Genomic DNA, 288,358 nt, shown 5'->3' with positions numbered 1-288,358 from the left:
CACACACACACTCCTCCACTCACACTCCACTCACACCCCCACCTCACCCTCACCTTTACCCACACACTCACTTCCACTTCACCCTCACTTCACCTCCTCACTCCACACACTTCACCCACTCTCACCTCACTTCACTCCACTCCACACTCCACTCACACTCACACTCACTCACACCCACACCTTACTCCACATTCACTTCACACTCACTTTCACACTCACTCTCACCCGCCTACCCTTCCACACTCACACACACACTCACTCTCACCCACACCACTTCACTCACACACACACTCACTTCACACACTTCATCACTGCACCTCATTCTCACCCACTCCACACACTCCACTTCACACTCACTCTCACCCACCCTCACTCTCACCCCTAATCTCACTTTCACTCCCTCACACTCTCACTCCACTCACCCCTCACTTCACCCTTACTTCCACACACTCACTCACAAAGTCACTCACACACTCACTCACACACTCACTTCACCACACACACACTTCACACTCCACTTCACACACTCACTCCTCACCCACGCTCTCACTCTCACCTTCACCCTCACTCTACCCACACACTCACTCACACACACACTCACACACTCACTCACACACTCACCCACACCCTACCCACACGCCTCACTTCACACTCACTCACACCCACCCACCCTCACACTCACACCCACACTCACTCTCACCCTACCCACACACTCACACACACACTCACCCACACACTCACTCACACACACTCACTCTCACCTCACTCTCTCACCTCACTCACTCACACACCCACTCTCACCCCACACTCACTCACCCTCACTCTCACCCTACCCACACACTACTCCACACACTCCACTCTCACACAGTCACTCTCACCCTACCCACACACACACACTCACTCTCACCCCTCACTCTCACCCACACTCACCTCACCCACACACTCACTCACACACTCACCCTCACACCACCCACCCACACCCACACACTCACACTCATCTCCCCCCCCACCCCCTCACTCTCTCCCACACTCACCCACACCTCTCACCCCACACACTCACCTCACCCACACTCACACCACACCTCACACACTCTCACACACTCACTCTCACCCACACCACTCACACACTCACCCACACCCTCACTCCTCACTCCACACTCCCCACCCACACACTCACCCTCACTCACCCTACACCCACTCTCACCCTCACCCTCACCCTCACCCTCACCCACACTCTCACCCTTACCCACACACTCACCCTCATTCTCACAGATACACTCACCCTCACCCACACTCTCACCCTTATCCACACACTCACTCTCACCCTTACCCACCAGACACTCACCCTCACCCTCATCTTCACTCACATCTTCACTCTCACCCTTACCCACACACTCACTCTCACCCTTACCAACCACACACTCACCCTCACCCTCGAGGGCACCCTCGTCCTCATCTTCACTCACATCCTCACTCTCACCCACACCCCTAACCTCATCCTGGTAAGCATGACAGTGTTTTGTACTGTCAGGTACCATTCTGTTTCCAGACCTTGGTCATACACGGTATGCAAGTAAGCAAGGATACGTAGGTGAGAGGGGTGGACAAGGGGTGCACAATTTATTCATAGAAGCAAACATGGCAAAAGAATTGACTCAGTTTGTAGTGCTGGTAACTATGGTCGTATGCCATTAACAAATGCGGTCATTTTCAAGATTCTAGAATACAATCCTCATGAAATCATATCAGTATCAGTAACCGAGGACATTGTCAATGTCTGGTGTAACCTCCGCCAACTGCTATCACATTCCCAACCCTCCTCCTCATTGACTGTATCAGACGTGGAATTTGACGTTGGGGTTGACGTTAACGTTGACTTTCATTCTTCATTCCAGTTTTGTATTGGAGGATTTGCCTGACGTATTCTGCGACCCGTAATGTCCAAAACTGTGGGAACTGAATTTCTGGCGGGCCAAATTAGAGTTTCTAACGCCTCTTGAAGAAATCAAGGGTTCGATGAGAAGAACGGCCTTGTGTTCAGAGGATGGTTATCGTAATGTGATAGAAGAACCGTGTTTAGGATGTCAGTGATGCACCTTTGTCCATTCAGATTGTGTCTGATCGACGCGTGGTCGAGTTTACAGTCATGTGATAAGCACACCCACACCACCAAGGAACCCCTGCCAAACGGTGCTTGCTCTGAGATATTCTGGTGTGCATATGCACCGTTCCTGCGGCACTAAACACGAACATCAGTCATGAACAAATGAAATCGACATTGTCTGACCAGTGGGCCCCTCTCCATGACGTCAAATTGCAGTGACGTCGTTATTGACACCAAGCTAGTCGTACCGTTTTGAGCTCTGGGGATAACAATGGGCGTCTTGCTCTATACTCGACCGATTGCAGGCGAATGCGGACTGTTCTGTTGGACAAACGACGATGTGGAAGTCACTCTTTAAACACGCGGTTTGACTTAAAGAGGTGAAATCTTGTGATTCTCACGACAATATCCTAACTACGAGTTGTCACAAATGGTCGACCCGAACGCTGACAGTCCTTATCGGCATGAGTCTGCTCGAATATCAGGTGATAGGCAATGGGTGACCACGAACATCTCTTGCAATAGACCTCGCTGACATGCCACCATTCCGCATAACAATTACACCTTCGAGAAGTTGTCAGTTGAGACAGTCCCTGAAGTCAATTGATTTTCCAAGTTATCTATCTGTAAGAACAGTTTACTGAAAACATTATTTATCTTAAAGACTGGAACTCGTACTGCACTTGTTTGCTCGCCTTTGATCGTAGCACGTGCATGTCTAAAATCAATGTATGGTGCGCCCGAAGGGTCAATATAATCACACCAACAAACATACTTATGTTATGAAATACTAATGGCTATATCGGGGTTAAAAATCATTGGTGTTGTGGTATTTTGTCCATATGAAAAATGCGACAAAGTAATTATGCTGAAATTATTGCAATGATAACATAACCATACAGGCACAAACAAATTATAACTTATACATTTGAAGGCGGAGGTGGGGGTACCCATACTAAATCCGCCCTAGTTACGTTGTGTTGTGTTACGACTCTCCTTTCGTCTGACATACATTCCATATAGCAGCATGTTTTAGCTCAGAGATATTTTAAATAAAATGACATTATCTTACGAGTCGACAGTCAAGGCTGCACGTGGTCGATAACCGCCTTACATACACCTACACTTAAATACAGACATTGTGGGTTATCGGGAACGTCAGCATTTCCAAACAGTTAAAAAAAGGTCTCTTTGTCCCATTTTCAGACGGATTTGTATGCTTTCACAAAGACTTGTGTATATTCGGAAATAGCAGATAATATTAGGCATGTATCGAGTCTGGATACATGTAGGTATGGAGTGGAGGTAATGGCTAGATGGTGAGTGAGTGAGTGAGTTAGTTTAGTGTTATTAGTTTAGCAATAATCCAGCAACACTACGACGGAAGACACCAGAAATGGGCTTCACACATTGTACCCATGTGGGGAATCGAACTCAGTTCTTCGGCGTGACGAGCGAACGCTTTAACCACTAGGCTACCCCACCGCCCCTAATGGCTGAAATGGAAAACGGGACTTGGTGTCTTGGTATAGCATAACCATCAACAAAACATGTTGGCGGTGTGTCGTTAGGTACAGCTAAACAACAAAGACATTAGAGACGGGTGGTTAAAATACGAACGTTTCAGATGACTTAATGATTAATGGATCATGCCTCCAAGATTCATCAACCCGTCTGTTATGTGGTGTGGCATTCAATCTCCTTGTGCCAGTTTGAAGGAGTCTTCTTCATTTCCTTTGTGAGTGAGTGAGTGTTTGAGTGATTTGGTTTTTACGCCGCTTTTAGCAATATTCCAGCAATATCATGGTGGGGGACACCAGAAATTGGCAACACACACTGTACCCATGTGTGTGTGGGGGACGAGCGAACGCTTTAACCACTGGGCTAGACTGATATTGAAATATACTCATGCCAATAATGGTTGTGACCCCCTTCAAATTTTTATATTGGACAGGGGTGTGGGGTTTTGGGGGTGGGTGTGGGGGGAGGGGGTTGACAACCATTATTGACATGAGTATATTTCAATATCAGTCTAGCCCAGTGGTTATAGAATAAGTCCAGGTCCATTGTACTTCATATTACCATGAAAGGGTTAAAGTGTTTTTTCTCTAACTTTACATTATTGTAAATGTAACACACTATGAAATTTCTCTTTAAGGGAAGAAGTCTAATATTGTTCATCACTGAAATCAAGAGTCTGGACATACTGAGCATGTCTATAACATACATCGCAATTAGGTGTAAATCAATCAATCTAGAAGTGGCAATCATGTGGTTCACAGTTACCATTGATGTTCAATTCTTCTGGTACTGGTGGCAAATGTGTTTGTTTGGGTGTCATTTTGTTGCCAACTGCCTTCCAACCTTCCAGTCTTTATTAGGAACAAGTCCAGCTATTCTCCCTTTCCCATTTCCGATGAACTGAGACGGCGATGGTGGACTGGAATCTGGATACGGGGATGGTTTAAGGCAACCTTGTGTACGTTCAGGTTAAAAGTATAAATGACAAGCGGTTGCTTCTCTCCACCTTCGACGATTTGCTCTGACTGTCAAACAGTTTCATTGAGTGGTTGAAAGATGTACATACTAACAGTTGGTTGTTGTTCTTTCAAACAATGCACCTTCAATTTTGTGTCACATCCTTGCAACGGAGTGAAGCATCGTCTTTGTTTACGTGATGTTCCAAAACGTGGTGGAGCACTGGAGCATTGATTAAGAGACGGTCTTGACATCATCAGACATGAAGATAGCTAGCATTGACAACAGAGATGTCACTGGAACAAGCGTCTGGACAATCGAGACGTCACCATCTCTCATTGCTTGGATTGTATTGCGTCGGGGTTTTTTTTCTGTAAGCATGGCCTCAGAACCTTGACATTTCTCAAGTTTCAAAACGTACCATTTTATAATCGCCAGATCGTATCACTGCTAGTGCAGCTCCAACACGTCCATCTGTTCTAAGACGTGTAAACTGTTTGGTGGCTGTGCGGCGTGTGTATTTATCAAACTCATAATGTTTTAGACATATTTCCAATACGTATACATAAAATGAGAATATGTGACGCCTTGGCAGCAGTAATCGACGAAGAAGGACTAGACATCCTGGGGTATCCAGCCATGACGTCTTCTGGTAACAAGACTGGACATTCCGGGGTATCAAGATTGGACATCCTGGGGTATCAAGCCATGACGTCCTGGGGTATCAAGACTGGACATCCTGGGGTATCAAGACTGGACATCCTGGGGTATGAAGATTGGACATCCTGGGGTATGAAGATTGGACATCCTGGGGTATCAAGCCATTACGTCCTGGGGTATCAAGACTGGACATCTTGGAGTAACAAGACTGGACATCCTGGGGTATCAAGACTGGAGATCCTTGGGTATCAAGACTTGACATCCTGGGGTATCAAGACTGGACATCCTTGGGTATCAAGACTTGACATCCTGGGGTATCAAGATTGGACATCCTAGGGTATGAAGATTGGACATCCTGGGATATCAAGCCAGGACATCTTGGGGTAACAAGACTGGACATCCGGGGTATGAAGATTGGACATCCTGGGGTATGAAGATTGGACATCCTGGGGTATCAAGCCATTACGTCCTGGGGTATCAAGACTGGACATCTTGGAGTAACAAGACTGGACATCCTGAGGTATCAAGACTGGACATCCTGGGGTATCAAGACTGGAGATCCTTGGGTATAAAGACTGGACATCCTGGGGTATCAAGACTGGACATCCTGGGGTATAAAGACTGGATATCCTGGGGTTTCAAGACTGGACATCCTGGGGTATCAAGACAGGACATCCTTGGGTATCAAGACAGAACATCCTGGGGTATCAAGACTGGAGATCCTGGGGTATCAAGACAGGACATCCTGGGGTATCAAGACTGGAGATCCTTGGGTATCAAGACTGGACATCCTGGGGTATCAAGACTGGAGATCCTGGGGTATCAAGACTGGACCAGGTATCATGACAGGACATCCTAAGGTATCAAGACTGGACATCCTGGGGTATCAAGACTGGACACATCCTGGGGTATTACGATAAGAGATCCTGGGGTATCAACTGGACATCCTGGGGTATCAAGACTGGACACATCCTGGGGTATTACGATAAGAGATCCTGGGGTATCAAAACTTGACACCATCATTGCATTAAAGGCTGTATCAGTCAGAAAGTGTGCTCAAAAACCTCTCACTGGTGCTTTTCAAGCCAGACTCACTTTATCATTGGCATATGTCACCTCATAGTTATTTCAAATAGATTGATTCAGACATTGAGTGGTCTATACATTGGAAAATGCTCATTTGAGTGTGCAAACCTCTCAGTTTTCCACCTTACCTGCTGCTGGCTCTGGATGTTTCTAGATAAATAGCTGGGCATCATGCCTGACCAGGCTAAGCCTTGTGAGTCTTGGACAACGCGCTTCCATGGTATGTCAGTGTATGATGTTGGATCCTCTGCACGTATGTGAATATATGTATTTCAGATGTGCAGTTGATGTTGAAGCTGGACCTGGATCCTTCCTATTTCTTAGTAATGGTAGGATGATTCTTCTCGCTGGGGTAATCGTTGCATGGAAACAAGCTAAACAAGCTAAAACGTCCAACAATGCACAATCACGAGAACATTCAAAGCACCTGTGTGAAGAACATGAAAAAACGTAGTAGCGTGATTTCGTCATATCTCACTTTTTGCACATTTAGTTTGTTTCCAAAGGTCACGTTATGACAGGTTACTTTTGTGTTTGAAGATGTTTGGAAGCGCTGACGCAATAATATCAACATAATTATATTACATGTATCGAATGCATCGAGAAAGGCGATGAGTGCATGGTGTGTTATGCTGTTGTTAGCAATTAATTGTTCAATTATATCATTATGCAAAGAATCGAACCTGGACCAGGCAAACCATTTGATATCATAATTCCGTTGATAAAAGTCATACTGTCAGACATTTTGATCACCCAATCTTCATTTATCGGCTCTTTCAACAAGCAAAGTATATTCATTTTAAAATTACTGGTCATAGATTTTTCATAACAAGGAGTGAGTGAGTGCGTGCGTGCGTGCGTGAGTGCGCAATATTACGGCATGGGACACCAGGAATTAGCTTCACAAATCTGCTCACATGTGGAGAATCGAACCCGGGTGTGATTAGCGAACGTTTAACCACTAGGCTACCCCACACATAGCAAGGCATCACCAGCATCAGGTCATTGTAAGTGACAAAATGCGTAAAAACTCGAATTCAATATCTGTGTCAGACGGAGTAAAATTTGGATTAGAGAATATAATTAGGTATCATATATTGAGTATTTTACGGTAAATCATTGTCCCGATTTTCTTTTGCTGCGTGTTTTCTTGGTTACGTAAGTTCTCTCATGATAAAAATCCGTTTCTAACAACGAAAACAACATCCCCATGTCTTGAATAATCAGATCAGGAGGTCACATACGTTCCTCGTTTCTAAACAGTTACTGGTGAAAGCACATCACTTAATGCAGCAGCGATTGGGTCCCCTTCCCCTCGATATATGAAAACGCACTTTGTAGCAATAACAAAACCTACAGGGAGAAGGAATATAACATTTATCATCATTCTACTAAAACTGTCGTAAACTCCCCTGCATTGCGACTTCGTTAACATCGATTTCCTAATAGGTCTTCGCGGTTAAACGGGGCAGAGTCTTGGCGATCGAAATTAGGACGAGGTAAATAGCTCCTACGGGCAATGAAGTTTGTAGTGTCTTTCGGCCTCTCCATTAACGGCGATTACCGCCACAGACAGCCATTTGGCACAAACATGAGAAAAACCATCAACATCGTGAACAAAAATCAATACCGCCCAACATTTGCAGCACAAGTAATTTGTCATTCTATGGACGTGGGCTGACAACGGGACCTGATCCATAAGAACAGATCGGACATCAAGTTCTTCTCGTGACTCCGATTCGTCAATAGAAGCTTTCATTACCTAGCGTGTAGCTCTGGCCGTAATGCGAGACATCTCCATTACATTAGTAACAAAATCAATCAAGTACCTGAGTTTATCCCCTTGTGGTTGCCAGATCGTTCACTTCCCTGACTTTTAACATTTTCCTCTTTTTGTCTTCCATCATTCTATTTATTGCTCTCGAGATGGGAAACTCTCAGTAATGGAACCATTGTGGTTCAAGGATAAATATATCCGGCTTGCGTTTCCAAGAACAAAGTCAAGAAAAAGAGTTTGGTTAAACACCAAGGCAATGTATACAATAAAAAATGTAATCTTCTATACGGATTTGTTCACACGAAAGGCATATGTCTGAAATTAGCAGATCACGAGAGAGAGATATGTGTGTTTAGTCTAACTGTGAACATTGGATTGAATATTGTGAAAAAGAGTGTTGAATTATTCACTGTAGTATCTGTAATGAAAATCTGTAAGCTATGTATATATTAGAGGAGCGTGGGACAGCGGGTTTCAAGTCTTCTAAGGTAACGTAATTCGCTGTGCAGTGTTGCGTCCCTTGGGTTCGAATTCCAGTAAGCCCCGGTTTATCGGCTTCATATCCCTGCTCTTGGTTTGTCGGCTCCATATCCCTGCTCGAGGTTTGTCGGCTCCATATCCCTGCTCGTGGTTTGTCGGCTCCATATCCCTGCTCGAGGTTTCTCGGCTCCATATCCCTGCTCGTGGTTTGTCGGCTCCATATCCGTGCTTGAGGTTTGTCGGCTCCATATCCGTGCTCGTGGTTTGTCGGCTCCATATCCATGATCGTGGGTTTCACAACGGTGGTTAACATCTGAGACCTTCATAACCTATCACTTTCCTCTCACGTCAGGGCGGTGGGCTAGCCTAGTGGTTAAAGCGTTCACTCGTCACGCGGGAGACCCGGGTTCGATTCCCCATTTCGGTACAATAGGTGAATCCCATTTCTGGAGTATCGCTAAAAGCGGCGTAAGACTAAACTCACTCACTCACTCCTCTCACGTCATGTTGACACTGTGATATAGCTGGAATACGGCGTGGAACCCAACTCACTCCATCACTCTTACAGTTCCTTCGGTACTGTCTGTGCTGTGTACAGAATACAATTTATTAGGTTGTGTATGTATGATACATGCCATATTAATATCCATGCAATATCCAAATTACGGCATGCTTGAAGATATGCAAATGTACGATTGACTTTAAAGAGCGGACAGTGGCGGGTGCCGCCGGTAGGACAAGCACGTTTACACCCTTTTCCGTGAAACCCTGAAGTCATCACTGATCACATCACAATCTAAAGGTTATTCTTTAGCGTTCATGTTTCATATTGGTAAAAGTTATAAATATATCCTTACAGAATATAACATAATCCACATATAAATAGCATGTCCGCTGACTCAAATATGACTAATGAAACAAGAATCATGAAATATCCCTAGACCCACAAGAACATATGCCTCACGCAAGACCTCTGCTGGATGAACACACGTAAGAACATATGCCTCACGACAAGAACGCTGTTGGATGAACACACACAAGAACATAAACTAAAGACAAGAACGTTGCTTGATGAAGGCCCACAAGAACATATACCTCACGACAAGAGTTCGGTTGCATGAAAACCCACAAAAAACATAAACCCCAGACAAGAACTCTGCTGGCTGATAACATATTAGAACTTGTTGCTTGACTCTAGCATACATCTTCCCGTGATGAAAGACCCGTGTATTGTATTTCACACTGTTGGGAATATCGTCTGTCTGATAATGAAATAAACCTTACCTCAGTTATGATTGTTTTTCTCGCCCCTTCTATTTATCTCTTATGCGCCACCAATAATGCATTGATCGCATTACGTAAAGCATACTCCTCGTATTCGCAGAAAACACGTAATGGCTGTTCCGTCAGAATCCCTGAAGAATAGATCATTACAATGCATGGTGATTGCCAATTAAACACAAGTGTATACTGAATGATTGTGGTTTTGCAGCACCATTCTACAGTCAATTACTTAAAACGGAGACAACAAGAATACCCATTTACGTGAAATCGAAACTACATCTTCGGGGTGATGAGTGAGTGAGTTTAGTTTTACGCCGATTTTAGAAGTATTGCAGCAATATCACGGCGGGGGACACCAGAAATGGGCTTCACACATTGTACCCATGTGGGGAATCGAACCCGGGTCTTCGGCGTGACGAGCGAACGCTTTAACCACTAGGCTACCCTACCGCCCCTCGGGGTGATGAGATGACAAGGCATTAACTAACCACTAAACTACCCTGCAGCACCCCCTACTCCACTAAGAAAGGGTCACTGTAGATATTTTTAAACTAAATAACTTATTTTTTTATAAATATATATGTACTGTTGAGCCAAACAATGTTGTAACAAGAAGCTTCAAGGTCTCCGATTCCTTGATAATACTGAATACTATTCCCGAGACAACATCCTCGGACAATCAGCCCAATGTGCACTGACAATATCCCCATCTAGGCAATGTTTGTTTAGTTTTTCACCCGAACTCCGTAATTTTCAAGCTACATGATGGCAATCTGTAAATGATCCTGTGTTGACCTCTTACGACAAGCATACATGGGCTACTGTTGACCAATGCTAACCCGGATCTCCACGGGTAATTACATCTATAATCTGGTCTGGAAGGTGCCAGCCTGAAACATACATTAGCCGTTGTAATAATGGTGTTCAGATCTGACCAAACTACAATATTCGCATCTTTATCATCATATCACTTCTGGAATGGAGAAACATTCAGCTTGAATACACGATTTCTAACGTGGTCTTATGTAATGTATGTTGTATATGTGATTCCACTTCTCAGTAAAGCACAGCTTCTAAGACCTTTTCCAGTTTTCCGTCAGGCTCCTCCTGCACACAATGTCAGAGATTAGTTGCCCGACTCTGAGAGTATGTGTTGGGATGGGACCAAAACATGTACGAGAATCTGTAATTTACTGCGAAAGTGTAATCCCCAATATAACATACGTTAAAGATTGACTATATTATAAAATTCAAGATACCGATAGTCAAGTCAAACGTACAGAATTTCTAATTGCAAATAGCTTGCATCAGTGACGTGTACAGTGTCGGACTAAAAAGAATACACACTTGAAATTTGGATTTCACCAAAGATTGCAAACAAACGCTTTCCAAACTAGGCTGAACAACTCGCCGACACTGTGTATCAAATACATCTAATGACTGCTTGATGTTCGTTTCATTTAGCCATCATTAAATACGGGTCTGTACTTTCTGTTACATGTCAGTTCATAAGGCTTTGTCTTGATCGAAACTATTTTTATAACTGGCTGTGCTCTTCGGGTACATTTAATGTATTGTCGTGAAGGTTCTTGTCTAGACCGACACTAAGTCCTAGAAGTACAGTTATCGTATTTTAAATATATATCTACAAACAAAAGTAATAATAATACCAGCGAACACATATCAGTTCTTTGTTTCAGTCCTTGAACAGAGGGAATCTACATTTTAGACTTGAGTTGGTCTCCCTTTTTCAATTTATTCTCTATGGTCTAGGAGTCTGACTAACCCTTGAGAAATCAGTTTGATTAATATTTAAATATAATAAAGTGATTTCTCAGTCAGATTAAACGACTTGTATCTGTTCCTTTTGTCTGACGCGAGTGTTTTGGCAACCACGTTTTACAACTCACTCAAGTAAACACTGTAAGTTTACCTGTTATGTCAGCCAACACTTGCGCGTCTGTACAATGCTAACCCCTTTATTGTCTCTCTAAAAAAAAAGATTAGGCTGAATTTACGCGGTACAATCAAATCAACACTAAATTGCACGTTCTGGGTATCTTCACGAGACTGAATCGTATATGACAATTGTCAGAAGCGAACGTAAAATCTCCAAACGTTCCCGTCGAAACTCACACCTGAGCCGGTATTCATAAAAATTCTCAGATTTTTTTAAGCTTACACCAACTCTCAGGTTTAATTGTAGCTTTTTGTATGTGTTAGAATTCTTAGGGCTTCTTAAGCACACTGCGATTCTGCTTTAAGCAGAGTTCTTTATATCATTAATCCAAGCTGATTATATGACACGCAATCATAAACACGCTTCTGACAGTCATTAATGTCCTGAGCAACAACACATAATCCATTAATATATTGCTACTGTAAATCAGATATTTTCCTTCGAGACAGTGTATTTTTCTGACACATTATTAAATTCAGACACATTTTGCAATGGACAAACCTTTTTTTGGTAAAACCTGATACATTACTATCTATTTCTTCAGCATTTTCGGATGAATAATAACTTTCTTTGTTAAAAACACAGAGCTCTCCTTAAATTTCAAATTTAATTTCCCTTATTAGAAAGTGGTTCGTTAACTGGAATATTAAACAACGTCTATTCTATTTTCTGCTGGATATAGGAAACTATGATTCATAAATACATGTATTAACAGTATAATTAATCCAGTTGATCATCATGATCAGAATGACTGAATGGATGAATATTCACATGTAGGGGATGGACATTCTCCTGACATTGGACACGGTGTTGGGTAAATTGATTGTGCGTCAATGGAAGTCTAATAATCACCAGCTGTGTATACTTATCTATATTCGTTCTTAATAACAATGTTTAGGCTTTGTACCAAGTCCATTTTTTGTCAAACTGTCAAATAGTACTAGCTTTACACATGCAGTATGCGGAGCAATATTCACACTAATCACACATAAGGGAGTTTAATATTTTTTTCCCGAACTGTTTACATCGGCTAATACGTCATCCAAATGACGCACAGGTTCAATCCATGCAATGCAAATAGTCTCTTTCAATCTTCCCCTATGGCTAAGAGTGTGATTTTGCACGCATCGTATACACGCTATAAAACATGTCTTGTCTATTTGCCGTAAGACAGTGGTAGACTCATTTTGTATTGTGTTGCTAAGGCGGTTTTGCTCGCCGGCCGCAAAGCTCGCACGTCGTCGGGGCGTTTCAAAGTAAATATAACCGAATCACTTACATTCGTGTGACGTCATCGTTCTCGGTGTAAGGGCAGCATTCGTGCAGTTATTCACACTATGCAATGGACAGAAATACAGCTGTACTTGACGAGGAGGTTACGCTTTTCATAAATCTGTGTACGTGTGTGTCCGCGCGCGCCTGTCTGTATGTCCGTGCTCGTCTGTTTGTCTGTGTGTCTGCGCGTGTCTGTCTTTTCGTCTAGACTAAAGCTTATATAAGTTTGATTGCAACAAATAAACCCATTTAAATTGAATAGGAGACCCAGGGAGACCAGAGATTCAGAACCTGGGGAAATCTAGACTTGCTTCATTTAGGGCTTTAGAATTGCAGCTAGGGCTAGACTGTAGGGAAAATATTGGACGGTGAGACAGACGATTTTGTTCTCTGTGTGCGCGCTTCCGTGTGTCTACCCGTTTGTCTGTGTGTGTGTGTGTGTGTGTGTGTGTGCGTGCGCGTGTGCATGTGTAATCGCGCGTCTGTTTGAATGTCCGTGTTTGCGAGCTCGTCTGTTTGTCTTTCTGTGACCGCACGCGTCTTTCTGTGTGTGGTGTGTGTGTGTGTGTGAGAGAGAGAGAGAGAGAGAGAAAGAGAGCGAGAGAGCGTGTGTATCCGTGCGTGCGTGCTTGTATGTGTGCCTCACCCCATATTCCCATTGAGCTACCCTAATGCTCCCCACATCATCTGGGGTTCATAGTTTCACTGCCTCTTATGCGTGTCGAGATTCAGAGTGTTCGAATCCGATTCGTCTGATTATGCCCTTGGTTCGTCAGCTCCATTATACCCATGCTCATTGGTTTCAACACAGTGTCAACTCCCGCGTCTACCCCCTACATCACGCCAACACGCCCTGAAGCAGCTGAAATGCTGTATAAAATTTTCAAAAATTATAATAAAATTTTGGAAAAAAGAAGTAAATACAAATTACTGTAGCCTACAAAGAGGATTTACACAATACACCCAACGAGCATTCAATAGCATGCATAACGAACTTCATTATGCCGATTTAATGTATCAGGATATTTTTGTAAGCAAATAATATGTGGTCTTACAAAAAAAAAGAAACAATTTTATTTGCTATTCATTAATTTGAATATATCCTGCCAAAAGGTACACCATAATAACACTATAAAGTATTACGATTACCTGCGGCGATGTAGATAAACACTCTTGCGTAAGCAGGATCATGTGGTTGCATAAATACTTTTATTCTTTGTCAGCCCCAAGTCATTTCATTTTGCCCTAGCACTTATACGCGAGACGGAGCGTCACTTTCGTTTTGTAACGACCGATAACAAGGGAGAGCTTCCCTCCGCCCACCAGATGCATTTTCCTTATCTTATAATGACGTGCAAATACTTACACGTAAAACACTTTGTACATACAGATAATACACGTGATGACTGCGACTGCCAACGTGCATTAGCTTCTCAGGTGTCTTGATACTACATTTCAGGCTTTTCGGAGTTATCTCCCTTCAACCGGTATCCACCTGTGATATTATAACCGCGTCATTATAGCTATCACTATTCTGTCAATGCACTTGTTCGACTTGCATGTGTGTTGGGTCGAATAATACGTCAGTCTGTTGCAAATATATTGTAAATATTCAACCTTTCCTGAACAAGCAATGTAGCAATATCTCATCTAAGTTCACCATGACTAATACATATTTCAGATGGTATACCTGAGTACTCGTTACTGCGGTATTCGTCCAGCACCCACTCAGTTGATGGGGAGAGGAGAGGAGGGGGGTAGCGGGCTTTGGGGGAATTATCAGAACTATATTGGGGGTGTTTGGGTGGGGCATACAAACATTCCAGATTTCATGTTTGAACTACAATAATTTAAACTTTGGAACATTGTAAATGATGCATTTATATTGTTTGTTTTGTTTTTTGGAGGGTGGGGGTGGGTGAGAAGTGGGCGTTGGTTGGACAGGAGGGTCATGGAAAAATAATCGTTACAAAAGGAGAAGGCAAAAATAATGTAATCCCCCTTCTAAACCAAATGATCAGTCCCTCGATGAGCTTGACAAAAAAACCGGATCGATGACACATGCCACGTCCCACATTGAATCACGTCTTTGTTAAAAACAATAGCATTTAATACAATGATGGTTCAACAGTCGTTATCATCTGGTGTAGTTGAAATCCAACAGCTTGGCTGCAACCACGTTCTACAGAGGGATGGTTCATTTTCATTCATCGTGACGCGTGATCTACATACATACAGCCACCTAAAGAAATGCTTATTCAGCATTTATGCAAAGTGATATACGCAACGAGTTATATAGTTGTTAAATCTCCAAAAGACCTGTTTCTACGCAGTCCCTTGTTGCTTTGTTTATTTCTCTACCTGAGCGAGAGGTCACGAAGTGTTGCAGGGTCGTCCTAGTTGTCCCGAGCCGAGGGGAAACACAACATGTTTGTTTGTACAAAATATCTGAAATATTACCACTTTTGGAAGAGCGCCAAGTGACCGGCTGCTTTTCGGCCTCGACTGAATCCGCCGAGAATAGCACTGCATAGTTTCACCTGAACGTTGTGTCTTCTGTATACTGAGTGCTTGTCACAAATGATACTTTGTAACAATGTCATTGTCGCCGCCGCGTAGTGTCAACTCTCAAAGTAGACGCTCATAAGGCCTATTAACTTGGTTTGTTTTTTGACCCCCTGGAAGCGCTTCCCCAGGGTTTTAAACACAAACTATCCATTTTAACACATTCTGTTTAAAGAACAGGTTGAGTGTCATGTTAAACGACCCATTTCAGGTACAATGGCGTGTTGAAACATAAGTCTAATTGTGTTACATTATAGATATATGATACGGTAAGCTTTAACACTTTATCTATGGAGTATTATCTCGTCGGGAAGCAATACGTTCATTAAGAAGCTAAAAGTATGGAGTATATATTTATGCTACTCCAAATGTGAAATTAAACTCTACCGACCAACAATTCAGGAATAGTATTGTTATTGTCGGATGTAAAGCGGTCTCACGTACATGAAAGTGTAAGAAACATCTGATCCATATTCCAGACAATATAGGCTCGGATATCCTTATCTACCTGAAACACGCTCCCAAAATACATACACAGTCTTTCATTGATTCTCATTTACAATGAAGAGACACCGTTATACAGCTTTATTGCATACACGTATCTATCTAAATTGTTTCTTGTATTCGTCAATTATATATATGTACAGAAAGCATCAGCCATTTGGTATGATATGTCATTTTATTCATTGTGCATTATTTATATTAAGCCTGAATATCTGAATTGCTTTAAAATAGTATCTCATGAAATTTAATCGACTGGCGCCCAGTATGCAGCCGGCTTATATCAAACAGGCTAAGCGGGCCAGCTCAAGGTCGACATCGTGACTCTATTCGCCATGGGCGTTGCCTAATGATACAGGCACTTTATTTGTGGGTGTAATTTGAAGAAAAGACATAAGTGTATATGTACCGTTTCGGACCGCTACACGCTTACATTTCCTTTTTTCTGTTGAGGAAGTACACGTACAGCCGCACAGTGTTATATATTCGACTAATCATAAGCTATGATCTACGGCCTATGGGTATCAGGGTCACCATAGTTCCATTAGACTCCATTGGATGTACTAAGTAAAATACATATATATCGAACACGCTTATAACGACATGACGGATATAACGAACTGATGTTGTTTTTACTCCGGTCAGTTGCTGGATATTTTAGTCGCAATGCATATAACGAAGTACGGTTATAACGAACTAGAATTAGCGGTCTCTTTCGCTATAACCTTAGTCTATTGTTATTTTATATGGAATCCCAAAACTCCAAGTTATGGAATGTCTAGGCTTGTTCGCATTGAGAAGGGGCGGTGGGGTTACCTGGTGGTTAAACCGTTGGCTCGTCACGCCGAAGGCCCGGGTTCGAATCCCCACATGGGTACAATGTGTGAAGCCCATTTCTGGTGTCCCCCGCCGTGATATTGCTGGAATATTGCTGAAAGAAGCGTAAAACCATACTCACTCACTCACTCGTATTGAGCAACAGCATGATGGTAAATACTAGGCTGAAGGAAGCATGTCTTGGAGTGCGGGACTATACGACTAACTTTAGACCGATATACAGTGCACGTTACTGTAGTTAGAGCCGTTTTAATGGGGATCTTGGGGCCAGGTTTTGTTACTTGGTTCTTTAAGTGGCTTCGGATCCTGGTGCCGTGGATCGGAATTCTATTTTGTTTGGTCCAGACTCGAGTACATACAGATGAGGAAGAGAATTTTATAGATGTCAACTTCTATATTATGAGGAACACAACATTTCGGAGTATAGTGTTACTCCTTCATCACCTGATGAAAGTGAGTGAATGAGTGAGTATGGTTTTACGCCTCTTTTTAGCAATATTCCAGCAATATCACGGCGGGGGACACCAGAAATGGGCTTCACACATTGTACCCATGTGGCCTGATGAAAGAGTAAGTATATACTCGGAAACCTTATGCTGACATCCATAAAAACACTCTTCCTGATGTGTATCACTCCTAAATGCCATTCAAAGACTTGATACTTACAGATGGCAGACACTTAAAGTTGCTAGACTGTGGAGTTAAACAGCATTTACTCAGTCCTTGTCTTCAACGTGCTGGGTGGTTGTCGTCTTTGTTATTATCATTATTAAACATAGATGAAATCGTTTTTTTATACAGCTAGCGATTACCTGGAACTTCTTCCAATAGAAAGGTATATATTCCGTTTTTATTATATTTTTATCTGAAAAAAGAAATGCCTAAATGGTACGCACCACTGATTTCTTCTATAATTATGTTTCTCTTGGCGTTTACAAAATGTGTTAAATCTTCAACGTTATTCCCAATAGGCTGCCGTTGGGAATGAGAATGGGTGTTAAGTTTAACTGAATATTGTCATATTTAATTCAACGAAGTCGTCGCATGCTCAACGTCTGTGTACAAAAATGGTACACCTAATACACATGGCACTGATGAAACACTTAATTCAGACAACACCTAGCAGAGATAACAGACTGCGGCTGCTCTCTAACATCGATTCTAGTATTACAAGAAACAGTATTGAAGTCTTGTATTGACTTCTGACTAGAACACGTCCAAGGATCGGTTGATTCATTGCATCTGAGAGGAACATCAGCAGAAAATATAAAGAATTAAGGAACGCAAACGTCTCCCTGTCTGCCTCCTGTTCCGATCACTTCAGTCCAAAGCTGTGAAACAGTGCATCGATTCAGATAAATGTCCAATAACTCATCATATCAAAGGGTCATGTGGAATCATAAAACATTTCATCTGTTCGGAAGGATACCAAATTTGATTGAAATTCACAAGAATAGAAAAACAATTCGTCCAGCAACTTGATTTTGTCAGATGTTTTGCGGACGTAGAATAATCACATCGAATGCAATTGACATTTAATTTGGCAGGGGAGAGCCATGTCTCGGCATGATATAATCAGTGTGTGCTTATGATAAATACTATTAAGATGGAAACGGTAGGTATCTGCACAATGTCAGATGCTGGTGAAGAGCTTAGGTAACTGATAGTTGTGTCATTTTGGATGCTGCAGGAAGCCTCAGTCCTGCTGGCTCTGAGGCTGATCCAACGTTTATAAAGTATCTGTTGCCTTTATTAGTCATGATTCAGTATGGTGTTTTAACAATATTCCAGCAAAATCACTATGGGACATCCGAAACGGGCTTCCCACATTGTACTCAAAGAATCGAACCCAGATCTTTGTGCGAACGCTTTCTACTATGCTACCTCACCGTCCCTATTAGTTCAGAAGAGTTGACTAGTATAGATAAAAAGAAAAAAACAATATATATTGTTAGCATCGACACTCGAAACTGCACATATCAAACCGAAACATAAGTCTCGTTAACCTATTCAGACAATGACCTACTTTTCAGCCGATCCGAATCACCAGACACCACAACCAACTATGGTTACACTGAATTCCAATTTCTTGTTTCATAAGAAAATGGTATTTACAAGTTAATTTTAATTATAAACTTTTATAGCATCGTATTTCAATATTTTATGGCGAGGTTTTGGCAGCATGACCTTAACTAAGACGTCACAGACTGACCCTGTTTGATGAGGTCGTAAAATGATACACACTGCATCTGGCTCACTGGTTACACCTGTTATGTGTTCTTTGCACTTATTCAATGTAGTTTTGGAACGCACATTGTGATTGATATAATATCAAGTCCGTACCAGACCGCCAAACTTTTCTAGCGCAGAGCCTAGTTTTGAGATTTCCACGATTTCCATATTTCCGTTTGTCAGAGCACGCTGTACTACAGCTAGAGCGCGCTGCAGGACGTGTTTGCAAGGATGAGAAGGAGCGTAGTGTTACAATATACAAATGTTTAGATGTATCAAATAATACTGATTAATATTTATGTATATCCAGTTGAATGAATTCGTCTCAAACTTCTGGACTGGTTATTGTACTAAGTTGCGCAATATGACGGAACCCAGTCAGCAGGAAACAAGACTGTTGTGGAATCAATGTTTTGACTTGGTGTAATAACATATATTGTTAGGTTCTTGGGAGGCATATAAAAGTTGGTATTCAAGTATAAGCAAAGGTAAACATAAGTATAAGCCAGAAACGTTGTGTAAACAACAATAAAGAAGTTGACATCTACATTATTTTGCATAATATATATTGTAATAACATATATTGATAGCATCTAGACTAAAACGTCGTATATATTGTAATAACATGTATTGATAGTATCTACACCGAAATGTCTCATATATTGTCAGTATCTACACCAAAACGTCGCATATATTGTAATAAAGAAGTTGCATATCCATAAAACACCAATCACACCAACTTCTACATGTCACTCAGAGAGCTGGCGACGAGGCGACTAACGGGATCGGGCGATCAGAACATTTAGTTGAGCGGATATGACGACACTTATACAATCAGGATATATGTATATCTGCCCATCCCATATTTTATCAGTCTTCTCCATCGGTTATGTAGCCTTCGTCTGGCTATAGGTGCTGTCGTTACCACAACTACCTGCACCATCGCCCACGGCGCCCCTGGAGACAGCGTTGAACGTAACTTAATAGTTAGTGAGTGGGTTAGGTTCGTTTTTTCCCGTGTCAGCGTGGGAGACAAGGGTGATCTGATATAGCTCGCAGGCGTGTGTCTCATGTGGAAATACTATGTGGACATATTAAGTATCACTATCAGAACCAACCTAGGAGTCTAAACCGTTTACTGTAAAGGTTTTCTATACTGGTATATATCGGTAGTTGTGTTGAATTTTGTGTTCGGTTCTCGTGTAAAATTCATAACCCTTGATGAAATGAAAAATGTTCAAACTTCTCCAAATTCATTTAAGCGCAGGAATCGTAAATCCTTATTCTTTGAAGCAGACATTTTAGTGGGGTTTACTCACAGATCAAAATGGTCAGTGGAACAATATACTAATCTTTAATTCACACCACTCAACCTTTCGCACTGTGAAGTTAACAAAATTTATCCCCCAAAATGCTTGAAAAATAACTTATGCTCCAAAATGTTGAAATAAACCACATTGTCAGCCACACCATTGGCACGCCGAACCAAGGCTACAAACCAGACCACTAGATCCCTAAGGCTGGTTCTTCCCATACACAAGGGATTGTGGGTGTCCACAGTGTTAAGGGAACAAAAGACAAGTTATATACGAACCCATTCCATGATAACATGTATTAAAATCTTTTCAACTAGGTGTAATTTTATTTAGAGAGCAAAACTGCTTTATCGGCTCAAGGGATGAATACATATTTTATAAATGTCAGCAAAGTCGTTGTGTTTTCGCCACAGCACGTCGTCGAAATGTCTAGCTGTAGCTTTTATTTCTTCGAATTATAAAATCAAATGTCATTTCAAATGTATATAATTGAACAGATTCCAATGTACGTTCAGAAATCACTTAGATGCTGCAACGTAAAAGGAATCAGAAATCCTGGCATCTCTTTATCTTGAGATTTTTGTCACAAATCGCTCCGACGGATGTCGCCAAAGACTGAGTTCACTGTATATAAGCTGCATCGGTTGTGTAGCAATCACTTCTAGAGACCAAGCGCATACAACGTCCGTATGATAATAAATTTGGATTTTAACTAAACAATATTGTTATTTATCAAAATTTGTTACATAAGTAATACTGTCTAGACAAAGAAATTGCTGTAATTACATGAAATCAGACGTCGTACATTGGTGTTCCCTGAACAACGTCCTGTTGCCATTCTAAAAATGGCAGTCGCTCGACCAATCTTTTTTCACTCTCTCACTTTTCCGACTATGTCTGCTGTGTCAAATTAGTCACATTTTTCATAAAGGTGACTTTCTGTTTTCGCCAATACGAATCAAATCTGAATAATTGTAGAAGACATGTTAAAAAATAGGTGTTTATCGTGTCTTTAGTCAGCTATTGGATGTGAACCAGTTGCAATCCGGTTAGAACTGGTCTGCAGCTACCCATATTTGTTGTAAGAGGCGAGTAACGGGATCGGGTGGTCAGCCTTGCTGTCGTTTTTTTGACATGTCATCGTATCCCAGTTGCGTAGATGGAAACTCGTTATTTCAATCATTGTTCTGTCTGGTCCAGCCTCGTCAACCATCAATTGTACCCTAATTAAGAATCTAGCAATGTATATCTATTATTCAATGTTGCACGTGCAACACTAACTTTAACGTCAACATTTGATCGATTATTGAATAACTGTAGCACTTACGTAAACGCGTGTAGCTTTGGTCCGATGACCTACACTAAAGGAATAAGTGAGTGAGTGAGTGAGTATGGTTTTACGCCCCAATTAGCAATATTCCAGCCATATCACCTTGGGAGACACCTCATTATGGGGAATAGAACCCGGGTCTTCACTTTAACCCCCAGGCTACCCAACAACCCGCTAACGGAATAAAGAATTGAACTGAATTGGCCCAAGCTTGATTATTTACGGATCACATCAAGTGGAGTATTGTGCGGTTTTAAACAACAAAAGAACAAATCAAAACAAAACAAGACGTTTGTGTGTACATTGCGATATCTATTTACTGACATAACAGATGTCAAATCCCAGGTCTTCGTGAAACAGACAACCAGAAAGGTGTGTGCGTATACATTTACCATGAAGTACTAACTTCACCATGTCTTACTCGTCATAATCAAAACAGAGAATTAGTTGCTTGGTTGGTTGTTTAACATTCAGCAATAGTCCAGCTATATGGCGGCGGTCTGTAATTAATCGAGTCTGGACAAGACAATCCAGTGATCAATAGCACGAGCATCGATCTGCGCCATTGGGATACGATGACTTGTGTCAACCAGGTCAGCGAGCCTGACCATCCGATCCCGTTAGTCGGCTCTTCCGACAAGCATAGGTTGCTGAAGACCCATTCAACCCGGATCTGAATATGGGAATCTGAGAATGCGTCACCTGAAGGAACATGCTCAGCCTCGATTAACCAGCATGATATACGCTGGATAATCGAGATAGGAACAAAAATTCTGTCGACTGCATGTGCTTGGCTATATTGTAGGGGTCAGCTGGTCGAGGAATGGTCTGAGAGTAAAGACGAAGGTGTTACACGTGTATAGTCGAGTATGTAACACGCTGTAATCTAAGGTGTTACTCGCTGAGGTCAAATATGTAACACGCAGACGTCGAAGGTGTAACACGCTGTAGTAGAAGGTGTTACACGTGTATCACGGTCGTTCAGATAGACAGGGTAACAATATAGACATGATACCTTAAATATACACAACCACGGTCGTTCAGATAGACAGGGGTAACAATATAGACATGATACCTTAATGTACACAACCACGGTCGTTCAGTTCAGATAGACAGGGGTAACAATATAGACATGATACCTTAATATACACACAACCACGGTCGTTCAGATAGACAGGTAACAATATAGACATGATACCTTAATGTACACAACCACGATACCTTAATATACACAACCACAGTCGTTCAGATAGACAGGGGTGACAATATAGACATGATACCTTAATGTACACAACCACGGTCGTTCAGATAGACAGGGGTAGACAATATAGTACACAACCACGGTCGTTCAGATAGACAGGGGTAACAATATAGACATGATACCTTAATGTACACAACCACGGTCGTTCAGATAGACAGGGGTAACAATATAGACATGATACCTTAATATACACAACCACGGTCGTTCAGATAGACAGGGGTAACAATATAGACATGATATAAGACGGTCGTTCAGACAGGGGTGACAATATAGACATGATACCTTAATGTACACAACCACGGTCGTTCAGATAGACAGGGGTAACAATATAGACATGATACCTTAATGTACACAACCACGGTCGTTCAGATAGACAGGGGTAACAATATAGACATGATACCTTAATATACACAACCACGGTCGTTCAGATAGACAGGGGTAACAATATAGACATGATACCTTAATATACACAACCACGGTCGTTCAGATAGACAGGGGTGACAATATAGACATGATACCTTAATGTAATGTAACAATATAGACATGATACCTTAATGTACACAACCACGGTCGTTCAGATAGACAGGGGTAACAATATAGACATGATACCTTAATGTACACAACCACGGTCGTTCAGATAGACAGGGGTAACAATATAGACATGATACCTTAATATACACAACCACGGTCGTTCAGATAGACAGGGTGACAATATAGACATGATACCTTAATGTACACAACCACGGTCGTTCAGATAGACAGGGGTAACAATATAGACATGATACCTTAATATACACAACCACGGTCGTTCAGATAGACAGGGGTAACAATATAGACATGATACCTTAATGTACACAACCACGGTCGTTCAGATAGACAGGGGTAGACAATACCTTAAGACATGATACAATATAGAATGATACCTTAATGTACACAACCACGGTCGTTCAGATAGACAGGTGACAATATAGACATGCTACCTTAATATACACAACCACGGTGGTTCAGATAGAGAGGGATAATAATATGGACAATATACCTTAACATTTACAACCACATCACACAGCTAACATGAAAACGGGAACGCTACCCATCTAATTTATTTACATGGCGTACTTTACCCCATCCCAAAGTGAAGAAGATTAATTTCACTAATGACGTCATCACCGACTGTGGGAGAAACGATGATGTAGTAGCCACTGTCGTCGCAGCAAACGCCGTAAATAGATCACGTATTGATCTCACAACATTCTCCATATGTGTGGGAGGAGGGTGCTTAATACCAATGTCACCGTAGCTGTTGTCGTTAAAAAACACGGCTCATGACATTCGGCATATGGTGCCCTTCCAACTGTGTCACCAACCCTTGAGGTCATCGCTGACCTGTCAGTGTCCACTATGTTTGGACAAATGGTTCTCTTTTAACCAAACATACTGCGGTTCTTTACTGTTTTGCCAGATGATCTGTACTGTTCCAACTTTATTACATAAGCCACGCATATAGGGTATTGATTTGAAAATCAGTAAAGATCACCTGAGACAAGTGTCGTGAAATGGGTATAGGTAAAGGTTAGACTAATGTTTAGTCTCTGAATATATATAGTTTTGATAGTAACAAACAAGCCCATTTAAATTGAAAAAGAGCCCCAGGGAGACCAGAGATTCAGAACCTGAACCTGAGGAAATCTAGACTTGCCTTTTTTAAGGCTTTAGCAGAGAGGGTTTGGCAGTAGGGAAAATAATGTGGTTCAGGGACTGTGAGACAGACTAAGGTCAAGGTGTACATGTTACGTTGTTGCTGTAGCCTTGTACGTTATTGATCAATACAGTCAAACACTGTTGACGTTGAAGGAAGCCTATGTATGTACTTCGAGATAACCGAGGTTAGACACATCCGAAAAATGATGAATTTTTGTTAAATCAAATGAAGGAATGCGGCTTAAACTTGGGGACAACCGTAAATTTGACGCAACAAATTTCGTCACAACGGTTGTAAACTGTATTACACAATACACGAGATAAACACTACTATACACTATACTATAGACAGAAGGTTCCATGTAGAAAACGCTCTGTAACGGGCGGTGATGAGTGATTTCTTTGAACACATTCACAGATCAAATGTGAAATACTTCAGATGATGTAAAAATGTTAAGTCTTTACTGTCAGTAGCGGTTTGGCGAAAGTGTTCTGTTTTTGGTGACAGTATTAATATGTATATGAAGGTGTTCAGATGTCTGTGACAGTGTTCAGATGTCTGTGACAGTGTTCGGATGTTGGTGACAGTGTTCGGATGTTGGTGACAGTGTTCGGATGTCGGTGACAGTGTTCAGATGTTGGTGACAGTGTTCAGATGTTGGTGACAGTGTTCGGATGTCTGTGACAGTGTGTGCAGTGTTCGGATATGTGACAGTGTTCAGATGTTGGTGACAGTGTTCAGATGTTGGTGACAGTGTTCGGATGTCGGTGACAGTGTTCAGATGTTGGTGACAGTGGTCGGATGTCTGTGACAGTGTGCAGATGTTGGTGACAGTGTTCAGATGTTGGTGACAGTGTTCAGATGTCTGTGACAGTGTTCAATTATCTGTGACAGTGTTCGGATATCGGTGACAGTGTTCAGATATTGGTGACAGTGTTCAGATGTCGGTGACAGTGTTCAGATGGTGGTGATTGTGTTCAGATGGTGGTTCGTTACGCCGAAGACCCGGGTTCGATTCTCCACATGGGTAGAATGTGTGAAGCCCTTTTCTGGTGTCCCCCGCCGTGATATTGCTGGAATATTGCTAAAAGCGGCGTAAAACTAAACTCACTCACTAAAAATGTAGGTTACAGTTCAGATGTTGGTGACAGTGTTTAGATGTCGGTGACAGTGTTCAGATGTTGGTGAAAGTGCTCAGATATTGGTGACAGGGTTCAGATATTGGTGACAGTGTTCAGATATTGGTGACAGTGTCCAGATATTGGTGACAGTGTTCAGATGTTGGTGACAGTATTCAGATATTGGTGACAGTGTTTAGATGCTAGTGAAAGTGTTGAGATGTTGGTGACAGTGTTTAGATGTCGGTGACAGTGTTCAGATGTTGGTGACAGTGTTCAGTTATTGGTGACAGTGTTCAGATATTAGTGACAGTGTTCAGATATTGGTGACAGTATCCAGATATTGGTGACAGTGTTCAGATGTTGGTGACAGTGTTCGAATATTCGTGACAGTGTTCAGATGTTGGTGACAGTGTTCAGATATTGTTGGTGACAGTGTTCAGATATTCGTGACAGTGTTCAGATGTTGGTGACAGTGTTCAGATATTGGTGACAGTGTTCAGATGTTGGTGACAGTGTTCAGATATTGGTGACAGTGTTCAGATATTGGTGACAGTGTTCAGATATTGGTGACAGTGTTCAGATATTGGTGACAGTGTTCAGATATGGGTGACAGTGTCCAGATATTGTTGACAGTGTTCAGATATTGGTGACAATTATCGGTTGTTGATGGCAGTGTTTAGATGTCGGTGACAGTGTTCAGATGTTCAGATGTCGGTGACACTGTTGACACGTCTAGGTCGCTGCAACAGCCTGCAACGACAGGAGCCTCTGTAATACTCATATCTAATTACACGACATCAAATCAAGCTAAGCTTACATGTATCAGACGCACTTGCCACAGCTGTCAATCATGCAAAAGGCCAAGGTTGGTTGTTTGAAATACACGTGACTCGGCACTTCCCACTTCCCTATACAAACGCATTTCCATTGTTCATGCAAACATCGGGATAGGTTGAAGGTCAGGGGGCACGGGTGGCTCCCTCGTCTAATCCGTCACAACTTGCTATACAGAGTTGCGTCCCTTCTATCTTTGATCGTGGGTTCGAATCTCGGTTGGTCTCTAAAATAGTTCTACATTGGTCAGCTCCATACCGTGGGTTTCAGTGCATCGCGACTGGCTTTCCCACCAAATCAAGCTGACACACAGTGATATAGCTGAATACTGATCAAAGTGGCGTTAAACCCACCTCAATACATCACTCACTCACACACACTTGTTTGATGGGGGACTATGTTCCACTGATTATTGTCTGACCTCAGTTTAAGACTAGAGTGAGTGAGTTTTAGTTTTACGCCGCTTTTATCAATATTCCAGCGATATCACGGCGGGGGACACCAGAAATAGGCTTCACATATTATACCCATGTGGGGGATCGAACCCGTGTATTCGGGGCGATGACAGAACGCTTTAACCACAAGGCTACCCACCACCTAGCATAAGATGAGGCGTAGCAAGATCCTTGGGTGAAACTGGGAATATGACACCGTGTAGAAATTTATAACCAGTTTATGAATTCAGTTACCAGAGCAACACCCCAGTGTTTTAACAATTTTAACGAACTTTTCAGGGCTACCAATTTGCCTGTGCCTAGTTAATTAGATTTCAGCGGGTCTATAAACTATTATCCTTCGGTAGATTTTATCTTGTCATTTCATAATTGTTTGACAAATAGAACATTATTCATCCCACGCGTCCAGTAGGCGATAATCTCCTGGCAACGATGAATATATAATTCCTAATTGTTATTCGTTCAGTCTGTTAAGAAATGATATAAATTCTGAGTTTCCCTGTTTCATACTTGTAAAATATGACGAATGTTATCATTAGTAATATAATTACACGCTTAGCAAGTAATTGACAGCGTCAATTAAACGCCCGTTGCACTAAATGAATACCTGTGTGAATACCAGGTAAATGAATACCTGTGTGCCTGATGACTTGACTCACACGATCACCCTCTTGCCTGATTCATAGATTCTCTCACAGTTCCTAGATTGACATTTAGATATTCCAGAAATAGAGTTACCATATTTAAAAATAAATGTCTAAAAAATGAATTAAATTAAAATGCAAAAGGGGCCGCCCAGGATAACTTAATTTCTGGCGGGAGCCCCAGAGGCAATCTAGACTTGCCCAATCATTAGACTTTAGCTGTATTTATAACTTTTTCTCTATCACAGCCCCTGAACTGTATTTATTTTTTATCTACTATTTATTTTTGATCTACTATTTATTTTTGATCCGCTATTTATGTGATGCAGAAGCCTCAAATAAATCAATTCTATAAAAATAGAAAAATATGAACAATGTCTACATTTTTCTCAGGTTCTGAATCTCTCATCTGTCTGGGGCTCATTCTCAGTTTAAATGAAGTTAACAGTTTCTATCACAATTACATATAGCCAGAGACTAAGCTTAGTCTAAGTTTATCACTGCGTTCCGACTGTCATGACTATAGTGATGAAGGATTGGCGACGAAGAACACCGATAGTCTGTATGATAATAGTCAGTCTGTATGACAGGAGTGAATATACAAATGCTAGTATTATCTAGTTTTATCTAGTTTGTAATGTACACCTACTACAGATTTGTATAGAGATATTCATGAAAAGATTACGATTTCCACCATTAATTTCGTTTTTAAATTCTTCAAGGTTAGGGGCAGTGGTTAAAGTGGTTAAATCGTTTTTTCGTTCGTCTCGCCGAAGACCCGGGTTTGATTCCCTACATGGGTACAATTAGACTAAGGCTTAGTCTCTGAATATATATAATTTTGATAGTAACAAACAAGCCTATTTATATTGAAAAGGAGCCTTAGGGAGACCAGAGATTCAGAACCTGAGGAAATCTAGACTTGCTTTATTTAGGGCTTTAGCACTGCAGAGAGGGCTTGGGAGTAGGGAAATTAATGTGGTTCAGGGGCTGTGAGACAGACTAGGGTACAATGTGTGAAGCCCATTTCTGGTGTCCCCCGCCGTGATATTGCTGGAGTATTTCTAACACCGGCGCGAAACTAAACTCACTCACTCACTCATTCAACTTCGATATAGTGCATAGTGACTGTGTTGCAATTCTGTCCCTCACTCACTCACTGTAAGGTTGATACCAATGAAAAAATATCATTTGCTAAATGAACCTAAATGAAGAACCGCATGACTACTTAACGGGACCGTGTGGCCAGGCTCGCTGACTTGGTTGACGCATTTCATCGTAACCCAATTGTACAGTGCGATTTCAACACTAGACTGGGTCAAGATTGATTAATTACAGACCACCGTCATATATATGGAATATTGCTGAGTGTGACGTAAACAACAAACACCTCAACAGGTATGTGAATAGAATCCCATGTTATATATTCAATGCGCCGCGTGTTTATTACAGAACTGTATAACAGAAAAACTATTTAAAATGAAAGTAACAACTTCATCATGAAATATGTGACAGCTGTATCACCTCAATGGGATACGGGCGGTGGGGTAGCCTAGTGGTTACAGCGTTTGCTCGTCACGCCGAGGACCCGGGTTCGATTCCCCATATGGGTACAATGTGTAAAGTCCATTTCTGGTGTCCCCCGCCGTGATACTGCTGGAATATTGCCAAAAGCGGTGTAAAACTAAAACTCACTCACTCACTCATTAGGATAGCTATATTACAGAAATCTGCAAAACCATCATCATAATTATCATTGTTATTATAACTATCAGGGCGGTGGGGTAGCCTAGTGGTTAAAGCGTTGGCTCGTCACGCCCAACACCTGGGTTCGATTCCCCACATGGGTACAATGTGTGAAGCCCATTTCTGGTGTCCCCCGCTGTGATATTGCTGGAATATTGCTAAAAGCGGCGTAAAACTAACTAACTCATAACTATCACTGATCAGGCACGCCATGCTAGAACACCTCGTACGTGACACGTAGATGCCTCATCCCCCCATACGCTACAGTATATCCAGATGAACAGGCATCCAATGTCAATAACACCCCATCTGTGACAAGTGTATAGTCTCAGTGTATGTATATGCCGGTTATCACGGATCAATGTTGGCTGACCTAGATACGTAATTTAACTGACTATTTGATACTGAAACACTGAATGTTATCCCGGTGTTACACCGCTTACTTTCATATACGTTGCCAACTGCACCATACATGCGGATGTGAAGTTACGTCAGCTGATGAGGCAAGGAACACGTTTTAGTTTCGGCCCGGAGTGTCTTTCCTTTTATATGCACGAAACACGCCGGCTTTGTTGTTTCGATGTTGTGAACGCAGCTTGTCTAGTGAATGGGTCTGGTTTTCGTCATCTACATTAACAGCATAGGCGGATCCAGAAATTTTCAAAGTGTGTGTGTGTGTGTGTGTGTGTGTGTGTGTGTGTGTGTGTGTGTGTGTGTGTGTGTGTGTGTGTGTGTGTGTGTGTGTGTGTGAACCCCCTGAACCCCACCTTGGCTCTGCCATTGCAAAACATTAACTTCAATGTGGTCTTTAGTCATTTTTAAAAATGGGGGGGTGGGGGGTGTCGAGCCCCTGAACCCCCTCTGGATCCGCCACTGTACAGATCACGTTAATGGTTGTTGAGTGAGTAAATGAATAGGGTTTTAAGCCGCTTTTCTGGGGACTCCAGGAATGGGCTTCATTGTACCCGGGTGGGGAATCGAACACGGGTCTTCGTCGTGACGCGCAAACGCTTTAACCATTAATTTAGCCGACCGCCCTTCGACCCGTGAAGATCCGGGTTAGAATTGATCTTTAGCAACACATGTTTGACGTAAAAGGCGACTAACGGGATTGAGTAGTCAGACTCGCTGACTTAGTTGACACATTTCATCGTATCCAATTGCGTAGATCGATGCTCATGATGTTGATCACTGGATTGTCTGGTACAGACTCGATTATTTACAGACCGCCCCCATATAGCTGGAATATTGCTGAGTGCGGCGTTAAACAACAACCAAACCAAACCATCGCCCTTCAAGCCTGGAATATGTACAGGAAGAAGTCGGACCAGGACTTGGGATAACGAGTGACCTGCCCTAACGGACTGCTCGGATACTTATTGTTGCATTGAATCAGTCAATTGTTATTTCGAGCTCTCAGCCAGTCCACGTCTGAACAGATGCCCAAGACCTGATCCGTTATCCAAACAGCCCACTAATGAGGATTGGATGATTAAAATGGCGTGGCTGATTGAGCGCCATGGTAACCCGACGGTATGAATCGTCCATAGCATTAACCACTGGCACAGGTCTCGAAGATATTCGGGCTGTCGTGTTTAAACTGAAGCACAGTACACTACGGTTATATCGAACTCAAAGGGGCCACCAATTTTAATTTGTTATACGCATTCCGACTAAAATATACAGTATAAATAGCAGGTGACCGGGACCTTCAATATGTTCGTTATTTCCATCAGTTTGATATATCCGTGTTCATTATAACATAGTTTACTGTATTTGTGACTGAGTGAGTGAGTTAAAATTTATCGTCACCGTCGGCAATATTTCAGTCATATCGTGACGTATTTGTGACTGAGGGGTTAAACAACAGTATCTCACTCTTTCCATTTCATCCCATAAAAACAAGGAAGACATTTTCAAAACGATACCGCCTATTATGGATTCAGTTTACTTCGACCTCGGCGGCGTCTGGGTAGCCTATTGGATAAAGCGTTCGCTTGTCACGCCGAAGACCCGGGTTCGATTCCCCACATGGGTTCAATGTGTGAAGTCCATTTCTTAAGTCCCCTGTCGTGATATTGCTGGATTATTGCTATAAGCGGCGTAAAAGCGGCGTAAAACCCAAACTCCTCGTCCTCGACAATCCCAGACTGCAATCATCCCCATTTGTGCTACATCAACTGCCTTAGTACCATGGCCCATATTCGGTTTGCCTTGTTTTTTTCCAAACCCAAGAACTTCCTGCTTTTCCAGAGATACCCGAACAGATTTATTTCTTCCGTTTAGTCATTAAACCTGGCGGATCCATCTAACAAATACGTTTTATCCTATTTTACAGCTAGGTTACGAAGGACGACAACTGTCATTTTCAGTGATCAGGCAATGTATTTAAACGTTCATTGTTGTCACGGCCCGTAACCAAAGTCAAGACCTTCTCATCTTGCGCTGAACTCATCAATATCAACGATAAGCTATCCTTAAGTAATCAGCTCGTAAGCGGGCTGCCGCGAGGAGCGCACGTGTTACAACAAAATGCCATTGGCTATTTCCACCTCACGAGAGCGTCCACTGATTTCTGTCAAGGGGTCAAGAGAGTCACAGATACGGGCCACATTGTTTCACTGTCTTACATTGATGTGATGCACGTCATCAATGACGCACCATGTGCGTCACGGGCTCTGAGGGAAAACAAAACCAGTTGATTACAAGCATGATATCATTACCATATGTTCATATCTAACCGCAATCAGTTAAATACATGACAACCTACAAAAGATCATTTCAAGTGTTAAAATCCTCGTCTTTATCTGTGAAACACAACAATCAACTAAATAAAGTAAATATTACACAAAAGTTATATTTTGTAGTGCCGAAAAGAAAACAACCCACTTCTGCATACAGCCATTAAGTCGATTCACGAGTATCAACTAAATAATCAAAACATTATGCAAAAGACAATTTCAAAACAATATTTTCAATTATAAATCTGTAATGATGAACACGACTATCGACCAAATGAATTATAATATTATAATCATTATAAAAAGTACATGTTCTATACATGTACTAACGAAACACTGCACTTCAGCTGCAAAGACGATTAGCGAGCCTAAGGTGACAGTGACTCTTGAAATCACCAGTAAATCCGACACGAGATAAGTCATCCTAGCAATCACGTACATGGGCAGCCAGAGACTGATAGAGACCTCTGCATAATGTCTGCAGCATCAACAGACAGCTGGGTGTCTCCGACTACCACCAAGGTATAACTCCTGTTGTCAGGCATTAGTAATTTACCTCTCAGTATATTCAGATGTATGCGTTCTAGTCATTATGATTGATGGGAGAGACGCTGCAGTCTCCCAGCTCATAGCCGAGCCAGGATACAGCCTACGGGAAATGTTAGGTGGAGGTCTAATCAAATGATACTGACAGGAAAAAGAAAGTATACACCGGTTGGCAACATTGAAAGCGATGGCGGATGTCATAGCCGTAGTTTGGACCTTAAGTTTCGGTGGGTGTTTTCAGCCTTGTGACGTTTTGATTACCTTTGTAATGTTTTGGTTATATCCAATTTTAACTGTGTGCTTTCTTTCGACCGGGAGTGTACACTCTATAGCTTGTTATGCTTTCATAAAACAGTTAAAGAGGCATAACACTTTTCATGCAGTTTAAGTCAAAATGTAGACGCTTTTGGTAACGCCAGTGAAAATCTAAAACATGTTTTCGATGTTAATAGGATATTCACTGAATGCTAGAGGGATATGCATATTGATTTTGTAGACAGACGGTTTCTGACCAGCATGAATACAAATTAAATGGGACTCTCAATTCATACCAAGTCAACTTCCCTCAAAGACACGATACCAAAACAGTGCCAAAATGGACCATATATTGCACATATCTTATCGCAATACTGAAAACAGTGATGTGGGTCCAGTTGTTTGAGTTGTGTAACTGTCAGATGAGCTTTCGTCCATGACAGTTTATGGCCACCACAACTTTTGATCATCAAAACAGAGAAAAGGGCAGTTGGCGTTTGCAGAAACATCTAACAAGATCCTAAAGACGCCCAACAGAATCTAGCATCAGAGGCAGCCTACAAGGCCCTACTGCATGTGAGATGTCTGGGTGGAAGAAGTCTCCAAACCAGGATGTGGCTGTGGACTGGAATGGCCGAGAGGAGACCTGTAGCTGGTCTTTAATTGAGCGTATAGCTACAGGAGAAGGCCGAACCCGTTCACAGTGAATCACATGGGTTGATCCTGAAACTCTCGATCGCTGGTTCGTCTGGTCCATCCGTGATTGACCATAACTAGTATGCGTGGAAATGGTGTTTAACGTGGCGAGCAGGATTAGTGCAATTTGCGTGCGTAGGTGCCTGCGTGCTCGCCTGTCTACATGTACTAGCCTTGGTTATATTGCTTTATGTAACTACCAGACTTGGCTCTGGCAAGAACGGTATAGGTTTATATGTGATAGGACTGAGCACGATTCCAAGCCACCCCTCCACCCTTCCCGCCGGAAGATAAGGAAGATGGTACGTGTTTGTATGCAGGTTGGTAGTCCACAAAGTAGGGAAGGTATTAGTAACTCTGCGCGTTATGGGGCAGTCCAACAAGCTTTACGCAGCGATATCTCACTATACCGGGGATAACGAACATGCCTGCCCTGAAGTGAAGCTTTGTGGCCAACAAGGGTGGTAATTGTTGGAGTGGAGTGAATAGGCAAGGGCGATAACTCTGTGATAGACGGAACCAGTTGAAGCGGTTATGACAGGAACCTGGCTGTGAAAGTGAAAATCCACAATAGTTGAAAACCTTTCAAAAAGATAAATGAACGTGTACACTTTCCAAACGAGGAGCATATTTGGTAACAATATATTTTGAAAGCAGTTTTGCGGGTGGGAATCCTACATAAAACACGTTACTCATCTACGTAAAATACATTACGCAGTCATGTAAGATCCGTTACCCACGTACGTAAAATACGCCATCAGCACAAGCGTTATATTTACTAACGTGAAATACGCTACATACTTACAAAAATACGTTACCTTCTTACATACAAAACTATCTACATACGTAAAATACGCCATCAACACACCCGTTACCTATCTACGTGAAATACGCTACATACTTACAAACATACGTTATCTTCTTACGTACAACACTACCCATTTACGTAAAATACGCTATCAACACACGCGTTACCTATCTACGTGAAATACGCTACATACTTACAAACATACGTTACCTTCTTATGCACAACACTACCCATTTACGTAAAATACGCTACATACTTACAAAAATACGTTACCCACTTAAGTACGTTACCTTTACATACAAAACTACCTACAGTAAAATACGCCATCAACACACTACCTTGAAATACTTACATACTTAACGTTACCTTCTTACATACAACATTACCCACATACGTAGAATACGCCATCAACACTCTACGTTAAATACGCTACATACTTACAAAAATACGTTACCTTCTTACGTACAACATTACCCATTTACGTAGAATACGCTATCAACACACGCGTTACCTATCTACGTTACATATGCTACATACTTACGTAACATATGCTACCCACTTACGTATGACACTACCTACTTACGTAAAGTACGCTACACTCTGATATAAAATACGGCACATGGCGAGCTCGATACGGGAGGAAATACATTTAATCAGTGGAAACTCTGTGTACTATATCATTAAACATTTACATAGGTAGGATGAATAATACACCGGCAACACTTTGACATAGATCCCACATACAGCCGCAGTTCAACTCTCTGATTAGTCGTCGGTCGCCGATTCCAAGGCCGGTGTTCGCTACTGGTTTGTGTGTTATTGAATTACTTGATCATTTCGTGCCGCTAAAGCTCGAAGACCCGTTCTCTCTAGTCGATAGGGCGCTTCATTGATTTTTGGAAACCTGTCACAGGCGCAAGCGAACCCGTGGCTCGTCCATGAATCTGAGAGAGCTGGAATCGCGTTACGTGCGGCTTTTGTTGTCGGAGACTCGCGTCTCCATTGTTTTGACTCTCGTTTCGTGTCGTGATCGGTTTCACTTTTGACATCATCCCGGAAGCAACAGATATACATATTTATAGCTTTTGGTGATTCATTTGTTGCATGTTTATGCATTATGAAGAAATGAGTCCATTAACTCTATTTTTAGATGAATATCTTTTATTGTATCATACCTGTTTCATTCGTTCCATTTGCATTTTAACCTTGTTCCGTTTTAATTACTGTTTTACTTTTTGTGTCATTAGTCTGGTTCATTCTAAAATGGGTCATTTAGAGAGTCAGATGCGGAATCTATAAAATATGTTGGCTTTATAAGTATTGTTCGCAATGATATTCAATCGAACACAAGTCTATATATGGATTAATCGATATCATTAATATTACAACAGGAAACCAAAAAATATCCTGTTTTCGAATACGGTGCTGAAACGCAGTTAAATCGACAAGCCTTTACAACAACCAGTTGTTTACCTCATCCGCTGCCTCAAAAACAACTGCGGGAGAGGCAAAAGAACATATCACAAACATTCGGAGCTGACAAACCGATTAAGCCACACAACAGACTCATAGACAAGCCTTAATTATCAACAGGAAAAGTGGCACGGCGCTAACCGCAGTTGTATGGAGAATGGTTGATAGCCACCGGCCGATAATCGGGCAATCCATTTGACGTCATTGATGTATGTTGGTTGAACTCTCTGTGCTGACTGTTTCTCTGACGTTAATTCGAAATTGGATGAGGGGCACGGTGCTTCACGTGAGGGGGTGGGGTGCTTGATATTGAGGGGGTGGTCAAGGAGAGAGGGAGGGTCTATTTGTGATTTCCGGATATCGAATACCAGGGAGATATAAATATTCACGCCTGGACTTATTAAATGCGTTATTTCTATATCGAAAGTCTTGCTCCTCGACATGATTCAATTATCGGTCAAATAAACACAGATACGTTTGTATTATATGCTAATTTCAAGGGAGACGTAACATCTTGGGTTATTAATAGACAAAGGCAGACTGCTTAGACGTGGAAACTGTGAGTGAATGTATATTTAGACTTTGCATGTTAAACTCGTGCTTCTGTAGAAAAGCCAATATACGGAGTGAAAGTATTCTATGGATTGTGTTACATTTAGAATCTGCCTTCTGTCAATATCTGTTTGGGTTATTTGTTTTTTACGAAAACAGGAAAGTAGAAAATTATAAATCAACCAGCTACAGTCCAAAATACATCCTCGATTCTCAAGTGCTTAATATCTCCATTCGATTATGATACCCTGGGCCAATTCGACATGTTAGCTTCCTTTTGGTAGTGACGTTAATCTCTCTTATCGCGAACTTCACCCGGAATTGTATCGGCCATGAGCTTGGGATGGGTTTCCAGGTAGGAATTGTGTTACTATGGTATCACATCTCGTTTCCACATCTTAATTTTGTGTAACATGTTTCATGGCCACGTCCCACCCCACCCACCCCAAATACATGTGACACACCCTTCCTACTATAGCAGTCCTGTGAAGGTGTTCAAAGATCTTATTTAAAAAATAGATATGAGTTCAACCCCCGAGTAAATCCCCACACCAACAACGCCGCCACTGTGGGTCGGTACAAAGATCTCTCTGTTTATGAGAGTCAGTAGTGAACAGCTGATGCTTTGTACGGATTCTGACCTGAATACACCGGGTCCGTATCCCAAACGCTTCGACTCAATATCGATCAACCAATGGGTTGATATAGGAAAGAACGACAACTCCTGCCTAACTGGTATCTTTTCATAATATATAAGAGGATTAACCCTGGCCGTTATTTCTCTATGAATTGCTGCTCTTACCCAGAACGCAACTGGTGCTAAAATGGCCAACAAATCGGAAATATCTTAAGACTTTTCAGCATCAAGATTTGTGTTAACATGCACGGCGTATCATTGATCAGTTCCGAGTATGGCATATCTCATAGCAGTCTTCGGTTTATGTGCCATTGAAGCTCATATACACAGTGTATAGTCAGTCAGTATTCTATTTTGAAGGTGAGCTACAGTACATGTGGATCGAACTAGCGTTGATCGTCATTCCTAGGGTATGATGGTGGACTGGACGAGCCAGATGGCACCTGGTGGATGATACTCGTCAAGTGAGTGCGTGAGTGAGTGAGGTTACTATCGCCTTGAACACAGTTTACGGTATCACCACTGAAATGTCGCCTTCAAGTAACCCTAAGTAACCTATATGTAGACTTTGTACAGCATACCTTTGACAAAAAAGGAAGAATGGTTTCAATGTTGCCATCGCTGAGGTGGGCATTTATAATGCTGGTGTCATGCACGTGCATGTTGCCTCTAATCACAATGAAATTTCACTCATGCGAAAACTGCACGTCATGCACATGCACACACTGAAATCCAACTGAATGCACAAAATAGCGAATTGTGGGAAGGAAAAGATGAGCAGGTAAATGCAATATTGCCTGAATGTTTTGAACATTTAAAAGCGTAATTTCACGACAGTTGCAATATTACGGTCAAAGGGGAAAGAGTAGCAATAAGGCCTGGGTCTGTTATCATCTGCCATGGCTGACAGGATCAGCGTCCTGATCAGTGGCCTGGAATCTCTGCCAACATTTTCATCTATCGAACGTGAATGGTGGCTTGTGGTTCCTGGTTGGTGTTGGTGGTGGGTAATTGGTGGTGGTGGTTCATGGTTGGTGTTGTTGGTGGTTCATGGTTGGTGTTGTTGGTGGGTAATTGGTTGGTGGTGGTTCATGGTTGGTGGTGGTGGTGGTGAGTGGTTTATGTGGTGGTGAGTGGTTGGTGTTGTTGGGTGTGTGTTGTTTGTTGGTGGTGAGTGGTTGATGTGGTGGTGAGTGGTTGGTGTTGGTGGTAAGTGGTTGGTGTTGGTGGTGAGTGGTTGGTGTTATTGGTAGTGGGTGGTGTTGTGGTTGGTGGTTGTTGGTGGTGAGTGGGTGTTGTTGGTGGTGAGTGGTTGGTGTTGGTGGTGGTTCATGTTGGTTGTGAGTGTTGGTGGTGAGTGGTTGGTGTTGGTGGTGAGAGTGGTTGGTGGTGAGTGGTTAGTGTTGGTGCTAAGTGGTTGGTGGTTGTGTTTGGTGTTGTAGTGGTGAGTGGTTGGTGTTGGTGGTGAGTGGTTGGTGTGGTTGGTGGTGGTGAGTAAGTGGTTGGTGTTGAGTGGTGAGTGGTTGGTGTTGGTGGTGAGTTGGATTTGGTGAGTGGTTGATGTGGTGGTGAGTGGTAGTTGAGTGTTGGTTAGTGGTGGAGTGGTTGGTGGTGAGTGGTTGTATTGGTTGGTGTTGGTGGTGGAGTTTGATGTTGGTTTGTGAGTGGCTGCTGGTGGTGAGTGGTTGATGTTGGTGGTGAGTTGGTGTTGTTGGTGGTGAGTGGTTGTTGTTGGTGGAGTGGTTGAGTGTTGGTGGTGAGTTTATTTTACTGATTGGTGTTGAGTTGGTTGATGTTGGTGGTGAGTGGTTGATGTTGGTGAGTGGTTGAAGTGTTGGTGGTGAGTGGTTAGTGTTGGTGGTACGGTTGGTGTTGGTGGTGAGTGGTTGGTGTTGGTGGTGAGTGTTGGTGTTGTTAGTGTGGTGAGTGGTTGGTGTTGGTGGTGAGTGGTTGGTGTTGGTGGTAAGTGGTTGGTGTTGGTGGTGAGTATTGGTGTTGTGGTGAGTTGTTGGTTGGTGGTGAGTTGGTTGAGTGGTGAGTGTTGGTGTTGCTGGTGAGTGGTTGAGTGAGTGGTAAGTGTTTGTTGGTGGTGAGTGGTTGGTGTTGGTGGTGAAGTGGTTGGTGGTGGTGAGTGTTGGTGATGGTGGTGGTGTTGCTGGTGAGTGGTGTGTTGGTGGTAAGTGTTTGGTGTTGGTGGTGAGTGGTTGATGTTGGTGGTGAGTGGTTGTGCGTTGGTGGTGAGTGGTTGATGTTGGTTGGTGTTGGTGCTGAGTGAGGTTTGTTGCTGGTGAGTGATGTTGGTGTTGAGTGGTGAGTGGTTGAGTGTTGGTGAGTGGTTGGTGTTGGTGGTGAGTGGTTGGTGCTGGTGGTGGTTGGTGTTGGTGGTGAGTGGTTGGGTGTTGCTGGTGTGGTTGATGTTGCTGGTGAGTGGTTGGTGTTGGTGGTGATGTGGTGGTGAAGTAGTTGATTGGTGGTGAGTGGTTGGTGTTGGTGGTGAGTGTTGATGTTGCTGGTGAGTGGTTGGTGTTGGTGGTGAGTGGTTGATGTTGGTGGTGAGTGGTTGATGTTGTTGGTGAGTGGTTGGTGTTGGTGGTGAGTGGTTGGTGTTGGTGGTGAGTGTTTGTTGGTGGTGAGTGGTTGATGTTGGTGGTGAGTGGTTGGTGTTGGTGGTGAGTGGTTGATGTGGTGGTGAGTGTTGGTGGTGGTGGTGGTGAGTGGTTGTTGGTGGTAAGTGGTTGGTGTTGGTGGTGAGTGGTTGATGTTGGTGGTGAGAGTGGTTGGTGTTGGTGGTGGAGTTGGTGTTGGTGGTGGTTGATGTTGGTGGTGAGTGTTGGTGGTGAGTGGTTGGTGTTGGTGGTGAGTGGTTGATGTTGGTGGTGAGTGGTTGAGTTGGTGGTGAGTTGTTGAGTGTTTGGTGGTGAGTAGTTGGTGTTAGTGGTGAGTGGTTGGTGTTGGTGGTGAGTGGTTGATGTGTTAGTGGTGGTGATGTGGTGAGAGTGGTTGGTGTTTGGTGGTGAGTGTTGGTGTTGCTGGTGAGTGGTTGTGTTGGTGGTGAGTGGTTGATGTTGGTGGTGAGTGTGTTGGTGTTAAGTGTTGGTGAGTGGTTAGTGTTGGTGGTGAGTGGTTGATGTTGGTGGTGAGTGGTTGGTGTTGGTGGTGAGTGGTTGATGTTGCTGGTGAGTGGTTGGTGTTGGTGGTGAGTGGTTGATGTTGGTGGTGAGTGGTTGGTGAGTTGCTGTTGAGTGGTTGTGGTTTGGTGTTGAGTGGTTGTTATATTGCAGTTGGTAAGTGGTTGGTGTTGGTGGTGAGTGTTGATGTTGGTGGTGAGTGGTTGATGTTGGTGGTGAGTGGTTGGTGTTGGTGGTGAGTGGTTTATGTTGGTGGTGAGTGGTTGGTGTTGGTGTGAGTGGTTGATGCTGGTGGTGAGTGGTTGATATTGTGGTGTTTGTGAGTGGTTGGTGTTGGTGGTGAGTGGTTGGTGTTGGTGGTGAGTGGTTGTTGGTGGTGAGTGTTGATGTTGGTGTTAGTGAGTGGTTGTTGATGCGTTGGTGGTGTGAAGTTGTTGGTGATGAGTGGATAAGAGTGGTTGTAGTGTAGTTGTTGGTGGTGAGTGGTTGATGTTGGTGGTGAGTGGTTGGTGTTGGTAGTGAGTTGTTGGTTGAGTGGTGAGTGGTGAGTTGTATTTGTTTAGTGGTGAGTGGTTGGTGTTGGTGGTGAGTGGTTGTTGTTGGTGGTGAGTGGTTGAGTGGTTGGTGAGTATGGTAAGTGGAAGTTGTGAGTGGTTGGTGTGAGTGGTGGTGAGTGTTGGTGGTGAGTAGTTGTTAGTGGTGTAGTGTTGTTGGTGGTGAGTGGTTGGTGTTGGTGGTGAGTGGTTGATATTTGCTGGTGAGTGGTTGATGTTGGTGGTGAGTGGTTGGTGTTGGTGGTGAGTGGAGGTTGATGTTGTGGTGGTGAGTGGTTGATGTTGGTGTGTGGAGTGTTGATATTGGTGGTAAGTGGTTGGTGTTGGTGGTGAGTGTTTGTTGGTGGTGAGTGGTTGGTGTTGGTGGTGAGTGGTTGATGTTGGTGGTAAGTGGTTGATGTTGGTGGTGAGTGGTTGGTGTTGGTGGTGAGTGGTTGATGTTTGTGGTGAGTGGTTTCTGTTGGTGGTGAATGGTTGATGTTGGTGGTGAGTGGTTGATGTTGGTGGTAAGTGGTTGGTTGGTGGTGAGTGTTTGTTGCTGGTGAGTGGTTGGTGTTGGTGGTGAGTGGTTGGTGTTGGTGGTGAGTGGTTGATGTTGGTGGTGAGTGTTTGATGTTGGTGGTGAGTGGTTGGTGTTGGTGGTGAGTGTTTGTTGGTGGTGAGTGGTTGATGTTGGTGGTGAGTGGTTGATGTTGGTGGTGAGTGTTTGATGTTGGTGGTAAGTGGTTGGTGTTCGTGGTGAGTGGTTGATGTTGGTGGTGAGTGGTTGATGTTGCTGGTGAGTGGTTGATGTTGGTGGTGAGTGGTGGTTGATGTTTTCGGTAAGTGGTTGCGGTTGGTGGTGAGTGGTTGGTAGTGGTGATGAGTTGTTCGTGGTTGGTGTTGGTGTTGGTGAGTGGTGGTGGTGGTTCGTGGTTGCTGTTGGTAGTGAGTGGTTGATGTTGGTGGTGAGTGGCTGTGGTGTTGGTAAAAAGTGGTTGGTTGTGGCGATGAGTTGTTCGTGGTTGGTGTTGGTGAGTGGTGGTGGTTCGTGGTTGATGTTGGTGGTGAGTGGTGGTTGATGTTTGTGGTAAGTGGTTGCTGTTGGTGGTGAGTGGTTGGTAGTTTGGATGAGTTGCTCGTGGTTGGTGTTGGTGTTGGTGAGTTGTGGTGGTGGTTCGTGGTTGCTGTTGGTGGTTCGTGGTTGATGTTGGTGGTGAGTGGCTGTGGTGTTGGTAAAAAGTGGTTGGTAGTGGCGATGAGTTGTTCGTGGTTGGTGTTGGTGAGTGGTGGTGGTTCGTGGTTGCTGTTGGTGGTGAGTGGTCGTGGTGTTGGTAAAGAGTGGTTGGTAGTGGAGGTGAATGGTTGATGTTGGTGGTGTGTGGTTGATGTTGGTGGTGAATGGTTGTGATGTTGGTAAAGAGTGGTTGGTAGTGGTGGTGAGTGGTTGATGTTGGTGGTGAGTGGTTGATGTTGGTGGTGAATGGTTGTGGTGTTGGTAAAGAGTGGTTGGTAGTGGTGGTGAGTGGTTGATGTTGGTGGTGAATGGTTGTGGTGTTGGTAAAGAGTGGTTGGTAGTGGTGGTGAGTGGTTGATGTTGGTGGTGAGTGGTTGTGGTGTTGGTAAAGAGTGGTTGGTGGTGAGTAGTTGGTGGTGAGTGGTTGATGTTGGTGGTGAGTGGTGGTGAGTGGTTGATGTTGGTGGTGAATGGTTGTGGTGTTGGTAAAGAGTGGTTGGTAGTGGTGGTGAGTTGTTCGTGGTTGGTAGTGGTTCGTGGTTGATGTTGTTGGTAAAGAGTTGTTGGTAGTGGTTCGTGGTTGGTGGTTCGTGGTTGGTGGTGGTTCGTGGTTGGTGTTGGTGGGAGAGTTGTTGTTGTTGGTGTGGTTTGGCATCTCCAGAAGCAGCTGATTTTAAATGAGCCTCTCCATTGCACACAACTCAGTCACGCTACTAAAAATGTTTTAATAATTTGAATAATAAATTCTGCTGTTGTAGCTATATCCTTAAATAAACTGTGAGTTTTAGATCAGTAATATAATCACTTCGTGACGTTAACAGCTGAATGATATTGTGGAATAATTCGAAAGGGAAGTTTGGGCGAATGACGCCATATACTTGCGCAGTTTCTCCAGTTCCTCCAAAAGTACGTGTTTATTTTTTTAACATGTCGTGGACAAATCCCGTATAAACTAAGAAAACAAATAACTATTCTTTCCTTGGAACGAAATATTTTACTGTTCTCTCCCTCTGATCATCCCCCCAACCCATTCCACTATCCTAAAAATACTCGAAACATTTATTTTTTATGTCTATAGTCCTGTATTAAAATGTTAACACATAGAAACATATCACGTGCGCTGAGCCTTTCGGGTCAACACGATCTCTGATGAAGGTCATTCGCTATAGATCGGTTGGCGTTTAACATAACTGACAATGAACCGTTGACGTAAATGCACAGATTGTTATTTGGATGAGAATAGATGTAGTGTTATTAGTATAATATCTTTGCAAGGCAATATTTCTCTGTTTGAGTACTCTCTTCCTGGACCGATTTAAAATAGTGAAGCATATACATTATTAATTTTACGCCCACATATTCTATTCAAAATGAGTTCAAGAAATCCTAATATTTTTCATACGACTCTAGTCTTCTCTTAACTTTTTTTGTGTAGCATATCATAACATCCACTCTCGAAAAGACACTATATATTACCTTCACATGAGTCCAACCATTGTCTCATCTTTACTCTGGATCATAGAACTGTCATGATATTCTGGATCACAGAATTGGCATGGTAATTTGGATCATTGAATGTCATGACATTCTGAATGATAGAAATGTCATGATATTCTGGATCATAGACCTGTCATGATATTCTCGATCCAAGAAATTATGGATCATAGAACTGTCATGGTATTGTGGATCATAGAAATGTCAGGATATTCTGGATCATTGAAATGTCATGATATTCTCGACCAAATATATTCTCATCAAAGATGATAAAACTGTCGTGATATTCTGGATCATATAACCTTCGTGATATTCTGTATCATATACCTGTCATGGTATTCTGGGTCATAGACCTGTCATAATATTCTGGGTGATAGAACTGTCATGATATTCTGGATCATAGAACTGTCATTATATTCTGGATCATAGAACTGTCATGTTATTCTGGGTCATGGAACGGTAATTGTGTTGTGGATCTTCTGGATCATAGAACTGTCATGGTATTCTGGGTCATGGAACTGTCATGATATTCTGAATGATAGAAATGTCACGATATTCTGGATCATAGAACTGTCATGATATTCTGGATCATAGAACTGTCATGATATTCTCCATCATAGAACTGTCATGGTATTCTTTATCACAGAACTGTCATGGTATTGTGGCTCATAGAACTGTCATGATATTATGGATCATAGAACTGTCATGGCATTGTGTATCATAGAAATGTCATTATATTCTGGATCATCGAACTGTCAAGATATTCTGGATGATAGAACTGTCATGCTATTCTTGATCATAGAACTCTCATGGTATTGCTGAACATAGAACTGTCATGATATTCAGGATCACAGTACTGTCATGATATTCTGGATCATATAACTGTCCTGATATTCTGGATAATAGAACTGTGATGATTTTGGGGGATTCATGGTATTGCTGATGGTATTGCTGATCATAGAACTGTCATGATATTCTGGATCATAGAACTATCATAATATCCTGGATCATAGAACTGTCACGATATTCTGGATGAAAGATATTCTGGATCATATAACTGTCATAGTATTCTTGGTTATAGAACTGTCATGATATTCTGGATCCTAGAACTGTCATGATATTCTGGATCATAGAACTGTCGTGTTATTCTGGGTCATAGAAGTGTCATGGTGTTGTGGATCATAGAAGTGTCATGATATTCTGGCTCATAGAACTGTCATGATATTCTGGATCATAGAACTGTCATGATATTCTGGATCATAGAACTGTTATGAAATTCTGGATCATAGAACTGTCATGATATTCTGGATCATTATATGTAGCATAAGAGAACATTAATACCACATGATCTATTGGTAATTCACTGTACATGTATATGTATTTGAAAATACTATAGCTAAAAGGGAGTACAAAGTGCCACAGCAATTATCAATGGGGGTGTGTTTGCGTTGTGTGCGTTGTATGTGATGTGTTGTGCTGTGTTGTGCTCTCTGTGTGTGTGTGTGTGCGTGCGTGCGTGCGTGCGTGCGTGCGTGTGTGTGTGTGTGTGTTTACCCAAAAGAGTAGGTTTAAATGTAAAGAAATTGAACTTAAACATGTGAGGGAATTGGGTAACTGGTGTTAAAATCACATTTATTCTAAAAAGAAGATACAATGCATTTCATTTTGGTCATTTATATAATAGTTAACTTAAAAAAGATATGGTATCCATGTGGTGAAATGTCTGTGTGGGTTTTGTCTGTGTGGGGTAATGTCCTTAGGTCCCCGCACAGGTCCCCACAGGCACACTGTGAGCTGAGTAGGTACATTTGTACCTAGAACTTTTGATTTTGTTAAATACGTTTTTATTTGCGTTTAATTTTGTTATATGGCATGCTGGTACAGTAACATAAAAAATACTGGTCTCCAAGTGATATAAATTTTACTTTGGCAGATAAACCACTATCATAATGGTAGAGCAAGGGGTAGATAATTCAATCAGTAGTAACTAGTTACATAAAAAGCATTATGACAAAGGTTGAGGCTCTGTTTACTTATCAAACAATGGTTTAATACAATATGCTGTAATGCAAAGGCGGTGGTATACTCAATGTTGATAGCATTGAATATGAATACATCATATCCCACAACAGGAGCAATGAACCTTGATCCACAACATGCAACATCGTTATGCAACAGGAACCATGGTTCTACAATCGGTATCATCATTATACATCAGGAACTATGGTTCCACAACAGACAACATCGTTATACACCAGGAGCCAAGATTTTACAACAGACAACATCGTTATACACCAGGAACCATGATTTCACAACAGGCAACATCGTTATACACCAGGAACCATGATTTCACAACAGGCAACATCGTTATAGAACCATAATTCAACAACAGGCAACATCGTTATACAGCAGGAACCATGATTTCACAACAGGCAACATCGTTATACAGCAGGAACCATGATTCTACAACACGCAACATTTATACAACCATACAGCAGGAAATTCAACACAACAGACAACATCGTTATACACCAGGAACCATGATTCTACAACAGGCAACATCGTTATACAGCAGGAACCATGATTCTACAGCAGGCAACATCGTTATACAGCAGGAACCATGATTCTACAACAGGCAACATCGTTATACAGCAGGAACCATGATTCTACAACAGGCAACATCGTTATACATCAGGAACCATGAGTCCACAACAGGCAACATCGTTATACAGCAGGAACCATGATTCTACAACACGCAGCATCGTTATACATCAGGAACCATGAGTCCACAACAGGCAACATCGTTATACATCAGGAACAATGAGTCCACAACAGGCAACATCGTTACACATCAGGAACCATGATTCTACAACAGGCAAGATCGTTATACATCAGGAACAATGAGTCCACAACAGGCAACATTGTTATACAGCAGGAACCATGATTCTACAACAGGCAACATCGTTATACATCAGGAACCATGATTCTACAACAGGCAAGATCGATATACAACAGGAACCATGATTCTACAACCGACCAACTCGTTATACATCAGGAACCATGATTCTACAACGGATCACCTCGTTATACACCAGGAACCATTATTCTACAACGGACCACCTCGTTATACAACAGGACTTATACACTATACAAACAGTGCAGTGTACACAGTAGCATAACAGAGGGAAAACACGACCTATTGAATAAATATCCGTCTCTCAGTCAGAGTGGAATTTAAAGCAATGCATCCTGTTTCGTAGTATTTCCTTGAACGTAAACTGTCCAATCGCAACAGGTTAATCCCCCTGCCCACTACCGGTCATAACATTGCGACATAATGAGTACGTACCAATACGTATCGGTACTCGTCAGTCATGTGTTTAAGAGATATAACCAACGATAAACGTTTGTACACTTTCTATAGTAACTTCGCATGATAAAGGAATGCCTCGTCACGTAAAACGTGATGTTGGGCAAGTGTGCGTTTCGGCGTTAACTGTACTTTCTTCCAACATCCGTATTGAACCCGGAAGTATTCGGCACGTGTTGAACGTGGCCTGTCCTGGATGCTAGAGTTTAGTTCATGAGGAACTGGGTTGATTTAATTGATTGCGCCAGTCGCACGTTCGAGTGACGTGAAAATGTAAATGGTGCCTTCTCTTGAAATGGATTTAGTTACAGATGACCGGCAGTATGTCTGGGTCAGATAACCAGTGATTGATATGAAGAGCATCAGTCTACGCAAGTTGTATACGATGATATGCATCAATCATGCCAGCGAGTCTGGTCACTTGATATTATCAGTCGGGGGGCGGTGGGGTAGCCTTGGGGTTAAAGCGTTCGCTCGTCACGCCGAAAGCTCGGGTTCGATTCCCCACATGGGTACAATGTCTGAAGCCCGTATTGCTGAATATTGCTAAAATCGCCGTAATACTAAACTCACTCACTCACTCATCATCAGTTGCCTCTTGAAGATCAATTCTAATCCGAAACTTTGGGCATCTTTCATACATATTAATATATGACCGAGATCCTTATTTGTTGTCTTCCTACATATTTTCTGCCCCAACCCCCTGTTATCTTCCCCTTGCTACCATCCATACCCTACCCAGCCCACCCCACCAACCACTCCAAAACCAAAACAATCAAGACTGTGTATTTCCACTATATATCAACTACCAGAAACACCCATAACATGCTAGTGGGCTATATTTCATATTGTTGTCGATTTAGCGTGTCCATGTTGAAATCCTATTGAAATTCATTCTTGTTTTGACAGGGTAGTAACTTTTTGTAACAGGGTTGCATTTTGGACACATCTTTTTCACCTATGAACTTACACGAGGGAATTCCCGGTAAGAACATAGATCCCCATCAATATGTGGATCGTGTGGAATCATGTCATCGTGTCCCAACTGCGTGGATCGATACTCGTGATGTCAATGACTGGTTTTCCAGAAAATCTGACAATGTTTTCATTGGTGGTACACACGTCATCTTGGAAGCAAGGATGCAATATACACACGTCATCTTGAAGGTAGGGTGCAATATACACAGGTCATAATGGAAGCAAGGATGCAATATACACACGTCATCATGGAAGCAAAGATGCAATATGCACACGTCATCTTGGAAGGTATGATGAGACATGCACACGTCATCATGGAAAGTATGATGCAACATGCACACGTCATCATGGAAGCAAAGATGCAATATACACACGTCATCGTGGAAGCAAGGATGCATTATGCACACGTCATCTTGGAAGCAAGGATGCAATATACACACGTCATCGTGGAAGCAAGGATGCATTATGCACACGTCATCTTGGAAGCAAGGATGCAATATACACACGTCATCTTGGAAGCAAGGATGCAATATACACACGTCATCATGTTAGCAAGGAAGCAATATACACAGGTCATCTTGGAAGGTATGATGCAATATGCATACGTCATCATGTTATCAAGGGTGCAATACACACACGTCATCTTCGAAGCAAGGATGCAATATACACACGTCATCTTGGAAGGTATGATGCAATATGCATACGTCATCATGGAAGCAAGGATGCAATATACATACGTCATCATGGAAGCAAAGATGCAATATGCACACGTCATCTTGGAAGGTATGATGAGACATGCACACGTCATCATGGAAGCAAGGATGCAATATACACACGTCATCATGGAAGCAAAGATGCAATATGCACACGTCATCTTGGAAGGTATGATGCAACATGCACACGTCATCATGGAAGCAAGGATGCAATATACACACGTCATCTTGGAAGCAAGGATGCAATATACACACGTCATTATAGAAGCAAGGTTGGTATATATACACGTCATCTTCGAAGCAAGGAAGCAATATTCCACGTCATCTTGGAAGCAAAGATGCAATATACACACGTCATCATGGAGGCAAGGATGCAATATACACACGTCATCTTCGAAGGAAGGATGCAATATGCACACGTCATCATGGAAGCAAAGATGCAATATGCTCACGTCATCATGGAGGCAAGGATGCAATATACACACGTCATCTTCGAAGGAAGGATGCAATATGCACACGTCATCATGGAAGCAAGGATGCATTATGTACCCGCCATCTTGGCAGCATGGATGCAATAAACACACGCCATCATGTAAGCATGGATGGTAATATACATATCGAGGCCCAACACGCGGACCCTAACAGGTTATGTGTTGGATTGCCGACATTGATAACAAGGATTTGTATAAAGCGTTGTGTATTTATGATGATAAGCTACAAAGGGTATAATATGGGTCACAGTCACAGTGCTCTGATAAAGAATCCGACGACTGCACTCCATATACTGTGTCAATCTACCCTTGTGTCTGTGACGTTGACAGTGTATCTAACTCACTAGTGCATATAAAACATTAGCTGTATATAACTACCTAGTTCATATATAAAAATAACAGTGTATATAACTTTCTAGTGTATATATAACATAAATGATGTACATAACTCCCTAGTGCATATAAAACATCAACTGTGTATATAACTGCCCTAGTGCATATAACAATACCTGTTATTTTTATATTTGCTGGATTGTCGCTATCCCTTCAGTCGATTTTTTCGCAAAAATTCACATTACAAATATTTACGTTCAAGGCAGCGGTAAATATAATATTCTCGGATACTCACTCAGATAATTGCACTTATAAAGTGCGGTGTTTACGTGCGTGACGATAGCTTCATAAATGCAATAATAAAATATTCTTAAATGCGACCTAAAACCTCACCTCACCTCACCATTGATTTGAAATATTTGGCAATGAACAATAATCGTCCAAGCTGCAACTTGGGAGCAGTGATAACAAAAATATTCTTTATTGATAAAAATAATATCCTATAGTGATAACAAAATTATCCTGTAGTGTGATATATAACAATAGCCATACTATGGTCTACATTGAATCATGTCTTGGACCGTAAGTCAATTCAAAGACCCTTAGTTAAAAGAGAAACTGCTAGTCATGTTCTTTCGAATAATCACTTTCTCCCAGTCGAATGAGTCTAAGTACCTGCACCTGATATGATCAAACATCACGCAAAACATGGGCCTTGTTTACAAAGTCGTTTTTTCTGTCACCCTGTGCCGGAAGTAGGCAAAGCAGATATCGCACGAAATCTGTCGCATGGGGCTAGACCTTTGACATTGTCATACCAAAATATGTTTTCGCGAGCGTGTAAATCGAGTAATTTAGTGCAGAATTGTTGTTTTTAATTAGAAGGTCCTCCTTTTTAAATATTTGAGAATACTTAGTGCTGCTTGTGAGGTGACTGCTTCTTCATATCTTCCGATACTGGTTGGTAACGTGCTGTAATAGATTGGTAACATATACTGTCCTGTATTGGTAATATATACTGTACTGTATTGGTAAATATATACTGTACTGTATTGGTAACATATACTGTGTTGTATTGGTAACATATACTGTACTGTATTGGTAATATAGACTGTACTGTATTGGTAACATATACTGTCCTGTATTGGTAATATATACTGTACTGTATTGGTAACATATACTGTACTGTATTGGTAATATATGCTGTACTGTATTGGTAACATATACTGTGCTGTATTGGTAATATATACTGTACTGTATTGGTAATATATACTGTACTGTATTGGTAACATATACTGTACTGTATTGGTAATATATACTGTGCTGTATTGGTAACATATACTGTATTGGTATTGGTGGTAATATGCTGTACTGTATTGGTAACATATATATATACAGCTGTATTGGTAAATATACTGTACTGTATTGTAACATATACTGTACTGTATTGGTAATATACTGTACTGTATTGGTAATATATACTGTGCTGTATTGGTAATATATACTGTACTGTATTGGTAATATATATGCCGCTATTGGTGTGTAACTGTGTTGGTGGTAACATATAATGTGCATTGGTATACTGTATTGGTATACTGTATATATACTGTACTGTATTGGTAAATATATACTGTACTGTATTGGTAATATATACTGTAATTGTATTGGTAACATATACTGTACTGTATTGGTAACATATACTGTACTGTGCAGGATGGGTAATATATACTGCGATGTATTGGTAACATATACTGTACTGTATTGGTAACATATACTGTGCTGTATTGGTAACATAAACTGTGCTGTATTGGTAATATATACTCTACTGCATTGGTAACATATACTGTACTGTACAGGATGGGTAACATATACTGCGATGTATTGGTAACATATACTGCGATGTATTGGTAACATATACTGTGCTGTACATGATTGGTAAAATATATTGTGCTGTATTGGTAACATATACTTTGCTGTACTGGATTGGTAACATATACTGTGCTGTATTGGTAACATATACTGTGCTGTACATGATTGGTAACATATACTGTACTGGATTGGTAACATATACTTTGCTGTACTGGATTGGTAACATATACTGTGCTGTATTGGTAACATATACTGTGCTGTATTGGTAACATATACTGCACTGGATTGGTAACATATACTGTACTGTACATGATTGGTAACATATACTGTGCTGTATTGGTAACATATACTGTGCTGTATTGGTAACATATACTGTGCTGTACTGGATTGGTAACATATCCTGTACTGGATTGGTAACATATACTATACTGTACATGATTGGTAACATATACTGTGCTGTACTGGATTGGTAACATATACTGCACTGGATTGGTAACATATACTGCACTGTACATGATTGGTAACATATACTGTGCTGTATTGGTAACATATACTGTGCTGTACCGTATTGGTAACATATACTGTGCTGTACTGGATTGGTAACATATACTGTACTGTATTGGTCACGTGTACTGTACTAGATACATATACTGTACTGTAGTGGTAACGTGTACTGTACTGGATACATATACTGTGCTGTACTGTAAACGTGTACTGTACTGGATACATATACTGTTCTGTAGAGGTAACGTGTACTGTACTGGATACATATACTGTGCTGTACTGGTAACGTGTACTGTACTGGATACATATACTGTACTGTAGTGGTAACGTGTACTGTACTGGATACATATACTGTGCTGTACTGTAAACGTGTACTGTACTGGATACATATACTGTTCTGTAGTGGTAACGTGTACTGTACTGGATACATATACAGTACTTTAGTGGTAACGTGTACTGTACTGGATACATATACTGTGATGTACTGGTAACGTGTACTGTACTGGATACATATACAGTACTGTAGTGGTAACGTGTACTGTACTGGATACATATACTGTAATGTACTGGTAACGTGTACTGTAGTGGATACATATACTGTGCTGTAGTGGTAACGTGTACTGTACTGGATACATATACTGTACTGTAGTGGTAAGGTGTACTGTACTGGATACATATACTGTAATGTAGTGGTAACGTGTACTGTACTGGATACATATACTGTACTGTAGTGGTAACGTGTACTGTACTGGATACATATACTGTACTGTAGTGGTAACGTGTGGTGTACTGGATACATATACTATAATGTTGTGGTAATGCGTACTGTACTGGATACATATACTGTACTGTACTGGTAACGTGTACTGTACTGGATACATATACTGTACTGTACTGGTAACGTGTACTGTACTGTATTGGTAACATATATTGTAATGTAGGGGTAACATATGATCATAGATACGGTTCTCATATCCAGACGGACATTAGATATTTGAGCTGGGAGCAGATAAGCATGTTTACTCGTAAAATCGGGCAAAACTGCTGCTTAAAACAATAGATCAGACTATAGATGACAATTAGGTCGCTCGGCCAGGTATGATGACGGACCGTCCACACACCGTGCATGAAATGCTCGTGCTGCCTACAGGCACAAGGGGTCATCTCAAAGATATTCTGTGCGTTTTCTTGCGTGTTGAAATATATTGATTAACATCTAACGTGTCTTTCTTTCATAACGCTTATGTTGAGATATGTAAACTGACTGAGTGTAGTTTTACGCCGCTTTTAGCAATATTCCAGCTACATCACGGCGGGGAGATATGTAAAACAGTATGAATGTAAAACAGTATGATACATATCTAATAGGTAGCATGGCCATCCGAAGATGACTGGATATTATTTGTAAGTTACTTCCCCAGTTTAATTCCCCTAAAGGATATCTCTATCCCCCAGCCCGACCCCAACCATCGTCTGCGCCACCCGACCTGGTTTTGCTTTTGAGACGACCCCCCATGTCTGTTTGTTTTATAGTGGTAGTGAGACTCCATGGTAGCTACATCCTTAAAAGAGTTTTACAAGTAAAAATATTATTTTGTACGTCAGCTATCGTTTCTAATGAAGCTAAGTCTAATTTCAAAATGGGCATTTAAAAAGCGGCCTTTTTAATACAATATCATCGCTCACTAATTTGCATAAAGCCAAGGTCTGTTCCAAATAAGTCGACTTGGACTTAGAAAAAAAAATTTGCTCATTTCTGCACTAATCTAGAAAAAAAACATTGCTCATTTCTGCACTAATCTCTCCTCAGTAAAGTCCTTTTTTACTGTAGTTAGGCCGAACTTAGTTCAACAGATATTTCACACTCTCACATATTGACTACATAAATTGTGGGTCTAAATGTGAAAAAGGTTTTTTCTATTTCCGACAGTGCATTTATTTTAGTGCAGCTGTATTAGAGCGACCTGAAAATACCCGAGTTGACGATCTACAGAAATGGGATACGGTGACATGCACCGGGACAGCGAGTCACCCGATCCCGTTAGACGACAAGCATGGGTTGCTGAAGGCCAATTCTCACCCGGATCTTCACAGGTTCGTTTTCAATAGGTGTATTAAATATTTGTACCCTTAAGTACACGGACATGGATCGTGTGCGCGCAGTGTATCACTATGGGGTGCTTTTTTCACATAGAGGTTATCCAACTACACCTTGTTTGTGTGAACTCCGGATCCTAGGGTGGATTCCGGGTTAGAATGGGCCAGGTCATGTGGCAAGAATCGCTGATGTCGAGTTATCTTGCCGGCGGCTTGTTCGATACTCATAATATCAGTCACTGGTATGACCATGGGAATACATACACTACCAGATAAAAGACTCCATAGGTTACATCCATGTTTATATCGTTCATAATATCAATCGTTGGTTTGTACAATTGATATTCAGAAACCGCATTTGCCTGGTCTCGCTTTCCCAACAGTGGAACAACATCCAAGTAATTATATTCTTGTGGTAGGCTTTCGTCATACTAACCATGTAATTTAGCAATCAGATACTAGAGATAATCTGTACCCATCGAAAATGGCTTTTATATGCATCAAGCAAGGGTGGGGTTCTCATAAATATCTCTCTAAGCTGGGCTAATTTTACTTCTGAGTAATTTATGGCCCAGTTTGGTCGCCGCTACACCTTGACTAGACTTGCACAAGTCTCAGAGTGTTTTGTTTAATGATAAAAAATATGGACACATTGTCCCGAAAGAACACTGGCATGATTGTACTGTATGCTAATCGAGACTAGAATTGCCTATTACATGGAAGATTCATACCATAAACATGGATTTGATTTACCATGGAGCACAACCTTCCACATTGGAGCTATCGGGAAGAATGGCCAGAGAACGCGCGTGTATGCGTGTGAAATTCATGTTCAGCCCTTTTCATGAGATTCAATGCTCTGGGTCCGCCTATGCATATAGCCATTAAAGATCCATCGTTTCTGTATCAAGGACGTTCAGTTATATCGGAGCTATATGAAGGAATAGGTTTCGCGTGGGCACGATTCTGCTTTGGGAGTCAGGATATCGAACGCGATGCTGTCATCGCAATCAACACAAAACATCAGCTTAATTTTATCTCATTTATTGGATTAAATAATGATCACATGAAAGGGACTAAAGGACATATTTTTGGTGTCAAAATCACATGTCATTGCTGACTCTGAAATGTACACTCATTGCACAGAAGCCGGAAGTGACGTAATGATCTCTTCACAGCAGCTGAATGGTTCCCTTGGGTCACGTGATGAAAGTTTCGGGCATAGTACATGAACAAGAGGGTCTAGATGGTCACGGCTTGTCGTAGAGAATTCAATTAGAACATGTTTCAAATGCTGCTCATTAGCTGGAAAGTGTACCGTTGGTTTCCATGAGCAATTTCTGTATTCTTTCCGAATATTATCTGTGAAATAATATGTACAATTCATACTTAAATAAATCTACTAGATCTAGATCTAGTATAATTTGATTTTATGTTAAACATATGTAAATATATATTTATTTTGGAAATATATATAATTTCAATTTATCAAACTCCATGTCATCTAGACCCTATTCTTGCTAAGATCTCCTGGTGAGTGGTCTGCAGCTCTTAGCAAGAATTTGCAAAAATAATAATAAAAGAAACAAAATGGCTGATCTAATTCAACCTTGGTATCTTTGGCAACCGTTGCCACAACGACAGTTGTCATGACAGTGACATGGACACCAGGGTCAATAGTTTTGAGATCCAGCTAGAATTGAATTCATTTGGATGAGCTGAGAGGAAAAAATAAATTATTGGTTGTATTTTTTGACATAGGCAGGTGAGTTTTGTACATCACAATACTGCAACTCATTAGAGGGGGGGTCGGGCAGGGGTTTTTGTACATGGGAGCGGAGGGGCGAGACGGTTGATAAAATACACTGTACAAAGAAGACAATAAATACACAGGCTGTTAGTACCAACCAACTTCATAGGCGAGAAGTGGCAGTCCGGATGTACACTATTAACATTTGTCTACAAATACACAGGCTTGTATTGTGGAGATTGTACATAAATTCACAAATTTTATTTCTAAAATCATTTGTTAAAACATTGTGCCTTTCACTCATACTTAAAATGTTGATACATTGAAAAAAAAAAAAAATGATGAAAAAAACCCAACTAAAAACTGCATATGAAAAGTGCTTCTTATGTCATAACTTGGATAAACAACATTTATTTTCAAACCATACTAAATAAAACATCATCAATATACCGGATACCATTTACTTAAAATCCAGATTACATATCTACATCCCTTCCCAGCTGAACAGTTTAAATCAACCCCAATGCCCACTATATTTAAAATGTCCACAATATAAGCCTATTGTCTAGCACATGATCAGGAAGTCTGGAGCTGTTCTATGCCCTAATACCACCAGCTGAAGTAGAGTTACTACAGACTCCCAAACCCACACAAACTAGGTGTTGTCTAACAAATCCTATCTCTTTGAATGTCAAATGCTCATTGTGAATCAAGATGAATTCCCTTCACTTATGTTAACATAAAATACAAATCTCCAAGACTCTTTAATTTACCCTTAAAATATCAGCTCATTTAATCCTTAAAACTTTATACTAATCTATTTCATATTATACGGCTATATCAAAACAAGATAAAGAAGAATTCACATTCAGCATTTGGCAATGAAAGGTTTAAGATGTAATTAAGAAACTGACTTAACTAGTGGGTGTAGATTTCAGTCATATTGGATATAAATATATCGGACTGCAGTGGGTTTGGAAGGGGGGAGAGGGAAGTTTCACATTTACAGAGCCATCTGATGATTATAAATTTTTAAACTTTAAAATATTTACACTTCCCCTACACTAATAACCATGGTAACATAAAGTTATTTTCAAGTCAACTTGAACAAGCCTATGAAATGGACAACACTCGTTTTATGTACAATGTTTAAAATGAGCTTAAATAATATACAGTACTAAATTGTTTCAGGCTGGCAATGGTAACAATTGGTTATATCTTTATATATATATGTATATATATTGGAAGGCGCTCTGAGGGAGAAGGGGAACTAAAAATATAGATATTTTCTGTGAATTTTCATCAACACTGATTAGAAAGGAACATGAATTTAATTGAAATTAAGCACCTTTAAAACAACAAATGATCCGTAAAATAATTAAAAGCGAAAAAAATACAAAACTCACAGGTTTAAGAACTACAAGGACAATGACAATGAATACAAAAATGTCAGAATTGATGTTAAATAATTTATAAAACAATCTTTCGTCTTAATAACTGTCTGCAACTGTATCCAATATTACGTTAGAGTTTAATCCTGTGATGGCAAAAATGTCAACACACTGCCATGGTAACAGTCATGGTTTGTTGTCATTGTGGTTTTTTTCAGAAATACTACAAATTATGACAAATAATACCATTAAAATGAAGACATCTCACTTGAAACAGAAGCCCTACAGTTCACCAACTGCCCTATCAATTAAACTCTGTGGAGAAAAAACAGCAATTGAATTTTAACATAAAATAAATATCTTCATGACTTCTTTAGGGAATAGAATTTACAAGTTGCACAGCTAAAATGAATATCTTTTTAAACATATGACAGGTTGCACCAAACCGATAATTGCTAAGCTCCACAAAAAATCCCTCGTTCAATTCTTCCTTCAGGTATTGCCTTTAAAATTCATTGCATACTGAATATAAATATTTCTCTTTGCACATATTGTGGGTTTGTAAAGAGAAGCATTGGACTGTGACCTGTCTACGATCTAGGTTTATTTAATATTGCAAGTTTCCTTCCTCAAAATGCCTCAGTCTTATTTTCAGATAGTGTATGACGCTGGTTATCACGATGAAACGACGAAACACAAAAAAAATGTAAAAAATTAAAGACACTGTACTTCATGTGTGTAACGATTTAAAACAAATGCAGGGTGAGTGTTGCTGCCTCTACTAACTAAATGTCCGTTTGATATGATCTTTAGGTGAAGATTTCCTGAATTGTCACCAACACATATTCCTGTCTCGCTCGTCGCATAGTCCCGCGACCACTGCAGGTTCATATTAAATACACAGCGAGTCACTGTCTCACAAACATTGAAAATCATGTCTTAAAATAACACGTTGATGTCTGCAACAAATGCTCCCGCCAAAAGTCGGCATGGCATTCACTGGTAAAAATAAACACAAATATATATATTTTGCTGTTTATAGTCTTTTGAGGCTATCAGTTTAGCAACATGCCTGCCATGTCCTTCATTGGCAAGGTCAAGGTCAAAAGGTCACATGATTGCTGACACAACTTGCAATATGACACTGATGAGACAACAGACACAGTATGGAGAATCAAGTCACTATCTTGTTCACAGCAGGTTTGTATTTTTTTTGCACAAAATAGAAAACAAAAATCTGCTGCACTTGCTGTGGCTTCTTTCAGGACTGCCAGCTTCCCTGATTCTTCTCGCCCTTTGCACTTTCATTTTTTGAGCACGCATCCCCCATGGTTTCTGCCCTGTAATGTTTTTGTCAGTATAGCACAGTATTCCTCGGTTGGCTTTGTCACAGATGAAGATGAAGATGACAAATGATTGAAGTTGCTTCACCAGCAACGTCATCGTATTGACGGTTGCTGGTCTGAACAGGAGTCCTATCTCACACACATGGGATCACAGGTTCTTCACATTTGGACATCGGTTCACGCCTCAAACAATGCCAAAATATCGTCACTATTTTGTGCCCCCGTTGTCCCACCCCCACAGTTAGTGTTTTGATTTGAGGACTCTGTACCATCGGGTGGACCGAGGTATGATAACAGTTCAATAGGATCACCGAGATTTTCTGGCAAAAGCTGTAACAGAGAAAAAGAATTGCATCAGTGACACATATCTAGCATTTCAAAATAAGAACCTTACACAAATTTTTAAAGTCTTTTAACTGTACTCTACTTAAGAAGCATACCCTTTAAACACCCTTCAACTCAGCATTTGTTTTTCTTGCAGTTAAATATGGTCGAGTCCACAACGCATCGTCATCACAAATTCTCTACAACGTATCTAAAAAAATGTCCATTAAAGAAGTCAGTAATGTCTCTTTAAGATAATTTTCCGTTCATTTGAATACCTACAGTAACACAGTTTAAAAGGGTAAACAATTTCTGCAGCTTACATCTAAACCTGGTTGTCCACTTTCTGTTTCCCCAAAACTAGCTGCAGGATCGAAGGTGAGATCGGACAAGCTGTGGTCCCCGGGCCCCCCTGGGTTGTGCTGGTTGGAGTTTGGCGTGTGACTGAGGGGGTGGCTACCATTCCCGTTCTGGTGATTCATGACTCCTTGGTTTGGTCCAGGCGGCATATGGTTGCCGTTGGGAACTTGAGGGTCGGGATGCCGCAAGGGCTGACTTAACTGATCGCCTGGCAAAACAAACAAGAATTATGAAACAATATTTCAAGGCATAGATTCAGCTGAAATGACCAACTTCATAAAGCATTGTCTAATAGAACGAGGATTTAAACAACTATACGGATACAGCAACATGCAGCTTTTACTATAATGAAAATGGTTTCACTTATGTTTCACATTATTTCAGAAATTATTTTACAAATCAAACAATCATTGACCCATGAGACTATGACAGTTTTTTCCAAGGTAGCAATAGAGTGTTGCAGAATTTTACAGGAATCAGTTTATTCTTTTTATCAAAGTGAGTGAGAAAGGTTTTACAATACTTTTAGCAATATTCCAGCAATATCATGGGCAACATCTGAAATGGGCCTAACACATTGTACCCTTGAAAGGAATCAAACCCAGGCCTTTGGCGTAATGAGCGAGCGCTTTAACCACTAGGCTACCTCACTGCCCCCTATATACTGATGATAAGATATCAGTTGCTGGTACAGACCTTGTGATCCGGGAGGCATGACGAAGGGTGGGGGTTGTGGGCAGTGATCCCAGTTGTTCATTGTGGGTAGCTGCATACTGGCAGGGGACATGGCCTTCACCCAACGAGAGTTCGCACACGGTTCCGGTTGACCTGAACAAATGCAAATGTTACATTGATATAATGACAAACTCAAAAACAATCCTCCATCATATGGTGACCTATTTACATTCGAAGTGATAGTTCTAATCAGGATCAGCGACATTAAGTATTTACGATTAGGGTCACATGCCACTCTTTGCAATTTGCCAACCACATCAACTGAGGACTGAGCCTCCAGACTACAACATCAAGCTGAGGTCGCAGGTATTCTACCTGTACACCCAATTCTTTGTTTGTTCTAAACCAAGCAGGGCGGTGGGGTAGCCTAGTGGTTTAAGCACTAGCTCGTCACGCCAAAGACCCAGGTTCAATTCCCCACATGGGCACAATGTGTGGAGCCTATCTTTGGTGTCCCCCGTCATGATACTGCTGTAATAATGCTAATGCTAATATCGCTAAAAGCAGCGTAAAACTAAACTCACTCACTCTAAACCAAGAATATCAGTCAGAGGTTATTCTTACCTGTGTCCTCCTCCTTGATTGTTTTGATGGGCACAGGTTTCCAACTGGCTGTCTGGTCGATGGTTACTTCCTCAAACTCCGTGTTGCTGAGGTTGGTGAGGATGCCCCAGATGTACTGGTCAATCTCTAGACCCTCCAGCAATGCTGTTTTGCTGCACACAAGTACACAAGGTTAGCTTCAGGGGTCACAATGGTGGCAATTAGTCCGAGTCAAAGTAAAATTTTCTCTTGGCTAAGTAGCTCAGCTAACAATAATCCACATGTTGAAACATTTATTTCATTTTTGTTTATATTGAAACAATTGCTGAGAGAAAAGTTCCAACTGTAGAAAATGTATTTTCCAGAGTAATAATATTATTTTATACTTATTCTGACTCATGCTATTTGCTTCTCCCTTAATCTGAAATATGTTCCCCAAGAACAGTAAAAACATCTCACCCAAACACACCCCTCCACTGAGCATGTTTTTTACTTGTCTTGGGGAACATAACAGAATGTTTCCACTATATCTCAGGTTAAGGGAGAAAAGAAACTGTAAGAGTCAGGATAAGGAAAAATGGACATTATTTGGCAAAGACTAAGGTGGAAGATTAGTTGTTAGGAAAGTTACATTTTCTTAGGTGAGCATGAGTTCAGTTAATGGAGTCCACGAATGAATCAAAATTTTACTGGGTGAATATTAGTTCAGCAGTGTTCATCTACACTGGTCAGTGGAAAAAACTTTTGAAGTAGGAGATATTATATCGACATAAACTATTCACTGCAGATCAGTACACGATTGTGGCGCCACTTACTTGCAGACAGGACATCGCCACGTGCCACGTTCACAGTTGAGTTGCAAATAGGACTCGAGGTCGAAGCACTGTATGTGTTTACAGTCGTGTCCCCGTGCAGGTAACGTGATGCGACGATATGTAATGGGACATTTGAGGGACACTTTGATTGCCGTTTGTTCCACTCCGTCATCATTCATACCGTTACTGTTGGTGGGCACGTGAGAGAAGTTCCTTTTGACTGGAAAAAAACCCCAAAGATTCACACATTAGTATAATAATCAAACTTAGACCTTCCTTCGTACCATAAGTTCAAACAATAAAACTCTGTCTATTTCAAGGTAAGTTCAAAATCTGTATATTTTTAAAAGGTTATATATAGAATTTATGAAGACAATTAATTCTATTGCTTAAACCAGTGATGAAATGGGTTAAATATTCCCACATATGCTTGAATCTGGCCATATTTTCATCTACTTTAGTTGACAACTGACTTGTGCATGAAAAATTCAAGATGGCTGCCAATGTTCTCACAACGTACTTTTAGTGATGCAGTGTTCAGCTGGCAGTAAGCGCTTTCTCAATAGACCCTGCAACACGGATCTGATGCTTGGCCGATGAACCAGTTGTAAAACAAACAGATGAGACTGAAATAGACATGGGTAAAGTGTCAGAAATCAATCTATATGACCGACAACTTTCATGCCCTACTTATCAGTGTCATCAACCTAGTGTGAAGCACCTGTGGATGTTGATAATCATGTACATAATCAATGCCCGTATTGGCAATTTAACTTTATGCAAAGCAGCAAAAAGAACAAACAAGAGGAAATCAATGCTACAGTTGGCATTCTTTCTGCTTCATAAATGTGGCCATAATTGATGCTGATTGTGAGCATCACTTAAATGAACTGATTCATTGTTGTTGAAATATTATAGTCCAATTTCGTTTATTGTGTTTGTTTGTTGAATAACGCCGAACTCAGTAATATTCCAGATATGGCGGATGTCTGTAAATAATACAGTCTGGACCAGACAATCCAGTGATCAACAGCATGAGCATCGACCTACACAATTTGGATGCGATGACATGTGTCAATCAAGTCAGTGAGCCTCCCAATCCCGTTTGTCGCCTCTTACGACAAGCGTGAGTTACTGAAGATCAATTCTAACCCGGGTCTTCACGGGTACCTAATGAACTGCAGGTAGTAATTGGTTGGTGTTCTATTCTAGTCATTCAATCACAATCAGTACATAGATAGCTCCCATTTTGTCCATCCAATCAACAGGATGTATTGTGTATTGGGTGGCATGCCTGGTACTCACACAACAACATGCGGTGACAGTGATTTGGATGGTGTTTCGACCAGGTTGACACACTTCCTTCAGGTACAATGGTTTATGAGATGACTTGTTTTCCCCTCGTTCTATCGTGAGGGGCGTGGCATTGACGCTGACCGTGACAGACGCTGGCCAGTTTGTGTTCATTTGTCTGTCTTCATGGTGGAAACATTTCAACTGCAGCTCCAGGTCAGACCTAAGTGGTAACACAAACATTTTTTAACAATATCTCATATAAAAAGATTCCTGGATTACAGAACCATGAGAAAATGTAACAACATCCTATCTTGTCATATTTGACTTCCAATACTTTCAAATTACCCTTTGCTATAAAACTATACACCCGAGAGAACCTGTGAAAGCAATCCTAGAAATAAGCTAAAAATAGAAAAGCGATAATGCTAAAAACTGCACAGTCACCATAAATCAGGATTGCAATCAGGACTAACAATTCTTGAAAGTCATGTTCCATTAAAAAATATAAATCAACATCAATAACACTGACAGGCGCAAATAAATAACACTAAATAAAAAAATTTAGAAAAGAGAAAAATAATATCCTACAGAACCCATTGAAGTCTTGTCCCTCATACAAATCCTAAAACAAATGTATTCAAAACTCCCAAGCAAGTTTACATTATTTGGATTTCCCCAGTTTCTGAAAATGTTCATTAACATTATATCGGTTCATAGTCAATACATTTCAAAAGACAATTTCAACAAAAACTTCTAAAAAAGATTTTAAAAAGCTGTTTCTCCTGTCCTAATTCTACCAGTGGTACGTACCTCCACATGAGAGTCTGGTAGACGGACTCCCGTAAGTGGAAGACGTGGTTACTGACGGCCAAGTTGTGTTCCAGACGGAATGGCGGCAACACCACCCCATCTCGCACAGGAAACGTTAACCGCAATTCATCATTCTCTGCAAAATTACAAATCTGTGGTAAGCATTCATCTGACAAAGAACGACACACAATTACTTCATCCCATTTTGTTACATGCTCCTGCAACGTTTTAAAAAATCTCTGAAAGTGTTCTCAATGTGCCTCTTGTAGCCATAAGATTACATTGTTTTAGAGGAAATAACATTATTCCCAAATGAAACTCCCATTCCTCAAAATTATTTTTGTATTTCTGTATAAACCATTAATTCCAATTTGTTGCCATTTCAAACAAACATTACGCTATTTTGGGAACATGTAACAATATATAACACAATATATACATTCATTCAACTATCAACTCAAACATGTCTTATACCATGGCTACATAATTTATGACGAATGTGACTGCACCAAGTTGCGGAAGATGAAATTGTGACAGTAAAATAAAGAGAGCATCCTGAAATTTCACCTCCAGCCATGTAACCGGGGACAGACAACATGCAGACGAAAAACCAAGATAAACTTCAACACGAGCGCACAGTTGATCTGGGCAAATTTCCTCACAGGAAACAAGCTGACCTGTCACCTTTTGCCTCTATGTTGATGTGTGTTATCGTATGGGCGTGTTGCACACACTCCTGCAACTTGATACATAGCCAATCCAAGTAGATGGCAAGGAGATGCCTGATGCAGATGCATCTATATTTAATGTTTTATAGCACTAATATAAAGGATCAATTAACTCTACATAAATTCTGAATTAGTTTTTTTTCAATAAAATATTTCCTCAATAACATATGCATCCTTATCATGACAATTTGATGTTTTCCCTATGTAGGATAGAGAATTGGCTCTGTTGTCATAAATATTTCCTGTAATGGTTGATGATAAAGTTCTCTTTTTTATATTATAGCTATTTGACACTCATAGAATTTTCATAGAGTACTAGAAAGAGAACTTGGTGCACATGAGGCTGCTTTTTTAAGACATCAAATTATCAGAATTGGTGTACATTAGCACCAGTGTGATGGATTTAAGCTTAGTTAAACAACACTTCTATTATGACATGCTTCATACAGGAGGTTTGTTGGTTGGCTGTTTAACACTGCGCTCAGAAATATTCCAGCTATATGGCAGCAGTCTGTAAATAATCAAGTCTTGATCATACAATCCAGTGATCAACAGCATGAGCAACGATTTACGAAATTGGGTCACAATGACATGTATCAACCGAGTTGGCGAGCCTGACCACCCGATACTGTTAGTCACCTCTTACGACAAGCATGGGTTGCTGAAGACCCATTCTAACCAGGATCGTCATGGGTTCATTAAGGAGGTCAAAACAGATATACCACCTACCTTTCTTTATGGGGAGCTGTGGTTTAAATTCTGGGAAGTTGGGTTTGACATCGGGGTTAGAGTAAGGGGGTACAGCGCCAGGCGTCATTGGCGGCGTGGGGTTCCCAGGTATCGGTGAGTGCTGATAGCTGGGCTGCTGAAAGAAACACCAATCTGTCAACTTTTGGAAATCAACAAAAACATTTTGTATCAGCAGATATTAGTGAATTAATTAATTTCAGCATTCTTGCAAATACTAAATCAAATTCAAATACACATTCAGCAAAACTGAGTTTTTGAAACTGAAAAGAAATCAATGGATGATTCATTGAATTACATTGGCAGATAGAGCTAAGAATTTCTGCACAACTACTCTCATGTATCTTGGCATTGAGCCACTACTTTCTGCAAAACTGCTTGAATGAGTGCATCAGGTGAGAACAACTGGATAGCATGCATGTTACTTTAACCTACAGATATAGAGGAATACGTAAACATTTCGAGTGAATATTCAAGGAATATTTATAGACATAGAAGTATAAGTAACATTTTTGTACAAGATTAAGCAAATAATATTTACAGACATTGAGGAATAAATGAAAGTTTGTGCTGGGTTAACCAATGAACACAGATTAGAGGAATTCTGTACAGGATTTACCAATGATTATTTATAGGTAAGAGGAATAATACAAGTTTGTACAGGAATAACCAATGAATATTTACAGATATAGAGGAATAAGTAAAAGTTTCGTACAGGGCTGCTCACCTGCCCGGGGAACTGGCCTGGGAACCCAGGGCCCTGCCCAGGTGGTGGTCTGTTCGGCGGGTATTGGGTCTGTCCGACGTAGGGATTCTGACCATTGGGGTACGGGCTGGGGCCGTTTGGCCTCATGCCTTGGTGCGGAGGGTACGTTGGGGATGGGAGGGGCTGCTGGGTAGGGGGATACTGCGGTTTTGTGGGGTACTGTTGGTGGTTATTGTAAGATGGCCCAAACTGTAACAGAAGAACATGGTTATTAAATCACACAGTTCCATTATTTTGAAAACAGTATTACTGCATTCATCTTCTTCAACAAGATACAATATTCATTTTAGATTTGTAACAAACTTGAAAGTATCTCTTCCCAGTGAGTTATTGAATGTTGTAATTATGATTATTTAACTTTTATTTTCATGAAGAGGCCAAGCTATACTTACGTCCACTTGGGCTCCGTTGGGGTAGTGCATGGGGGCACGCTTCTGAGCCATGTATTGCGAGGGGTTGGGGTAGGGGCCTGCCCGGCGGGGGTACATACTCATATTGGGCATGGTGGGTTTAGTGGGCATGGGTCCTGGTCCTGGTCCTCCACCCTGGCCCATCCCCGGCATGGGACCAGGAGGGCGTTGCTGACCCATCCCTGGATAGCCCTGGTTATTGAACGGCTGACCATGCTGCATCTGAACAGGGAACATTGCAGACTTTAACTTATTGTAACTAACAAGATAAACGGGAACTTTACGTTGAATGACTATATTCTGCGATAAACATAAACATTGTTTTCCAACCATAAAATTTTAAAAATTCAAGAATGTCAAAGTCAGCTATTTCATACACACACGGGCAGAGGGGTAGCCTAATGGTTAAAGTGTTCATGATATTGCTAGAATATTGCTAAAAGTGACGTAAAAGAAAACTCACTTACACACACTCATAAACAGTTAAACATATCACACTCAACTGAAAATATTTTTATTTGGATATTTCACAGCTTTTCGCAAACAAAGAGTGCAAAGGTACAGTTCTAATTTGAAAAGAATATCATGTTTATGTTTTTATTAACCGTCTCAAATCTTGGCAAATGATGACAAAAATTCTTTCCATAGAAGGAAAGATTATTATATATAGATGCTTTTAGGATATATTTACATGACCAAAGCTGACATGATCTTCAATAGAAACTTGAAAGTGATATTCCAGAAAAATTTAACAGCTGTGTCATGACATCAAATCCCAACAAATTCAGTTGTCACAATTCACCATTTTCTGTAATTATTTAATTAATTTTAGTCAGCTCTAACCACAATAAATAATTATTTGTGTCTTTGTATTTAATCAAGTCGTTCAAGCATACATATCAAATTCCTTTAACCTGCAGATCACACTGAGCACAAGACCAAACAATTTGTTTTTCAAGTATTGTAAGTAGTTTTCAGGTAACCCTTATACCTTTGAAAGTTTCTATGATCAGGTCAACCAATCATAACATCAAACAACACAAAGAAAGCAATAATTGAAGCATGCCATCAGACGTTTATCATCTGAATCATGTCTTTCCATAAAATTATGCTTCATGCGAGATTTCATTTAATTTCTTCTCAATTGCTGAAAGTTTTACATCATTCCAAAATGATCAAAGCCAGGACATATCATCTGACATATGATCAAAGGTGATTTTACTCATTTTTTGCTTGTTTAACAAGATTTGTAAAAATCTACAGAAGTCAATTTAAAAAATCACTGAGATTTGCTTTTCTTGTTTAAACTTGAATATGAAACATGTCTAGCAAAGTAGCAATTCTCAAACAAAATTTCTCTCAATATTAGCTAAATTTCAGAAGGTCAAAGGTTAAGACCACCATACATTGCAAAATGACATAAAATCTTTTCACTTTGTGACATTTTATTGAACTCAAATGAGACTTGATTCTTGATTAAATCCATTGTTGTGTAACAACTGCAACAGCCTATCATGAGCTATGCAGCGAAATCATACAAGAACTACTTTCTACATATCTATAATATTACAGCTTGTATATTTCAAGGATATCTTGCCGAACATTCAAAAACAATCATGAAATTAATTTTTATAAGGAATAAATATGAAATCGATTCTAAATCTGTTTTAAACTTTGTCAACATAATTGTGTAGTTACATAAAAAACAAAAAACCAAAAACACTTAGATTTGTATGTTTGAATTAAAAAAATACTGAACAAACAGGATTAAAATATACCTAAGAACTTATAATTATTGTTAAGTCCACTTTAATACTGGGCATGTTAGTGTTGAGGCTGAAGGCAGTTCACTGGCTTACAACACTAAACCAAAAGAGGTGTGTGCGTGGCTTCATACACTTTTAGCAATAGTGCAGCAATATCGGGGTGGGGGACACCAGAAATGGGCTTCATACACCCATTTCAGGTACCCATGTGGAAAATCAAACCCAGGTCTTCATCGTGATTAGGGGGCTTTAACCATTCAGCTACCCCATCACCTATCTAAAGAGGTAAATCTCATTCTTAAAAGTCCTGTTTTGTCCATTCTCAGCTCAATAAGCACAAGCTTATTGTAAATCTTTGGAAAGACAGGAGTCTTTTGAGTATCAATAAATGTGAACATGATCATTTACTTTTGCCTTTGAGTATATATACTCAGTGTGGTAAAAAAGGGAACTTACCGGCATCTGAGGTCCATACTGGGAATTGTTCATGCTCATCTGCATATTCATGTTCATTTGTTGCTGCTGGTTCTGTTGCTCTTGTAGCACCATACTGGCGGTCGCTGTTGCTGTGGCAGTAGCTGTGGCAGCTGCTGCAACGAACGCTGCTGCTGACAGTGCTGCTGGGGGTGCTGTGTACTCCGAGGCACCCGACACAGGAGGTCCGGGATTTGCTCCCGGCGTGTTTGGGGTTGGCGGGTACCCACTGTGGCAAGGAAAAGGTCTATATATTATCTCCATGAAGTATTACATTAATATGACAACCTGAGAAAGTTTCAGTGAGTGAGTGAGTTTAGTAGTTTTCGCGCTTTTAGCAATATTCCAGCAATATCACGGCGGGGGACACCAGAAATGGCCTCCACACATTGTACCCATGTGGGGAATCGAACCCGGGTCTTCGGCGTGATAAGCGAACGCTTTAACCACTAGGCTACCCCACAGCTCCGAGAAAGTTTCAGTAAGACGTAAGTAACTCATATGTTTCACCCTTCTTTCATATTTGTCTCACCCCATCTCATCACAAAATACAAATAATTTCAAAGCATAACCACACAATTATGAATCAACAACTTTTTACTTTTGATCATAAAATCATAAAGTGAAATATTATGAAATTCCAAATTAAAGTTTTTTAAAACTTACCTCGGTCGTGGTTCTCGCCTGTACTGCGGCATCACTTGATTATACTGAGGGGCCTTCTGCATCCCATTTCCAGGGAACCCTTGCTGGGGCTGGCTGTAGCCCGTGGCTGTCATGGTGGTGTTGGTGAACCCCGGGGTAGGGGTGCTGTGGGTGAAGGGACCACTCTGGGTGGTCTGCGTCACCCCCCACACCGTTGTCACCACCGACAAGCCAGGCTGGTTCGGTGCACCCCAACCTCCATTTGGGTCTCCACTGAAACACACAAGGCAAACATACAGATGTTGTTACCACCTCTAAGACCCACACGAATCCACAATATCCAACAAGTTCACAAATCGTACAACACCTCGCAGAATGTATCCATAACGTGATTACCATTGAAGGAGTGATCGTAACATGATTATTTAGGTACTAGAAGTGACTTCGAGTTTCTTTTCTTATCCCAGTAACATTTCTCTTCATATTCCTCTCTCGACAACTTTCAAAGTGCCGTTTTTAGTGCATGTCTGAAATTGCCTCCCCTGAGCTGCAAAAGAGGCAGTAAACAAACACGATGTCTTGCGGTACAGGAATTTTGGGTTTATTCCTCTGCAAGCAAGGACGTTTGCTTAAACTCGGACATTTCGCAGGGTCACATTTTAAACTCCAGTGTGGAGAAGGACTTGTTTATTCGTTACAGCCCACAGGCACTCAGCACTCCGATGGATACATTTTGAACCACACGTCACAAAAACGCGAGTACTAGCATTTCAAAAGAGAAGAGTTCCATGAAATCAACATTCAAATTACAGTACACACACTACACACTTAAAAAAACATTCACAACCAGACCAAAAAATATATTTGCATATTTATTGAATGACGTCAACATATTTTTTATTTAAATCTAGGAGATTTTGTTTCAAAAGTAAGATACCAAAACTATTTGAATCAGGCATTGTTTCATCAGGCATATCCATGTATACTTTCGACAATTATTATATTCATAACTTCAAAATATCAGAAAAAGAAGTTTCACTGAATAACTGAAGACCAAAATGTGAATGTTCACTTGACATACTGCTGACAAGTACATATCATGACTGTTATTCATTGAAGCAAGAATTGTGTATTGTTTAGCCCAGTCTTGCACTGTTGAGTGACATTTGACGGTGATGTTGGTACATTTCATGTCAAACCCAAACAAACAACAACACTCATCGCGGCAATGTGAACAAACAATTTAGACAAACCTGTCACATTGTAAACTACAAACACATTCTCAAAACCTGTACCAAACTTCAAGTTCATAACTTAGAACAAAACAATACACAAAGGTTAGTCTTTTTGAAAATGAAGCCAATCAAACAGCTTCACGAATGTAACTAAGAATGATATATTAGTTGAACACCTTAAACACTAACCTGAGACAATGTCTATATTTAAATTCCCAGTCTTAATCCTGTACAAGGATGTAATCTATCACAGACTAATTATCTCGTTAAATATGTAGCAGTAAGCATGAAATAGCACATCTTAACCTTATCTCATGAATTATTTTTAGCTCAGACTGCAAAAATCCTAAACATGTTGTGATCAAGTCATTGGATTTGACCTATATCCACTTAGCTGTTCTTGGTCCCTGAAACAATCACCCATGAAAACAAGGCCCATCACCCATCATTTCTTCTATCATAATGAATTAAACATATTCTGGCCGTATTTGTCATTAACCGAATTAAAGTCGGACAAAAGTAGACAGAGCTGGCTGCAACATCTTGTCAACTTGCTATTATTTCAAATTGCACCTAAACCTCACTATACCGCACATTGAAAAAGAGATAACATCGCCAAGGTGATGCTAACTCATGAGCGATTTCTCCCTCTTGCCCACAGCTGTGTGTACATACAGCTGAAGGGGCTAACATGCTATTCTTATCGAGTTAACACGTTGCACGCTATAACGAGGGAATCAACAAAGTGGGGACTATTGACTGGCAACAGACAAAGGCAAACAAGCAAATGGTAACCTCAGTATTGCTAGTTCAAGGGCTCCAGCGAGGGTTGTGTTCTCCGCTGCTGTTTCCATATAAATCCAATTTGTAAGAGAACGAGGGACAGATGGAGTGTGTCTTTTTCTCTGGTTAAGTCAGTGTCAATCACAGAGCACAAGTCATTACAGCATTCTCAGTCCCATTCATCATTGACTACTGGCAGTGAAGAGAGAGAAGCTACTGTCCGTCTGCTGCTGATCGCTTCGTCAGTACACAGTCACGAGTTACTCCTCGCTTGTTTCATATTCTCGCATATAAGCAAGTATCAGTGAGAAGTCTGGCTGCCTGGCTTGTTATCAACGTGACGAGTCAGCCTACTAGCTTCCCACTTTTCGTAGTTGAATGCCGGGCCTACCGCTTCTCTGATGGCCAATCACACTGACCCGATCTGACGACTTTCCCAATGACCTGACGTCACGACAAAAACACGGAAACACCACGACCAAATTGCAGTATCTAGATATGATCAACACTGCACAGGCTGAATGTCACACACACACACATATATCTACATCCAGGCCAGCCTTAAGCAACCAACACGAATCCATTGACAAGATCCTTCCCAGCTCAACTTGTATCTTACAACAAACACAACCACTGCCTACAATGATTGTTTATTAATGAAAAAATCCACCTCCTGATTACTGCAGACTTGCAGTCGGCAATGATCTATTAAAACCCACGATCAATGTCGGTCCCGCATGGCGGTCACATGACCACTCCATTAGCAACCAGATGGCTTTTGTTTCAATTATAGGCGATATCAAAATAATCCATCGCATAATCTACTCCGCCATTATCTTTCACAAATAATTAGCTATTTACGTGAAACATCTCTCATCAATTATCTCCTCCTATTAATTAATTACATTTCATCGCATAAACAGTGAAGCCCAGCCCCTGTGTCGTAATTACAAACTGAGAGTAATTTCATGATGGAAATCAGCTAAACTACACTTCTATTCATTGAACATGGCAACAAAGCATATCTAATTCATGAACTTATGTCTGAACGCTTACCATGGTGTCACCCAACCACTTTCTATAAATAGTTTTCATATTCTTGCCTGGGTATTTCCCCGAGTTCAAACTATCGAAATTCAGAAATAACCATGACAACAGAAAGTGTTGGAAAACTACTGAATGAATCTTGAACTGGTTGTTATCTTCCACTGTCATATGCTTGCGTAAAGGCCAATATAAACAGTATAGAACCATATGTAGCAGAATAAGGTCGACACGATAGAGGCAAAACAGCTGGTTCAGGTGTCTGAATATTCATGAAGGTTTCCAGCAATGCGATTAGTTAAATTCTATTTGGTTGTACTGCTTCCTGACTAGCCTATCCAAGTAAGCAATACCCAGCTGTATTTCTGCTGAATCGTGGCTTTCACTTTATGTACATGTAACATAGCATCAGCATCAGCAACATACAGTATACAGAAACTGTAAATTATACGCGCTCTTTGCTTACGTTTACAAGGTCTCATTTAGAAAAAATATCTTTATGCAAAGGCTGTGATACATGTGTCTATGTTAGATTAAGAGTTTATGATATCTTCCTACCAAAATGGCTTTATGGAACTTCTATGAAATATAAACCTCATTCCTCTATCATTAAAATAAAATTATTTTACAATATGGGATAAAACATCATATATCTTGATATTATATAAACAAAATTATCAAGAGGTGTGAATAGAAAATGACTTTACAAATGAATGAATGCTTCTTCAACCATGCCTATTCTGAAACCAGCTGATTTAAGTTATTACATATTACATGGATAAAATATATTTTCTGTGTACCTCAGAGCATCATAAAGATGTTTTGGTATGCCCTTTAGAATTTAAGTTTACATACAAGATGACTTTTTTATTAACCTTCAAACTTAGTGTCATTTCAACATTAGATCATATACAGTTCAACTGATGAAAGTTGCACCATTTCTTTTCAGTGGAATTTCTAAACTGATCCTAAAATTTAGAACATGCAACCATAAACTTTCCATAGAAACTGGGAGATGGCCAAATACCCCAAAAGAACACAGATTTTGTAACTTATGTGATTCACATTTGATTGGAGATGAGTTTCACTATTTATTTAAATGAATTTTTTTTTTGCAGACATCCGTAAATCATTGTTAAATGAACCTTGTGGTTCCTAGCTGAAATTTGTCCACTTTTTTCAAATAAAATATCTACCCTTAATAAATGTATCCAAGTTCATTAAGGTTGTTTGTATACACTTTAATTGATGTATCATTTAGTCATCTTGTACATTTTGTATGTACTCCTTTATGATACTCATGTACCACCTATGGTGGATTATTTAGAGTAATAAATGAGTGATGATCATGATGATGATGATGATATTGCAAAACCCTTTTAAATTTGTAAATCCCAATTATTTTATGAATTATACAGTAAATTAGGCATTGCATAACTTTCCACGTGTTGTCAGTGTGTGAAAATACTCAACACCTTCATACATGCATTGCCAATAGGACTAGGTTTTCACATATAACTCGTTTACTCTTTGACTTGTGAATAATTGAGAACATCTAAATATGTTTAATTATTCAACTATTCTTTTTTGGAAGCTGAATATCTGTTTCTAAAACCTGCTGAAGCAATGCTCAAGCTGTTATGCAGCAATGGTAATACACACCGAATGGGTCTATTTCACCACACTGAATATAGAAAACAAGAAACTTCTGTATTCTGACATAGAAGGTGAATCTCTGATGAAGTCAGTGGGGGGTATGGTTTGATCAGGAAGTCCCGACAGGGTGCCCACAGAGCTGCTTGATGTTTGTGTGTCTGTGTCATGTATGACAACACAACAAGACGAAATGTCTACATGTCACCAGTTCAGTCTGTGTAGCCTCTGACACTGTCGGCCAGAAATACATATATGGGAGTGAGTGAGTATGGCTTTGCGCCGCTTTTAGCAATATTCTACAATATCACGGCAGGGACACCAGAAATGGGCTTCACACTTTGTACCTATGTGGGGAATCAAACCTGTCCTTCAGCGTGAGGAGCGGACGCTTTAACCATTAGGCTACACACCGCCCCATCTATATACTGACTGACTGAGTTTGGTTTTACGCCGCTTTTAGCAATATTCCAGCAATATCACGGTGGGGACACCAGAAATGGGCTTCACTCATTGTACCCATGTGGGGATTCGAACCCAGGTCTTCGGCGTGACGAGCCAACGCTTTAACCACTAGACTACCCCACCGACCCCCCCCATCTATATAGGAACAACAGTGATCTGATGAGGATGGGGATTGAATATTCTTTGCCCCATCAGCAAGAGACGGCGCCATGAATACACAAATAGATGTTGATACTTTCTGACAGACATGTTAACCAAATTTAAATTTAGTTGACTACATGCATTAGCAAACCATGTCCATCACACTGATAATGTTACAGTGAAGTGTATGAGAATTTACGTATCAATAATTTTCCTATGTAACACCTGCGGACTCAAGCTAACGTGACTATTATCAAGCATACCAGTTGTGATCCCACAACAGCTGGCACTGTAATTGGGTCATAATCTCTCTGTGTGTTCTTTTATTCATGTCAAATCGGACCAACAACACTCTATTAAACAACAGACCCAACACATTATCGATTCACTAACCAGCTTCGGCTTCAAGAGAAAACCACTTTCGTTATTCGGTAAAGAGTTGTGACATTTCTTACACAATGTATAAGTTAGGCCACAGCAGTATAGAAATCACATGGGCAAGGGTTAAGATCTCAGTGCCCTCTTTGAATCAATAGAACAGCCGAGGCACGAATTATCATGGAAACATCACGTGATGTGTTGCTGATAGCCCAGTATTGCCTCTTTAACCTAGCGGAGCTGCTCCACAGCGCAGTAACAACCAACACACTAAATGTAACATTTTTAAATATTTGACAGGAAGGCTTTGGTGGTTTACACTTGAACCGAGCTTCCAGAAATAACATATGCCCTCTACCAGGTTAGGACAAATTCATTACATGTTGCTGCACGTTGAGAAACAAGGCTTGAATCAATCAGTGAGACAGCTTGATGGATGGGATTATTCCTGTGCGTTATGTATGCACTGCATACTTGCATGTGCGGAGGTTACATGTCAACGGTCTGGTCTCTTACACATACCCTTGAAGCATTTTGGTATCTCTTGAAAGATTACCTTCACGTATCTGGAGGAGAACACTGAATGAATGTCTCAGTTCTTGGCTGAAACCCAGATCCAAAAGAACGACAAAATCAACTTTGATGAATTTGATTCAGACTGACGTACAGGCAGATGGACAGCTAGCCAAATGGACAGACAGTGTCATTTGCCTTTAGGTCAAACAGCGTTATAATCATACAATTTTTATAAATGTGAAGATAAAGATATAATTCAGGGACCTTGCAAAGTTTAACGGGACATTTACATTTCGAGAACCTGAAGAAAATCGAGACTTCATTATGTATGGTAATTATCTTTTGCAGTTTGGGAAATTAAATATTTCAGCTAACTTTCACAAAACACACAATCGTACATCTATTTCATCTTCAATCACATAACAATGATTGCACAAAATGGTTTGATGAAAGCCTACTAATTGATTTGTTATATTGAGATGTAAAATAAGTTTTCTATGAAATGCATCTTTATCAGGAATGATTACTTAAACCTGTTAACTTCAGAGCACCAAGAAGCACTGTCTATCAGGTAGTGAGATCTGTCATATAAGAAATGGCCTTAGCCTCTATAAATTAGCATTAATGCACAAATTAAACAAAAGCAGAGATTTTATCAAATTTTTGTTGACAGGTTAAATGCTTACATGATGAACTGTGTAAAGCAAACACCAGGTAACCAATCATTGTCATAAACTGTGCCTTGAAGTATGGAGGGGTTGTAAATCTTAACCTCCTCATGAGTCACAAACCTGGTCTTAATGTCGCAGTATTTGCATTTCAAACATTAGCTTTGTAATTTGCAGAGATTAGATTAGTGGCCTACAGAGCTCAGCCACAGAGCTATCTTAGCAACGATCCTAGGCCTAGGCCTTACCAAAGTGCACTCTAAATTTGGTGCCTGTACTAAGGTGGTTTTGTTAAATGACACCAAAGGTACTATTCCCCTAAAAGATCTTTGTACTATAATCATAATAAGTCTATACTAAAGTATGCTAGTTACAACTGTCATTGCGCTAAGACTACAGTGTGAAGTAAGCCCCATTCCACAAACAGATCTTAGCACTTAACTATCATAAGTCTATGCTAAGGTAAGGTAGTAAAGGTCAGTGCACTATCATTAAAGTGAATGTATGGCCCTGGATGTTATTCCACAAACAGATCTTAGCACTTAACTATCATAAGTCTATGCTAAGGTAAGGTAGTAAAGGTCAGTGCACTATCATTAAAGTGAATGTATGGCCCTGGATGTTATTCCACAAACAGATCTTAGCACTTAACTATCATAAGTCTATGCTAAGGTAAGGTAGTAAAGGTCAGTGCACTATCATTAAAGTGAATGTATGGCCCTGGATGTTATTCCACAAACAGATCTTAGCACTTAACTATCATAAGTCTATGCTAAGGTAGGGTAGTAAAGGTCAGTGCACTATCATTAATGTGAATGTATGGCCCTGGATGGCATTCCACAAACAAATCTTAGCACAAAACTACTGTGAGTCTGAGCCAAAGTAGTCCAACCGATTCTGGAATAAGTCCTGATGTAAAGCATCATGCTTTGAAGTTATTTTTATAGAAGTGAAATGACTTTGTTTACATGCACCATGTTCATTTCAAGACGACCATGTGATAACCTTGAATACAGTGCCCGAGATATCTATTTATACAAATGTATAGCTTCACATATATGTCTACCAACAATGTTCATTTTGAGAAATTGACACACTGTAACCATATGCTAATGGTTGTATTGCCCCAGAGGAATTTTTAAGTCTGCGTAGGCAGACACACAAAAGCGTTTAAGAATTTCAAGGATTTGATTTTTCATGGAAGGGGTAACTAGGAGGGGAAGTGATAGTCTGGTGGCCATGACAACATTCTGTATATTTAGATGAGCTCTCAAAGAGGAAGTGGATTCTTAGCATGGTGTCTGAGAAACTGGTAATGTGAAGTGGTCTTTTTAGGACTTGCCGTGCATCGAGATATTAATTCAGATAATTTACTCCACTTCCTTTCAGCCAATCACAGGCACAAATTCTCAAGATCATCATAAGCAGGAATTTCAACCAAGAATTGATCATCATACTGAACATTATATGTTTCTCTAGTGGACATATATACATTCTGGTAAACAATTTTCACAATTGAGTTTGAAATGCCCATCAGTTCAAATGGTCAAGAATGCTTATGGGGTACCTATGTTACGTACCACTAAGGCCTGTTCTACTGATGCTGCACAAAGGTGTCAACTTTTAACACAAATGTTTCATTGTACATTAAAAACAATACAATATTATACAGTAACTATTTGCGATGAAGGACCCTCAATCTGCCATGTGTCTTGTATGCCAATATCCCAACCAAACTCTTATGTATATCGAAATAAATCCCCCAAAATAATGATTTCTGGATACCCTAAAGAGGCATATTTACAAGAGTTGGGTAATTTTAAATACATTGTATTGCAATATATTGCAATGCAAGTACCTGTATTGTGATACGCATTGCTATATAAATTATACTGGAAACTAGAGTGTTTGACAGTGACACTGATTGTACATGAGATATTTGAGCATGCATGTTGATGAGGATGGACTGTAGCGCTATATAAATACCATATATATATATATATATATATATATAAAGAAAGTGATGAGAATACCGAGCGTACAGTAGTACATATATAAGAAGAAGTTTCTGAAATAAGCACACGATTATTATATATACACACACACACACACACACATACATACACACACACACTTTTTAGGGCCTTAGTATGTACGGGCCTTATATATACATATATATACACTAGTACATACTAAGGCCCTAAATATAAATGTTATGGTTCTGATAATAGCCATCTCAAAATGAAGTTGGATAGTTAGGGGTTCCATATTCTTTTTTATACAATATATAGCATCAAAGTATGCTATTTTGTCAATTAATTACAAAGAAAAAACATCAGTTGGGAATGAAAGTCTCTGTAGACTTTAACTTAAACCACAGAGACTAAAACTTCACAAAAACGTTTTTACTTAATATACTGATTGAGTTTGGTTTTACACCGCTTTTAGCAATATTCAAGCAACATCAAGGCGGGGGACACCAGAAATGGGCTTCACACATTTTAACTTAATATACAACTGCATACATATTGTAATGAGTATCTTTTGAAAAGTGTACTGGGGTATAACGGGGCAATACCATACAGTCCTGATATTAGACTAACGCTTAGTCTCTGAATATATCTAATTTTGATAGCAACACATAGACACATATAAATTGGAAAGGTGCCCCAGGGAGGCTTTAACCTGGAGAAATCTAGACGGGCTTCATTTAGGGCTTTAGCATTGCAGGGAGGACTAGGCAGTAGGGAAAATAATGTGGTTCAGGGCCCAATTCCACAAAACGATCATAGTGCTAAGATGATCGTAACTCCAACACTTTAACACAGACTTACGACTGCCGTAGTGCTATGATCGCTTTGAGGAACAGGGCCCTGGGACTGTGAGACAGACTATCCTGATATCTACTGCAAAATATACTATATACATGTTCTAATACCCATGTACCCTAATCCTGCCTTATACAGAGGGTTTTGACTGATAACTACATGCACCTTAACCCTCATCAGTGCACCACCCCCTCCCCCTCCCCAAGTTTTAAGGGGTAGAGCCTGAAACTGTTGCATAACACCTGCCACTGGCCTTTTGAAGTGCCTTCACCACTGGGGTAATGGCCTCTACTAGCCTGGCAGTGTATGAACTCTGGAGCTGCCAGCCCTGCCTCCACTGCCTGCTGTGCTGGGTGATTGTAATGTATACCACAATAGCCAGGGTCAAGTGGTCAATGCTGCCGAGGCTCTACAGGTGGGGGTACAGTAGCCACCACATTTACATTTTATACTACAGACAGGTCAGGCTGACATTTGTAGTAACCATGACATGGCAAGATTTAAATCATGTATGTGGAACACCATTACTTATTCATCGGAGCTAGGATTTATGCCAGGCTGGTCCCATGTGGTTGTAAACTCAGACATGCTGATGCAGCAGTTTCCCAGGACAGCTGGACAATATCTGATGTCCGCTGGACACCAGCTGGGGGGACCTTTCAATCATCACACGCCAAATTCAACAATATTAAACTCTTTGACTTTCACCGTATCTCTTTAATGTTCATTTGATGACATGAGAGTTTCCTAAATCTAACCATGACCACTGCACCATTCACAAAAAACAACCCCAAACCAAATAAATAAAGTTGATAGAATATTGCCACTGTTTCTTCATGGAATGCTATGCAATAAATATCTTATCTTATCTTATCTATCTAAACAGTCAAATAAGATATCACACATGCACTAAAAGAATGGCAAAACTAAAGAGAAAAAAACTGCAATTTTGTTAGTACAACACTTTCCTGAAGTACAAAATCTGATTATCAATGCAACTACTATGAGCAGTCTTTAACCAGAACATCATATACCATCCCCTGAAAGAAGTAAACATCACAATCTCTCACCCGGTACCTGGCCCCAATTTAGTTCCATCCCATGTATAATCTTGCCCTAACCCCTATTTGGAGTCTCACCTGTATGTTGCCCCATCTTACACACTGTCTCACCTGTTTGTATGTTGCCCCACCTGACACACTGTCTCACCTGTATGTTGCCCCACCTTACACAGTCTCACCTGTATGTTGCCCCACCTTACACACTGTCGCACCTGTTTGTATGTTGCCCCACCTTACACACTGTCTCACCTGTTTGTATGTTGCCCCCCTACACACTGTCACCTGTCTCACCTGTATGTTGCCCCACCTACACACTGTCTCACCTGTATGTTGCCCCCACCTTACACACTGTCTCACCTGTCTCACCTGTATGTTGCCCCACCTTACACAGTCTCTGTGCCCCCACCATACATTCTGTCTCACCTGTTTGTATGTTGCCCCACCTGACACAGTCTCACCTGTATGTTGCCCCACCTTACACACTGTCTCACCTGTTTGTATGTTGCCCCACCTGACACACTGTCTCACCTGTTTGTATGTTGCCCCACCTGACACACTGTCTCACCTGTTTGTATGTTGCCCCACCTGACACACTGTCTCACCTGTATGTATGTTGCCCCACCTTACACACTGTCTCACCTCACCTGTATGTTGCCCCACCTTACACACTGTCTCACCTGTATGTTGCCCCACCTTACACACTGTCTCACCTGTTTGTTTGTATGTTACCCCACCTGCCCCAACACACTGTCTCACCTGTTTGTATGTTTGTATGACACACTGCCTCACCCTGCCCCACCTTACACAGTCTCACACTGTCTCACCTGTATGTTGCCCCACCTAACACCTGTATGTTGCCCCACCTGACACACTGTCTCACCTGTATGTTGCCCCACCTAACACACTGTCTCACCTGTATGTTGTCTCACCTGTATGTTGCCCCACCTAACACACTGTGTCACCTGTACGTTGCCCCATCTTACACTCTGGCCCACCCTTTCTCCAGCACCAGCTCCAGTTCTATCACAAGTGGCCATCTGATATACTACAGATACACTAAGTTCAAGTGAGAAAGTTGCTGCTATTCACGGGCATACCAAAGTACAGCCACCAACACGAGCCTGGCGATCACCATTTCTGTTTCTTACACTCCTCACAATTTGAGTTCTGGCGGTGCTCCCTATAAACCACTAATTTACCACCTATCCCACATGTACTGTACAAACACTACTGACTCACAAATTGTAATGCTTAATAGGGTTAAACATGAAATATTCCAAAAAAATTATTTTTGTTTCAATGAAAACCAGAAAGGTACAAAAAATCCAATCAATAATTAAGCTATTAAACTTTGGCAAATGAGTGAAACATACTTTTACCACCTAAACAAATTGAACTTGTAAGTGATCGAACAATGATAGGAGACAAAGAGTATTCCAATATGGAGTCCGAACATAAGTACTTCCAATGAAAAAGGAAGACATTTCAAGAAAAAGTAAACATCAATTACTTCCAATCTATACAAAATGTACCCATTATGCAATATTCCAGCGACACTTTGTCGCATGCACTCAGTGACCTTTTCGTATTTCTTCATAATCGTGACTATTGATTTCCAAGACTCAGCTAATGAATATACCGGTTAGCAAGACGATTCCAACACAGCTTCCTGGAGACTCAAAAACGATGCCAGGTATGACACTATCCGATCTATAGCTAAAAGCACGAACTGCGCACCTATTGATTAAGCAATTGTTAGAACCTATTTAGGACGCACTTCAAAATGCTTATTCAGAACCTTCTACAACCAGATCAGAAATGACATTTACGTCCCCGATTTTGTGACAATGGTTCAATCACTTGGTCATGGGTCATTTAGTCATACGATCAAGATCAATTCATTATTGAATTCATTTCTGATTAATAGTCAACATGCATCCCTGAATGAAAATGAAATCAAGGACTGTTCTTTCCTTCATATGATGTGATGCTGGGGATACTTGTGAATCAGCCATAATAATATCCCACACTTTCAATCAATTGTATGGTCAAAATTGAACCTTTTGGAACGACAACCCTAAACATATCTTCCTGTACTGTTTTCCGCATAATCTAATCCTAACATATCCACCTTTACTCTTTAAAACAAGAAACTTTGCTAGACATTAGAATCCACTGGTGACAGAGAATCAAGTTATTCTTGTTTTTTTGTTATTATAAATCTCATGCTTAGTGTTTTGGATTTTTTGCCACTTAAAATGATAAATATATCTCTGACCTAAAACTAATTCTGACTTATTACATATAAATCCATGACCTCAGACCATAAATTATACCGACAATCATGTACAGTTTTAACAACTCTTGAGCAAAGACCTTGAAACACATTTACCTCATATATGTACGAGATAACATATCTGGTGGCAATCCCTCACAATGTTCCGCAAGTGTTCAGGCTACGACATAACTAGGCCTCATGATGGCTGCTGCCCTGTCGCACCAGACGGAGCCGGCAGTGACATATTGCCAGGGAACGTGATACCTGCATGACACAGGCTCCATCGCACACGTCACTCAGCTTTGTCTACAACTTGTCTAACCAATAATTTGTTTTCAAGCATAAACTAGTTTCGTTACTTATTCATTCACTTGCAAAAGGTTATATGTTTAATCTTATTAGATGGTTCCTTATTCACTCAATGACATGTTAACTTCCATTTCATTATGAGAGTCGAATATGTAATATTTCACTTTGGTAGGATACATGTCACAAGTGACGATATCCCCAAATTTTTTTTCCATATTTAACAATGTTATTTGTTAACATTCAATCACAAATCACTTTTAGCTTCTATAGTATAGCTTCTCCTCTCAACCTCAGAAAAGCTTTCAGGACCCTTCTTAATCCAGTTTCATGTAAAAAGACATGGCATTCTTCGTTAATCAGTCAGATAACATTCTCCTTTCACACCTTTTCCCAATGATCACAGCCTGAAACATTCTTGCGTATGTACTAAACACTCGCACATATTATTAGCCATGTTTTTCACACAAAGCAACAGCCCGAGGTATATAAAACGCTTGCTCAGCCAGCTGGTAATTGGGTGCAACGTTAACCCAGCATTCTAAAGAGTCTCGTGAAGTCGAGTTGCCCAAGGAACACTGACAAGTGTATCACAAAGACCAACAAAAGATTCAAGTGGAGTTTTCACCCAAGTCCTGCTTGGCGATCTTTATGTGGCCTACATTCAGACTCTATCAAACCATTACCGGGGCCAAAGACTGCTTTTGTGCCTTGGAGTGATCCTACGCTTCAATGATTTCCATCTCTTCTAAGGCAAACTGTAGTTAACATTGTCCTCACTCAAAAGACGCTTTTACCCAGCAAATACAGAGGGTGTTGGGTCGCTATGAAGCATTGTTCAGTGACCACCCCAATACGACACATTTCACTCCACATCCTTTTTTTCACGTTTTCCGGTGTTGTTAAAGAGATGAGGACAGCCTGTATCAAATAACACAAAGACCATTTCCTACAGTCAAAGATGACCGAATAAATTCTTCTGTGAACCAAAAAATTGCTTCCTTTTTTTAAACAGTGAATCAAAATACTACTTAGACTGACTGAGTTCCAAATATTGCGAAGTTGAGGGGATTCATGTTAAAACTTACCCAGGATGCACTGGCGGCATTGACTTCATCTGTTGGTGCATGGCGGGTGGTGGAACCTTCCCAAGATCGTTGGGACGATTTTTCTGGTGTCTTAATAGTAACGACCTTCCCAATTCCTCACACCAAGACGTCAGCAGACCTGAAATATACACACAGTTATCTAAGCATATGGGCAACAATTAACACTTTCAGCAAATATACCACTTATATCGCAGTGGAATATAAAAGAAAATGGCTTCACACATTGTACCCATGTGAGGAATCAACCCGCTGAGGTATCTAATGAGACGAATCAACAGAAGCACAAACAAGAATGAACATACCAGTAATGTCAACACGTATTACAGTTCACGAAACACTTATATATGACTGTATATCGATTAAATAGCAGTCAAAAACAGACATACTTTTGGAAGAGTTCTTCAGTTTGCTGGAAATGTCAGATCTGTTCATTATGAGTTCCAAGGCAAGATAATAATTGGAAGTATTAGGATTCTATATCAGTACTACTCCTAAAAGAATAGATGTAAACATAAAATGTCAACCGTAAGCAAATGGGAGAAAAGGTTGACATGTTACAAAACTGTAAAGTACTGACACAGTGCCCTAGATATAATTAGAATAGTTGTCCGTTTCATCACTCATTGAAATCCAATCAAATCCTGTCAAATCATTACTCATTTACAGAAATAGTCGCTAGACTGTTACTAATGTAATTCTGTCCACATCAATCAAAACAGAGAGTCTTTAAAATTTCCTGGTTATTACCTACAGGACTTCCTTTCTCAACCACATACAACACTGATAAGACACATCCTTTAAGCTTGTATTCATGGTTCAACTACCCGGAATAGGCTGACGTAAGTGTACAGCTTCTTGCCAATCACCTGACCCCTTACTTTAATGGAGAACCTACCAAGAGGATTTCCCCTCAGCTATTTATAGCTCATAGTAAGATCCCAGTGTGTCCACATGATTCAGAAGAGAATAATTTGCTTATAGTGTGTAACACTTCAGCCATGTTATTTTGTCCTGACTACAAGGTAAATCTTGCCCAGTAGCCCAAGTTGTGATAAAGTGACTGAAACTACATCACTACACAAAATATGTTAAAGAATACCCAAGTTTTTCAAATAAATAAGGTTCCCCTGTCATGTCATGTCACTGATAAACTATTGTCATAAGAAGATATCAGGTGTTCTTCCAGTGAAAATATCAGGTGTTCTTCCTATGAAAAATATCAGGCATTCTTCCTATGAAATTATTAGGTGTTCTTCATATGAAACCATCAAGTGTTCTTCCTATGAAAAATATCAGGCTATCTTCCTATGAAATTATCAGGTGTTCTTCCTATGAAAATATCAGTTCTTCCTATGAAAAATATCAGGTGTTCTTCATATGAAAATATCAGGTGTTCTTCATATGAAAATATCAGGTGTTCCTTAACTTCTTTTGAGCAGAGTAAATGTATTTTTCTTCCACATAAATAATAATAAACACACCTAGGAGACAAACTCTTCACATTTTAATGTCCTCATGATGTTTACTTATAGACAATTTTTCAGGATTTAATTATCTAATTGATTTGAATTCTGAAAAAGGAACTTTATTTGTGAAGATTAATCAGGAAAAGAAAAGATTTTTATGTACCCTTTGAAATTGAAGAGTTTAAACAAAAGTAGTACATATATAAAGGATCATACAATGCATGTTGGCGCAGGCTACTTCTATTAAAAACATGTTTTTTCTGGCAATGAATATCATACATCACCACATTAAATGTATTACTTAAAATATGACCTTTAAGTGTGTCCTTTGGTACCAGGAACTTATTGTGATTGATTTTAACCATTCCACTAGGGTTCTAATAAAAAGAATTTCAAACTCTGTTAGTGTATGCGTACTATTAACAGTAAAGAGTATACACTAACTGCTGATGGCACATCACTATAAATGCAGCTACTTGTTTCTTAATAATTCCGAAATGTGCAGAAACATTCAAGAAACGAGATGTACCAGCGTATCGGAAATAAACTAACTGGTTGACAGTTTAATGTCTTTCAAGCATGAATTCTTAAGTTTGCACAAGTAATATTAATTTGATAGATCTTGTCTGAACAAGATAAACGCTTTCCTCAAAATCAGTGATGATAAAGACAGGTATTATATAAACAGTATGGCGAGCAGTTAATGACACACACAGAATGATGCACTACACTGAACTGAACCAATTTGTCTGCTTACTTAAACACTCTGAACCAACATGTTCATGGTTAACAGAGGGATAAAATTATTATTGTCAACAGGTGACTGGCTCCTTATGGCATAACATCAACAGTTGTGTATCCGTGTTACTGGTGTGGGCATGAACCATCCAGTTGGATAACTGCTCTGTTTACAATCCTGACATTCAGATCCTTTCCCTCCCCCCCCTACATACAACAGCTGCTTGTAAGGCAGTAACATTGAAACACTTGGAAATTCAGCAATAAAGACAAGTGTGGTGGGATAGGGGTAGGGTTTTGGGGTTTTTTGTCATAGGAACCTATACTGAAATACCATGGAGAACCCAGAGACTCCCCTTAATATTGAACCGCTTTCTGTTTTGTGGAGTGAGTGAGTTTAGTTTTATGCCGCTTTTAGCAATATTCCAGCAATATCACGGCAGGGGACACCAGAAAGGGGCTTCACACGTTGCACCCATGTGGGAAATCGAACCTGGGTCTTTGGAGTGATAAGCGAATGCTTTAACCACTAGGCTACCCAACCTTCCCCTGATTTGTGGAGTGAGTGAGTGAGTGAGTATGGTTTTAGGCGACATTTAGCAATATTCCAATGAAGGACATCAGAAATGGGCTTCACAAATTGTACCCATGTAGGAAATCGAAATCCTCAGCATGATGAACAAACACTTTAACCACTAAGCTACCCAACCGCCCCCCTGATTTGTGGAGTGAGTGAGTGAGTGAACATGGTTTTAGGCTGCATTTAGAAATATTCCAGCAATATCACAATGAAGGACCTCAGAAATGGGCTTCACAAATTGTACCCATGTAGGAAATCGAAACCCTGTCTTCAGCATGATGAACAAACACTTTAACCACTAGGCTACCCAACCGCCCCCTGAGTTGTGAGTAAACTGGAAAATCTGGTGTCTGGAAGCACCCATAACCCAGTAATGTAATGGTGTGTCATATGTTCTATATCTTCTCACTCAGAAAATATATATAATTTGATCTTTCAAATATTATCTCATAACTTTAAGTGGAAACACCCATGATGTAATGAACAATAAATACTGTATGTCTGAAAACGTCCGCAGGGAGTTGAAACAAAGGTTTAAGGAAAACCATGGGAATACATAAAAATGACTTCTACCAGGAAATAGCACCCACTTAAACATCATCATAAATAATGAAGCAGTAGATATGTATACATGAACTGTCATATTTCCCCGTGGAGCCAAGTGCAGGATACAGGAGCTGAATGACGGCATAGCTTGCGGGGAGGAAGATCAGGATCCCAAAGAATGCCCGTTTTATGTCTAGCTGGTGAAATAAGGTCATACGCTGACATAACATTGCAACATTTAATACCTTCCATAGTCACCACTGTCAGTCGACAAATTACATTCCATCATTTTGGGAGATATATTTTATTCTGACTACAAACAGAAGTGTTTCTTCTTGATTTTGATCAAAATAATACTGGATTTGACCGAAATAAATTAATGTGGGTTAGAGTTAACATGGTTTAAGAAGGAACATTTATAAGAAACCTTACTTTCCCAACCGCACTGTACAGGTTTATGTTACAATTGAACTGACTGTGTCACGTCGACTGAAAATAGCTCCAACAAGTAGTTACTGAGTAAAGTCTTCAGACACTTCAATATAATGAGATAATTGTATGCAAGATATTGTGCTACTAACATGGCTGAAGTTATTAACATGCAGACATTTTCTGTCCACAATGCAGTTTGTGATAAACTCCCGCTCTGACCACATTTGAAGTTAAGATAATTAAAATAATGAAATATTTAAATAAATTCAACTACAAGGCAACTGTATTAAGCACTTGTTGCCAAGACAATGGTTAAACCTCTGCCTTTTGGAGTATAACAAAATTCAACAATTAAAGACAAATATTCACATGTAATTCTTAATCTGAAACTCATACACCATCCCAACAAGGATAAGCTTATCTGATCTCCATAGTGAAGGTGTGTTATCAATTTTACCTACCAGTATCAATAAGTGTCACAGATTGCCCACATCAGCAATAAATCAACTACCTTTAAATAGACTGCAATAAGCTGTGGATCCACATGCCCAATCTTTAGTTTTACTGCAAGAATGACAAAGCAGATGGAGCTAAATGTGGCGTTATTGAATGTTCCATGACAATAGAAATCAATGGGGCAAGAAGGATCAGTGGTAGTCAGCCTCAGGGTACACAACTGGAATTGAGCATGAATGAAGGGGAAATGTTGGTTGATGGAGACACAGGGCCATGGCATCTCTCACCGCTACCATCCCCTGTGACTATAAATAGACTGCGTCTGCTAGTCAATATCCCTGCCCTCCCTTTATTAAATTGACTTGGTCAACATTCCCTATCTCAATCTGTTGTGTCCTAGACTGTCTCAATCAAGAGTTACATGCCCTTGTGTGAACTCTTCCCTCCGATTCCCTTCTAGTCATGGTGTTAATTAATTGCCCTCTCGTTTAACCGACGTCTCGCTACCTAAATCACTCTTGCTAGTTTTCACAGTCAAATCACATTATTGCCTTGCTATAAAAATTTCCCGGCTGGAAAAAACAATGTTTTTCTTCCAAGTCTGTCAAGGGAAAACTAAATGATAAGACAGGACAAGCACCAGAAGTGCGATTTCCGTCTTAACAGGCAGGTCAGTAAATACCACAACAGCCACCTTAGCATTAATGCAGTGGAACAGCCTGAAACTAAATGGCTACAATGCCATCTGCCTGTAAGACAATCCACAAACACAAATACATTATAGCACAAGCTCGCCAACCACGCAGGACCATCATGCCTCACAGCCCATTTAAAATGATGACCCTTGACATGATTCTAAGTGTCCACCAACAGTGGAAGAAGACCACAGGATCTCCTCGCACCTAGCCACACCACTGAGTGCTAACTCTGAAGGAAAGGGGATTATCTCCTGTGGTTCACTGTTTGTTGACATCCAGGTTTCGGTTCGTCCAAACAGCCACACTAGAGATGTAGGCCGGAGATGGGAATCAATATGTGATGACCAACCACCATACTAAACACTGAGGATGTTACAACACATGTGGATTTGCCCGAGTCAAATGGCATTACAATGTTTTCATGATAGCAATAAATTCTCATATTACATTGGATCAAAATTTCTTTTTTTCTGCATTTACCTTGCTATGAACATAAGAATGTATGCATACAATTATGCGTTTGCCACGTATCTGTTTTTAACTGAAATGTTCCTGTGCAACATAAATTAACTACGTTATTTTCTCTACAGTATGTCCTTCTCTGTTTGAGAAATATGTTAAGGATATTCTCGATGTCTAGTTCACATGAAAACCTGAATATAACATCCAGGTTTTCGTTTGGATAAACCCATATCTGGATACAAAAGTTCTCATTCTTTTCTCGAATTCAATTGGCAGGTGGGACAAGTTTACGTTTGATTGGTTAACCATTTTCTAACCTACTTAGAATACATTTTTTCACAGTTCCACTGAATACAATGTTAGAGAAATTATGGTTAATTACAGAAATACTCATCATCACATATGCGAATCTCCTTGAACATAAATATTTCATAACTTATCTCAAAGTGACCACTGACCTTGACCTGCTCAAGTGTTAACCTCTGCCCTCTACACAGACACAGTAGGAAGTATTGAAGCAAATTATTGGAGGAAGTTGGGAGATTGTATTTCCTCTGTGTGGGGGCTTGTTAACTTCACCAACTATTTGCATAGCACATAACAGGATGTACTCCAAACAAATTTCTATCATAATATTGCAAAAACACCCTTCCTCTTCCCAAAACTTACAACGTAATAAAATTTATCAATACCTTCATGATCATAACTAAAATGAAAAATCCAAGGAAAAACATTCCTCAAAACATCAAACTTAGTTACTGAAAAATATGTTTTCATTCTCACAATTCACAAACTCTAATCTAATCGGCAGTTTCAATAACAGGGGGCCCATTGAAGAAATCATGACAACTTGAAATATTGCTACAAATTATTGATACAATTTGGCTCAAGCTTTGTAAAACTGTTCCTCAGCTGATCATAACAATTACTTTTTTTTAAAGGGGAGAATTGAGGAAAGCTGCTACACTGAGTTCAAATTCATAATATACATTTTATCATGAAGATGATGGATGCTGTGTAGAGTGAGGTGTGCTCTCCTTGTCTGAAGGAAAAAAACAACATTCCTCTATGCTTGACCTCAGCCATACTCCCCACCCAATCCCCAGTGTGCCAAATGTCAATGATTAGCAAAATCTTCCACTAATGTCACTGACTCCTCTGCAGCTTGCCTGTGTCTCATACTGTTAGCAAAGTGATTTATTTACATAAACTGTTCTCTGTCAACCCTGGGGGGATAAACAGAGTTATCCCCCTTTGAGCACCTTTCCTTCAAGCACAACGAACCAAAAGATATTTAAGAGCTGATTTTCTTACAAGTGCCTTCAACAATCTTTAGATTTGGGCATGAAGAAATAAATATAAAGAAATTAGTTATCAGAAAATGAAGACCAAAATGAAATGATGTCTGAATTAACAAATGTTAACATATTCAATTGAAACTCATTTAACCCTCGCCCCAAAAGAATAACAGAAAAAAATATACACACAAAAAAAGAGCATTGTTTAGTAGGTAAAAAAGAAGTTTACATTCTAATATAATAAGTGCATCTGAAATGTCATCGCATATATAGCCGCAATGTAAATAAGACAAGCCATTATTGTCAAAGTACCAAAAAAGAATGTCTTTCTGCATGTTTGTAAACTTCTGTCTAGTGCTTATGACCTGGGTTTGCCAAGACAACAAACGCCTATTGCAGAATCTGCGTGAACAAATAAAACGGTGATACAACGCGCGACAAATCCTTTAAGGTTGTAGAGCATGTGTGAATATTAATATTGTCTTATATTCACTCCAGGGTGTTCAACAGCAAACAGTGAGCTATTGACATGAGTCAAAATCAACGAAGTGTCGGTGAATGTTTGCTTGAAGTTACTTCAAATAAATTACGAATACAAGCATCAAGTGTCATGATATATTCATGGAGCATTCTTAAACCAAATGGGCACGACTGAATTCATGCGTACACGTTTTTCAAAAGCAATCTATGGCTAAGATTCGGACAAAGAGAAAGTGTATTGTTTACTGTATGGTTGTAAAAACAATTTACATTCAATCAGTTATTAACCATGCACAAATACAGCATGATGGGAAAACAAATTCACATTGACAAATGATAATGTTTATGTCATTCTTAGTTCCATTGGCCAAGTCTCCCTCAGAGATAAACTGCTGCTTAAAAACATATTAGTATGTCTGTATTTGAACAGTGTTTTTATCACTGCATGGAGCTATAGCTTCTGCCAATACTCAGGATGAATTCGTGGAGCCTTTAACACTGATTTTAGCAAAAATATATCTATTACATTATTTACTGCAGAATATTTGAGTAGTGTTTGTTCAAATTTAAACATACTGCAGAAAAAATTAGGGAAGGATATGAATATATATTGGGTGACTTCTAAATGCCTCTCAAAGAAGCAGAAAAAGTACACTTGAGAAATTCAGGATTAAAGGAAAGGCATTGGCACAGACAAGAATGACAGTCAAAGAATAAATACAAAAGATTATAATGATGGCTGCAACAATATTAAACACCTCTTCTTCTGATTCCGAGCCTTACTCTTTCAGAAATACCACTGGCTAACTCTGTGGGTAACGGTTAGCTGATCATTCCAACAAGGTTCGATTCCCAAAATGGTTACGGTCTGTAAGGTACTTTCACATGTCCCTATAACTGGGAGGTAGCTTAAGCTGCCTGAATCAATATTCACTCACTCACTCCACGCCCTTTAAACACCATCAGTGTTTAGGGGACCCTCCTTGTCTGTGAATCAGCTGTTGTTGGCACAACCAGCAAAAATACACACCCACCCAGACCTCCCACACAGAGACAGAAATACACTTTATGTAACTAGTTATCAGATGCCTATCACCTACATTCATTACCATACATAGCCAACATTAAAAATATCATGATTGTTACAATTTCAAACTTGAAGACTTAAAATATCCAATGACCTTTTTACAATGTAAAAAAAGCTACATTCATCACAGGTAATTTTAAATGGAATTTAATATCGCATTAAAGATTATTTCAGTTACATAATAACTGGTGTTTAGAAATATGTTTTAATTCAACAGTAAATATAATTTAACCTTTCTCTTGATTTTAATTCAAAGAATTTTCCTTATTCTTATTTGTGTTATCTAAAAAGCCCCATTGAAAATGTCACCCTCATGTCATCCAATGAAAAGCATGTGGGGGGCACTTGCTATCTGAGGGAGGGTGCTGGTTTATTCACCCTGCCATACAGAATCTCAACACTTAATGTTTAATATCCATGACCCTCCCCTGAACTCCCAAGTTGTACATAAACAGGAAATCACAGTAGGGTTGGGGACTGGGATAAAGGGATGACAATAACCATGGCGTGTGGGTGGGGACAGGGGACAGGGTCAATCCCACCCGGTAGTGGAAACTCAGCCTGCTCTCATGGGTCGTAGACCTTTGTGAAACTGTGCATCACAATTCGAAAACCATCTCTTTCCATGCCTACATTACAGCAGTATCATACACAAAATAAATTAAATTTATTTTTATTTAACAATTTGCTTTATTTCAAATTTGGAATCTTATTCTGCTCTTATGCGTAGATCTTTCCAACATCGCTAATTTCAGGTTAGAAAACAATCTGTTTCCACAACTATATGACTGCATATGATCCATGGATTTGAAATTTAAGTTCCAATTTGGAAACAAGTCTGTTATTTGTAAAACTGCTAATCTCATATTTATATGGCACTGCAATCTATTATCAAATCAATGAAACAATAATAATTTAATTAAAAAATGTTCAAGTTTGAAAAATGTTTGTTTGAAAAACTTCACATTTTTCAGCAAATCAAAACTCAAACCCTGCTTTAAAAACAGTTTCATCCCAATTCAAATAAAATCAAAACTCGATTCCCCCCAATCGCCATCATCAGCATTCTACAAGCTCATCAGCTGCCTTGCAATGTCAAGCTCTAGCATGCTTCAGCTTCTACAACTGCCTTGAGTGGACAGCACCTCATTAAGCTGGACCCACATTGCGGATGGTATTCAAACCGCTACTAAATCACAAAACTACTACTCAAACACAGTCAAACCAGCACACACTGGATACATTGTTGACTAGTACACCCTCCGTCACATGGACAGCAATACCTGTGTATGTTGTAAATCATAACGATAAGACGCCTTATCGCCAAACCACTAGCCTTATCGCCACACCACTAGCAAAACCAATATAATCCCCATAAATATGTTTATTAAGACATCATTCTGGAGACTGAACTACAATATTTGTACAAATCTAACCACACACACATTTACAGTTGACATAAGCACTGCCTCTGATTTTATAATAAACTCACAATGTAATGTAATACGAAACGCTAACATGAAGAACAGTAGCAAAGGATCTTCATAATCTGATAATAATCTGGTTGTAATTTTCTTTAGGATATGATTATTATTTCATGATAAGAAAAACATCTCAAGATATTTCATGTAAATCGTAAATCAATTTACAAGATATTTTTCAAACATTCAAGGTGACAAGAGTATTGTCTGTGTTTCTGTGACTTGGTAATTAAATTCTCTATCAGCCCTGTTACCTACTAACCTACCAAAAAATGTTAGCCAGGGTTGGGTAAGAACAAATATTGCAAGGCTGAGCTAATGAATGTTTTTACGCTAATGGTAATGAATTCCTTCACCGTGAACTAGTTGCTTTTTTCTGCTAATTCTGAACACTGAAAAGTCAACCACACACTACACTGGCTGTGGATCAAGGATGGAACTTTCTGATTCAGTTTCAAAAAGTTTAAGGAAATTTAACATGACAGGGACTGCAGTTTTAGTTTCCTAACCAGAAATAACCCAAGATTGCACGTTTTGACAGTTTCAGATCCTTAGTGAGCACTGAAACATCCTTCTTCATCTCCAAATAATCATTAAAACTCATTTATGAAATCCAATTGGACCACACTTCATTTAGTCAATGATATAAAACAATTACGCATTTCTTTGGTCTGGGCCCCGTTCCTCATAGCGATCGTAGCACTAAGATGATCGCAACTCCTATACTTTAACATAGACTTACGACAGTCGTAGCACTAAGATGATCGTAACTCCTATACTTTAACATAGACTTACGACGAAGCGCTAAGATGATTGAACTCCTATACTTTAACATGGACTTGAGGAGGAGGTGGCGTTGAGGAAGGGGGGGCCTGGACAAGCAGGGTACACAGCATATTTTTAAGAACAAAGTCTATATTGGCAGACAAGTGACACTGTCTTCCACTGTCAAATATACATGATTACATTATATTACTCTGAAAGTTTTGACACATTTCTCTCATTAATTTGTGACATACAGGTTTTACTGAATGACTGAATGGCGTTTTACAGTATCAGCACTTTTACAGCTGTCTGCAGGCCATATTTCCGATCAGGATACTGTGTTAGTATGATTCACTAATTGACTAACCCATATCGCCGTAGATGGTAAATGATAGGGGTGCCTCTGTTGGCAAATATTCAAGAAGGAATGCCTAACGTGACACGGATGACTATTGTATCAACCTCCATTATCCCACCAAGCATTCCTCATACAATCAATGATTTAGTGTGAAACACTCAGACTTTAGAGTCTTCTGCTACAAGTAATCCCCTGCTCTTAGCTGTTGTCAGGCCCAAAATCAACAACCATGTACACAGGTTTTCACGGTCAAATTTTAAACGGTCTGCAACAAACACACTGCAACATTCTCCATACCATATTAATCCACAAAGAGGGACCGGCCAGTCATGTTGGAAACATCTCCAGAACATCCATACAGCTCTATATCCATCTCACTGGGCTCCATCATCACCTGTTGCTGACCTAGATGGCCAAGAGTGACCACTATACCTCTGCTCACCCATGGGCAGTCAGCATTCCATACTTACAATGCCAGCTCTAACCAATGCTTTTGTCCATGTCAGCTTGTCCACTGACCAGTCATGGCTGTAGAATGTACAGGGCTGGTCAGTCAGCCTGCTGGACAGTGTTATGCAATACAATCCATGGGAAGGAGGCCAGCATGGGAGAAGTCAATGATATCTACCTCAATATAAGGACGAGAGCAGCAAGCGTGAAAGGACCTGATTGTTGATTGATAAGGGATCACCATTAGAAGGCAATGCAAATTGAAACAGCACTTACTGATTTGGAATCTGGGAAAACATAGGTGAACTCAGCATGAATATTGAAAGGGACATGAATAAAACAAATCTGTATCATGTTAATTATTAAAAAAATATAATAAATGCATTTAAGGCACGCTATCTTATTTATTCACAGATTTGCCTATTTTGATTTAATTATATCAACATTATCATTATCATGCGCCTTTTCCACGACTTCATCTGGAGAGTTCCTTGGGTTGACATTCAGTACTCTGTCTTCAGCAATCACTGATTGTCAAAATGGAAACAATTCATGTAATCTTAAATCTTGAACACTCACTCAGCATAGGACCATAATGAATAAATGGAAATGTCTATTAACCATCACAGGTACACAACTGCATATAACAGTAACTTAAAATATATCAGAGAATAAGAAACTGCAGAAAATAAAAACCTGATCATACTTCTCTGAGTGGCATTTTAGAAGTTGGGAAGTACAATATAGAACAAACTTTATGGGAGAGCATCGCGTCGCACTGCATATTAAGAAGTTGTTACCCATAAAGTTTGTTCTATACTGATCATACTTATTGACAACATAACGCTTTCCCTAATATTTGAATGTCACAGATACTCAGTTCAAAATCCAAAATTAATCACTGATTGATAAATAATAAACCATTTTGGAGCCATGTGTGGCAGAATCAAAGCCAATATGCTTGTGAACAATCTACAGTTGATTTCACCAGCACTTAGAAATTGGATATGAATAGGACATGGTATAGTATAGAACAATATTATTACTATACATAGTACTATATGGCACCTTCTGTAATGTACCAAATTTACTGTTTGTACAATGATTGTACAACTGTATAACGATTGTACAATGATTTACCCTTCTGCATGAGAGTGTTTTGTAAAAATAGTCTCTTCTACAGGTTTCAGGCCTATGTCTTGCATCTTCATGAAGTGATGACAGTATGGGACAGCATTGGTTACTTACATACAAATCACGCCAATTATAATAGAGCAATCCATAATATTCTGTCAAATTTACATGTTGGACAAATTGAGAGGGATAACTACTGAAGTAGGTGAGGTTGGTCCCCCATTAGTTCAGTACTCCATGTACAGGGGCTGCTCAATCATCCTCCATGTCTTATTCTCAAAGTGAAGAAAACTATCTGAACAACAGCTTAAACCAAGAAAATATAAATCTTGGCTTAATTTAAAAAAATAAAATCTATAGATGGTATCGAAGTTACATTGTCAGCTTACAATGTACACAAAAAAATACTGGAATTTGTTACCACTGAAATTATTAATTTTTAGGATAAGTATTTATTTTATTATTTCCGAGACTCTTGGAATGAGATACATGTGAAGTTTGACACTGAGCCACAAACTCTAACCCTCCACTGTTGGACTTAGAAGCCCTTAGATGGATTCCGGGTTAATGACTTCCTGAAAAAAGATCCCTCCCTGCAACATCAACAAGATAAATTTCAAATAAACAGGCTTTTAAAGTGCATGTCGTGGTGAATTACAACTGAAGAGAGATTTCAATATGTTTGCATGTTCTAAAGGTTGACTTGCAATATCATGTTTGTGTACGTCCATTAGCAGGTTAATTTAAGGAAGGTTCTGGGGTAGCATCTGTGTTTCAATGAATGAAATCCTATTGAAGTATTGATAACTGATAATTGTAGTAAATCTTTGCATGTAATGACACTTATACACAAACAATTGCAAATTAACTTTAAACCACAATATTAGTGTTTGAACTGGAGAATAGAAGGCTAAAAGTCGATGTCATAACATTAATGTTGAATAAAAGGGGGACTTACATTTGATACCATCCAAATATTCCCCAAGAATCCTATTATTTTTTAATTCATAAAATAAAATAAATATGATGTTTAAGCCAAACAAAAATGATGCTTGACACACTGAAATATTCCTAACATTCATTTTTTAAGAGTCAACATCATAATACTGTTAACACCTTACAGCTAACTCCCATGGTGTACGACTTGACTGTAGGTATTAATAAAACCTTTTCAGAAAGTAATTATCAACATTTATTTTACAATTAATCCCACAAAGGGTCTCATCTTTGTATCTCTTAAACACCTGTAGATCTGAGCCTAATAAAAACTCAAAATATTTTTACCAAGCAAATACTTCAAGCCTGTTTAATGTCTACTGTCCATGCTTAAGCTGACACAACTCACTCCATACAGAATCTGACAGAAACCTGTCGGTATGCAAGTTGCCACTGGAGTAGGAGTAACTACCATAACTTGGTCCGCCCTAGTTCATAAAACACCACTGTGAAGTTAATAAATATGCAAATTATTTATTGTTATACAATTGGAAACCTAATTCTTAACACTAGGTTTTATGTAAATATGGTATAGTTAACCATATAAAAGGTTTGTTGATAACAATTAACACCTATTAATTGACCAAAAATGCAAGACAGGTTTTTGTTTTGTTTGAGTTTTCAGATCTTCTAAGTTACATCATCTTTATCAACACCAAACTGCTGGCACTTACATCAGACCCCATACTGCTACGACAGATCAAAATCTTTATGACTTAACGTATCTACCATTTGTCTGCGATCTAGAATGTTTGTCTGAGACAGTGCATTCTTTCGGTCAGGTTTCAATACAAAAAGTCAGAAGGTCTGACATATTTTTTTGCTAAATCCCAAATCCCATCCTTAAAAAACCATCCTACAAAATATCTGAGTTAAACACAGTATACAGTCTTTCTAGGCATTTAGCAGTTGGACGTACACATGACAAGGTATTTGATGGATAACAACTTCTTTATTATATACACACATATGTTCAGGGTCATATCTCCTTCTTTCATTCACTGGATAGAGCAAGAACCTTCTTTGAAAAGTTGTGTGTGTATTACAAACAGTTTGTTATACATAAGGCTCCTTATCATACATAACAGTTATTCCTAACTGTTCAACCTACCCACACAGCACCTGTTAAGTATGCTTGTCCATATATATTCCAAACAAAGCAGGCATTGAAATGTCTATGTAAGCCCTCCCAGCCATGTTGTATATATCCAATATCATACCAGGTTCAATTGACCATACTCCATGTCTAACCAGCTGGTCAGCAAATGGTCACTACAATGTCTCCCAACTCCTGCCCTATAATGAGGCTGTCTTGTGTTCCAGTTGAGTGACCAACCTGGTGAGATTATATAGTAGGTGTTTGTTTAGCAGTTCACAGTGGCCACCTTGACAATAGGTGGCCATTATTGTCCCCTCTGCCTGCTTCACCATAATGGTTCCGAATCTAACAAATTGATGGTGTATCTGTGGAATGCACTGGAGTACTCAATAAATTAAAGGCTGTCGTGACCTACTTACAGCTTCAAGTCATTCAACATATGCATTATTCTCTGTGGTGATCAATCAGTTATGTTATCAACAGTCCGTTAGACTCAACAAACATGACATCAATAATTTAGTGTGTATTACCCCTTACCAGCTGAAGCAGTACATTGTCTTAGAGATAACCACTGTCTAAGATATTTGTGACATTCATAAAATTGAATGACAATATATTTAATCATGCTGATGAAAAGGAACAATCCATCACCCTGCATTTCAAACTGACTAGTCTCTGTACACATTCATTTCATATTAAAATTCCCATCATATTTCTCATTAATATAAGGAAATCTATCAAATCTAGAAATATGTGAAAGTTTGAATACATTAGCTGAAATGATATGAGAACTAAAATACTATCCAATATAATTTCAAACCCCCAACCATTTCATCATGGAATTCCAATGATGAACTTTCAATACTGCTTATATAACAATGCCACTCACCACCCACACCCACAAGAATAATGACAGTGAACAGCGACAACAATATCTTACAAAATGTCATGGCCTACACAGCTGCTAATCTCAATACTATCAGCATGAAATGCCTTTCGCATAATTGACAAAGATTACCCGTGATCAATACTATACATTGACAACCTTATTTGAAACCCCCAGTATAACAATCAATACAGTTGATTCCAGCACATCTGTAGACAGCCATTCAAATACACTCACAGCTGCTTCTTGATGGAAAATTAGAGTTACCTCCCTTCCATTTACATTGTCTTCTCAGATTTGGTGTCATTTAGAATTGAAATATGGGAGTGTATATATGTTTGTTGGTACAGTAATATCACACAGAGGAGGAAGACATAAAACATCTCGATAATATGTATGCAAATGTAGTACAATGTAATAACTGTCATTTATACATGTTGATGAACATTACTTAGTTCATGTTATTACTATACTTTGTGGTACAATGTAATTACTCTTGTTTTATGTCTTAAAAGCAGGCAGTATGGATATATATGGAATTTATGACAGAAATGACAACCCCTTTCACTACAATTAATTTCTCACAAGCTGTCATTTTTTTCCAAAAGCAAAATAACAGCTTTATGCCTGGGTGGCTGTTTGAGAGTAAAATGTATTACCAAACTTAACTTAAATAAAGGTATACAAGATGTAATAAATCTTATACTCAAATAGTAACTTAACATCGGTCAAAATATCCCATGTTCCTCAATAAATGTTCATTAACTAATGTTAGTTGTAGAAAAAATAAATATTTTTTTAATCCTGTAGAAAAAATAAATATTTTTGTAATCCTTAAACTTATATTTTAATACAAATATGTACATTTGCTATACTTAGATGAGAATAATGAACACAGCAATCCAAATTCAACCCTGACAAAAATTATCCCATCACATAAACCAATCAGTCAAATCTCTTGGTGATATAATTTAATTAAACTAATGACAAACTGTTCTTTGCCATCCCAGTGTGTTCTTGAAACATATTAATTACCTCTACCCTTCATTAATACAACTACAAATTGGGAGTGTTTTGTGTCAGTAATAAATTTTTAATAGATATGGCTGTTGATAAATCAATTATCACAAACACCACACCGTTCCAGCAATGTTGGTACGGCTAAGGAGGATGGCATTGGACGCCCTCACACTTATGAAGCTTTATCGGACAGTAACAAGGGAGGATTAAACACTGAGCACTGTTTGTAAGTCAGTTAACACCAGATCGTTGTACGAAACCTTACGATTGACAGCAGGTTTGGAGGGAAAATCAAGGCATTTGAAAACACACAACACGACATCATGTGGGACAAAATGTGTACAAACCTTATAGAATTATACATCCGAATTGACACTGAGCATGTATCGTTGGTCAACATTGGCTAGAGCTGTGACGGTATATTCTGTCCAGAAAGTGGTATCACAACTTGTCTTTCATTGCGTTTGGACGATCGCACATGCAGCCAAACGCTGAGGAGTTGGTCGTTCACGCTATCAAAACATCATACAGATACTATCTCACAGTTACTTTGCCGACCGTCCCGCTTGCATCGCGTCTTTACACAACAATCACTGGTGGTAAGTGTCTCAGAGCTGTGAGTAGTGTGAAATCACTTGTTTACGCGAGGGTCACAGCGGAGTCGCGATAACTCGCAGTTTCTATAAACTCGACAACAATCACGCACCGGAACATAGAGTTTAGCTCGATTATAGAGTTCACACAATAGACAGCCAGGGCCAACAGCTCATGAATATTAATTAGAGCCCTGGAACCAGCATTACAAACCACCGCGTGCACAGCACGAGGCTGATGTTTGTAACCATTGCAAAGCTAAACATAGCGGAGTGAATGACTAGGGGAAAATGACTTGAAAATGAATTAAGCTGGGAACACCGAATGACCTAAGAGCCTGTGTGCGCTAGATCGTCGGCGGGGTGGGTGCATCGGCATAGCTTCCCTTGATCTCGACAAAGAAACAAATCGAAAGTGGGAGCGTGCGGCCTCAAAATAACACGACAGATGGGAACCCTGGGCCTACAAGGGGAGGTTAGGGAGACAATGTGTTAAACACTGCGTTGAGGGAACATTTGTCGACAAATAACGTACACTTTCAACTCGCAGATCTAGCCCCTGCTATCAAAAGACAAACCATCTGACTTCGTCAGATTTGTCTCACTTTAAAATGCCTGTAGCTATTTTCCCGTCTCCTTTCTGTGCTTCAATGCGAGAGCAAATATCTAGTAATTGACTTCGCATATGCCGTGAGTGATATGAAAAGCGACATACGACTGGATAATATCACTGAGTACATTATTGATACGCGACTTTTTACTACGTACATAATTCGTACTTACTCGCAGGCGCGTTTTGAACAGGTGATGATAAACGACTCTATTCATTTGCAATACGTGAAGCATTTTCATTCATCCTCTCGGATAAAAGTGTAATTGTATAAGCGAACCTGAATGCATTACATTTTTCTAGAAAAGAGGGTCTGTCACAACATGTCAAGAGTAACAACACCGTGAATACGCACTTGTATAAGTATTCGTTTATCTCATTCCGCTGACAATACGAGCCTCGCTTACTACCAAACTTCGTGTTAACTAGAGCGTGTTTCGTTACGCCATAAGTATTATTCATTGTACATCGCTTGAAATCCCCCTCGCGGGTGTATACTACCGATACGGACTTGTCAATCAAATGTTTCCACGCTACCGGATAATCACATAAAACACAGACTGACGCAGAGACAAACCATGTATTTTTTGCTGATAGCGCACTCAGGCGAGAAAAATATGTATCGAAAACTGATTAGGTTGATATGAATATATATATAATATATATATATTTAAAAATCAATATAAAATTTAAACTGGTTTATATTCAATGGGCCAGACAATCACTCTGACCAACAAATGCTTATGTAATATATTTATACTCGGTGTATTTTTTAACCTAAACTGATCGTGCCACGGGCTAAGTTAACGACACCATCTGAATCGTCCCGCGCACGACAAACCCTAACAAAACACCCCAGATGGGAACAAAGCCAGTTTATACTCCAGCCCTAACCGTATGAAAGACGCTCGTCGTTGAATCCATCTAATTGTCACCCTGTTTAACTAAACAGCCGTAACCCATGCATTTGTCGCTCCCCTGCCATAGGAAGGGGTGGAGACGGGGATGCGCTTAACTCCCAACAGCGCCTAAGCTTCAGTGGTCATATCGTGTGATAGGCGGGGATGACGCGACGACACCTTTCGTCGCTGTGAGGCTAATCAGATCTGTAATCCTCAGAATGTCAACAAGCATAGTTTCATCTTTAACACGCGTGTCAACAATTATGGACTCAAATCTGGAAATGTAATAAGACTTTCGTACGGCATATGGGCTTGTGCCAAAAGAAATCCTCCAACACCATGACTAAACGTTGGAAACCAAGAACGCTTCAAGGGAGACAATTCCCAAGTTCTTAAAACTCGATCAAGTCTGAACCTTGGAAAAAGAACCATTAATATGAAAAGCTGTAACAACACAAGCGGATGCATTATTATCACCAATTCTACTTTATGGAATGACGTAAATACTGAAAAGTTAAACGTTTCGGAAGAATTACTCTGTTTTCACAGACGCAGATTCTTTTATTCGACCTTATAAACTGATTAACCAAGTAGAAAAGGCACGCGACATAAATTGTACGCACCTGCATCATTTGTAAAACTTCTAATGCGCGTTTCTCCTGCTGTGTCTCCACAACATAAATCTATGTTCACACATATTTATACATTTCCTTGCTATTTCTCAACAAGACAAATAAATCAACACTTTGCGATGTTATCAATTGTTCAGCCTCTATGCCAACGATTGCACGTCGGTTCTAATGAGGCCGTGTCCTAAAATGGAATTTTTGCCGTGCCGTGTTTGTGACGTGGTGCTGTGGACGGGGATTCTGGACTAGTCTGCATATAGCGATCAAATCCCGGGAATTCGCCTCTCTTCGGCTCGACTGTAGGGCGCCCTGTTTACGTGTTGGCACAGAAACAGATCGGCGGCCACAACTTGAGTCATTCTCGGACAATTAAACTAGGCGGCAGAAATACTATCTGATTACAAGGGAAGGAACTGCTGTCGGTCCTGAATACCGCGACGTTGCTACCGTAACTCTTCATTTGCGCGAAATGTAATAGACACCAGATAGCGAATCGCGGTCGAAGTACCATCGGACGGCGAAATATTGAAAATACCGTAAACGATCTAATGATTAACCAACGCAAACCGAATGTTTAATCCACTTTAACGTTCGAATCAACCGGTAATTCCAAAAGAAAACGCACTGTGCTATCACTGCAACTAAGCGTTACAGATGATAAGTGAATAACTGCCTTTATTCTAAATACGTTGAATGCAAAACGCCCTTTCAGAAACGTAAACAATTTATAACACGAAAATTAAAAAGTATATTCTGGACATGTAGACGAATTACAATGAAACGTTGCTTACATATTTCATGGTAATTTATTAATATTTCTAAACTGTCTTAAATAGGTTGTAAATAGAGAATAAACGGCATCCATTAGCGATACTACTGCAAGCAATGTGTATGTCGACGCACAATGGGTACCGGGTTTACACAACGGCAAGTTTATTCCCAGGATCCACTTAAGGAAATCGGGCCGATAAAAGCATGAATAAACTCAACAGGTGAATGGTGACAAAACATACGGACACTGTAACGGGCCAGCAATTGTGGGTTTCAACTGTAAATACCCCCCGCTCACACACCCGTATAACGTAACGACCTTGTAGGTTAGACCGTTAATCTCAATGTCTCATGTTGTGTTTTCGTCCCGGGTCAAGTATTAGAACAAGTCTGAAAAGGTATCACGATAGTTATGGAGATATTTAACTATTTGCAGCTAATGCTACGTAGCCTTACCTCAAGTCTCGGGTTTGGTAGATTAATATACTCTCAATGTGAATGTATGTCGGTCTGTAAGCATAAGGAAGAGACTTTTATGGATGTCAACTTCTTTATTATGAGGTACACAACGTTTCGGAGTATATACTTATTCCTTTATTCACCTGATCAAGCAGTAAGTACATACACTGTACTCCGAAACGTCATGTTTCTCATAATAAAGAAGTTGACATCCATAAAAGTCTCTTCCTCATGTGTATCACTTGTAAATGACATTCTATGGCTGTCTGTATATATGTACGTAAACCTACACACACATATGTATATACTGACTGACTGACTGAGTGAGTTTGGTTTTACGCCGCTTTTAGCAATATTCCAGCAATATCACGGCGGGGGACACCAGAAATGGGCTTCACACATTGTACCCATGTGGGGATTCGAACCCGGGTCTTCGGCGTGACGAGCCAACGCTTTAACCATTAGGCTACCCCACCGCCCCCATATGTATATAATTATAAACATGTAGTCAGAGCATCACGCTCTGTCAAGCATGCGTATTGTTCAAAGTAATACTTCATTATTTCACCCTCTTATTGATGGCAACAAAAACCCGTTTTACAGCACTGGCGCTTCCTTGTACACTACACCTTCCCGGTTTATATAGTAACAGAATTCAGATCAATACCTCATGTGATGGTCTTTCTGCAATGGATACGAGATCGAATCGGTTAGAGTTCTATTTAAGGCCCAGCAAGTCACAACAAGGATCTGTTTTGAATAGAAGCACCTGTGCGGTTCCAGCTTTCATATTCTACAACAATGTACACATGTACTGGTATGGAATGTTCTAGACATTTGGATATCAGAATTCATTGATCACACATAAAACATTATTAAACTGGATCCCAGGTACAGATGGTTGCGCATAAAATGGTAGTATTATGTTGTTGTGTAAAGCCGCACTCAACAATATTCGAGCTATACATAACAATTTGTGAACGATCGAGCCAGGACCAAACAAACCAGTGATTTACATTATGAACATCGACCTAGCTAATGGGGATACGATTATATATAGGTACCAACCAGGGGCTCCTTTCACGAAGCAACCTTTACTAAGGTTAACCTTAACTCCCATTCTTTAACATTGCACTAAGGTTACCTTAGTGACTTCTTACGATCATCTTAGTGCTTTGTGAAAGGAGGCCCAGGTCAGCGATCCTCAACGGCCGAACGCGTGAGTCTGGGGCAGTTTCGACGTTTTATACAGGGGATATGGTATTAGGTGGTCAGGCTCGCTGACTTTGTTGACACACGTCGACAGAATTGCGTGTATTGATGCTCATGCTGTTGATCACTCGATTGTCCAGTCTCGATTATTTACAGACAACCAGCAATATCACGGCGGGGGACACCAGAAATGGGCTTCACTCATTGTACCCATGTGGGGATTCGAACCCGGGGTCTTCGGCGCGACGAGCCAACGCTTTAACCACTACACTACCCCATCGCCCCACAAACATTATAGCTGTAATAACGCGGGATGTATATATAGTCTTAAACAACAAATACACATGCAATACCCTAACTGACGTCCAATATGTGTTTACAGGTCAACGTGATGTAAACACATGCTTACTTGTGCATCCATTGGACATCATATATCCAGTTACTATTCTTGGTGGTAAAATATTAACAATATTATACTCATAAGAACATTATATATCAGGAAGTATTTGCTTTTGAAATGTCAGAGAATGAAAAAAACCCACTGAAACAACATTTCGACATATTTAATTGTATAACCTTTTCCAGAGTCTCCATATGTGATTTTAACTTTAAAAGCCAGACTTTCTTACAGGATTAGACGTCTGCAATTCTCAACACTTTCCGACCATGAAAACATTGACAGAATGTTGAGGGTTGAAAATAAGGCGATCTTATATAATCGGCATGGCGTTTTGTTCAAATGTTACTTTGATCGATGTCTTTTGTTTACTTCCTTGTTTCTAAGTGTCAGATCGACCTTAACTACCGACCAAAACAGTATCTCTTTGTACCCAATCCCCTCAAACCTCCAAATCACTTAACCTCTGCGAAATTAAAACAAAACCTCAGAACGAAAACAAAGCCAAACATATCAACCGAAACGTACGACCAAAATAATTACGTCACTTATGTCAAGTCAAATGACTGGTTGGTTATTTTGTGTTCCGAATATAAAGCCTTGCATCTCTATGATAATAATTTTAACAATCTGGGGAATCGTGAAATAAATGCCAAATGAAGTTTTTACGGCCTTGTCCACAACTAAGAATGTTGTTTATCCCGCAGTCTTGGGAGCACAAGTCGCGTGGTGGCACAAAATATACTATATGTCTATATGGTGAAGAGACGCCTCGGCCTTGGTCATAAGATAGTCACGTGTCGAGTCGTTGATGGTCAAGCTTGTGTGAATTCGTGTCCCGAATCGGGTTGTCGGCCACACACCAGCACTGCTCGTTTGCTTCCTGCACATTTGACCCCGGGTGCAGGGCCGCGTTGCACTGGTGTGTCCAAAACTTATGTTCATTGGTAAGAGTTTCGCTCTGATTTGTAATCTTGGTTTGTTAGAACCATACCTGTATGTTCATTGTTTTATCGATTTGGTGACGCTTTACTTCGGGTTTCAATTCCGAATTGGATTGGCATAATTAAATGAGTGAGTTGGTTTACGCAGCTTTTAGCAATATTCCAGCAATATCAGGACTCGGGATACCAGAAATGGGTTTTGTATATTGCACAAATTTCAGGAATCGAACCCAGGCCTTCCGCTTGACGAGCGATCGCTTTAACCATTAGGCTATCCCAGGTCAGCCATTGTAACCATCCATCCCAACGTGTCGATTCTTGTGAATGCATGGGGTACCTATATCTTGCCTAAATCTACAATGGTGAGATGTAGTTCCAACTCACAAACGTCAGCCGAGTGAGAGACAGAGTTTAACCTTTGAAATTTCAACTTACTATGAATGTTTCAGGATACTATTTAAATAAAAACAAATGTCAGCTGTTCCAGCCCCCACTGCCCCGCCTCTTTAATGAGCGTTACGAGTTATTCAGAAGTTGACTGGGCCCTCTACTGATACCTTGATGATTATTGAAGGTCGCCCATCTCTTTCCCGCTAATATTACAGCAAGAAGAATTCCTTTAGAAGCTGTATCGCCTTCTATGGCACATAAACACTTTGTAGACGAGAACTTCATAGGCAACATATATTCTTAACTCTCCATATGGTATTTCTCTCCACGCACTCTTTCATTATTGATGTTTTTATAGTTAAGTTAATAGAGTTATGTAAGCCTCAATAGAGTTTTACACTCCTTTTGATTCGAAGGAGCATCTTTGACGATCTTGTTCGTATGACTCGTCATTACGAGAGATATCTTCGTCAAGCTGTTAAATATTCATTGCATTCGCCAGTAATCCGTTTTGTTTCAAAAACACGTTTTGCCTTTAAGAAATATATTATCGATTTTCGCTTCCCTTCGAGAGAAAGACAGGTTTTGCTCCCTCACGACTCCATTCAAATTAGGATGAATGTGTTTACAATGCCGATAGCCAAAGTGACTTCAGAAAGGCGCCTTAAGGGACCGTTCAGGTGTTTTTTTAAATAAATACCTGACTTTACAAACATGTTATAGTTGTCAGTGAGTGTTGTTTTAGAAAATGTTACTGAAGAATTTGCACCTTCAATATATACTTCTCATCAAAAGTTTAGACTCACCTAAAACACCCACTACATATATAAGTTATGTATATATAGATGGTTACATCAAAGATTGATTTCTCCACTAACTTGGGGGAACAAACTGCAAACCTTACGCAGATGAATTGCACGAGGATCATGCATCAAATTGCTGAAAAGCATGTCCAAATATCGTGCATGAGAACAGCTGCATTTTGGTGTAAGTTTTTGTTAAGAATTCGCCAATTTTCACTAATTTTTATCATTTAATGAACTCATGACAATCTTTTCAACGTTACGAATTTGTTTTACAATACATCAGTTCATGTATAAACAGTACCTTTAAACGGTATGGAATATTTTGCAAACTTTAGTTTAGAACAGTTGCCTGAAGTAATTGGCTATATTTACACTAGTGAGTCTAAACTTTTGATGGGAAGTATATTTGTCAGGAATCTAAATGCTCGTATGAGGTCACGTTGCTGCTTGTGTGACGATTGGAAACTACTCGTAGGGATACAGCTATACTCAATGTTGATTTGCAGATGTTGCCCTATAATATACAGGCGGACCCCAATATATACTGACGTCATATATACGCATGACGTCACTTGCGTTCGCGGGTGGATTTTAAAATGTGAACTCTGTTTTTAAGATCCACCCTCGATTCTGTACAAATATGGAGCGCGAAGGAAACGAACATTCACAGTGATGAGCTTGCAAAGAAAACTTCAGTATATATCGGGGTTCGCCTGCTAATCCATAATATGTAAACAATCGAGTCTGGACCAGACAATCCAGTGATCGATGTGAGCAAGATCCCGCCGTAAAGCAAGTTACCCGAGTCTCAACAATACATCGATTTCGTTCAAGGTGTCTGTTGGATGGACGAACACCAATAGTGATAAAAAGCAAGGAGGTAAAATTTAGCTAAATTAAAAAAATTAAATGTGGTTGTGACGCTACAACGTTATGTAAGTTAACCATACATTAATAGGGGCGGCGGGGTAGCCTAATGGTTAAGGCGTTCGATCGTCACGCCGAAGACCCGGGTTCGATTCCCCACATGGGGACAATGTGTGAAGCCCATTTCTGGTGTTCCCAGTCGTGATATTGCTGAAATATTGCTAAAAGCGGCGTAAAACTAAACTCACTCACTATTCATACATGATCAATTCTAACAATAACCGCAAGACAGCATTAACTGGCGATGGCTTTTCGAAAGACCAATTAATCTGTTGTAGCCGTATGATGATTTATAACGCTGCTGCCCAATGAAAGAGAAATCATAGCCTTTCTTCAACCGGCACTTTTACTCTGAGGGCCAGGCTGTATGACAACGGGGTTGGACGGTTGGAAAGAGGCGGGGGTTATAGTTGGGTGGAGGGTGACAACAGCATTGAGATGTGACACTACCTCGCGTTGTTTCAGGACAAGCGAGAGCGGCATTTCACAACTAGGGCCAGTGACTTCTTAGTTCACGTTTCAGTCAATTTCCATACACAGCGACCGCCCAACAACAGCCTCGCATCTTTGATCGTCGGTATCGTTTCCTATCCGTCGCGTCGTTTAAAATTCTTTTGTCAGCGTCTAGGGGGTCACCGTGCGTTATGTAACCTGATATCTCAATCCCAATAATTTAATACAGCTCTTAGAGAACTAAATAACCTCGAAAACTCTCGAAAGTGGCTACGAAATGCGGCTTTTAACTCGCATCGACACGGGCTCAAACTTGCTTTCTAAGGAATCACCTATGCGAAACGAGAGCCTTGCGCGTTCAATTTACAGAAAATTTTCTGGGCCGTTGTGTCATAATGTAGCTGGTGTGCAGAACACAGAACGAAAGTAAACAGGTCATGTTGTAGTTATTATCTGTCCTACGTAATGCATGACCCTGTCTGACGTCTGCGCGTAACCCGAATGTATAGATATACATAGAGATATATTCGGGTGAAATAACAGAACACGCGGTGACTAACCCTAACGCGCGCAATAAATATTCTCTACTTAATCCTACGCTCATTTTGGTATCCCCGTCCGCAGTTAACATCATTGCTTCAACGGCGTTAACCCATCCTTACTCATGAATGATCTCCCTTATGTGACCTTGCCCTTGGCGAATAAGTTACGACTGTTTATTCGTGTAATTGTCTGTGGCAAACAATATCATGAGTCATTGTCTCAGGGCTGCTTAAGTAACTCGAGGCATGTAATGTTTCATATTTGTCTCAGCGTGATCAATGTGTGGATATTATATTGAAGCTTAGTTTCGTCACATCAAACATAACGTCATTAATCCTTACTCTAATAACATCCGCTAACAAACGCACCAGGCCCGGTTACATTATGAGCATTGTCAAGCGCGGGGAGGGTATGAAATTCAAAATGCAAGGTCTCTGTTGTCGGCCCTGGCTTGTTTAATATGGCCTATTTTCTGAAATGACAAACTAGCTTTTACCGCTGGTTTGGCTTGACATATGGCACGTGCAGCGTTTACTATGATAATAGGCTAACAATGAAGATGGCTGGCAACTCGCTCGGCGTTCTCTGTCTGGGGGAAAGATTTACAGAGCGGAGTCACTCGACCGTGCCGAGAGTTACGGGGTTCGAGCAGGGTGAAGAAACTCTTGCTCGACTGAGTGTTGTTGACACAAAACAAATACTCCATTAGGATTTAAAACGGCCCAACCCCGAGAGAACCCCATTTGTATTTGAGCGCCACCTTGCGGTGGGTCTTGAAATGCGAGGAATTCCCCACATGTCTGCGCGAATCTAACAAAGGCGGTGTGGGATAGCCTCATTTCCGAGGCTCGCTTGCTGACAAGTTGCCTGACCAATGCCATGCACGAACAGGGAGATAAAAACTCAAAGACATGTGTTTTATTTCTTGCGTCTCACTCAGAACCATATAGTGTTCGTAAGCATTTTCCACAACTCCTTAATATCACGATCTATGAAACTTGCCTTTATATGATATTATTACAAATGCGTATTTCAATTGATTATATTTCGAAGATTGTATATTTGAAGTAACTTGTTTCATTCAATTGTGCGCTACGCTGTCAAACATTTGACGCGGGAGATAAAATATATAACAATCTGTGAACAACCGCCAAAGAGTCTGCTGACGAATTTCATTCGCATACAATATCCATCTTCTTTAAAACTGCTTGTCTCAGCAATTAAACAGAAATATTGGGTCAATAAAACTTTGCAAAAGACACAAGCGAGGAGCACCAGTTGTCACGGATTCGCAGAAACGGCTCTAAACCGGTCATAAAATTTGCACGAGTTAAGGGAAAGTGCCAATGTGAGAATTAGAGGTGAAAAACTCCACCTGTCAATCATACACGAACCTCGCCGCCAGACGGCGCTGAACAACTGGTAGTATAAACTTGTCTCCGTCTGCAAGGGTTTCAATTTCTCCATATTTCTCTAACAGCAGAGGTCAAGAAGGACACCCCTGAGGGTCGAGAGGATGAACTTGACGAAATTGTTTTTAATTGGTTTAAGAATAGAATAGGTCTTATCAATTGTCGCGAACTTTCATATTTATTTCTAATTAAAAGATAGTTGCATCAAGGAAGATACGACTTTCTCATCCTTCTTATAAGGCACCGACGTCCTTGTGTGTAGACGTACACGCCACTTTGTGGAATAACCATTGTCGTTCGTTTCATGGATTCTGTTGCTCATTTTGCATGAAACACTTTCATGAAAGGGGAGTGTTGAATGAACAACCTAATGCCCTGATTCAGTTTTCGAAGTAAATCAAAAGTTAAAACTGATTTGAACACGACACCCAACACTCGGTAGGGTGTAGACCCTCAATCAAATAGCTGTTGAAACTTTGGTCGCTGCCTCGGGAATATCTTTTCGCCTCTTAGCAATTGGCTCCCACTCAAGATATATTCTCAACCACAGTATGAAACATCTCCTCGGAAAAACAACACGACCAGCTCTAACTGCCTTACTGATTGACACCATTTTGTGAAACAAGTCCAAGAATTTAAAGGCTGTGAAGAAATACCTGGCAAATGATTTATGCAATGAAGCCCCCCTTAGCTGCGCCTCTTCCTGGGTATCTCTGTAGTTCGTATTAGCTTAACAGAAGGAGGGTGAATATACAGTTTATGCAATACTATTTCATGAGGGTCCACACAGGTGGTATTGCTGTTCCAATAAATAAATATTGCTTGCTCAGGTGTGTTCCCACATCATCAATGGAATGCCTTCTTAGTTTTTATGGAATTTCAAAGTAAGCATCTTCTCTTGAAGTAGATCCTGGCAACATTCAGGAGTACACAAATAGCATTTTGCCAAAGAAAATGTTATTAAGTTTCAGTCTTTGTTGATTTTAAAAAAGCAAACAAAAAAGACCCGAAAAAGATAGTTTGAAAAAAGCAAACAATTTTTTGGGTGAAATTCCTGGTATAAGCCTGCTAATGGCATGGTTAAAAAAAGTTCCTGCAGTCTGAACAAGATGAAAGAAATAATGCAATATTGCTTGTCATAAAAACCTTCACACAACGTCCATATGAACAGTGATACCTGTACTAAAGGACAAGTAACTTGTACAAAATATTGACAGAAATGACTATTCAAACACTGTCAATACAAATCATGATACAAGTAAACCTGGACAATCTGAAATTGTGTTATCAGCAATTTCATTGTGATGTGATGTGATGTGATGTAAAGTTTGAGATTTTATCTGAAAAAAAAACCCTTTCTTTTTTGGCACACAAAGGTGTAAAAGTGTGCTCTGTGGCACATTTTTCTACCCCTGACCATGATGAAGACATTGGATAATACATTTTAAGGGCTGTGGCTTCCTGGCAGAGCTCACGATTTTGAAAATTTATTTCAGTGCAAAGGCCTTAATTCAAACATACACCCATAACAATATGTATATAACATCACAATAACAAGAATGTTCAGGTGTTAAAATTTCTTATGTCAAATAGAATAGCATTCCTTCAAATAGTATAGCATTCCTTCTTTCCTTAACTGTTGAACTATATATAGATATCGGCAAATGTTAAACAATATATCATAATTTGTTGATGCCATTACATTTACAAAGTGCTGCACAGACTGGCATTCTTCCTGTCAACATGGGATAAATCTAATGAGGTAAGTTCTCTTAGAGTACTTTAACTTTTCTGAATAAATAATACATGAAATTCATCTTTGATGAAAACCGTTGTTTTTTCTGCAATAGGGACAAAGTCTCTCAGTATATAAAGCATTTGAATAACTTACAGTTTCTACAGCTAGGCCAAATTACTACATCTAAATTTTGATAAGGCAGATCTCACTGTAAGGGAAATATTAGCCCCGATTTAGTAGCATATTGACTGTAACTTATATTTAGAGTCAAATATAACTGATACATGGATCCGCTTCATATTAACATAACTAAACAGCTGTAATATGACTTTGACACTTTGTGTCCACATGTAGACCCTCATATTGTAGGTATTCTGTTGATCAATGTACAAATAACATACTCATCACGCATGCTTCTACCCTCCCTGTAGACCCTCATATTGTTGGGTGTTCCTCAACTGATGGTACAGTGTATGGGACAGACCTATTCTGAGAATGTGTTTGAGCCTCCCCTGTAGAAACACTATCCCAAGATGACATAATTACAATTCCATCTACATCTGAGCGGGACCAATGGCTTGTTAGTCCCAGCAATTAGCCAAGTGTTCCCCAGACTTTCCCTGATCAGGATACTCACTAACCAACTAGAGTGAATGGCATAACTTGTGCTTATAAACGCTACTGAAGAATAAATCTGGGGCCCTATCTCCTCACCTGGGGCTCTGAATGGGTTGGTTTATATGATAACATCAGCATGATGGGTGTACCCTATTGTGTAATTGTTAGCTTAGTGTGAGAGTATAAACAAAATAACCTACTAACTATGATAAGAGGGAGATTTCAACACATACATTTCACCTTTTTTCAAAATTCATTACTGAAATTAAATACATCAAAGCATTTCTAATGCTGCTTTTTACTTTGTTGAATTATGGAACTTACATCTTTCATTTATTCAAATATGAATAAATTTAACATATTTTTCACTTCCATCTCAACTGATTTACTACAAACCCTCTAGTCCTTATTAAATTTAAAAACTGAAATTTGTAAATACTTATAAAAACCCCAGGTTTGAGCAATAATTCAAAACCCAATCATCAACATGAACCTCATTTATATACATATATCATTTTGACATTTCTACATCATCCTTTTTCTCAATAGTTTCTAGATATAAGATGCTAAAGGTAGCAATGTGAAAAAGGTGAAGGCTATATCATATCACCTGACATAAAACTATCATTATAATATTTCTCATTTGGAATTTTTTTACAACATACAAACTTGATCTGACAGCTGGCAAGTTTGTAACATTGCCATGCTACATTCTCCAACCCCTACAGGGCCTCCCCTGAAGATCCCACCTGCACTGGTCTTGGAAAGCATTTATCTGGGAGTAGCAAGAACACAGCAGTACTGCAATGGTACAGATATTGGCAAAATATGTCCTCCGGCATCAGCGTCAGAGGAAACAACAACTGCTGCCAAATGAGATACATCTTCGGCAAAGTATGTAAATCTGTTCTCATTTGAAGGCAATACCATTATGTCAATCTTTCACCGACATTATCACTTTTTTTTTATTGATAATTGACAGCAATGCATTATGATGACAGGTAGGATCATATTGATAAGGCCTACTATTTTTGCATAATAAATCATATACTTACACACAACATACCTCTGGTGTTACTTCCATCATGCAAAGCACGTATATTGGCGCATAAATTTGCAAATATTGTTTTCATTACAAATGTTTCTACATAATGCAAAAGTGAACACAGTTTATTTCAGTTAAGAGAATGAACTTATTTTTATTGAAAAATTATACACTTGTTGAAGAACGCCCTAACTTTTCATATGAAAAAGATGTAGAGTTCACAAACATCTTTTGAGTAATGTGTGTTCCGATTCTAGGATTTATCTCATATCTGCTGCATTCATTAACACTTGCTATTTAACTTCAGGGCCAGACAAGGTACAATAATTTATTATCCAGGTTTTTAAAAAATCTCCATTCCAACAGAATAAATACTCTGGATCAGTTGAACACAGTAGCTTTGGTTCTGAAATGACATCTTTATTTTCATCTGTCCTATAACTAGCTCAGCACAAAACTCTGGAGTGAGTGAGTGAGTTTAGTTTTACGCCACACTCAGCAATATTCCAGCTATATGGTGTCGGTCCGAAATAATCGAGTCTACAAGTGGACCCCACAATCCAGTTATCAATATTCCAGCATGAGCATCGATCTGACCAGACAATTGGGAACCGATGATGTGGTAACCAAGTCAGCGAGCCTGACCACCTGATCCCGACAAAACCCTGGAAGACGACTGCAATCTGATTGGATGGCTCTTTGAATCAGTCAACATGAAGCTATATAGTTTATCGAATGGGTCCAGAGTAAATATTTTAATGCATTGGAGATATGATACAATGGATAATCAAGGATGATCAAGGATGGACATTGTGCTGTCAAACGATGCCTTTCACTGACTTGAGGTTTGAGTGAGTGAATGAGTTTTATGCCGCACTCAGCAATATTCCAGCTATATGGTGGTTGTCTGTAAATAATCGAGTCTAGACCAGACAATCCAGTAATCAACAGCATGAGCATAGATCTACGCAATTGGGATACGATGACATGCGTCAACCAAGTCATGGAGCGTGATCCCATTAGTCGCCTCTTACGACAGGCATGGGTTACTGAAGATCAATTCTAACCTGGATCTTAACGGGTCTCTTGAGGTTTGACAGACAATGCAGGATTACCGGTAAGATGCATCCGTAATATACAGACTCTTCTTTGCATCTATCAAACATTTCTTGCCGAGATGCAAAAACATGCCCTTGATTTGTTCACTGTAGCTTGTCTCCATTTTTTTTTCTGCGTCAGATTTGTCCTTCCAACTCTGGTCCGATTACAGTCTGGCATCCTAGTAGCAAAGTAAGGTTGGCCCGAGGTGTGATATTTGATTTGCAAGAGAGCTTATGTCATGAGAGGCACTGACTGATCTGGCCTTACAGACTTGACATGTAAACTTTTTGGTTATCTTTCTTTTGAAAAAACAGCAACGTGTCTTTCTTTTTACAGACTGCTACAGGCATCACTTATTTGTAGGTTGTCTTTGGCAATTGAAAACTTGTGATGACATCATGTGAGTGAGTGAGTATAGATTTTACATGGCTTTTAGCAATATCATGGTGGGGGACACCAGGAATGGGCTTCACACATTGTACCTATGTTGGGAATCAAACCGGGGTCTTTCGCATGACGAGCAAACACTTTAACCACTAGGCTACCCCACCGCCCTTAAAAGATGTAACCTATTGTATGTACGTTTTGGGGTGTGTTTTTTTGTATGAAAACTTTAATTTCAAGGATGTGCCCTTATCTTGTGTAAACTGTCTTCTAACAATAAGGAATAAGTTGTACCCATGTGGGGAATCGAACCCCGGGTCTTCAGTGTGACGAGCGGACACATTAACCATTAGGCTACCACCCCAGCTTTCTGTGAACCAATACAGCCCAGATCCTGACTACCACCAAGTGAAATATTAGCTTTCATATGATGGATCATTAACAATGATAAACAGCTTGAGAAACGTGTGTACAACTCCACGCTCCAAAGTGAACAATTGCAGTAAATCGTCCCATTCAAACAACTTGTTACTTTTGTATGCATTCCCTGAAGCCCTGAGCTCTCAGGGCCTCCTCAGGTGGAGGCTTACTCAACAATCTAGAAATGCGTGGAATTGTTATGTTACACAGACAGCTGTTTAGATAATATGACAGCAGAAATCCAGTTAATCAGGATGCAGATTTCTACACGCTGTCTTTGTCTCTCTCCTTGCAGTTACACAAACTTTCTCTGCATCTTGTTGTTCGCCTCAGTTCTACAAGTGCTCAATCCCTCCCCATGGCTCAGCATAGTCCTCATTATAGCGTGCCTAGCACAGCCCTCCTTATACCATGGCCTGGCCACCCCAAGCAAGGGGGGTTACAATGAGAGCACTCATGTTAATGACCACAGACTATGTCAATGCTCTTGTATACTGCAGCTCAAGTAATTCCGCCAAATCTTGTCAATTTCGCTACTGTTGTCGTCAATTGCATTACAAGGTGAAACTGGCATACCATATACATAGGCCAAGCCATGTGGCCCAGCAAACAGACTGAAGGTGTTTGGTGTAGAAAAAGAAATCTGCGAGGTATGTTTGCCACCAAGCCTGTACCTCAATGCAAAGTACAAAATACGAGGAAAAATCTTGGAGCTGCGCCAACACAGGGTCAGGGTTTCAAGTCACTTGTTAAATCGTTGCCAAATAATTAACATCTCTGCTTTTGCTGAGCAATTGTCTGCGAACTTCTGTCTGTGTAAATCTTCAGCCTCTTTTCACTTTTTACTGGTTTATAAGTTACTTTTATAGATGTAATACCACACAAAACTCTCCTAAGTTACTGATAATAAACCTGGCGATCTGGTGATGAACAACAGTGTAGTGATTGTAAAGGTGAAATTAACAATAAACATATTGTTTAATACAAAATAAACATATTTTAAATTCAGGTAACATGTCTGGACATATAACATTTCATGTTGTAAATCTAACCTTCAAATTATCATAATCATTATTGCTATTCTTGTAGATAATGTCAGAGTGAGGCTTGTCTGCTCATGTTCAGATACTGATTTCCTAACCACACAGGGCTGAAAGTGGGACTTATCTGTATGAATATTTATGAGGGAAAACTAGTCCACTGATAGTGATGTTGGTGACACTTTGCGCCCGTCTTTAAATAATTTTTTTTAGCAACACAGACGTGAAAAAAAGAATCAATACAGCAGTGTGACCTGTGTTGCAGTTTTCACAAACCTTTATGTTTATTACGAAGAGAGCATATTATTGGTGCAAAGTGTACATACAATATTATACACCGAGAACAACTGCATATACAAGGCATAGGTAAAAAAGGTGATTGCATTTTATCAGGTATGATATGATCAGATTTTATATCTATTTGCAACCTGTTTTGTGCCCCAAAACACATTCTTAAAATTCTATTCAAATTTTGAAATCTGGTATCTCACATTTTCTAAGATAAAATTGTTTTATTATCAGTAAAAGTAAAACACAACATCTGTCTGGGAAAGTAAACAGATTAGTCAAGTAACATGCATATCATAATTCAAACATTTAATTCCATTAATTTTTTAACACTAAGAAATGATTTGTTAACTTAACTGGTGCATCAAAAAATATAAACTTGAACTTGTGAAATATTAGGAAATGAAAGTAATAAAAGACAAACTAAAACATACACCTTATCACCTGCAAACAGAAAATATAATTACAAAATTAAGTAATAAGTAAAATTTCATTATTAAGTCAATATATCTGATATTCCTAGATATGCATTCATTGAAAATAACAAATGACATAATTCAACCAAAAGTTGGATTTACTTTTCTTGAAGGCATTGTAACTTGCCAGAGACGATGACTTAAAACATAAACCATTTCAACAAAGCTAAGAGCACACTGATGATGAATCATGGGTGGTTTGCATAGCATCATAAACGATCTCAAGGACGCAGCAGTCTTAGTATGTGACCTCCAATGTAAAAATGGAGAATGGAAAAGAGAATGGCTAAAGAGCTCAAAATGTCTGACTTCTGTTTATCCAAAGGCTCAAAAAGGTGATGCTAAGTAAAATTCAATGAAAACTTTTCCAAGCCATTAGAGGTAATGTAATTATGGCTATGCATGTGACAGATTCCCATCCCAAATAGACAGATCATAATGGGGACCGCCATGAATAATTGATTTACGAGAAGAACAGAAAATCAACACGAAAAATGGCAGTATTCCATGAAATTATTTTTTGAAGTTCGTTACTCCACTGTGGCTAATATCATGAGGTAAAAGCTGATTTCGCGGAACAGAGGAATCACATGCCCTTCAACAAACAGAAGCCATTTACGCGCCTCAACAAATATGAAACTGTTTGTTAGCCATGATAATCAGTCAAAAATCAAAGATATTTTTGAAACAGGGGTCCATTGGCAGTCTTGAAAGCAATTGATTTTTCATTGTTGCAAATCAATGCGACTTAAATTACATAATGTTTTTTTAAGAATTTCCATTCTTTGCCATTGATCTGTGTGGTGTAATAGTGGTTTGACTATTCATAGCTCACAAATCCAAGATAAATTATTCCGAAAGAAAGTTCACATTAATGTCTCAGATGAAAAGATGTAAGTAATGCAAAGAACATTGTTAAATTGTAACAATATCTTCCATTAACGATTTTGTAGAATCTTAAAATTTAAAATTTGAATTAAATTATGTACATGACATGATCTTGAAAGAATGACACATATGCTGAGAATGATAATATTAGAAAAGCATTCAAATAAAAGATCACAAAATCAGTTCAACTTTCTGTGCAGTTCTAAAACCGTTTTCCTTGGCCAACAGAGACAAGACACAAATGTCAAACAAACTGAAATCTACATGCAATCTACAAGTATATATGTAACAGTGACAAAACCAGGTGTTGTCAAGACAGAGAAAATATTTTTCCCCCGAACATTCCCACAAGCCACGGATCTTCTACCGACTTTCTCGTCAGGAAAACAGCACAGTTGACATCGATTGCATCAAGTCTCTCCATGAAAATACATTTCGTTAGGAAAGCATTACCCCACTGATAGATCAATGACTTGACAATTGAGTAGAATGAGTTAGCATTCCATGAAAATCAATTTCGAAAGAATCCCCCTGATCAATATATAGCAGCTGAGTGTCTTGATCTGAACACTGTCGTCATTGACTGAGAAAATCACTTCCATTGTACAAGCTGAAAAAGACATCTCGTTTTTTTTTCCATCCAAAAACTAATCAGAGACCTGAAAATCACAATCTTTGGTATAATGGATTATTGATTTGAAAAGCTTGAAACTTTTTAAAAGCTTGTGCACGTTACCACGTTTCTATCATAACTGCAACCAGGGGTTGGAAGGTCTGGCTTAGAGCCTATTCACAGCTGAGTTCGGGATTGAAAAATCTGAAAGCTTCTGTCATTTTAAGATTAATTAGAAAATACAAATAGACTTACTTCCTTTGATCTTAACAAGACGATGATCAGGAAGGGAAGACATGTTATTTACTATCTTGACACTGCTAGTTTTTGTCTCTTTTTAGTCAGCCAGATACGGCTTGTTCAAAACTTGTGAAAAACACACAAAAACATCTCGATCAATCGCTCATAGTTTCCGGAAAATGATCAACCAAACAATATGATATCTTAAAACATTACCGTCCAAAAGCTAAAAATATCCATTGCCCTCAATACCTTACTTTAGTAATAAGACTTGGGAGATATTAATTGCAAGTTTCTTAATAACATTTGTCCAAAAGGATTTGTTCAAATCTTTGAGTACATTTACACAATGTTGTTGTTTTTCACTTGTGCTTGTGGAGAAGAGAAATGTTTGGATTGGTTGGTTGGTTGGTTTGTTGTTTAACACCGCACTCAGCAATTTTCCAGCTATATATGGCGGTCTGTAAATAATCAAGTCTGGACCAGACAATCCAGTGATCAACAGCATGAACATCAATCTACACAATTGGGAACTGATGACATGTATCAACCAAGTCAGCGAGCCTGACCACCCGATCCCGTTAGTTGCCTCTTACGACAAGCATGGGTTACTGAAGACCACTTCTACCCAGATCTTCAAGGGTAGAAATGGTTGGAACAGATGGGTTTAGCGTTGAATTGAACATTATTCTAGGAGCATCAGTTTAATGTGGAACAAGCCCAGAGGGATGCAGTCGGAGACATTTACCATGAGGCCAGGTCTGGTGCTGACAAACCTAAAAACATGACTGAATCGAACCCAGTTGGAACAGACCACCATGACAGTTGGGAAGTGATTGGGGCAGTTTGACACTACTTCAAAAAACATTTTGATCAAATCAGAGATAAATGTAAATGGAAAGTCAAAATGTTAGTCATACCACTGGGGTTAAGTCCATGGTGCTGACCAAATACTGACTGTAATCAGAGTGAATCTGGTGTTCAAATACATGATGATCCAGCAGCAAAGGGAAGCAACTCTGCAGAGTGAGTTATGGGCCCTGAGATAACTGCCCATTATCACACCCATTTCCCCACTACTCACCCATAACAAAGACTGAAATTTGTTTATGACAACCACATGGGTCATAGTGCCTTTGTTGTCAAATGAAAATGTTAATAATTATCTGATATTTTACCTGAATAAACTAGCTGGAAGACACTTTATCATAATGATAATTTCATAATGTTTATCAATATTCAATGACAATATAAAAATCTGTTATTCAAAGTACCCAATGCTACTTCAGAAATATTTCAAGATGTTTCAGATCAATGATTAATTTGAAACATGCCAAAGCACACATTATCCTCATTGCTTCAACCACAGGGTGAAAAGCAATGGCAAAGATATTGAGAAAACACTTATGCAACTGTCATTGTTTGAGAATGCTTTGGTCTGATAACATAGAACGGGCTCAGAAAAAGGGCAAAATCACTGTAATTCATCACTGAAATAGGCACCGGTCATGGCAAGTCAGACAAACTCACTTATTGGCTCTACGCATCTCTCCCGATTTTTGTCTTCCTTACATGTTACTTAGGTCAACAGCACTACCTGTTATCGTCTTACACCTTCAAATTTAACTCCAGGTACAAATGATAATGATTTCAAAATGTAAATGGCTGTGAAAAATATTTCAAGGTTTAAAGAAAGAGCTGAAACCAGATCCTCTGTTATTGGCAATGGCTAACATCTATGACCCATGCTATCATACATTATTCTCAGTAAAAAAAACCACATGCACAACATATATATTTAGAGATGTATCTAATCTACAACTACTGCGGCGTATGCCTACCTGCCGATTTTGGCGTAAACATTTCTTTGTGTGACGCACATACTGCCAGTAACCTGTAGCCAAGGTCAAGGTCATATCCCGGCTGCGCTGCAACTTTACTGACCACCTGCAAGATGACAACAAATATAACTAACGTGGTATCATAAAAATGTTAACAGTTTGACATGAGCAGTCAGGAAGTGGTTTTCATATGCGATATCTGCGTGTTGATAAGGTACCTTGCCCTCATCAAAATGTGAACTTCCATCAAGATATGCAGTGACTGCATCCAGCTCAAGACCTCCAAACGTCGATTATCAAGATAAAAGATTATCATGAGTATCAGACTGTTTCAAGAAACGTGACCGTAACGTTTTGTATTTAATGACACAGGGTTACAGATATGTATGTGAATTTATGCTCGGTATTGTACACACATGAATGTAATATTTTCATTATTACCTGCACCTGAGATTTAACTCAAGAAGTGTCTTTAACAATTGTACATTGAAATCACTGATGTCCACAATAATACAATACACAACATGTAATACAACAATCTGTCTGGAAGTAGTCAATAATCTCAACAAAATCCACAGAAACAGGATAAGACAAAAAAGGTTTAATCCTCCGATTTCCAAGCTTGTATGCAATACAGACATAACAACTCCACAGTTATGAGAAAGGATGTCATGAGATGGTATCTGTGGCAAAATGTTTAATATCAAAGGCATCGGTTATCTGCATCGTGAAGTCAGCAACAGGAATACAAGTACTGATGATGTTCTGACTATATGTGTATACTCATACGCTGGTCTTGTTTCTTCTCAAGCCGTTGTACAGACAGAGATTCTATGATTCTTATTCTTGAACAAATACCATAGAAACAAATAGAACATATTCCTTAAGTGGCATATAGAAGCTGGTATGAGTGAGTGAGCGAGTTTAGTTTTATGCCGCTTTTAGCAATATCATGGCGGGGGACACCAGATATATTGGCTTAACACATTGTACCCATGTGAGGAATCAAACCCGGGACTTCGGGCATGATAAGTGAATGCTTTAACCACCAGGCTACCCCACCGCACCAGAAGCTGGGATGATGAAGAGGAACAATTTTTATGGATTGAAAACCTCTTTATTGCAATACATGCGACGTTTCACTTGCTTGATAATGGTGGCAGCATCAACAGGCCAAAACATCACATCTATTGCAATATAGAAGTTTTCTATCTATAAAATAGTACCTCCTACTAATGAAACATTAACCATTAATCTAGGACATTGTAGCAGGGCGTGGAGTCATCCTACAGATGACATCCTTACCTCTATGGCCATGTGGACAAGGCGTCCGACTCTGGATCGGGAGGGCCGAGGTTTGAATCCCAGCACGGGACTCGGAAATTTTATGGCTGCTACAACATCATGAACTGTGACATTCCTAAATACATTACCAAACTATTTACGTATCTTCAGTGTGATCAAATCTTGCTTAGTAGAGATAAAAAATAAATATATGCAAAAGACATTTCCAGCTGTTTTTGTTCTCAAAATGTTTTCTTCCTCTGTGTTCAGTGTTGGTGAAGTCGGAGTTGTTGAGCGCATTGTTAATGAAATCAGTGTTTGTCGTTTAACAGTAGAACATATTGAATGACCCTGTGAAGATCCGAGTGAGAATTGGTCTTCAGCAACCCAGGGTTGTCATAAAAAGTGGCTAACATGTCATCGTATGCCAACTGCGTAGATCGATGCTCATGATATTGATCACTGAATGGTCTGGTCCAGATGCGATTATTTACATACAGCCGCCATATAGCTGGAATACTCAGTGGTGTTAAACATTCCACAAGCAAAACGTACTGAATGCTCAATACATATTTTGTTGATTTACAGGAAAATACTGTTGAAGAATATGAAAAAAGGTACTTTAGATTTGCATTTGACTCATTTTTATAGAGGCGACAAGTTCCGAAAGCCAAGGTTTAAAAAATCAAATATGGCCGTCATAGATTCAACACTTCTCACACATCCTTCCCTCGTTAATTGAAAACATGTAAATACTTTTACTTCAGTTCGTTTCAGTGAATCAAGTTGATAATGACAATGGAAAACATAAGAAACACTGAACACGCCTACACATGAAGGTAATGGAGATTTGGACATAAAAATTCAAATAGCATAAAGAACGACCAACAACATAACTGACTACGGTAAATACACTGGTGAAGGTCCACCGACTCTCATAGTTTTCCATATCAAATGTCATTATCATATAAGTGTTCAACATCTGTTGCTCCATCACATATTGGGAGCGGTTGGTGAGTGGGTGTGATAGATAGATACTCCAATTATCTCGCATTCCTATTGTGGAGTCTACCATAGATATATACAATTGAATTTTTCTACATTGTATGATGTTATTAACTAGGTATATAAATGGTGGTGCTACTAACTAAATATTTGGGTTGACCAATAAATATATCAACAAAATTTCTTGTCTGGTGTTTTTTGCATTTTGCAAATTAACATGTTTATTTCATTTTTCAATTAAATTAAATGTATGTTGATTTCACATAAAATCATAAAAGTGACATCCAAAGTTCATCTTAATGAGAGAAAACACTTGGAAAACCATAAAATCGCAGGATAAAACAAAAGCCCTATTTTTCAAATATCAAGGGTGTTTCCCTTTTTATGGTAATTACGGTAGGCCCATCAACAACAAAATTTCCATCAATCTCATGAAAAAATGCGAAATTAAACTTCATTATTATCATATCCAGGAATAAGCTCATCTGCGATATGTTCTTAACAGGATTTACAGAAATCCCCCAGGGCTTAAACTGGAGAGATTAGGAAAATAATTTCATTCTGTCCTTCCTAAACATGCCTGTTTGAAAACTCACTGCCCTTGTTTTAAGAGGCCTTTGATTTTTTGTCTCATTAATCTTGAACATTGTTACGTAGTAATATTCTTTTGGAGTTGAAAGAAACCTGGAGAAGTCCTGTACTCTAAACATTACCCTTTGGAGCAGAAATCTTAGTCATATTTAAAAATTTGTCAGATAATGAGGAATAAAAAAGATTACATGATAATGCTGTATGTGAGTGAAATTGGCTAGTGTGCTATGGTGAAAAACCCATTAACACCACTGTAGCCAGTAAGTAGGCAAAGACAAACTAGTGGTTGATAGAGTGAGCATCATTTCAGTAGTAGATTGTTGTGCAAAACCATTTTCAGATATATTCCATCTATCTGGTAGAAGCCTGTGTCCCACATAGCATTAAGACGTTGGCCCAATGTTGGCAATGGCTTTGCCAACATTGCCAACGTCCGAATGCTATCTGGGGTATAGCTATTCAGATCCAGACAATCCACCAAACGGTAAAATGAGCAGATTTTTATATTTTTTGAAGTGTGGGGAAAGTGTATATTGACACCGTGGTAACCGGTTATTGATCAACGTGGGTTCTCCCCGTCATTATCTCAGTCCAATCAAATACACTCCTTTGACAGAATTTCAGAAGAGCCAGTTTACTGATGGTAGGATAGAATTCTAATACACATTTAAAAATCTGTCTCCATCTTCCGAAATGTTGAGATGAGCATGAGACTTCTAGAAATAACAATCACTTTAAAGACTATGTGAATAATTCATCACCCTTATATATACTAACCCCTGTTCACGGACTTTAAAGAGAATTCCTCAAATCTACTTTCAGATCATTACGAACTGCTATGACGCATGTGCCATCAAGCATGAATTTTTAAATGTGAAAAAAATATTATTACCAAACCACTGAAAGATGGCAAAGTCAGACGGCATGAACATTTTCTGTGTAGTTTAATCTCCTCATTCTACTTAAGGCAACTAAGTGTAAATGCGGGACTGCAAATGACGAACCAATAGTGATCAATATCATGGCAGTGCACACAAAACCACTGAGATCTGTCCATCAGGAAACTATAGCTTACAGCCATTTTTAAAATGCCTTTCAGCCGCCTGTTTTCTCTAGTGATGTAACAGGTCATGGAATAACTAAATCAGAGGCGTTTTCACGAGCACGACTTTTTTGTCGTCCGCCTTCGATTTTTTATAAGCAGCTTTTGTTCTCTGTGGCAGACTCGGGTTATCATCTATTGGCAATTACATGATAGCTATTTTAATGTTTCTTCAAGGCATTGGGAACTGTGACTGTTTTTTGCAAGACAATAAATCAATAGCGTTCACTGTTGTGTCCCCTATATAGAGCTAGGCTGGGTGGTATAAATTACTGTTAGCACTGACATCGTGTGCTATTTCTTTCCTTGGCTGGGAGCATCTCTCTTTTTCCCCAGTAACTACTTTGATCTGATGTTTTTTTATTAAAAGATGCGACTTGTTACATATGATGGTTTGCCTAACCAAGATAAGAGGGTTTTCCTCTGATGGAAGAATCAGAACACACTTGTGATGTTTGTGGGGCTGTGGCTGACAAGAGTATTATATTATGTAATTAAAACAAAATAACACAGTAACAAAATTTGGAACACGTTATGTATCAAACCATGTTTTAAACAAATATTATATTCACATCACTTATTCAAGCACCAGAATAACTCTAAAATAAAAAAATGCATTGTCAGGTACATACAAATATCTTTAGATCATTGAACCTTCTAAAAAATAATGAAGAAATATTTTTGAAAATAATTTAAAAAATATCTTTGCCAAATGTAAAGGAGAAAGTGCAAAGCAACTACAATTGTTTTTACAAAAGTTCAGAACTAGAAGTATTGAACAAACAAAAAACAGGTCTATGAGAAAATAAGAAAGCTTGATCTCAGCTTTTGGAAAGAAAACAGACCAATCCAATGTCCCTTTGCCTCGGACACATTATTGCCTTGGCATGAAAAAACATGAATGTCATTTGTGATATCAATCACATATCCTCCAATCATTTAACAGGATGATATTGTCTTTTTCCTCCCTGATTGAATTTCCTTCTGCTGCCACTAGTACAGATTAAACCGATCAATAAATTATCGGTTACCTTCTTCATCTGCGGCAAGAAAATATACACCATGATCGCGATATTGATATTTTCATTTCCTGCACGACTTCAGTCTTTTCTGCTCGACTGAGTTTGGGTCTGTCACAGCTAGCACTTCACCTCGAGGGAAGCTTATTTTCATGTCCAAAAGTGATTGCAATTTCCGCCAAGCTTTCATATTTCGCCAATACTCGACCGGTCCTATTTTGGGCTAAGATAATCAGTTTCAGTCTGCACTGTTCTCAAGGGATGGCTCACTTGAACAAAGACAACCAACTCACACTGACAACGACATCGTGCTATCAACAGTCATCCATTTCATATACACGCAACAACACTGAGTCATTCCATCTTACCAGAACAAGCTGCACTAGTGTGTAGGAGTCTACAATCATTGCCGTGGAGTAAGAAATCAGCTTCACTTATGGCTTGACTTGAACCGATAGGGCGTTTGTTTCAAATAATTGACACATCATATGCATATATATATATATATGTGTATGTATATGTGCATGTGTATGTATATGTGCATGTGTATATCGTATATAGTTTGATGCAACTGTGAAACTAACTTTAAAACCATTCAAAGTAATATTCCTTCTAAATACTAAAACTATTTACTTTTGGCAACTTATGAAGCGTATATGGGGCCAAAAACAATCTGAAAAAAACTTTCTTGTAAGTTTACATTTTTGTCCAATACAAACATTAGGAATTTATTTTTTAGCAGGGGAAATTTATTTTTATTTTTGTTCCTATTCTTGTAAAAATATGACTGTCCAATCCGTAAAACAGGAAATATAATTGGTCTGGCCTTATGAAAAAATGAAAGGATATGCTTCGATGCCAAAAACACAAACCATAATTCAACTCTCTGAATTCCACCACAGAAACCAACCACCTACATGTCATAACAAAAGCAGGGTATGTCAATACTATCAATTACAAATCAAACAAATTTACTTCCCTACACTGCAACATTGTATCAGTATTTAATCATATGGCGCTATCTGAAATCTATTAACCAATTTTCTTGCCAATTTCCCGTCAGCAGCGTCTTCAAGCTGCAACATCATCCCAATAACCGTATCTACCGAACCAATTTCACCGATAGCATCACCAAACCATAGTATTGCTAGGAATGGTTTACTTGGCGGCATGCAAGACAGGAGCAGAAGACCTGTTCCCTCCAGGAACCATTCCATCAGCTTCTCTGTTATGATTCCCTGAGGGGTAAACTTCTCTGTGGTGCTTCCCCAAAGGTACACTATGGCACCAAGAAAATGGCACAAACATATTCAGGGTGATTCTTTGGAGGAACTTTGAAAGGAACTTTACACTCAGGAGGGTATCCTGTTACCACTGAGAGCATTGCAAATATGAGTTTGGGACCATTCGATTATTACCCGGATGGGATATGATGAATTTTGATGCATGAATACCATAAATAAATGACATTCCCCATTGAGCCTTTTCATTTCATTTGGGGGAATACAACTTGCTGTTCGATTTAGTGAATTCACTGTGAAGAATTATGTCCCTATGATCCAGTTATTGTGGGTTTGAATCCTGGTTTAACCAAATTATGCTTATCAGGTTTGTCAGCGCCATATCTGTGTTAATGTTTTCACTGACGTGGTAAACACCTGGGACCAGCATCACTTCAGGCTTTCTCCCACATTAAGCCGACATGTTGTGATATAATTGGAACACTGTTCAAAACAGCATTAAATCCAACTCTCAAGCTATGGACCCTCCCCTTCCATACTAAGAGTGAGTGAGTGAGTTTGGTTTTACGCCGCTTTTAGCAATATTCCAGCAATATCACAGTGGGGAAACCAGAAATGGGCTTGACACATTGTACCCATGTGGGGAATCGAACCCGGGTCTGCAGAGTGACGAGGGAATGCTTTAACCACTAGGCTACACCACCGCCTCCCCATACTAAGAAATCAATGGTTGATTTTTACTAGTTCAACATCAAAATCTCCTTCCACAGAAGCCATTAGCCTTTTTCAGCATGTTTTTTTTGGTTTTTGTTTAAAGCAGCACTCAGCAATATTCCAGCTATATGACGGAAGTCTGTAAATAATCAAATCTAGACCAGACAATCCAGTGATTGACATCATCAGCATCGATCTACACAACTGAGATACGATGACATGCTTGTGACATCCTTGTACCTATTATTCATACCCTGGAATCCCACATTTAATACTGAGTCTCCCAAACAAAGAGTGAGTGAGCATGGTTTTACGCTGCTTTTAAGCAATATTCCAGTAATATCATGGTGGGGGGACATCAGAAACGGGCTTCACACATTGTACCCATGTGGGCAATCAAACCCAGGTCTTCGGCACGATGAGCGAACGCTTTGAGGCTACCCCTACGACCCTCAAACATAGAGATTACATCCCTGACTAGTATAGTTAATCTGTGACCCTTTAACCTTAAAATCTAATGGTTCCATGTTTTGTTCATGCATGTTTAGAGGATTTGTTCAAGTAAACAATTATTTCTCGATTTGATATACCAACAAATACAAAAGAAATGTGTTAAAGGAAATATATTTGTCCGCAGTAATTACAATTTTGCCATGATTCACAAAATGACTTCATCTCATCATTCAACAACAATCACAATATTATTATGAACTAGACAGTACTAATCCCTAAACCAGGTACTTAATTGAGGGTGATGGGGTAGCCTAGTGGTTAAAGTGGTCCCTTGTCACGCCGAAGTCCCGTGTTCAATTCCCCACATGTGTGAAGCCCATTTCTGGTGTCCCCCGCAGTGATATTGCTGGAATATTGCTAAAAGCGGCGTAAAACCAAACTCACTCACTTATTGTACTTTATTGAGGGCCATGCTCATGTTTAGGCAACAAGATATACTGGCCTGAAATAGACATCTAACAATGTCACAATCTCCAGAAGGATACACAAAAAGATACAGACACATATACATTTTTCCAGGAATATCAAAAACATGTATCATTCCTTTTTCTCCCTTTTCCTATACCTAAAAGACCTCATTTAGAAAATATTATGACAGTTTGTTCTTAAATACCCAGATGGTGTATTGGAAGCATTAGCTATAAATATTGAGATAATTGCTTCTCTGAAGCACAAATGGGATTTCTTACGAAGCAGTATTTGAATAAACACACAGCTGTCTATTTATAATAATTCACACTTGTTGTAGATTATCACAAAACTGAATCAGAGGACGGAAAAAGAGACAAGCATCGATGGTGCAGCAGCAAAGACGGCAGTTTGGTGGTGGACATCAAGGAGCACTTTATGACGATTTCACTCAAACGCAAATGATCCAATAAAACACACCATTAATGATGAAATACTGCAAATTATCAAGGGTAGAGTGGTGCCCTGGGACTCTCAGGCTAAACATATAAAATATTCACAACATATGCCACCACTATCAAATTTCCTATTAGTTGGACTGTGGTATTGATCTGTCGTACCATGCCACCATGCCGCAGGAGTTACTTGAAGTGGGACAGATAGGAGGTTGTTATGAACCGCAGCTACATGGCAAGGTCCTGACAACAATTGACCAATCAGTCTAGTCCAACTGGTAACTTTGGCTGGCCACGATGGTCAGCGGTCACCCAGCTCATTACGCTTATTGACATGTTGCCATGTCACAGATTCAGTCCTGCTGTGATGCTCAGTCTACAAGTATAAGGGAGGGGCTCCATGGCTGACTTCTTACAGACATTCGTGCTTCAGTTCTTCTATTGTATGCTTCATCTCTGTGGTATTTGTAATATGAGCTATCAATATCATAAACATATACCCATGTTATATGCTCAAACATTTTCCTTGTGATATGAATATGCCACGTATATCCTTTCTTGGCAAATATTTGTTAATGCCATCATATCTCGTGCCAGTGTCTCTCATACCATGTCTCATGCCAGTGTCTCTCATACCATATCTCATGCTAGTGTCTCTCATACCATATCTCATGCCAGTGTCTCTCATACCATATCTCATGCCAGTGTCTCTCATACCATATCTCATGCCAGTGTCTCTCATACCATATCTCATGCTAGTGTCTCTCATACCATATCTCATGCTAGTGTGTCTCATACCATATCTGATGCTAGTGTCTTTCATACCATATCTCATGCCAGTGTCTCTCATACCATATCTCATGCTAGTGTCTCTTATACCCTATCTCAAGCCAGTGTCTCTCATACCATATCTCAAGCCAGTGTATCTCATACCATATCTCAAGCCAGTGTCTTTCATACCATATCTCATGCCAGTGTCTCTCATACCATATCTCATGCCAGTGGCTCTCATACCATATCTGATGCCCGTGGCTCTCATACCATATCTCAAGCCAGTGTCTTTCATACTATCATGCCTCATGTAAGAGTCTCTCATACGATCATATCTTTTAGACATCTCTGATACCTGCTCATCTCTTGCTAGTTTCTCTCATACCATATCTCATGCCAGTGTATCTCATACCGTCATATCTCATATCTCTCACAGCAACATTACACATCCAAAGTATCTCACACAATGCTTGAACTGCTGTGCACTCAAATACATTCTCCAAATACACTCAAATACATTCTCCAAGTACACTCAAATACATTCTCCAAGTACACTCAAATACATTCTCCAAGTACACTCAAATACATTCTACAAGCCATGTCAGATATAAATAACTATTAATTATAGTATCAAAGAACATAACTGCACATTGACTCATCCTCTCTCCCAGAGACAGACAGACAGACAGATGCTCTCTCTCAGAGACAGACGGACACTATCTCCCAGAGACAGACAGACAGATCTCTCTCTCTCAGAGACAGACAGACAGACAGAGAGACAGGCAGACACTCTCTCTCAGAGACAGACAGACAGACAGACAGACAGATCCTCTCTCTCAGAGACAGACAGACACTATCTCCCAGAGACAGACAGACACTATCTCCCAGAGACAGACAGACAGACACTCTCTCTCAGAGACAGACAGACAGACAGACAGACACTCTCTCTCAGAGACAGACAGACAGACAGACAGACACTCTCTCAGAGACAGACAGATAGACTCCCCACTAATCAGCTGTGCGGGTGATGTACCTGTCTGTTATCTGTGTCCCTCTGTTGCCTGTATGTGGTACAGGGACACACTAGCCCTAACCAAGCACAAGTTGTAGAAAGCCAGGATTGAAACACGAGAGATAAGTCACACCCATTGAATCCAATTCAACATTCATATCTGCTGAGTCGACACAGTTCAGAGCTATAAAAACACCTTAACCCTTGTACCTTTGGCGGCCCAGCCCACCTATTTGTGAGAGACACCTAGGCTGCCATTGTTAATGTACACCATTTTGTGACTCTTGCGATGCTGCTTCCAAAATTAAATGTACATAATACTGAAATCTACAAATTACAACCATTATATAGGCCAGCATTAATAAAGCATTTCACCTGCATCACTTCAGACTTTTCTTCCACATCAAACTGACATAGTTTCCAAACAGCATCAAAACTGAACTCACTCACTCACTCAATGGTATAGTTAAGGAATTATCTTAATCAATCTTAATCACTATTTGGTTGCCATATTGGCTGTCCAGTCTATAGCTACTACTTCACAAAACATGTTCACATAAAGATTTAGTTTGATAGAAACATGGAAAGATGGTCTCATATGCTCACATGTAATAATGAGCCATTAAAACCACCATGCACGATTGCAATGCCCTCATCACAATCTCTGATACTTAAATCTGAAATTCAAAACAAAGTGCCTTTCTTAACTGGTAACTGAATGACAATATCTTATTCAGATTACAAGTATCACTTTTTCAAGTAATTTCATAACATACCCCCCAAAAAAACAAAAACAAAACAAAACAACTCATTTGTAACAAATTGTAAACAGAAACAATATTTTTTAATATCAAACAGGAAAGGTCAAGGATGTCCAAAACTATATCAGAATGTCAAGCTGTCTGATGCAATGACAATAACATTAACTATAATCTGTTCAAGAGTTAGTCCTGGGAATATATCAGGAACAAGACAACATGGTTATTCGGCTTACACTATTTAACTAGTTATTTTTTTTTCAGTTCTATTTGTAGAAATTGAAACATTGAGAACTGGTACAGAATAACAGCCTTCAAATTCTATTCAATGAGGACTACCATCAACAAGATTTAATAGTCTCCAGTAGATTTGAGTGAACTTGGAAGACTGGCTGTGAAAGTCCTGTAGTGAGTGAAAATTTAATGTTGCATTGGCTATATATCAGCCATTTTGTAGTCCTCTACAAAAGCTAGATAAAGCTAAATTTCAGTCACTGAAAATATAAAGTATTGAGTAAAGCAACTACATATTTATTGAAAAAGGAACTCAAGTGAGATTGGGAAATCTAGACTTGCTTCATTTAGATTTTCTCTTAATGGAAAGGAAGGGAAAACAACATGGTTGAGGGATTGTGAGACAGGCTATGAACAGAAACAAGCTGTTATTCCCTATCATATTTCAATATCATCACAGCTTGAGTAGGGTAAAGATTTTATTGGAATATCTATTGTGTTTACACTTAACAATGAACTATCGGCTGGGCTCTGTAACGATATGCTCAACCGAATAACAACCTAAACTAACTGAATAAGGCAGTATAGGTAAAATAAACAAACTGATATGTAGTATATCATATTGCTAAATGATGACAAAATCATTGACAAGTAGGCCAAACTTACACTTTTAAATGACTGCCATGTTTAATAAAAATGTACTGAAAAGATGAAGCAAGTGCACGGATAATGCACAAGGAATTTCAACTTTATAAAAATTTGGTTCAGGTTTAGAAACATATTGGCAATATCATAATCTTTGTTAAAACCAAACAACACTAGTCTTTATAAGACAATGTGATGTAAAATGAAAATTCACTGGACTACATATATATTTATTGAATTTAATGTTTGAAGCATAGTGAGGTTAAATTTAATCATGCTAAACTGATAAACATCAGTCATAATCAAAGCAAAGCGTGTTAACATAATTTTGACCTATATTTTATAGCCATTAGACATGCTATGTGCAGCAAACAATGCCATGTTTTAAATTTTGCTCTAAATCACATGTTATTGGAATATATTACTAAATATCACTTTTAATTATATAATTAAATTAATAATATAATTATCTTCATTAATCCATCTTTATGTTTGAAACTTGTTCGGAAACTGATGATATTTCCTCTACAACAACCTATGTCTATTTCAGCATCGCCCAGTGGTGACATAACATGACAGGTGTAGATTTCAGGTGACCTACGACCGGGCTTCCTGCTACCCAGGAATTCACAGTAATCAACGCCAGATCCCTGAGTTAACCTTGTCACCAGTATTATCTCTCTCGGTCAACACTGTTACGGTACTTGAACTGTCAAACAGGCGATACCGCTTCCTTACACAGCCTCCACAATATTGATAACAGGGTTTTGAATAGAGAATTGGATAAAATGATGCTTGATGTCCCAATTTGACTTGTACCACATGCTCCTGTGTTTTTCATGTGAATGATTGCCTTGCCTTTGCATGTGTTAGTGACAGAAGCCACAGTTGGGTTGGATAGCTATGTTTTAGTGATTTATGAACATGGGATGACGTGGAATCTTACATTGGGCCCTGCTTTTAGCAAAACATTATTAGGACTAATGAAAGTAGTGAGTGAGTGAGTATGGTTTTACGCCGCTTTTAGCAATATTCCAGCAATATCATGGCGGGGGACACCAGAAATGGGATTTACATATTGTACCCATGTGGGGAATCGAACTTTGGTCTTCAGCGTGATTAGCAAACACTTTAACCACTAGGCTACCCACTATGGAAAGTACATTTTTCAATCTGATTTATTATTATTGAGAAGTGTGATTCTGTAACAGCAGATGGAAGTCGTTGGAAAGTATGTTGAAAAAACCCACAAACCCATGAAAGCAATTACTTTTTTGATCAGAGAAAAATGTACTTTAATGTAAGATCATAGGGTAAAAAATAGTGAACACATGGAAATTCAAGCTCACAGTCTATCCTTCATTTCTGAAGACATATACCATGGTCACATATTAATAATATTACACAAAGGAATCCCAAGGATTCCATAACCCGTGGCGGACTGCTGGTCAAACATCAGGCTATAGCAGACGTACATCTGAGATGGACAGTCACCACTGGTCACTTGCATCAGATGATACCAGATTACCGGCCACAGTTTAAGTGCGTACTGACCTATATTTTACATAATTATCTGTTCCCTGCATAACATTTCAGGTTCTCACGTTTCATAAAGTCATGGAATATTTGTTCTCATTTGACGTCTGGCTTGCAATTATTTCTTTTTATGAAGACCAATTTGATAATGTTCACTATTTATGAAAGATTGTCTTACTTATTCCATATTATCAAAAACAGAAATGTGACACGGCATGTTTTTTTTTTACTTCCCAAGTAATTGCAGTTTGGTTGTCCTTGGTTTTTATATTTAGGAAGAAGACAGAAGGAGAAGCTCACCTTATTAAATATCAAACAGATATTTCACATACAAATGTTTTTAAACAGCCACAAAATAATAGTTCTTGCTTTTGACTCGAAACATCCTTGTCATCCAACTCAGTCTTGAGGACTGTGACTGCACATAAATATCCGAGTTATATTTAAACACAGACGAGCAAAATGGATCACTGGCAATCAATATGGACTGCATCAGGTTTTATGTAAGGCAGATCAGCTGTCTATCAGTGCTCTACCAATGACCCCAAGCTGGTTTTGGCCCACAAGCAACCCTGGAATGAACCTGATGATATGTAACAACAATAATAGTTTTCTGGTAAATAGTATCTCATTACGGATAATATTATCTAACAACATATTTTATATAACCATATGAGTATTGTCACGAAACCGATTAGTCTGACCCTGACACAGGTATGTTAACTTTTTATTTAAATAAATAATCAGTCGAATTTGGTAATACTCCATGAAACCAATGTGAAATGCTGATGTTATGAACTGTCTTCATTGAAGTATTGAATCAAGTATTGAATCAAATGTTAAGACACAGACTGCTTAATAAAAAGGCAACTATTAACTAAGCAAGCGTCATTTTTGTAACTAAAGGAAAGATTTCCCTTCAAGTGACAATACAATAATATCTGAAAATATTGTCACAAACATAAAACAAATATTCACACAAATAACTGTCCATCATGCTAATCATTTTGAATAGAAACGATGAAAATTTGTTTTTGCGTATCGGTATTCCATGTCAGTAGCAACATGACACTCTGACAGAAGGGCCCAATTTGTCGGAATGCTTGCTTAAGAAATTAAAATTCATCAGTTTGTTTCATCTTCTATATTCAACAAGAATACCTTTTTAAATGTTTCGTTTGAAATGAAACGCTATAACTCTCTGACCCAGACTTCATTATTCACAGGCTGTCGTAATATACCTGGAATATTGCTGACAGCGACGTCAACAACAAACAAGAGTATAGACATATAAGTTGTCCACATCACAGGCGAGCCAGGTCAATGTTCTTGTATAGGTGCTGTCAACTGCACTGATGCTGAGCTGTGTTGAAAGGATAACGAGATGACTACAGAGGAATTAGTGATATTTTTTGTACACGCGTATACAATGACACAATTAACATTCTGACTTCATCAAAGTAAAGTATAAATTATATTACCAGTACTTGCACATTATATTAATTTACTTAGTAATTTGAATATTTTCGGAGTGAATAAGTTCTGATGGCAGATAGGAATCATCATTACCACATATTTTGTTAATCCCATAATTGCTACATGCAGTATATTAAGTTCATAGTAAACACACGTACAACGTATATAACAAACTGTATATTTGTCCTGTCCACTTGATTTGAATTTTAGGCTAGGTGAAATATCTATATAAACTATGGTTATAATGAAGTCAAATTTGTGGTCCCTTGAGGGTTTTTTTTATAGCCATAGATGACTCTAGCTTGATTATCCAGTTATGGCCACATAGTTACGATTATCCATTTATTACCACATGCTTAAGATTATCCAGGTATTGCCATACAGCCATGATTATGCAGTTATTGCCACATAGATATGAGTATACAGTTATTGCCACATAGCTAAGATTATCCAGGTAGTGCCACTTAGTTTTTAAATCTTGAGTATAAGCTTTTTACCTTGCTACACAGTGCCAATCACCAAAACTAAACGAGCTCGATCGTCCTTTATGCCTCAAAGTATTGCACTTTTAAACAAATGTTGAATGTCCAGTTATCATCTTATTCATTTAATTATTTTCAAGCACATATTTATCTCTGTTTATGTTTTTGTTAATTTCATAGTTTATGTTGTTATTTATTTGTATTTTTGTCAAGCGCTGTGATCCAAAATGAATTCCTTTTAAGGTAATAAAGTATTGTCTAGTAAAGATTATCCAGTTATTGCCTTGAAGCTACAATTACCAAGCTATTGCCACGCAGAAATGATTATCCAGTTATTGCCACAGTAATGATTATCCATTTAATGCCACACAGGTGTGATTATCCAGTTATTGCCACAGTAATGATTATCCATTTAATGCCACACAGGTGTGATTATCCCGTTATTGCCACAGTAATGATTATCCATTTTATGCCACACAGGTGTGATTATCCAGTTATTGCCACAGTAATGATTATCCATTTTATCCCACACAGTTATGACTCTCCACTCAATGCCACAGTAATGATTATCCATTTAATGCCACACAGGTGTGATTATCCAGTTATTGCCACAGTAATGATTATCCATTTTATGCCTTGTAGCTATGATTATCCAGTTATTGCCACAGTTATGACTCTCCACTCAATGCCACAGTAATGATTATCCATTTTATGCCTTGTAGCTATGATTATCCAGTTATTGCCACAGTAATGATTATTCATTTTATGCCACACAGTTATGACTCTCCACTCAATGCCATACAGTTACAATTATCCAGTTATTCAAACAGTCATAGTTATTTTCTAAAAGCCAAATTATGATTTACAAGTTACTGTGACAAAGTAATGATAATTTTTCAACTACGACATAACTCTGATTATTTTGTTATCTCTTCTGTTTATAGACTGACTATCCTGCTATTGTCACGGAACACAAAAACACTCAACCCATCAGCTCAGACTAGTCAGAAAGATCATATTCGGTTTCCACAGCAATCAATCAAAACCTAACCTTAGATGCTCGTATTAAAAGTAATAAAGAGGGGCCAATTAATCCCTACAGTGAGGACAAGCAGTATATCACAACACAATAATCGAAGGCATTCGCCCCTAATAAAGCAGTCGACGTTAAAAGATACCTCATTCTATTTCACTTAAATCACACCTATATATACCTATTCAGCCAGTTAATTGTCCCGTATGAGGATTAACAGTGGTAGTTATTTCAGTACCATCTTTCATATACTTCTGAAGTACCAGTCAAAGCTTTTTACACCAAGAGCCCTATATAAGTATTGAGTGAGATGTGTACATACTTGCAGATCATATAGCTGGGACCCTGCCTCAGCATAGGGCAGCACCTCGTTATAACGCTGAATGCAATATCAACCAAAAAACACCATCAAAACTCCACACATGAAACGGACAACTCATCTGTTAATTTCATAATATATACAAACATATTGAAATTGACGAGTGTCGGGTGTGAAATGAACATGTTCAGTGTTAAAATGAAGTCGTTTATAGCAGGAGTGGAGTGAATGGCAGGGATAGTGGTGACCTAGTGAAGACTACCTAAATCAATGTACAGAACAAACCACCAGCTTAGGGGGCAGGTTGGCCTATCACACAATTCACATACGCCTGATATAAATCAATTAATCCTCCAAGTAAGGTGCTTTTGGCCTCTGAAACCATAACAGAGAAAGCTGTTGGTCCTCTGTCGACGCACTTGTAATATTAGCTATATGTCTTTGTGCTTGTGCACCAGATTTCAATGTTCTTCATCAATATTGGATTATTATGATTAATTCATCCAGTTTCAAGATTATATGTCACAAAAGGCCTACCGTTCAGGTGAGATAGGTGACTATCAACTCGTCTTTGGCAGATACGTCATAAGTGAACAGGGATATATTTCAACAATCGATAATATATGATCAAATTTTCATGCATATTTTTTTAATAGCTGACTTAAAAGAAAAAATTTAAAAACCATACAATATTCACAAGAAACAATTTTCTTTTCTTAGTATCAACATAAGCCTATTTTAGAACACAACACTGAGGCCAAAATGCTCACTAGGAGTATTCAAACAGATACCTCCATCTTCTCTTCTTTGGAAGTAGCTGTGATTTGTTTTTCATGCTGTTCATATTTATAAGGGTCTGATTGTTGGATTATCAATTGGCAGTGTAATATGGCAAGCTTGATACTGAAGAACAAGAAAACCATGCATAATTCTAAAAGACATTTAATTGTCACAAATATCACTGCACACTTTTATGAGATGATGATGATGATGATGATGATGATGATGGTGATGATGATGATGAAATGTCAATTAGGATATATCAGAGTATCTAGACGACACTTAAACATCAAAATAAATGTAATTTTCACTTCAGTCGTAAAAATACACACCTTAGTTCTTCTGATGTATACAGATACGAGCCCATTGAAAAGACAAAAATACACTGGCAATAGTTTATATCCTCTTGAATTGTTGAAAATATAAAATATATTGACCACGTACCATAAACTAACTTTACCTATTAATTAAGTGAGCTTAGAATTACAAACAAGGTACTATTTTTTTCAGCAGTATATTATACCTGCATAACAGGTAGTTCCAAATTTCAAAAACGATAAATTAGTCAGAACAGAAAATGGATGCAAAATGTTTCGCAATTTGATTAGTGATTGCAAACCTGTTACAAGTTATGCACAAGATAGGCACCATTAAAAAGGCTATGGGAGAGGTATTTCTGGCCCCACTACTGGGCCTTAGTCAACACAGCTGATAAACCCTACAGTAAACATACTGCTTGCTACCTCACATGTAGGACAACTTGTAAATAAATCCACAAACAGTTGCCCTATTCTGGTGGTGGTGAAATCTAGTTGTACCTGTCAAAACTCTGGACCATCTCAACCAAAGGGAGATAACTATCCATAACTTCATACACATGTATCCATACCATGCCAGTCTGTTTCATGTTTGTCCTCGACACCTGGTGTCATTGCTAATTTTCTACGATCCATTGACATAGGTTTCATGACTATTGTGCCTTTGATGCCCTTGTTATACTGATGTTTTATATAGAGGATTTTATATGAGTGCCCATGTCATACTTTGTTTACGACACTCGTGCCTAAATGTTGGTATTTCCTGAGCGAGAGCAAGGGATATACCGATATTTAGGCATGAGTGTCGTAAACAGTATGATATGGGCACGAATATAATATTCTGTTTATTACCGAAGTCAAATTGAGGAAAATAAACAAAAATTCTACTTCCAAACATAGGCTGGCTACCGTCGCTGCATGTAGAATGCAACGTCATAGAATAAACATGACGTCATAGCATTACATCACATCACCATGACAAAGTGATATTTTGCCCTAGGGCATCATATGAAAAATATGAACCCCGATATTTTCGCCCTCGTAGGTAATAAATATATGTATTTCCAACAGTCTTCTCAACAACCTTGAAGCCAACATAAATGGAGCCAGTTAAAAACAAAGTAGTAAGATTAGAAATGTTGAATATTTTTCTTCACATTCACAAATATCTTGAATTTCAACTAACAACCACTATTAGTATTTCACTTCCTTTACCAGGGGCTCAAATTACATAATATATATTCCATTATCACTGAATACTATTAATATTAACAATTGTACTTATCTCTATACTTCTGATTTGCTTTTTAGAGATGTTTCAAAGTAGGCTAAATTCCATCATCCCCTTTAAATAAATGTTGATACACAACTAAATTCACCATCAAAAGTTTGTGTGATCAATGAAATGATTATCATATTAATTAAACATTACCCTTCCTGCGTAGCTTATTCATTAATAAGTCAAGAGAATTACACAAATCCTTGCTAAGCTTCTTTCCTAGGACACCGAGAACTGTGTAAATCTGCTTTTCAGACCGTGAATAATAGCTGCTCGTTGGCCAGCCTGCTGACCTCTGGCAGGTCTGACCTAGGTCAAAGGTGAGCCATAGACCAAGTAGCCCTATCAAAGGGTCACAGAAAAATCAAGGTAGCTTGGAACCTGAGAAGGTATGAAGCTGGGGGCAGGGTGATCAGACACCAGCCTTGTAATGGACCCATACACTGGTTTTGGCTTTCATCATCCCCTTGGTGCAATGAAAGATTTGGGCCAATTGGGATTACTTGTTGATGCATTAACTCCTATAAACATGTTTACCATTGGTTTGTATTTACCTAATTCATAAATGAATACATATATTTATTTGTACTGTATAGAATATTGCCACTGTTCCTTCATGGAATATCTTATCTCTTTATTACCTCATAAAATATATTGATGCTTTAAATAGGAGGTTTAATACACTGACAACATTAAGACAATTTTAATGTTTCAACATTTTTCATTTATTTTTATAATTTTTAAACATTCTTTTACGAATAGAAATAAACAAATTATGCAATTCTTGTTATTAATGTTGTTTATTTTGTATTTCCTTTTTTTGCTCAAGAGAAATACAACCAACACAACTAAATATTTGCTTAAGACGACCTTAAAGTCTTCCAAAGACATTTTAAATATTTAAATTGATCTGACTCCACTGGTTTTGAATTCAAGACTTAAAACCCTAAGTAGCTACTAAAACCTTGAATAAAACCATCCTGTGTGTCTCTTGGAGAGTAATAAAAGACAGAAGCTAGAGTAATGTTTAAACTTTGATTACTTGGTAAAACATCATCCTATGAAATAGATTTCTTTGTGTGAGTTTCTCATTAGAAAGTGCAGCTAGTTCATAAACAGGCTACTTTACACTTCTAAGTGGCAATGATGGCCGACAGCGTTGACGAGATTTCACCTACACGGTGGCCAGTATTTTTTCTTCAGATTATTCCTTCCAAGGGAGACTTTATAAACCTCACAGGAGAGCTAGGAAAATTGCAAACTCGAGAGCTAAGCGGCAATATTCATTTGCTTCCTCTCCGCCAACAATGCTTCCTGGGACCCAAGATACAACAAATTACTGTGATGGCTCGAGTAGAATAAATCAATAGAACTTCCAATGAAAGAGAATGGATTCCATGTTGAGCCCGCGATTGGCAGTGTGCAGCGAGTTCACCATTTATTAGCTAATGATTTCGACATAGGGAGGTCCAAGTCTTTTAACACACCAGCCTCGGTTTGGGCTTTTCCTATCGGTCAATTAATGCAAGCAGAGTTAACACTGGTCTGTGTCAAAACTCGCCTGGTCAAATTATTCCGTTTCGCCTGGTGCTGACTCTGGCCATATTTCACATTTGATAGCTGGCTTTATCATTTCGGCTGAGTCAGAAGCCATGCTTACCGCTTGCCTGGGTGACTGGGATGCTAGTGTAGCAACAGTTACCTCCCCTGAGATGTGAACAGAACACTTGGGTTCACTTGCCAACTGATCAATATTCCGTGATTATGTTTATCTGTTAGCCGTTACTGACTTGCTGGTATCTAAATACATCAGGAAATAACGCCATAGTTGCTTGTCGAACAATACATGTTGGGCTGGCATGTTTTCCTCCAACATTGGCTCAATTATAGCTGAGTTAAGCAAATTTGATGCTAATTCCTTTGAAAATACCATGTAAGCCTTACCAAGTTGAACCAACATTTGTTTAGAAAATAGGATCCTGCTAATGTGTTTTTTGATAATATTTACTAATGGTTCCTTGGATCACCAACATATTTGAAAACAAGGATTTTAAATACAGCAACAGTAGATTTGAGTAAAAAGCATATTTAGATTCTATTAATTTTTTCAAAATGGGAATTTAAGGTTTGGTTTCCAGATAGCCTTTTAATGCATCATCATCATCTCATGAAATAACAGAAACAAATCATTCCTTGTCACATAGGAGATAATACTTTCGACTGGGCTAAATTACTGAAGAAAATAAGGTCATTTTATTGAGAGCCAGAGCAAAATCTAATATGAATTTTTTAACAGGCCAATGTGGCTGACATTCACATTTGTATAGAACCAAACCTCACTAATCTGGATTTATCAAGTTGAAAGCTTCAAGCTGGTGTGATCAAATCACTTTACCTATATTACATGTTTTGTCAATCACCACGTTGCAGATGTAGAGAAAGAAGGCCTGTACATTTCATTTTGAACAGTTGAAGAACTCACTTAATGAGTGAAGGGTGGGGCATGGTTAGGTGGGACAGGACAGATTACGGCGGGGGAGGTACGGTTGTATGGGTTGCAGTGGTCCACAACAGGGCAGGGAGAGGTGAAGAAGGGTGGGGCAGGGTTAGGTGGGACAGGGCAGATTACAGCTGGGGGAGGTAGGGTTGCAGTGGTTCACAACAGGGCAGGGAGAGGTGAAGAAGGGTGGGGCAGGGTTAGGTGGGACAGGGCAGATTACAGCTGGGAGGTAGGGAGGTATGGGTTGCAGTGGTTCACAACAGGGCAGGAGAGGGAGAAGGGTGGGGCAGGGTTAGGGGGCAGGGTTAGGTGGGACAGGGCAGATTCACAGCAGGGGGGCAGGAGAGGGTAGGGTTGCAGTGGTTCACAACAGGGCAGTAGGGAGAGGTGAGGGAGGGGGTGGGGCAGGGTTAGGTGGGACAGGGCAGATTACAGCTGGGGGAGGTAGGGTTGTATGGGTTGCAGTGGTTCACAACAGGGCAGGGAGAGGTAGGGAAGGGTGGGGCAGGGTTAGGTGGGACAGGGCAGTACAGCTGGGGGAGTAGGGTTGCAGTGGTTCACAACAGGGCAAGGAGAGGTAAAGAAGGGTGGGGCAGGGTTAGGTGGGACAGGGCAGATTATGGCTGGGGAGGTAGGGGTTGCAGTGGTTCACAACAGGGCAGGGAGAGGTGAAGAAGGGTGGGGCAGGGTTAGGTGGGACAGGGCAGCTTATGGCTGGGGGAGGTAGGGTTGGATGGGTAGCAGTGGTAGGATGCAATTGGGAGGAAAAAGGTAGAGCAAGGATGAGTGGTAAAGGATGGGGCTGGGGGTGTATAACAGGGCAGGGAGAGTTTGGGTTTGGGTGTGGTGGAGATGACTTGGGACACAGAGGCAGGATTACAGCTGTGGTCACCCCCAACCCCCAACTGAAGGCCCATAAGTCAGCATCCCATAACACAAACCTAACTTCCTCTATCTTTAAGTGCCACTGCCGTCCTATAAATGATGACACAGTCGACTTGTGGACTTCTACTTCATTATTTTTTCAGAGTGACATTTCAGTACAAGTGCTAACATCTTTTATCAAGGAACTAATAAGGCATGGCTCTTAATGCACCTTAACAGAACATAGAGTCATCCTGTGGATGATATCCTTACCTTGTCAGCCTGTGACAGGGTTAATCTGTTTGGTCATGTGGACAAGGTGTTCAACCACAAATCCCATATATCGAAGTTTTATGGATTCTACAGGTTTCTATGTTTCAGTACAGGTCCTGGGCCCCGTTCTTCCAAGCAATCGTAGCACTAAGATGATCGTAACTCCCATACTTTAACATAGACTTACGACAGTCATAACACTAAGATGATCGTAACTTCCATACTTTAACATAGACTTACGACTGTCATAACGCTACGATCGCTTTGAGGAACTGGGTCTAGTCGATTAATAACAACTAGTACATGGAAGCCAGCTTGTCTTAATCCAACTGCTCCCGTTTTGTTACGCCTCTGGTCAAGCAAACAAAGCCCTGATTTGGTTATTAGGCTTGTTTCATGACAAGAAAATGACTATAGAACCACAGAGATTGTTTGTTTACAACTAACCCGCCCATTATGATGTTTTATGCATGAACAGCACTGACCTCTCGATTGACAGACCAGCGGCCACTCCATTGCTGACAAACTGATTATGCATGAATAATTAATCAAGGATAATCTCCGAGAAACACAATATGGAAATAAAGGCCATTTAATTAGGGCTCTGACAATTCGCTTAGTATGATCTGTGGCCAATCAATAATACCATAAAACATATTCATAAAAGTCCAGAAACTGAATACAGAATATGTATTCATAGCAAGAAAATGTTCTTGTTGAACAAGTAACAGCCAGAAGGCCATAACCCGAACCTGATTCTGTTATATATTAATGTTATATATATTCATGTTTTATGTATCAAGATATGTTTCATGTATTCAAGCCTAGGAAATTTCCACAGTGTATTAAATAGAGTCTTCACGCTATGAAGCTATCGCAAAGTCCTTGGGCTGTTGTTGACTTCAAATCGGCCAGCAATATGATCACACAATTAAACCCTAGCCACTCGTTCACATCCCACATTGACAAAAGGGTCGCCTACTAGCTTTTTCACGACCCGCATTCTACTTTTGAATCTATCTGTCAATCACAACCAATATCACAGATAATCAGCGTTACATGGGAAATACGACACCTATCTGGCTCTTATTCATATTAAAGAACAAAGGTTCATCCTCTTTGCCTTAAACACACTTTGTGACTCAAATAAAAAGCTTCCTGAATCTTCTTGATATATTTAAAAAATAAATAGGTCACATTCTTTAATTTTTACTTGCATAATCACCTTTAAGTAATATTATTTGTTTAATGAAAATCATTAAACTGTTTCAAATAAATGTCTGGAAAGACCATTACACTGTTATTCTATAAATTGTTAATCATATGCACATACTTCTTAGGTAGTATGTTTACTGGAAAAATTTCCACTTTCTATATTGGTAGCTGTTTTCACATAACCTGTTGTAAATTCATTGGAAATGACCTAAATTTCGATTACATTTTTTGACATGTTAACTTGTGTTCATTTTCCATTTTCTGACATATAAAATTCGGAACTAACTGACTATACCGTAACATTGACTAAACAAACATTTTTTCGCTTTCCACTTTCACAAGTACCAAATCCATCTTTTGGAATCCACATCTAGGGGATTACCCTCTATCAGATTTGCCAGCCATGCATCAAATGTACTCATCAGATTATTGAACTTTCACACTTGCTTCTGGGATCATTTCTCCAGAAGGGATATAGCTGTTTCAAAACGGAAATTACAAGTTCCGAATAGCATTTCTGCTTTTAGAGTATTCACCAACTTAACATTTAAAGGTTGAATGTTCCATTACATATCACAGAGATTCGGAGGTAGCATTGTGTACCATGGTGTCTAAACAGTTTCCTAACCATCTATTGTATTACCAGTACTGATATCATTCTGTTACCTCCAAATTTGGAAATTAAATGCCCAATACTGACGTAAAGCTGGCAGTAAGGCTAATGGTTTAACTTTGTGTCTGATATTTCATGGAGCAATATTTTGTTTATTAAACCATTATGATGATGTTACACTGTTTTTGGTGCAGTTCATCTGGATTTGTGAATAAACTCACCATCTGAGCTCCAGATAAGATTTAGCTCACGTGGATACTGTACCCACTGTATTTTTTTAGAGTGGGTATTATGAGGGTATTTCATTTTCCGTTACCCACTGCTTTCAAATATGTGCGTATTTCAGTCATTTTACTCACCTAAGTATTATGTCATTGAGTAAGTTTACTAAGCAGGTATGTTCTGCCTTATCTAATCAAAACCAATTTAAATATAATGGAAATGATTTCATAAAAAGTCACTCATCCTATACTGACAGTACAACACTTGTCCTATACTAACAATACAACTTGATAGCAATCGTCGTCTTTTTCATAATGCAAGCGTTTTTATAAATATATTCCGTACGCACTTGTTTTAAACTTTTTGCATATCTAACATTTTAATTGCGTAATTGGTACACAACAATTATTTTTCAATACGTAACTGAAATTTTCTATGCGTATTTTACGCAAGCCTGGCCAAAGTTGTAGCGAAATCTTAACACAGTCTTGTTCCATGGGGCTGATAATGTATTCCTACACTTGTGACACATTTTGAAACATCCTCGGAACCAAAACTTGAACTTCCCACCTTCTAAAATGTCATGCAAAGAAGTGAGTGAGTGGGTGTGTTTTACGCCGCTTTTAGCAACATTCCAGCAATATCACCAGAAATGGGCTTCACACATTGTACCCATGTGGGGATTCGAACCTGGGTCTTCGGCGTGACGAGTGAACACCTTCATTACTAGGCTACCCCTCACAAAGAAGACATCCTCTGAATGTGTAACACTTGAAACAAGTTTCATTTAAGAAGTACCATCCTCTAGAGACTAGAGCTAATTTCCAACTTTGATGTAAATGTTGTAATTAAAGACACACATTACACAGAAACTGCAGTAAGCCCACACATGTCCAAACAATTTGGCCATAGGGTAACCCCTCTTCAATATCCAAAGTTTGGGTTCAATGTATTTATGCAATATGGTGTTTACCATTCTCATACAATCGGAAACTGATACAAGTTCCTCACAAAAGAATCAAGGTGGGCCTCTCTTCAGAGGGTGGAAACATGTTAACAAGTTGTTGGGCACTCAGAAAACCTTGTAAATGGAGAACACACCCATTTTATGTAAAGAAATAGGACAGTGTGAGGGAAAGCTAGCCCCTCACACAAAGCTGTTTCTCCCTGATCTCAGACGAAGACTGCTATCAACTAATGACATCTCAACACTATTCAATATTTTGTCGGTCACGGCAAAGTCCGAATGGTCACACGGTTGTGGTCGTTCAGATATTCTTTTCATATATTTGTATGACATGCTACATCACTAATAAAGATACTAAAATCGAACCTTGCTGTGTCAAACGCATTGGGAAAAGTTCAAGTTTTCCAAGCATTGCTTGGTTTTTGTTTACTTCAGGAGCAATATTCCAGCTATATGCGTCAGTTTGTAAATAATCGAGTCTGGACCAGTCAAGCCAGTGAATGCAAGTTTGAGACAAACAAGAAAGCAAATATTTCTGTTTGTTCAGTTATTAAGAAAGGATTCTTGTCATTTGTTTGTGAAGTAAGTTGGAAGTGTCTGGTTGAGTGGATGTCATATAGTATCTTGAACTGCATGAATCTTGACAGGGATCTTTAGACTGAGTCAGTTTCAGGTAACCAAGAATACAAGAGTGAGTGAGTGAGTGAGTGAGTGAGTGAGTGAGTGAGTGAGTGAGTGAGTGAGTGAGTGAGTGAGTGAGTGAGTGAGTGAGTGAGTGAGTGAGTGAGTGAGTGAGTGAGTGAGTGAGTGAGTGAGTGAGCGAGCGAGTATTGCTTTACACTGCATCAGCAATTTTACAGCTATTCTCGGCGAAGGAATACAAGACATTCAGTTTAACAGACCTGAACATAACTGATGACGAGATTCTCATTTACTGGAAGGTGCATTTGAGACAACTGGGAAATCGACACAACCCAGCTTGACACAATGAAGTCTGTCTGTACCACTATATCTGACTCCAATTGAAAATAATTACACTAAACTCTCATCAAAGGCAATAAAACTGAAAGTAAAAAGGTGATACTGTTGTCCTCTACAGACTGCAGAGTGAGTGAGTGAGTGAGTGAGTGAGTGAGTTTAACATGCGTCAGCAATATTACAGCAATGTAAACGAAGCAAACAAAATAAGCAACAAGCATTGTCACTAAGGTGACATAATCCCGCGCCGCAAATTGAGGTAAAACGTTAAAGTCCCCTTGTGACCTTGAAATGAAGTTCAAAGTTACCAAACCTGACTTGGACCTTTCTTATACTGTGATGAACCTAGGTATCAAATATGAAAAGAATCTAGTGAATGGTTCTTACGATATTCCAATTCGAACGGACGGAGCCTTATACTATATCCCCTGCTTCGCGCTAAACGTGCGGCTGGGAATAATAAATGGTTGACAACACGGGCAAATCAGTGTTTGGCAAACAAAAACAAATCTGTGGTTGAACAAATACCACACAAAAAAATAAACACATTGGTTATTCAGACTTGCATGATTCAAACCATTTGATCAATTGTTGAAAAAAAACCACCTAAAACTATTTTGAAAAAAATAATCAAGCCAACATTGGACAGTGGGTAAGGTCGCAATATTTTTGTGAACGAGACAACCATAACCATTACCATTCTGTTGACAACAATTATTCCAGTTAGTTTTATCACTATTGTTATACAGGAGTGTGTTGAGTCCTGGTAAAAACCGACAAAAACCACTAAATTCATTCATCAGAACTACACTACGCAAACATTTAACCTTAAAACCTGTGTACTAACTCTATCCCTTATAAAACATTGTATTAACAACTACAAGATAATAATTTACACAGTACAGTCGTGCCTCGGATCAGAATCTATTCTCCTGTGTAGGAGTCGTAAACCCCTAGCAATACAGATATCAATTCTTGATTCACGGCAAAATATGAGCTACCATGAACCCCAACATATCTCGGCCATTCATCGCTGGTGTACGACATACTTCTCTCCTTTATTCTTGTACAGTGTGAAAATTGGGCGTTTACAAATGCGTCTTTCATACCTGAATGCCCTGGAAAGCGTACGAAGCTAAGTTTCTTAATCCTATTGAAACTGCCCTATTTTCCGTCCCATAGTGAGTGTATATTTTTGATCTTTGCATATTTGTGTATATAACAGCTAACGTCAAGGCGCCACCTCCTGTGCTCTGTCACTCAGAACGAAAGCACTGGGTGAATGAGGTGCTGGCATAGAACCCTATACATTTCAGTTTCTTATCTTTGATAATATGTCATTTTTGTGGGACAAATATTGCTATTCAGGTGTCACAAAAGGAACTCATGACATCAGAAATGCGAAGGGGACACGATTCCTTTGACATACAAACAAGCCCATTGCCCTTGATAGACTTACTGAAATGAGAGCGACATCTAGTAGGTGTGTCAACGTTAATAGTTATCTAAAATAAAAATATTGTATTCATGACAAGTAAATGTTGAAAGTAAACCCCAGGTCACAAAGGATAAACCACTTGACTTCTTCAAGATTTTTATATGCAGTGAGTGAGTGAGTATGGTTTTACGCCACTTTTAGCAATATTCCAGCAATATCATGGTGGGGGACACCAGAAACGGGCTTAATACATTGTAGCCATGTAGGGAATCAAACCAGGTTTTCAACATGACATGATCTGGCTACTCCCCCTCTGTCAAAATCTACTTAGTCTATGCACTACCCATAAAACATTAAAAAACAGAATTACTTGACAGGACAGATATAAAAATTCTTTCTGTATCAGCTTGATGTAGAAATACTGAAATACAGACTAAACTCCTGTTTTAGAAAATAATTTCAAACTTACCTCAAAAACTCTTACTACCAGCAATTCTTTGTGCATCACAAATTATAAAAATCAATTCATGTCTGTTTCCTTCAAAGATTTAAGAATCTATCTTTTTATCTTTTCTAAAAAATATCTGTAATATACCACTTAAATGATGCCGGTTCCCATCTTTTTGTCGTATATCCCGGCCAGAAAATACAACCAAAAGTTTCAAATCAATACCACCAGTTTGAGCAGGTTTACTGCATTACAAACACTATTGAAACCATGGGCCAAGCACCTCATATAATCAAGCGTCCATTGTCAATGTTATTAAAATCAATTTAATGTAGCACACGGCTGGTGATTATCATGTGAGCAATTGTCATTAATGTTGACCGTTCTGCAAGGACGTTTTACAGCCAGCCAACCCACAGGTCACTGCACGATATATACCTATGCCATCTATCAATACGCTGTCATTAAGTTAATCTCCATCCTAAGAGCTAAGGAGACCGGATTCTCGAAATTACACAGCAAAATAACTCTTTGTTGCTTCTGAAGTAATCGTAAAGGTACAACCAATGAGCATGCCTCGCTCGTTATAACGCCTGATCAGATCGGCAAGGTCTAACAGATAACGACACGCTGACGTAATTACGCTAGGTAATTATCTGCAAAAGCTTGTTTTTTAATTTGACAGTGTTGAAAAAGATTCCTAGAATCATGACAAGCTTGCATGCTATAGTGGCGTATGATAGAATTCCTGGTCCCTTTGTTATCGTTTGTGTAGGTGTTGGATCGGAGACTGTACCGAGAACATATCAATATTGTTGACAAGGAGTAAGGGTCATCGTATCCAGGCACAAATGAGTGAGATCGTCAATGAAATTAACACAAGCAGACGGCAGGTTGCGCTTGGCGATCGGCTGATGCCAACTAATTATATAGCAGCAACTCTGGGTCGATGTCAACCATTATACATCCGACTATGCAAATGGCCTCTTCTAATCAGATCAATGTTTGGTAGAGCATATTGCCATTTTCCGCGAGCTTTGGCCAGCATAGTGCTTACCGCACTTATTTCTTCTGCAAATGTGCCAACACTTTAATGCTGGTTTACAAATACGCATATAAATCACTGTCGGTCCCTCAGCAGCTAAATCAACCAGAGACAGACATGAAATCAATGATGCTCATCTTTTCCCTCATGCAATGTACATCTCTTTGATGTAGCTATGGATGTATTTTCTGTATGATCCCTGTCACTCCAACACTGATGGAGATCACCGGCCAGGCTGTGTCAGTGAACCTGGAGTGATTGGCAGTCGTAAATAACTAAACCCACGTTATTAATCAGTCAGGCTTGGAAGATACAGCAAAGATGTACACAGTGGACTGGAGTACAAACCTGGCTCTCCTTACATATACACTGTCAGCTGTCAATCACATAGATAATTGACAGGTCATTAATTAGTTAGGTTGTATACTGAGTTATTTACATTGAGTCTTTGTTCTGAGGCAAAGATCACATTGTTATTGAGTGAATACAGATGGTTTCGGAAAGGAAAATTTTCATTAGGATATAATAAAAGACATATTTCTCAACATCTGAGAGACAACATTAAGTTCTTTTGTACCATTGAAAATGTGGGGTTTTAAAAAAAATTTTTTGTTAAATTATATTATTCTGTATCTTTGATTTGATTGGTGAAAGAACAGTCCAAAGAGAAGACATTAATTTCAACTCATCTCTGAATTCAAACTACTGTATTTGATGTATAAGAGTCAAGCTCCTGTAAGCATCCCTTGAAAAGTTCTCTACCAATTTGTAAGTAATCTTTACAAGCTCTCCCATATAAGACATTTTGTTATTTTGTTTATACAAATTCTTCATATTTTCTTACAGAAAACAGCAGCAAAGAAAGGGTATATAACTAATTTTCTGTAGACATATCACTTTGATCAACATTTGAACAATGTTTGTTCTGTGCCAGAAAAAAGTCTGACTTGTTTGTTGCCTTTGCAAGGTTGTAAATGCCATCCTTGGTCAATTTATCTGAATGTCTTGTGCCCTTATTACCACAAATATGGTACAAAACGTTTTTAAATGAACTTTGTGAACAAAGTTTCTTTGACTCTGACAATCCAGCCACCTTTCTCAATATCAGACAAATTACCCTGTCTCTGTGAGTGCAATTACCTAAATAATCTAATACACCTGCAACCTAAGTAAATATTGTATCCTATTTTATAATAATAATTCAATCCATGAAGACATAAGACTTCAAATTTCATTTTCAATCTCTAAGTATTCTAAATACAACAGATCACATCAAAGTGAATAGGAATCATACAATTCTACTTAGGGAAAACAACCAGCATGTTTTCAGTATATCCACTTATGTTTAAAAGTTGCTTGTCTTAGCTATGGATATAACCCGCTCACATTAAACCAATCAGAACACTTGCTCTCTTGGAAAGGATTGAATTAATAGTTCATGTTTATCTTAAGACATTCTAGATAAAGATTTGTCTCATATTGTCAATTTCAAATGAAATGACTAAATGCCCTTAAGAGTAAACATGATAAATATCTGGTGTTATTGTTTTGTTGAATATAATTTGTAATGGACATATATATGAACTTCAATGAATATGAAATATTTGATTTCTTAGCGAGTACTTGTTTTCTAATTGAACAGAAACTGCATATATGTTTCAATGGCTGTAGGGGCGGGTGGGTAGCCTAGTGATTAAAGCGTTGGCTCGTCATGCCGAAGACCCGGGTTCGAATCCCCACATGGGTACAACGTGTTAAGCCCATTTCTGGTGTCCCCCGTCGTGATGTTGCTGGAATATTGCTAAAAGCGGCGTAAAGCCAAACTCAGTCAGTCAGTCAATGGCTGTATGGTAAAATTAAAATTATACTTTGTCCTGAAATCACATAGTTAAACAATTCTTTTCTAAGTTTCAAATCTAAATTTACAAACTTCAAATGAAACATTGAAATAAGCAGATGAAACATTCCAGTGTACAATTTTGATATTATCCATTTTCCAAGAATGTTTATGTTTGGTTTTCACACAAATTAAAAGCAAGTTCCAAAGCCATTGAAATGAACAAGAAAAGGACTAATGAAGTAATGTACAAGCAGCTAGCAATCATGAAATTGACATTGTCATAGACTGAAATCACATCCCTGTGTTGTAAAGAAACAGACAATGGAAGCCTAAATATTACAATTTCTGATGTCCTTCAGTTTCCCTTCATTCATCACAACTCGTGGTACGTAATTTTTTTCACAAATAATGACTGTTTATTAGTGACTGGCTGACCAGACACTCAAGTGTTGTATGAGGATTATCAATTTGAACATAAGGTGATAGAATCAAATGTTGTATGAGGATTATCAATTTGAACATAAGGTGATAGAATCAAATGTTGTATGAGGATTATCAATTTGAACATAAGGTGATAGAATCAAATGTTGTATGAGGATTATCAATTTGAACATAAGGTGCTAGAATCAAATGGTTACATTTTCAGCAAAACATATCTAAAATTGTACAATTTTAGTAGAACTATCATTTTTCAAAAATTTAATTTCAATTTGAAGTGGCCAGACATACTACAGACAGTACATCTTGTGTAGCTAATGGACGAAATTGGTTAACCAACTGCTGTTAGTTTGCTGGAGAATACTTTTTTAACTTAAAGCTATGCTAACCATAGATTTCAAAGTGTTTATTGTTAGATGTGTTCAGTTTGTTTGTTGTTTAATGCCACACTCAGCAATATTCCAGCTATATGGCAACAGTCTGTAAATAATCGAGTCTGGACCAGACAATCCAGTGATCAACAGCATGAGCATCGATCTACACAACTGAGATATGATGATGTGTACCAACCAAGTCCCCCTTTCATAAAGCTCTCGTAAGCCTAAGATCTTGTAACTTTCCTGGTAGCATTCCTACCTCCTATACTGTAACATTGACTTACAATAGTAGTAGTAGTGCTACGGGCGCTTTGTGAAACGGGGCCCAAGTCAGCGAGCCTGACCACCTGATCCTGTTAGTCGCTTCATAGTTGTTGAAGATCAATTCTAACCCAGATCTTCATGGGTAGTTTAGTGTAAGAAGCTGATTCAACTAATATGAGGTTTCCAATGATGAAGGTTGTGTTCCGTACTGCAGTGTCACTTATCTGAGATCAACAATTATGTGCATTTGTTTCTGCCGTTCAATGAAATGTAGGAAAGTCAATGCTGGCTGTTCCAGGTACATCAAATATGTTTCCATTCAGATAGAAACATGACAGGATTGGGATCATATAATCTATATTAAATACATTAATAAGTTGTGAGGAGAATACAATTTTGAATATATGAAAAAAGTCAAAGCTGAGTCTTATATCGCAGCATCAAGTAAATGAGTGTTTTTGCTTAAAGAAATGTCCAGGTGCAAAACGGTGACCTGTTGAAAATGTACAGTGGCTCCCAATCAACAAAAGAATTGAGCCTGTCCATCCAATACACTCAGGCAGCTCTTCTGACAAACAAATGTTAGTTACTGAGGACCTAAGAGTAAGTAGGGTTTTTACTTTGCCTCTAGCAATGTACCATCAAATTTATGGCACCACTTTGTACTATGGCTTCACACTTTGTATCAATTTGGGAATTGGATCCTTACTATTATGTTTTTCAAGTCTTGGCGCTCACATATTTTTTTAAGACATGTCTGAAATCACAAGAGGTATTTGTTTCTTTAAAATAGTAATGACATCTTTCTTAACTTAGTAACCTTTGATTGTCAAACTAAAGGAGTGCAAAATGTAAGTTTTTGTTATATAATCATGTAAGATATTTTGGACCAAATCTGTACATCAATGAGATACAGAATTGTGTATTTATTGGGCTTCAAATCACCTACAACTGGCTGAAAAGTGAGTGAGTGAGTTTTATGTCACTTTTAGCAATATTACAGCAATATTAGGGAGCAGACACCAACATGGGATGCACACATTGTAGTCATAATAATAATAATAATAATATGGATTCTTATATTGCACTAAACTCCACACCAAAGTGTGCTCAAAGCGCTAACAATCTGATCCTTGTTACCCTGGATACCCCCAGCAGCCTGTGAGGCACTAGAGGGTTATAGTCATATGACTTTTCTCACTGGGTACCCATTTTCTGCTGGGCGAACAGAGGCAATGTTGAACAAACTCACTTGTCTAAGGTGAGACCACATGTATCACGTGCTTCGTTGTGGGGCAGGACTGAAGTCTTAGAGACTCTCAGGAGTCAAGCTGCCACACAGTCACCCATCCAAGGACTCTCCGAGCTCGACGCTGCTTAACTATTTTGTGACCTGAGCTCTATGCACAAGACAACAAGCCACCACAGTGGCAATTCATGTAGAGAATCAAACTCAGGCCTTAGGTGTGATGTGTGAATGCTTTAACCACTAGGCTACCCCACCACCCTTTGCTGAGAACTATGTATTAGTATTGGATTAATTTTTGTTAAACCCTGAGATATAACAAAAAATATGTATTGTGATAAGTTGCTGGGAAAATAAAGGCTTCTCAGTTTATAACACAAATATGGTTGATAAATCCCTCATCCAACAATTAAAAAATGAATTTTCCATACATCTGACTGACTGAGTTTGGTTTTACGCCGCTTTTAGCAATATTCCAGCAACATCACGACGGGGGACACCAGAAATGGGCTTCACACAATGTACCCATGTGGGGATTCGAACCAACGAGCGAACCCGGGTCTTGTGACGAGCCAACGCTCTAACCACTAGGCTACCCCACCAACCCCCTTTTTTTTTCTATAAGGTGTCCTACTGACCACATATGAAGAAAGAAATGACACATGTGTGATATCGTTAATACTCACTTAAAGCAATAACATAGTAATTGCACTAATTTTGACATTTAACGCAAAACATTTTCTCTTAAGTTACATACATAAATATGAGTGACAGAGAAACTGCCACTTTGTATAATCATAAACATGAAATTGCAGACAAATTTGCAGATAACATGAGGTAAATGAGTGCCAGCTAGATGTAAGTACCACGTTCAAACAACACAGATTTCATTCCCAAGGCGTCAAAACAGAGCAATAAAGTCAGCTCATTTAACTCATAAATGAATATCTTTTGCAATGATTATCATATTAATTACAAATTCATGTACACTACATAATCAGCTAATGTACATTTAGGCAAGATTGATATATGATGTTGCAAAAAATCAGGTGAAAAAAAGAATGAATTGCTTTTCACACATTTACATTTCATTTTACACACATCTGTCAATCATTCGACCACATTTGTACCAGGACACCCTTCATCATACAACATGAAACCTACATAAGACTAATCTCAGGGGTGCATGTATGTACATATATTCAAATTTAGTTGACATGATAACCAATCATGATGTTTTTTTGCGTGTTGCACCAACTGTACATGATGATGATGATGATGATGATGATGATGATGACAACTGACGTACAGGCAGTGCATTAGGTTCCGTACTGAATTCCCCACCTTTGCTGCACACACACATTTGAGAAGATTTAAATGGTTAAAATTTGCTTCCATAAATACTAGGGATGTCACGATACATGAAGTTTCATGAATCAATACGTATCACGATACCCATGTCACGATTCGATACGTATCACGATACCTATGTTGGCGGCATTATTGCGTAAATTTAGTTACATTTTAAACATGTATATTTTGTATTTATAATTGTCCATGAAAAGATCAACATTTTTATTCTAGGAGATTAAACAGTTCTAATTTCCCATCTTTGTGCATGAAAATATAACTCTCAAAACATCAAAAAACATGATACAATTGCAAAATGTAAACAATATATAAACATATTTAAACCGATACTTTCAAAACTAAATATCGATACAGTTTTGAATGTATCGATAATTGTATCGTCTTAGAAAAAGAATCGATGTATCGTGGCATCCCTAATAAACACATCTCACCATTTCAACTTTATTGCCTGATTACTTTCATTCTTATATCAAGTAATCTAAACAATTTCACTTAAATAGTATTTGTTTATCTTGCACTTCTCATAACATTCAAAAGACAATATTTAATTTTAATGTTTTAAATCATGCATAAAAATGTTTGTCTGAGCTGCAAACAATGGACGACAAACTAGGCCATTGAACACACTTCAGAACAATGTCAGTAAATCATCTGATAAATAGTACAGTGAAATTGACAAGCCTATCTGAAACCATTCTGGATATGATTATCTGCAACTCTCTAATTGAGAAAATCATAGAGGATATTTCATGTGTCCGTTGATATATGATGGATCTGCCATCGAGTGATGTTCTTAACGTCTCGAGAAGAGAGATACATCATATTTCACAAGATATATATGAAATATTCTACTTATCACATGCTTCCAATTTTGTTTCATTAAATTCAAATATTATTAATATGAGGAAAATTGATTAATGTAATCCAAACAGTAAACTAAAGACTGTTCACTTCTATATTAAGACATAGTTCCGTATTTGAAAACAAAATAACTAATGGGACAACAGGTATCAGTTACTAATGAGATAACAGGTATCAGGTATCTTTCAATTAATTGTCATTTTTTTAAATAAGATTAGTACTATATCCATCAATTGTTCGTTTTGGTTTCAGCAGAAACGTCCAAACTTGGTGCAGGCGTACAAATACATAAGTACCACAAACAAACATGGTGCACCAAGAAAAAGGGAAAAGCATGATTAAGAAAACATTAAACTATTTACAGTGTCAAGGAGCGTAAATACAGGCAATGGCCGCTGCCCATTGAGGGATATAAAGTCACTGTACATAAATTGTCAGTTTTGAATGCTGCCAGCACATAATACAAGTGTTTTGAACAGAGGTAAACTTACACGAACCATGGAATGAACTTCATGCAACACAGTGCAATATTCCAGCTTTATGGCAGCGGTCTGTAAATAATCCAGTCTGGACCAGACAATCCAGTGATCAACAGCATGAGCATCGATCTGTGCAATTGGGAACCGATGACATGTGTCAACCAAGCCAGCAAGTCTGACCACCCGATGCCGTTAGTCACCTCTTACGACACGCATGGGTTACTGAAGGTTCAATATAACCCGGATCTTCAAGGGTCTGCAACACTGCAAAGGACAGTCACTCACAATCGCTCTCACTAAGTTCAGGTGAGCTTAATGATTTGGCGATCACCTGATTGGTGGAGGTTCGTCATCTGATGCCCAAGCTTGTTAACCAAATGTATTTGGTGACATGTATATGTTTACATTGCCATTTAATGTGTTGTGTAACAAGCTACTGGACAGAAACCTTTGTTGAGCCAGGGCGTAGTTCTGTTAAAGTGATATTTTTACTGCAGTGAACATATCAAACTATGTCACTGCCGTGAAAATATCACTTTTCTCAAACTCAGAAATCTCCGTCTTTTTATATGATAAATTTTGTTATCATGAACCCCACAATTGACATGACTTCCAGAGCTTGTCATAACCCCAAGCCAGGCCAATCACACAGATCTGATCAATCTCAAATTGATACGGATGCTGATGAATAAATTTATCCTCGTCCAAGGTCATGCACTGCAACATCAAACACAGTCCAGCAAGTTGTACTCATTTTATAATGATGAAAAACATTTGGCCAGCATTTTTGTTTTAAGAGATTTGTCCGATATGATCTAAAGGATCTAAAATATTCATGAATCGAGCTGGTGTATCTGCAGAAAAGTTGCCTTGTTTCTCAAACATGTTAGGGCTAATACACTTATTCCATCTTCTTTTTTCGCATTCCAAATGCATCTCATTGACGTAAGGCGTAATGCTCCGCTGTAAATTGTCTCTGTACTTCCGAGAAATCAATGATAATGTAATATCGTCACAAGTTTCTAACAAGTCTACAATCTGGGGGGATCCTGACCATGCTAGCACGATTTTTTAATTCTCTGCGAGATATTCCGGAGAAAATTAGGCCGAGTAAAGGACCTATCTAGACCTTGCTCTTCCAGCTTACAATGTCATTCTGGAGTGAGTCTGGCATCTTTCAGTATGACTGACAAGAAGTCCGATTTCAAACCAAAACCAACAGTGCGCATAAAAACCGATCACTCTATTACATTTACTTCACAAAATTAGACTGAGGTTGATATTTATTTACTGCGGAGCTATCCCGAATTGACCACAAATTCCACCTGATCCCAAACCTTGTCAACTTATTCACTTCATTTGTAAGCGTCTTGTTGCTACTGAAGTATACATAAGACAGAGACATGTGCTTGAACTGAATACAGGCAAGATGCCAGAACAGTGACGCAGTAAATATATCATACTTATATGAATATTCATACTTGTCATGATGTTAACAGTGGCAACACCTCACAGAACATTGCCATGAAATTTCCACTGCTGCACGACATAAGTTGAAGAAGAATATTGAATATTTGAGGATGACATATTCTGGAGTAATGTCTTTAAGGCAAAGTGAGTCAGTGTGTGATAATCAGGTGAGTGAGGCAGGAGAATGTCAAGTCTGGATTGTACAAACCAGCGGCTGGAACCATGAACCATAATCTAATCATTATAACGCTAATTCACAGAGCCTGGCCACACAATAATCATTAGTGGTTTCCGAGGAAGTGTTCTTTCCTGAAATCCCCATAGAGAAGGGATACTTGTGACATATTCGTGCTCTGAATCCCCATAAGAAGACAAGCATTGGACTGACTGACTGACTGAGTTTGGTTTTACGCGCTTTTAGCAATATTCCAGCAATATCACGGCAGGGGACACCAGAAATGGGCTTCACTCATTGTACCCATGTGGGGATTCGAACCCGGGTCTTCGGCATGACGAGACAACGCTTTAACCACTAGACTACCCCACCGCCCTGGACAAGCATTGGAGACTTAGGAGTAGCCTTGCTCCAAGGCTGAACTGAATGCTAAGCCCATTGGTGTACAGTAGAACGCTAAGCCCATTGGTGTATAGTCATTCTATCATCTAAAGAAGGAAAGTGGACAGTACATCTGACACAAGTCCGTTAGAGGAATATTTATATATTATAGAAATTATCATTTAAACTATTTATTATTACCTTAGAGACTTGTGCAAGTCTAACTGGGGAGCTATTCCTCCCAGGAATTCCCCTAGGAGACAAGCATTAATAGTTGGGATCTATTCTCCCTCAGCATGACGATAGGGAGACAAGAATTGGATACAGGGGAACCGTTTTTCCCTGAAATCCCCATCAAAAGACAAGCATGTGATACTGGGAGCCTATTCTTCCATGGAATCCCTCTAGGAGACAAGCATAGAATAGTTGGGACCTGTCTTGTCTGAAATCCCCACAGGGAGACAAGCATGTGATACTGGGAACCTTGCCTTACAGGGAACCACACACAATGACAAACATGTGATAGCAGGGACCTGTTCAAGCCGGAGAAACTATAAGAAATGGTATACGAGGTTCAGTTCGTGATGATCTGTGATGGACTGCAACATTTGGCAACATGCACGGATATAGATCATGAAGTGTATGACATCTACCATGGACACTTAATATCACATTAAGTGCCCATTTAACCATTGATGCGTATACTGAACAAATTATATTCTGCAACATACCCAAACTCAACAACAGAAGAGAATGAAATGAAATGAAATATTTTTGTAACCATTGTCACAATTAAGAGAGAAATAATTTGAACCAAATAAGACTATTTTTACATGAAATTAATCATTTTCAGTTTTACATCCATTCTTACCTCATTTGAGACTGAAAGATCTTAAATTTGTGATCAGTCCAAAATTAAATTTGTTCAGTATGCAAGGAAACAATGCATAAGGTGACAATGAAAAGAATGTACATACTGTCAGACAGTTCATAAGAGCATCCTCAAACTGATGCTGAAAGGCCCCGGGTATCAGAGCACCATTCCAACAGCTCCCGTGCTGCGTTCTGGAAGCCGCCTGGGTTCTGTAGGTGCTGTAACAGAACACAGAAGTAGTTGTAATGATGTTATTACAACACTGAAGTAGTCATCAAGGTACTAGCACATGAGAAGTACTCGACAGCATTCACTGTTCTCAGAGTTGTTATCGTGGAGTGGTGTTTGGGTTACTTTTATTGGTTGTTTTTCCATGTCATATAAATCCGCACTCAGCAATATCACAGCTTGTGGTTGGCTGGGAGTAACTGAACCTTGACCTTACAAAACTGTGATTGATATTATGAGCTACAATTGATTTAGTGAGTGAGTATTATTTTATGCCTCCTTTAACAATAATCAAGCAACATACCATGAATGATTCACAATCTTGGGGTACGACGATGACATGCAATTAACTAAATCACCAAATCAGTTGATTCATTGAATTCGTTCTCAAGACGAGTGTAGTTTTTTTCAGTCACTTACTTCGATTGCAACTTCAAAACTTACTAGGATTACATCATCAAGTCTAAATATTAGTCCACAGAAATGAGTTGTCCTGATAACATATGTGAAACCGATCCACGTGCTATTTAGTTATAGAAAGGAAACAGACTCGAGCAATATTCTAAACAGCTTCCCCATAATGAGAACAGGTAAAAAAATATTCTAAACAATTAATGATCTGAAGCTTATTTCAAACAGTGATGTCCTATGTAGGAAGCTGAGATGAAAACTCCAGATTACTCGAATTATTCAACACTCGAGAACCGACCGTTTATTTGTCCACCATGGTCAGACGTGCCTGTAGAGTTTACAACAGAAATATTTAAATGAACAATGAAGTGCATCTTTATCTGTTAATTTGTTCTCAAGCTGTTCCTAAACTCTGACACTCAATGAACATCTGGTTACATTTACAAGAAAAAAAATGTCCAATCATCAAACCAGATTGTACGCGGAAACATAATATATTTTTTCTGCCAGAAACCTTCAGAGATGGTTAGACAATTAAAAAGAATGTTAAGTTACAGTGAGACAAGGAAGGAGCCCAGTCAAAAGGAAATTACAATAATTAATCCTTCATTAAAAATTTAAATGAATTTCACCTTTCCTAATGGAATCCTTGCAGCCCATTGTAACTTTTTGGGGGCATAAAGCTATTTGTATTTTCAAATACCTGGGAGAACATACATGTGTATTTCATAACACAACCAATGGACCCTATTGAAAAACTTTTTCAAATTCTGTTTTTCTTAAATTACTGGGTTATCATGTGTATTTCATCTCCTAATGTATCAAATCTAATCAAATCCCAATCAACACTTCCTAACACCTTTAATAATAAGAGTCTTTTATTTTTTAAATCAACTTAATTTTATGCTTATTTTACCTTCAAAATGGATCCAATTTACATATGAATACAACATTTATTTACATTTTGAAATGAAGTCAGAATGTTTGCATCCTTTGTGGTTCAACAAAGAGTCTGTTCAGTCTTATAACTCTTATCATCATCTGCCGCACTTCTTATTCTTTTAACAAACAAACAAATAACCTGTGAGTGAAGGATAACATGATAATAGCCTGTTAAGTTTTGTTTGTTTGTTGTTTCACACTGCACTCACCAATATTCTAGCTATATGATTGTTTGTAAATAATAGCGTCTGAACCAAATAATAGAGTGATTGACGTCATGAGCATTGATTTTTGCAATACAAGGTCATGCATCAACCAGCTCAGAGGTCCTGCCCACGTGATCCTGTTATTCGCCTCTAATGACAGCCTGTATGTATGACTAAAGGCATGATAACTATCACATGACTTCATATCATCACGGACGTGCAATTTTCAATTTCACGCCCAGCATAACTTTTTTTGTTTTTAAGCGAGATATAACTCTAACCTGCTTTCCCTGAAACAACCGTACAGGCTGCAGATGACATGTGATGCGTCTCATGTATATGCAGGTTGTGTATCTGAAGGAGATTATAGGGCCTTTTGGGCTTGTCGAGTGTAGTTTAGACATCACTCTACCGAACTCGTAAGAATCGCGGTGAAAAGGGCATTTTAATATTGAAGACAGCTTAGCCACGCTTCTAGAATATGAATGTCAAGCAAGTGAACTTGTCTTCCCATTCAACCAAGCCTCTAGGTCTTGTCAGCATACCCAAAGACCAGGAACAAAATACTAGATTACTACTAACATGATAAAGTGACTGTGTGTGGCACCACAAGCCTTACCTACGGCTTCACTGCACTGTATGCCCTTGTTTGATATCATACAGTTCTTTAAAGATGTTAGGGAGGTCATTACATTTGAGTGCAAACTTGAGAACATTTAAGCAAATGGTTTCAAACTAGGGGTGACAATTGAGGGGGAAACAACTATTGCGATAGCGATAGTCCATTACAACATACTATTGTGATAGCGATAGTCTATTGCAACATACTATTGTGATAGCGATAGTCTATTGCAACATACTATTGTGATAGCGATAGTCTATTGCAACATACTGTTGTGATAGTGATAGTCTATTGCAACATACTATTGTGATAGTGATAGTCTATTGCAACATACTATTGTGATAGTGATAGTCTATTGCAACATACTATTGTGATAGCGATAGTCTATTGCAACATACTATTGTGATAGTGATAGTCTATTGCAAGCATACCATTGTGATAGCGATAGTCTATTGCAACATACTGTTGTGATGTTAGTCTCTATGCAACATACTATTGTGATAGCGATAGTCTATTGCAACATACTATTGTGATAGCGATAGTCTATTGCAACATACTATTGTGATAGCGATAGTCTATTGCAACATACTATTGTGATAGTGATAGTCTATTGCAACATACTATTGTGATATTAGTCTATTGCAGCATACTATTGTGATAGCGATAGTCTATTGCAACATACTATTGTGATAGCGATAGTCTATTGCAACATACTATTGTGATAGCGATAGTCTATTGCAACATACTATTGTGATAGCGATAGTCTATTGCAACATACTATTGTGATAGCGTTAGTCTATTGCAACATACTATTGTGATTGATAGTCTATTGCAACATACTATTGTGATAGTGTTAGTCTATTGCAACATACTATTGTGATAGCGATAGTCTATTGCAACATACTATTGTGATAGCGATAGTCTATTGCAGCATACTATTGTGATAGCGATAGTCTATTGCAACATACTATTGTGATAGCGTTAGTCTATTGCAACATACTATTGTGATAGCGATAGTCTATTGCAACATACTATTGTGATAGCGATAGTCTATTGCAACATACTATTGTGATAGCGATAGTCTATTGCAGCATACTATTGTGATAGCGTTAGTCTATTGCAACATACTATTGTGATAGCGATAGTCTATTGCAACATACTATTGTGATAGCGATAGTCTATTGCAACATACTATTGTGATAGCGATAGTCTATTGCAACATACTATTGTGATAGCGTTAGTCTATTGCAACATACTATTGTGATAGCGTTAGTCTATTGCAACATACTATTGTGATAGCGATAGTCTATTGCAACATACTATTGTGATAGCGATAGTCTATTGCAACATACTATTGTGATAATGATAGTCTATTGCAACATACTATTGTGATAGCGTTAGTCTATTGCAGCATACTATTGTGATAGCGATAGTCTATTGCAACATACTATTGTGATAGCGTTAGTCTATTGCAACATACCATTGTGATAGCGATAGTCTATTGCAACATACTATAGTGATAGCGTTAGTCTATTGCAACATACTATTGTGATAGCGTTAGTCTATTGCAACATACTATTGTGATAGCGTTAGTCTATGGCAACATACTATTGTGACAGCGATTGTCTATTGCAACATACTATTGTGATAGTGATAGTCTATTGCAGCATACTATTGTGATAGCGATAGTCTATTGCAACATACTATTGTGATAGCGTTAGTCTATTGCAACATACTATTGTGACAGCAATAGTCTATTGCAACATACTTTTGTGACAGCATTAGTCTATTGCAACATACTATTGTGATAGCGTTAGTCTATGGCAACATACTATTGTGACAGCGATAGTCTATTGCAACATACTATTGTGATAGTGATAGTCTATTGCAGCATACTATTGTGATAGCGATAGTCTATTGCAACATACTATTGTGATAGCGTTAGTCTATTGCAACATACTATTGTGATAGCGATAGTCTATGGCAACATACTATTGTGATAGCGTTAGTCTATTGCAACATACTATTGTGATAGCGATAGTCTATTGCAACATACTATAGTGATAGCATTAGTCTATTGCAACATACTATTGTGATAGCGATAGTCTATTGCAACATACTATTGTGATAGCGATAGTCTATTGCAACATACTATTGTGATAGCGTTAGTCTATTGCAACATACTATTGTGATAGCGATAGTCTATTGCAACATACTATTGTGATAGCGATAGTCTATTGCAACATACTATTGTGATAGCGATAGTCTATTGCAACATACTATTGTGATAGCGATAGTCTATTGCAACATACTATTGTGATAGCGATAGTCTATTGCAACATACTATTGTGATAGCGATAGTCTATTGCAACATACTATTGTGATAGTGATAGTCTATTGCAACATACTATTGTGATAGCGATAGTCTATTGCAACATACTATTGTGATAGCGTTAGTCTATTGCAATATACTATTGTGACAGTGATAGTCTATTGCAACATACTATTGTGACAGCGATAGTCTATTGAGACCAACTATTCCAATACGATTGCGGTATTTTTCTCTCCTTGAATTGTCTCATTTGAAGTCATTTCCAGAATGAATGTATAGTTTATATGAAATAAAAACAAGCCGAAGTAGTCTCTTTTGATAACTGGCAAGAAACTTGAAACCCAGATCAAGTACACGGCCATGTTTGTTTAAGTGGTAACAGGGGCGAATAACTCAATAAATCAAATGAAAGGATCTGGTACTTCCTGTTTTTTGTCCTGCGTATTTATCAACGGTAGTCAATTACTAAACTATCGATAGTCACACATACTATCGATGCATTGATAGTTTTTCGTTTCTACCATCCATTAATTGCTATCGGAGACTCAACAATTGAAATACATCAATAGTTTGATGCATTGATATAGCCCTATTTCATACCTAAACATTGCAATTCTTGTCTTGTTCTCTTAAATGTGAGTGAGTGAGTGGGTGGGTAACTGAGTGAGTGAGTGAGTTTGTTGTTCAACGCCGCAACATTCCAGCTATATCGCAGCAGTTTTTAGATAATCGAGTCTGGACCAGAAAATACAGTGATCAACAGCATGAGCATTGACCTACACAACTGCGAGTGAGTGAGTGAGTAAGTGAGTGATGCAACATTTAGAGCTGTGTCAGCAACATTCAGCTATGTAGTGACAATCTTAAAGATAAAGAAGCTTTTAAGCATAATGAAATATAAGAATATATTAATAGATTAATATTAATAACATATATTACAAACAATCCAAATTTCCTGTATACCTTCACAACAAAGCATTTTGCTTAACAAGAGGATGTTTTTTCAACTATTATTTCACAGGGCAAAAAAATAAGAAACATTGTGAAAAAAAGACAAATAAATTTGTACATATATGGAAATCCTGAATACATCCACAGAGTTATTTTAAAAGACATTTGTTTCTGAATCATATCCCTATCAGGATGATAAAACTGAAAATCCTAACAGTCTTCATATGACTGAAACCAAATATGATTGACCCTATCTCTTAATTTAGAACAGAATCCCTGTGGACAAACATATTGTACATACTACTAGCCCTGATCATGTATAATCTACAGCTGATCAATCAGAAAACACCTCAAAGACAGAAGAGCTTCTTTTGCCTCACTGAGCTAATGGAACAAGCAGCATATTCATACTACATGGCAAACATAAATCATTTATTGATAGATTAAACTTTTTCCGTTTTCATGTAATTTGTTTCACATTCAATTGATTGGTCTATCACTCAAACTTGGTGACTGGCACATATTTAAGACCTTGCTTGTTGAAGTAGGTGCACAACGCCTTGTCTTTAAATGTTTACATAAATATAAATGGTTGATTAATGACTTAACAAGGATGGGGACATGCTATTGATTGTTTCTGACTGTTTCATCACTCACCATGTTACTGTGAGTACCACCACTATAAACTTGTGACTGCCTTCCTCCATGTCCTACCACCATCAACAGTTGGCTATCTTATACCATATTCTGCCCTAATCAACTATTGTTAATCTTTTACCACATTCAACCATTGACTATATTTTACATCAACCATTGTCTGTCATTTACCACCATCAACCATAGTTTATCTGTTACCACATTCAACCATTGTCTGCCATTTACCACCATCAACCATTGTTTATCTTTTACCACATTCAACAGTTGGCTAGCTTATACCATATTCTGCCCTAATCAACTATTGTTAATCTTTTACCACATTCAATCATTGACTATATTTTACATCAACCATTGTCTGTCATTTACCACCATCAACCATAGTTTATCTGTTACCACATTCAACCATTGTCTGCCATTTACCACAATCAACCATAGTTTATCTTTTACCACATTCAACCATTGTCTACCATTTACCACCATCAACCATTGTTTATCTTTTACCACATTCAACCATTGTCTATCTTTTACCACTTAACCACTGTCTATCATTTATCGCCATCAACTATTGTCTCTTTTATACTACCATCAATCATTGTACATTTTTTTTACTACTTTCAACCACTGTCTATCTTGTACCACCATCAACCATTATCAACATCTACCAGTCCTACCATGGTCCAGCCCCTACCATGTGCTATCTTATCTTAAATATATGATTTTTTTAGGAGTTCTCCAAATTGTAAATGACATACATGGACCTAACAAACACATATTTTCACATCTTGAACCAAACTGCATTGTATATAATAAATACAACATGATAAACCATGCTGAATTAATTTTAAAACAAAAATTCTCAAATTTTCAAAATATTTTCAGACAATCTGTGAGGCAGCCAAAACCCCCTTCCTTTTCCAAACATGCTTTCCTGTTTTTCCAAACACTTCAAACACCATCAGTTTCTTCAAGCAGCGATACCCTCTCAAACCGACTCTTTGAAAACAAGTCAAACCCTCTGAAATATGTAATTACCTACATTTTGCTGCCATACTGCTTCAATCAAGAAAACCTAAAAAACCCACAGCCCGAGTACAAGGAATCATCTCCACTGAATTCCAAACTTGTGTCTTTTGTTACATCTTCCGAGATTCCTTCTTTTTACAGCACCCGGCACAGGAGAAGAGTAATTTATGGGCGTACATCATCGCCATACGGAGGAGATCAGCGCTAGTTCCGACTTATTCCAAAGACCCTTCTGCCTGGCCAGACACCCCAGAAAGTCTTTATTTATAGAAAGGCATCATAAGTATTTCTGAAAACACTCTATTATTAGAGTATGAAAGCACTACTGGACGATAGTGCAGGAACTAAGTGCTGAAGTTATTTCTGTTAGAGTCAATTCACTTTCATAACCGCTGCCTCCTGAGTGGATATAGTCCTCCGGTTTGTTCGTAATCCTTACAGCAACATTCAAATGATGCTTAGTGCACTGACATACAGTAAATATCATTTAATTGCCCTGTTTGAAAGATTGAAACATTCTTGTTGAGCCCTCAAGTAGTGTTTGCCAAAGAAACGATGATTGTATTTGGTTTGGAAACCACATATCACATGCTTTCATCACATACATCTGCCAAAGCACTTTTCGTAATGTTTCCGCTATAATCATCGCCTCGGAGGTGGAAGAATGTAGACGGGTTTTTTTATTTTGCATAGTTCAACATTTTAAGATAACAATCCGTGTACATATGATCACAGATGCAAGTTTTGGAGGCTGCATATTTTCTATATTTTTGAATACCATTTTTCTAAAAGTTGATGAATGTCTTAAATGAATTCTTCATATGCCTAACATATCTTTTATGCCTAACATATGTTAGACTATGACAGCACTACCTCTCTTGAGTCAATTAGAAATGAATTGAGCCTATCTGTCAGGAATGTCTATCACTATCTTTCATTCAATCATGATCTATTGTTCTTTCATGTTTTTAACTCTGGGACAGTTTGTTTCATGATTTACCGATTTCAGGCATTTTCTTTCATACCATGAACAAGATTTAAGGAATATTCTTTAATAGCATTCCTTCTGGAGTACAATCAGGTTTACTTGAAACTAGGCCTTTTATCAATAGGCTTTATAGGATAGAAGCCTTATTAAAAAACATTTATCGGAACATAATTTGAGGTTTATGATTGTCAGGATTTTATGTCCATTTAGTAATTTGAGTTCTCCTTCTTGATTGTATTTAAGTGATTTGAAACCTCATTTTGAATTTGCAGGATTGATGACATCTACTTTATTGTATCTCTGATAACATATATGTACCATCAAAACCTCATCTGAAATAAGACCCGTGAAGATCCAGGTTAGAATTGGTCTTAAATTGGTGTTAAACAACAAACAAACAAATCTTGGATAACTTGCATCATCAGAGCCTCATCTCTGGCTGCATCTTCGACAGTATGTGACCATTGATGGCTGCATCTTTGATAGTATGTGACCATTGATGGCTGCATGTTCGACAGTATGTGACCACTGATGGCTGCATCTTTGATAGTATGTGACCATTGATGGCTGCATCTTTGAAAGTATGTGACCATTGATGGCTGCATATTCGACAGTATGTGACCACTGATGGCTGCATCTTTGAAAGTATGTGACCATTGATGGCTGCATCTTCGATAGTATGTGACCACTGATGGCTGCATCTTTGAAAGTATGTGACCATTGATGATTGCATCTTTGAAAGTATGTGACCTTTGATTGCTGGATCTTTGAAAGTATGTGACCATTGATGGCTGCATCTTCGACAGTATGTGACCACTGATGGCTGCATCTTTGATAGTATGTGACCATTGATGGCTGCATCTTCGACAGTATGTGACCATTGATAGCTGCATCTTTGAAAGTATGTGACCATTGATGGCTGCACCTTTGACAAAACCATACCTTTGAAGACTTCTTTTTTGATAACGTAAGTAACCACTGAAGACATAATCTTTGATGACATACCTGCTACTGAATCCTTAGTGCCATTAGCATAATTTCAAGTGATATAATGTGTGCTTTTTCACATTAATAATTGAAGATTATTGTAAAATGCATTTTGCTTTTCAGAATACAGGCCATTTGTTAAGATTATAGTCAATAAACACATTTATTGTTTACTCTTGAAAACATTGGAACAATGGAGCAAATCCGTTCTTGGATAAGTTGAAGCACTTATCTCAATTAATAATACATTATAATTATCAATAAAACTTTGTGGCAGATTTCAAACCTTTGTTAAAGACATAATAGTGCTTCCAACTGAAAGACATCTACAGCTGGAAATTGCTGTTCAGAGAGTTCTAGAAATAGCATTATCTTAATGAAATCCTATGTTTTTCCCTGAGTTCAAGTCAGGCAGCTGTCTCCCTTAATTTGGATTCATCATCATCTCCACCAACATGGGTCTCAAGGGGAGGGTTCCTGGGTTCGAATTGGCCCCAAGCAACCTATTCTTGTTGTGAGAGGTTACTCAGAGACCTAGGTTACGGCGTGTCATCGTAGGCCAATCAGTGCTCATGATAGTGACAACTAGTTTGTCTGGTCCTGGCTTATGACTGTATGGCTCTTGGTCCTGATCAACAAAGTGTTCGTAACGTTACGACCTGTCGTAACTCTATAGTATACTATGGGTTTATGAATGCCATAGTGCTACCAATGGAACCTAAAAGTCTTTTTTTAGAGGGGAGGATATTGATTTTGACCCAATCCTACCAATGAGTAGGCAAGAAGAAATCAATCTAAAAAATCCAATTTCAAATATACATTATTCATTTCCCCTCCCAATTCATGATAATTTGTTATGTTTTGATGTTTTTAAGATAAATTACAATGGGTTACAATGATAGTATTTTAAATTATTTATTTATATAGCAAGTAATACTAAATATTTTTTTCAAAATTTAACTTATGAATTTGAGAATACAAAACTTAAATTGTTCTGAACGGATATGTACAAAAGTTTAAAAAACCTTTGGGCCTAATATTGCGTGCAGCATTAAACAACAAATAAAAAACATTAAGTGACAGCAACAGTGTTGTGAGAATAGGAGATGGTCTTACTATTTGACCCATGTTTGTCACAAAAGTACTCACTCACTCAATCACTCACAAGACCTGACTGATGACAAATCAAGTGCTTAAAATATGTGTCACATCTGATGGAAGCACTCCCTGATAGTGCAAATCATTGCCCAACAAATGGGATCTGGTGGTCAGGCTCGCTGACTTGATGACACATGTCATTGTATCTCAATTAAGTACATGTAGATCGATGCTCATGATGTTGATCACAGGATTTTCTGGTCCAGACTCGATTATTTACAGACTGCTGCTATACAGCTGGAATAATATTACTGCTAAGTGCAGCATTAAACAACATACAAACACAATTACAGGGCATTCAGAAAATATCTAGAAACAAACAATTTTCCATCATCATCATCATCATCATCATCATAACAGTCATTATCATCATCACAGCACTATCAAAATTTAATTGAATAGATATGCATTCAATCCCCCTCCTCCTCCTCACACTGACAATTCTTCACGCTAACAAATCAATCAAATAGATGTTTCGGCCATTTTGCCTTTGATGAATCAGAATAATCTAAAACATAAATACCTGGAGTCTGAAAATGGCTACTGACTATACTGTCTGATATTACACAATCAGTTGTGCTGGAAATAGATTCCATTACATTGCAGTAAGCATAGAGGACATGAACTCTTGCCACAGAGTGATTTTTAAAGACATCTTAGGGGGCACATAGTTATTGTAGAAAGACTGTCTAAAATAACTCCTGCATGAATGTCAATTGTGAAACATTTAATATCACATATTTAATTCTGTTCTTTTTCTCAAATTTCTCATGATATCTGATCACTGCCCTTTCGGAAAAAATATTGATAAGACTTATTTACCTTAAAAAAATGACATATAGATACTTTAGCTTTTGCAAAAGAGTCTCAGTAATGCATGTTTCACAATATCCAGATATACGTGGTACACACTTCTGTCCATCCTTCTGCAAATACAGTTTTGATTGTTTTTGTTGTTGTTTTTCTTCCTGGAATATTGCTAAAAGCGGCGTAAAATCAAACTCAGTCAGTCTTCTCTTCAAACGTCTTCTTTCCAGCCCATTCCCCCACCCCACCCCACCCCCTCACCAAAACGTGACTGACCCCTCACCAAAACCCTTCTACCCCCTAAAACCATGCCAAAACTCACCACCAGCCCTTCTTCCCCTACCAAACTTGACCTACCATTATGACCCTAACCTCTCAACCCTACGAACTAACTGTCAACCCCCACCCACCTTTCTCTGATCCTTGAACACCCCACTGAAACTGACCCCATCACCAAATCCAACTGGACCCACCCCACCCTCAACCACCCCTCACATACCAGGGTGGGACAGTGCGACACTAAGGAACCACTACACAGATTCCTTACAAAAGAGATCAACTTGCTCCAGCTTAATCCGCCAACACAAATCTCGTTTACATACAGTAGACAATACACCACGACTACAATCTGTAACAGTAATCAACCATGAGAAACAGTATGTGGGACAAGAAAAGCTTAAGTCGGCAATAAGAGGTAGACTGGCAACTCCCGACTATACTCTAGCCCTGCCGCCGACTATACTCCAGACCTGCTGCATATACAACCACTGAGTAGGATCTGTCCAGCTCCTCAGGGGACTCGCTTTAATCAAACTAATGCACAAACTCTTAGTGCTTGGCTTGAAGCCTACAAGAATTCAGCCAGATTCTAACAACCAAATATTGGCACTGGTCACGGCAACAGCATTGACTTGATTGAAGGGAAGCTTCTGCCTTGAATTCGCTCAACGCAAACACAATCAGGTGTAACGTATCTCTCGCCCAATAATCAGATTCTCCTAATGACAAAAGAGGTTAGGAAGTTGATTTATGCGTCATGAAAAATTGATCTTGTGCGTTAATAGCCTCCAAATGTTTTGTGATTGAAACAATCCCGTGTAGGTACGCCGGGGCTGTGTTGATGCGGTCTTAGAAATGACTGTAGCGCTGTGGTATCTTATGTCAGGGATGTACAATGGTGTTTGTGTGTGAGTAGCCATCTGTCGCACCACAGGTGAATTAATTTGAAATCATTGCCATACATTTCCATCCTGATCAATAAGCATTATTGAAAGTTTGCTGGCATGATATAGACTTGGGTTTTTATGTTTGATGACATACTTTTCTATTTCGATCTGAATAACATTGAATCTCTATCATTTTACATGATTTGCACTGTGGTTAGGGAGTGTTGAGGTGTATGTGTGTGAGTGTGTGTGTGTGTGTGTGTGTGTGTGTGTGTGTGTGTGTGTGTGTGTGTGTGTGTGTGTGTGTGTGAGAGAGAGAGAGAGAATGTGTGTGGTAGAGAGAGCGAGTGAGAGAGAGTGTGTGTGCGTGCACACACACGTGTTGCAGGTACATTATATGGTATTATCTCTATTGAACATTGTATCCCTATTATTTATCAGTCTGTAATAGTACGGAACCAATTTGAGAGTGAGTGAGTGAATGAGTGAGTGAGTGAGTTAGAGGGAGGGTTTGTGAGTTGCTTCACTTCTATCGAGAAGATTGTTAACTACAATGGCCTAAGGTTATCAAGAGCCCTACCCCGATGGATTATAGTTATGACCCTTTTCCAAATGGCCACCGTATTTATCTATGTTCATAGGTAGAATTGAGCATATTGACAGGTCAAGGTCAGGGATAATATTGTATGTTATTCAACGATTTCTAACCTGGATAATCATAGGGAATAGAGTGAGTGAGTGAGTATAGTGTTACGCCGCTTTTAGCAATATTCCAGCAATATCACGGCAGGGGACACCAGAAATGGGCTTCATAGGGAATAGAGATTAGACTAACTCAAACTAGATGTTTGTTTGCGTGTTATTTAACACCACACTCAGCAATATTCCACATATGGCAGCGATCTTGACCAGACAATCAAGTGGTTAACATCATGTGTATGGGAGAGTGAGTGAGTGTGGTTTTACGCCGCTTTTAGCAATATTCCAGCAATATCACGGCAGGGGACACCAGAAATGGGCTTCACACATTGTACCCATGTTGGGACTCAACCAGGTCTTAGGCGTCACGAGCGAACGCTTTAACCACTAGGCTATCCCACCGCCCCTGGATCTATGTAATTGGGATATGATATCATGTGTCAACCATGTCAACCTGACCACCCAATCCCATCAGTTGCCTTTTATGACAAGAATGGGTTGCTGAAAATCAATTCAAAATTGAACCCAAGCCTTCAGCATGACAAGCAGATGCTTTAACCATTAGGCTACCCGCTGCCCCTATGAAAACCTGGAGTACCTTACCTGTTTGATACAAGCAAGTCTGTCATTGGTTTGATGTATATGTCTGTCCATATCAGTCATGGCAGAGAGATATCAGTTGATACCGACAGTTACATCGGGCTGGTTCAAGTCTGTCCACACTACCGAGAAGTGTTCATCGCTCTCGATCCAACATCTGAAACATCAACAATTAATTACAAAATGAACTGAAACCACAATTTCTACAAAGATTTATTGGAAGCAGAAACTGCATACCTTCATACAGTGTTAATATAGCAGCATCTTGGCATTAAAATTACTTTTTTAACTCAACCACAAATCACAATCATCAAACCACAATTGATCATCAATTTCGGACCACATTCACCCACACTAAAAGGACGATTAGGATAGATTTCAAGATAGACTGTAACCCTAAACATGGTAAAACTGTCAAAAACAAATTTCTGAAAGAGTCATCAAATATATATTTTACATCATAATCAGGTTATCTTGGTAAGAAATATACTAATAATCCAAAGTCTGCTACAGAAAAATTTCTTGCTACAAAATTACAGAGCAAACTAAATTCTAAACCACATTGGATGGATGGCACCACAAATCCAAACTGAAGGTGTGTCAGGCTGGAACACTAACCATTCAGCCAAGCCATTATAACAAAATCAGGATACGTGTAATGAGCTTGTTGTACATCAACAGTCATCAGCTTACACATGGGAATCAATACAAAATACAGCACTGTGAGGAGCTTCATCAGAGATCGTAGATGAAATATTAATGGAATATCTCTCCATGGTGCTACTCGATTAGCAAATTCTTTGACATCATCTGCATTTCCGGCAGTTTCACATCCACATGTGACTAGGAGATAGCATCATTTCTTAAGCACTTTGAAAAGTGATGTTACGATAAGAGAGTAAGGAACTATTAAAGACAGAAGATAAATTGGACCAGTGTGTGAGGAAGCAGTAACAAATGTTTCAGCAGCACAATTTTTGTAATTAACATGTTGATAATATAAATAATTAATGTAATTGGGACCAGCATGTTGAAAGGGTAACCACCTTTTCATCTGCAGTTGTTTTTATTAGAAGGTTTATATTGTAAATAAGAAATATTGCCTCAGCTCTCATAGATAAATTAGGCTGATATAATATTTATCAGTGACAAATCATATGATGAATAAAAACATTCAATGTTTTAAAGAAATCTTGAATATAAATGCATAAATAAACTGGCACCTATGTGTCTAACAGGCAAGGGGAGATAATTGTACATATAATATGTATTCTGAATAACTTTATGTCCATCCTAAAGTTGAAGAAGCATGGCCCAAATAGGCATCTGATGTGCTGTAAATAATATGACCATACCCACATAAGGTCTTACTTCAAAAATGATATTTAGAGAGATCAAAGGCCATATTCAGATGTATTTGTATACAATACAAAATGTCTGATTATTCTTCATGTTGATTACTCAAACGTATCTCTCAATTTCAAAAGTTACGCTACGATATGTTATTTATTGCCAGTTATTTTAAAACTATAAAAATAATTAATTGATAATCTTGACACATGGTTCAAAATTGATTACAGATATATGACTCTCCACGTATTTGATACAAAATAATGATACGAAACAAAACAATTTTAGTGCAATCGAATATGAAAATTATTCCAATATGAACAATGTGAAAATTTAAAAATACATAAATAATTGATTGACATCAAAGAAGAACTGCAAAAAAGATATTTCCCCGAAACATCAAAATCAAATCCAGTGCCTGAAACAGTGAGCTATTTGCGACATCTTCAAGTGTTTCTACACTATGAGTACCATCAAAGAATGCTACCGTTTATATAACGATAAATGTACCAACTCATGATACTGTCTCTACAAGTCAGCTCAGCCAACCAAACATTGCAAGCAATAACAAAAATATCGCCAAGCTAGAAATATCAATCACAACCCTTATCATATAGGCTTTATTTGCTTAGCAGCTTGCAAGTATCCAGTCAACTCGTTGTGACAAAAACTATCAGACACTGATTTATTGCGCGCTCAATATTTCCGCTAACAATATCAATATTCACTCGGTATTAATTAAGATCCCAACCCGTTAACAACAGCTTGTCAAGAAACTGAAATCTCCTAGTTCGAATTATGCATTTTGCAAAACTAATACACCAGTCGATCTCCACTCCGAGGTCAATAATGTGCCAACAATAAATAGCCTAGCTAACCTACCTGAAAACAGCATGCTTATGTTGTGCATGGATTACTACACGTATAACACTCACTGAGAGTGAGACCGTGGCCCTCTCTGCTCAGATGAACACTGCTATTAGAGGAATGAACTGCCAAGTCAAGATAAATATTGCCGCGGCTCGAACAATCAGGTCCTAAACACTTGCCAATTGCCGTACATCCATGGTGAGCCCAGTTGTACCATCCCGTATATTAATACATACACCTTAAAAACATGTGTATCATCAGCGCCTGCTGTACCATTGAGACACTGGAGGCCAGTGCCGAGTTAAATGCGTTATTCTCCGGCAACACGTGGGGCAGCTATTGAGATCGCTATTGTGACGGCGAGATAGATTATTGATTCTCGACCTCCTCCCTGCGCCATCAATGAAAATGAAACATTATTTTTGCAAACATTGATACTGAGGTTAGTCTAATATCTGCTTGTGCACGTCGGCGTGAGATCGAAGGATGGTCAACGGTTTCACGGAGGTAGTGGGGAGGTGTGAGTAGAAGCAGGCGGGGGCAGTGGTTGATTGTGTGAGCTTAGCCAAGAAGCTGGTGAAGCTCGGTGTCATCTGTATGTTTGGTTTATTGTTGGTATTCACAGTGTCATATTGTGCTCTTAACACCCAGTGACAAGATGGGTGCAGATTAGCTGCCTGTTCACGGACAGATGACATCATGTAAGCTGATCTGAGCTGTGGGAGGGCTGGCTGGCTGCTCCGGCTCAGGAGATGGATGGATGGGGGATAGAAACAGGGGTTGATGGATGGAATGATTGGTGATGGAAGTATGCATAAGTTGGTGGAATAAAATAGATGGATGGGTAAGGAAGAATAGGTGGATGATGAATACTGAAGAATAGTGATGGGACAGAGGGATTGACAGAGTATTATACCAACAGCATATATGGGGGATGAAGAAAAGGATTTTGATGGAAATGTGGATGGAATGTAATAACAACCGAACAGATGGTGGATAACGATTGTGATGAAAATATGGATGGGTTAGGTGGAATGCATTTCCAGCACAACAGATTGGTGAAGATTTTGATGGAAATATGGATGAGACCGACAGAACGCAATACCAATTTGATTGTTATATGGGTAATATGGTCATTGATGATCATATGATCATCATCGTAATTATTGTCTGAATGGAAAGGTGTGTAGTGCGTTGGCCGAGGAGTGTCTTGCAGGGGGGCTGATAGGACATGTCTGTTGATTGGTGGATTGCCAGATGGACAATTTGATGATATATGGATAAGTGATAAAGGGCTATATTGCTGGACATTGTGTTGCATCTCTACTTTGATTGGTCAGACACGAAGATGGGTGGAAGGAAGATGTGGATGAACAGATGATTCACATGAAGGTTCAACGAAGTGGGGTAGCCCAGTGGTTAAAGCGTTTGCGCATCATGTTGAAGGGCTGGGTTCGATTCCCCACGTGGGTACAATGTGTGAAGTCCATTTCTGGTGTCTCCTGACATGATATTGCTGGAATATTGTTAAATGCGGCGTAAAACCCAACTCACTCACTGAGATTAGGAAGTATAGATCTATGGTAGTGAGGCAGGCGAGAAGGATTCTGTATGTTCGATAGAGTCGGGGGAAGACATGCTGATGTAGGTGGATGGGAAGATGAATAACTTGTAGAATGGAGTTGGGCAGATTTACACACTTAACCAATCAATGAGATGACTGATGGCAAAGTAGTTAAATCACTAGCTCATCGATTTATGTGTGGTTTGAATTGATGGTGGGAATTTTGGACAATGAATGGATGAGTATTTAGAAGGGTGGGAAATTGGATGGGTGGTATATGGATGGGTGGGTATTTTTGAGTGGCTGGCTAGCATTATTGATGTGTAAATGGTTGAGATGTAGGATTAGGATGGGGATTTTGATGGATGGGTATTAGGAAGATGGATGGGAGGATGGATGGATGGATGAATGGGTGAATGGATGAACGGATAGGTATATGAATGGATAAACGAGTATGAGAGTGGGTGTATACATGGGTATATGAATGGATAAACGAGTATGAGAGTGGGTGTATACATGGGTATATGAATGGATAAACGAGTATGAGAGTGGGTGTTTACATGGGTATATGAATGGATAAACGAGTAAGCGAGTGGGTGTATACATGGGTATATGAATGGATAGACCAGGATGAGAGTGGGTGTATACATGGGTATATGAATGGATAGACGAGTATGAGAGTGGGTGTATACATGGGTATATGAATGGATAGACCAGGATGAGAGTGGGTGTATACATGGGTATGTGAATGGATAAACGAGTATGAGAGTGGGTGTATACATGGGTATATGAATGGATAGACCAGGATGAGAGTGGGTTTATACATGGGTATATGAATGGATAGACCAGGATGAGAGTGGGTGTATACATGGGTATATGAATGGATAGACGAGTATGAGAGTGGGTGTATACACGGGTATATGAATGGATAGATGAGTATGAGAGTGGGTGTATACATGGGTATATGAATGGATAGACAAGTATGAGAGTGGGTGTATACAAGGGTATATGAATGGATAGACAAGTATGAGAGTGGGTGTATACATGGGTATATGAATGGATAGACCAGTATGAGAGTGGGTGTATACATGGGTATATGAATGGATGGGCATTAGCTGAGTGGCTGCACCGCTGGATTGAAGTGTGGCAGACTTCACAGATGATGACACGATCATGCAAAGATGGTTTATAAGGCTAGCTGACTGAATGGGTGGATACGTTGGATGAATGAAATATGCACTTATGCGTAGATGTAACTACACGTGTGAATGGACACCATAATGACAGGAAGTTGGACAGTGATCATTAGAAGCATTTAAACTGAGCTCCAACGTAAGGTCAAGCTGATTCACTTTCTGCTAGTTCACTGACGCATAATAACCTATCGATAACCAACAAACAACCATATGTGACACACACAATAAGCCACACCTGACAATCCAGAAAGTTTTAAAATTCAATAGAAAAAGAAACCCAATAAATAAATTACAAGTACATATACCCTATCACCCAAGAAAACCTGACAAACAAATAATGCTCTGTGGAATGGAAAGCTGAATGTCATTAACAACATATTACCTAACATCCATGTCTGTACAAGAATGCCTACACCAGCAACAATACCTCTATTAAAACCACAATCACCATGTTGTCATGTTACCCGAGTTACTAGCAGAAAGAGTTGACAGTGCTAATCAAACGCAGTGAAGTCACATTAAATATATATTTTTCTACATTCAAGCTCTATGCACACACGATTAGACATATCTATTTAGGCATCATTGATTTGACTCATAACAGCCTTCTTCTACACTGATAGCAAGATACACCTCACCCCATCCAACTTATCAAGGCATTTAATACGAGAGAGCCATGAAATATTGACCACAAAGCACAAAGCGATAAGTGGCCTTGGGGTCGCACATGTATTCAAGATCTGTGATAGGCTGGCTGTATGTATGTGATAAACAAGCTGTGGATATGTGATAGATTGTGTGGCACGCGTATTGTTTTTACAAAGCATAATCCTTTCACAACAAACTCACGGCATATGCTGCAATATTTTATGATGTAGTTTTCCATTACCGTGTATATAACGGTATTGTGTGATTGTTGGAAAAAATATAATCAATGAGTATTTGTATCAGTTCTTTTGACTGATTGTTAACTTTCGCAATGTACATTGATCTGTGCTCCGGATGACACCAGACAATATTCAGTGTCAGTTGATAAGTTCAAGCTCAAGTAGAAGATTGAGCTTTATTCTATGGAAATGTACTGATTGACCTCCAGGAGACTGACAAAGGTTGTTGAGTATTTCACAGATGAACAAGTGGCAGCCACAGAAGGAAGGACTGATTGCATTAGAGATGCAGGACAACCAATCAACAAGATGGACTGTGACAACCAATAAACATGGATGATTGTGGACAACTGAATGTTAGTGATGGATTATGAAAACCAATCAAAATAGAACATTATGGACACCCAATTAACATAGATGATTAAGGACAACCAAGTAACATAGATAATAATGGACAACCAATCAACATGGATGATTGTGGACAACCAATTAACATAGATAATTATGGACAACCAATCAACATGGATGATTGTGGACAACTGATTGTTAGAGATGGATTATGACAACCAATCAAAATAGAACATTACTGACAACCAATTAAGACAATGAATCATTAAAGATGGATTATGAACAACCAATTAATAAGATTGATTAATAATAAGAAATTGACAAAGATGGATTACGACAACTAGTTGACGATAATCCCTTTATGTGGATTAGTTGTCCATAATCCCTGTATATCAACTGGTTGTCCATTGGCATGCATTCCTCTATCCAATCTTACCCTATCAAAATTTGTCAAAGTTCCTACAACATTGTGAAAATATACACACAAAAAGTCCTAACTAAATAATCCCAAACAAAGTACACATTTCTGAGCATTAAAAATTCACAATTCGTCAAAGTGAAATCAAATATTATCAAAAGGATCAGTAGTTATGTAGAAGCTGTCTGGTAAATGTATAGTGGCTTATAGTAGTTGCATAATAGGTATATAGTAGCTGAGTAGCAGCTGTATAGTGGATGTATAGTGGCTTACAGTAGTTGCATAATAGGTATATAGTAGCTAAATAGCTGTATAGTGGCTGTGTAATAGGTATATAGTAGCTGAATAGCAGCTGTATAGTAGATGTATAGTGGCTTATAGTAGCTGAATAGCAGCTGTATAGTAGATGTATAGTGGCTTATAGTAGTTGCATAATAGGTATATAGTAGCTGAGTAGCAGCTGTATAGTGGATGTATAGTGGCTTACAGTAGTTGCATAATAGGTATATAGTAGCTGAATAGCTGTATAGTGGCTGTGTAATAGGTATATAGTAGCTGAGTAGCAGCTGTATAGTAGATATAAAGTGGCTTATAGTAGCTGTGTAATAGGTATATAGTAGCTGAATAGCAGCTGTATAGTAGATGTATAGTGGCTTATAGTAGCTGAATAGCAGCTGTATAGTAGATGTATAGTGGCTTATAGTAGTTGCATAATAGGTATATAGTAGCTGAGTAGCAGCTGTATAGTGGCTTACAGTAGTTGCATAATAGGTATATAGTAGCTGAGTAGCAGCTGTATAGTAGATGTATAGTGGCTTATAGTAGCTGTGTAATAGGTATATAGTAGCTGAGTAGCAGCTGTATAGTAGATGCATAGTGGCTTATAGTAGCTGTGTAATAGGTATATAGTAGCTGAGTAGCAGCTGTATAGTAGATGTATAGTGGCTTATAGTAGCTGTGTAATAGGTATATAGTAGCTGAATACCAGCTGTATAGTAGATGTATAGTGGCTTATAGTAGCTGTGTAATAGGTATATAGTAGCTGAATAGCAGCTTTATAGTTGATGTATCGTAGCTCGATAGATGCTGTGTAGTAGCCTGTAGTAGCTGAATAGTAGGTAGTTAGTAGCCGTGTTACCCCTGTGTAATGCTACAGGAGCTGGTGGAGGTTACAGCAAGGGAGGGGGTAACATATGTGGTCCCATATCAGACCACACCAATCCTGCACATTTTTCTAAATCTGCATTATAGTTTTATTCTCCTGAGTTCTCTGACAAAACATTTATTTTTCACAATCTGGCTGCAGCAAAATTGAAAACTTCCTGACAATATGAAGTGAGAAAAAGTTTCAAGTGTGTATGGTTTCAAGATGTGGCTTGCTTTCATACGGCCATGTATGAAAAAAACACACACGTCGCCTTGCAGGTATTTCCTTCTCAGCAATCTAACGGACTTGGAATGGGCATTGGGTAGAAACAAAACAAGTGATTAGATAAAGCCCAAGGAAGGTCACATCTTTGTACAACTCCTTGTGCCTGAGTGCTATTTCGGCCAGTAGCTGAGTAGCAGCTGTATAGTGGATGTATAGTGAGAAACTACAGTAGTTGCATAATAGGTATATAGTAGCTGAATAGCTGTATAGTGTGGCTGTGTAATGGGTATATAGCAGCCGACAGTAGCCGCATAGCGGATGCATAGCGGCTTACAGTAGCCGCATTAATGGGTACATAGTAGTGGCAAATAGCCTGTATAGTGGCCGTGTAATAGGTATATAGTAGCTGAACAGCAGCTGCATAGTAGATGTATAGTGGTTTATAGTAGCTGAATAGCAGCTGTATAGTAGATGTATAGTGGCTTATAGTAGTTGCATAATAGGTATATAGTAGCCAGGAGCAGCAGCTGTATAGTGGATGCATAGTGGCTTACAGTAGTTGCATTAACAGGTATATAGTAGCCGTAGCCTGTATAGTGGCTGTGTAATAGGTAATATATATAGTAGCTGAGTAGCAGCTGTATAGTAGATATAAAGTGGCTTATAGTAGCTGTGTAATAGGTATATAGTAGCCGAATAGCAGCTGTATAGTAGATGCATAGTGGCTTATAGTAGCTGAATAGCAGCTGTATATAGTAGATGTATAAAGTGGCTTATAGTAGCTGCATAATAGGTATATAGTAGCCGAATAGCAATAGCGGCTGTATAGTAGCTGCATAATCAGGTATATAGTAGCCGAGTAGCAGCTTTATATAGTAGATGTATAGTGGCTTATAGTAGCTGTGTAATAGGTATATAGTAGCTGAGTAGCAGCTGTATAGTAGATGTATAGTGGCTTATAGTAGCTGTGTAATAGGTATATAGTAGCTGAGTAGCAGCTGTATAGTAGATGTATAGTGGCTTATAGTAGCTGTGTAATAGGTATATAGTAGCTGAATACCAGCTGTATAGTAGATGTATAGTGGCTTATAGTAGCTGTGTAATAGGTATATAGTAGCTGATAGCAGCTTTATAGTAGATGTATATTATATAGTAGCGATATAGTAGCAGTGTAGTAGCATAGTAGCTGTGTAATAGGTATATAGTATAGTAGCATGTATAGTGTGTAATGCTTATAGTAGCTGTGTAATAGGTATATAGTAGCTGGTTAGCAGCTTTATAGTTGATGTATCGTGGCTTCGATAGATGCTGTGTAGTAGCCTGTAGCTGAACCAGTAGGTAGTTAGTAGCCGTGTTACCCCTGTGTAATGCTACAGGAGCTGGTGGAGGTTACAGCAAGGGAGGGGGTAACATATGTGGTCCCATATCAGACCACACCAATCCTGCACATTTTTCTAAATCTGCATTATAGTTTTATTCTCCTGAGTTCTCTGACAAAACATTTATTTTTCACAATCTGGCTGCAGCAAAATTGAAAACTTCCTGACAATATGAAGTGAGAAAAAGTTTCAAGTGTGTATGGTTTCAAGATGTGGCTTGCTTTCATACGGCCATGTGCGAAAAAAACACACACCCCGTCTTGCAGGTATTTCCTTCTCAGCAATCTGCGGAATGGGCATTGGGTAGAAACAAAACAAGTGATTAGATAAAGCCCAAGGAAGGTCACATCTTTGTACAACTCCTTGTGCCTGAGTGCTATTTCGGCCCCAACAACGATACAACTTTGTATCAAATGATTTGTGGTGAGAAGCGAATGCAAAACTCTGATGTTGGCGCCCGCTACTCGTGCGCACATGCTCTCCGTGATCTTACATGTGGTGAGGAATGCAATGCCTTTTCACTCACAGCGAGTAGATCTGGCGGTTTTCCTAGTTATCGTGTTTTTCACAGATTCTTGGGTTGCAGTCACATTGCAGGAACACGCCAAGGTCCAATGTAGCCCTTGCTGGATCGGCACACTGAGACTGCTCTAAGTACGACTAATTGTTCTCGTGTGGATTGTACACATATGCCAAGGTCTGCTGTAGTGATCTTTCTGCGGTTGTAATATCCAACCATTAACAGATATATGAGGAGAAAAATAAACACAACAACCCTGTGTTCTGCACCGAGATATTTAGCAAAGTTTTTAACCCCGATTCTCTTGCAAACGACAATCTTACTTCACTTACGACAAATGAGGGAAGACATTATACGAATGTTCAAGGTGATGCTTACAGCACAATGTTATTGGCGTTCTTGCATGTCTCTTTCAACAGGTTTACAAGCTGTGTTCTATACAGTTATGCATGTAATCTGATTATTAATTGTCTACGTATTCTTATCAATCCATTATCTCTTACAGAAACTGTTACAAATGTGTTAAAGGTCTATGACAGAATATAAAACTGAAATTTTCAACTCTCGTATTTCGCTAGCACTGAAAGAAACTTTAGTTTTATCACAAGTCTTCAGATAATTATTATCTTCAGATTCTGTAACAGACTGTTTTTTTAGTTTGTACTTTACATTTGCATCATTTTTATTTTTCCTAAAGTGAAGCTTAAATTGAAAAGCAACACGATGTCCACATATAAAATTCTTTCTATCACACAGTAACGAGAGTAATACATAGCCTATGAAATCTTTAATGACAAATGCTCTCCTCTATTTTGTTGTCTTTCTTGAAGCTGATTTCAAGAGTAGAAGAAGCTGCCCTATGACAAGTGCTGGTATTGGCATACAATCTGCAATAGGATACAGCACGATACTAAAGTGTTAGTCACGACGATATAATGCCAAAGTATTGTGCACTAAAGCTGCGATACGATACGAATCCTGATATAAGGGTGGCGATACGATACGTATCACAATACTAATTCTAACACCAACTATATAACACCTGAAGATCAAAACAAAAACAATGTTTAAATGAAGAAACTTTAATTTGAAAAAACCCCAAAACACATAAGGCACTTTTTTAAAAAACAAACACAAAATAAATAAAACACAATACTGTTATAAACAGAAAACATAGATCAAAAACATCTTTAATATCTGCATTTTGCTGGGTGCTGTCACTGCAGTCACATCATAGAATTAAATTTACGCTGATTTTAAAAACAGTATATCTTGACAGATATCGGTAATATTCAAAGTTAAACATTGATGTATCATGGCCCATTTGAAGTATCGTATTGGGATATACGACAATATAAAACTTTGTATCGATTCACTGTATTGGCGGCCCATGGATCGATGCATCAATGCGTATCGATGAATCATCACACCACTACCCATGACATGGTGTACAACTTATCGGGTACCCATTCATCACTAATAAAACAACAGTGTGGGTTGTACCAGAGTAAAAGTTTTTTTGTTTCAAGTCGCACTCAGCAATATTCCTGCAATACTCTTATGCCGTCAGTCTGTAAATAATCAAGTCTGGACCATCAATTCAGTGATCAACAGCATGAACATCGATCTACGCAATTGGGATACGATGACATGCGTCAACGGAGTCAGGGAGTCTGACCACCCGATCCCGTTAGTTACCTCTTACAACAAACATGGGTTGCTGAAGATAAATTCTAACCCAAATCTTCATGGGTCGAATTCACAAGTATAGTTGATAGCTGTAAGTTTGTATACCAGAGCTATAGAAACTTACAGCGATCAACGATACTTTGACATTGTGAACTAAATGCCAGCAAGATAATCAAAATATGTATTAAAGCATTACAGTTTGGAATCTGTTGAGAGAGCTACCGGCAGTAATGAGATTTCTTCAAGGAAAAAAACACATGTGCATAATCACTATCCGCAAGCCTTGAAACACATTCCATTACAATAAATAATTAGTTTACATTAAAAACTAAACCTCTCACCATGGGAGGTTCTAATTAAATCATTAATATTCAAATTCATTTGAAAAATAAATAAGTCTGTGAAAATTTAATAGATTTCACCCCTAACTGTAAAACTGGACCAAAATGTTATTAACGCTCTCCGGGAGATGTAAAATCTTTAAGTCACAAAATAAGGCTAAAAGAATCATGTTGATTTGAATTGCTTTCCCACAACACTTGAGGCTAGATTTCTTATTGAAACAGAAAAAGAATTCTGTGTAAATGGCGTGAACAAAATCGAGACAGAGTTTTGAAATTTAATGCACTATTGGGGCATAATAGATTGATAATATCATTTCCTCGCTTCCCATGCTCAGACCAGAACAGCATGTAATTTGCTGGATAATGAAAGCCCGTGGAAATGGATCAAATCAGTTTAGCCTTGTAAGATCATTGAATATTTCATAACACAGTTCATGTTTGCATATGCTTTACAAGAAAAAGGCTGTCGTGATATTGCTGGAATATTGCTAAAAGTGGCATAAAACCATATTCACTCATTACAAGAAAATGGAAAATGTTTTTAAGGCAAAACAATTATTTTCTTGTTTGCACAGATATACTTACAAAAGTGTATATTCAATATTCACTGCCAATATAAAAACAAAACATACCTAGTGTGTGATCCTGTCAGGAAATTATAGACGTTTTGAAACAAAATAAAGCATTTTTATAGTAATATCCGGATTTACTTTCAAGAATTTTAATGTACAGTCTATTATGATCAATAAATTTACCCTCTGCTTACTTCACAAAATTATGATACATAAGAAGAAAATGGTCCTGACTAGAACAATAAATATGTTTGGGTTTGATGGAAGAGTATTTCTAAAGACTCAGCACAAACTGGAACTTTTACATGCTGTACTTTCAATGATAAGGAAGTTGAACATTTGAGTGGTTGGTTAGTTGGTTGGTTGGTTGGTTTGTTGTTAAATGCCACACTCAGCAATATTCCAGCTATATGGCATCCGTCTGTTAATAATCAAGTCTTGACCAGATAATCCAGTGATCAACATCATGAACATCGATCTATGTAATTGGGATCCGATGACATGTGTCAACCAAGTCAGCGAGCCTGACCACCCAATCCCATTAATCGTGTTTTACGACAAGCATGGGTTGCTGAAGACCAATTCTAACCCAGATCTTCACAGGTCAATTATATATTTGAGTGGGAATACATCTATAGTCCTGGTAGAATGTTACACTGCCACAACCAGGACAATGAGTGCTCCTGTCTAAATACTGATATACTGCCAACTTACATCCCGTCTTGAAGAAATTGAAAACAATTGAAGACCTGTTTCAACCAAACATTTCCACTCTTCTTTTATCAACATTGTCTTTCATGAACACCCTGTGTCATCACAGATATATATGTCCACATATGTCCCTTTTACACCTATGGAATCAGGTAAAAAAATCAAAACTGGTTATTCTCTTGTCTGTTATATTTTAAATGTAATCACCATGTTGTGACTGGTTCCAAGTAATGGCTGTTCTCTATACTGCACTGTAATTGAACAGTTTTTTGTTGACCAAAGAATCTTACTTTAAAACTTAGATGCAACCAACCAACATAATTAATACACAATTATCATTTATTCATGACATAAAATATACATTGCTGATTAAAAAAAAAAAAAAAAAAAAATTATAAGTGTACAATCGCAAATCAAATGTGCACTATTTTGTACTTGGGTTTACTACCTTGAACAAAGCACCCAGGATACCGAACCCTCAGAGTGAGTGAGTGAATTTAGTTTTACACCGCTTTTAGCAATATCACTGTAGGGGACACCATGAAATGGGCTTCACACATTGTACCCATGTGGGGACTCGAACCCGGGTCTTTGGCGTGACGAGTGAACACTTTAACCACTAGGCTACCCCTACGTGGGTGGTCATGCACTTAAGTGTAATGAACAGTTTCATTGGCTGGTTCATTTGCCAATACGCTCAGGGCTCTTTGTGTGTGTATAGGGATCCCGGTTCAAGCAGCGCAAACCTATTTGCTGTGCATGTGCTATGTGCACAGCGCAGCACAGCTGTTCAAAACAATTTTCACCGCAGCTGGGATTTTTTTAGTGAATCGTTTGAACTCCGATTTCGCGTTATTGTTTTCATCGCGTTATTTTTCAACTTTGTAAGATGAATTTGCATTTTATTTTTTTTAATTTGTTACTGTAAGTCCATACGGAAAGGTATCAGAATCTGCAAAGTTGTGCTTTGCGTTGCATGTAAGCTTTAAGATGTCAAATGAGTAAGTGTCAAATCCGATATTCTCAACATAAATAAATGAACATCTTATTGTATGCAAAGGAGATATGCAATGTAACCGTGGGATTTTACCGTTAGGAGATAGCACTTTAACTGATCAATCTGCAATGATTTAGCCCTGACTGATATGCAGGTGTCACAACCTTTACAGCTAGAGCTATAGCAATGGTGGGAATGTCACCATCTCTTACAACAATGCTAAGCAGTATGTCAGTTGGTGTACGAGTTCCTGGATGGATAGCTGCCGACACCCCATCAAGCAGCCGACACCCCATCAAGCAGCCGACACCCCATCAAGCAGCCGTGGTACCATAACTCCCACAACTCCCACGTCTTGATTAACTGTCTCATAACAACCAGTGTTGTTTGTTGTCATTGTAACGCTACACTCAGCAACATTCCAGCAACTTGACAGCCATCGGTATATTGTCAGTCTGATCAGACAAGTGACTGTCATTATCATTATTCTATACAATTGGGATACGAAGTCGTGAATTAACAGAATCACGGAATGTGATCCCACAATCCTCTTTGTCAGTGGGTATTCCATTTACATCACAACATGTCTGTTCAATATGGGAAGAAAACAGTTTTATGGGTAGATTAATGTTTAGTCTCTGAATATATATAATTTTGATAGTAACCAAAAATGGCATTTACATTGAAAAGGAGCCCTGGTGAGATGGGAGAACCTGTGGAAATCTAGACTTGCTTTATTTAGGGCTTTAGCATTGCAGGAAGGACAATTCAGTAGGTAGTAATAGGTGTATAGTAATTCAGTCCTTCAGAGAGGCAAGTCTAGGTAAGTGGACAGTGCAGGACACCAGTCTGTTAGAAGAATATATATATTTTTTATAAATTATCATTTGAATTATTAATTATTACCTTGTGCAAGTCTATTCAGTAGGGAAATTAATGTGGTTCAGTGACTACGGGACAGACTATTCTCAGGGGTTAACTACTTAAGTAAATCATTTGAGCATTGGTGTGGTCATGACAAGCCTAGAAACATAATCTGGTCGGCCATAATCATAGTTTCCTGCTGCACCCAAGGGAAGCAACTCTGCAGAAAATTATGGCACCTTGGATCACTGAATGATAACTCAATAAGAACATTAATATGTGAAAGCACAATATCAAATGTAATTGCTAAAAGTGACCCACCGATAACAATTATCCTACATTTCCCATGCAATCAACATCTCATAACACATCCCCCAATCATCAATCAACATGGCCACAGCTCCATCAATGCCTTGTGAATTCTCTCTGCCGAATGTCACAGCTCCTGATTTCCCAGCCATAAACATGTCTGATCAAGTCAATAGGTATTATTGCAGGTACAACTTAACAGACAAAAGTATCTAAGCACATTTTTTTGTCAATCTGAAAATTGGCTTGATTTGGAATCTTAATTGTGTTCCCTCCGTGAATCATTCATAGTAACTCGAGTGATGGCTGCCGCGATCATACAAAACTGGTTTAGTCTGATTTCCTTTGGGAGAAACCTGCAGTATTCCAGTCCCAGGAATTTAACAATATGCGTAACCAGAACGTTCATGAATAATTTGGTGTCACTCGCTCCAGTTTTATCAATAATTCTGTCCTTGATAAAAGCTAAAGGATCATCTTAGCTACAAAACCAGAAATCACTGGAAAACTTTCTAATTTGCTGCAAACCTCCACAGCATTTTTACCAGATCGTGCAAACTACATTTCCACTTGCAGCTTTCAGCCCTTGAGGATTGTAAGGTAGATGTTGATGATACTGACATTAACAGACAAAAGGTTTCTCAGTCATCAATTTAAACATACATAATCTGTTTCGCTGTGGGCGAGTTTCATAACATCTTAATTACTATTTGACATTTGTGTGTGAAGTCAACACTGCTGTTTGTACGCTTCTTGTCAGTATGCGATATCGAAAACACATATGTAATGTTTAATATTTCCAGAATTGTCTTTTTCAAATTTAATCAATCTCCTGAGATGTATTGTTAAACATACAATGTACATTATGAACATGAATTAGAAGGATTTTATACCAGATGCCACATATTTTGTGACAGTTTGATATCATTAATTATCCTTTCAACTATTTTGAAATAAATGAATTTGATACTGAGTGGCTTGTATTGCAGGTTCATTTGCATGCACCTAGACAGATTGTGTGTTTGTCAGGGTGGTATCATCACATATTTTCAGTTATCTATTATATATACAGTCAAACCCGTATACTCGCACCACGTATATCCGGAAACCCCGCGTTCCGGACAATGTAAAGGTGAATAGAAACTTGCCTTCAGTAATTGTACTCGCTTAACCGGACCCAGCGCTTCCAGACCCGGACGGAGAAGTTTCAAACCATTGCCATAGATTTCCATTTAAAAATGATCCAGTTATCTGGACGGAAAGATCCGTGCACATGTGCATGTGTATGTTTCACGCCAGTATTGTTTACCGCAAGACTAAGTGTATTCATTGGTAATCTATATGATTATATGTTTTGACTATTGACTTATTGATATACATACATGAATAAATTTTCAATATACATTGTCAATACGTTTTGCTTGTTTGATCCGGTTAACCGGATGCCTTGCTATCTGGACAATTTCCGAGTGTAACCAAAATGTCCGGATAAATGGGGTTCGACTGTACTTCTCAACAAATAGGGGCGGTGGGGTAGCCTAGTGGTTAAGGCTTTCGCTTGTCACAATGAAGACCCAGGTTCGATTCCCCACATGGGTACAATGTGTGAATCCCATTTCTGGTGTGCCTCATCGTGATATTGCTGGAATATTGCTAAAATCATTGTTAAACTAAACTCACTCACTCACTCTCAACACAATTTTCTATCGAATTTTACTTGGCTGATAATCAAGGCATCACTGTGGCGTTGATGTTTTATCTTTGACAATTTAGTTGTAGATGACGGCCTGATTTGATCTCCATGTTAACACACTAAGGCAAACTTGTATGAAACTGTTTTCTTTATGCTGACCATTAATCTGTTTAAAAAGAACCTATCATCACAGATGTTAATGTGAACACTGATCCTTCTGAGAACACTAAGCAAAGAGAACACAGCCACACATAAGGAGTAATGCATGGATAACATGTCAGTGAGTTAGTGAGTTTAGTTTTACGCCGCACTATTCCAGCTATATGGTGGCGGTCTGTAAATAATCAGGCCTGGACCAGACAAGCCAGTAATCAACAGCATGAGCACTGATCTACACAATAATATTGGGATACGATGTCATGAGTCAACCAAGTCATGGAGCCTGAGCCTGTTGGTCGCCTCTTACGACAAGCATGGGTTACTAAAGATCAATTCTAACCCAGATCTTCACAGGTTATAATATGCCGGCCTACTATTAATGACATGCTACAAGTCTTACACAAAGTAATACAGGTAAACCCATTAATATTACAGGCATATTACACGGGGTTTATCAACTAGACTAACAACTAATCTCGGAAATAAAAACATTAAAGGATTTGTGAAATTTGCAAAATTGCACAATTAGCCCGACATTTTTCTACATTTTCAGAAACTAAACTAATTTAGCACAACCAAAGTAATGTACACTTACTTTGAAGATTTTTTAAAATGATGGGTCTGTTGGACAAATATTTAGTTACTGAGATGAAGTAATACTAATTACAAATATGTATCTATGAGATGTGAAATAAAACCAGCAGGAGCCCAGAACAATGCATAAGTCATCAGCAAGAGCATGACAATTTCAAACTTTTCACACATAGGCAATGTTTTGGTACACATAAAACATCCTCAAGATGTCTTCCATTAATTGTTTTAAATCACATATATATATCATCTTTTATTATCACAAATTTCATTTTCACTGTTTAAACAATTACACTATATTCCTTCAACTACTCTACCAACAAATTTCCATCTGTATTTTGAGCTGCATGTTTAAACAATTACAATCTTGTCAGTGGTAATATATTTTACACAACTCATTATAGGGAAATTGGCGAATAATGAAAGCATGAGATGGCTTTGTAGGCACTGTAAGGTAATTTATCATGTTTGAAATGTCTTACATATTCATCATCTTTATAGGACTGTTTGTAGTTAGCAGTGGCTTAGAGATTAGCGAGAATATGTAACCTCAAGCATGAAATATATATCAGACTTGCTTATCATTATCGTGGGTGGTTTATGTGTTATTACATCAAACTGGCAGGAGGGGATTAGATACGATTTGTATCTAATCCTATATTATGATATTTATTAGTAAATTATTAGAACCATTAAGTGCCAATTGAAAACTACTTCTTCGACTTTAATTTTCTTTATACCTAACTGTTTTTCTTTATACCTAACTGCTTAACAATTATAAAACAACACACACCTTGATCTTCAGAAACCGATTCAACTGGGTGAAACAGGGAAAAGAGTGATGAAGATTATATCAACTGATCGCTGAAAAACAATGACACCAGGTGTTCATAGCAATGCTAAGCAGGGCGTGTTCCACCTGTAGCATATGCCACTCACACAATTTCGGAAACATGTATGCCATGTATTTTCAATTTCTACAGAGTATTGTTGTCCAATTGATTATGTGATCATTAAACTGCATGAAATCGTGGAATCCGTTCAAACTCTAATGTCAACGATGTCATAGCTTAAAAAAATAAAACATTCTTTCTTTTCATGAAAAAGTTTTAAAGACTAAAATTCCACAAATTTGAACAATGTTTTAAGAAACTTGTTCCACGTTTCATTGGTTTGATTTTCCATGAAACTTCAATATGCATAAACACTTGCACGTAATTCGAAACTAGAATGCCTGTCTCTCCGAGTTAAACAGATGGGAAACAAACACAAGACCATGAGTTTTTAAAACACATATCTCAAACACTTTAACCTAAAAAAAATACAAATTCACCAAACCCCTTTCTCTACCAGCTAAGATTTCTTTTCTCACAATGGCACAGGCATTGCATAAGAGATCAAATTTCTTGAAATCCCGAGAGTGATTTAACCTAGTTTCTGCCATTTTCCCAACTAACATGAAGCCGATGAGATGAAAAAATATAATTGAAAGAATGGAGACACCGTTTCCCAAGTCATACATCATTCTTCACAGGCTCATTGAGGTGAATTAATGTTAACATACTGGAAGCAAGTTTATTTTGCCAGTTTTAACACATACAGTTGAGACTGGGGATATTTCACCATATATCTATTTCCTTTCCAATTACTTTAACACAACTTAAACATCATACGGTTCAAGATAATCTTCCAGAAACAAATGTAGAGGTTATTTTTTTGTGTGGTGTTACTGCTGGTGGTTTTGTTTTTTTATTTATTTATTTTTTCATGATACATAAATATGTTAGTGTTTTCAAGTTAATGTACCAGTTTCTTATCTTTTGCCATGGCAAATAGTTAAAATATTGCTGATTTTGCAATAAAGAATATTCACTTGCTTGCTCACAAACTCACTCATCACATAACAAAATATTCATGATGAAGAATCTCTAAACTGTCTTTATTGAATGAGTGAGTGAGTTGGGTTCAACGCTTGTCGTACACTATACAGTTAATGCATGTCTTCTTTATTATTTCATTGCATTATCCATACTGTGTAACATATTCATAAACTTTATTACACAAAATCGACAACATTTTTTTAGGCAATTCATCATATGACCAATAGCATATTTCCAGATGTGATTTCATCAGAACAAATACAGAATTAATTCACTTATCCTATGTATCTTTATTCCGTGAAAAGAATAATTGTCTATTTTAGTAGTTAAAAATTAGCAAATTTGTCCATGAAGGCTTATTCAGCAGAATATTTATTCATTTCAGGTTTCAGTAATTGTATTTGAACTAGTTGGGAAGAAAGTATTATAGCTGAGGCGACCATCTTTGTTCCTTTAGACAAGGATGGTGTGGATTTAATGGACAAATACAGTGTCATGGCTGATTTTATCAGCTCGCTGTAGCTTCCTCCACAGTATGGGACACTTAATGTAAAGTTCACTGCACCAATGTAATCTTTTTCAACCCTTAAAGAGCTATTGAATTACACATTGATTGATTTTCCAGTTGGTACAGAACTTACATTGCACAACTTGCGTATCCCCAGTTTCTACATAAAGCGTTTGGATCCTTCCCATTCTGGTGTGACAATACTCACGTTGAATCATTCATGATGGACTATGCTTCGAATTTCAATCAGAGGACATAGATATTTACAGAGTATCAAATGAAGAAAATATGAACACAGTTATTTTTATTTCACTTTCAGATTTTCTGAAAGTGTTTTGATCGGCCTTCTTTGTTGTATTGAATAAATGCATACCGTTTTCTCCCCAAGACACACTTCTGGGTATTTCCAGCAGAATGTTTTATCAAGAGGCCAAACTTCAACAAGTCATGGTGTCAGGTGGGGGTCTTACTTGTAATGCACATGCTGTAAAGAATCAAATTTCATGTTTCTTTCCATTCTGTATGTGAAAATCAAATGGTGGCTATTTCTCAAATTGATTATTCTCAATACACTTGCAGCCTCCGGAGCCGGGACAGATTTTGTCATTCATCCCTTTATCTCCCTGCTGAACCTAAAAACATATCAACAGATTCTCTTTCATACAGCTAGGAATCTGAAGTTATAAAGGATCCAAACTTCAGTTCTTGTTCCAACAATCATCACTCAGTCACATTTCTGTAGAACTCCACAAAATCCGAGGCTGCAACACTTCTGACTACTGTAGTGGACTTGTGCATTATACTAACAATACATCTCTCCTTCCCACCCCTGTGGAGCCCCACAAGATCCAGGGCTATAACACTTCCATATACTCCTTAGGAGCTGTGCATTATGCTAACAATCTCTCCTTCCCACCCCTTGGAACCCCACGAGATCCAGGGCTATAACACCTCAGTATACTCCATAGGAGCCATGCATTATACTAACAATCTCTCCTTCCCACCCCTTGGAGCCCCACGAGATCCAGGGTTATAACACTTCTGCATACTCCATAGGAGTCGTGCAATATACTGACAATCTCTCCTTCCCACCCCTGTGGAGCCCCACGAGATCCTGGGCAGTAACACTTCTATTTACTTCCTATTGCCAGGCAATAAACCAACAATCTCTCCTTCCCACCCCTGTGGAGCCCCACGAAGTCCAGGACTATAACCCTCAGGTCTACTCCTGTGGAGCCATGCAATATACCAACAATCTCTCTTTCCCACCCCTGTGGAGCCCCACAAGATGCTGCTGAGTGGTATACATAAAGCTAAGCACACTGACAGTGGTAAAAGAGTTTTGACATATTTCCCCATCTAATGAGACGGTAACTTGACACCTGAACTTGGAGCGGAGCTTCACTGGAAATAGAGGCCTCCCTCTGGCCAGGAACCCCATATTAGATGGATTGCTGGTCAGGGGAGCTGGGAGCTGGGAGGGGGATGGGGATGGGTGGGGTAGATTTGGGAGGACAGAGAGCAGGGAGGGGATGAGAGGATAGAGTACAGGCAGGGGGATGGCAGTAGGACTCAGATCATGAGGCTGCCAGAAATGACCGCCACCAATGGTCAACCTGGTCATTCACATCAACAGATAATTGAGTAGTTTGGTATCTTGTTGGGTAAGGGTTGTCATGAGTAGAGGCAAGAGGTGCGTTTCACATATGAGTGGTTGTTTACATTCCAGACAGAGACATACATCATTCAAGATTGTATCTAGATTTGTGGTTCACAGACTGGCTGGTTAAATCGGTATTTTCAAGAGAACACTTACTAATTGCCAGTGTTCGCACTACAGAATGGGTTAATTGGTGGGTACCCAACTGACATACTGCCCGACAGTATCATATATTTTGGCGATTGTTAGTCCTAACTACTGTGTGTTGAAAGGTATACGGCCTGCTTAGTGCTTGAGAAGAGCAAGGATAAAAGTCTTAAGATCCTTGTCAAGCATGCAATGACTTTATTTAAAACTTAATGCAGTTCAAGCCTTGAACCACACAGTTACCTACAATCAAAGTATGATTCAGATGATATATCAATGACTCTATTAAAACTTGATGCATCTCAAACCTTGGAACAGTTGCCTACAATCAAGTATCATTCAGACGATGGATCAATGACCTTATTTAAAACTTGATGTATCTCAAACCTTGGAACAGTTGCCTACAATCAAGTATCATTCAGACAGTACTCCAGTGAATAGTTCATTAGATGACTGGCCATTAATTAGTCAATATACACTCACTGAGACAATGGCAGATCTAGATATACAAATGTCATGAAGAGTTCATGAAAGCAAGTCACTGATACCGTGACTAACACTTAGTCTCAGAATATATATGATTCCGATTGTATGAAATAAACCCATTTAAATTGAAAAATCCCCACGGAGACCAGAGATTCAGAACCTGAAGAAATCTAGACTTGCTTCATTTAGGGCTTTACCATTGCAGGGAGGGCTGGCTGTAGGAAAATAATATGGTTCAGGGACTGTGAGACAGCTGACTGGTACCGGTACTAGCAAGTGTAAAATGTAGCCCCTTATAAATGAGTGGTACTATATCTTAATGAGGTCCTCCCTGACAAGTTCATCTAAAGACCACTGTGCCTTCAAGAGACCCAGCAACCAAGGACCTACATAAGGGTTGTAATGGATGGGTCACCCTTGATGGTCAGCAGGTTCACCCAATCACTGATGTCTGTCTTCCCATCATCAGTGCTCATTCACTGACCAGCATGATAAATTAAAGACAATATTCAAAATATGAGACAACAAGTTAGTGAGTTTGGGATGATCTCCCGATTGTTTATATGACAACTGATAATGAGTAGTTTATAGAATATTGTCACTGTTTCTACATGGAACATTTGCACAATAAAATATATTGTATTATCTTGTAATGATAATGTATTCTATATTTTTAATTTTGTACCATATGGGGAATCCAAACCAGCATCTTTACATATTCAGCAAAGAATGAAGCCACTAAGCCCCCTACACACACACACAAAAAAAAAAAGAAAAAAAAAGAAACGATAAATTTTTGTTTGTTTAAGATCTACCTTAATCCAATTACCAAAGACAGAATGAAAAACATCTTGTTTAGATGACAAAGCAACAAAAAGATCATCAAACTCACACCCATCACATGTGTATGCACAGCTGAATACTACTATTGTCAACACTTCCTGTCCAAAACAGTTTTCTCCATTCATCAACAAATGCAAGAAAATAGGATTCATGTAGTATATGGCTACACAAAAGGCCCATTTCTGTGCAGGGGTCATAGACAACAAACTAAGTGAGCTGTCAGTCCTGTCACAATAGCAGCCCTTCATTCCGACTTGTAGAGGGCAACCTTGACCAACGACACATCAGGGTACTACCCCCAACATGTGTTCCTTATCTTACAAAGACCCCACCACTGGTCAACAAGTGGTCAAGTCTGCCTCATTATAAGGCACATGGGGAACAGGGTCCAGTGAGGGCTCCTGAAGAACAGACTGGCTGTTTTATGTTGTCTAACATCAGTGAAATGTTTCTTCAGAGTCTCCCAAACATGTGTATTTTTCACCATAAACTCCAAAATACTGTATTTAAGGCCAGACCAATTTTATTTCTTGTTTTGTGGATCCGCCTGTCGTATTTTTTCAAGAATAGGAAAAAAAATAAAAGTTAAATTTTCCCGCTCTAAAAGTAAAATCCTAATGTTTTTGGGGTTTTATTGGTCAAAAATGTAAATTTACAAGAAATGGGTGTTTTTTTAGATTGTGTTTTGCCCCACATACACTTTATAAATTGCCAAAATTAAAATACTTTAAGCATTTTTTTTGGCCCTCCTGCCTTTAGGTTTTTTAAGTACAAAAATCCATAAAACAAAAAATAAAATTGGTCTGGCCTAACAGTAACATGTATCCTCTGTTTGGTGTTTCCACATATACAACATTAATGAAACAGTAAATCAATAGAAATGTTTTAAGACCAACATTATACAGACAAATGTCCAGACTCAATTTGTTTACAAACAACATAGTACAGCTGTAATACTGCTGTAACAAATATATACTCACAACTGTACAATCGACTCGACTTAGCAGAGATTTCTTATGGATGTGGAAAGGGTTTTGTCACTTCTATTTACATTTTCCTATTTTTATGCATAACCTCTAGTTCTGTATCCTCTCAACCACATATTGAATGAACAAACACTGAAAGACAATCAACCTCAACGCTAAACAGGGCATAATTCTTATAAAAACTCCAATAATCTGAATTAATCCTATAGAGGATTAAAGTCAATCGCACAGATCCTAATATGTATTTGAAGATCATTATCCTTCATTAAGGCCAGTAGTCAAAACATCATGGCCCTGGCAGTCACTACATATTCCTGATTCACCTGTGTGTTCAACATCTCTAATTACAGCCTCCAAAATGGTGGTCAATCCTGCCTCGCTATAGCACAAAGATGGGAGAAGACAGGATTAAATTAGCCAGGTGTTATCTCAAATACCTCATTATAAAGCAGCTGGTCTTGGCCCAAACAGAGAGTGGGACTGACAATGCTAGTCTTTATGTAGCATGTCTGTAGCATGTCGGAAATTGACGGGTAAATGTAGAGCCAATATTTATCGCACATATACATGTGCGTGTGATATTTATGACCTGCTTACATAAATCAGCAAGTTGTACAATTTGTGCATAATTTCTTTCCAGATTATTAAAAAGCATATGAAAATATTATCCCATCTCTGAAACAACTGTCATGGTAATCCATCTGGCAAGGTGTGACAAAATAAGCCACGTCAGTTTTTACTGCATAAGAAATGTACACATTAGCTGTGTGTGTAGAGTGACATGTTTATCATACATAACTTACTTTAGGTGGTAGATTTCAAGCTGCTTCATCACGGCATGTGTCAAAGCGGAACTAGACGATTACAACTATCTATAAACAGCATCAACGACACCAATGTCCTCACCGAGCATAATTATATGTTTTGTATGGCAAATGAAAAGCTGTCGGTATCACCCTTCACTACCCAGTAATGTACACAAGATTGACAGCCGCCAATCATCCACGCTTATAGGTTAGTGAGCTCCAGATGATGATAAGATATCAGTATTGTTTATCGGTATTATCACAATAACATGCCCAATGAGTTTTCAGTAATTGCTTATTTCTTGACATGACTGATTGAGGTAGCTATTCACAATGTCAACACTAATTGCTGCTGCGTTTTGTTCAATATTTCAAATGCAGGATTGTACCTTTTATTATTCAAGTGAATTATTGTTGAGTAAAACTATGTTTTTCTTAATTCCACTTTCTCAAACCATTCTTTACGTCATTTTTAAGAGACTGATGTAAGACATTCAAACAGACTTTTAAGAGATATATCCCTTGAATTGATGCCACCAGTCTTGCATGCATCCTCCGGATCGGTTGGAAGAGATTTCATCAGGTATGTCAGTCAATGGTGTGATCAGGAAATGACGATAAGCTATCACTGAGAATCTATTGTTACAGTGTTCATGATGACAGCTGGCCTGTTGAAATATAAAATGTCAATGCCAGAGAATAAACAGTCTGGATAATCCACTGAATTGAATTCAATTGACCATTTATAACAAAAAAAATAGGGTTATAAATTATTGTGACATACAAACAGGGATACACATATCCTAGCATATACCCTGCTAATCTTTCAGTCTTGTTGGCTTGTTGAACATTCCTTCTCCAGACATTTGCTACTGCAACTGACTTAATCCATCTATTCTTACTTAATGTCATCTCTATGTCTTTTAAATATTTTACGTCGTTAAGAAAAACCATTAAAAACCTATTACTGGTAATTAAAAAAATCATTCTACACATAACTCAGTAATTAAATCTGACAAATAAAACATGTGAGCTCATGTACAATTCTTTTAATTACCTAAAGCAAAATACACATTTGTGACAAAAAACAAATAAACATTTGAAAAAATATCTCCATCCTGAACACTTCCCTGCATAAGGTCCTCAACGTCTACAAGAGATTTCATTGTCATAGAAACTGAATATTCCCTTCTTGCCTATCTTGCTGGCCTAACAGGTTAAGTTTCTAATTTTCCCATCTTCCACGCATAGGCTCCTTCACATTAACCCACAATGACACAGCTCCCGAACAGAGAGCCAGCGATTGAAACTACCAATGTTGTATTGACTGCTTCTAATAAAATCAAGAATCTATCTATCACTACATTTGTCAAATTACTGCTTTCTTTTCATATACTAGCCTGCCAAGGAGCCACTATCCCCTGCTATCCCCTCGATGCCAAATCCACACCATCCTATTAACCTAGATCCCCAGCTTCTCTCTCACCGCCATTACCACTCAAATCATTGTTATATTTAACTGTATTGTAACTTGGCAAGCATCTTGTACATAGCTTTCAGTCCATGATACACTTGTAAAAGTAGAGCCGTTTGGATGCTTATTAATATCCTCTTTCGTAGCTTAGAAGAATAAAATACATTGTAAATGATTGGCAAATTATGGGTGGCATCAACTTCAAGACATGTGGATCATTGACAAGATGAGTAACGATTATTACTATTATTCTCTTCAAGATACTGACAAAGGTTCAGTGTGGTGAATTTTGGCTTTATGGTCTAGATGAACACTTTATAACACAAAGAATTTACTTGCAATAAAATCTAAAATCTAATGATATACAGCACTTCCTCTGTGAATCATATCAGGTCCAGACAGGTACCTCAATTCCCATTCTTGTAACACCAATCCCAGTGGGGACTCCAAAGTGGTGATTCAGTGTCCAAAATGGCATCTGACATCAAAAGAACTGGACCAGCTGGGCAGGACCCCACAAAGCGATATGAGTGCTATGACTGTCACACTTTTGTGTCCAAGTATGGGGCTTACAATCATCCTTGTGCTACAGTTGCTTTGTGGTACCTGAGTGAGTGAGTGAGTGAGCTGGGTTGGATTCTGCTGTGGCCAGTACTTTTGAACAAGAATAGTGATGGAGTCTCAGACATTTACCATTTGTGGGAACCAATAAGCACCGAACCGATCGAGAAACTAGCCCAACATGAAGTGCGTGGAAAGTAGAACCAACCGGAAGTAGAAGTAGAACCAACCGTGGAAGAAGTAGTCAGATTGAAACTAGCCCAACAGTGACGTAGAAACGAACCAAGAAGTAGAACCAACCGTGGAAGTAGTCAGATCGAAACTAGCCCAACAGTGAAACGTAGAAGTAGAACCAACCGTGGAAGTAGTCAGATCGAAACTAGCCCAACAGTGAAACGTAGAAGTAGAACCAACCGTGGAAGTAGTCAGATCGAAACTAGCCCAACAGTGAAACGTAGAAGTAGAACCAACCGTGGAAGTAGTCAGATCGAAACTAGCCCAACAGTGAAACGAGAAGTAGAACCAACCGTGGAAGTAGTCAGATCAAATAGCCCAACAGTGAAACGTGAGAAGTAGAACCAAGAACCGAAACTACTCAACCAGTGGTGAGAAGTACAGATGAAACTAGCCCAACAGTGAAACGAGAAGTAGAACCAACCGTGAGAAGTGGAAGTAGTCGAAACTAGCCCAACAGTGAAACGTGGAAGTAGTCGTAGAAAGAAGTAGAACCAACCGTGGAAGTAAGTGAAACGTGAGAGTAGCTAGCCCAACAGTGAAACGTGAGAAGTAGAACCAAGCCCAACAGTGAAACGAAACTAGCCCAACAGTGAAAGAAGTAGAACCAACTGTGGAAGTAGTCAGATCTAAACTAGCCAGTGAAACAGTGAATCGTGAGAAGTAGAACCAACCGTGGAAGTAGTCAGATCGAAATTAGCCCAACAGTGAAAGATCGTGGAAGTAGTCAGATCAAAGCTAGCCCAACAGTGAAACGTAGAAGTAGAACCAACCATGGAAGTAGTCAGGATCGAAACTAGCCCAACAGTAGACACATGGAAGTAAAGTAGCTCAACAGTGAAACGAGAAGTAGAACCAACCGTGGGAAGTAGAAGTAGAAGTAGAACCAACCGTGGAAGTAGTCAGATCGAAACTAGCTCAACAGTGAAACGTAGAAGTAGAACCAACCGAAAGTCAGATCGAAACTAGCCCAACAGTGAAACGTAGAAGTAGAACCAACCGTGGAAGTAGTCAGATCGAAACTAGCCCAACAGTGAAAGGTGTAATGAGATTAAGACAAGTTCAGTAGTGACAGAAGTGGTTAGATTGAGACTAGTCGATACTAGGATTTTAAACTGCTTCAGCTGAAATACTTCAAAACTTAAAACTGAAAAAGAAAAAATTAAAATCTTTCCAAAAACACCAAAATATTTAATGACAACCTTAACAGTTAACAAAAAAAATCACACAACATCAACAGATGTGAAAAGATGAACTTTCTAACTCTTAAAAATCACTGCAGGAAAATAGTCAATACAATAAAGCATAGACCTAAAACATGGAGAGGTTATTGATTACAACATGTCTATTTCATATGAAATCTACCTTCCTCGTCTGAGTATCAGAGCAAGCTGGCTCTCAGCACCTACACTGTTCGCCACTTGTCATAACGACACAGGAAAGTATCGGCCAGTCAATAATGCTCTTCAGATAATTAGTAATACCATCCTCAGCTGATTGGTCACTCACATTTATGGTCAAGTCCTTGACCGCTGTAATAATTAAAGCTCCGCCAGACCACAACAACTTAACAGGCTTTTCTTCTTCCTGACGAATATACTGATTAATTCATACTTTTAACTTATTAGTTGACAATTATTTCAACTTAAGCTTTTCTTCTTTCTGATGACATTTTTAAAAAAAGAATTCATTCATACATTTAATTAATAGGTTGATAAACTGTGACAAAAACTCATTAACTTCATCTCATCTATCAATATGTTTACATGGCAACTGATTGGTCATTCCTATTTATGGTCCAGCCATCGACTGTAATAATGAAAGGTCTTTCTCATCACACTATGTTAAACATATTTTCTTCTTTCTGGTGAATATGATAAACAACTATAAAAGCTCAGTAACTTGGTCTTACATATTAAAGGTCTTACATATTAAAGGTCTTACATATTAAACTACTGGCATGACAACTATTAATCATTACAAATCATTATACAATGATACACTTTAGCTTCCCATGAGGAAATACCATTGCATCATGTTCATTTGCAATTTTACAATCATATTTCATCATAGTCTTAAACATGCAATATCTTTCTAATAATTTTGTTTTTGTTCAGTAATAATTTACTTTATATTTTATAGAACCAAAAATACAGACAGATACAAAATTGTACCTGTTGCATAAATATTTACGTGATTGTAACCTAAAATAGTTGGTATGAGTTGTAATCAATTTGGACTTCACATAAAGAACCAACATCATCACAAAGGGATGACATATCTTATTAAATGCCTGTCATAGTTGATAATGTACAATCCATAAGGCCTAATATTATCCAGAAACTGAGATAAATCTGACCAATGAAAGCATATAACTACTTATATCTAATAATACTCACACAGAAGAACAATATTTCACAAATCTGTCCATCCTAAAAAAATACCTTTTTGATGTTTCTAATTAAGACGAACAATTCTCTGTCTAGCTAAGACTAAAAGTTGAGACCATAAGAAGTTCATATCTGATACATCGGAACATATCCATCATCTCTTTGACGCTGATTCACCGTTTTTTTGCTGCCATAAAAAGCTGTGTTAATCAACAGCATCAATCCAAGCCATTTCTGCCTGTACCTGTTCTCCCTGACTTAACAGTCTACTCGCTTGTACAATCTGTCGAAGCAAATAAGATGTGATAATGGCGTGATAACGACAAAGAGGCTACGGATATTTATCCTATCATAACCATGTAGAGGACGCTATTAGCATTAGCGTTATTGATCAGCGGAATCATATACATAACTTAGCAATCACTGCATGTATCAACACTGATAATTGCAATGGTTGTGAAAAAAACTGGCTTATCTTTTATCATGACTTGAGAAAATTTCAGATTGAAGTAATGTGCCAGAGCCACTTCATTGATTTCATATGCAGTATTGAAATCGAAACATGCACTTTTAACAGATTTTTTAATTTGTCAGTTAAGTTCCTTTTCAAAATAGCAACAAAGAAATATTAAAGGTTAGTCTATTTTTAATTTCACTGCAGCACATTATTGCAGTAGAACATCTAACATACTGGTCATGAATATTTCGGAAAAGTTAATACATATGTATTAATACACAATGCCATTTAGAAAGTGGTCAAATGTAACATATATTAAGTTAATAAGATTTTGAAATAATTGCATTTTATTTTTGGTCAAAATAATCTTTCCTCCTGTACCATTTTTATAAGTGTAATCAAGGGATCTAGACTTGTGGGTTTTTTTCCGACTTGAAAAATATAAATATATATGCATAGATTCCACAGTAATTATATATGACTAAATTTTTATTTTCCTCAGAACTTGGTTCTTAAATCTTAAGTCCCCTGGTATTGCTGGAATATTGCTATATGCAGTGCAAAACCATACCTACTCACTCACTCTTAAATCTTAAAGCCAATGAGACAACTATTTTCAATATTTTTCTCCACACGATCATGGATCATGATGATGATGATATAAACTCTTCAGGAAAACAGCACTAGAGGCTGATAATCATCCCGATATTGACATTGTGTCAATCAATCAACCACACGTCAAACAGTATGTCACAGAATGTTCACCAACATACAGCACATGCTTTCTGCAGCAAGTATTGAATTCATATGCATGTTTAGCCATACAAACATAATTATTTAGGGAGGTACTACTTTCAGCTCTCAACTGATCAATGAATTTTTTTTCATCGTTTGATCTCCTTAAGAAGTTCATTGATGTCAATAAGTGTTATTTACATCACCATGTGTTTCCTCATTTTGAGGATGATCAATTTCATATCTAGCACACATGATTGATCATGACGGTTTACGCCCAAACTGTTCGTATTCTTTGTGAAACTGGCCGATTTAATGTGATCATTCATAACATAGTTTGGTGTATACAACTCAGCATTTTATAGGCTTTCAGTCTTTTGTCAGCATCTTTCATGACCTACCAGTCTAAGCACAAGAATACTGTTCACTTCAAATATCACAGTCTATACATTGGTACTTAGTAGCATAAACAATACCACTGAACTCTTCAAATATCATAGTCTATACATTGGTACTTAGTAGCATAAACAATACCACTGAACTCTTCAAATATCATAGTCTATACATTGGTACTTAGTAGCATAAACAATACCAGCATCATAAACAATACATTGGTACTTAGTAGCACTAAACAATACCACTGAACTCTTCAAATATCATAGTCTATACATTGGTACTTAGTAGCATAAACAATACCACTGAACTCTTCAAATATCATAGTCTATACATTGGTACTTAGTAGCATAAACAATACCACTGAACTCTTCAAATATCATAGTCTATACATTGGTACTTAGTAGCATAAACAATACCACTGAACTCTTCAAATTTCACAGTAGCTTTGAGTGATATGCATATTTATACAAACTTTAACACTTTCTTTAAAAAATCAGTTTATATACACTTGGGCGTGTAACTGCACAAACTTTAGAGCTGTATATTTTAAATTTCACAGTACATAACTGGCACTTTAAAACAGAAAACCTATTTTTTAATCCAGATAACCAAGTCTACATTAAATAGACCAGCACTGCAGATTCACCTAAAAAAATACAAAAAAGCATGTTGAGCTGCTTTCCTCAAAACTAATATCCATCATCTAATTTACCCCAATAATAATTACTCTATGTATTCTAGCAGTTGGTGAGAAAATCAGAAACCATACAAATCATGGATAATACCTTCTGGTTTATTTAGTGATGTTTTGACGTAGATTATTACAGGACCACAATAACAGTGTAAGAATCTACATCAAAACCACTAAAGGCAATAAACCAGAGTTTTCATCAACAATGATTTGTTTTCTTCCCAAAGATTTTTCATGAAGCAATTTTAACATTACTACAGGCAACTAAGTTGATACGAAGACACTTGTAACAAACTGACAGATATAACAAACTGACAGATATAACAAACTGATATATATAACAAACTGACAGATATAACAAACTGATATATATAACAAACTGACAGATATAACAAACTGATATATATAACAAATTGATATACTGTATATAACAAACTGACAGAGATAACAAACTGCTTCTTTGGCCTTGTCAATTCCCGTACATTCTAGTCGAAATCCGTTAACAAACAACAGCAATAAGAAACAAAAAACAGTCGTCCCTTTTAAGTTCGTTTTAAACATAGTTTACTGTATATACTAAATATCAACATATATAAAACCCAACACCAAATCACAATCAGAAAAAAAGTTGCAACACTTTTAAACAAATTTACTTTCAGGTTTCCCAGTATATATCAGTTGTCAGGTGAATACTGTTGTCTATAACCAAGTACACCACTTAGTTCCCTTAAGGAGTGGGTACACCTTCAGGGTCTCCCGTGTGTACACGGCTGGATATCAACTGTCCATTACAATGCAATGTACAACACCGGGCTCCATAGACACCAGTATATATTTCCTATTATACCAATGCCACAAGCACAGCTCCTTTAAAATCTTCAAAGCTGAGTTCAGAAATGCGAAACACTCCATAAACACAACATATCTCTTTTCAGACGTTCTTTTGTTATCAACACGAGGGTCAGAAATATGGAGTATACATTTACAACAATCGTGATTTGCTTATATCAGCCACTGATTCTATAGACGTGTAAGAAACGATCGCTTCTTAAGCTCTTATGAACTTGGTGTGTAAATCCAGGGAATGTGTGTTAAATATAAATCAACATGTCCTGACCTGTTGTGAGTTCATGACAAGTCATTTTGCTATTGTTGATTTTGTCAGGCCCAATTGTACTCGTATCGGTGTAAAGTACTTACTTAAGTTGCATTCTTTAAATGTCGTCTCATAGATATACCTGTGTCTGACTTGTTAGTCTAAAGGGGGTAACAGCCCATTGCAACTTAACAGCCAGTCTTGTTTTAGATCTTGTCTAGAATTCCAGCCTTGTTTTCAACATTTGCTATCTGATGTTGTAGCTGTCCGTCTATAACTTTATAAGTAATGTTGCTATTTAACTTATGCTAACAGTAATGGCAGATTTGTTTGAAAACCACGAAAATTACATCAGACTTATTACAACAAACTACTAGAACCTCATGTATTTTATCCAATTTAAACATCGCAAATTTTTCTTTAAAAAATGTACGTGACCTCGCCTAATACATTCATATTTGAATTGATCTTAAGATAAGGTGTTAAGTTTTTATTGTCTGGTCCAGACTCGATTATTTACAGATGACCACCATATAGCTGGAATATTGTGACGTTAAAAAAACAACATTTTACGAAAAGCTGTTGTTTTGGTGGTATTCCACTGTTCAGGTGGTATTAACTAAAGATGATGCTTAAATCAAACAACCTTTTTTTCAGATTAAACATGTCAGTCAATTTTCCATCCCTTAAATCACATTTAGATCACAACCACAAGAATCACAAAATGAAATATACAACAAAATCAGCTGTCATGTCAATTTCAAACCATGTAAATTACACACTGAAACACTTAAATCACGCAATCAATTTCATTTTTTTTAATCTAAGAAATATTTTCATCACCTTAGTTTAAACACTGACACGTTTCCCAACTAGGAAAGCAGCTAACCCTTGCTCGAGTCAACAATTAGCAGATAAAGATGACACTTTTCTCCGTCAATAACTAACAAGCAGAGATGCAGATTTCTACAGGGAACTACTTGTGTCATCTGCACGATGTACAGGTATGTGGTCTTGAAGGCCTCAGTGAAGGAACACGCATTGTTAGCATGCTGTTAGCATGCTGTTGGCAAGCGGAGAAGGGAGCTAACCTCACACAGTCAAACGATCTTCCGAAAACAAACAGAGAAGACAACAGTTAGTTGAATACAATGACGGTCTTGTCAATTGCAAATGTCAATACCGACTTAGTTTCAGGTGTGAAAATTCAAGAAAGGCATCACAGGAATTTCAATTTTGAATGAAGTCCCACCCCAACCCACTAAAAGAAAAAAAAAAACAACAAATAAAAATAACCAAAATGTTCTCCAAATCTGGACCATTTTTTCATGCAATGATTTTTTAGTATTTAAGAATAAAAGATGCGTTTTCTTTGCCAGGTCAGTTGAAATAGAGAAACTGCATGACATGTTTCTCGACCAACACTCCACCATCAATGGCTTTAAGCCACAAAAATGTCCTGGTGGAGGTCTCAAATAGCACAGGATGTTCTTTTTTGTTTTGAAACAAAGGCAAGACAACCTTGTGTACTAAACAACGCTACATTCAAGATTTCCTTTATCAGCCTTTGTAAGCAGGGAGACAGATCGCTATATCTTCTGATAAAGATGTTATAGTCATAGCCTCTGACCCCTGACCTCTAAACCCCAACTATGGAAGGAGGGTTGAGATTATCTCCAAACATGTCCTCACTGCTGGCAATTGACAAGTCAACTACACATCCCTGAAACATTCAACCTTGGTCAAATACTGAAATTGACAAGATATGTGCCAGTTACAAACAACAGTGTATAACATCACTGACAGTGTGACTATAAGAACCACAGTATGTAACACTGACTGGTAATAATGGGAGGATTTTCACGGCAGCCTAAAATGTAACTTGACCCCGAAAATACCCCTTTTTCAGCTACTCTTATAGATTTCACACAATATAAACAAGAAGACCAGGATGAACTAACAAGGAACAAGCAACAGACAGGGCAGCCTTGATCACATGACACAATTTGAAGACGATTTTAGAGAGTTATTTTAGGGGTGGGGGTCCTCAAGTGTCAAGGATCCACACAATAGAAACCTCGTTACTGCTTTAATTTATCGGTCATATTCCAAAATAAAGGCACTTTCTTACAGATAAAATTCTCTTTGAAGAGTAAAGTACTGGATTCTTGGGTTACCTTAAACAGTCATCTGGTTATTAAAATTTTAATTAACATTTATCATAATTTCTTCTCCAAATCTAGAATTTAATGCAATTCCATTGTTATAAGAAAGACCAAATTATGATGTGCTATTCATAGAACTGTCATATTTAGCTCAAAGGTAATCACCTTGAATAAATATTATTTTGCAGTATATTAATTTGTGAAAAGATGATTTCAAAATCTTATTTTTCCAAAGTAACAATGCCGGAGTCATGATTTCAGTTTTATAGCCTAAAGCTGTATAAACCCAGCTGATCAATATAATGGCCAAGGATGGTGGATTAAAAATGAACATTTTTAAAGTATGAAATAAAATAAGGATAAAAAACACCTGTTTAAAATGAATAATAGCTTACTGGTCTGACAAACAGAACACGTCTCTGACAATAGTTCTTACATCAGTTTCATATTAATGTAAATCATTATGTTGGAATGATAGTCAACAAGAATGATGAGATGATCAAGTTAGGTTTTATAAAATGATAAATGTGGACAAAATGCTCACCGTGAGAATCATTTGACACTCACACCCACAGTTGAGTAACTACTAATATATTAGGACTGAAAACACTGGGACCAAAACACATTTTTGATGAGATGGTGTGAAAACGTCATTAAGAATCTCAACATTTTGAATCGTAGCTGACATTCAACACATAACCTTTTCATTTGTTAATAGCTTCAAGTCTGTTATTAAATTGCCAAATATACTACTCAATATTTGCAAAGGACCAAAATAGCCATCTTTTGTCAAAGGTGTGGCCCTTAACAAATGTTGGGTAGTATAACCCTGCAGATGTTTCACGGAGAAGAAAGTCGCTTGCAATATAATTACTCTTGCTATGATGTTGCAACTTTATTGAGCGAAGGATTACGACTGATTCAAGGTAGGATCACACGGTTCAACAAATTTATTTCCGTGGTGTTTTTATGACTTTTAAATGAAATATGTGGAACATTTTCTACATACACAAAAAGATACAATTCTATGGCCAAGGCAGTTCCTTTTGAAACCTATTTGCACTGATTGGGAGACAAGTCTTAGCCATTGTTGTCAAGTCAACTTAATTGATCTTGGAGTGAACACATTTTTTGTCCCTGAGAAATGAATAAATTTCTTCCATGTAACTCCACTTGCCAGTGGCTCTTCAAATCACTGCAAGACTATGAAAGGACAAAAACCTTCATAAAGAAGTCAGACTTTTTTTCATCTGACACAAAGTCATGCCTCCCGAGACCTGGGAACCACTCAAATCGCAGGGATTACTATCTCTTAGAATGGCACACCTTGCTACAAAAACATCTATTAATAGGCGAAACTCCCCAGGACTGCAAAACAAAACATATCTTCTGTGGAACACAGGGACCATCAGTTCCACTGTTGTATAAGATTTAAGATATAAATTTATTGTTTCATTAAAATCTGTTGATTTAGATATAAACACTAAGATTAATTGTTAATGGATGACATATTTTTCGTGGTTCTATCACAAAAAGTATATCAAACAATTTGTCTGTACAATTAAGGACCTGTTCAGAAACATCACTCATCTGCTAAGGTTGTTACAGGAATTCTAAAAGACACTGTTGAAGTGTCATGAAATGTTCCTACTGGAGGGGTGGTGGGGTAGCCTAGTGGTTAAAGCGTTGGCTCGTCACGCTGAACACCCGGGATCGAAACCCCACATGGGCACAATGTGTGAAGCCCATTTCTGGTGTCCCCCGCCGTGATGTTGCTGGAATATTGCTAAAAGCAGCGTAAAACCAAACTCAGTCAGTCAGTCCTACTGGAGAAATCAAAATTAGTTCTCTTCAATAATCAGCAACCATATTTACTACTCCGCCATTGTTTACGCCACATTCAGCCACATTCCTGCTGACAACATGTATACAACCAGACAAAACCGGTCACTGATATAATGAGCATTTTCAAGTTACGAGAATACAAAATTAACCAAGTTTCCACACCCAACCACCTGATCGTCTGAAAAGCATAGGAGTCTTAGGCAATCTTAACTGTCATACTATTGGATAGACTTATGTCAATCATAGCATTTGTGGAATACAGCTTCTTGAACATGAACAGACAATAAATGCACATAATGTGGTAATATCTCATTCTAACACAGCATACTCCTCTGCACTACAAATCTAGGTTTACTTCCACATTCAAGAACAACAATTCAAGAACATCTTGCAGAGGACACCAGGTCCATCACCAACAGCACATCACCAACAGCACATCACCAACAACACATCACTAACAGCACATCACCAACACATCATCAACAGCACATCACCAACAGCACATCACCAACAGCACATCACCAACAGCACATCACCAACAGCACATCACCAACAGCACATCACCAACAGCACATCACCAACAGCACATCACCAACAGCACATCACCAACAGCACAGCACATCACTAAATGAGAGTGACATCACCAACAGCATTGTTTTAATCCCCTCTAACCAATATCTTAACAATATCATGATACGGAACACCTTACACAATGTAACCATGTGAAGAATCAAACCCTTCTACATGATGAACACTTTAACCACTTGGCCAACTGCAGAATACATTAACACATTGAAAGTCTTATAGGCCTTTGTGCATGATTTTTACCGAAATTCAAAGAAAACTAGATAAGGTAGAGTTGTAAGGAACAAATTCAGACATCAACAACCGATTCCGGTTCTCCAACATCCTATTCCGGTTCTTCCAACATCCGATTCACATGGAAACTACCTACAGATAATGATTTTAACAAAACAACAATGCAGAGGTACATCAAACTGTCCATGACAGATGACTTGAAACAGGCAATGTGGTATAGACGGACTCAGTTAGTCACTTTGACATACTTTCCAGCTGTCTATTTTAAAGACATCAAAAAAATACTTCAAACAAGTAAAAATGTCACGTTTCAAAGAAGTTGCTCAAAGAAATCAGTTGTGGTATTCTTTTGATTGAGATACAACATTAAAGGAATCTGTAACGGGGCAACTGGTCCAGTGAGAAGACATTGGGAAAGTATTGGGAAATTATTTTTCTAATATTCCCTGAAATCTGATTGAACTCTGATAATCTAAGTGACAAAGAATGCTAACAGGTGGTATAATGAATTTATAGATGTCCACACAGGTGATACATTGCAAGTACGTACTTTTACTTCTGAGACCCAAATAAACAGCAACATAAAATTCACAATATTAACGCTTTTTATATTATTTATATGAAAACAAAAAACACAGATAAAATTACATTTTTAAAAATATGTAATATTCAATGATGAATACAAAGATATAAAAAGTAACGTAATTTTAAATGAATACTGAAAAAAGACAAAGAAAGAAGAAACTATGAAAACAATTATAAAGTTATAATTCAATTATTGAATTAAACATGTACTAGCATTGCATTACTTTCAGATTGGTTCCCTACCTGATATGATGAATTGCGTCAGGAGTTGTCTCAACATGACCAGAATTATGGAGTCCACTGATAACAGCAGACCGTTTTTTCGCACAGGTTCTACTTGATACAGCTATTTTCCCTCCAGTAGCACCACGCTGGTCTCAAATAACCACCCAATCACTGATGATAGTCACTTACAAGAGCTACGGAGTGACATTTTCGCCTTATCAAACACAGCAGCGACTTAAAATCGATCTGTCATAAACCAGATCAGAAATAAGCAAACCTTACTTATCAATGTTCGGCCCTGCCGAGGATCAGGTAAATAACTCATAGACTTTCCATCTCTATGGGCAATGCATGGCATACCTGTTCACAAAGCTATTGAAATGTCTGACTTCATATTTGGCTAAATAGAATGGAACAGCCAATCACAGATGTTGATTTATGACAGATTTGTGTCCCCTGACGCTTGCTCTATTCTATGTGGCCTGACGGAGTGTAAATAAAGGAATCATGATATCTCGTTTATTGTGCTGGAATATTTCACTGTGGGTTGCTTATCAATATGAGAGGGTGACTTGATAACCCTATCAGTTTATCATTTAAGGACACATTTGTGAAAATTTACAGTGTGTTTTACAAACAGCGAGTTTTATTATGTCACAACATTAACTGGAAATAATTACTAGAAATATAAAATAGATTAACTGTTTGACTGGCTTTTGGAAGTTGGTGAGTTAATGAGTAAACACATCTTTATAGACAAGTTTTTGTTTACTGCATATTGCAAATACATACTAAATTTAATACACAAAAAGTTGTTACCTATAAATGATTTATACTTAAATATATAAAAAGAGCAAAACCTTATCTATTTAATAGCATGGATTAAAGGGCACCTTAAAACGTCAGTGGAATAAGTTTTAAAAAGTCATCCTTTTCTCTTATTTTGAAAGTTATGAATTGATTCATTCAAGATTTGACAGCTTTAAATGACATATCTCTCACATAAGTTTGATTGATAGAAAAAATATATCATGAAATATGATTTATTAGTACAAAAATATATATGTGATGATGGAAAATTACATCAGTGGCCAAAAACAACCCCCCTCATATAACCATACAGATATATAAGTAAGTAAAAACACTCTGACAGTTCATATTTCTTATCTTAATGATAACTTGGTACCATCTTATGGTGGGACAAATCCTGATGATGCACGTAGATGTCAGACATATTATTAAAAGTCTTTGACTTGATAGAATGACAAGTGCCATACATCACATTTCTTCTGAGGATATTCATATAAATACAGACATAACATACTTGTAATGTAACATAATGTTGTAAATCCATACCACACATTGTTGTGTTAGCTTCAAACTTCTAAATGCCCTTCAAGCTTCTGATACTGGTATTGATCTTAAAATTGGTTCTGACAAAATTACCATTTTTTATTTTTTGCAGTTTCCATATTTGAATGGAAATTTCATGTGATATTTATACTTATATGACTACAATCAGAACAGGATTAACTGGTGGAGCGAAGGAGATTGACTGTGTGTGAAGTGAGGATTCTTACAATGATCGACAATAACCTGCATCTGATATCCATTCCAGTGTTGTATCAACATAGCTCGTCTAATGTACACAACTTACAACACAATTTAGGTATCGACCATTTGATATTTTGGATTGTTTTCTATAAATCATTCCTTCCTGAAAATAGTAGAAAATACATAATTTGTGCTTCAGGTTTATCCCCAATAGTCGCTGGATGTCGTGAAGAAATTGTGTTAGAAACCCAAGTTCTGAAACAGTGACTTATAAACCCCGCTTTTTAGGACAAATCATAGCTCCCACACTACCCGAGTCCAAGAATATTGCTGAAGTCTTACAATGAATTCTCTCTACCCTTCCAAAATAATTATGAACCATTTAATTATATACAAAATTTTAAGAAACTACATAAAAGTGTGTCTTCATTGATTATCTAATCATATATTCATTTATTGTCAAATAAGTCAGCAATGAATGCTGCTCAACTTTCCAAATACAAAGAAAAGTTTGCAAACGATTGAAGTTGATCACAGGCTGATTGCATGTATCTATCTGTTTGTCTGTCTGTGTCTATCTGTCAGTCTGTCACTAACATCAACTGTACGTTCATATATATTCATATATTTTAACTAATCCCATATTATTTCGTACAATGTCATATATACATTTTCCTACAAATATCATTTTTCTGTTTTAAGGAAACTGCACTCTCAAGCACAGAAACAATGTCTATTTATATACTAACCTACTGAAATATATTAAGAGCACAACTTAACTGGCTGCTACTGTTCTCTTGTCACCTAGAAATGTACGTGTGTTTTCTTGAAATAAACTCACCTCTTTTAAAAATACCATCTTTCTAAACAGGAAAATGTCACATACTTGATAATAGAAGGAGTGACCCTGCATCTTTAACATTGAATAGAACATAGTGTAACAACATTTTTGTGGCTATCATTGAATAGCCTTTCTCTTGATCATGCTGTTGAAACATACAAATACGAATGACGTACGTTACACGTAATTTGAGAGCACGTACAACAAAAGAATTTCAAACAGGGTCTAGGTACAGACCCCCTGAGGAAATCTAGTCACATTGTTCGTTACAGTTTGTCTTGAAGAAACAGCCTGATGTGTTTATCAGACAGACACAATACAATGAGTGACTTTTAAGGTGTTTTCATTTCGGATGGAAGTTATAAACCTATTTCTTATAGTCTTACAAATCATAAATCCCACCTGTATAATTTTTTAAGGCTATTTTAACCAAGTTTTTTTCTCAATGTTACTCAGCTATTGAAACAGTTTTAACAATCTAAAGAACTCTTGACACGTTTCCATAAGGTATAATTATTTTTTTAAATTTTCAACCTGAAATTGTTTTCAGAAATTGAAAGCTGTTGTGAATGCACTGAAAACATATCACCAGCTATTCAGTTTTAAAAGGGTGAACCTGCAAAATTTGTAGCATAGGCCATTACATTAATGTATAGAAACTCACAATTCTCTTTCAGGAAAAACACCAATTTGCTACAATGGACATCCCTTTTGACTTTCTTAAACAGGCTCTCCATGCAATTCAAGTTTCGCACTGTGTACTTTTTACAAATAGTCCCAGACAAGACAGCGTCTATTGGGTCTACGAAGTTGTCACGCAGTGCCTGTGGGGGCCTTGACTATTGTCAGGGGGAAGGGGGAGCTGTATGTATTACGACGATACACCCCTCACCTATGGCTGAACATTCCACCAACACCTATAGCGACAGATAATCACGACACACCAAGATAGACATGTTGGTTGTGACATACCACTGACAACCCTTGCATGAAATATACACATAATTACAAGTAGAACCAATTGTGGCCCTTTGAGACAGTCAGTTAGCGAATCGTTTTTTAATTGCTATAATTACTTGAACCTGTTGTTTATCACATGGAACTGAAAGGTTTAAGATATTTACATATTATTTACCATGGAGAGGTTTATATTTTGTTACTGACAGCTGATAAGCTTAAGTGTACACATAGTAAGAGACATGATATGTACATACATGGCAGCATTTTGACACCCTAGAAATATACTGCCAAATCCTTGATGCTATTGCTTGCTTGTTTCTGCAAATGCTAAGAGAATTATTTGAACTTCAATTACTTATTTTCAAATGCCTTTGCATTTGAAACTCTCGTCATTTCCTAAATTTTCATTAAACTCGTTGGGATTCCTCACCACTGATAAATTAGATATTTCGATATTTAAATCCTGTAGGTATTGCTATTCATTGTCTCAGTTCTAATAATTCATTTAAAGCATATTGGTATGCTAGTGTTTAAAATAAATGAAGGTATATTCTCTTAAATGTTTGTAACTTGAACCATCTTATTAAAAATATATTCCAAAATGAAATACCAGGAAGATTGATACATGATACAAGATCTAATGTGTACATAGAGACACAAAAGACATCCTTTTTGTCAATATGTCTTAAGAGTATGATAAAACAAATATTCACATGAAATCTAAACATTGGAAGTAGAAGAACAAAATTGCACGTAAATATATTAATATATACATCACAATATGATATTGCATAAACAGAAGACTATTTCCTGTTTTAGAGACAATATTTTGTATTGAATTGTATCAAATCACCTCAAAAACACCTAAACAGATTTTTCAATACAGACATAATCAGTCAATTTTCAAGGCATTAAATTCTTCCGAACATCTTTAATGATGAGATTCTGTCTCCTAACAGTTAAAACTTGAGCAAAATGTCAAGTAAGGTCAAACAAGGTTAGCATTAACGAATTCTGAAGCAATGGCGATGATTTTTCCTGAGTATGATTGACAGGCGGGAAGACGGACAAGTGACAACTGTGTAATTGACAACCCCATTGATTGATTGATTCCCACACAACCCTGTCGCTAACACACAGCCAAACTCATTCACCATCACTGCTGCCACTTTGTTTATGTTACCAATTATTTATTTATTACTCCATATATGCGATCAATCATAAACCATTAGTTATTTTGTACTGCTTTAAAGCAAATCGTATGTATATGGTACACTAGTCTACGATGTGATTGCTATTCAAAAAGGTTGTCAATATCAGTGCATCACTAGAACAGAGAGAGAAAACACCTCCTGCAGATATTGGTGGTTCATTGTACATTCCCATTAATCTAGTCACCTGTCAATCAATAATTGTCACCAATGCAAGAAATTATTCATAACATTTCTCTTGACAATCCTAAAGTCTTTAAAAACCTGATTCCTAAGCACCTTTGAAATTATTGATTCCACTGAAACCATTCTATAACCAACCTTCAATCATTTCCACTGGAGGCAGCAAGGAGATGTTAGAAATATATTTACTTATTGAACCAAAAACTAGGTTAATGAAAAAGAATCAGTTTCTTGACAACTGCAGCCTCAGTTACACCACAGTATTATCAAAACCGATAAGTATACAAATTATTCAAATTTCTAAAAGAAATGCACAATTTTTCAGTTAAAAACTTCATCTAATAGTTATGAGAGCATCTCTTAAACAGCACACTACTTTCTAATACTGATTCAGCTAACAGTGACAAATCCCTGAATGTAATTAAACATCTCAATACTTTATCCATTTATGTAACTTTTAGTTATCTGTGTAAGTCTGAACACCCATTGAAGGCAATGTAATGGACACTGTTATACCACAAAAGGTGGAGAGTTTTAAAGGTTTGATGTTAACTAATCAATTAAAGTTCCTGAAAGAAACGCTAATAGCAGCTCATCACTGTCAGATTGCCCGATAGCCTGATGGGAAGAACGTGATAACAATCTGCTTGAAGGAATACAACAGATTCATGCCAAGCCTGCTTTAACTCCAAAGCCTGTGTTGCTAACATAATAGGTCCCTAAATCTCATCAATGGCCCAATTGGCTTGACCACTGAGTCCATGTGGTCAGTCTGTCCCTCCCACCACACTCTTAGCTGTTACACACCAGTAAATATTAGGAGATTTGATAATGGCCTGTCATCGTGATGAAGCAAAACAATGGTTGATGAATCAGGAGTGAAAACACAACCTGCTTCAGGGGCACAAAACGGCCCCTCCCAACAAAAAGTTTCATACCCTCTGGACACTTTTTAACCTGTGGGATATATACAGATCTGTCACCAGGTTATAAAATTATAATTAATATACAGAATAAAAACACTATCTGTTTATGACTCCCTAAATAGCTGAATCGCAAATAAAAATGTTGATACCTACTTGGCCCATTTTTCACTTGGTCATACATACAGATTTGTTACGATGAATGAAAAATTATGTTTTAACATAAATAATAACCACTACCTGTTCCTGTCTCCCCAAATAGCTGCCTACTAATAATAAAGATGACACCTACTTGGCCCCTTTTTAGGGGAATGTATATAAAAAATTATAAATGCACGATAAATCAAAACAATAATCAATTTAAACAGTAAAAAGCTAGCCTGTCTGACTCCTTAAAGTTACCCTTCCTATATGGAGTTTAACACCTAAACCGGACCCTTTTTAGACCAAGGTCCTCACAGATCTGTCATCACACTGAATCAAATGATGTTCAATACTTAAGTGAATAAAATACCTGTTCAACTCCCTAAAGTGGCCTCTTTCCAAGAAATGCAGCTTACTAACAATGCTGGCCCCATTTTTAGATCATTGTACATAGATATTTGTCATCACTGTGAATTAAAGGATGTTTAATATCAGAGTACAAAAATTCCTGCTCAACTCCCTAAAGTGACTCGTCTCAACAAAAACACCTATCACCCAAAACAGCCCCTTTTTCGGTTGGGGTACATAAATATTTGTCATGCAAAGAATCAAATAATGTTAAATACTAGAGTAAAAGTAATACCTGTTTCCCATGGTCTAAGACCCCTATAGGTGACCCCTCCCTTCTGAACGGAAGGACCCCACCCTCAGCTTGCCCTCTCCCCTTCAGACAGTGACTTGTGGGTTAGGAACCCTCCTCGCTACTGGCAACAATTCCTAACACCTAATCTCGTCAATAGACAAATCATTTGATCTCCAGCTGTGGTGTCTCTGCTTCTCCACCCGAGATTCCTCTGTCACCCCTCACCCCCCTCTCTGTCCCACCCCCCTTCGGCCTCACTGAGCCCCATAATCTGTGGAGACAGCAGCTAGTAATCTGTGTTTGTAACCTGCGAGTTAACTGCCGACTCGGCTAGGCTGTAAAAACACCGACAACACGTGCTGAACTTTGATCAACAAACGAGAGCTTTTTAGCAGGGCTTGTCAAAAGAGGGTACACTAGCAGGTGAAAAGCGTTAAAGATGGGCCCCTACAGTCCACAGGAGGGACTGTCACCCCCTAAATCTCCACCCCCCTGCCTGTGTGAGGTGTGAGGGGAAGGAGCAAGCCAAATCAGCAGGCACACGTACTTACGTTCAATCATCGTCAATTACTGGTCCATTACACTGCTTCTTGCCCTGTCAATGACTCTAAGCCGGCGGTAGTACTTGCGTATGATCACCGGATCACTCCCAATCGGACTATCACAGTCAGAGGCTGGTGATGCATGCAGTTTAACAAGAGAGGCAGCTAGCCGGTAGGGTCTGGCTGACAGTCTTGCTAGGCTAATTCCTGGTTTTCCTTGTCTCTCAGTGATCCTACAATTAGCTGAGAAAGTGTGCTGTGGTCTTGCAAACATACACTAGGCCGTCTTCCTTCTCTCTTAGTGCTCGATGTGAGAACGGTAATTCTATCCTCATTCCAACCATCAGCTCGTCTCAATTGTTTTGCCCCGCACCAGTTACCTCCCCTTGGCCGTGTATCAATCAATCGCCTGAGCTGTGACCCTCACAAGTCTCGTTGCCTCTCCTTCGCCTGGCCCATTCCACTTCAATCAAAAGCCGGCTCTCGTCTTCTCTGTGGGTTCTGGATTCACCAGTGTTAAAATAGCTGCTACAGCCCGGCTAGCATATCAATTAGAGATAAGCTCTATACACACTGCCACCTTACAATAGTCAGTGATATACTGCATGTACTTGAACCCCCCCCACTACCCCACCATTAAATAGGCGCTGCCTTACAATCACAGGCAAGGTGCCACCCGGTCCCTCGCTATAACGCGACACTAATCAATTTCAACCTCTCATCCTTCAGTCATAACATGCCATTAACCAGGCATGAGAGTATGATTTGTAGATACCACTATTAACTATATGCCAATTGAGACATGTCACACGAGCAGTGTGCCACAAGCCTTATAACAGTTCACAGTGTGTATATTGTTAGCCATGCTCACTGGCTTGATCAACAAATTTGAATGTTGCGCTTTAATCTGTGATAAACGCATACATGATCCACTCGGAGAAGGGTGAGTGCACATCGCTGCTGTGGAAATTGGGCTTTAATTCTCATGTCATTATCTTCTCCGATACAATCGCTATTATTTCTCGTCATGTATATCACCCCATAATCATGGTTATCACATGTAGTATCAATATTGATACATGATATCATGAATGATACAGTAATTAATAAAATTAGACACAAAAAGAAAGATATTTGAAAATTCCAGAGATCTACGCGCAAGAAATTGATGGTATTGCCTTATTCTTTTCAAGAATTCCTGTTAAATGACAATACACTTTGCTACAATGTTTTGGCGTCTAGATTTGCTAATCTTATCTTCTAGTTTTTACTGCAGCATCAGATGATAATTGAGCACACGCTTCCATCTGAAGGAAAGATGAACAGTTTGGGGCAGATCCATTATCCTGTTCCAAGAAACAAATCTTGGATGTTTCTTTCAGGAATTTTCTCCTTCAGTCATATCAGACAATTTTTCCCTTTGGGTGATTTGCCCAGTTAAACTTCTGACCAAAACTTAAAGAAATTTTCCTGATTTTTTTTCTGAAGCATTAAAAAATTATTAGGATGACCAAAATGAAATATATATTTTAAAATATCACCACAATTTATTGTTTAATCATTTAACTTTTAACAACTGTAGCCAGTAATCTTGAATAAAAACAGCACCATTTGAAAAAATCACATCCACTGTTGTCAGTGTTGTTCATATTTCTTTTATTGCTCAAATCTGGCAGTGGCCAGTAAATAACGAAGTTTCAACCAAGCAGGTCAGTGATTGATCCATGACACACAATCAATCAAGTCAATGAGGTTGACTAACCAATGCATTAAGTCAACTTGTCGTAAGAGGTGACTAATGGGATCGGGTGGTCAGGCTCGCTGACTTGGTTGACACATGTCATCAAATCCCAATTGTGTAGATTGATGCTCATGCTGTTGATCACTGGATTGTCTGGTTCAAACTCGATTATTTACAGACCTCTGCCATATAGCTGGAATATTGCTGAGCACAGCATAAAACTAAACTCACTCATTAAGTCAAATATACAACCACAGATTGTTGGAAACAAAATCTTAACCAGGAAAGGTGAGATTAAAATTCTTCAGTTGTATCGCCCTGCTACATTAATTTTCATGCATTCTATTGTACAGATATGCTTACTATAAAAATTAAAAACCAATAGAGATAACTTTAATAATAAAATTAAAGAAACATAAAAATTAAAAACTCCAGAACACCCAAAAATAGGAATACAAACATATGAAAATATTTTGTTTGTAGATGTTTTATACATAAGGCAATACAAAATGAAGAGAAAACACAAAATAAATAAAAAAGCAGTCAAATTCCTATAATCATTTTGATTATGAAAGGTTTACATTCCGTCTTACCACTGGAAGAAAACTGGCACTCTACCCAAGCTGGATAGGAAAACCCGCCTATTCTTGGAAAGGTCAAAGTTCCCTTGGTTTGAAATAAAATCTCATTGCAGAATATAATTTTCTGTTAATACTGATGAAAAGCTAGATTGCAAAATTTCAGAACTACAAAAACTCACAAATATCTAAATATTTATGCAGTCATTCTTAAATTTCAAATTGCATTCGTTGTGTTTTTGAAAGAGTTTGACATAAAAATAGACATCCATCTCATGATTGCGTTTGGAAAATGTCAACACTTAAAATTACTTTCTCCTAATCACTAGTACCCAATGTAATATTGACAGACGTGTCTATAAGACTCCTTGTTACACAGGGAAATGATATCTTTTGAAGACTTGTTACAGAATACATCATGTGTGCTCAATGTTACTATGATGGTGATCATATACATGTACAGATAACTGAAAATATTAATAGTGATCATATAAACCATGAGTAGATTGTGTTACAGACTGTAACTTCTGACTTCTCAACAAATATAAAACATGTCTGGGCAGAACGGCTTGGGTAGTTTTAATGCCATCTTTAATGGTGTAAGTTAGACATCTGGTTTATTGTTTAATGTTCCACGTAGCAATGTTCATCGGCTATAAGATTGAGGTCTTAAATAATCCAATCTGGACCACACAATCTAATGGTTGACATCATGAGCATCAATCTACACAAATGTGATACAACAAGAAGACAAAGTCATCAATATCCCCTGCAATGGCAAAATACTCTTCATGATTATGTCTACGAGTTATGATTATGTCAAATATTTAGGTGTGTATATAGAAAAGTGGAAGGAGAGTATTGAAAGGTTTTTAAAGTTCTGCTCCAGAAAGGAGCACTATCACCAATTTCAGTCTAAGTCAAACTTGTTGCCATGGGAATGCCAAAAATATTTTATTCAGAAATCCAAAACTACCAAAAGGCACCAGTTCACCACCAGACCAATCTATGTGACAAGTTTGGTGAAGAAATAGTGAACGGTTTTAGAGTTCTGCTCCGGAAAAGAGCACTACCACCAATTTCAGTTTTAGTCAAATTTGTTGCCATGGAAATGCCAAAAATATTTTATTCAGAAATCCAAAACTACCAAAAGGCACCAGTTCACCACCAGATCAATATGTATGTGCCAAGTTTGGTGAAGAAATAGTGAACAGTTTTAGAGTTCTGCTCCGGAAAAGAGCACTACCACCAATTTCAGTTTTAGTCAAATTTGTTGCCATGGAAATGCCAAAAATATTTTATTCAGAAATCCAAAACTACCAAAAGGCACCAGTACATCACCAGACCAATCTATGTGACAAGTTTGGTGAAGAAATAGTGAACGGTTTTAGAGTTCAGCTCCGGAAAAGAGCACTACCACCAATTTCAGGCTAAGTCAAACCTGTTGCCATGGAAACAACAAAAATATTTTATTCATAATTCCACAAAACTACCAAAAGGCACCAGTACACCACCAGATCTATGTACAGTATGTGGCAAGTTTGGTGAAGAAATATTGAATGGTTTTAGAGTTCTGCTTCCTGGAAAAGACAAATGTGCACGGATGGACGGACAGATGCACACACGGACAGAGTCCATTTTAATAACCCCATGCAAAACGCGTTGCGGGGGATAATTACATGCCTCTACCAAGTCAGTGAGGGTGACCACCTGATCTTGTTAGCCATCTCTTAGACCAAACATGGGTTGGAGAAGACCAATTGTAACCCATATCTGCAAGGATAAGTAACATCTTGTCTCTGACATGAACACGTTTTAGGTCTCTATAACAGACTAGTTGGGGTGGCGTAGCCTAGTGGTTAAAGCGTTTGCTTGTCACGCCAAAGACCCTGGTTCAATTCCCCACATGGGAACAATTCTTTCTGCCCATTTCTGGTGTCAACTGCCGTGATATTGCTGGAATATTGCTAAAGCGGCATAAAACCATACTCACTCACTAACTACAACCGAATCATCTCTCATCTACCACCGATCTCGTTAGTCATCTCTTAGGACAAGCATAGTAGATTAACAACTAGGCTCTGATATGAACAAATTTTTAGGGTCTCTGTAACAGACTTATCCCTCGTCTACAAATGACAGTGACCTGACATTTCACCATTACTTGTGTAAAGAACACTATGATACTTTGGCAGAAATTTTCATTGGAAAATCTTTAGAAAACCTATGAGGTCCATCTTCTAATAGATTAATCATCTAAACTTAAGGATAGTAATCTTCTGCTCAACACATACACTTATCATTTCCTGCTAACATGATTGACTGTTCAGTTCTATATTCTCCAGTTTCAGCTAACATGTTTGACTGTCCAACTTGACATTAATCAGTACTTGCTCACATGTTTGACTGTTCAACTCAACATTAATCAGTACTTGCTATCATGTTTGACTGTCCAACTCGACATTCACTGCTCCTGCTATCATGTTTGACTGTCTAACTCTATATTCTTCAGTTCCAGCTATTATGTTTGACTGTTCAGCTCAACATTAATCAGTACTTGCTATCATGTTTGACTGTCCAACTCGACATTTATCAGCTCCAGCTATCATGTTTGACTGTCCAACTTGACATTCATCAGCTCCAGCTATTATGTTTGACTTTTCAACTCTTCTTTCATTAGTTGCTACTTCAACAGTTGAATGCCCTCATCAAACATTCATCCACTGATCCTTCTCCCAGGGTACAAAAATGAAGCCAGATTGAAACAGTAACCTCAGGAATTAACACCAGTGTATTGACCACTTGATCTGACAAGATAACTAACAGCAGAAGCACATGACCTTGTCTGAAACCATGAAACAACCAGTCACAACAGGGAGAGGTCTACGGATATAAAACTTCTTTCTTATTAATATCAGCAACATTTCAGTGTAGCTACTAACACTGTTATCAAGCAAGTGATTAATAAGACACCAAGGAAGACATATTAGAAAGCAACAGCAGTAACAATGAAATGTTAACTATTAAACTGCAGCTAAAGTGGTTAACAGAACACTTTTGCAATCATGCAAACTCTAACAGGTGAAGACCCGTGAAGGTCCAGGTTAAAATTGATCTTCAGTAACCAATGCTTGTCGTAAGAGGCAACTAATGGGATCAGGTGGTCAGGCTCGCTGACTTGGTTGCAACATGTCATCATATCCCAATTGCGTAGATCGATGCTCATGCTGTTGATCACTGGATTGTCTGCTCCAGACTCGATTATTTACAGACCGCCACCATATAGCTGGAATATTGCTGAGTGCGGTGTAAAAATAAACTCACTAAATCATCAATGATTAAATATGGGCCTCTACAGTACACAGGAGGAACTGTCACCCCTTAAATCTCCACCCCCTTGCCTGTGTGAGGTGTGTGGGAAGGAGAAGCCAAACAGCAGGCACATCTACTTACATTCAATCATCGTCAATTACTGATCCATCAACAGCAAGGGACGGTGGGGGTAGCCTAGTGGTTAAAGTGTTCGCTCGTCATGCCGAAGACCTAGGTTCGATTCCTGACATGGGTACAATGTGTTAAGCCCATTTCTGGTGTCCCCGCTGTGATATTGCTGGAATATTGCTAAAAGTGGCATAAAAATAAACTCACTCACTCACTGACTCCCATCACCACAATATTTTGTGAGTATGCTTTGTTTTACATATATAAGTTGTATTTCATATTGGAAATATGTTTCAAAACATCAAACACAAATTCAAATTAAATAGACCCTTGAAGGTCCGGGTTAGAATGAACCTTCAGTAACCCATGCTTGTCGTAAGAGGCGACTAACAGGATTGGGTGGTCAGGCTCGATGGCTTGGTTGCAACATGTCATCGGTTCCCAATTCCGCAGATAGATGCTCATGCTGTTGATCACTAGATTGTCTACTCCAGACTAGATTATTTACAGACCGCCGCCATATAGCTGGAATATTGCTGAGTGCAGCGTAAAACTAAACTCACTCAAATAAAATAGCAATATCTATAGTGTCATTGTCTAAAAGTAGATTCACGGAACATTAAAGCAATGTAATGATAAAGGAGCATAGAACATGTCTTAAGATGTTATTACATTTGAGCAGTGTGTGATTTGTTTTGAATGTGTTATAATGTCATTGCTTAAATAGTATGAGGGAAATCAAATCCAATAAACGCCAAACATTTCATCTTGAATATTAAAAAAAAAAAAATTCAATAGAGAAATAAATATCTTAAAAAATCACGATTTAACAGTAGACTCGCTGAATACAAAATATACCTTCAGGGGAAGCCATATCTCCTGGAAAGGTACCTTTAAAAAACCAATATTCTAACTAAATAATCAATGTCACTTGTAACCTTTGACCTTTGCCAACTTGTGGCAAACCTTTATCGTGCATGAACACACATATACTTTGTGTGTGACTGAGTGGCAGATAAGATGCACATCTCTTCTTCATGTGTCAGCCATATTGATTCTTCCTATCCCTTTCCCAATATGAATAATTCAACGATGTCAACTTCAGAGTTAATAAAATGTCAAGAATTATAATGCTACTTTATGTTAAAACTTTAATTCTGATATTTTCTTCTCCCTTTGACATGAAAACTTGAGGTCAGAGAGAGAGAGCTCCTGCAAAGCTAAAGACAGAAGTAGACGTTTGACTTGAGAAGGCAATTTGTAAGCAGTAGACGTAGGGGTCTTTGAAGTAATTCAATGCTTCAATTTTGAATCTTGTGAGATTATTGAATATGGCTAACCATGCTGCAAATCTTAAGACAATAGCTGTGCCCTAACACGTCAGAGAAAACAGAAGAAGGGAATTTTGAATTTCAAACCAAAGTCAAAGGAGATAAAGGTGACTTCAGCTTGAATTTGTGTCTACAATAACAGCTGAAAGTTGTTTTCATTTAGGCAAACGAGAAAATAAGTCGATCGATCAAAGCCTGAAAAACTTTTCCATTACTATATGGAGATGGTTCATGCATGTGTTAAATGAAATACTGTGGCTGAATATTTGCTATGAACTTTCCTCTGGTATGAAGGAATACACAAGAGAATATATCAACACAAATCTATCCCTAATATAATATCATTGGACATAGCTGGATGGTGTTCTGGTCACCCATAACACCTGGTGTTTCAACTTGGGAATAAGGTGTTATATCTCACATGTGTCTATCAATGAATGGCGTGATATGGTTACATTTTAAGAAACAGTTATCTCTTGTGTTTGAATGTGATATTGGTATGATAGCCCTGTTTCATTAACAAGGGCAATCTTCACTCGATTAAACATTTGGAGCTTGCACTTGTGCAACCAGAAACTGCAAAATGCAGCTTTATATTTATACCAACTTGGACCAAGAGCAAGTTAATATTTTGCTGTCAAAAGAGTGAGCAAGTTTAGTTTTTACCGCTTTTAACAATATTCCAAAAATATCACGACAGGCACACCAGAAATGGGCTTCACATATTTTACCCATGTTGGGAATCGAACCCAGGTCTTCGGCGTGACAAGTGAACGCTTTAACCACTAGGCTACCCCACTGTCCTGCTGTAAAAAGCTGGAATACATAATGATGTGGAACTGGCTTGGAGCAGCAAGTGAGTGAGTATAGTTTTACGCTGCTTTTAGCAATATTCCAGCAATATCACGGCAGGGGCTTGGAGCATTGACTCTGATGGCTACACAAACAGTGACTGGATGACTGTTAAAGTTCATGAATATGAACTAATATACAATGATCTTATCAGATCCAAAATAATTTTGCTTTAGTGACGTTTCAAATCATCAATACCAAAACACAGGCATATTATATTTGAGCAGCAGGTTCAACCTATTATTGTCAGGTGCAACAACTTTATATCATATGGTTGCACCGAGTGCAAGTAGGATTCATTTCTTTAAATTTGAGTCCTGACAACAGGTATGATGTGTAACTCACAAGATAATAAGTATTCTTGCAAATGACTGCAGTTGGATGTAAACACGCTCCATTTGTTTTCTCAGATAAAAGGCTGTTTTCTCAACAAACATCTATTCTATGCCATTAAGTTTTTAGTCACTTACGTCAAGAGGGAATGACATCAGCAGATGGATAAATAGGTCAACATGTTACATAATGCTGCATATTCATGTCTCAGTAGCGCTCCACAAGGGTGCATTGTGTCGAAGTGAAGGCACCTAAACGTCAATTTCATTAATGTACATGGTGCCTATTATTGTGGCTATAGTGCCTACAAATGTCATGCTACCAGGTCTACTGAGTGGCCTACAGTTACAGTGGAGGTATTTACTATTCTTGTAAAGGTAGAAACTGTGCTGAGATGTTTATATCAATGTAATCATTGTGACAATACCTTTAATCATGGTGTCCACTGATGTCTTGTAAGTAACTCTACACATGTGCCTACAGTTGTAATCAAGGTGTCTATTAACATCATGTAAGCAACTCTACACATGTGCCTACAGTTGTAATCAAGGTGTCTATTAACATCATGTAAGCAACTCTACACATGTGCCTACAGTTGTAATCAAGGTGTCTATTAACATCATGTAAGCAACTCTACACATGTGCCTACAGTTGTAATCAAGGTGTCTATTAACATCATGTAAGCAACTCTACACATGTGCCTACAGTTGTAATCAAGGTGTCTCTATTAATATCATGTAATCAACTCTACACAAGTGCCTACTGTTGTAATCAAGGTGTCTATTCATGTCATGCTAGAAATATGAGTTCCAACTGTAGCCCTCCATACTGTACACAGGTGCCTATTGTTGTCATAGTAATGCCTACACGTGACATGCTCACAGTTCTCCACAACTGCCTACACAGCTGTCAATCATGTCAATCATGGATACACTCCATCATGTTCAACAAGACCTACATATTTCACTCAATTTATCTCAAAACAAAAAAACATTCCACAAACACTCACAAAGAAAAAGCCTCACTTAACTTTCAAACTAATTGGGTAAAAATCCCATGATTTGCTTGCAATGACTGAAATAAGTTAGCCATCGCTTCTTCCCTTACCAGTAACCATTAACCAACGATTCTTATCTAGTTCCCCAATGTTTTAAGGGCATCACTTTAAGTACAGCCATCACCCACAATTCCCTGGTGACCTCACACTGAAAGAGGATTGGTTACCTCCCAGACAACGTGATGTATTTAACAGCTTCCTAGATAGAGATGTGCATCACAGTTATCAACATCAAATGATCTCACCAAAGCAAGAAGCCATTTTTGACTTTAGCTGATAAGCATAGCTAGCTGGTATATCCACCATTTATCAGCCTTTCACCACAAAACAATACTTTGAGCGCCTTTTTGTTCGTGTTGTTGCATCGAGCGAGCAAACGTTTACATGCCTCCTGCATTATGCATCTTGTGAGTCTGGAAATGTTATCACATGTGCTGAAGTTAGTATGTATGTTTTATTTTCATCGGGCTATAACCACAACACTGCTCACATGGTGAATTGGATTTCAAAGCCGTATAAAATACTAAACATCCCGCCTCCCGTGTAATAGGTGAAATGTAGCATTATGATATGTAAGAGTGATGTGTTCAACGTCATCTCTCTTGACATAGCTGTCAACAAATAGCTGCTCGTCAAAATGTATGTTTCTAACTGTAAATCAAGTTCCTCCAAACGAGATGCATCTGTGCACCAACACACCCCTCCATTTGGCAATGTGGCAAATCTAAATTCAAGATGGCTTCATGTGGTGTTTGCGATTGTCACTTTTTAAATCCATTGAGGATACTTACTAACACACAATTAGTTCAGGAATGACAATACTTTCATGTCTCTTGTGATCACAACCATTTGAGCATGAGAAAGGTCTTTTTCTTCAGGGTCTAGGGCCTAATGTGAGTTATAATCTGAATTGTGAACCAATTTTATTTCTATTCCATTCAAAAATTATAGGGTTTGCAATAAAGGACAATAGTAAGGAGGATTTATTCTGAAATTTTTAACAATGGTGATGTAATCAAGGTAAATGTGAAAAATTTAAAGTCATACTCTTTGATGTGACTGTGATTATAAAATAGTGACTTTTTCACCAACTATTTAATCCACTTTTTCCACATTACTGATGAAAGCTAACTAATGGGCTGTATTTTCTATTCATGGTGGAATGTGGTCAACTTATTATATTTATGTATTTGTACGGTCGTCATGTACATTCCATGCTATGATTAAATGTTGCTTACATAGTTACTGACAAGGCAACATTGAAAAATTGTTTTCCTGGAAATCTGAACTTACTAAAGAGTACACTTTCGTACAGGTTGACATAGCATCAACTTTATGAATAATTGATGACGACAATGATGATGATGACGATGACGATGATGATGATGATGATGATGATGATGATGATGATGATGATGATGATGGTACTATTTTTCTGTCTGTGATACTATGAATGTTGCCATCAAGTAAACCTTTAGTTTCATGTTCATCTTGGTTTACATAAACTGAGTACCCAACAGGATCTCCAGATATCCATTACTGTTGATAACAAAGTATGTTAATAATTGTGTATTTGAAAAATATAAAACAAATCCTTATAAAGTTTGATGTAATGAAAGTCACATGAGGATACTTTAGAAAAACATAAAAATGTCCTGTTCTGCCTTTAAAATTTCCACAAATGATGAAATTGCATAACAACAATATCCATAAATAGACAACAGACTGTGCAATGACAATGTCATCAAGGGCAGGAGTTGAGGTGTCAACAACTGAAGTCTTGCTAATGCGTTCCACAATACATTCCTGGAAGTTTACATGTTGCTGTGCCCAATCCATCACAGCGATGACAGCAGTAAGTAAACTAGACTAAGGATTAGTCTCTGAATATATATAATTTTGATAGTAACAAACAAGCCCATTTATATTCAAAAGGACCCCTAGGGAGACCAGAGATTCAGAACCTGAGGAAATCTAGATTGCTTTATTTAGGGCTTTAGCACTGCAGATAGGGCTTGGCAATAGGGAAAATAATGTGGTTCAGGGACTGTGAGACAGACCATAAGTAAACGAGTGATACCAACCAGGTCTTGGGGGACGGCATGGACCCATTTGGGGTGATGGTCACTAATTGATAGATGTTCTCTTGTCAAATCTGCCGATCTTGGCTCGTTGGAACACCAGGAACTACTTTCGTTAAAAATCAGAAAAAAAGCAGTTTATTGCTTCTGGCATTATCCATTTGTGAGTTTGGAGTTTGTGAGATGTTGTTCCAATATGTCCATGACATTTGGTGCCAGTGATATACTTTGAGGATGAGAATGTGTTTGTTGACGAAGGGTTTCGTTACTTTTGTTATATTGTTTGTGAATGGATGATGAATTTGTCAATAGTTACTTTATGTAGGTGTTGATGTTGCTAATTCTAACTAAAGAACAATTAGTCGACAAGAAATACCTTATTGTCAATGTCCTCAAGCCATTTTTCAACAGTTCCACAAACTATCACTGGTCAACAATCATATCAAGTATCTGTAGATATTAAACATTTCCATATCATCAAACTTATCAAGCAATTTAAAATAGTATTACTCCCATATCATGAATCTCACCTTGCTATCTCATATCATGGATCTCACCACACTATTTAATATTATAAATCTCACCATGCTATCTCATATCATGGATCTCACCACACCATCCAATATTATAAATCTCACTATGCTATCTCATATCATGGATTTCACCACACTATCTCATATCATGTATCTCACAACACTATCTCATATCATGTATCTCACCACACCATCCAATATTATAAATCTCACCATGCTATCTCATATCATGGGTCTCACCACACCATCCAATATTATAAATCTCACCATGCTATCTCATATCATGGATCTCAACATGCCATCCAATATTATAAATCTCACCATGCTATCTCATATCATGGATCTCACCACACCATCCAATATTATAAATCTCACCATGCTATCTCATATCATGGATCTCACCACACCATCCAATATTATAAATCTCAACATGCTATCTCATATCATGGATCTCACCACGCCATCCAATATTATAAATCTCACCATGCTATCTCATATCATGGATTTCACCATGCCATCCAATATTATAAATCTCACCATGCTATCTAATATCATGGATTTCACCACACCATCCAATATTATAAATCTCACTATGCTATCTCATATCATGGATCTCACCACACCATCCAATATTATAAATCTCACTATGCTATCTCATATCATCGATCTCACCACACCATCCAATATTATAAATCTCACCATGCTATCTAATATCATGGATTTCACCACACCATCCAATATTATAAATCTCACCATGCTATCTAATATCATGGATTTCACCACACCATCCAATATTATAAATCTCACCATGCTATCTAATATCATGGATTTCACCACACCATCCAATATTATAAATCTCACTATGCTATCTCATATCATGGATCTCACCACACCATCCAATATTATAAATCTCACTATGCTATCTCATATCATGGATCTCACCACACCATCCAATATTATAAATCTCACTATGCTATCTCATATCATGGATCTCACCACACCATCCAATATTATAAATCTCACCATGCTATCTCATATCATCGATCTCACCACACCATCCAATATTATAAATCTCACTATGCCATCTCATATCATGGATCTCACCACACCATCCAATATTATAAATCTCACTATGCTATCTCATATCATGGATCTCACCACACCATCCAATATTATAAATCTCACCATGCTTTCTAATATCATGGATTTCACCATGCTATCCAATATCATGGATTTCACCATGCCATCCAATATTATAAATCTCACCATGCTATCTCATATCATGGATCTCACTATGCTATCTCATATCATGTATCTCACCACACCATCCAATATTATAAATCTCACCACACCATCCAATATTAATCTCACCACACATCTCATATCATGGATCTCACCACACCATCCAATATTATAAATCTCACTATGCTATCTCATATCATGGATCTCACCACACTATCTCATATCATGGATCTCACCACACCATCCAATATTATAAATCTCACCACTATCTCATATCATGGATCTCACCACACCATCCAATATTATAAATCTAACCATGCTATCTCATATCATGGATCTCACCACACCATCCAGTATTATAAATCTCACCATGCTATCTCATATCATGGATCTCACCACACCATCCAATATTATAAATCTCATCACACTATCTCATATGTATCTCACCATGCCATCCAATATTATAAATCTCACCATGCTTTCTCATATCATGGATCTCACCACACCATTAGATATTATAAATCTCATCATGTTATCTTATATTATGGATCTCACCACGCCATCCAATATCATCAATCTCAAAGGAAGAATTCTGCCTCCTACTACCTGGCGGGGGGAAATAGCAACTACAGCTGTATCCAATACAACTACAGCTATATCCAATAAAACAATCTCCACCCACATCTTCATCAAGCATGACTGTAAACAACATACAAAGTCTCTTGAAGCAAATCTTCCTATTATATTTTTATCAAGAATAATGGTCATCAAATAATCTCAGACAAAGCACCAGACAACGCTGTCAATTAGGAATGCACCATAAATCATAAACAAAGCACTATGTGCATTGGAACTGCAAGTAGCCTGTGCAATAAAGAATAAAGCAATGTGCTTCACTCATTAATCAAGTACTCACTGTAATCAATACATATTGTCCTTTACTCATTAAACAAGTACTCACTGTAATCAATACACATTGTCCTTTCCTTTACTCATTAAACAAGCACTCACTAAACAAGCAATCAATACACATTGTCCTTTACTCATTCACTTAAATCAATTGTCCTTTACTCATTAAACACTGCAAGTACTCACTGCAATCAATACACATTGTCCTTTACTCATTAAACAAGTACTCACTGCAATCAATACACATTGTCCTTTACTCATTAAACAAGTACTCACTGCAATCAATACACATTGTCCTTTACTCATTAAACAAGTACTCACTGCAATCAATACACTGTCCTTTACTCATTAAACAAGTACTCACTGCAATCAATACACTGTCCTTTACTCATTAAACAAGTACTCACTGCAATCAATACACATTGTCCTTTACTCATTAAACAAGTACTCACTGCAATCAATACACTGTCCTTTACTCATTAAACAAGTACTCACTGCAATCAATACACACTGTCCTTTACTCATTAAACAAGTACTCACTGCAATCAATACACTGTCCTTTACTCATTAAACAAGTACTCACTGCAATCAATACACATTGTCCTTTACTCATTAAACAAGTACTCACTGCAATCAATACACTGTCCTTTACTCATTAAACAAGCACTCACTGCAATCAATACACTGTCCTTTACTCATTAAACAAGTACTCACTGCAATCAATACATTGTCCTTTACTCATTAAACAAGTACTCACTGCAATCAATACACTGTCCTTTACTCATTAAACAAGTACTCACTGCAATCAATACACTGTCCTTTACTCATTAAACAAGTACTCACTGCAATCAATACACTGTCCTTTACTCATTAAACAAGTACTCACTGCAATCAATACACACTGTCCTTTACTCATTAAACAAGTACTCACTGCAATCAATACACTGTCCTTTACTCATTAAACAAGTACTCACTGCAATCAATACACTGTCCTTTACTCATTAAACAAGTACTCACTGCAATCAATACACTGTCCTTTACTCATTAAACAAGTACTCACTGCAATCAATACACTGTCCTTTACTCATTAAACAAGTACTCACTGCAATCAATCACACTGTCCTTTTACTCATTAAACAAGTACTCACTGCAATCAATACACTGTCCTTTACTCATTAAACAAGTACTCACTGCAATCAATACACATTGTCCTTTACTCATTAAACAAGTACTCACTGCAATCAATACACTGTCCTTTACTCATTAAACAAGTACTCACTGCAATCAATACACTGTCCTTTACTCATTAAACAAGTACTCACTGCAATCAATACACTGTCCTTTACTCATTAAACAAGTACTCACTGCAATCAATACACTGTCCTTTACTCATTAAACAAGTACTCACTGCAATCAATACACTGTCCTTTACTCATTAAACAAGTACTCACTGCAATCAATACACTGTCCTTTACTCATTAAACAAGTACTCACTGCAATCAATACACTGTTCTTTACTCATTAAACAAGTACTCACTTGCAATCAATACACTGTTGTCCTTTACTCATTACACAAGTACTCACTGCAATCAATACACTGTCCTTTACTCATTAAACAAGTACTCACTGCAATCAATACACTGTCCTTTACTCATTAAACAAGTACTCACTGCAATCAATACACTGTCCTTTACTCATTAAACAAGTACTCACTGCAATCAATACACTGTGCCTTTACTCATTAAACAAGTACTCACTGCAATCAATACACATTGTCCTTTACTCATTAAACAAGTACTCACTGCAATCAATACACTGTGCTTTACTCATTAAACAAGTACTCACTGCAATCAATACACATTGTCGTCTACTCGTTAAACAAGTACTCACTGCTTTATGAAGTACAATAAATCAGTGTGTCTCTCTCAATAATAAAGTATTCAGTGCAATAAAGCAATGTGTCTCACCCATAATCAAGCATTCAGTACAATAAATCAGTGTGTCTCACCCATAATCAAGTATTCAGTACAAGAAAGCAATGCGTCTCTCTGAATAATAAAGTATTCAGTATAATAAAGCTGTGTGTCTCACCCATAATCAAGTATTCAGTACAATAAAGCAATGCGTCTCTCTGAATAATAAAGTATTCAGTACAATAAAGCTGTGTGTCTCACCCATAATCAAGTATTCAGTACAAGAAAGCAATGTGTCTCTCTGAATAATAAAGTATTCAGTATAATAAAGCTGTGTGTCTCACCCATAATCAAGTATTCAGTGCAATAAAGCAATGTGTCTCACCCATAATCAAGTATTCAGTGCAATAAAGCAATGTGTCTCACCCATAATCAAGTATTCAGTGCAATAAAGCAATGTGTCTCACCCATAATCAAGTATTCAGTGCAATAAATCTGTGTGTCTCACCCATAATCAAGTATTCAGTACAAGAAAGCAATGCATCTCGCCCAAGATCAAGTATTCATCACAAACTTTCATCAGTATCTAACAAAATCAAATATTCACAATCATAAACCAAACAGTTGACATTCTCAGCATAAGCCTAAGGAATAAGCTTCCTAAGCATTTCCTATGAAGCATTCAGTACGATTGGCAACATGAAGTATTCAGCATCAAACGCTCTGTTCATGGTAAGGCTGGTAAAACTGTTTCCTGTATTTGATTACATTATCGTGCTATGAGACTACAGGTGTTGAAACACTCTGCAATTCTAACAACAATCAATAGCTCTCTGTACCCTGCCATGCTGGATTGCACGACAGACTCTATTTGGGCTGTTGCTAATCAATTTAGTTCCTTTCACAATTTTATCACTGAAGGAATAAACATATGTTGCAGTCTACATTAACAGAAATATGTTTCAGAGTAATGAAAAACATTTTCCATAATGATTTGGGAGTTTAGGTAGGCAGAAAAAAGTGCAAGACAGCTGTTGAGATTATTGCAACAATACCTTTTTAAACATATTAATAAATTCTGTTAGTTTTTAATCAAAACTATTACATTTCCATCCTTTCAATAATTTGCTGATATCATCACAAGGGAATGACACACATTATTTAGGTCACATCTAATTGAACCAGAACTGTTAACCGATACACGTATGCATGTATGTTATATATTATCAATATCTATTTAAAAAAATGATTACAAATATATATTTTTATTAGAGAGAGAAAGTATGGTTTTTAAGCTGCTTTTAGCAATATTTCAACAATAGCAGAGTTTAGGTTTCACACACTGCATCCATGTGGGGAATCGAACCCACAGCTTCGGCATGACGAGCGAACACTTCAACCACTAGGCTACCCCACTGTCCCTTTTTACTATATTAGAGAGATTTCCTGAGAAACAAATATGTTTTAAACATCCATGCAGATACCCAGTTTCAATTATTTGACAAAACAGATTTCATCTGGCATATAAGAAAAACAGAGGAAAAAGTATGAATGGATTACTGCAAATTCTTGATGACACCAGGTGTTTAGTGTACAGATAAACATGTCCTGCCCTGGTATCACCCAGAAAGGTAAGATTATCAGGTGCTTGAGGTCCAGAGGTTCCAGATATGGACTGGATCAGACAAACCATGCTGAGGTTTGTTTGAATATATATTAAATACTCATGTAGTGAATGAACAGATGGTAAAACTCATACAAGTGCAACATACAAGGTTGACAGCCCACGATTCGAGCACTTCGACTGGAAAATCATGAGCCCTAGGTCACTCTTTCTTAAACTGGTTGTGATTTCTGAATACAAAACACACAAAAATTACTATGAAATCAAATGTTAATTTAAAATATAGGTGTAATAAATGGTGCCAAGTGATGTGGTCACAACATTCTGGATACTCTCCAGGCAATGTACGATTATCTGGCGTTGATAATCCAGGAGAACTTTCCCGCAACCTTTATACGATGATGAACATGACATCATGACATTCAAGACTGGTGTCATAGTATTTCATCATGACAATAACATGGCATCAAAAGTTGATGTCACAGCATTCTAGCATGGTGTCACAGTATTTCCAACATGACTTGAATTTGAGGGTGAAATTCTAGTGTCATGTTTTGGCATTCTAGCATGACGTCATGGCAGTCCAGTCTCACACCACAGTATTTGAGAGCAATGTCTGTCTTACAGCCGTGAGACTTATGTTGAAAGAGAGTGCTGCAGAAAACTACTAATAACATTTGCATGTTACATTGTCTACAAATAAAATGGTATGTATCAAGAGTGAGTGAGTGAGTGAGTATGGTTTTACACCCGCTTTCAGCAATATTCCAGCAATATCAGGGGACACCAGAAATGGGCTTCACACATTGTGCCCATGTGGGGATTCGAACCCGGGTCTTTGGCGTGACGAGCGGACGCTTTAACCACAAGGCTACCCCACCGCCCCATGTATCAAGAAGACAGTGAATCATTCACTGTCTTCTGAAGTCAAGCATTTGAAAGTCAAGTCTGGCTGACAACTTTGAAAATTCTGTTGAAAGAGAATGCTAAAAACATTGACTTAAAACATTTGTATTTTATAATGCCAATGCCAAATAAATAAACGGTGTGTCCTGTAAGCACTGAAGTAATCAACAAACCATTTATAGCTGGTGTGAGTACAACTGCTATATTATGAAAAAAAAAGACCCCTGAACCTTTCGCCACAAAAATCATTTGACAAACAAATATGAATGACAAATGTACATGCTTCTACGCTATTGAGTTCCTAATGATCATAATGGGCAGAAAAAAACACAGCGTAATCAAAATAGTTGTTTATGCGACAAAGCCCACCAACACTGTCCACGGAAACAACACGCAATGATAATGATCAATTGTGAAGACAGCTTATATGACATTTACAGCAATGCTTGTTCCAGCATTGTTAACAGTGACAAGTGGTTGTGAACTTTACTGAACTTATCCCAGCACAATAAGCTGTGAGGGAAGCTGTGGACGGAGGCGAGTGTTTATGCTGAACTGATGGAAACACATAATATAAAACTTGGAACATATCACAATAAATGTCACCTGACATGGATCAAACACTTTAGATTGGTCTGTATATGCTAGAACTGTATGCCATGCCTTCAATGGCATCACTGAGGGGCCTAACTCTTTTTGGCGTTTATGTTGCGGGGCCTACATTTTTCTTGGGTGTATGTTGTGGGTGCTACATCCTTCTTGGGTTTATGTTGTGGGAGCTACATCCTTCTTGGGTTTTATGTTGTGGGAGCTACATCCTTCTTGGGTTTATGTTGTGGGAGCTACATCCTTCTTGGGTTTATGTTGTGGGAGCTACATCCTTCTTCAGTTTTATGTTGAAGGAGCCACATCCTTCTTGGGTTTATGTTGTGGGAGCTACATCCTTCTTGGGTTTTATATTGTGGGAGATACATCCTTCTTCGGTTTTATATTGTGGGAGATACATCCTTCTTGGGTTTATGTTGTTGGAGCTACATCCTTCTTGGATTTTATGTTGAAGGAGCTACATCCTTCTTGGGTTTATGTTGTGGGAGAAACATCCTTCTTGGGTTTATGTTGTTGGAGCTACATCCTTCTTGGATTTTATGTTGAAGGAGCTACATCCTTCTTGGGTTTATGTTGTGGGAGATACATCCTTCTTGGGTTTTATGTTGAAGGAGTTGGGTTTATGTTGTGGGAGCTACATCCTTCATGGGTTTATATTGTGGGAGATACATCCTTATTGGGTTTTATGTTAAAGGAGTTGGGTTTATGTTGTGGGAGCTACATGCTTCTTGGGCTTATGTTGTGGGAGCTACATGCTTCTTGGGTTTATATTGTGGGAGATACATCCTTCTTGGGTTTATGTTGTGGGAGCTACATCCTTATTGGGTTTTATGTTGAAGGAGTAACATCCTTCTTGGGGTTATGTTGTGGGAGGTACATGCTTCTTGGGCTTATGTTGTGGGAGCTACATGCTTCTTGGGTTTATATTGTGGGAGATACATCCTTCTTGGGTTTATGTTGTGGGAGCTACATGCTTCTTGGGCTTATGTTGTGGGAGCTACATGCTTCTTGGGTTTATATTGTGGGAGATACATCCTTCTTGGGTTTATGTTGTGGGAGCTACATCCTTATTGGGTTTTATGTTGAAGGAGTAACATCCTTCTTGGGGTTATGTTGTGGGAGGTACATGCTTCTTGGGTTTATGTTGAGGGACATACATGCTTCTTGGGTTTAGTTGTGGAGTCTACATCCTTCTTGGGTTAAGTTGTGGGGTCTACACCCTTCTTGGGTTTATGTTGTGGGAGCTACATCCTTTTGGGGTTTATATTTGTAATAGCTACAACTTTCTTGGGTTTATGTTGTGGAACCTAGATCCTTCTTAGGTTTATGTTGTGGAGCCTAGATCCTTCTTGGGTTTATGTTGTGGGACCTACATCCTTGTAATTAGCAGTTCAAAGAAAAATTCAACTCTTTGCCTTGGAATTCAAATGAAATCTGAATGTAAATATTGCAACATTTGTAAGTGACTACATAGTAAATATCATCATATAATTATACACCCACAGCTCCCCTTAATAAAACATTCATTTGTTTGATTTCGAGTGCGATCAATTACTACTTAGTTGATTCGTCTAGTTAATACACATAAACCATTTTCACAAACATAGTCCATATTTTCAAAACAACATTTAACAATCTTCTCACATGCTAATTCTTTCCAGCCTTTTTTTCCGCAAAACGTGCACGCTAGTAAGCTGAATTAAATAAACCAATACACTGTGAAATTCACTTTTAAACATTCAACACCGAAAAGCAATCTCAAAACAAGCCTGCAAGTTGAATCAACACTGATCCAGTAAATTATGCCTTATCATCCTGAATACCAAATCATTGAATGTTCCTCGGCTGCTGGTGTAGAGTTAACTCTTCTTGCAAATATTGATGAAATTTGACACAAAATATTTCACCTAGAAGTTGAACGGAAGGCTTAGAGCCTTTCTTTGCAGCCCTGTTACAGTTAAACCTTCATAAGAAGACCGAAATCTCCAATTTAAACATGCATGCTTTTTTGTCATTATGGCGGGAGGGCGAACAGTGTGACCACGTGCCGAGGCCCCATCACGCTAATAGAGCGCTCACCATCTAAAGGATCAGGGACAACCTAAACCCTTTCTTATGCATCTGGCTTCGTGTTTCAGACATGTGCTTCACAATATATATTACCGTGTTTTTATTGCAAACCCTAACTTTTAAATCAAACTTTCTTTCAACTCTTCAAAGGGCTTTTAACACCTCCTAGCGCAAGTTTTGTTAAAAAGGAATTACAGTCTCCAAAATGTCAAAATGTTATTTAGGTTTACTTAAATTTTGGACACAAAAACACCTTTAACATCGTGCCTTTTGTCATTTTATTTTCACCTCAGAAATCCATTTGTTTTTATTTATTTTACTGTCAGTTTTATCATAATTCATTGATCTACGTGATCATGGGCTTAGAATCTGTCTGCTTTAAAATAGTCTGAAACATGAATGCTCCTTTCAGGTAGTATTTGAGTTTTGTTTCAGGAGACAAGTTAAACTTAGAACGCTGATTAGATTTTTTATATTACCAATATGTTTCCTTGTGAATTGTAGAAATGATTACATATTCTCATCCTTCCATCCAAGAAAACACATGCCCTTGAATGAAAACAGATACGAAGATGTCAATAAAAAAAACAGCCCTTCCTCACTGGATCAATTTAATGGAAGTCTTCCTATGTGTGCATTAGGATTGATTAACCCTTTCTTACCAAACAACATCAAGCCCAACGTCCTTCATGACAGGACAAAAAGCCACTGTCTGCAAGGGTTAACGGTAGCTGCCTGTAGTTCATGATATTTAGTAATTGTTAACCCATTATACTCCTACAAAATGAAACATTGCAGGTGTTTAATGAGATGCATCCCAACTGCAGCTGTTTTAGGGTTAAGCAGAGGTTTTTATGTCATGTTCAGTGTCATAAATCAAATGTGATGTGACCTTTATCCACAAAAAGCAAATGGTTTTTGTTGAAACTTGAGACACAAGGGTTAAAGATGTATGTTATTCATCAAGACATCTAAATCCAAGAACAATTTTTTTCAAAAATCCAACTAAAACCATCTTCTTGAGATTGCAAGAAGTTAGGCTAATGTAACACAAAGATTATTCAGAAGTCATTGTCAACAACACATTTTGCCTGTCTCAACAGACAGAAAAACAGATCACCCACCCCCAAAAATATATTTCATTTTTTCACCTCTTGCACTGCTTGTAACAAACATTATTGGACCACAAGAATATACAAAACAGCATGTGTTTTTAGACATATGTTTTTTTTCTAAACTCATTTCCTCAATAATATTATTGATTTTTTTATTTTACATTCTGTATTATTTCTTCGTTATTTAAAAAAAGAACAGTTTTTAACAAAACCTTTCACTTAAGGAAATGTCTAACAAATAAAAATTATCTTTGTTTCTTATTAATATTTTGACCAACATACATAATTATATTTTTACCAAAAACAAAAAAAACATGGCTAAAGCAATTAAAATTCAAAATGCTTAGAGTCTTCTCAAAGAAATTTTAATAACTATTTTGTTTTCGGATAATCATGTTATAATTAGATCTTTTTATGTAACTCTGTCTTCATCGGTTGTGACAAATCAGCTGCCAGAGGCGCACCTTCATCAACAAGTTCAAAAGCATCCATTTTGAAATGTACGCCTATCATCAGCAGCTATTACAGCTATCTAGTTAGAAATAGATTGTTATTGACATAACATAAAAGCTATGTAGCATTGATTGGCACTCCTCTCAGAGCAAATTGTGAACAATATTAAATATTAAATTTCATTCTATATACCTCGTCACATGCAGGCTGACAGCAACACCAATCAATAATGTACCCAAAAAATCTCAGATGGTGTAAGTAATTGATTTGGTTTATGTAGGTAAAGAATAAACATCACCTAAACATTATATACTGACATAGCTTCCTTAGCTGGGTACATAGTGTATGTTCCAATCAGTTACCATTATGAGTTTATCTTTAAACTGACTGACTGACTGAGTTTAGTTTTACGCAGCTTTTAGCAATATTCCAGCAATATTTCCTGGGGGACACCAGAAATGGGATTGTGCCCATGGGAATCGAAAAGGTTACGCTTTAACCACTAGGCTACCCCAATTACCATTTATCTTTAAAATCCAGAGTGCATAGTTGTATGATCATAAAAAAAAGGTTATTTGGTACTAACAGTTTATTCTCAATTTGCAAAACTTGTAAACATACTTTAAATTACTGAAGATCAAGTTTTAAGACATGACAAAAAATAAAATGACATTTCATAAAAGAAAACACAGTTTATTCTCCATTTGAAAAACTTGTAGACATTTTTAAATTAATGAAAATCAAGTTTAAAGACATGACAAAAAATTAAATGACATTTCATCAAAGAAAACTCTTTTAATTATTGTCTACCCACACATATACTACAAGACAGTACTGGTTTGTTTTTGGATATAACACTCCCAATATGTCGGTCAGTAAGAATTGTTGACCATTTTGACCAGAAATGAAGACTGTATCTATGTCGTTAGACTTGCAGAAGTCTCGAAGGCCTTTTACTTTCAACGATAATATTAGATTGCATAAATGATAAGGACACGTTTTTAGTACAATTGACTGGATGTAATCTCCACTTATCTAGTCCTATTATAAGTATAGAATTACTATACATCCATGGTCTTATCATTCAGTACAGCCATGGAGTAAATTTACAATGCCACCATCCTTGTATGCATGTCAAGCTAAAAGGGGAGAGAGGCTAGCAAGGCATATCTAACCACTGATATTGGAGTGAGTATGGTTTTACACAGTTTTTAGCAATATTCCAGCAACATCATGGCAGGGAACACCAGAAATGGATGCTTTAAACCACTAGGCTCCCCCATCCCGATATAGAGGAACTTAACTGACATCCTAATGAATACATTAAAAAAAGTAAATCATCAACATCTTATTTATATGTAACTTTCATATAGATTTTCCAACATGTATGGGTAAGTATTTCAAATTAATTACAAACACGACACAAAAACACACTTTTTACTAATTAAAATGAATCCTTAGGTGAGGTGAAATTGGGTTTAACGTCATGCTTGAGAATATTTCGCTCATATGACGACGTGCATGCGTGTGTATGTGTAGGTGCGGCTGCTTGTACTAGCCCAGACTTAAGCTGGTTTTAGAGTGCTAGCCCACTGAGATACCATGCCGCAGTGAAGCATGAATACCCCACTCAGACACATTATACTGACTCCGACCATTATAGCCGACCAGTCCTTGTTGTACCCATTAATGCCGGGCGCCAGGCAGGGACCAACAAGTACCATATTTTAACGTCTATTGGTATGACGCGGTCGGGGATCGAACCCGCGACCTTCCGCTCTCCGGGCTGACAAATGAATCCGTAAAATGATGTTTCTTTGAAGCACAAGTCAAATACTTCCTTTCCTTTCCTTTCCTTTCCCGGAAAGACATGAACAACCTACTCCAAAGCCTTTTGTCATAACTGAAATCAATTAACAACCTTTGTCTTAAAAGTTCATTTGTATTCACATTTCTGAAGTTTTGGGTAAGAAGCCAAAGTATCTGAAAGGACTAGCAATAGAACACTATGTGTATTGAAAGTAAACAAGAGACCATTAAGTCACCCTCGACCCCATCAGTATGATCACCTATGGTTGGGAATTTTCAAGATTATGACTGACTGACTGAGTTTGGTTTTACGCCGCTTTTAGCAATATTCCAGCAACATCACGGCGGTTTCAAGATTATGATGTGTATATAGAGGGTGCATTGATGTAGATTAGCAGGCTGTAAACATTTGTCCAGTATTTTGTGGGTGACTGCAGTGACCTCTGACAGGATATATACAAAAATGTAAGATGAAGAAAGATGGAGTGCATTAGTTGCTGTCATAATGGAAAAAAATGGTTTTTTGTTTGTTTGTTTGTTGTTTAACACTGCACTCAGCAATATTCCAGCTATATGGTGGCAGTCTGTGAATAATTGAGTTTGGACCAGATAATCCAGTGATCAATAGCATGAGCATCGATCTTTGCAATTGGGATACAACGACATGTGTCAACCAAGTTCACAAGCCTGAGTACCCAATCCCGTCAGTTGCCTGTTATAACATTATGGATTGCTGAAGACCTATTCCAACCCAGCTCTGCTCTTGTCTCATATGCAATGCTCAGATAGGTGGTGCTCTTGTTGCACAGGCCACTGCCAAGGTATGTTTGTTTATTGTTTAAATCACCACTGTAAATAATCAAGTCAGAGCAAGACAAACCAGTGATCAACAGCATGAACATCGATCTTTACAATTGGGAGATGATGATATAGGTCAACCAAGTCAGCAAGCCTGACTACCCTATCTCCTTAGTCGCCTCTTACGACAAGCATGGGTTGCTGAAGACCAATATTCTAACCCAGATCCTCACGGGGCTAGAAAAATGTCATAAACATGGATGTAGAAAAGTTTTCTTTTCAGTCTACCTTTATCAGCGCGACAATTAATTTCAAGTTTAGTTGATCTAAGGCTAAAAATGGCTTATTGAACATGGATCCAATATCATCTATGGCGTGTCTAAGACAATAGGACGTCCTTGTCAATATTGCATGAAACATATTGTTAACCTTTGAAGAGTGAATTACCTTGACACTGACCTTCACCTTTGACATGGATGAAGCTTGTGACAGATGTTGGTAAAGATATCTATAATTCAACATTACTGATATAAACTGCTTTGTAATCTGGTGAACAGATCTGACCACTGCTGGTCTTCTAGGAATGGTCACTCCAGCAACTTTGACCATTCTTGGAATTTACCAGAATGTATATTTACAAACTCTATGTCTACCATAATAAGATAATTATTCAATCAACTTTGTGAGGTGGTCATATAAAGACAAGGGTCATCAACAAGAGACAAGAGTCATTAACCCATGCTTGTCGTAAGAGGCGACTAACGGGATCGGGTGGTCAGGCTCGCTGACTTGGTTGACACATGTCATCGTATCCCAATTGCACAGATCCATGCTCATGCTGTTGATCACTGGATTGTCTGGTCCAGACTCGATTATTTACAGACCGCCGCCATATAGGTGGAATATTGCTGAGTGCGGCGTAAAACTAAACTTACTCACTCACTCACTCAAACTCACTCATCACTTAATTATGTGTTCGTAATGTTATCAACAATTACTTCTGAGAAATCCTGTCCATCACGTTGAAAAGATCAAACAAGAGGCAAAGAGAAACATGAATTTCCAATGATAGTTTTCAAGACTGATCAACATATTTTTCCTAACTGATGCATAGCAAAATGTTGTCCTTGAATCCTGGTGCTTTCCATGAAAATATGTTCATATAGAGGTACAGTGGACAATGTCCATACACATAAACCAATGGCTATAATATTGTAAAACATGTACTGCCTATGCTGGGTTTTGAGCTTGATTTATTAATGCATCCTCCAGTGAGTTATGCAAATGTCCTCATGTCAAGAGTTCTTTCCAAGAAACCTATACAAAACATTCAACTCTGTAAAAACGGCATAAAACTTTGGTTCTGAACAGACAGTCTGTAAAATCTGTAAAATCTACTTTACGTAGTATGCAAATTAATATTATTTTAAAATGAACACAGTATATTTTGTTAAAAGAATTATTTTTGTAAATAATTAACGAGAGTTACCCAATTATAGTCAGACAATGGTTTCTAATAGTAATCCTATAACAATGATACTGATAATACAACACACTTGATATGGATGTGCAACTTCTTCATTATTTACACACACTTGATATGGATGTGCAACTTCTTTATTATTTACACACAACTGGGCTAATACTTGCCCTTCATCAGGTGAATGGGCATCACCCAATGAAGGGGTAAGAATTAGCCCAGTAACATGTATAAATAATAAAGAAGTTGCACATCCATATCAAGAGTGTTGTATTACCCTACCAACTTCTAAATGCCTGTCAAACATTTAATAACAATGATGATGATGATGATAATAATGATGGCAGCCAGGTATATTGCCTTATATTTTCCAACCATACAGCAGAAAGTGTTCATTCCTATTACCCCTGTTAATTCTCAGTGTGTACTTGTTAACCTCAGGTTCCTGGAGACTATACAATCCAAGCTACCTGTGCTAGAAGGTTGACAGTCATTACAATGATGCTCATATTGTTGATCATTGGATTGTCTGGTGCAGATTTGATTAACTACTGTATGTATGTGTGTGTGTGTGCACACACGCATGTATATATATTTAAAATTTAGAACTAAGCATTTGATGTACAATAATGCAGACAGAAATAAAGCATAAACTTATGTCAAATCTAGTACATCATTACCATGCTCAGAGTTGTCTCCCTTTATCACATCAGGAACCTATGATTGTGGTTTCGAATCTCAGCCTGACCCCATTACATTTCTAGATTTGTCATCACCATTCCTGATGCTGGTGGTTTTCACGGAAGTGGTAAATGTGTCCCACCAGCATCACTACCAGCTTTCCTCCTACATTCATCTGACATTCCATCCTTTAACTGAAATACTGGTCAGGTTCAACACAACAATAAACCAAGCTAACTCACTCTCTATTAATCCAAAACCTTGTTAATCTGAACACCTAGGAAAACCATTACAGTTCTGAACACATTTTTCATTCTTCATCACGGATGGCCAGTCAAGAAATCTCAGAAACTGGATTAACGTTTGATTCATTAGTTGAGAAAACCCCAGGATAAAGCACTCCTGCACTGATAACCGATAACACACAGAGAAAAATCAACGCGAAAAATTAACGTCCATTTTGTTTTTCTAATCATTTAGGCAAAGAAATCATTGATGTATAAACCACCACCTAGTGACTGTTTAACTATTAATATCCACAACTGTAATAAGTCTAGATGGCTGAGGCTACAAACCATCATTAATTACAAAAGCTATCAAGTAAGTCGTTAAGTGTTTCCAGTTGGATGAACAGGTATATATTTCCAGCAGGAGTGACCATATTACTCCCTTCCACATCAATAACATTTCAATACCAGGCGTTGAAATGCCTGCATTCCCCAAACAATTTAACTGGAACTCTTTGAATAGGATCTTGATGATGAGCGTTGTCAAATACTACCCAGAGACGCACAGATATAGATCAAAATATTTTTAGTAATCTCAATGAATTCAATTTTCATGAAGTCATGTATTGAAGAATTGAAGATGAAAGTTCCTTACTAAGCCTTGGTACTGACACAGAAAATTCTTAATTCCTTGCATCTCTCGGGCTATTCTCTTGGTATATACATTACAGTACCGGTAAATGTTAATGAGAAATCTGAGTTTACCAAACCGCTGAATAAGCATAATGCAGTTATGATCCCCTCCAGCTGGAACACTATCTAAACCATTGTTCATGGACCCCATCCACAAAGCATAGCACTACATCAACCGCAAGCCAATGATGTAATACAGAGTTACGATGGATCGGGACCTTGATGAACAATTTTCATTTCCGAAACTCACATTCAACTTGCATCAAAGAACCAGTATACTAAAAACAACCTAAAAGTTGCTACAATTCATCCTTCAGTAAATTTCCTATAATTGCTCTAATTTGCAACAAAAGTGAGTTTAGTTTTACGCCTCTTTTTAGCAATATTCCAGCAATATCATGGTGGGGGGACACCAGAAATAGGCTTCACACATTGTACCCATGTGGAGAATTGAACCCGGTGTAGCAGGCCATTTCTTCCCCGGTCTAAACTTTTCCCAGGGAGAATCCGGCCTAGGCCAAACTTTTCCGGGGTAGGTTTTGTCCTAGGATATTCTTACCCCGTGCAAAATTTGGGCTAGGCTACACATTTTTGCTAAATAGTCAATTTTTACCTCTGACTTGGGTGTAGTGATTTTAATGCATACATGTTTGAACGGCATATATCCCTAAATCCATCCTGCTCCTGACGCCATTCCTATGAAGACACATTGCATTAGTTCTTCATCTGTCCACCATAAGACGTAAACATTCAATCGCACATTTGATGGGTAAATAAGATGCTTGCTCTCTTATCATGCTGTTTATAATCTAATATTTGTTGTATTTATGTATAACTGTAATGGAACATTATTCACATAAGCTTGTTTACTAATCCATAATCACTTTGGGTGAATGAAATATGATTCAGATATCCATGGGCCAAGTACATTGTATACCCCTTATCAAACCTTGTCTTTGGAATACAGAATAAGGCAATATAGTGGAATGATAAATGATACAGCATTTGATACAGATATTGTGTTGTGTTGTTGTTGTTGTGTTGATGTTTACGTCTGCTTCCAACTGTTAAGTTGATGTCGCCGACATGGATGCCATATTTCAAGCCACGAGTGAGGGAATAAAATTTTGAATGAATATGGACATCCAAGTAAAAACTAGGTATTGAGTTAAAGTTTTGAATATAGTAATGATTTTGACATAAGCCAATTTTGAGTAAGTGGGGATAAGTAAATTATTGAAATATAAAAATAAGTAAATGATAATGTAAAACAATAGTAATGATATAATATCTTTGCTTTTATTCTTGCTTTTCTTTTTAACCTCACCTTATTGAAGGGTATTGAAACAAAATGGGAACGATGTACATGTTATATATGAAGATGAAGATGACCTGTAAATTGTTAATGGAACTTGACATCAACAGGAATATCTTATCAATGTGTTCAGGTGAATAGCCATGTCTTGTTTTCGTTTCTGACTTTTTCAAGACGAACATATACATGAAAACAAGGGTGGAGAAGAAGTAACCTAGCTAGGCCAGAATCTCCCCCTTTTGATATAAGAACAAGGATGGGAAACAAGTAGCCTTTAAAGTTGATTCAAGGGTGGGGAAAGTTTGGCCTAGGACAAACTTTCCCTTGGAAGATTAAGCCTAGGGGAGTAGAGGAGGAGGAGGAAAGGAGTTTGGCCTAGGCTAAAGTTTCCCTGGGGAAGGTTTGGCCTGTTACACTGGGCCTTCGGCATGATGAGCAGACATTTTAACCATAGGCTTCAATGCCCCAATTTGCAACAAAAACAGTGTATACCACGTATAGTGTTCTATCTCTTAAGAATATTATAATGGGAAGTTTATACATACCCTTTGCAAATATTATATAAAAACATTATAAAATCCTTTCAAAGTATTTAATTTCTACAAATGTAAAAAGACATTGAAGGGCAAGAAAAAAAATAAATGATAAATTTCAGTATCTTCAATCTCATCGAAGTAATTAAGATCTAACATGTGACTCTTCCCTTAAATCCCTGAGAAGATCTATTGATTGACATAAGCATCTTCATGATGGTAGAGGCATTTGACAGGCATCCTAACACTGGTATATAAATACATCTACATGGAAACCACTAATGATCTCAGTATTGTTAGATTGTTGTTTATGTGGTGCTTAGCAACAACAGCCACCAAATTGACCAAGTCGCTTGCGGAGGCTGACAACGACAACACTTGAGACAATTTAAACTATTGTTCAAGCCGATGCCAAGCCAACCTGTTATGAACCTCGAAACTGGAGTGCAGCGTTCACGATCATGACTCAATTATCCTGATAATAATTTGGACGCTGAGTTCCAACAGTTACAGAAAGTCAATATCCTTTGCCAGTAGGTAGGACGACCACAAATGATACAGTAAACATCTTTATTAGCTTTGACAATACGGGCACCAAGTGTTGCAGATGTAGCCAAGATCCAGTGTATACATTCCGAGACTCTTGGGTTCAGTATGACTTCTTTATCACACTATAGAAAAGCTGGTAAGGTATTTTAAGAATATCCAGAGCAACTCGTGCCCTTCTATCGATTTAGCCCTGCCAAGTGAATATTATCTAGATGATGAGAAAAGAATCCTCACATACCCAACACAATTGCGTTCCTTCAATCAGACAAGAGTACAATAAAAATAACTACAATCTCTTCCTCCCCATGAGCAAAGCATACTCGCCTTTGGTCCTTATACTGTAAATCAAGACAAAATACCCACCGAACTGATTATTTAGGTAGTGAGGACTTATTTTGATAAAACGGTACTTCGATTGTTGAGACGAATAAAGTTTTATGGTTTTCGAGTGGCGTGAGTCAATTTCACTCCTAGGCAACTTGCAACAGCGGGCAAAGGACCATATGATTTATGAAATACGAGCAAGATTACAATCGCGCATAAGGGATCTTCACATGCGTTGAGTAAACGCTACATGGAGAAAGAAACGTTTTGAAACCGCTGCACAATAAATTGAGGAGGATGGCCTCTGTGCCCATCGTGAGTTTGTGACAGGCTGATGTAATTTACGATAGAACCGTTAACACTATAGCCTGATTTCTGACTAGCACTCTTACAGCAAGCTGATATTTATCTTCCATAAAATATATGTATTTCTAAACACCATGTGGACTGAGTGTATTCACCTTGATGATGCAATATGGTGATACTTTCTGAACAGATTTTGAAGAGCATTACAGATTGATTTTATTTTTAAAACATCACTTTTTAAAAGGCAGGTAGTTGGATAATATTTTTTGTTCTGAGGTATGCGGATGAGTGTTTAGTTGTAGTCAGGTGGGTTGTAGTTGTGTGGGAATGTGATTGGGTGGGTTGTGGCTGGGTGGGTTGTGGCTGGGTGGGTGTCTGTGGTTGGGTTCATTGTTTTGGGGCAGGTATGTGGTTGGGTGGGTATGTGGTTGGGTAAAAATGTGGAAAGGTGGCTACATGATTGGGAGGGTAGTGGCTGGGTTGGAATGTGGGTATCAGGATGGGTGGTGGGTATGTGGTTTGGTTGGGTGGGTATATCATGGATTGGTATTTGTTCGGGTGAGTATATGGTTGGGTGGCTAGATTATAGCCACCAGCAAAGTGTGCGTGAGTGAGTAAGTGAGTGAGTGAGTGAGCAATTGAGTAGGCCTTTTATTTTCACGATCAATTCAGTTTCAACATGCAATACCAAAAACAGGTCCAATAACAATTACAGGTAAAACTTTTTCAATACATCTGCCCTTGCCATCAACAACCTAACCACCCTTTTACTGCATAAGTATCTCCAAACTTATGAACACTCTAGTTTCAAAGGATGTAGACAGGTGATGTTGATGTTCAGGCAATATGGGTGATGTTGATGGTCAGGCAATACTGGTGATGTTCATCGTCAGGCAATACGGGTGATGTTGATGTTCAGGCAATACGGGTAATGTTGATGTTCAGGCCATATGGGTGATGCTGATGGTCAGGCAATACGGTGATGTTGAAGGTCAGGCAATACGGGTGATGTTGATGTTCAGGCAATACGGGTGATGTTGATGGTCAGGCAATACGGGTGATGCTGATGGTTCAGGCAATACGGGTGATGCTGATGGTCAGGCAATAACGGGTGATGTTGATGGTCAGGCAATATTGGTGATGTTGATGGTCAGGCAATAGGTGATGTGATGATGCTGAAGGTCAGGCAGATACGCAATGGGTGATGTTGATGGTCAGGCAATAGCGGGTGATGTTGATGTTCAGGCAATCAGGCAACGGTGATGTTGATGGTCAGGCAATACGGGTGATGTTGATGGTCAGGCAATACGGGTGATGTTGAAGGTCAGGCAATACGGGTGATGTTGAAGGTCAGGCAATACGGGTGATGTTGAAGGTCAGGCAATAATGGTGTGATGTTCAGGCAATCAGGCAAGGTACACGGGTGATGTTGAAGGTCAGGCAATACGGGTGATGGAAGGTCAGGCAATACGGGTGATGCTGATGGTCAGGCAATACGGTGATGTTGAAGGTCAGGCAATACGGGTGATGTAGATGGTCAGGCAATACGGGTGATGTTGATGTTCAGGCAATACGGGTGATGTTGAAGGTCAGGCAATACGGGTGATGTAGAAGGTCAGGCAATACGGGTGATGCTGATGGTCAGGCAATACGGGTGATGTTGAAGGTCAGGCAATACGGGTGATGTAGATGCAATCAGGCAATAGGTGGGTGATGATGTTGATGTTCAGGCAATACGGGTGATGTTGAAGGTCAGGCAATACGGGTGATGTTGCTGATGGTCAGGCAATACGGGTGATGTTGATGGTCAGGCAATACGGGTGATGTTGATGGTCAGGCAATACGGGTGATGTTGATGGTCAGGCAATTCGGGTGATGCTGATGGTCAGGCAATATGGTCAGGCAACATGTCTGCTTGTTTGACTGACAGATCACAAGATGAAAATTTAGTGAGCAATTACCAGATGACAATGTCACAGGTGTCATGATCCAGAGATGACAAACAACAGGTGGTCAATGCACAGTTCTATGTCAACAGTTCACATCAAGGACAGGTTACAAACCTCTGATTATGATAACAACTGCACCAGAAATGAATGTGTCATCACAATCTGCTTACCATGGAATAACCCTCACATCCATGAAGTCGCAAGAACAGACCTTCAGGGCTTACTTTAACAAAGTAATCTCACCATCCTGTTCAGCAACCAGCTCAGTGTGACCCTTTCTTCTGTGTTTCAGCTTTCAATTAACATCTTTGGAAGATTTCTTGTGAAATATAAGTAAAGGAGTGAGTGAGAATGGTTTTTACACCACTTTTAGCATGGGCTTCAAACCCGGATCTTCAGTGTGACGAGTGGATGCTTCAAACACTAGGCTACCCAACTGCCCCAGTGAAATACAAGGGTCTCGGTGAAATACAAGGGTCTCGTGTATACTAAAAAGTGTGTGTGGGTGGGGGGATAGATGGATGTCAACATCTGTAATGTGAGGAACACGACCTTTTGAAGGATAATGTTACTCCCACAGCACCTGATAAAGGAGGAAATTCTGGTGATGAAGGGGTAAGAATGTACTTATTGTGTTCCATGAATTAAAGAAGTTGACATTCATAAATTTCCCCCCAATTATGAGCATCACTTCTGAATGTCATTCGAATACTGTAGTGCATAGTAGACATGCAGTTCACATTAGAACAAGGAGATACACCAGCCAAAGGGTGTTAGGTTTCAATGAAAGGGATGCAATCTGTAATTTCGAAGTACCAATACTCTCACTGATAAGATCAAGATGTCAAGACTGCCAACATAACGATAAGTCCTGCAAGTAGATTTCCTTACTAATCAGTATCACCAAATGGTGGAGAGATTTCTGCAATTTTACAAACATATTGGTCAGCTGGAATTATAAATTGTCCAAAGGGAACATAAAATAATACAAGGGTGCACTAACCCATTTCACCCAGGTGACCAGCCAGTGGTGAGTTTATCTTAACTCACAACTAATTACATTGCAAGTATGTCTATGATCCGAATCAGTGAGAATACTACAGTTAGGCAAAACAGCAGACGACAGAAAACGAACTTGGAGTTAATCCCCCAGATCTACTTCAATCAGAAGATATTGTAAATATACAGGATACATAGATAACAAAATTGTGGTTGGTATGTTGCAACTGTAATTTCAATAGTTGGGTAATTTGTTATGGAAACAGTGTACCACATATGTTAGTGGGGAATATTTAAAATATTGGAAAAAGTCTTGTCAATCAAGATCTAACATTCAAATGCAAGGTAAGATAAATGGTTAAATTATTAGGAATAATAAAACATTACAGGTTTCAAGACTTTAAAGTAATACACTTGACTGTACAATAAGCGGTCTAATGTTTGGAGGTTTACATTCCACACATTGTTAGCAAGTGTCTTTCCTAAAATGATGATGGTTAATACACAGAATATCTAAAACTCGGAATCATGATTATGAAAAGATTGATAAACTTACATATGGCGCTAGTTTGAAGATTAGTGGTCAATGCCATTACCTGATCACAGGTCAAGTTATTACACAATATAGTCAACAAAATGGAAGACTTGTATCTGTCATAATTCAATGGACTTGTGACATCCTTGATTCACTTGAGACCCATCCTGTACATTAGACTAGTTGCAGGTACATAGTTTTGCCATCTTGTTTAGGGAGTTATCTTCAACACACCTTTGCATGGTGTTTCAGTTATATCCAGGCATGTGAGCCCAATTTGATGCAGCTTACTTTTATGAAACCCCAAGCACGAGTTTGGACTGACTAGCCAAAATTTCATAATCTATCTGGGATTCAAATCCATGATCTTCACATTCTGGTGTGACTAAGGGAAGCAACTCTCCTCAGCCAAACACAGAAGTCTTGATTGATGATAGAATGAGATAGACACACAAATTTCTATGCCTGTGTATTACCTGTAGCTAAGCTTGCTGAAAATAACAAATAAAATTCTAACTGATTTTTTATTATAATAGTTAATCTACAAAATATTTTACAATGTTTTGCATAGCATTTAAACAAAGAAACTTATTTATGCATATTCTTCTCACATATACCTTCTTTAAGATGTTTGCATTTGCCAGAAGCAATATAAGATGCATTCAATCAACTATGATATTATGTCAAACATTATTCACTAATGTCTCAGATTATTGTGGTTGCATTTATTTTTCTGATCCCTGAGAACAAAAATGTCTGATTTTTTTTTCTTAAATTAAAAGTTTTGTCTTTTCTTACATTGTTTTCTTGTTCTGAACAGTTGAATACGTACACGGACAATCACAAGAACACACAATCATGTCTTCCAAAATAGTGACAAGAGGCTAGACTGTCTGTTACAAGTCAGCTAACTACGGATGCAATTTCATATCCTAATTCTCAAAAACAGTCCTTCTTAAAGAATAAATCTACATAAGTAAGCTGTACTTATTTTGAAAGCATCCATCTTTGTGACAAAAAAATGTGTTGTTTTACACCATCCATCAGCTACACGTATATTAAATGAAATATATTCTAACTTTCCTCAGACATTTTATGGATCATTCATCATGATTGGTATAAGCAAGTCAAGAGAGCATGCATCACTGAATCATTCAAAGTCAGTGGTTTATACGGAATTACAACTAATTGAACAAAGACAACAAAACATGTGTGTTGTCATATAGGGTTAGGATAGAAATGGACCTGGCTTACTCAGTATCAACAAGCTGGTACTAAATTCCTGGAATACATCGGACATATTGTAACCATGCTGAGGATACAACCCAGTCTAACAGAGGAACACCAATAATAACCCACTCCCCTACTGCACTCAGCAGCAGTTACCTCCCCTTGCAGTCTGTACCAATGGGAAGCTTGCATCATTATTCTTCCCAAAATACACATTACTTCTATTGAGGGATTGCTGTCCTATTGCGGATTACTCATTGTAATTTGGCTACGTATCTATAATTAAAGAACCATCTAGTTCCCAGAGATGCCAACCCTAATTTAGCCCAATTAGTATATTTTGGCAAAAAAACTGATGCAAAAATTAGTATTAACTTTTCCAAAGGATTTTCAGATTAAATAAAATATGTAAATATATTGTCTAAGACCTTGTTTTTGACATTGTACTCACCTAAATCAGTAGTAAGTATTCATATATAGCTTGATACTGAATAAAATGTGGTTGAAATTTATTGTGTATGGTACAGTATGCTATTTGATAATTTAATTGAATGCATTATGTTTTAAAATTTGTATATTTTTACTGCTATTGTAGTCGCGTATTTTGTGTTGTTGTTTTTTCGTAACGAATACGATAAAATCGTATGGGTTGGCATCTGAGTTCCCTGTTACAGAAATCTACATTCTACCTCCATCTTTGTTGAGAAACCAGTCTCGCATTAAGCAAAGACAACTCTGAAAAAATATTCTCCTTTTCAGAATGATAGTGGATCCAAATCAATTCATTCCCAATTTTACATTGCCCTTTCACAATTGTTTAACAGGTTTCACCAGAAATGATGACACTGCTAACGAAGATGCATCAGGATTCTGATGCAGTAAGCAATATGCTAGTTATGCAAATTTTCATTGTCTGTGTCCAGGGTTTTCTAGGAAGAAAGAAATGGTAAACCAATTTAATTCCCAATGAAAGGACTAGACAATATGGTGTGATATATTTGGGCACTCAAGAATGGAGCACAAGGTTAGCATCATGAAAAGAGCAACATCCCCTCAAGGTTTGCCATTATCTTGGAGAAAACCTACTGCGATTGAGTTTAAAACACACATTTCATTTTGATAAATTTCATTTGACACCAAAAGTTTCACAATAGAATATCACAATGTAAATGATGACAGAAAAATTGTAGAGCAAAAACATACCAGGCGTTTTTCTTGACAGTCATTTGTACTTCAGTCATCAACAAGATGATGGTCAAGATTTGACAGTGCTAGCTGACCAACGAGGATGCAGCATCCTCCAATGGCATGATAGAATAAAGTCTGGGTCATGTTTACTTCAGGGTTGTTTCAACCAGGTTCCAGTCAAACAGTAAGCAAACCACCACTAATGGCTGCAAACCATGAAACGTGCTGGTGATGGCCATTAAGTACTTTAGCTACTAGTAGCCCTAGACATTAATGGCTCAGCGAAGTGGCCACCATTCCAGAGCCTTCTTTCACTTACCTTCCCGGGCGATGTCTCCTTCACAAGGACAAATGAATATCAAATACATAACACAATGAACTCATTGCCATCATTTTGATTTAAGAAGTCAGGATTGACTTATAGATTTCACTTCTGTTTAGAGATGAGAAGGGGATGAGTATAGGCTGCTGAGCAAATAAGAGGATGAGTATAGGCTGCTGGGCCAAGAAGAGGATGAGTATAGGCTGCTGGGCCAAGAAGAGGATGAGTATAGGCTGCTGGGCCAAGAAGAGGATGAGTATAGGCTGCTGGGCCAAGAAGAGGATGAGTATAGGCTGCTGGGCCAAGAAGAGGATAGGTATAGGCTGCTGGGCCAAGAAGAGGATAGGTATAGGCTGCTGGGCCAAGAAGAGGATAGGTATAGGCTGCTGGGCCAAGAAGAGGATGAGTATAGGCTGCTGGGACAAGAAGAGGATGGGTATAGTCTGCTGGGCCAAGAAGAGGATGGGTATAGGCTGCTGGGACAAGAAGAGGATGAGTATAGGCTGCTGGGCCAAGAAGAGGATAGGTATAGGCTGCTGGGCCACAAAGAAGATAGGTATAGTTACCTTAGAAACTTGTGCAAGTCTAAGATATAGTCTGCTGGGCCAAGAAGAGGATGAGTATAGGCTGCTGAGCAAAGAAGAGGATAGGTATAGGCTGCTGAGCCAAGAAGATGATGGGTATAGGCTGCTGGGCCAAGAAGAGGATGGGTATAGGCTGCTGGGCCAAGAAGAGGATGGGTATAGGCTGCTGGGCCAAGAAGAAGATGGGTATAGGCTGCTGGGCCAAGAAGAGGATAGGTATAGTTACCTTAGAAACTTGTGCAAGTCTAAGATATAGTCTGCCGGTCCAAGAAGTGGATGGGTATAGGCTGATGGGCCAAGAAGAGGATAGGTATAGGCTGCTGGGCCAAGAACAGGATAGGTATAGACTGCTGGGCCAAGAACAGGATAGGTATAGGGGCCAAGAAGAGGATGGGTATAGGCTGCTGAGCCAAGAAGAAGATAGGTATAGTTACCATAGGTAGAAACTTGTGCAAGTCTAAGATATAGTCTGCGGTCCAAGAAGTGGATGGGTATAGGCTGATGGGCCAAGAAGGACACAAGTACAGACTACCAGAATGGAATAAAAGATGAGTATAGGCTGCTAATAGAGGATGCGATTGGAATGGGGTGATATTGCTTTTGACGACTCTTGAGGTTCTGTTAAGTCTGACAGTTTCTAGTTCAATGACTTGTATCCAGAATTGTACCATTCCCAGTAAAATTATACGTTTTAACCAAAGTCTGAAATATTAAGGAATCACTGGTACATAGTAATGGCACTTTTCAACTTTTCAGAAATCCATATAATATTGCCCAGAATGGAGAGTTTCTGGACTAACAAGGTTTCACTCTGTTCACTTGATGTCACTATAATACAGTATGTATCTGTACACCAGTGATGCAGAATTGCACTAGCTCGCAAAGGTAAAGTCAATTGAGCATAGTGGGTGTTCTTAAAAGTTGGCACTTTTCAAGCCATAAACGTTTCAGGTTTGAATTTTACTAACAATATTTCTTTCTTATTTGTTTGTTTGTGTGTGATCTTTGCTCAAAACAATTCTGGATTTAAAGTCAATGTTTAAACTTTGGAATTGAACAAAAAAAACTATTAAGATTCGTGAATAGTTATATTAATGAAATATAAAGAAACTGAAAACAAAAATCATTTTCCAACATCTGTCTACCGAAATCAAAGCTCACTGCATGCATTTAATAAAAAGTGAAATAGTTCACTTACTGTTCGTTTTCCTTGGTGAGACGCATTTATCATACAGTTCATTTTCTTCACGATCTTGATCTCAGTATAGGTCGGGTCGTCTTCTGGCAGCAGAACATCTGAAGGTAAGATGAAAAGTTATTATACCAAAATCATTTGGTTATGAAGGGAGGGAGATTGGATTAATGCTGTTTTTCCAAAGAGATGCACTTCACTGAAACCCATAAGCATGGGTATGGTGCAGATCATAGTTTCCTGGCACATCTAAGGGACACAACTCTCTCACAACCATCCATGCTGCTGTTGGTTACCATTGTGTTTACACAGATGTAACCACACCTGTAACAAGAGTCTGTCAGAGAATCATTTATTTAAGAATTCTCTTCCCATGTCAGCAAACAGCACTCTGGACTGAGCTGTGACTCATGGTTCTGCATAGATGTGTTCTATAGTAGCTTGAGTAGTTGCAGGTTTGAATCCCAGATTGTGAAGCACTATGTTTGTTGGTTTCATCAATGGGTCTATAACTTGCACCACATCAAGCTCAAATGCACATCGCTAACTTCATTAACAAAATACTTCTTTATAAATACACTATAAATAAGTCATTGAATGGCATTTAGAAGCAATACACATAAGAAGAGAGTTTTACGGATGTCAACTTCTTATTATGAGGAACAGAATGTTTTGGAGTAAATACTTACTCCTTAATAAGGTGAATGCCATCTTACTTTTTCCTTAATTCATCTGATACTCCGAAACGGTGTCTTCCTCATAAATAAGAAGTTGACATCCATAAAACTCTCTTCCTTATAATAAACAAATTATAAAAGTCATTTTTGTTTAATCCAAATATTCAAGATACATTAAAAACAAAATGTCAGCATTAGCATTGAAAATTTATTTCTACAAAAATCTCTATCAATATTGGATTTCCCGTGAAATTATCAGATTATTCTGAAAATAACGTTAGTAACAAAATGAATATTAAAAAAATAATTAAATATTGAAAATTATTCATTTTAATGACAAACTGTGTACCAATTTGCATTGTTGACACACTATTATAAGGCACAGTTAACTAATAATATATCTGCACAAATGTAACTGACAAACTCATCTCTGAACAGTGCATGTGTAAGAACAATTAATTATCTGTGCCATGTTCATTTTGATGGGTTTTCGTATGACTTTTGAAACAAAACCTACCCTGCTTTACTATCTGATTGAATCTTGTTTCCATGGAAACATAATACAAAATTCTAAATGCCAAGTTTCATGAAGATGTAGACAATGGAAATCTCAATGCCAAAGGCATCACTTGTCAATACAATTGTGACACATTAGGTGGAGAACATCCCCATAGGTGAATATGCCACTGTTACACACCAGACAGAGAATAGCCACAAAGGTGAATACACCAGTTACACACCAGATGAGAATAACCAAAGGTGAATACACCACTGCTACACACCAGATTGAGAATAACCACAAAGGTGAAAACACCCGTTACACACCAGATTGAGAATAACCACAAAGGTGAATACACCGTGACAGTGGATTGAGAATAACCCCCAAGGAATATACTACATGGCCAATAATTGTTTCAAGACTTGAAAATATACCTTTATTCAGATAAAAAGAAAAAAGTGGAAAAAGTGAACAGATGGATGCGTTTGTTCAAGATATCCCCACCAATTATTATGGCATGATTAGTGTTGGATTCTGTCCCTAGTATTTTTTTTTCTGCTGTCCCATCTATAGCAAAAAGAAAATGTAACTCATTTAAAATCAATAAGTATGTTGTATAATGTTCTAACATTTACATATGGACTGAACAAAATTAACAAACACAAACAAACACTACCATCTTGGAAACGAAGTGTATCTAAGTAGAAAATATTCTACCCCACCTACAACATACAACTAAAAATAACAAAGTCATCATTATGTGGTTCAGGAGCAAGATAAGCTTATGACAAATCAAGTCCTTCGTCAATCTGTCACAATAGAACAGTCCATTTTTTCCTGCAGGGGTAACAGGTGTTTGTCATGTCAGCTATCATATGATTATTGGCGTACACAAGCCGCCCTTATTTATCTGGTTTAACGCCACACAGTGTAGGCTGCCAGGGGGTCACATGATGAGCTACAATCATGTGACGTGTGTTGATGACAGATCAAGTGATAAATATGATCTCCTACCAAGGCGCAAAATATTTGCTTACTCAAGCTTGTTTTCACCAGGCATTTTACTGGCATATCCTGATGGCTAAACACTGGGGAATATTGGATGAAAGTAACACTGGCTATATTAGTTCATCCCTATGCATGGAAGTTCATCCCTATGCATGGATTTATCTAGGATTCCAAACTAAGTACCCTAGGCAGGCTGGACCAAAGACGTAGATATCTTTGGTTGGACTAACACTTAGTCCAAGAAAACATTTCTCTGAAATAATAACAATTGATTGTTTTGAAGTTGACAAACACTTCCATGAAAACATTTCTTTCAAAATAATTGTTTTTGAAAAAAGCTTGCCTTCTTAATTAGCTGTCTTCATACCTGCAATAAGGAAACTGGACTTGGTTTAGTTTGCTATAGAGTTTCAGGTGTAGTTTGCTATAGAGTTTCAGGTGATTAGAAATAAATTGATAAGCATTAAATGTCTTCTTGTCAGAGAAAGAAATTCACCTTTGGAAAACATGAAACATTAAGCATACGGAATGCGAAATTTTGTTTCATGGCTTCATGTTTGTACAAATTCATATTTTCTCATTCTTGTTTAGATGATTATGTTTACCTTTTTCTATATCACAACAAACATGCAATAAACAAATAATATCTCTCACTCATCCTCCCCATTGAGCAGATGCTCATGCTGTTGATCACTGGATTGTCTGGTCCAGACCCGATTATTTACAGACCGCCGCCATATAGCTGGAATATTGCTGAGTGCGGTGTAAAACTAAACTCACTCACTTCGCTCTCACTCATCCAACCAACTGGTTGTCTCCCAAAACCATTCTTCCTAAAACCCCTACATCCCAAAACCCCTACAATTAGTTAAAACAACACACGTCATTCACCTAATACTCACTCACTGAATTAGAAACACATATTGTAATACATACTTGAAAAGTAAAAATATATACTCACTCACTAATACTCACTCACATATAAAAAAATACCCCAAATAACAGATATATTACATGCGTAGAAACCTACTTGATTTAGCATCTATCCTGACTAATTTCATTTTCCAAAGATCTTGTACCAAAATTCAAAGCTTGCTGGGTTTCAACATTTATCAAAATATAATTAGGATTCTAAAACTGGTTTTCTGTCATTCTTATCCCAAATTATGTGATCAAATCATGAGCTACAATACAATTTGCTTCAGAATCCTACTTTTCATGAAACCAGTTAAGCTATTTCTATAAAATCATAACTAATATATGATTCAGCCAATATTATTATAACAGAGTCGGTGTTAAAATAAACAGTTCCAGTTTATCATATCGACCTAATACAGATAGTATAACAACATCGGAGTAATTTGATCTTCCACTGTAATGGCTTTAGAAATAGCCTATTTCATATACCACCAAGTCATTATCAGATGCCTATACTGTAAATGCAAAACTTGCTACATATTTCATTTCAATTGGATAGCGAGACTATTCTGAATATCTCGGACAATAACATCAATATTGTCTTGGTCAGACAATCAACAGTTCTACACATCTACCAGCTATGCTTTTGTTCCCAATTCTAAAGTTGACATTTACAGTGTCAATCCATATGAAATGAATCAAGGCGTATATAACACCATCTGTTGAAATGTACACGCAAAGTATCACGTAAATATCAGTTCCTGTAATGCATAACATTTCAGTCTGAGAGTCAGAGAGATAACGACAGGATGATATGCCCTGCAAATTGGCTTAATAAAGCCAAGGAGATTTGACCATATTTTTCTGCATTTACTCAAATAATGATGGCATTTGCCCCCTAACAATGAGCAAACAAGACAGCCTCACTCTCAGATCAGGGTATTGATTGGTTGATTTGACAGACTCATGACTTCATCTATGATGTTTATCTAACAAAAGATCTGGCCATCCCAAATTGACATAAAGATGTAGGGGCCTTGTAGGGGTGCATAAAAAACTGCAACATGTATTCTAAATCTGAGAAATATGTTACATTTGTTATTAATAAAATCAGCTTTTGTTTGTTCAGATTACAAAATCTGTAGTTTGGACCATAGCAATCATCATTTATGAAAATGGGAGGAAAACAAGTTCCACTGCTGACAATTTCAATTTTATTTGACAGAAATACATATCAGTTATCAAAGCTGCACAATTCTTTTAAGTACGATTCATATTTTTTTTATTGACATAGAATCTTTTTAATCAGGGATAGTAAAAAAATATAACACATACCAATACATTGTTTGCCTTGTCCACCCAAATAGATTTGCAGCAATATTGTAAAAAGCAGGGTACAACACATTGCATGCACTCACTCACTCACACACACACAGCCATCAACAACAGCAGCAAAGCGTGAAGGGTTGGACATGTTTCTAACACTCACTTAACAAAACGTTTGAATGTTTCCTATGTAGTCAGTGGCACCTGTTGCAAATGTCACATGAATAAGCACATTTTCTTTAAACAACACACGCAGTGTTGTTTAACATTTTGCAAAAGAGGTCATTATCAAAAACATTTCTCAAACACCAACACAAATCAGTTTGGCCAATGGCATTTACATACAGCATCATTATAATAATCTATGAACAGTATACTAACTTGGCTTCGCATACAAAGTGTTGGAGACAGAAATATTAATTTTTTTAGGGGGGGCACGTACTAGTATGCTGGGGTGGTGGGGTAGCCTAGTGGTTAAAGCGCTCACTCATCACGCTAAAGACCCGGGTTCAATTCCCCACATGGGTACAATGTGTGAAGCAAGCCCATTTCTGGTGTTCCCCGCCATGATATTGCTGGAATATTGCTAGAGGCAGCGTATAACTTAATTCAATTACTCATTCTTACTTGCATTCAATAGGATGATTGGCAACTACCCACTGTAAAGATGAAAGGAATAGGAATACATATAATGCGGCTGCTGATTGGCGAGTGCCCCACTCAGACACATTATACTGACTCGAAGCGACCAGTCCTTGTTGTACCCTAGTACCATATTTTAATGTCTCACTGTAAAGAAGAATCTGACATGATACCAGGAAGACTCAGCGATTTGAAGAGTATATTGAATAACAACACAATAAGTGTGATGGAAGATACCACCACTGTGTCACATGTTTGGAAATTAACTTAGTGTATCCACAATAAGTATGTGAATATTGATTTTAAATGATGTATAAGTATCATATTCACATAATATGTTACATGCAAAATGTTATTATTTGTATAGTGTGTAGAGTAACTTTATTGCAACATATCATGTATCAAGTGAATATAACATAGGGAATAGATTACAACCTGAGTGCTGTTGTACAAAGCAACCTTAACACTACGCCAGTCGTAAGTCTATGTTGAGGTATGGGAGTTACGATCACCTTAACGCTACGCCAGTCGTAAGTCTATGTTGAGGTATGGGAGTTACGATCACCTTAGCACTACGCCAGTCGTAAGTCTAAGGTATGGGCTTTGTACGCCAGTCGTAAGTCTATGTTCAGGTATGGGAAACTATCACAAATAATCGTGAAGTCTATCTGAGGTATGGGAAGATTGTTGCAAACATCGTGAAGTCTATGTTGAGGTATGGGAGTTTACGATCACCTTAATGCTATGCTAACGAAGCTTGCTAACATTCTATGCCTAAAACTTAACATGGGTTCAACATCTTATCTCTTTTCTTGAGTATGTTGCAGACATAAAATTTCTGATTGGATTCAAACAACTGATCTTCAATTTAAATATATAATTTATTTAAAGTCAGACACCATGTCCACATGACCAAAACTAGCTGACAAGGTAAGGATATTATCAGTGGGATGACTTCTTGGTCTGTTACAAACTTCTAAGACAATATAAGAAACATACTGGCTACATTGTAAGAAACTGACAGAAGATTGGTTAACTCAAATATAATATGAATGAGTGAGTGAGTTGGGTTTTATGCTGCTTTGAGCAATATTCCAGCAATATCATGGCAGAGGACACCAGAAATGGGCTTCACACATTGTACCCATATGGAGAATCAAACCTGGGCATTCAGTGTGATGAGTGAAATTAAATATGAACAAGCACAGACCAATGTATCAGCAGCCATAAAATCCTAGTGCCTTGATGGGATTCAAACCATGGACATTCGATATTGGACACTTTATCTGCACAACCAAATTAACCCCATCAGCAAGTTGAGTAAAGAAGTCATGTGTGTTATTTTCTTGCCCTTGAACTTAAATGAAAATATAAAAATCTGTATGTTTTGTATGCAGTGGTAACTAAAACACCTCTTTTGATACATACAAACTGAAAAAAACACTACAGGACCATTTCTGCAAAATAATAATTTCAAACATGAGTAAAGGCATATTTTGTTCACCATTTATTTTTTATTTTGGTAATATTTTCAGATATTAATATTGTCTGTCCCTAATGCCACACTCGTTTCAATGAATTACTGTTTCATTACTGCTCTACTTGGTATGCTACTTGAGGTTTTACTTGGACTTTTTAAGTCACACAAAGTTCTCCGTGAACTTGAGATGTCTTTGGAATGAATAAAGCTCTGTTGTGATCTTGTAAGTCTTTTGGGTTGTTTAACAGCTTTCCTTGGACTTTGGATGTCAGTTGGACTGCTTAACGTAATTCTTGAACTTTGAACTTTTGTTTCTGACTTTTTACAGCTTTACTTGAACTTTGGAAGTAAGTTTGACTCTATGAAACTGTTCCTGTAAGTCTGAAGTTCTACTTGGACTTGAGCAGCAGGTTGGATTGTTTGAGACTGTACATGGCTGTTGGGGAGAAATGTCTATTACTAAGACTGCAAGATGGATGCTCTGAAGGTACTCTGGTGGCAGGATGGATCTGAGATGGCACAGATTCCTATGAAAATCAGGCATAATTTCTGTTTCATCGTGACCTTGCTGTTTAGAAATACAACCCTCATTACAAGCATGGCTGATTCCAACTACACTTTGCTGCTGGTAGAACCATCAGACATTCCACTTACATCACAAACCCATGTGAACTTCTTCACCTTCACAAGGTCAATGACATTGATTCAGATCTGGATCCCAACAAAAGCGAATATTCAAAGCCCGGGATCCTGTAATTTTGTGTAATAACTTGCCTCTAAAGAAGCCGTTTCAAACACATCATTATATCTGATTATATTGCAAACCACTTGAAATATTCAATAATATTCAAACACCATGTTATTCCCGACTCTTCTATTTGGGCAGAGCAATGGAACATTAATCTTTACCAAAGTGCACTAATCACTGAGCGACTATGAGTTACTTCACACAATCATCAAAGACCACCTCACAGATTGTGCTACAAGTTAAAACACCATAAAAACTTCCACGCAGCAATCAAGTACTCTGGATGGTATTTCGGCAACGTCCTCTGACGTGGAAGAGAACAGTTCGGGCGATCCTGATTGGGAAATTAAATTGAAGCCAAAGTGAGGCTGATGTTCTTTTCATTAATGAATGGAAATTCAGTGAAAGTGATAAAATTGAACAGTTAGCTCTCAAAAGGGTTAATTGTCTGGCTCAAGAAAAACATGATCTCTTCAGTAGCAAGAGCAGACAATTTTCATACTGAGACATATATTTTGTTAAAAAGCAACTGTAAATTCTATTCTTGTGCGTTAATCAGCAGACGGCTCTGATTGTGGTCTTGTATCTAAAACGAAAACTGTGGCTGCGATGTGAGGCTTGTATCTTCACTTTCTTCATGTGAATGTCACTCAGATTAACATAAAACCATCATACACTGTGTGATATTCCTGTTATCAAGTGTCAAATGTTAAAGGTCCAATCGCAGTAATGGAGAGGCAAGTCTGGTCCGGCTGTTCTTCAAATCTTTGATTTCATGGAATTAATATAATTGTTATCAGACTCTACTGATATCATTTCTGATAATCATTTCACTTGAAATTCTGGAAAAATAGACAGGATATTTGGACCTTCAGGTGGCAACGGCAGTGTTTACACAAATCACCAATGTAAACTGGAAGTGGAGTGGACACGTAATTTAACTGATCAGCAATATTGTGTGACCAATTGTGCAGCCCTACCAATGACACTGAACAGTCTGGCCAAGACATTCACAGCCTTGCAAAGACCCAGGTGGTCTTTGCAAAGGATGTTTGTTACAAAATGACCAAACTAGTGAAAAGAACAACACCATGGTGAAAGCTTGCAGTTGTCACATATCTGTCACTTTAAACAACAAAGGTGGATGTAGATGGATTGGAATTTTTCTACAGTGAGTGGTTTGCTTCATGTGAGGGAACAGCCTGTATAATACACATGTTAGATGATTACTCATTTGACTGAAACACTGTATGGTATGTTACCGAATCATACAATGATTAAAAGCAATCATAAAATGATCATAAGCCATGTGAATTGAGTATTGGAACTCTTGTGCCTCACCATGCACTTTGGTACCCTCATTGCTTGTCTTTGAATGGCATTTAGAAGTAACACACATGAAGGCGAGAATTTATGGATGTCAACTTCTTTATTGTGAGGGACACAACATTTCAGAGTATATTCTTACTCCTTCATCACCTGATGAAAATAAAGAAGTTGACATCCATATATTCCTGCCTTCATTGCTTGTCATTTGCAAAGACAAGCAGGAATGGCTGTCAAATGTTTTAACTTTCATGTATTTTTGCACGGTGAAAATCTGAAAAGAGGAATTAGTAGACTAGTTATCTGAGCTGTAATTAGTTAAAAGAGTTGCATTCCTTGGGTAAGCCAGGATCCGCTGATTATGGGTTTGAACTGTTATATAATGAAATGTGAGTTGTCGGCACCATGCTGTGATCGAGGGTTTCTCCAAACTGGTAAGCACACGAGACTTGGGATTCAGATGTTCTTCTTAAAGTTACTGTATACTAAACAAAGGAAGTTCTAGAACACCTGATTTGATTCATATGACTGTAGTTAATGTCAAGGAAGATTATCAAGTGTTCTTTAACATCTCTTGACTCACTGATGGTAAAACAGACCTCACATGACAAGACAAGATTGTGTATTGTTAGGGTAGTAAAGATGTGTGCAGATGATGGTAGGCACAGAAGGTTGAGTGCAGGTGATGGTAGGCAGAAGGATGTGTGCAGGTGATGGTTGGCACAGAAGGTTGAGTGCAGGTGATGGTAGGCAGGATGTGCGCAGGTGATGGTAGGCAGAAGGATGTGTGCAGGTGATGGTAGACACAGAAGGATGTGTGCAGGTGATAGTAGACAGAAGGATGTGTGCAGGTGATGGTTGGCACAGAAGGTTGAGTGCAGGTGATGGTAGGCAGGATGTGCGCAGGTGATGGTAGGCAGAAGGATGTGTGCAGGTGATGGTAGACACAGAAGGATGTGTGCAGGTGATGGTAGACAGAAGGATGTGTGCAGGTGATGGTTGGCAGAAGGATGTGTGCAGGTGATGGTAGGCACAGAAGGATGTGTGCAGGTGATGGTAGGCAGAAGGATGTGTGCAGGTGATAGTAGGCAGAAAGATGTCTGCAGGTGATGGTAGGCAGAAGGATGTGTGCAGGTGATGGTAGGCAGAAGGATGTGTGCAGGTGATGGTAGGCAGAAGGATGTGTGCAGGTGATGGTTGGCACAGAAGGATGTGTGCAGGTGATGGTAGGCAGAAGGATGTGTGCAGTCGATGGTAGGCAGAAGGATGTGTGCAGGTGATGGTAGGCAGAAGGATGTGTGCAGGTGATGGTTGGCAGAAGGATGTGTGCAGGTGATGGTAGACAGAAGGATGCGTGTAGGTGATGGTAGGCAGAAGGATGAGTGCAGGTGATGGTTGGCAGAAGGATGTGTGTAGGTGATGGTAGACAGAAGGATGTGTGTAGGTGATGGTAGGCAGAAGGATGTGTGCAGGTGACGCTAGCCACAGAAGGATGTCTGCAGGTGACGCTAGCCACAGAAGGATGTGTGTAGGTGATGGTAGGCAGAAGGATGTGTGCAGGTGATGGTAGGCAGAAGGATGTGTGCAGGTGATGGTAGACAGAAGGATGTGTGTAGGTGATGGTAGGCAGAAAGATGTCTGCAGGTGATGGTAGGCAGAAGGATGTGTGCAGGTGATGGTAGGCAGAAGGATGTGTGCAGGTGATGGTAGGCAGAAGGATGTGTGTAGGTGATGGTAGACAGAAGGATGAGTGCAGGTGATGGTTGGCAGAAGGATGTGTGCAGGTGATGGGAGACACAGAAAGATGCCTGCAGGTGATTGTAGCCACAGAAGGATGTGTGCAGGTGATAGTAGGCAGAAGGATGTGTGCAGGTGATGGTAGGCAGAAGGATGTGTGCAGGTGACGGAAGACACCATATAGAGGTTAATGTTCTCAGGTGAAAAGCCAATTCATTTGTAGTTTATAAGTTGGATTATAACCTGACAGATAGATGACTGGAAGTTAGGATGAGGCGAAGGTTTGAACTGAAAGTTTCATATGAATGATACTCTCCATCACCAGTACTACAATATAATCTGTCAATATTATCAAATGACACCATGTTTACACATAGGTTCAAACAGCTTTGGTGAGATAAAGCAGTTACTATGATAACTCAAGCGTGAAGGAGGCAGGATGTAAGCTATCCCCTCATTGCAAATAAACATGGAAGGAGAACCAAGATGTCTCAAGGAGTTCTCTGGGGGAAACACACAGGGGGACCGGGGAGAGGGAAGTGAGTGGAGGGGGAGGGGTCTCCCAACTGGCATGGGGAGAGAGCCAGCCAAAGTGGTAACAGAGAGTCTCACCTTCTGACCCCTAGCAAACATAATCATCTATTTAGATAGTAGCATTCTTGAGAGGAGGATAGCTTCCACAATGACTAAAGCCTGGCCCCCAGAACAACCTCACTATAAGACTGTAGGTGTGTCTCTATAGAGGCTGAAGGAAACACTCTTAACAACTTAGGTATTTGTACAGGATGAGGAGATGGCGAGTTTATTGATACATTTTTTAATAAATATTACCACCCCATACCTCCTCAAAGGTGTGCACAAGACATCATTCAAATAAATGTGATTACAAATCACATTTTTATTAAGGAATGTAACTGTGGACATAAGATATGAATGGGAATGTGTCGACAGCATTTAGAATAGCACCTGTAACACTTTGATAAATTAAACAGAATTATCAAAATATTATTTCAACTGTATGTTGTTGATTTTCTGTGTTTCTTTGAATTAATTCATATTTTGAAAATAACTCATTAGCCATGAGGAGAGTTCAACTCAAACAAGTTAACTCATTAGCCATTCAATTACTACATCCTATTACATGAGCTTTTTTGATATTCATTACCAGCATACAATTACTACACAGTGATGGCCCTCCCCCTCAAGCCTCCACCACAGACCTTAGGGGATTTATAGAAACATTATCAGAGTCTACCAGCCTTGTATCAGGGCCTATCTGACTCAGAGTGGCCCCTGTTTGATGCTGAAATCACTCCTCTCATCTCTCTGCACAATTACATAAGACCTGATAATTTATTTGATTAGATGTAAAGTAATCTGACACAGCTGATATGGCTCTGTTTACACACCTGTTGGAAGGATGTACATACACGTTAGCTGCAACTTGTCGAACACCCACCAGTAATCCAGCTTGCCATCTTGTTTATTGTTTTGTTAACTGTAAATATTGAGTGAGTGAGTGAGTGAGTGAGTGAGTGAGTGAGTGAGTGAGTGAGTGAGTGAGTGAGTGAGTGAGTGAGTGAGTGAGTGAGTGAGTGAGTGAGTATGAGTTTATGCCGCTTTTAGCAATATTCCAGCAATATTATGCCGGGTGACACCAGAAATGGGCTTCACAGATTGTGCCCATGTGGGGAATCGAACCCAGGTCTTCATCATGATGAGTGGATGCTTTAACCATAAGGCCACCCACCACCCCATGTAAATATTGATATCTGATGATTTGATGGCCAATTTTGAAATGAGAATTATGATTAGTTGTGTTCAAGTAGTTTTATCTGTTTCTGAACTTTCATCATCTGTTTCATACAAAAATGCTGCATCCTCTTTTATTTCTTTAGTTGTCAAACAATGCTTACATAGGAAGTCTTTATATTGAATATCATTGACATTTGATACTTTTTACAGAAGGTGATCATATAATTTCCTGAAAACTGATATTTATTATTTGTAAGTGGTTTTGTGTATGTGATGGTATTTTTCTTTTCATCACCTGAGATTTGTTTGACACAATAATGATTTTGTTGAAAGGAGCCAAACAAGTGGAATTCCCCCACCACACATCAGAACATCTTGCAAGTCGATTGATGATATCTTAGTAAAAGCTGAAAACAATTTTTTCCCTAATATTTTGTAGATTATTTTTTCAACCCACTCCATCAATATCAAATGGTTAAATCCTTCAATGACAAGAGATCCTGACAAGATCTACAAGCATGAGCTTTTAAAGAAACTTCTACATTAAGAGGCCACACAATCTGACAGGTAACGCATTATGACCACGATCTGATCATTAGGCTCACGAGCAGGACCAACTCTGATGTTGAAGTAAGTTTTTGTATGCCATTTTTAGCAATATTATAGCAGTATGATGGGACACCAGAAATGGGATTCACATATTGTATCCATGTGGTGAATCAAACCTAGGTCTTCAGCATGAGGGGCGGTGGGGTAGCCTAGTGGTTAAAGCGTTGGCTCATCACGCTGAAGACTCGGGTTCGATTCCCCACATGGGCACAATGTGTTAAGCCCATTTCTGGTGTTCCCCGCCGTGATATTGCTGGAATATTGCTAAAAGCGGCGTAAAACTAAACTCAGTCAGTCAGTCAGCTTCAGCATGAAGAGAGACTGTTTAACCACTAGGCTACCCCTAGGCCACTGCGATCCAGTCGGTGGTTCGTGTTTAATCCCTGTCTGTGTCATACCAATGCATGTTAAAAATGTTACTTCTTGTTACACTGCCTGACACATACAGAACACTTTGTCTCTGAAATAAAATATTTTTCAGACAAACAAACAACAATGACTATTTGCACACAAGACCTATCCAAAAAGTACGAGATAATGTAAATGTCCATTATGTAATGCTGCTCTTTAGCAACACTACATCCTCAGAATAAATTGAATAACACACTCTGGCCCAGCAAAACCAATGATTGAACTTATGAGTGAGTGAATTTAGTTTTCGCCACTTTTAGCACTATTCCAGCAATGTCGGTGGGAGACACCAGAAATGGGCTTCACACATTGTACCCATGTGGGGAATCAACCCCAGGTCTTCGGCATGACAAGCAAACACTTTAACCACTAGGCTACCCTACCGCCATTAAATTATATGCAACATCCCAGATTAAGGTACAACGGCATGCATAAAGTCATAAAGTCACCATGGTGACATTCCTATCCGTTCTGTTGAGGCTTACAACAAGCACCTGTTGACCAGGACCTATTCTATCTCTCACCACCCCAGGGCAGTTCTGTTAATGATTCATGACATTAATACAAGTGCTGAAGAATGGATGGATGTGTCTCACATTGCACTTCGTCAGTTTTAGGTTTCAACTTTAAAATTTCCACAAAGGATGTATTTCTATGATCACCTATATAAGATGACACCTGAGGATATTTTTTATTGTCATCGATTTTCAGATTCTGTTTTCAACAATTTATCAAGAAACAGATTTGTAAGAAATCATGTACTAACAACTGAAAGAATTCATGACTTTTTCTCAAATACAAAGTCAAAATGGTCATGTCTACTCAAGTTATTAGACATCACCTAGTTATTTCACAAGATGGACATCGCCTCCTAGATAGTCAACAAGATGGCCTTCAACTCAAGTTATTAAACAAGATTGTCATCACCTCTTAGATATTCAAAATGGCCATCAACCCCTGTTCTTTGACAGGATCATGATCAACTCAAGTTATTCAACAAAATGGTCATCACCTCTTAGTTAGTCAACAAGATGGTCATCACCTCTTAGTTATTAGATGGTCAAAGATGGTCATCACTTCCTAGATATTCAACAAGATGTTCAACCATGATGGTCATCATCCCCATCAACCCCTGTTCTTTGACAAGATCAGGATCAACTCAAGTTATTCAACAAGATGGACATCATCTCCAAGTTATTCAACAAGATGGACATCATCTCCAAGTTGTTCAACAAGATGGACATCATCATCCCTGTTCTTTGCCAAGATCAGGATCAACTCAAGTTATTCAACAAGATGGACATCACCTCCAAGTTATTCAACAAGATGGACATCATCTCCAAGTTGTTCAACAAGATGGACATCATCTCCAAGTTACCAAACAAGATGGTCGTCAGCTCTTACTTTTTACACAAGATAGTAGGCAACAAACTTGTATCTGATGGTCCAAAGGAAAGACAGTGGTATCTTAATATGTAGGTTTGCACTGTATTACAGTATTTTGTGATTATTTCTATGGTATAAGTTAATTTTAAACAGACTTTAATACACATTTGATGTTTTCCCCTTTCTGATTCATTGACAAAATGGCATACCTTACATGCTATAAACTGTATCAAAAAGAAAATAGAATCCCAAACTATCCTATCTAATTTTGTGATTGCTGTTATGACAGCAATAACATTTATTTTTAGGGCCTTAGCATATAGAAGTAGGGTCTGTACATGCCATCAGTATCACTCACTATCAAACATGTTGGCTCCCAAAATATCGTAATACAGGTACCTGAATCACAATATATTGCAATACAATTTATTTGCCAATACACTGCCCTATTAATATGTGACATTTAGCATTGACATTTGAAATTGGAAATGCTATTTCTGATTGCTCATAAACGAAAGGTTTGGTTTAAAATGTTTGATCAGACATTCTTTGAGACTTGCTTAATAATTAAAGCATATTACCAGGTAAGCTTGAAAATCAGAACTCTGAGAGTGGCATTGATCATCAGTCTGTGTCTGTCAGAAGTAGTGAGATTTTTTTTCATCTGTCAATCACCCGTGTAAATCCATTCACTGTGTTTGATTTTTTATCAGAGTCTGTGGTGTTAAGATTGTTCTTTGTCAAAAACAAACAATAACATATTCTGACTTGAAATCTTTACACTATCTGAAAGCAGAGTGTTCGTGACAAGACTGAACGAAATTAAATCAATGCAACCAGATAGAGTGAGTGAGTTTATTTTCATGCCGTTAATTGCAATATTCCAGGAATATCAGGGTGGGGACACCAGAAATTAGTCTGTCTCACAGTTCCTGAACCACATTATTTTCCCTACTGCCTATATAGCCCTAAATGAAGCAAGTCTAAATTTCCCCAGGTTTATGGATCTCCTAACTCCCTGGGTCTCCTTTTCTATTTAAATGGGTTTATTCATTACTATCAAAATGATATATATCCAGGGACTAAGTGTTAGTAACCAGACATAAGCTAAACACATTGTACCCATGTGGGGAATCGAACCCGGGTCCTAGACGAGCAAATGTATTAACCACTAGGCTACTCAACTAACTTGAAGGAAAACATATTTTTAGAGAAATCATGTCCCAAACTTCTTAAACAGAAACTCTAATGGAATAATTGTCTTTCATATTTCACATAAAAGCAATTTACGCACATTCTACATGCGCTCTGATGGACTTAAAAGTATTCTGAGTGCATGTACCAGTACTATCTATTCAAAAAAAGTTACCGGTTTCCTCAAGTAAATGATTCCTGGGTCTGCTATCATCACATCTGATGGCATGTCATGTAAGTTCTCATGAACCACTAAAGCAAAAGTAATCAGAGACATTGAAAGTGCTTAAAAAAACTCCAGCATTGGCACTGTCAATTAAATGTTGAAGGGGAGATAACTCATGTCTCTGTCATCACTAAAGGTGTTCTTATAGAGAGGGGGCTTAGTATCAGTAAATACTTGACACATGTTAGTAAATTTCAGCTCTTGAGAACAAACAAGCAGGACTAATTCCCTCATCTGGTTACCACCTGATGTACAGCTAGGCAGTGGGGCTATCTTGACTCGGCCTCATGTCTGGCAGAGAAGGAGGGAGGGAGGCATGACACGGGCCAGACTGGAGGGCATTAGTCTGGCTCACAGTTCCTGGACAACATTATTTTCCCTACTGCCAAGCCCTCCCTGCAATGCTAAAGCCCTATATGAAGTCTAGATTCCCTAAGGTCTGAATTGCCTATATGACTGGGGCTCCTTTTCAATTGATATGGGTTTATTTGTTACTATCAAAATTATATATATTCAGAGACTAAGCATTAGTCTAGGCATTAGTCTGTCTCAAAGTTCTTGTACCACATTATTTTCCCTTCTGCCCAATCATTTCTGCAAGTCTAGGTTTTTGCAAGTCTAGGTTTTTGTCAGGTTAGTCTTGGAGGCAGGAATATGTGGTGTCGAGATGCAGGGACAAGTGTAGTCTCATTACAGACCCTGAAGCAAATATAATAGAAAATGTGGCAAGTCTAGATTTCCTCAGCTTCAGGAAATTCCAATAAATTATCCCTCTGCAGATTTGTTTAGTCTCTGAAAATGAAGAAGGTCTTCTTTTTCAGTAAAATATGTTCATTTCAGAGACTAGTTGTTAGTCTAGGACAAGTGGTGCTGAGGGTCAGGGATGGATGGCGTGTGATCCTGTTCAAGGCTGTGTAAACCTGGGTGGTTCTCATGAGGTCGCACACAAGGTGGTGACTGACAGAGGATGGGAGATTCGGTGGCAAAGACAACTTCAGGTGCCTTGGTAATGGGTGGTTTGACCATAGTGGTCGTGTTGACACTGGGTAGCATAGGCCACACCCAGGGAGGTAATGGGTGGGGCTTTTGTTGAGATTGGGTGGCATAGGCCACACTCAGGGAGGTAATGAGTGGGGCTTTTGTTGAGATTGGGTGGCATAGGCCACACTCAGGGAGGTAATGGGTGGGGCTTTTGTTGAGATTGGGTGGCATAGGCCACACCCAGGGAGGTAATGGGTGGGGCTTTTGTTGAGATTGGGTGGCATAGGCCACACTCAGGGAGGTAATGGGTGGGGCTTTTGTTGAGATTGGGTAGCATAGGCCACACTCAGGGAGGTAATGGGTGGGGCTTTTGTTGAGATTGGGTAGCATAGGCCACACTCAGGGAGGTAATGGGTGGGGCTTTTGTTGAGATTGGGTGGCATAGGCCACACCCAGGAAGGTAATGGGTGGGGCTTTTGTTGAGATTGGGTGGCATAGCCACACCCAAGGGGGAGGGAGGTAATGGGTGGGGCTTTTATTGAGATTGGGTGGCATAGGCCGCACCCAGGTGGGTAATGGGTGGGGCTTTTGTTGAGATTGGGTGGCATAATCCCCAACCAGGTTTCTGCTCTTGAGAATGGAAGACATAGGCCACTTTCAAGGTAAGGAAGGTAGAGCCTCTGAAATTGTGTTGCATTTGCCACAGCAACTAGAAGAGTGCATAATGAGGTAATGAAACATTATGAAACACCAAGAAAATGGGCTGTTGTTCTGGGACAAAGGTGGGAAGGACACGCCAAATGCTTGGACGGTGCGGTGCGTCTTATATAACAGTGTTCTAGTAGGGTGCAGGGTGATGAATGTTCATAACCAGGTGTGGCAACACCAGCAGTGTTAGGGACATGCTGGTGTGACCGAGAAGAGCGTCACCACAGACAGTATCACACAAGATGACAGTTTGAGTGGGTGTGGACCCGCAGGTCTGGTGAGAAGTGTGTTGGTGCCCTACTGGATATGGAACTCTGTTAGCAGGATGATGGAGAACTTGTTTGACTAGGCCAGACAATGAAAGACTAGATGAACAGTTCAAGCTTGGCTGTAGTGACAGATTAATGGAAGCTATGACCTGTTGACAATAACGCCATCCACAGATGGAGGCAGACGGCAGCAACTGTATACTCCTGGTGGATATGACAGAGCAATCATGGGCTCTGACATGAAGTCCATGGCTGGCACATTCAGGACCGATGATGTATCAAGGATAATGACAAGTTCTAAAACCTGTGGAGGCAGACTTGTACGTTTGGGCTGGAACTGTGTCTGCTCAGTGGAGGAGTTTGAATGGCAGGTCATAATACACAGATCCCAGATCATATGCAGTGGGATACACAGGCATTTGTAAAATGATTACAGAAAGAGTGAGTGAGTGAGTTGTGTTTTACAATGCTTTTAGCAATATTCCAGCAATATCACTGCAGGGAACACCAGAAATGGGCTTCACAAATTGTACCCATGTGGGGAATCAAACCCAGGTCTTTGGCGTGACGAGCAAACGCTTTAACCACTATGCTAGCCTGCCCTATAACAGAAAGAAATGACAACAGAAATAGAGAATGCTCAACAACAGTGTAGACTACAAAGGTTCTATTGTATAGGACACTCTGTAAAAATGAACAATTCTTAACAATTTTCACAAAACAGATGTCCAGAAACAATTCCCAAAATATGTCATCATAATATTTACAATTTTAAATGAATTCTGTGTATTACCATAGTCTCCTCATATTGTTTCCATGTTATTATACTATATATGATTTGTGAAATTGTCATAATGTCCATCATTAGTATGTGAGTGAGTGAGTTTAGTTTTACACCACACTCAGCAATATTCCAGCTATATGGCGAGTCTGGACCAGACAATCCAGTGATCAACAGCATGAGCATCGATCTACACAATTGGGAACTGATGACACGTGTCAACCAAGTCAGCAAGCCTGACCACCCGATCCCGTTAGTCGCCTATTCCGCATAGTCGCCTTTTGTGGCAAGCATGGGTTGCTGAAGACCTATTCTACCCTGGATCTTCACGGGTCCATTAGTATGTGAAAGGCATCTGTGTATGTCTATATCTTTGTACCTACTGTGTGTATATTTGTAGTTTATACAACATTGCCACTGTTCCTTCATGGAATGCTATGCAATAAATATCATATGTTATCTTATCTTAGGAACTGAGACCACCTCTGTGGTGTAGTGGTTAGAGCGTCCGCCCAGAGAGCGGAAGGTCATGGATTCGATCCCCAGCCGCGTCATACCAAAAGACGTTAAAATATGGTACTTGTTGGTCCCTGCCTGGCACTCTGCATTTATGGGTACAAGGACTGGTCGGCTCAGAGTCAGTATAATGTGTCTGAGTGGGGTATTCATGCTTAACTGCGGCATGGTATCACAGTTGGCTAGCACTATAAAACCAGCTTAAGTCTGGGCTAGTACAAGCAGCCGCACATACACATACACGTATGCATGTCGTCATATGAGCGAAATATTCTCAAGCACGACGTTAAACCCAATTTCACCTCACCTCCTAGGAACTGATCCACAAAAGTTCAGATTAGCAAGGTTCTGCAGTATAGGTATTGCCCAACAACTTTACCGTTTACCAAAGTTCAACCATACAGGGATAATGCATCACTGACAAGATACAATGACTATATCTTATTTCTATTATTAATGGTGCTGTTACCGTCCTAAAACAACTTACATCCTTTGCAGATGATGGGACTTGCAATGGTGGGTTTAATAGCTGTTCCCTCCACAACCCATCACATCAGATAGCCTCTTGGGCATACATGCTCCGGAATAAAGACATCAGTATCACTAGCTCCCTCCTCATCAACGGCATCATCTCCATCACCACAGCTACTGGCCTGCTATATGCAACAACTGTCAGCTCTTCATGTCAACAATGTACATGTGATGTACTGCATTGTGCCAAGTGGATGTATTCTGTATGTTAATGCACACACACACACAAACACACACATAGTTTTCAGGATCTGTTACTGAAGCCAATTTAATTATATCTCTCAAATTTACATGTGAGTGACAATATCGTGGAGTATTGTGAAGCTTTGTTGATTCATTCTTATATCTAATGTTACAAAAAATGCTGAATTCTTAATTTTCAAATTCTTGGCCTTCAAGATTTATCAAAACTATGTGCATCATGTACATAGGGACTTATCTCAAAGTGGAGTCAAGATCTATCAGCTTGAGGCCAAAATAAACATGAGTTTCAAATTTCAGAAATTCTCCATTCTCTATTTTTTAATGATACGATGAGAGAAAACAAAAGTCTCCCATAACGAAGACTGTGGCATTTTTGTAAAACTCCATGCATGGCGCCAGTACAGGGATTCTGAGTCTGAGGGTGGAATACGAGGCGCCATGTTTAATATAAACCCCAACTGAAGTGGTTGTTACCTACAATTCACACAGGAACACAACTACCTTACTTTTAGTATCACTCAAATCATGGCATTGCAAAATTCTGTTAAAGTTTACGTCCCACTTGTTTACCAAATAAACAATTCACCAGACTTGTACTCTGTGCCCTTGTAGAAAGAATTTATTATGTGCTTGTTTTGTGGAACTTATAGGGTTTTCAAGAAATGTAATACATTGGTTCTCAAAGAATGTCTGGCTTAGTCCTAAGCCATTTCATGATGATTTTTCATATATCTTATCATAAATGAATCATTACCATACTCTAATGTTGGATGTACATCATCATCATCATCATCATCATCATCATCATCATCATCATCATCATCATCATCATACCCTTTCATACATTAACACACCATCATTATTGACATCTATTTCCCCATCACTTTTGCCACTTTCCATTATAATTTAATCATCAGTGAACATTTTTTTTCTTGATGATCATTTTATAATAATCTTTGTAATTCTATCACTTTATTTTAATTTTTATAATGTCATATATTTTTCTTCACTATATAACACCAATCTTTTGACAGTTAACACCATTTAATGTATTTGTAATAAAGTTGACATTGTACGCAGGATTGTGCTTCAGCAATCTTTTGTCAGTGAACACATTTTAATCTTTCTTATAAGGTTGATATTGTACGTAGGATTGCTCAGCAAATAGCAACACTGAAACATGCATATTCCTGTTTGATATCAACCATGTGGACGTATAAAGCCAAACAATTTGCACATATCTGAAAACCATTTTCATTTGGATGTAACCTTACACTGATTTGGGTGCAATCAAAGAGCGGTAAAGGGGGACCACCCTGACAAACTCCAATCCCTTTCACATTATCGACAGCCACCCAAGAAGACGTCCCTCTCTTAGTGGGCTTATACACAGCCCTTACACAACACTGAAACCAACATTCCCACTCTTTTTCCCTAAACCCAAACACACCCAATTTTTTACTCTGTCTTTAGGCCAAAGGTCATGGATGAAATCTCTGTCAGTGTGCCTAGGTCGAGGAAAGAATTTCAGCAAGGCAACATGGTCCATTTGTTGCACAGCGTGATAAGTGTCACGAACAACAACGGGCATCTTTTATGTAGCACGCTCCTTGGTATGAAAAAGCCTAATTCTCGAACTTCATTTTTCACATATTCTTTTGAAAATTCATATGCTCACCCTCGGCCCGGCAGTCATATTTTTTGGGGCTATGGACCCGGCAATAGTTATAAACCACTTGAGCTCATCTTCATACACAGATTTATTGACAGTTTTGTCGTGTATTACTTTTCCATCAGCGCTTGTTAAAATGGCAGAATATGCAACAATAAACTTGTTAATGTGTGCAGCGACATAATAATACAAAAATAATATTTATTGTATAATGATAGCAATAAACTGCTGCAGAAGGTCAGATAGCTCTCTTAAGTAGATAATGAGGACAAACATTGTGTGATTACTATGTGGAGGCTGTCTGTAACTCCCTGCATACAAGGAGGGCCTATGGCTGTCAACAGAATCTACTGGGGCACAGGGGAGACACTTTCTGGGTGTGACCTCGAGGTCACTCGGTGTAATAGCAGGGAAGGAAGGATTTAAGGGCTCATGAGAAGTGTGTGGGGTGCTAGGGACTTACTTTTCTGACTCTTTAAATGTGATGGGCTGATCTCAAACCTGTGAGGTGTTCACAAGGGATCAATGAGAACTTGGGTGTGTGAGTGAGTGAAAGGTGAGGTGGGTTTAACATCTTGCTTGAGAATATTTCACTCATATGACGACGTGCATGCGTGTGTATGTGCGGCTGCTTGTACTAGCCCAGACTGAAGCTGGTTTTATAGTGCTAGCCCACTGAGATACCATGCCGCAGTGAAGCATGAATACCCCACTCAGACACATTATACTGACTCCGAGCCGACCAGTCCTTGATGTACCCATTAATGCAGAGTGCCAGGCAGGGACCAACAAGTATGTCTTTTGGTATGAGGCGGTCAGGGATCGAACCCGCAACCTTCCGCTCTCTGGGCGGACGCTCTAACCACTACACCACGGGGGCGGTCAGTATCCGCTCAGTAAACACATTGTCAAAACATGATTACAGCTCATCAGCCCAGCCACATACAGAATACACACATATCTCACTAGCTCTTATGACACATCAGGACAAGTGCCCAGCAAAGACCAAGCACCCCATGCTTGTCATAAGAGACAACTAACAGGATTAATTGGTCAGGCTCCTTGACTCGTGTTGCATGCAATCATAACTAAACTGCGCAGATCAATGCTCGCTATGCCAATCACTGGATTGCTTGATCCACACTTGACTGTTTATAGAGCAATGTCATGTAGCTGGCACACTGCTGAGAGCAGAGTTAAACAAAAACACAAGGAGACTTGTGATCAGTTAGACATATCTGTAGACTAACATCTAGTCTCTGAAATAAACATCTTTTACAGAAAAAAAAAATGCAAAAAAAAAAAAAAGGTTCCTAAAAATAATAACAAAATTAGTGAATAGGAGCCCTGAGACTTTCTTTATTTCTTGAAAATGTGGAAACCTAGACTTGCCACCTATTCTAGACTTGCATGGGCTTTTAGGGATATATTTGTTTCAGGGTCTGTATGACAGACTAAGATAGCTGGAACCCTGTCTCTCCTGGATTCCCTGCAGGATGAGCAGGCTGATGAGTGATTGAGAGCATAGGGTGTCAGTGAGTGGGTTGAAAGTGATTACCTGAATGGACAGTAGAGCTAAGTGAGCGAGTGGGTTAAAAGTGAGGGAACAAGTGACTGACTGACTGACTGAGTTTGGTTTTACGCCGCTTTAGCAATATTCCAGCAACATCACGGCGGGGGACACCAGAAATGGGCTTCACACATTGTACCCATGTGGGGATTCGAACCCGGGTCTTCGGCGTGACGAGCCAACGCTTTAACCACTAGGCTACCCCACCGCCCCGAGGGAACAAGTGAGTCGGTGTGACTAGTGGGCAGAAAGACAGAGGGGTTGTGATTGATTGAATGGTTGAGTAAGTGAATGAATCAATTGTTGAACTGGTGAGTGAATAACGTGAATGACAGATTTGTCAATTGTCTGAGTAGGAGAATCAGTGAATGTTTGAGTGAGTGAATTAATCATTGAATTGGTGAGTGAATGACGTGAGACAGAATGACAGATTTGTCAGTTGACTGAGTAGGAGAGTCAGTGAATGTTTGAGTGAGTGAATTAATCATTGAATTGGTGAGTGAATGACAAGAGACAGAATGACAGAATGACAGATTTGTCAGTTGACTGATTAGGAGAGTCAGTGGATGTTTGAGTGAGTGAATTAATCATTGAATTGGGTGAGTGAATGACGTGAGACAGAATGACAGATTTGTCAGTTGACTGATTAGGAGAGTCAGTGGATGTTTGAGTGAGTGAATTAATCATTGAATTGGTGAGTGCATGACAAGAGACAGAATGACAGATTTGTCAATTGTCTGAGTAGGAGAATCAGTGAATGTTTGAGTGAGTGAATTAATCATTGAATTGGTGAGTGAATGACAAGAGACAGAATGACAGATTTGTCAGTTGACTGAGTAGGAGAGTCAGTGAATGTTTGAGTGAGTGAATTAATCATTGAATTGGTGAGTGCATGACGTGAGACAGAATGACAGATTTGTCAATTGTCTGAGTAGGAGAGTCAGTGAATGTTTGAGTGAGTGAACTGAGTGGGCTAAGTTCAACTTGCCATGATATAAAACAAATCATATATAAAGTATAAATTTTGCATCATGGTAAAGCATCAGCTTCCCGTAAAACTGATCAAGTTTCAACAGGAAGCATTTCTTTGAGCATTCTGCACCAAAAAAAAGCATTTTGAGTGTATAAATCCACATTTTCAGGATGAAAAACATAACAAATAAAACTGAAAAAACTTAAATCATCCAAAGTTCACCAGGAGACTGATCTCTGTATTCCAAGTTTCAACAAGAAATATTCAGGAACAGAAAACAAAAGGCAGACAAAAAGACATTATTGTTTTACCCCAGTTTTTCAAGCCAGACAGAAAATAACAACTAATAAGCTGGTATGATGATAAACACAGATTGTCTACTGTAGGCAAATCCATGGTGTGTAATATGCCCACTTGTGTATGCTACAGGTTGTAAGGTGAGTGAGTGATTGGGGATGATTTTATGCAACTTTCAGCAATATTTAAAACAGTATCATGCAGGGACACTAGGAAGAGATTTCACAAAATGCACCCATGTGGGCAATTCGGTCTTTAGGCCAGACCAATTTTATGTCTTGTTTTAAGGATTTTTTTCCGGCAGGATGGTATGAAAAAAATAAATAAAAATAATCACCAGTCATATTAATATTCCTTTTAAATGCTAAAAGTATTTTACTTTTGGCAATTTTTGAGATGTACATGGGACAAAAAACAATCTAAAAACATTAGGATTCTATTTCTTGAGCGAGGAAAATTAATTATTATAATTTTTCTTATTCTTGAAAAAATTCCGACCATGGATCCGTGAAACAAGAAATAAAATTGGTCTGGCCTTAGTGTGACAAGCAAACACTTTGACCATTCGGCTACTCAGTTCCCCTTGCAGAAAGGAAAGAACTTACTCAACGTCACCAACAGAAGCATCTTTCTCGGGAGTAGTTGCAGCCCTGTTTCCCAAAGGAGTTCTCATGGACGATGATATTTCCTAAGAATTACTACAAGAGCTGAAACACACAGTCTAAGTACTGAGATAAGGTCCCATAGACCTAATGATCTAATTTATTTTTGTGCAAATATACTGCCACTAAGATAGGTTCCACTGATCTAATGATCTAAATTAATTTTTGTCCAAATACAAAAACAGACTTGAAACTCACTATAAGAAATAATACCTATGAACTGTGTTTTTTAAAAATTTAATCTTATGTTTGAGGGTAGTATGACCCATTTTCACACAAAGCTTTTAAAATAATTGCCTGAAAACCATTTGTCTGTTTCCCATCCTTGCTAGCACCAGTCAGGCGGAAATGTGTATAACACTGACATTATACCAATATCAAAGACACCAAACACTTGTTGCCAGGAAAACATTTGACCAAACTAATCATACTTCATCTGAGATCTTCGAGATACTGTCCAGGTAATAATTCAAGTAAAAGAATATTATATTCTGGATTGTAACATGAAGCTTTCCTGTACTAACACTTTCATTTGACGATATATTTCCTCACTAAACCGATGAAAATGGATTATTACAGACGATAAATGTTATCAATGAAATTTTATTGTGAAATATGATAACTAATGTTCTTCCCATTTCAGATAATAAATCCTATTTTTGAATACATCTACAATGAATTTAAACATATTTTGTTCTTACTGATACAAAAACTCATTGTACATATATTCCAATACTTGAAAATTGAAATATAATTTTAAAATAATTTCACAATGTTAAAATTCAGGATGTCTTATTATCAATTTGAAAGAAAACATGCAATAATTTATTTCTTGTTCATTCTGTTTAATCAACTACACAAAGAAACTACAAATCTGTTAATTTATCAGTGAAGGAGCAAATTCCGCATTTATTAAAGACTAATTTATTCTAGGATTTTTTTTTTTAATAACTTCTGACAATCCAGATATGATAACATCTACAAAATCTCGCCATCCAATTACCAAGTACTGTTTTTGTTTACGGGCTGAACAATGCTCCGCTAACAGCACAAGGGAAGTTACTCTCGTCTCACAACAATACGTCTTTCCCAAGAAAATTGAGAGCTATTGAAGGCAATGTAATTTACACCTATCGCCACACTTGCCTCTCTTGCAAGCAGACACAGAAACATCCTGCCTATCCTTCTGCCGATGGTAATCTCCATTTAGTTATCCTCATTCCAGGGCCCTCCCTCTCCCAGCCTATCAATCAAGTGAAATACCCTGGGCCCTCATTATAAGAAGCTCCATGGGAGACGTTGTTGCTGGCTGCATTGTTGACACTTCACTATAGCACAATAGCTCCAATCTTTGTCCTCATAACTATTTTGAATGGTATGATAATAATGCACAATTTAATTGATGATGAATTTAAAAAATAATTAGAGCTGAACTGTTATAAGGCATGGCTGGGAGTGTTTGTCAAATTGAAAGAAAAAAGATTCTTGTTCGTTTTGGTTGACATTTTTTTTCAATGTGCATTTCATTATAAAGCAAAATTTCAATTCTTTGTTCCTCTGACACAAAAAGGTATGATGTGATTTGATAAAGGAGAACAAATTTGATTCATAAGCCCTCATGTTAAGAGCTATCATTGGCTGAAATTAAACAGTAATTTCACTATAAGGCAGATTCACCAAGTGTTGCTGTACAGAGCGGAATAAGTAGAGCACTCTCTCTTGACTGTTCCACAACATGAATGAAGGCCATGTGTCATGATATGTGTAAAAACATTCTGCGGTCTCATCTAACATCTTAGTTACAGGTTGACAGGCACTAACTGATTATCTGTAAATCTTCAAGAGATTAAATACATGCCCTCCCTGCATCAGAGCACGGAACATAATCATTCCTTTGATAAATCCATATATCTACATATGTACACACTCGCACAACACACACACAAAATATGTGAACATGTGCACGTCTGCGGGTGTGTTTTGGTTGTTTAATGGCGCAAGTAGCAATATTTCATCCATAAGACAGCACCCTATAAACATGTCTGAACCAGGCAATCCAGTGATTGATATTACGAGCAACTATTCACACCGTCAGGATATTACAACTCCCCATTATCAAACTAATCGAATCTGAAATTGTTTTCAACTTACTTGTTAAAACATTTTTAAAAACAAACTTTAAAAAAAAAATTAACAAGAAAACAAACAAACAAAATAAATAAATTAAAAAAACCCATCACATACAATGAGATTATATTGATACACATCATTTTAGACATAATAAGTATGACCATTAACCAGAGGGTACATTTATCACATTTATCACAGCTATAGTAGTATTATTGATGTGATAATCCAATCCGATAAACTTGGTATCATGATCCAATAAACATGCAAATAAGGTCATCAAGCTGGAACTATTTTCAACCTCTATACATTGATGCAATACCTTCTTTCTCAATAAACTATAGACTAATGTTCCAAATATGCTAAGATAGGGATTCCCTCATATATCACCATGGTTCTGTGGACAAATATGGCAGCAAGACATCGGAACTATATGGTAAATCAGGCAGATCACTCAAACATTGAATTCATGCACAATGTCTAAAGCTTCTACCCTTGCACAAATAAAACTTCAGTGACAGTTATTGTGAGAATGACATTTAATGGAGAGATTATGGCCAGCATGTGTGTGTGTGTGAGTGTGTGTGTGTGTGTGTGTGTGCGTGTGCACACACACACACACACACACACACACACACACACACACACAGAGTGTTGTATATAGACGTGGAATAAAGAAATTCTATTATAATACAATTTTTATACTTAGCATATGATATTTATAAGTGGTAGCACGTTTGACTTATAATCTCTATATATCATTACTTTTAAACACAAAATAAACACATGAATATTACCAATTGACAAATGACATCAGTGTACTTTTAAAATAACTAAAGAAAAGTAAAGCAAGTTTGAAAATCTGGTAAGTTTTTCATTGCAGTGTGTGAAAATATTTATTTTGTGAATATTTCAAGCCACTTTGCTAACCACTGGGTCTTAAGATGAGCTGAATGTCGTCTTTAGTGACATCATTAGTCATCAAGTAAGGATACGGAGGCTGGTCATCTGCTCTGTGATGTGGTCTGATTGATACGAGCAGACTTTATGATTATATTGATTATATTCCA

General features: G+C 38.5%; 1 protein-coding gene and 1 long non-coding RNA gene across 3 annotated transcripts; both read right to left on the bottom strand.

Annotated features, from left to right (window-relative positions):
* Positions 1 to 23,272: 23,272 nt before the first annotated feature.
* On the bottom strand, positions 23,273 to 24,167 carry LOC124261497. Of its 2 annotated transcripts, XR_006894336.1 has the most exons (4): positions 24,070 to 24,166; positions 23,697 to 23,990; positions 23,429 to 23,605; positions 23,273 to 23,327 (listed from the first exon to the last, which is right to left on the bottom strand). It is a non-coding gene; the product is annotated as an uncharacterized LOC124261497 (long non-coding RNA). The 2 variants fall into 2 exon arrangements; XR_006894335.1 differs by lacking the exon at positions 23,273 to 23,327 and having other exon boundaries at positions 23,402 to 23,605; positions 24,070 to 24,167.
* Positions 24,168 to 55,128: 30,961 nt separating this feature from the next.
* LOC124261389 (zinc finger MIZ domain-containing protein 1-like) lies at positions 55,129 to 221,077 on the bottom strand. Its single transcript, XM_046695703.1, is given in 19 exon segments — positions 55,129 to 58,917; positions 59,235 to 59,479; positions 59,968 to 60,099; positions 60,571 to 60,722; positions 61,365 to 61,584; positions 61,885 to 61,990; positions 62,670 to 62,880; positions 63,471 to 63,606; positions 64,928 to 65,063; positions 65,673 to 65,900; positions 66,104 to 66,343; positions 68,344 to 68,590; positions 69,028 to 69,279; positions 83,451 to 83,589; positions 121,644 to 121,749; positions 161,060 to 161,110; positions 161,112 to 161,174; positions 174,737 to 174,890; positions 220,566 to 221,077. Coding segments are annotated over 18 exon segments (2,877 nt in total). The 5' UTR covers positions 174,797 to 174,890; positions 220,566 to 221,077; the 3' UTR covers positions 55,129 to 58,764.
* Positions 221,078 to 288,358: the final 67,281 nt, after the last annotated feature.

The sequence above is a fragment of the Haliotis rubra genome, unplaced genomic scaffold (assembly GCF_003918875.1).
Source record: "Haliotis rubra isolate DU_JTF1 unplaced genomic scaffold, ASM391887v1 Scf8, whole genome shotgun sequence".
In the NCBI taxonomy this organism is placed as follows: Eukaryota; Metazoa; Mollusca; class Gastropoda; order Lepetellida; family Haliotidae; genus Haliotis; species Haliotis rubra.
This window is presented reverse-complemented; position numbering and strand designations above follow the sequence as displayed.